Below are 288,358 nucleotides of genomic sequence, written 5' to 3' on the forward strand. Positions count from 1 at the left end.
CTTTTAAAATTAGTTATTTATCATGTCACAGGAACAGCCTCTCCCCACCCCTGCCCAGTTAATGCTTCCCCATGAGGCTAGCCTTGTGTTCTCCCTGGTTTGGCTCAGCTGTGTCTTAGGGTAGCTTATGACTGGCATTCCATTGCATCAGGAGAGACAACACACAAAGCTGCCCAATCTGTTTTGACTGGCCTTCCATCCAGAGTCACTCAAGTTCAAGTTTTGATTCAATGTGCATAGATCTTCTCTTCTCAAAACCAGGGGACTATGAGATCATGAAACCATCTGAGTGTCATGGGTCAGTCATTCTCTCTCAGCCCTCTCTTGGGAAGGGACTATGGGAAACCACTTCCCCCCAAAAAAACCCTGCCATGAAAATTGCAGACTAGATTTCCCCCCTCCCCCAATAAATACACGCACACACCTCTCACAAAGTGTTTTTCCCACCCAGAGAACAGTTTCAGCTCTTGTGACTTTATCAGAAACGGAGAGAAGAAATAAACTATGTCACTTATTCAAACTCTGTATGAGAATTATATTTGGAGGGAAAGTGTTTATTTGGAAATACAATTTGAAAAAAAAAGTATTTTCACTCCTAGGTTTTGCTGTTGGTACCAATGTGCATTTGGTAAGACAATAGAAAGCCAACATATTGCTGTGCAGAGCTCGAAAATGAGCTGCTCTGTTACTATATACAAGAAACCAGCTGGCCCTCTCGGTGCAGGGAGAATGCTTGGAACAGGTATCAGCCCCACCACCACCACAGAAAGAGGACCGGCTGGCACTGGGGGACATGGAATCAAGCCCCCTAGATGCACCTGTCCACATCACCCATGTGGACATAAAGATTACGCTACAGTTCAAGTCCTTGAGCCAGAATTAGCTCCCTGGGGGAGGGGTTCTCGGCTGTTCTAGAAGTCCTGCCGCGGGGTGTGAGTTAGACTGTGCCTCCGCAGATCACAGTTGCGCCTGAACACTTTGCCGCACTGCTCACAGTTGTAGGGCTTGATGTCTGTATGGGTGAGAAGGTGAGTTTTCAGGTTACTTCTTTGATTAAAGGTTCTTCCACATGTGGGGCATTTGTGTGGAGATTCCTGTTCAGATTTGAAGCAAGCAAAGGATTAAACCCTTGACAAACTACTTGGATTATTGAGCTTTTCAAAGTTCACTCAGCATTTCCGCCACCTCCACCCTCCACCCCCCTTGCTCTCATTTTTGGCCTCATTAAATTGCTGTAGGAGAAGAAGGACATGGCAAGGCAAAATAAACTTGCAATCTAAGCCCTCACAGACAGAGAAACTAATGCAATTCTGTGCAAATGTAAATTGACAATGAAGGCAACAATGAAGGCTACAGATTAAAGTACATAGGACTGCACTACACACGCATTTAGTTTGGTTTTATGCAAATTTACTTTAAAGTCTTTCCAATAGGATTCATTAGGGATTAGTCCCAAATAAGTGCACATACATTTTCAGATTTAGAATCTGAGATTCATACCCTTCTGTGTTTACTGTCCATCACAAATACATTTTAAAAAAATCTGCATACACTTCATTGACTAAGATTTCTCCAACCATCATTTATGTGATTTTACTTTTTTTAACCCAATTGGTCAATTTTCTTTGAAATTGATCTCAGAATCACAGCTTTACTTTCACATTAACTGCAGGCACAATTATTTCCAGAAAATGCATCTGGAACCCAGAAGCAGGTCTACTGATTTACTCTCAGTCCCTTGTAAGTGTGCTTAAGATTATAGTCTTAATTGCACAGACATATCTTCCTGCCTGTCAAGGCCAGTCCTTGCTTTGCTTTCCTAATTCCTGGAATCTAAGGGGAAAATTCTCCTGATAATCCACCTGGCTTCCAAGGGAGGCTTGGTTCATCTCTCTAAGTGAGAAGTCTTCCACAAAGCAAGTATTTTTAATTTGGGTTTTTCCATCAGAGTACATCTCATTTAGCCATTGATATGTTGCTTCCAAATGGTCTGGCTACTTAAGGAACTTTTTCAAGTGTTAGAACATGGAAGTCTTGAATGAGTCAATCATAGCCAGGCTATCTTTCTTCAAATGTAAATCCTGCTTAATTCAATGGAACATACTCTAAAGTAAATGTACATAAACACCCAGTCCCTAGGAAATGTTACTTAAGTTTTGTATTTATTTTACTGATATCTCACTTTTCTCCTAGAATTTGCATGCTTTTTTTAGTAGCCAGAGAAACATAGGGCAAATGCAGTGAATTGCAATTATTATACATCAGAATGATGACATGTAGGCAGGGATGTCTTAGTACGAATGCTATTACATACTTGCATCTGATGCAAGTAAGTGAGTCACAGAACTGGCATGCTGATATCACTCTGCACATTTCATCATTTGTCCCCTTGTCCTCACCATCTAAATGCCCATGTTACAAACTTTACATACATTAAATATGTAAATATTTAATATGGATTTGTTATTTTCTACATATCAGCATTTGAGAAAAATAGCATAAAAGATTTCAGATTAAAAAGAAGCACATATCTATCTCTTATTTTACATCTTGAAAATAATTACTGTGTTTATATTCACAATCAATTAAAATCAAAATATAATGTGTAAAATAATTGAGTCTCATCTTACCTGCATATGTAAAGTTTTATGAACGGCTAGGGTCCTGGATTGGCAAAATCCTTTCCCACACTCTTGGCACTTGAAAGGTTTCTCTTTGGAGTGGATATACCTGGAAATCAACCAAAGTGTTTGGAGTCAATATCTCTATACACACAACGAATGCCACAACAGCCCAACTTCTGCATAATCAAATTATTAAAATCAAAATTATATGCTGCCCAGCTGCTCATCTCCAAAGTCCCTTTTAACATGTTCAGACACTTTGAAGTAATTATTCGCAGCTCTTCATTGCCTTCTTAGGAATAAGCCTCTTTAAACAGGAAAAGCATATTTCTGGGTAAATATGCATATATTTGAGTAAACATGCTTGGCAAGGGTGTAATCCCATGTAAATGTTCATGGGTGTAAGCCCAATTTACTACTTTGGCAGGTAATTCCAGGTGAAGTTAATCAAAATTGCCCTTTGATTAACGTCAGCTTGAATGTTTGTGTTGAAGTTTATAAATCTGACAGGAGAATGTAGGGGTTTTGTGGAATAAAGAGACCAACATTCTTTGGCTTCTCAAAACAAGCCACAGAAGAGTCTCTTTGTAGAGATTTGTATATCGTTACAAACCCATAAATATTTTTGTGCTCTTACTGCCAACTCTTTACTGATAGTTCTATTATAGCCAAAAGGCAAAAAAGAAAGAAAGAAAGCAGAGGCAAGAAACATGATCAAGAACATCAGAAGGCCTTTAAGTGAGAAAGAATTATAAACTGAGATTCTAACTTTAGAAATATGTTTCATTGAAGACAATAAGAGTAAAGTCAACCATTCTTCCACAAGGCAATAGGAATTCTGCCTCCTGCTCCAACCAGATCAAGTAGCTTAGCCCCACCATCTTAAAAATCCCTGTGCTTTAAAACCAGCCACATCCCTTCAGATCAAGGGTTGAAGGCAAATCAACAGAATGACTGCACCCTTGGCTCCAACTTTATTTTCTTGTAAATAAATCCTACTGACCTCCTTCAAAGGGATAATAAGAACACCTCTTGTTTAGATTGGGTCTGCAGCGGATAGTTGTGTTCCTACATTATGCTAAATCATGATTTGTTTGAAGTAGGATTTCCTGAACTGGCCATAAGCCATCCTGAAGCAATGGCTTCCTAGCAAACAATCAACATATTATGTATTTGAATTCAGTTTATTAGCTCAAGCCGCTATAAGCCTTGGTTTATCTGAACTATGGTTGTTGGAAGAAAACACTCGACAACCTTCGAGGTATAAGCCAGGCTCTTCATAAACCGATTAAGCCCAGATGAGTAAAACTTCCGTGCGGGCCTCCAGCCCCACCATCTGAGTGAGGAGGCCTAGCAGGTCTCCTCGCCTGGCCTAGCGGAGGCAGAGGCTGACCTGTGGTCGCGAAGGTGGTCTTGCCTCCGGAAGGCCTTGTGGCAGATGTCGCAGGTGTAAGGCCGCTCGTCGGTGTGGGTCCTCTCGTGGATGAGCAGGTTGTAGGACTTGGTGAAGTGTCGGCCGCAGAACTTGCAGATGAACTCCTTCTTGGTCTTGGAGGGCAGCCGGCCCCGCGCAGGCTTCCTGCTCTCGGGGGAGAGCTTGCCCAGCGCCGCCGACAGAGGCCCGCCCAGCTTAGCCAGCTCACCCTGAGCTTGCGCCGCCGCCACCGCGTGCGCCTTAGGCGGGTCCTCCTGAGTGGCGGCCGCCGCCAGGTTGGCAAAGTCAAAGCGGGGCCGCTCCTTGCGAAGAGCCGGCAAGACGTGCGCGATGGCGGCGGCCTGCTTGGGGTGGAACAGGTGCGTGGCGAAAGGCAGGCCCGGGAAGGGGAAGCGCTCCACCAGGCCTTGCGCCGCCGCCATTTCGCTCAGCGCAGAGCAGCGGCTGATCTCAGCCGGACCGCCGCCGCCTCCGCCCGAGGCAGCGGCAGCCGCGGCCGCGTAACAGCCCAGCGTCCAGTGGTTCATGTGCATGGTGTGGACGGCGCTCAGGCCGTAGAGGCCTTGCAGGTGGTCCACGGCGGCCGGGAACGTATTGACGGCTTGCAAGAAGGAATAGTTGGTCAGCTGCAGCGAAGGGTGCAGTGGGATCGGCGCCGGCAGGGCCTTGCTCCCCATCGTGGCGGGCCAGGCCGGGCCTTGCTTTGACTGGTTGAACCCGGTGGTCGGAAAACGCGCAACGGCCTCTTTCTGCGGTGTTCGGATCCTAAACAGGAACATTGAGGGGGGGGAAAAGTAGAAAAGATTGCGGGTTATTCGAGGACAGGCACAAAGCGGCCCTTTCCCCACGTGCGGTTCCTTTCGCCCCTAAACCGCCTGCCAGCCTCGCGTGGCCCCTGTGCTTCCTCCCCCTCACCCAACAAGGCCAGGCGTTAATCCATTTTATGCCCCCGGCTGACGCTGACGGGACGCGCTGCAAAGAAGGGAGACGTGGGGAGGGGGACCGAAAAAGATCTGCGCTCCGTTTTTCCCCCCCAAGGCAGCCGAGTCAGAGGATTGGTGGGCGCGGGTGACCTGGGAAAGCAAAGCGGGGAAGAGAGAAGCAGGCCATGCAAGGCTTGGGAGCAAACCCTGGCTAATTTCCGAACTGGAAACACGGACCTCGGCCTGCGAGGCGCGAAGAGCGCGGGTGGGCAGGGCAGTCCGGACATCCCAAATTAATGGTGGCCAGTTCTTGCCAACCTGCCAGCGCTGGTTGATGACTTCAGCTCCATCGCAGCCAAGGTCGGAGGAAGAGCTTTGAAAAAGGGCCAGGTCCTGCGGAGCAGCGAGGGGAGAATAATGCAAGCGATACCTTGGAGCTTATTGGGGCGTGAGTCAGGCCACTCGAACTGGGAGGGGAGCACCACCAACGCGGTGCAGAGTTACGCACTTGGCGAAGGGAATCGGGCAGAGGCCACTGAACCGAAGACACGCCACGCTTGGCCGAGGCGCTCAAGGTACAGAGCCAAGCAAACACCGGCGTGCCAGGAAGCGCAGGTGCCCTGACACCAAGCCGACCTAACGCCGATTTTTCTTGCCGCCTGTTAGGTTGATGGTTAGCTGCTCCCTGTCCTACTCGGAAGCGGGTAAAATGGGAATAAAACCACGACCTCCGTGGACACCTGAGAGCGAGAAACTTTTTATTAGGAGGAAGAGGAACTCGATTCGGCTACCTCTCCTTTCCCCCTCGGGAAGCGAAGAGCGGTTGCGTTGTCTCGGCAAACTGCGAAGCCTCTTCTTTTAAAGGGCCCATCCCTTGCCGCCTAAACACTCCAAGGAGGCTGTTCTGCAAGGCGGGCAGGGAAGGACTGGATGGGCCCTATTGAGCAAAGGGCTGCCCTCCGAACACGTTGGTTGGCTCCCTCACAGGATTTTGTTGTCGGCCACAGGGTTTATTCTGGAGCATTTCTAGGTAGGTCAATCTAAGCTGTGCGCTGCGGCCTAGGTTGTAAGTTGTAAAGTACACACACAGAGAGAAAGAGAGAGACACGCACACGTGCACTCTTCCCGGGAAAGGGGAATGTGCGGTCTCCTCGCATTTCTTGCAGGCTCGGGTCATTAACCAGCGAGAAAGGAGCCTCCCTAAGTGAATGGCTTCAGCAGCCCGCCTCCAAAGTGCAGCGTTGCACGTCCCATAAAGTGGGAACCGGCTGTGCCGTGGATTCGAATTCAGATTTTCCTGTTTTATAAGCTTCCCGCCACGTGATCTGGGAACAGCAGTTCAGAGAACCCTAAATGCAGAAAATCGATATTTATGTGCTCAGCGCTGAACCCGTGGCAGTCGGTGTAATTCCTTAACCAGAGAAAAACATAGTTTGATCCTAGGAGATCTGTCGTAGAATGCCCCCGTTCTTGAAATAAAATCTCCCTGTAACCTAATCGTAGATGCGTGTGAGTTCGGGGGGGGGGAACTTGCAGGGATCAGGCCGAACTGACTTGCGAATAGAAGCGCGGGAGCCTGGAGCCAAAACCTTTCCCTTCTTCGGGACAGCGGGAATTTCACTTGCAATGGGAGGAGGCGGAACAAGAAAGGAGGGGGAAAAAGACCAGACAGACCTCTCCGTTGGCTTAAAGTTGGAAAGGATTCGGTCGGTTGCTCTGCTTCTGCTCTCTACCATTTACGCATGACTCAACTTCTAGGCCTTGATGGCACTCATGGTCCCGATCCTGGTGCTGAACCCAAGGCTCTGCCTTGGAAAAAGTCGGGCCTAGAAGCTGAGCCTGAAAAGGCACAGGGTCGCTGTCCTGAAGTGCAGCCAGTGCCTTGTTCGGAAACCACGGATATCAAGGCCTACAACACTTCTATCTGGAAAGCGTGGACGGGGGGGGGGGAGGTGGGGAAACATCAAGGCTTGGAATCTGAGTCACCCCACTAAGAAGCGAGAATTCTGGACAGTGTGGAGCTCGTTTCTCCAGGCACAGGCCTCTTCCGCGCTTTCAGAGTAGTCGGCTGAGGTTGGCCGTGGTTGAACGCTGTTGCAAAGGGGGGCAGGGGGGATCCGTGGCTGCTTCTGCTCGCGCCCCCCCCTCCCGCCCGCCTGCAGCGCGGTGCTTATTTTTCTTCCTTCAGCAACAAGTCATTGATCAAGATAAGCGACTCGGAGAAAAGCAACGCCCGGCTCGCGCGCGCTTCGCAGCGTCTTAAAGAAAACGGCCCGGAGTCCTTCCAGCTGGCTTTGGTCTGCTGTGCTTTTACGCTGGCCGAAGCGACACCCCCGCGGATTTCGGGAATGGGTGACCGCGATGTAGCTTGGGCCGACTCGGCCGGTGGTCAACTCCCCCGCGAAAAGGCTGGGTTTCGGACTGCGGGCAAGAAACGGGCGATGCGGGTGGGGTAGAGGGGGCGATTGGTCTTAACCAACCCCAAAGGAGCAGGTGAGGCTCCTCTCTTTCTTCCCCACCTCCTTTCCTCTCTCATATTGTCGCCTTATGGCCATCGGTCTGCAGTAGGAATTCGGCTGTTCCCGGCTCCGCGTTCTTACTACATTTGGAACCTGTTACCGGAGTTGTGGAAAGTGTGGGAAATGTGATATTGCTTAGGAAAAGAAAGAGGCACCAAAATCTAATTGGGAGTTACAAGGCTGTGCTGAGCAGCCCGGCTCACACGAGACCCTTCAGCTGGCTCCCTCTCTCGCACGCAGCGCAGAGTCCAAAATGCCTTCGGATGGTGCCACTTTATATTCCGAACTAGAAATACTGCAGTATTTTAAAGAATCCAAGTCGGACGCTGTGCATATTCATTTAGCCACCCGCTTGCTCCAGTGTCAGCGGCGAGCTTCGCCAGCGGTGGAGGCTTTAATGTGTCCCGCGACAATTTAGCTCCGGGGGTGGAGGGGAGAGAAAGAGAATCGACTTGCTTAAGCGTGACTACATATTTGTATTTTTTTCCTTTATAAAAAAAATAGGTATAATTTCCTGGTGTGAATCGATAATTAATTTAGGCCAATCTTCCCCAAGCGGGTAATTTCCAAATATGCTGGACTACAAATCCCATCGCCCCAACGAGCGAAGAACGACGGGGCTTGTCAGCCAGCGTGGGAAAAGACCTGTACAGAGCCACTCGGCAGCAGCGGCTACGTCGCCTCATTCTTGGGCGGTTGAAGGCTTTGCCCTGACCTTCCTGCGGTCTTTGGGCTTGGCAGAAGCCAAAGGGCAACCGAAACCCTCAGTCTGGGCCCTGGATGGCTTTTCTCCTTCCCTTCGTGCCGTTCTTTGAAGTGCGCCAATTCTTTTTTTCCCCCTCTCTCCCGTATAAACCTCCAAACCTTCCTTTCTTGCGACCTGGGATCCCAGCGTGCAGGGGAGGGAATTGATGGGAGGTGTGTGACGGAGCCCCCCCCCCCCCGCTTAGCTCAGCCCCTTTAACTAAAACTATAAACTGCAGCTTCCCCCTCCTTTCTCTCATCTTCAATTTCCCCTCTGAAATTGGCAGATTGAGGGCCCACCGCCTCTTAGTAACAGTAGCTGGTCTCTCTGACCTGTCCACAACACGAACAGACCCTCCTCGGGTTGGGAGTCAGCCACGCTCGGGTGAGAAATGGGGTGGGGGAGGAGACCGGTACTAACCCTGGTCCACTTGACTTTTGAACTGAAGTTTCCATGCTATTGGGGAGGGTGAGTGTTAAATAATTTCCTGCTTTAAAGAACTCTCTTCAAGAAGGCAGGTCTGCAGATCTGGAGTGACTTTTATAAAACATTATGCAGCATTCCCTCACCCTCAGTTGTTCAGGAAGAGAAGTGAGAGTGCTTTAGAAAGATTGGAACCCTTCACCCCCCCCAAAACAAAACTTTTAAATGATTGTCCTTTATTAAATTAGTTGCGCTGTGAAGCATCACAGCAATTAGGTCTATTTCCATTAGAGCCAAAACAGGTTTCCTCCTCTCCCTTCCCAAGAACATGCCCACCGTGCCTATTTACCGAGTAGAAAGTTGTATTGCTTTCAATGGCGCTTGCTTCCAAATTAATGTTTTCCAAACGGGAAATAATTCTAATACTATCTGACATTTTCCATCCAAATGGCCTAAATAGCTTGGTTTATCTTAAAAATGTCGCCCACGTAGACATCATAACAAATAGACAAACACATTCATCAAAACATTAACTGAATTCATTCAACTAGAATTTACTTATGGCGCAGGTGGATGCCTTCCTGTTGAATCCTATACATGCTTATCGGCAGGTAAAATTCCTTTAAATTCGTCTGAGTAAGCTAGGCTAGGATTATGCTCAGCAAATTTGCATAGGATTGTGCTATTAGTAAAAGAACTCTATTAAAAATCAGTGGAAATTGGTTTCAAGGTAAACTCATTTAGGACTTGCAGGCAGGAAAAACTACAATTAATTTTAATAAATACTAAAGGTGAGTTTTTAAAATATGGATTATATTTTCCTATTAACATCAGGGTGTAATAAAAAGAATTCCAAATGTGAGAGAATAAATTTGCTTAAAATGCAAGCACATTTAAACAAATACTATGCAGGCCTAAATTCAAAGGGAACTTAACATATTAGTACTTATTTACCAGTAGAAATGTCTAGATTTTTTCACTATAATGGGCCAATTCAATGCATGTTTACTCAGAAGTAGGTCGCATTGATCTTAATAGCACTTACTAAGTGAGCTTATTAAGTTTATTATCATTATTAAGCTTATTAAGTATTGCTTATTAAGTTTAATAGTGCTTAGTAAGTAAACTTGGTAAGATCCCTTGATACTTAACTAATAAAGCTTTTAGCGAAACTAGTGAGGTTGTTTAGGATCACAGTTTACAAACGTTCCTAAATCCACATTTTTAGAGGTGTGTCTATTTGACACAAGGGGGCACCGACTTCATCTCTCTTAGTTATTTCAGTAATACATCTTTTGCTTAAAATAGATTAAAAATGGTTTTGAGGTTATTTCAGTTAAACGATTTTCCGATTGTTTCAGAAAATAGCATCATGTAACAATGATTTTTGTTTCAAGATACAGCAACTATCTACATGTTGTACACTGATTAATGCAAGGATAAGGTTAATACTTCTATGAAATCAAGCTGGAGATAGCAGTAAAACGCTTCTCAACCAGCACACAGTACTTCTTTTCTTCTTCTTGGAAAGCCATAAAGTACCGATTAAACTATGAATGGGGATTGTACACGGCAGCCATTGAAACCAGAACAACGTAAAATAAATAGGTCCGGGTGCCAAGTTGACAATCGGAAACCGCCTGCAGAGAAACGGTACCTTTTACTTGGAGACGCCGCTGCCAGTCAGGCGCGAATCGAACAGGGGTGTAATTTAGAAGCCCTGTCACTTTCCTTCCCGGCCGGAATCCCAAATTTAATTAAAATCGGCGTCTAGAGCACGAGTTCTCTCCCCCCGAAATGCCACCTTGCTGCGAAGGGGCTTTTCTTTCTCAGCTCTTCTTCCCAAGATCAGGGCTGGCGGATAACTTTCGTAGCCGCCTCGACTTTGGTGCGAGAGTGAAACCACCAACTGTGCTCTAGAAAGGAGGGGGAAAGGCTAGCAGGGGTGGGCTGGGGGCTAAGAATAGAGTTTGATGGTCCCCAGCTATCAGATATACAAACATTGGTGGATGGAGATGGCGGGAGGGCCGAAGAAACCACCCAATGGTTAAGCCCTTCTCTCCCCCCCCCCCGACATTTATTTTATAGGGTTAAGTTGATTTGGGCTCCACAGGGGCGTCCCGCGCGGGTCCTTCCGCTCGGGCAGGTATAACCGAAGGCAAGAAAGCTCGTTTTCAGAATGGCCTGCTGTGCGTGGGGACTAACGGGACTCTCCGCGCGCCCTGCCGGAGCACAAGAACAACGCCGGTTCTTGGCGCACCCGGGCCCGCCTTCAGTGACTTAGGCGAGCGGTCAAACCGAAAGTAAACGCGCGATCACCTCGGAGTCCCACTCGAAGCTGACGAAGCGCCTCGTCCCCCGGGATCCCGCTTCCCGAAAGCGAAGCTACCCCCCACCCTCACCCTCGTCAATCGGAACTGACTCTCGGGCAGGCGGCTAGCAGCGTCCCGGGTGCCCTCCGCCAGCTCCGTAATCGGGACGCGTCTCTTTTCCCTTCCCACTGCGGAGGGCATTTGGGCGACTTGGCTGCCCTGGGCGCCACGCTTGCCTGGATGCTGCCACCCTCCCTGGCCGGCCGGAGCCCTTCTGGAAGCCGGGCCGGTGCGTCTCCAGAGGATCTGGCGGAGCGGGCGCGCGAACGGGAGCCGCTTACCTGCCTCCCCCCGGAGCCTCCTTCCGCCTGGCCTCTGGGGAGCCCCGCGTTAGCCCACCGGTCTCATTTAGATCCACGCGGAGAGGGCGGGAAACTCCAGGAGCTCTTTCATATTGCGGTCTCTCGGGAGGGCTTCCAAAAGCCGGCGAAGGGGGCTTCGGGGGCCCGCCTCCTCCTCTTCCTCCTCCTCCCGCCTTCAGAGTTTCCCTAGCGGCTGGTCGGTGGTAGGCGAAAGACCCCGCATAGGTTTTTTTATCCTCCCGACCAAAGCACTTCTCTTCCAGCGCCTGGCTTTCGACTCCAGCGAAGTTTGATACAAGTCTGAAACTCCCCCTCTCGGGTCCATCACATTTCAGCAGTTCCAGCGGCGAGGAGTTCTGTCCCCGCCCGCGGTCCCACCCCGAGCCGCTGCGAGTCGAATGTTCACAGCTTGAACGTTCTGACCACGCCCAGCGCCGAACCTTCAGCGGGCTGTAAAATGGTGAGACCGCCCCTCAAAATCCCGCCTCCACTTTCTTTTCTACCACTCTGTTTACTTGTGTTTGGATAGCAACTTGGCTTTTAAAGGGACAGAGGTCTTCCCCCCCCCCCCCCGCTTCTTACACATTACCTAAGGTGACTTTTTCTTTGAGAAAACAGGGCCAGGTCATAAATCAAACCTTTCTTTCTTAGACTTCTGCGTCCCTATCTCTATCAGCCGCAGAAACTTCGGTAGTTATGTGAAAGCAACCCCACCTCCCAAATTAATGTATCCAGAAAATCAGCGATAGACATTAAACATTCTAATTGTGTTTGATGTTACTAAGCGGACCGTGTTTTCTAAGCCTTTACATTCTATTTGCCCCACATGTATAAAACAAAGCACTATTAAATCAATTGTTTTCCGAAGTTCTAATCCTTAATTTTTATCCCGTTTAACTAATATTCTTTATTGGACTGCAAAGTTTGGGAAATTTCGTGTTTAAATAAGAATTTATGGTGTCATTTATTATTATGGTTGGTCATACAGACAGATAGATACCTTGACTGATTTGGCATGTTTATCCATCTAACGAGTCCTTCCTAAGGAGCTGGAATTATTATTATGGTTAGTCGCTCAGTCAACCTGCTGTTCAATCTGGATTTGATTTTTTTTTAATTCACCTGGCGATTATTATTATTGTGACGCTCACCATCCTCATATCCAGAGTAGATTTTCCTGCGGAATTTTGACGATATGTTTTCTTCTAGCTGAAACAGGTGGATCCAGAGATAGAATCAATAAACCGAAGCAATTTATCTGCATCGCAGAAAGGGAGTGATGAAAAAAAGAATTTAAAACTTCTCCGAACTCACACCGTAAAATTCTGAAGTGCCTCTGCCGCTCTACTTCAGAAATTTCTTTTAGATTTATTTTATCTCTCCTCAGCTGTAAGAACTATGCAGAAATTCACAGACCTGAGATCTGTTTGCTAATACTTTTTCTCCATTCCGACCCAAGACAGTATTTTGTTCTTGCTTTTTTTGCTCATCCCAAGTGACCAATCACAAGTTCTTTAACCTGAGCCCCGGGATAAATAGAAACAGACTATTTGTCCTGAAATTGTGGTCGTGCGTCGCATTTTAGAGGAATATTACTTAAGTGCAGTATTCATTCATGGAACGGGGTAGCAAGAAAAGTTGATTATGCTCCCCAGGCGGAATTTTACAGGGCCGACCGGCTCCCTGAAACCTAACACGACCCACCGAGTGAAATGACGTTGAAAAGCAGGTTCCCCACCCTGCCGGGTCTCGGAACAAGACCTGCTCAGTGAGATTTTGAGAGGGAAGGAGAGACACCAGGAGCGAATGGGCCAGATGCGAAAACCTTTGGTTTCAAATAGCGAGCGAGGAACAAATACAAGCAATCAAGAGTCCAAAAATTGGAAACACTGGAAATTTTAAGTTACTGGATGGGGCAATGAAAAAACAACAACCCGCTTTTTATTACAAAAGACAGACACGCATGCAGACACAAAAAACAGTGGGTATTTCATAATCTTGTCCCTATCGCCGGGGAAGCATTATTTATACTTTTTCCTTTATGGAAAAGAAAATCGGGACCATCTGAAAAGGAGAAAACCATGCCCTCCAAACGAAAGGAAGTCCTTGCGGAAGCAGGGCTGAGAAAAGACAATTCCAAGAACCTGGAAGTGCTGCTTCAGAGGTCAACCAAGCCATCGGAACAGGCGAATGTGGTTTCCTTCCTCCCCTCCCCCCCCAAACACCTCTAGGACTCAGCCTAGAATGGAAGGTGAGCCTCCCCCTCGGATTCTAGGAACAGGTTTCCAAGGGAGACTCCAAGTCGCTTATCGGGCACACTGGCAGACTCTGATTTTACCACGCGATCCTAAATTGTGTTGGGGTGAGAACAGGTACACTACTCTTGTAGGATATTTATTTGTAAGCAAACACCTCGAAGGCAGCAGGGATTTGTTTCAAATTAAGCACGATTAAACACCGGCTCCATTTTACGTTGACATATCCTGCCTTTTCTCCCTGACGATCTCTCTTCAAATGATCGCCCCAACAGGAACCCTGTGAGGTAGACTCGAGAGTGATTGGTACGTTGTCATTCCTGAATTTTCTTGGATGGATTTAATCCTAGTTTCCCCCTCACCTAATCCACTGCGGAGCCCTGAAAGAAAACCCCTCACCTGGCATAATCTGCACCCACCGCGGTTGCCATCTTTGGTTCTCTGCCTTAGTTTGAGAAGATGATATTCATGTTCGGAACACATTCAGACAAGTCTTCCCTCTTGCCCCTTTAATTAGTTGACATTTTCTGGGAGAGTGGCAGATACTGATTGAGCATCTCCAAAAATAACTCCTCCTGCCTCCTGTAATATTGACTCACTTCACCATTTCAAAGAAGAACAATAAATTCTAGGGGTATCAATATTCCAGTAAGAAAGAAAAAAACAGACATCCAATGGCAGTGAGTGCTTCCTGAACGATTACCCTGAGTGTGTTCAGATTTAATACTCAAAAAATTTTAAAGGACCAAAATTTAAAAATAACCTATGCAGATTTAGCATAAAGTATTGGCAAGGAAATGACAGTAAGAGGTAAATAGATATCTAAATAAAATCACCGAGTGATTTTTCTGCTATTCTTAACTTACTATTCCTACTTCTACTGTTACTATTATTTTTTATTCATTAAACATGAAACTCAGTCAACTGAATATTTAAAAATGTATCACAAATATTGACATTATTATTAATAATAATAAAGTTGGCTGAATAATCAGACAGATATTTAGATAGGATTAGGCATTTTTATCCACCACTGGTGTCCCTGGAGTCCCTTGCAAAGATAAGCAGATGTTGTTGTTTGAATGTGTTAAAGATATAGTCGCAGGATGTAAGCTGTTCCCAGTAAAGCTGCCTTTTGTTATTGGCTGATGGCGATTTTATCAATGCCAATGATATTCAAGTGATACTCCAGAAGTTTTGGGATTACACTCAAGGTGCAGATTACTATTGGTACTATCTTTGCTTTCTTTATTATCGTTCTTCGCACAGTTGTTAAGACCAGTTTGGCATTTTTCCACCTCTTTTTGGAGGTGGGGGGAGAAGGTCCTTCTCGAAGACCTACGATTGGCAGATGTTGTTTGTGGGTGTTAAAGGTATGGCCCCGCAGGACATAAACTGGTCCAAGCAAAGCTTTATTATGCACTTTATTATTTAATCTTCATTTAGATTCAGTCTGGGACTGGTAAAAACCTAAAGACCTAAGAACTGTTAAGGTAACGTCTAAATAAATAGCCAGTTCCGAGTAGAGTGGTTTTTGCAGTCAGAATATTCAGGTCTAATAAATTCAGGATTTCCATGTACCTAGGCAGCCCTTTGGGTGTTGCTCCATGGGCTCCTATTACTATTGGTACAACCATGGATTTCTTCTGCCACAATGATTCAGCGACCAAAGACCCAGTTAGCAGGAGTACAGCAGATAAAAGACATCTTCTCTTTTGGGATCGATGAGACTTCCTCCAAGGTCCTTCCCGGGAGGAGCTAAAGGGAAGACTTGGAGTCCTGATCCTTAAAAGAAAGTTAGGGAAGGCCAAACACTACAGGTGTTACTTTCCAGCCAAGTTGAACTGTTAGAGAGGCTTCAGTCAGATGGAAATCAGCTGTCTCTTGTCCATTTGGTTCCCTTCTCCTGAAGAAGCGGATCTGATCCTAACTTGCCCCCGTTTACATCCCCGTCAGGTTGGTGCGAGCAGCTGCCCTTCATTGGGAGGTCAGCGTGGCGGAGGCTTCCTGCCAAGGTAACTTCATCTCCCTGAATGCTGCCCTGTCCCTCCTGATAGCTAAGTTTGTATCCAGACCTTTTCTCCCTAAAAAAACCTTTGGACCAGGAAGGGGAGTGGGGTGAAGGCAATAAAAGACCTGCATTTGCGGAGCGAGCTTTCTTCGTATGGCATTTGGGGGTCCTTTTTAATCAAGCGAAGGGAGGAGACGGTGAATTTATCCCCACCTGCCCTTTTTTTTTCAGTGGAATGAAAGCGGCCCTTTCCATCTGCGGGCCCAGAGGGAACTTCGAAGCCGCCGTGCGCTGGTGGGAGCTTTGAGCCTCCTCCTGCTGTTGCTGCTGCCGCCGCCTCCTCCTCTCTCCCTCGACCTTGCCGGGGGTCTGGAAAGGAAGGAGGAGCGTGGAAAAGATCTCCGGGATTTCTGAAGCGCCCCTCTTCCTTTGCACCAGCATTTTTTCACCCTTCCTCGTCCAGGAAAAGCTCAGGAGGAATTCAGCTGCGAGCTTTCCTCCATTACGGGTCGTTCTACAAACACTGCGTGTATCATCAAGGCGATCAACAATCGGGAGATTAGGGGTGGGGGCTGCTATCCAAGGAAAAGAAGAACGGCTTTCCACATCTGCTTATCCCTCCTTTTTTTTCATTAGAGCTCCTCGATCTGAGTAAAACTGTACTCTGTACGTGATCGGAAGCACCCTCGCCGCGAATTTTCTCCCGTGGGTGCTCCCGAACAAACACATCCTGCCTTTAGTGCGGTGGTCTCCAGCCTTGGGGACTTTAAGACCTATGGACTTCAACCCTCAGAATTCCTCAGCCCCAAAGCTGGCTGAGGAATTCTGGGAGTTGAAGTCCACAGGTCTTAAAGTTCCCAAGGTTGGAGACCCCTGCTTTAGTGCCTTAGAAGCCGCCGCCTCTCTCAGCCAGGGGAGTTATTATTGCCCGACTCATCCAGAGGGCGCCGGGTTGGGGAAAGCCAAAGCCAGCAACCTTTTCTTCTCTGGAAGCCGAGGGGCTTGCTAGCTGGCAGTTCCCAGAGCAACTGCCCCAGGACAGGTGCAGGTTTCCCGCGCTGCTCTTTCCCTCCGGGAACTCTGTGCGCTGGGCAACCGTTGCGGGCGATGGAGCTGTCTTCCCCGGCGTTCATTCGCTGAGCAGGCTTCTTCACCCTTCACGAGGTCCAGGTGAGACGGGACGGGCCATCCCGAAGTACGCACGATCCGGATGGGCCAACAAAGGCGCTCATTGGGAAGAACCGGGTTAGAAAGCGGATCCGAGGGAACTTGCGGCACGCATCTAGTAGCAGGAAACGAAGGCCTCCGGCGCCCCCTGGAGGCATCCCGCAGAATTGCGGGGGGGGGAGCTGGGAAGGAAGGAAGAAGGAAGGAAAGAAATGCTCAAACTTTGCGGGACTGACCTGAGTTTCTGGCTATTCGGGGGTCCGAATATTGGGGGAAACTCAGACCAGTCCCCCAAAGTTGCGGCCTCGTGAAGAAGAGTGTATGTAAGCATGTGCAGAATGCTTTCTTCGTTCCGTAACAACAGCTGTTACTCAGACACCAGGTATCCATAGAAGAATATTACGGTAATGAATTAATTAAACGTTCCATTCTAAAAGAGCAGATTCATACTTGTCCAGAAAATTCCTTTAGTCAAATGCAATTCTGCATCTCTAAGAAAACCATTCCATTGATTTTTACTACAGATTATTGCTAGAGAAGCGGTCATAGGATTTTTTTTCCCATCCCCAAATCCAAATCGTGATGAAAGCACTTTTGAAGCTGTGTCTATTTAGACTCCGTACAGTGGTGTCATGTGCAACATAATCGTAATCATAAAACACAGCACTGGCCAGAGGAACAACAACATGCAATAAAACTTCTGGCTCCCTTTTTAAAAAAAACCGAAAACGAATGCGTTGTCCGCATAATCCTAGTATCGTAGGAAGCAGGGCTATGTAAAGCGAGTGGGTGCAGTACGTGAGACGTCCATGGATGAGAAGGAGCTCGGAAGATATTTCTCTGGCAGGAGAAACTGCCCAGTGGGGAAACAGGTGGACTGTAGCTCCATGCAGCCCACACGGAGCGTTTATTTACGGGCCAAAACTCCGCGGATTCCCAGATGTAGTTTCTGCTTGGGAGGTTAGGTTTCAAGTCTACGCACGTGGAGCCGAGGAAGCCTCCCTCCAGTTCAGGCAGAGCAGTTTGTGTTGCTCTTCCGGCTCCCTAGCCGGCCTCCAGATTGATTGCCAGCTTCAGCTACAAAGCAACCCCGGAGCTCAGCCGAAGAAGCGAGCATGATTGACGGGCTGCATTCTAGAAGGGCCGTAGAACCTGCTGCCCCCGGAGGATGAGGGGCTTCCCTGCCCGCCAGGCGGAGGCGAGGCTTCAGCAAGGGCGCCTGGGGAGCATCTGAAAGGTGGACCTGGTTCGGGCCAGATAAAGTTCCGCGCAACGAGGCTTGGACGAAGCCGAAAGAGCCCCGAGAGGAACGGCCACCTGCCGACTTTCAGGGAACTTGATTTGGCTTGGCTTGGCTTGGCTTGAGGGTTTCTTACGTTGCCTGGTAAATTCTGGGGAAATGGTTTAGGCAGAGTCGGCTGCTGCTGCTCCTCAGGAAGTTCTTTTGTCTCTCTAGCCAGGGATTCGAAGGTTTGATAGCCTCTGACACATGGCAGGTGAATGGCTTGCCCAGCTCATGTAATGCGTGTCAGACGTGAACTGCGCGGGGGCAGAAACCGCTGGAGCTGAAGCTGGAAGCGTAGCAGTCCAACTTCCAGAGAGGAGGATGCCTTGTCGTTTGGCTGGCCTTGAAAGATCACACCGAAGGTTTGAGGGGCGCCAGGCTGGGGAAACTGTCTCCACCCCCCCACCCCCAGGACATGCAATGTACAGTACATTGGATCCCGTGCCAGCCTTTTTAAAACAAGTGGTTTTTTTCCTTATAATAAACTTTTCCATTAATAACAGAATCGTATGCAACTTTCTCCAAAGGAAGTCGCCTTGAGTTAAAGGGTGGTAGTAGAACAGGAGTCTCCAACCTTGGCATCTTTAAGACTTGTGGACTTCAACTCCCAGAATTCCTCAGCCAGCAAAGCAAAGCCAGCAAAGCTGGCTGAGGAACTCTGGAAGTTGAAGTCCACAAGTCTTAAAGTTGCCAAGGTTGGAGACCCCTGTAGTAGAGGATTGTATGAAAGGTGGGGGGAGCAATTAGAGTTCTCTGTCTCCTGGGTCAAGAAAGGCAGCTTGGGCGACCTGCGCTGCCCCCCCAGCCTTCGACAGTTATAGGAGGGTGCAAGAAGCTTCAGGACCAAGGGAAAAGAGGACTGGCAGCCATGGGGCCCTCGGAGAGCCATTGTTTTCCAGTGCTCAGCAGAGACAGCTATTCCCATCTCCCTCCTTCTCTGCTCCTTTCCTCCCACAGCTCAGATGGGTCCCCACTCCTCACTTCAACCAGGTTTATTGAAGGGGTGGGCCAAGGAGTGGGTAGAGAGGGAGCCTGTGAAGGGCCCCTAGGAGCCCTCTTCCCCCTACATTTGATATCCCTTTGAGTAGAACAAACTACTCAATTTAACTGAATTTAATACGGTCTGACTAGAGGCCCAAACTTGTAAAAGCAAACCCAGGTTGCTCCTAGAAACGAACGAGGGCTAAAACTAGCCAAGGAATGGAAAACTAAATGGTGCATTTATAGGAGAGGAGAAATCTGAGCCAGGTTGTTACTGCTTTGGGCTTCTGGCCACAAATACCTGACAGGAGTCCAGGCAGAGTAAAGGGATCGTTTCCTGAAGTAAAAGATCACCTAAAGATCAGGACTTAGGTCAACTGAAGGTGGCAGATCTTTTGTTCCTGTTGGTTTTGTAATTCACTCCTGAAACAAACGCATTTGAATTTTACAACTTCTTTTAGTACTTTCCAACCATGACTGTAGCGACCTAGCAATAAAAAAAGGCAGACTTTATACAGAAACAACTGGACTGAACCAGGCAGGTAACTCGCAGCGCTGAGGGAATGAATCTTCCAACACTCTGAAGTCCTGCTAATTGCCATCACTTCTATGTTTCTCAACACACTGGAATGAACCATCCATTGAGCCAAATAATGGTTTGTTTCGGCTTAGCATTGCTAATAAACCACAATTGCCAAATGAAACCAACCCCATATCTGAAGCCAGCTATTGATTTAGCTCTCCCTTCTGCTATCATTGGCTTTTCCTCAGGTTTAGATTCAAATTCTTCCCAAAGAGTTGATGTCTGCCAGAAACTCAAAGAGAGACTCAACGAAAGACTGTGGATTGTTCCTTTCCCTCACCTAAGAATATTTTCCCCAGCTGCTCCTGCCTCCCCCCCCAAGTAAATCCTGAAGGTGACACAAGGAGCTGCTTGTGTCAACCCTGCTTTTCTCACGTGGCCCCATATTTTGGGGTCTGAGGATTTAGTGACTATGAACCAGCCAGGGGCTGAGTTTGCACACTTTCCAGGCACAGGTGAGGTTGGCTGCTTTGTGGCTCAGCATGTTGGGCCACCTGGCAGACACATACCTGAATACCTGAAGGTTGCACAGGTGAGGCAAAGCGGACCCCCTAGATTTTCATTGCCCCCTCTTGTCTATCTTTGAATCCCCTTCTCCCCACCGGAGTTACTTCGAGTAGCAACTTTATGTGGTTACTTACTGGAACCTAAGATGAGTTGGTTGAAGTCAACTCGTTGGTTCCGTTAAGCCGAATTGCGTAGATTTCAGAGGAGTCGCGGTCACGTCCTTCGACCCAAATCCAAGTGTTTGGCCTTTTCAGCACGAAGCGGATTAGTCTGCAAGAGAGTTTTGTTACCGTTAATTGGATTTATTGAGTTTTCAAAACAACGTTTTTATAATCTCTGGATTTCGTCCCAGAAGCATGAAAAACTTTTTAAGTTTATTTATTCCTATTGGGAAAGGAAGAAATGGAAGGAGTTGGTTTATTTTATTGTGAACCGTACATTTGAGGCACATCTCTCTTCACTCTGACTCTTATTTTCACTTGCAAAAGATACAAAGGGATTCCTGGATTTGATTAACACCCCACCGTGTTCCTAAATACTACACTAACAATGCGGATAGTTGTGTACAGTTCGGCATTCTTCACGTGCCATTCGGACCAAGATCGCCCATCTGCCACTCCCAAGTTTGTTTCTTGTCTTTCTCGTTTAAACAAAATTCAGTTGGCTTTATTTCCAACGCTACCGCAACCTCAAGCAAGTCCAGCTGGGCGTGACCTTCCCGTGCTTTGGTTCTAAGGCTGCATCTGAGTCCTGGCCCGGGGAAGAAACGGAGGGGTGATGGGCTGTTTTGGAGAAATTGGCTTTCAGAATTCAGTTGCTTCCTAATTTCTAAGAAGTCAGTGAGATTCCTTTTCACTAGCAACGTTTTAGGGCATCGGTCACGCCCCTGATTTAATGGTGCGTGCGCGTCGAGGCACTGGGGAAAATGAAGAGTGAAAGATTCCTTTGGCTGTCAAAATTCAGCACTGATGGACTTTCTCGGATCCGAACTTCAGGAAGGGACAGACTGCAATATCAGGGAACCCTAAACCAGAGGATCAGGGCATCTCTTCACAAAGGGATCCGTCCGGGGGACCCCATAGGATTAGTCGTGGCATTACATCGCCCTTCTGCTTCAGGTTCTCCTAAGAGGGAAACGATTGAAGAGCTCGAGTACAGCGAGAGCGATGCGGGGATTTTAGGATCCTGCAGGAGAACTTGATTCCTGGCTCTGGGCAGCGTTGAGGAAGTGGGTTGCCCCTCCTCCAAGGAGTTGCGGCTTATAGCTGGGTAATTTCTTGGTGGTCTCCTATCCAAGAAGAAATCTAATTGGGTTTTGGGAGCCCTGGCAAGAAAGGCCGGATGCCCAATAGCCATCTACAAACTATTGTCAGAAGATTAATTGAAGTTGAGCATATTTACAGCTGTGCTGGTTTGTAGCATAGGACGAAGATAAAAAGATGAAGTTTATTTATTTTTAATACTCGTAGACCCAGTCCAAAATCTAAGTCATTACCATCATCTTCATAAATCTCTTATGGACATATATATAGATATTGATTCAGACAGAAAAATTAGTGATGAAATTTTAATTTTTTTAAAAAAATTGTTAGATTTGTAAAACAAATTATCTTTCCAGTCTACCCAATAATAGCGTTTAGCAGATTTGCGAGCCTGGTTTTAATAATTTTATTTACTATATATTATTATACACATATGTTATTATATGGTATTTATTATGCTGATAAACAATTATTAGAAACCATTCAGCAAAGCCGATGGTAGTTTATAGCCTAAATTTCCAGAAGTGCCCCCCCCCCGCTTAAGAACCTGTCTTCCCAAGTGAAAAAAAAACTCCATGATTTTCAAAACCGGGAACTCTTTATTTGATCAGCCTCCAGGAATAAATCGGGAGCGCGTTGGTGTCCCGAAAACACGGGCAACGAAATCCTAAAACCTCTAACGCTGTTCCGATGAATCCGGCACTTTGAGTTAAGCGTGAACACTTCCCATTAACGAGCCACCTTTTTTAACCTTGTCCTTCAATCGAAATGGGACAATGTCAGGTACTTGGTAACCAAACTCTCTCTCTCTCTCTCTCTCTCTCTCTCTCTTTTAAAGCATCCTAGTAGCCGCGCAGACCGGGGCTTTGGCTCTCGAGCTACGTTTTGCTCGATCGCTGTTTATACTTGCAAAGAATTCTACCAATCTGCCTTATTCACCGACGGATTCCTAAAGGGAGCAGAGAATAAGGAGAAAGGGGGGAAGGTTTCGGTTCGGAATAGTAATGGATGTGTTCCGGGACAAGAAGAGATCAGCCGGAATTACTTTTAATATTGTCGTGGTGGTGGGGGTGAGACTCTATTCCCCACCCCCCCGCCCATAAACCAGAATTTCTTTGCAAATCCGGAGCGATCCAGCGCAGCCTCTCACTGCCCAGAGCAACCATGGATGGTGACTGTCTATGGAGATATTCAGTCATCCAGGTCATGGTTCTCCCAAAGGTGCTTTTTTCAAGAGGCAACTGGACTTTCTGGTTTTACTTTTGAGGACGTTTAGCTTCTCATCTATGAAGCTTCTTCAGCTCTTGATGGATGGGGATGCACAGGATGTGTAGAAAGGGTCTGACAACCAATTAGGCAAGAAGTCTGGAGGTCGGAAAATTGATGCTGGTGGGCGTCTCTGTCCTTTAGAACAGGGGTCTCCAACCTTGGCAACTTTAAGACTGGTGGACTTCAATTCCCAGAGTTCCTCAGCTAGTTTGATGTTCAACAGGGCGGTGCCCCTCGCTGTAAGAAGACCAGAGGGTGGGCAAGACTTGGCTGTCCTAATCCCATCTTTGTAGATTCTTCAAAACTCAACTCTTCAAGTCTATGTTCTAATACAGGGGTGAGCAACTATGGCACCTTTACAGACCTGTGGACTTTATTTCCCAGAATTCCTGACCCAGAAATTCTGGGAATTGAAGTCCACAGGTCTGTAAAGTTGCCACAGTTGCCCACCCCTGTTCTAATGCAATATTTTACGAACATGGCAATGAACGCCATCATTCTGCTAAACAAATAATTCCTTCAACACTGTCAAACTGTTTACTAAATCTGCACTACTATTAATCTTCTCATCGTTCCCACCACCCATCTACTCCCACTTATGACTGTATGGTTGTAACTTTGTTGCTTGTATCCTTAGGATTTATATTGATATTGTTTCCTGATTGCTTATTTGTACCCTATGACTATCATTAAGTGTTGTATCATTAAGTGTTAAATTTATACCCTATGACTATCATTAAGTGTTGTAAGTGTTGTACCTTGATGAAGGTATCTTTTCTTTTATGTACACTGAGAGCATAAGCACCAAGACAAATTCTTTGTGTGTCCAATCACACTTGGCCAATAAATTTTTTTATTCTGTTCTATATGATGTGTGAACGTCAACCCCCAGAATTCCCCAGCCACCAATTCTGAAAAGTGAAGTCTACGCATCTTCAAATCCCCAAGTTTGAAAAACATTGTTCTAATGCACGTCCTTCCCGCATCTTTGGTTACACCTTTCTTGTGTTTTTCTGGCTGTACGAAAAGTGTGGGAAGTAATAGCGCTGCCAAGAAAATACTTGCAATTTTAATTGAAACAAGATAAAAGAACCATAATTTTGGGCGAGCCTGCATTTATGTTTTCCCTTAAATTTAGCCTGTACAGCAGTGTTTTTCAACTTTGACTACTTGGAGATGTGTGAATTTCAACTCTCAGATTTCCCCAGACAACATCAGTTGTGGCTTACATGTATGCTGGCTTTTTTCCCCACCTTCAGGCTGTGCAAAGAAAGCTAATGGTTGTTGGGTTCTTGATGTTCTCTGAGCTCCCTCCTCTTCCAGGGAAGGTAACATGAGCAGCATGTCAATATGGAGGAAGAGAAGCTCAGAAAGCATCAAGAACCCAACAACTCAACTCTGAACTACATGTGTTCTCCACTAAGACAGGGTTGTTTTTCTTGGAGAAATCATAGGGGAGAGGAGGGGCTGTACTAGACAAGACAAGCTGGTTTCTTTTTCCAAATATATACTGTAATACTTGTAGGTTTTCAATTATATTTCTGAATTTCCTTGTTTATTTATACCAGGAGTGTCAAACTCAATTTCATTGAGGGCCACATCGGGGTCATGTTTCACCTTGGGGGAGCCAGGTAGCCAGCTTGACATCACTTGTGTTGGGGGTGCCTGTGGTGGCCTAAGTGCTCTGCCGGTGAAAACGGGCTCTCAAGCTCCATTTTCGGCTGCGGCGGCCTCCTACAACCCTCTGCCAGCGAAAACAGAGGTCAGGAGGGCTGCATTAGGAGGGCCGCATCAGGAGGGCTACCTGGCAGAGGGTTGCAGGAGGCCGTCACAGCTGAAAATGTGCAGCTGAAAGCTCGGAACCCATTTTTGCTGGCAGAGGCACTGCGGGATGATCCTTTGCTGTTTCCAGGGCAGCCCAGCAGGACAGATCGAATGTAGTCATGTGACCCCAGGAGAGAGAGGGTAATGTTGGAACTTCAAAACTGGGCCGTAAGTAGCTTTTGGAGGGTTCATTGTAACTTTGGTCATTAAGAGACCAGTTGTAAGTTAGCGACTACCTGTAGGGCCTTCAGTTCTATGGAAAATGCATATTCTGGCAGCGGTACTAAAATCAGGCAATTAATAAACTTGCAATGATAGTTTGTTGTCGCAATAGCTGTTAAAATCCAGTAATAGTTCTGAAAAAGTGACTACTAATATAAACTTGTTTAAGGCACTGATACTTTCTGAAGTCAGTCTAAGATTTTTGTTTTCAAAAAGTATGTTAATTCAGAATACAGCGAGCAGGATTTCTATATATGTAAATGTATTTTGGAACAGTGGCCTTTTCATTCAATTTGCCACTGGTAGAGATTTGAATACAGATATCTGAATCACTTACCAACATGGCTTGAAGTGACCCAGCATACACAATCATCATTATTTTAATGAATTAAAATGCCATTTACTCCCCAGGGGGAGGGTGGGACGGAAAACCAGCAGGCTGCTTTTTTTTTTCATTATTCCAGCAATTTTTGGAAGAGTCTTTGGTGAAACATAACACCACTTCTGCAGATGATAGGATTAATTTGCTTGTCTGCAGTGGATGCTCATATTACATCAAAGACTTTACTAGAGCATAGCCATGGTTTGAACAAATGACTACATGCTCTCTTTTTCTTCCCCTTTAATTTTCTTTAAACCACCTTGTCTGGTGAAAAGTTCAAGAAAATCAAATGCTTGCACATTAATCTGAAACCCTAAGCTGGAAAATGTTATTGCTTTAATGGGGATTTTGGATTTTTTCGCCTCACAGCCTAAATAATTATGCCTTTTGTGTTTAAAGGATGAAGAAGACTGGTATATACTGGTAACTCACCTGTTTCCAAACAGCTCTCTTGGAATTTTAAAGCACAGAGCAATGCTCAAAGAATAAATACCCTGAAGAAAAATCCTACTTACGTCGCTACTGCTGTCTAGTATGTATTCATCTGCTCTTAGCAACCTTTGAAAATTGGCTTGTTTGAAGTTAAGCATTCATTTTCCATATTGCTAGAACGTTTCATGTCTCATTCAATATATGTGGGTCATTTCTGGATAATGCATATTTATTTATGTATTTGGTAAATTATCTCCCGTCTCATATATGTGGATGGTGAAAAAAGTTAAAAAAAGAACAGTATAATAAGTAACAAAAACCACAACAAAATGCATTTAAAAACATTAAAAGCACTAAGAATAGAATAGAATAGAATATTTTAATTTATAGACCGCCCTTCTCCCGAAGGACTCAGGGCGGTGTACAGCCAGGATAAAATACAGGAAAAAACAACACATACAAAGCTAAAAACAACCCTTAAAAAAACCTATTCATATTGGCTACTTTAGATAAAATATTTCCCTATAAAATTTACAAAAAATTTAAAACCCATAAAATCAATTTGATAATTTTAACATTTAAGCGAGACGAAATAAGTAGGTTTTAAGTTACTAAAGTTTACTAAAGTTTACTAAAACCCTTAAAGCTGTAAAGTGCAGTTTGTGGATATTGTATAAGAATAGGGGTGGTCCTAAACATGTGACCAAAATTGAGTCCCACATTTCTGTTGCTAAGTGAGACGGTTAAGTGAGTTTTACCCCGTTTTATGACTTTTCTTGCTGCAGTTGTTAAGTGAATCACTCCAGTTGTTAAGCGAATAACATGGTTGTGAAGTGAACCTGGCTTCCCCACTGACTTTGCTTGTCAGAAGGTCGCAAAGGGGGATCCCGTGACCCTGGGACACTGCGACCGTCATAAATATGAATCAGTTGCCAAGCATCTGAATTTTGATCACATGACCATGCAGGAGTCCCGAGCGTGAAAAATGCCATAAGTCATTTTTTCTAGTGCTGTTGTAACTTTGAACAATTACTAAACAAACTGTTGTAAATTGAGGGTGATCTATATCAGGGGTCTCCAACCTTGGCAACTTGAAGACTTGTGGACTCCAACTCCCAGAATTCCTCAGCCAGCTTAGCTGGCTGAGGAATTCTGGGAGTTGGAGTCCACAAGTCTTCAAGTTGCCAAGGTTGGAGACCCCTGATCTATATAACTACTTAAGAGCCAAGGTGGAGCAATGGTTAGAATGCAGTACTGCAGACTACTTCTGCTGACTGCCGACTGGTTGCAATTTGGCAGTTCGAATCTCACCAGGCTCAAAGGTGACTCAGCCTTCCATTCTTCCGAGGTGGGTAAAACGAGGATCCAGATTGTTGGGGGCAATTTGCTGACTCTGTAAACCGCTTAGAGAGGGTTGTAAAGCACTGTGAAGCGGTATATAAGTCTATTGCTACTTTACAGACACCATAGCCACATTACTAGGTTCCCCAGACCAGATGACATGTTTTGGGCCCTTCCGGAAGGCCAGCAAGGGCAATCTGACCTCCAGGGAAATAATGTCCCAGAGAGCAGTACCAGATCAGAAAGTCCTGTCATTGCTTCTCTCTCCTCTCAATTTCTTTGTGCCCCTCGATTTCATCTGGTGTGGCTGCTCAGTGTCCAGGAGCAAGATCAACATTCCACCTACTGGAGGAGAGTACAGCCCTACAGGTTTGTTTTGAGAAGAAGACCTAGCCAAGGACATTGGCTAATTCATGATATCTGTTCAGGGAGGTAAAGTTCTCTAATAATTATCTTCCTAATCTTCATCACCTTTAGCCCAGAGTATGTCACATTTCCATGTCTTATTGTTGCAACTGCAAATTAGCGACACTAACCTTATATTCAAAGTAATAAGAAGAACCATAAACAACAATGTCTGCTTATCCCAGCTCCTTGGGAAGTATTCAATAGGTGGACAAAAATGTCAAATCCAGTCTAAACATCTGATTGGCTGTGCAATGAATCATAATAACAATAATAAATACCATCAAGGCAATTAACAACTGAGCAATTCCAGTCATTAGGTACACAGCTGGAATAGTGGACTGGCCTTAAGCAGAACTAAAAGCCCTGGGATAGGAAGACCAGAAAAGTAATGAGAATGAATCACTCCTTCAACTAGGCAGCGATGTTGACAGAATATTTACCAAGGCAAATAGGTGGGTGTGGAATGTTGCAAGCGCACCAGACAGCTGAAGAAGAAAAAGGGGCATTGGAAAAATATCTGACGGACATTGAAGCGAAGCTAGTATACCATGAAGCAGTGGTGAAATGTAAAATTTGTTACTACCGGTTCTGTGGGCGTGGCTTGGTGTGTGTGGGGGGGTCATGTGGCTGGGTGGGCATGCCCAACTTCTTTTTTTTTTTACTTTAAAAGCATTTTTCTACAACCTCTTCAGCTGAAGAAGTTGTAAAAAAATGCTTTTAAAAGCCTCTGACAATCCCAGCTGAGTTGCCTGATTGTCAGAGGCTTTTGTTTTCTTTTAAAAGGATTTTTTTGCCTTTAAAATTAAAAAAAAGCCTCTCATGATCAGGCAACTCTTTGGTGGAAGAGGTTGTAGAAAAAATGCTTTTAAAGGCTCTGACGATTCCAACTTAAGTAAAGGTGCTTTGGGTGCAATCTCAAAACATCTGGACACCACTCAAACACCATCAATATTGACAAAATCACTACCAGTCAATTTCAAAAGGCAGCTTTACTTGGAACAGCTTACATTCTGCAAAGGTATCTTTAACATTATTAAAAAACAACTTCTACCTATCCCAGGTCCTTGAGAAGGACTGAATAGGTGGATAAAAATGCTTAATTTAGTCTTAACATCTGGCTGACGATGTCTGCAGAGAGAATATGACCAAAATTCAGATGAAATGCATCTAGATCAGGGGTGTCAAACTCAAGGCCTGCAGGTCGGATCTGGCCCGCGAGATGCTTAAATCCGCCACATGGGGCCAGCCTGCAAAATCAAAGGACGAGCCCGCTGTGCCTCTGGTGGCTAAAATGGGCCCTGTGCAGCTCCCTCGTCCCTCATTTTTGCCCTCCATGGCCTCCTGCAGCACTCTGCCAGCTGAAAATGGTCTCAAAAACGGGCCCAAAAATGGGGCTGAAAATGGCTCAAAAACAGGGCCAAAAATGGGCCAAAAACAGGGCTGAAAACGGGCCATGTGGGGCCCATTTTCAGCCAGCAGAGTGCTGCAGGAGACCATGGAGGGCAAAAATGAGCCGTGGGGAGCTGCACATGGACCGTATCCTGTTTTGTCTGGCAGGGTGCTGCAGGAGCCAGTCATTCAATCTCTCCCCCGCCCCTCCACCTCAACCCACGGGGGAGAACCACAATGCTGAACTGGCCCTTGAGGAAATCCAGTTTGACACCCCTGATGATACCACAGGTGCTGGACTATCTAAAAATGAGGTCACCTCCACTTCTGTCTAATTATTGGCTAGCATCTCTTCTAAGTCCTTCAAGGTGGACAGGTCAGGAAATAGACACTATAAAGACTTTATAGCTGTAGGGAATATGAATATAATCATGGAAGCCTGACAGAACTTCCCCTCTTATATGAAAGAATATCAAGGTGAGGTTATCTTGAGTTACTTTCTCATCCCCTTTTCTTTCCCAGGGCTAAGTGGATGTTTACCAAATTGCTCTTGCATTGTTTCTTCAATGTTAGCTCTGAACTCCTCTACATTTTGTGTTGTGTTTGCCTTCTCTGTTAGAATTCTTTACTTCTCCATATAAAATGATGATGTATTTGATTGGATATCAGCCCAATTACTTCTCACAGCACACTTCTTTTTCTCTTTTCCCGCAATCGCCTGCCCCATAAAGAAAGCACAACGTACCATTCTCACAATCTCTTCCCTAAAGAATTTTTGTTTTACAAAATGAACTCAATATTGAGAAGCACAGAAAGAAATATTTTTTAATGTACAAAGATCTGTTGTGAATTTCAATAGATTTTCTTGCACCCAGTGTGCAGATAGTCCTTGATTTACAACAGTTAGTTTAATGACCATTTGAAGTTACAACGGCACTGAAAAAATTGACTTAGGACCATTTTTCACACCTATGACCATTGCAGCATCCAGATGCTTGACAACAGGTTCATATTTATGATGGTTGAGTGTCCCAGAGATCATATGATCATCTTTTGAGACCTTCAGACAACCAAAGTCAATGGGAAAGCCAGATTCACTTAACAATCGTGTTACTAATTTAACAACTGCAGTAATTCGCTTAATGAATGTGGCAAGAAAAGTTGTAAAATGGGGCAAAACTCACTTAACAAATTTCTCATTTAGCAACATCAGTTCTGGGCTCAATTTTGGTCGTAAGTCGAGGACTACCTGTAATCAGTTCTGCTTTTCAGATGAAACTTGCAACTTTTTAGCCTGACATAGAGTACCTTGAACTTGTAGAAATAAAACGAAGTGTGTGTGTGTGTGGGGGGGGGGGCAACAGGATCAGAAAACATACTTATATTTACATTATAGTGAAGAATGCCAACCTGAAAGGCACCAGGTCATTGTGGTAGCTCTCTCCTCTTTGTTACAGAAACCCAGTTAGTGCATGTCTCCTGCCAGTAGGTGATGCTTTTAGAGGGCAGGACAAGGACAACAACAGGGAGAAAGGCAGGCTCTGCTGGCTATTGGTCCATTGAAATCAAGGAAGTGGAGACAAATTAAAAATGACTAATCTAAATCCCATTTATTAGTTAAATCCCAGCTCTAACACAATAACAACACCAGACGTATTTCCGGAAGGCAAAACCACAAAATTCTGTCTTATTTATTTTAGTCATGTCATGTACTCAGACTGACTAGAAAAAGGAGTTACGCTTGGAATGGTCAGCAATAAAAGGAAACAAGGATACAACAAAATTGGTGGCTAGACCAGTAGTGGCTTGCAAATCCTGTCGTTACCGGTTTGCTTGTGGGTGTTCGTGCACTTGCACATGTGTGCAACACTTTTGCGCATGCACAGAAGCTTCTGCGCATGCACAGAAACATCTGGGTGGGTGGGCGGAGCTTCCCACTGCTGCCACTACAGGTTTGCCCACTCTGGGTAGCAACCCACCATTGGGTTCAACAACATCAAAGCCAACACCAGCCAGAGCATAAAACAACTGAAAGATGCCCCGTAAGATCGGAAAATGTGGCGCGATTTGACTCGTAAAATGGATGAAAACTGGACCTCATTAAATGGATAGCAACATCAAGCACAAGAATATTTTATCTAGCCTCTACACTACATATAGTTCCAGCTTTCCCCCTATCATGGAATAAAGTAGTTAGGGTTTAATATCGGACTTAAGCATGGGATTGTAGAAACATTTTTGTAAAGAGAATAAACAAAGCTATGTTTGCTTACTTTAGTTGCTTATTTTATTGTGCTTATAAGCCATTCCAATCATAAACAATTCTGTGCTAGATATAGGGATCCAAGCAAATGTTATCCATTTGCTGTTGCTGCTAAGAATAAAGATGCCTATCTCCTTGACATGTGAAAATCTGATGAAAATTGATCATTCTGCCCCTGCCCCTCCCGCCCCCCCCCACACACATACACATACAGATTTATGAAAGTGCTTGATTTCATGACAGGACAAAAATGGCTGGGAATCTGCTACAAGGTGTCTGAATGAAAAAGCAGATGACTTTGCATTCTGCGTTACAGAAGCGACACCTCAGGGACAGGTTGACTGGGAGCACTTTGGCCAAGGCTCCATTCCCAAGCCGCTTAAGGCAAAATCACAAAATGTTGCCATACTTATTTCAAGCCTTGTCAGGCATGCTCAAACTCACTAAAAAGGCTGTTATGCTCTGAATGGCTGGCGGTAAAGGAAATGAGGCTGCCAAAAAACCTCGTGGCTGGATACCATTTGAAGCCGACACTAGCCAGAGCATAAGTAACTGAAAAAAGCCATACAAGATCAAACAATGTGGAGAGATTTTAATGTTAGAAAGGGTTGTGCACATGTTAAGAAACTCAGCAGCAGTCAAGGTCAAAATCTAGGACAAAGACATTGATGTGTCCGTAGGGATTACCAAACAACCCTAGTCTTTCAACACGTGGAAAGCCAGGCCAGACATGCTTCGCCACATTATCAAACTACACCAATGCAACAGGAAGGCTTTAGTTGTACATGTCATGGGTAAGAATATTAGTGGAAGGCAGAATGCTTCTCCATAGCATATTGGAAAGTTCTTTATGTATCCACCACAATCTATTTAGATGTTCCCCATTTTTCTTCATAGTGGGACTTGTTTGTATTTGCCCCTCTCATTTCATAGGGTTTCCCATCTCTTCCAGACCAGAGGTCTCCAACCTTGGTGACTGTAAAGCTGCCTGGGGAATTCTGGGACTTGAAGTCTGCCAGGCTTAAAGTTGCCAAAGTTGGAGACCCCTGTTTTAGACACACTTTTCCTTCAGGATTTCAAACCTGACTGTTCTCCATTTTTCCTTACTTTGACATGATGAATTCAAGGATAACATGGACACTTTTTCTGAAGATTCCATTTACCCTTATTCAGTCAATTTCTTCTTGTTGTAAGAAGTGGCCGTAAGACTACAGATCCCACGGTTCCTTCTTCCACCTTCTCTGAAATCAAATCAGCGAGGAGAACATTAGATCTCCAACTCTTTGCCGAATTAGATTTGCAACATATGTCAAGGCAGTTAATTATTCCATTCTTAGGAAACTTCCATGTTGCTCAATTATTCTGATTGATGCAAGTGAAGAATTTTGATAATTCTAATTAGAATAGAATGTGCCATTTGGCAGATTAAATAAGAGTAATACATTTCTGTGTCATCAGCTGCTTTTAAAGGGAAATATCTGCACACTCAAAACACTGGATGGCCTATAGTTTTGTTCTGTGGCCTTCTTAAGAATGTCCAGAGATTGTGCACAATCCTACTAACTTATATGTTTAATACTTGTTGCTGTAAGAACTGTCCTTTGCAGTTCCTTTCTACCATTGAACGCTCCAGATTGCTTGTTATAGTACCTGCAAACAGTCTGAAAACATTTACTTGCACATACAGGAAATTCTTCCTTTTGGAAGAGTAAATATTTTGTTGCTGTCTATACAAATTTCAGGGAGAGCGAGTGAGAATGAGAAGAGAGAAATATGGGATAAAACAGGGGTAAGGTGTGTGTGGGAGAAACAATGTCTCCGAAACTAAGAAATAGATGAAAAGATTAGCTCTGCGGTTTTTGCTTAAAAGTTGCAAATCTGCAAGGATCATGAAAAGATTATATTGTTGAAACATATTGTACATCAAGGTTTTCTTCAATACACAGGATCAAATCAAAAGGACTTGTGATTATGACATTGGTTTTGAATAACACTCTAGGGCAGTGTTTTTTTCAACCGTGGCAACTTTAAGCTGGCTGTGAAATTCTGGGAGTTGAAATCTACACGTATTAAATTTGCCAAGGTTGAGAAGCATAGACCGATGTTAAAATGCGGTTGGCTATTTTGAGTTCAGGAGGTGAATGAATCTAGATATCCGGATGAATTCAAGGAAGCATGGTTCAGTAAACCAAGGGTTACTGTGTTGTGCAAACACGCCACTTACTCAGAAGTAATAATTACTACGCTGCAAAGGAGTCAATTGCTCATAACGATAACTAAACGCCCTAAGCCTGCGCAGAGTAATAAAAACTACACCACCCAAGATGCATCCTTCTGCAAAAGCCACTCATTGGCGCGGCGCATGATGGGGCAAAGAAGACCGCGTTCTCCTTCGCGTTCCCCTGCCCGTGACGTCACACCAGCTCCCTTGCCGGCCGCTATAGCTTTGCACCAACGCAGTTTCGCTCGGCCCGAAGCAACTTTCTTTTCCGTCTTCTCCGGAGTTCTGGCTGGCACTTGGAAAGACCAATGCGCGTTTTGGATCCGCGCGTTTTCCGCCAATTGGAAGGCCGGGGGGGCGGTATTTCTGGAGTAGCCCACCGAGCGCTCAGCTGAGTATTGGAGTCCGGCAACGGCCCTCTGGGAGAGGAGGCGTGCTTGGTTTTTTTTTTTTTTTTAAAGGGCCAGTAGCGGAAGAAAGTTGCGGGCAGAGTTTCCTGAGGAGGGGGGGGGTGCTTCTTCGGGCTCCCTGATTGGTCCTTGTCCGGCCCCTTCAGGGTTGGCAAGCAGAGCACCGCGCCTTGGTTGGGGCCGACCGTCTGGGGAGCCTCTGGCCGCAGAATGGAGCAGGCAGCGCCTAAAAGGTAACGGTCAGGGCCTCCCTCGTTTCAGGGAGACTGAGGCGGCAGCAGCAGCAGCAGCAGCGAGGTTTATGTTTGGGCGGAAGGGAGAAGGCCGGTGTAGTGTAGGCCGCGTGCCCCGCAGTTCGCCGCTTCTCGAAGCCTGGACTCCCCGTCACCGGGAGGGCCTCCCGGCTTGAGGTGTCCCTCGCCTTGGGTTCATCCCTCTGCGCTTGCCGGGCCTGAGGGGCCTGTTTTTGGATGGCACCGAAGAGAGGCGTTGTCGCAGCCTTTCTCAGCGGGATGCCTCCGACGGGCTGGCTAGAGGAAATGGGAGTTGTAGTCCCGTAGGTTGGAGGGCATTCCGGGTTGGCTAGAGGAGATGGGAGTTATAGTCCTGTAGGTTGGAGGGCGTTCCAGGCTGGCTAGAGGAGATGGGAGTTGTAGTCCTGTAGGTTGGAGGGCATTCCGGGCTGCCTAGAGGAGATGGGAGTTGTAGTCCTGTGGGTTGGAGGGCATTCCAGGCTGGCTAGAGGAGATGGGAGTTGTAGTCCTGTGGGTTGGAGGGCATTCCGGGCTGGCTAGAGGAGATGGGAGTTGTAGTCCTGTGGGTTGGAGGGCATTCCGGGCTGGCTAGAGGAAATGGGAGTTGTAGTAACAGATTGGAGGGAATTCTGGGCTGCCTAGAGGAGGTGGGAGTTGTCCTCCAATAGATTGGAGGGCATCCCTCCTGGGATGGAGCTACTTTACCTGTAAAGAAGCCCTCAATGCACAACACCTGGAGAGAAATGGGCTTTTCTTGTTCCCACGTGTGTTTTTAAATACACAGGTAGCATAATTCCTGCCTGCAAACAATCACCTGGACTTCTGAGATTCACCTGCCTGCTTTCCTAGGGAATACTGTAACCTACTCACTTAGCATTCCTTAAGCATTCACTCCTTGGTATGGCAGTATGATTATATTGATTATGTGCCATCAAGTCATTTTGACTCCTAGTAACCACATAGGTAGATTTTCTCCACATTAATCTATCCATAATCCTTATGTCTCTCAAGTCTCCCAATGGAGTGTTCCCATTGCCATTGTAACTGAATCCATCCACTTTTGCTTCTGGTTGTCCTTTTTACCTTCTATCTGTCCCAGCAATACATATTTCCAGAGAGCTGGCTTTGTATAATGTGTCCCAAATAAGATAATTTGAGTCTGACCCTTTGTATGGCAGAATTATATGGCAGCTTCAACATACTGTTAATATGTCTTGGTGTGCACTGTGTGGTGCTTAAGCCCACGCAGAAATAAAGACCTCCCATCTAGCCCTAGCCCTGATTCAGGTAGTAATGGGCAAGAAATTAATCTCTCATGAAAATATGTATTCACACCACCCACTTAAGACCTCCCTGGTGGTGTCTTCCTGGGGTGGAGAATATGTCCCCAATGGTTCTCTGGTAAATGACCACCACAGAGGCATTTCACTTCGTCTTCATGAAAGTGTATGAAAATGGAAACTTGGGAAATCTTTTCATGTTGGTATTATCACAATGAGTTTTAAAAATATGTGCTTGAAATGGACAATGACAGAAGACTGTGGCTTATTTTTAAACTATGTTTTTGATCATATTAAATTATTACAATACATTTACATGGGCTGTGGATGAGAAGTTGCTCAGTCGTAAAATACTGAATTTTTGAATAATGGAAACATATTTTTAGAAGCAGTATTCTATATGTGCATAGACATTACATTTCCAAAATATTTTCAGAAAAAAAACAAAATTATTTTAAATCATCTTTATTGTAATAGCAATATAATATTGTCACCTCCTGGAAAGGAGTAAATCATGAAAAGATAATCAAGCAACGAATCACCGAACACCTAGAAGCAAACAAAGTAATAACCAAAAGCCAACATGGGTTTGTCAAAAACAGATCATGCCAGACTAATCTTATCGCATTCTTTGACAAAATGACAAAATTAGTAGACCAGAGGAATGCTGTCGATATAATTTACTTGGACTTCAGTAAAGCATTTGATAAAGTAGACCATAACCTACTACTACTAGATAAAGTAGAAAAATGTGGGTTAGACAACACCACCACCAGATGGATTCGTAACTGGCTGACCAACCGCACTCAACGTGTAGTCCTCAACGGAACTACATCCACATGGAGGGAAGTATGCAGTGGAGTACCCAAGGCTCTGTTTTAGGCCCAGTACTCTTCAACATCTTCATCAATGACTTTGACGAGGGGATAGATGGGGAACTCATCAAATTTGCAGATGACACCAAGCTGGCAGGAATAGCCAACACTCCAGAAGATAGGCTCAAGTTACAGAAAGATCTTGACAGACTTGAACATTGGGCGCTATCTAACAAAATGAAATTCAACAGTGAAAAAAGTAAGGTTCTACATTTAGGCCAAAAAACCAAAATGCACCAGTACCGTATATGTGGTACCTTGCTCAATAGTAGTACCTGTGAGAGGGATCTTGGAGTCCTAGTGGATAACCATTTAGATATGAGCCAGCAGTGTGCAGCAGCTGTTAAAAAAGCCAACACAGTTCTGGGCTGCATAAACAGAGGGATAGAATCAAGATCACGTGAAGTGTTAGTGCCACTTTATAATGCCTTGGTAAGGCCACACTTGGAATATTGCATCCAGTTTTGGTCGCCACGATGTAAAAAAGATGTTGAGACTCTAGAAAGAGTGCAGAGAAGAGCAACAAAGATGATTAGGGGACTGGAGGATAAAACATATGAAGAACGGTTGCAGGAACTGGGTATGTCTAGTTTAACAAAAAGAAGGACTAGGGGAGACATGATAGCTGTGTTCCAATATCTCAGGGGCTGCCACAAAGAAGAGGGAGTCGGACTGTTCACCTGAGGGTAGAACAAGAAGCAATGGGTGGAAACTGATCAAAGAAAGAAGCAACTTAGAACTAAGGAGAAATTTCCTGACAGTTAGAACAATTAATAAGTGGAACGACTTGCCTTCAGAAGTTGTGAATGCTCCAACACTGGAAATTTTTAAGAAAATGTTGGATAACCATCTGATTGAGATGGTGTAGGGTTTTCTGCCTGGGCAGGGGGTTGGACTAGAAGGCCTCCAAAGTCCCTTCCAACTCTGATGTTATGTTATGTTATGATTGGAGGCACATGTACAGTAGGGGAATTCAAAACTAGTCTAGGTAGAACATGGGTGTAAGTCATTAAAGATTAAGTTTTTTTAATCATAAATAACAAATAATGCCTGGAAACATATAAACAGTCTTCTTGAAAGAGTAAGTTATTTATTTCTATTATAGTGGGACGTAGGCTTTTTGATAGAATGACTGGTGGCACTTAAGAAAATAATTTATATATTGAGTTTCCATATTGTTATGCAACTACCCTAAAAAGGAAGTTGATATTAGTGGGTGTGCTTAATGTTTTTCTTACCCTGTGTTGCTTAAGTTAATGAGTATATTAAATCCTTAAACAGGCCATGATTAAGCACGTACAGCACGTTTTTCTGTCATTTTAGATCTAGATTAAATTCCAATTTCCTCACCTCCAGAAACTTTCATCCTGTTTATTTTTTCATTTTTAAATTATATGCGCCTTGACTATACTAGTTATTGGAACTTTTCTTTGGAATCTTTTTGATGCAGCCTGCCTTTTACAGTACTACCGATTTCACTTAAAACTGCTTGAGAACATTATGGTGCAAAATTCACTACTCTAGATAGCCATCATGTTGTTCCTTCTCTTCTTTCTTTACCTGGATGTTTTTCTTTTCCTGGTAGAAATGAAAGTCTTCTACCGTCAGTTGAGCCTTGTAGTTGAGCACCAGCTTAGTTGGCCAGAAATTCCATGCAGGTGGATGAATGAGTGGTTGGAGGAGGGACTCCAATACCAAAGAGTTGCTAGAAAGAAATTAAGACTATTTCATTTGTGTTCAACACAATGCTATAATGCAGCTCTCTATTTTTTCCTGTTGTGTTAGCCTTCACTAATAGAATCTCTGTGGGTTCTTTCTTAAGTTTATCTTTTCCTTTCAACTGTACTAATGTGCTTCCGAGTGGAAGTTGTAGGATTCCCAGTGTTAGTTTTATATGTGTGACCATATCAAGTATTTGTTTTTTTTTAAATTTTGTCACAACATTATATACAAGCACATATATTGAAAGGCGACAATAGGACAGGAACGGTAGGCACTTTTGTGCACTTACGCATGTCCCTTATAGTTCTCTTAGGAATGGGGTGAGGTCAATGGTACACAGTTTTTGTTTAAAGTTTTTGGGAGTTTGAGAAGAGACCACAGAGTCAGGTAGTGTATTGCAAGCATTAACAACTCTGTTACAAAAGTCATATTTTCTGCAATCAAGATTGAAGCGGTTAACATTAAGTTTGAATCTATTGTTTGCTCTTGTATTATTTCGATTGAAGCTGAAGTAGTCTTTAACAGGAAGGACATTGCAATAGAAGATTCTATGTGTTAAACACAGGTCTTGTCGGAGTCGGCGGAGTTGTAAGTTTTCTAATCCCAGGATTTCAAGTCTGGTGGAATAAGGTATTTTGTTGTTTACAGAGGAGCAGAGAACTCTTCTTGTAAAATATTTCTGGACTTGTTCAATTGTATTAATGTCAGAGATGTGGTATGGGTTCCAGACAGGTGAGCTATATTCAAGAATGGGTCTGGCAAATGTTTTGAATGCTCTGGTTAGTGTAGAGTTTTTGGAAAAGAAGCTATGCAGAATTAGGTTTACAACTCTTAGAGCCTTTTTTGCTATGTAGTTGCAGTGGGCTTTGGCACTTAGATCATTTGATATGAAAACTCCAAGGTCTTGAACAGGGTGGGGGTCATCTGTAAGGTAATGTCCATTAAGCTTGTACTTAGTGTTTGGGTTCTTTTTTCCAATATGTAAGTCTGAGCATTTGCTGGTTGAGATTTGGAGTTGCCAAGTTTTAGACCAATCGGATACAAAGTCAAGGTCTTTTTGAAGGGTAGTAGTATTGTTGGTGGTGTTAAATAGTTTGATATCATCAGCAAAGAGAACACAATAACTTGAGATATGGTCACAGAGATCATTTATGTATAGTATGAAGAGCTTTGGTCCAAGAACACTGCCTTGAGGAACGCCACTTTTGACAGGGACAGGAATTGATAGAGCATTGCCAATTTTGACCACTTGTTGTCTGTTAGACAGGAAAGCAGTTATCCAATTGTGAAGAGGTCCTGAAATGCCGTAGGATTTTAGTTTTAGGAGAAGTTTATCGTGTACTACTGAGTCAAAAGCTTTGCAGAAGTCAATGTAGATTGTATCTATTGCTTTGCCTTGTTCAAAATTAGTAGTCCATATGTTTTTTGCAGTGGAGAAGTTGTAAGTTACATGATAATTTTTTTCTGAAACCAAATAGTTTATTAGAGAGTAGGTTGTTTGTTTCTAGGTGGAGGGTAATGGATTGGTTGATGATAGATTCCATTACTTTGCAGGTGATGCAGCATAGAGAGATTGGTCTGTAATTTTCAACTAGGCTGGGATCTCCTTTTCTGAAGATAGGGATGACTGTGGCTAGAGACCAAAGTTTGGGAAGGGAACCAGTCATGAAAGCTTTATCAAACATTATGCTTAGGGGTTTTAGTGGAAAGTTTTAGTGGAAAGTTTTTTTAAGAAGTATGCACATAGTCCATCAGGCCCAATAGATAGGGATGGTTTCAGTTTGCGAATAGCTTTTTCAACATTATCTTCTGTGAAGTCTGTATGAGTAAAGTCGTAATCATTGTTAGTACGATTGGGGAATGCTGGATATGTGCCATCACTGTTAGCAAAGACTGAGCCAAAGAATGTGTTGTTGTTGCTATTTAATTTGAGAAAAGATGAGAGAACGAGCAAAATATAAAAAATTTTGACCCTAAAAATTATATGCTGTTTTAGTACAGTAGGCTATATTCAAGCTTTGTATATTCAGACATTGAAATCATACCCTTGTGCACATGTACACTGCACTAAAAATAGGAATAACATTGTTAAACCTAAACCAAAGTAGCACATAAAGTATACTATTAACATGAATCCTCATAACCATATATGGTATCTAACTTATGAGCATATGAATATTCTCAAGAAAAAAAGGGAAGTTCACATGCAGAGGTATTTGTACTTCCTTTCTCTAAAGCTGTTTTATCGGAGTAAATGTGAGCATTAACTTGGTTACAAATTGATGAAAAGGTTTTCGGTATAAAGTCTTATAAAATATAAGCACTGATTAAGAACTAGCAGTCTTTGAGAGGTTGAAGACATAATGAAGCAGTGATAAACTTTTGGGCTGAATGGCTGTGGTCTAGTTTTCTTTTGTCCTGATATTCTGCCAGCAACTGTGTGACATTTTCAGGGGCAGAGAGAGCTGCTTTGTGATGTACCTGGAACAGTTTACATAAGCTGATCTGGACTGACTGAGCTCTTGATTAGGACTTGTCAACTGATATCTGATTGATCCATGTCACAGGCATCCAAAGAAGTTGGTTCCTGATTGATTCCTCATCTTTAATATATAGTGATTATTCCAGAGAAGTATTAACAAGTCAGATTTCCGCCTTATATGTCATAGTAGTACAAATCCAGACCATGTTGGTAAATCTAAATACATCTGTCCAATTCATATACATCTTTAAAATCTCAATTAGTGTTATTTTAAACTATGGCGCTTGAAATTTAAAACTGGAAGAAGTTTTAAATTTACATTTCTAGCTTCAAAAGCCTGAATAATATTGTTCAATAACTTTTCTATGCTCAGAAAAAAATTACTTGAAAATTCCCTGAAAATTCCCACATGTATATATCCTCCCCACCTCCTCTTCCTCCTCCTCTTCCTCCTCCTCCTCCATCATTATCCCATTATGTAATGTGTCTTGGGTATCTGCACAGGTTGGTAGAAAAGTTTCTTTAATTTGCAATATAGATAATTTCAGACATTGCAATAAAGGACAGCTATGTATGCCTATTCAATAATGAATTCCATTAAGTCATGTAGGATGTATTCTCAGTATGATTTTTGCAAAGATGTTATTGTTTTTGCTTATGGAGCAAGAAAATCAAAACATAATTCCTGCTTTATAGATTGTACCTGGGTGACCAAGTCAGTTGCTTTCATTCAGTCCTAAGAAGAAGGCTAGAAATAGTAAACTATTTCTGAAAATACTATCAAGAAAACTTCAAAGAGTTGTCTGTGCACACATGCACGTATGTACACAAAACAAAACAAATTGAACATATGATAATTTGAGCTTCCTTTTCCCCTATCTGGTCAATTACTATAGCATCTGCACTAGAGAAAATTTCAGCAGACCTAGAATTTATTTGTTGGACTTCTTGCAATCTAAATACAAACTTAAATTGGAGAGATACTAGAATAGCTTATTTTAAGTGGTGATTCAAAGACACAGTTTTTCTTCTAGTTGATGGATTTTATAACCTTATAACCTAAGAAAACAAACACAAATACTACTTCGTATAATTCTATAACTGTGATATAATGTATCACATTGGTCATAGTTTATCCCTTTTATGTTTTGTCCCATGGTAAATATTCTTATCAGTCTAGGGCTATACTGCCTTGGGATTAGTTTTGTCTTGTTTATGTAAGATCAAACAACTTTTCAAAGCTGTGAGAGAGATATACAATTTCTAAGGAATGACAAATAAATACAAATGTTAAATGTTATGAATGATGATGTATTATAGTAGACTAATTTCTGTGTTAGAATTTGTAGCATATATGTGGAAAGTTTAAATTTAAATTAAATTAAATTTTAGTTTAGTTTACTTTATATTATGCTCCAATCCACGTGAGATTCTGAGCAGCTTGCATTATGTTAGATGTTGATAAATAATATCAATGAGAAAGCAAAAAAGCCAGAGCAATAATGTGTTATGGAGCAAGCAACAACTTTCCAACCTATAATAGACATGTTCCCCATATATATTCCTGAGGCTGTCTGGAATAGCCAGGTTTGATGGCTTTCCCAAAAAATGAGTAAGGTGGCAATCAGTTGGCCCCCTGTTGATTTGCTTTCTCTTTGTACAGATTCTCTCCTTCCCAAGCTATGATTTTCTTGTTTCTATTATTTCCCCTTTGTGTGCTTAGTTGTCCATTAAAACTGCTTTCAAGTGAGAAATTGATTACTTCTGAATGGGATGCACTTGTGTTTAAAATTGTAATTTTGATATTAACCTATTAAAACCTTAATTTATGTTTTTAGAATAATTAATTATAGATAAATAAAATACTAGAAGTTACCTTGGTCTTTTTTTGGAGAAGGTATGTGGTACAGATTGAAACTCTGCAGCTTTCTATTCATTCTTAAGAAACTAAAAGTGTAGATTTAGTAATTAAAGATAAAAGTAAATTGCAAATTACTAATTGTAGATTATTTCAAATGTTTTTATATTTTTATTAGCAAGCTTAAAAAGCTCAGTGAAGACAGCTTGACTAAACAGCCTGAAGAAGTATTTGATGTCTTGGAGAAGCTTGGTGAAGGGTATGTACAATTTTGTATATGTAGAGATGTATGGATGGCTATGGAAATTTAATATATGTATCATGCAAACATAGTGGAAGGTTGATCGTGAGTTGAAAAATCTTCCATATTTGAACTGGAAAAATCTTCCATATTTGAACTGGAAAAATCTTCCATATTTGAACTGGTGCCTACATTCAGCTAACCTAATGAGATTGTGTACAGGTAGACCTTGCTTAACTATGATAATTGGAACCGGAAACTTTCATCATTAAGCAATGAGGCTGTAAGTCAAAACATCATGTGATTGCGAGTATTTGTTGGCAGTTCTAATATAGTCCCAATTGCCATCGTTATGGAAGGATCTTACATGACTGCAACTTGAACTTCGTGCCAGCTCCTTTCTTGACCATGCTTGTCAGAAGTCAACAGAGAAGGTTATAAATTGTAGTCACTTGGGTGCTTCAATGGTTGTACATACAAAGATTGGTCTTAAGTACCATTTGTTCAGTTATAAGATTGAATGGCCACTGAATGAGTGGTTGTTAAATGAGGACCAGCTTTATTATAAAGTAAAGTTTACAAATTGCTCAATGTAACAAGCTCAGTGGAGCATTCCTAATATATAAAAATAATGGCAAAGTGAGATTTTGATTAAAGGAGAAGGTAAGAGAATGTTGTGTAGTTTCAAACCAGATATACCTCAGAGGCTCCAATTATGTCTGCCAGTTAAGCTGAATATATCACATATATATCCTAAGTTAACTAATATTTTCCACAGATCCAGTTACAATTGTGGGAAACCTACCATGCTGCTGTATTTCCTTGTTCATTGGATAAGAGCTCCAGAAGCATATAGCTTTGAGGACTGCTTCCTCTCTCCCCATTTCAATATTTGTCTGCCTTACACCTACCATAGAAGAGAAAGATGGATTAAGACAGAGAGAGTAGGATCTGTACCACCAGTTAAATCTGTTACAACACCAATCCCAATTGAGCCGTTGCAGGGGACTTCTAAGCTTTCTTTGCAATGACCAGGAAGGCATTTACAATGATTGCCAGAATATAAGTAATTGTGTGCTCACTGTGGTCAGTCTTTCCATGTGGTTAGCTGTGCCACATGAGCATTGGTTCTTTCAGAGAGAGAGTTCCTGGCATTACCAGTTTAAGATAGTTTGTCCATTAGCCTTATTTTTCTTTGCAATACATACTTTCCCCTAGGCTTATATTTATTGATATGTAGGGGATCCTCAGACCACACTTTGAGAACTGTCTTAGATAATTCTGAGTAACACTTTTAAATTTAAAAAATGAAGAAAATGATTATGAAAAATCATTAACATTAAAGTGAATTCTAGTATTATGTAATTGGAAATTTGTTTACATTATATTTTCTCCTTCCCTGTGAAGCCTCCTCCCCTTTAAAACCTGCTTTGGAGACTGGAGGAAGTTGGAGCATATGTGACAGTAAATGAAGCTGTAGAATGAGAGGATATCATGCCATTCTTACCAGCTGAAATTAGTTGGTTTTTTTTTTCCTAGATAAATTCTAGTTAAATTCCCAAATGGACTTCTTTTTCCAGTTAAAGTGACATTAAGGTTTTTAAAAGACTTTTTTGCAGCCTTTTGGGAATGTTTTACTAATGAATAAAATAGAAAAGATATAGAAGCTGCTGCAAAATGCATGATATTCTGTATCTGTATATTCTTTCTGACATGATATATTGAAATAATGATTTAATTTATCCTTGTTTAATGGATGTCACCTTCAGTAAACCAAATGCCATGTGGATATCCCCTTGAAATAATGAATAATTTCTGTTGTAGTCCGGATGAGCAATTGCATCTACATTAACTTTACCACATTCAGGATGATTTAACATATGCAAATAATGTACATTGGACAAGTGAGTGATAAATATAAAAAAATATTTTGAGGTTTGTTCATATAGTGAGAATCACATTACAGACCAAATATATAGGGAAGAGAAAGGGAAAGGCCAAACATCATGGTTAGAAGAAATTGATGAGGTTCTCCAAAAGAGAGGAGGTGAGAAGTTTAACAAATAAAAGGAATGAAATAATATATTGTCAGCCTCCACTCCAATCTTCGTATACTTTTGAATGATTTATATCAGTAGATAGAATGTGAAATGTTTATTTCTGTATTATAAAACAATTAAGGAACTGAGATGTATCATACCACCGTACAGGGTAAGGGAAAAGGAGCCTCTTAAGAGTGTCGGCTGACATAACAGTGTGGGAGGGGTGATTAACGGCTGAGTGGTAACAGCGCCGGCTTTTCCAACAGAAACTGCATTCCTAAGATGACTGACAACTAGAGACCTGTGGAAGAAGATTACCACGAGGGGCCGAGAAGGAGCTGGCATTGGACCAGACCAGCCTGACCTCCTGAAGGAGGAGGGACAATTGGGGGGATATGATATGTTAGCCATATTTTGTCTCAGATTCAACTTTACTAAGCTGCCATCAAGACTATAACGAGTAAAAGTACTTTTCTTTATTCCAAATGAAGTCAAGGTGAATTCTTTCCTAGTTATAATCGGAGGTAGCCTGACATATATGCACATAATGAGAGGAGAGATGATTTGCAAGGGTAGAAAGACATAAGACAGGTATAGGAAATTGTGTTGATTCAAACTAGATTTAGCTGTATATCTTCTTCTTTTTATGTCTTCATTTTTTTAAGTTAAAAATTATTTATTCCTTTTCTATGTTTAACGTATTACCCTAAAGCAGGGGTGTCAAACTCAATTTTATTGAGGACAGCATCAGGATTGTGTTTGACCTTGAGCTTGACACCTCTGCCCTAAAGGAATAGGGTGATGGACAGATATTTACAAAAAAATGCATATATTGGTGCAAAGTGTGTACAAAAAGCCTAAAAGAAAGCTAAAAGAAAGCTAATAGGCTAATAAGAAAAAATGTGCGCACTCTTCTCATTCTCTTGATTTGCATATTAGTTGTTTGATTGCTTATATGCCATCAAGTCAGTGTCAATTTTTTGCAACCATAGCCAGGTAGTCCTCAACTTACAACCATTTGTTTAGTGATTGTTTTAAGTTACAACGGTGTTGAAAAAAGTGACTTATGATTGTTTTTCATACTTATGAATACTACAGCACCCGTATGGTCATGTGATCAAAATTTGGTTGCTTAGCAATTGGCATGTATTTATGACGGTTGCCTTGTCCCAGGGCTGTATGATCACCATTTGTAACCTTCTCAGCTGGCTTCTGACAAGTAAAGTCAATTGGGAGGGGGGGAGGAAAGATGCAAGAGCAGAAAGACAACTAAATCATTCATTTAACTACTGCAGAGATTCGCTTAACAACAACAAGAAGAGTTGTAAAATGGGGCAAAGCTCACTTAATAATTGCCTTGCTTAGCGACAGAAATTCTGGGTTCAATTGTCATCAGTCAAAGACTAAAAAGATAGACCTTTTGCAGGATGAATTGTGTACATGCATGCTAACAGTGGGTTTGTTCTCCAAATGTCCACTGCATTTCTGCCTAAAATGTCAGTGTTGTGTCTTGCCCGCCCTCAGAGCAGCCGGGGCCTTCTTATCTGCTCCCGAACACGAGGAATGTATGCCTCCCGGCCCCAGTCCTGGCTCCATGCCCAGACAAACTGCAGAAGAAGGAGCACCTCCCTGCCCCAGCCCTGACTCCATGCCCAGGCAAACGGAGCAGCTAGACCCCTCCCCCTCCTCCACAGCATGTGAGCCTGAGGAAAGTTTACTTCCAACAGCTGATTGGAGTGACCCTCGCATCAGAAGATTGGATAGGCGGAGGCAACAGAAGGAAGGGAGGGGCAGGCCTTAATGAGTGCTGAGTCATGGAGCCACACCCCATGGCCTATATAAAGGATCTACTTTCTGGCAGTCTCTGAGTCAGGCAAAAGTCGAACTTATCTTGCTGAAGTCACTTACTGGTCTCCTGCCTGCTCTGAGGACTTTGCTAGGACTTTGGGCAGAGCTGCAGAGGCAAGCCTGATTCGGATTTCCCTGACCCGGCCGTCAGCGGAGGAGTGGGACACGACAGTCAGTGTCCATGCTTAAGAAGGAGTACTATCATTTTTTTCAGAAAGCAGTAATTTTAATATGGTTGCTGGGAATGTATTGGGAAACCCAAGCTCATCCTCTTAGCAATTCTGAAAAGGTAATATCTAAGCTTTATAGATTGCTGGTTTCTTCCTGCCTTTAGACTGCTCACTGGTTATTTAGAGGAAAGTAACCTTTGTTTTCCATTGTTTTGCTGAACAGGAACTGACAGTAAAAATAAACAGGCAGCTAATGCAAAATGAAAGTAATTAAGAAATAAAGTATATGTACAATTATGTAACAACATACAATGGATAAGTAATGAAAAGCCACATTGAACTGTGATGCAAACTCATTTATTCTTCCTCTTGTACTACATAACTCTGGAGTTAATATGTAAAAGCAATAAACATTTTTATTGCAGAAACTATTGGAATCAATGGCTTGAGTGGGCATGGTGATTTTATTAATAACAGTATAAATTAATATTTCCCTTTCAGGTCTTATGGCAGTGTTTTTAAAGCTATTCATAAGGAATCAGGACAAGTCGTAGCAATTAAGCAAGTCCCTGTTGAATCAGATCTACAGGAAATAATTAAAGAAATTTCCATAATGCAACAATGTGACAGGTATGGATCAATTTATAATGTAAATGCTTCCATTTTTTTTTAAAAAAAATTATTAGATAATAATGTGTTAAAAATGCAAGCAGAGCCTGAAGGCCACTTGATTTTTTTAAATAAGATAAGATAAAAATTTAGATGCTTTATTTGCTTTTTCATTTTCCTGCTTGCTGGTTATAGATGAATGGATAAAATGAACTGATGAAGTAACAGTGTGAAAACACAACTGTTGCAATATTTCTTAGAAATTTTCTATGAAAAGTTTTAAATGTTAATTTTAAATGTTCTGGCAAATGCTGTCCTTATGATAAAGAATTATAGAATTCAAAGAGGCAATTTAGGTCTTTGAGACCAATTCTCTGTTTAGTGCAAGAATACAGAATTAAAATATTTGTGCCAGATAGCTGCTTGAAGACAGCCAGTTAAGGGAGACCATTAGCTTCCTAGATAATTGGTTCTATTTATATCCATCTTAAAAAGTGCAACTTTTTACCGATCATTCTTAAAATCAGGTTTAAAAAAAAGTAAAGATCCCTGTGGATTTTACTCTGCTAGTTGTAGCTGATTATAAGGGGTGGTGTTAATCTCTGTTTTAAGGCCATTGAGCCAGCGCTCTCCAAATACATTTCCGTGGTCATGTGGCCAGGATCAAATCACAGAGTGCTGTTACTTTCCTACCACAGTGGTACCCATATATTTACCTTCCTATTAAAGTGGTACATTTGTATATTTTCGAACTGCTAGGTTGGCAGGAGCTGGGGCACTTGGCTGTCAAACCTGGACTATTGGCTTTCCAGCCGACAAGCCCAGTGTCTTAATTGCATTGACTCCTTAAAATCGGGAGAAAGATAAATTTTGAAATGAAATAACTAGTAGAAGAAATGTGTGTGCATAAAGAAAAAGCTGTTGTCTAATGAAATATACTATTATGTAAGGTGAGATAGGAATGCCTATGAACTAACTTACTCGGAAGATAGGTATACGTGTGCTTGGGAATAATTTGGAAGAATTTTTAGGGCTTCATGTGAGCACAGTATTTGTCTCTTCTATTTAAATTGTTTTTCAAATCACCATCTGAACCTGAAAACAAAGTGGCTGTTTTAAGAGTCAGATTAATTTTAATGATTTCTTAAAGCATCTGCAGCTTTTTATGGGTCATATATAGCTTGAAAAATAATTGCCTGATTTAATGGGTAAAAGATATTGTGCTCACAGTTTTTATAAAACCATTTTTAAATGGGCACAACTGTACCATTTAGTATGCTCCATATACAATGGGTCTCAATTTAATATTATTTATGTTCAATGTGTTTATATCAGATTGAAAACCTTGAGAATTTTACAGTATTTTTTGGTAAATATTGTTTGGTAAATAAATGCTTATATTTTTATTTATTAACTGAGACAAACTCTGAGAATAATAAATCAAGAAAGAAAAGAGAAAAATGTCAAGATATTAACATGCAGAAGTTTCTTACACCATAGCAGAGTTATTTGTGTAAGAGTAACATTGGAGCTTTATAAATGGCTCTTCAGATAGATTGCAAAGGTAGACAATATAGTACAAAGGATTAAGTGGGGTTTCTTTACATGCCAAAGTTGGCAGTGATTTATAGGTGATGAACAAAGATAAGGGTGTGCCCTTAGTAAAATATTGGTGAATCGCTCCCTTGTAAAATATTTGCAGGGAGAAAAAACTCTTTCTCTTTTGAGGTTTGTTTTATATCAGTAAAGATCTTTATGGACAAATTACAAATGCTCAAAAACACACAGTAGTAAAAGTAAGACTAACATAACGTGACTTACAAAATTGGAAGAAAACTATTTGACTCTAAATTTTCAAGTATCATATACTTCGGCAATTCTTTAATCACTCTTTTTATTGCAGGTTGTTAATTTTGAGGGTAAGGTTGTCAGAATTTGTTAGGGTGATGGTCCCAAAGAATGGTATCTTAGGAATAACACAGTTGTAAGGTAGAAGGTTTAAAGTCTATTATATATCTCTGATAAGAATGTTATGGTACTTTCATTTAAAGTTAGGTATTTTATTTAGAGTTCGATCAGATGAGTGTAGATGTTCATTTAACAGTGTTGAGAAGTCATGATGGTATTAGTATGAGATAGGTGTACATAACTTGGTAGTAAAAAAAAAAAGGTTCCCTCTAACTTGAAAGCTCCTAGGTTTAGGAGATTGGAAGTTTTAAATTTTGCCATTAGCCAGTATTTGTTGTCTGATTGCTTTAAATACTGGAGGGATGGACTCACTTTTTTTGAGTTGGATTACAGTCTACCTAGACAGAAACTGTTAACACTGACCGGCTGGAATTCTGCATAGCTTCAGGCATGGTTTGTCCCCCTCCACCAACTCTACTTGGAGATTGAAATAATGGTTTTAGGGCCTTCTGCATACAAAGCAGGTGTTCTCACTCAAGATAACTTGGTCGTCAAATAAATATCTTAGGGAACATTTTGAACAGTCAGTTAATTGTGAATTGTGGACAAACATGCTTCTGAAACTCCTTTGCTGATTGAAAATTGGGAACGGCAAAGGGTGTTGTGCATAAGGTTTCCTTGTTACCGGTATCAGTGTGATGGTGAGGCAGTTGATCAGCAGCTGTGCAGAAGCATTCAGTCTGTAGACTCAGTATATTGCCTGGATTGCAGACTTCATGCAAAATTCTGGATTACTTTCTGACTTTCCTAATAAAGATTTTTTGGAAAAACTCAAAAGCTTGTAGAATCATGTGAGTCATCTGATTGTTCCTAATGAGGAAATTGGCTGTCTCTTTGCTAAATAAATACGCAGATTTTTGGATGGTGGTAGATATGTTTTATCTTCCAGAAAAAAACCCACCTAGTTTTCAAATTGCACATACTTGGAGGTGTGTATGGATACTTTTCAGTTGAGAATATTTCCCTTACTCGTGTCTTATACAAATATTTAAAAAGACGTGTTCTATATACAAATTGGTGAGTGATATGTGTTAAGGGCTTTATCATTCTTAGGTGCTTAGTTCTTAGTTTGTTTTATTCTTTAAAGATTAATACATTTTATAACATTTAAAAACGGGGCAGCTGCTCAGGGAAAAACATTGAACTGCTTCCTAGTATTTTTAAAGATTAACTTCAATATGTTGACAGCCATATTTTTATGTTTAGTCCTTATGTTGTCAAGTACTATGGCAGCTATTTTAAGAACACAGACCTCTGGATTGTTATGGAGTACTGTGGAGCTGGTTCTGTCTCTGACATAATTAGATTACGAAATAAAACGGTAAGTTTTATTTTATAAAATATTATATCTGAATTTTTTTGCTCTAGGAACATGTTTGTATAGGCCCCTTGAAGTACTATCATATAGTTTCTTTAAATTCTTCAAGAAATGTTGATGTCCTGTAAAAAACATTAGTAGAGAAGGGGATGATGTTAATTTTTGCTAGTACTTTGTCAGATTTTGATAAGACTATTTCAAAAAGGGATTTAGATTTTCTCATGCTATTTTAAATTCATTGGCTCACAAATAAGATTAGACTCAGATTTTGAATGTACAAATTGGATAATTTAGTTTCTACCATTCTTTCAATTTATCTCTTAATAAGATGGAGGCAATATATTTCATTTTGAAAATTATAAAATAAAACTATTTTGAAATCTCCATCCATCTGAGGTTTTAGGTTTAGTACTTTTCTATTTATAACTAGCCTTTCTTTTTGAATACACATTTTAAATATATTTCCATGATAAAAGTTTTCCTAATTAAGGAGATGAATAGTGTCTGAAAAAGGTATAATAGGTTAGAGACTATAATCAAGTTTAGGGATATAGTTTTCCTTCAAATGGATAAATTTAATGGGTGACATGCCTTAAGTCTTTTACTTTAATATAACACATTATATAATTTGGAAATAGGCTATAGAATGAAAATCCCTAAATGTTGCATATGTTTAATCTTTAAATAATATTTATTCTTTAATTCATTCTGCAATTTGATGAAATATCTCTGGTGCAATGTATATTTATTAAATTTAATAAATATATATTTATTTAATATATATATATTAAATAAACTCTGGATATTTAATGCTCTTCTATGACCTAAGGAAAATCTTTATTTGATTTACATAATAACAAAACAATATTGTCTATATTATATTGCTATTATTAGTAGCTGAGTTTTTCTTAACTATAAAAAAAATCCTTCAGTGGCATTATATACAGTAGAGGAGAGGGTGGTCAGATCTGTTTTGCTCCACTTGATGAATTACTGGTTGTGAATCTAAATAATTGATTTTAAATAAAAATATTGTGTATTTAAGCTATAAACTTAACTCCTACTTTACATTTTTCCAATATCTTAAACAATAGTAAACATTCCAATATATTGAAGATGTTATGTTCATCTAAATAAAGTTTATTTAGATAAATCTTTTTGATGTATATCAATATACCTATCAATAATTAAATTCCATTTGTTGGCTGATAGTGATATAAATATTTTACTATCTTAAGTTCTCTAATGAAGGTTTATACTTTTAAATGTGCATATGATCCTATGTTTTGAGATGATTTCTGTTCTAGATTTGAGCCTAGAGTCCCAAATTAAACCCTTTTATGGGATACAATAATAAAAGAGATAGAAATATGGAAGTATTTATTTATTTTTAATGAAAATAATGGTCAAATTATTTAGACCAATAGCTACGGTTGCCACCTTTTAAACATTTTGATTTCAAGTTCCATTGGTAATCCTTGTCAATTGATTTCTGTGTTTCATAATAATTTGGACTGAAGTTTCTTTAAATAATTATTTATACCTGTTCTTTAGGTTGAGTAATATCAGTATAAAAGCAGTAGCTTTGCAGCCTTTGGCAATTGTATTCAGAATTTATTTCCCATCTTCATTTTTTAAAAGGGAAAATTCCTTTCTTTATTCAAAACATTGGCTCATAATGTAAAACTTACTTAGCTGTAGTAATTTTATGTTGCCGTTCCAATTGCATTGTTTCTTCCTTTAACTCTATTTGTCTTTTTTGGATAAAGAGAAAAGTCTTTTTAATTGGTCTTTTTAATTGAAGCTGTAGAAGTGAATTCTCACTTCTACGCTATGGCAATCCTTACTGATGGCTCCCTCCTTTGCTAATAAAGTTATACTGTTTCCCACAAAATAAGACATCCCCTGATAATAAATCCAATTGGGCTTTTGAGCGCATGGCAATAAGACCAAGCACTTATTTCAGGGTTCAAAAAAATATAAGACAGGGTCTTATTTTTGGGGAAACACGGTTTGTAGTCTTAGTTTGTACTGTTTGTTTTATTTTTATTTACATTTACTTTCACTTGCATGGTTCTGAGACAATTTTTGTGCATCATAGATGCTTAGAAAACAGAAACAAGACTATAATCCTTGAATATATCTATTTCATATTCATTAACATTAACATTAAAAACTCTTCGATTGTCCCTTAAGAAACACTTTGTTAAAAATATCTCTGCTTTTAAAAAATACTCTATTCTTTATGCTGACTGGTATCTCTATATACATTGCTCTATTGAAGTCACCTCAGTATTATTTTTGTTATCTTACTATTATTTTTACCTTCCTGAATTTACTTTTGAAGTACTTTATTTATTGCCAGAGCAAATTGTTCTTCAAATTTGGTATGTATCTTGAAGGAACAAAACATGAAACACTTAAACCACTTAAAACATGAATCTTGAAATCAGAGATGGCTGGTTTAGAAACAATTTCTGTGGAAAATGATCTATCTCTATTGTAATGACATCCAAGGATTTTGATGGTATTGGCAAATTATATTTATGCAATATTATTTCATTTCATTTGATATAATTTTAATTGAGTTCACCACAAAAATAAAAAAACCACATATATACCACAGACTTACAAATATAGAGGGATAGTAAATGAAATGATAGCCCAAATGAAATTTAAAGCAGAAATCGAATAAACATTTAGAAAGAATAAACATGTGGTATGAAATTATTTCAGAAAATTTTGAGCGACCTTAATCTTAAGAAAAATAATTGGATAGCTGTGTATCTGTGAAATGGGGCTCTAATTGTAAAGGGTCTTGCAATAAAATCTATCATATTGAAATTTATGTTTCCTGTCTGGTGTAGCTCCGTGATGGTGACCCTATGGCACGCGTGCGGGAAGTGGCACACGAGCCATCGCTCATTGCTCTACGGGGTTCTGGCATGCCAGCCAATTAGTCTTCACGCATGCAGGAGTGCCAGAAACTGGAAGAGCACATGCATGAGCCAGGAAGATGATCTTCTCGTTTCTGGCATGTGTGCGCGCACTGGTCAGCTAGTCTTTGCGCATGCATGCACTCCAGAAACCAGAAGACCAGGTGGCACGCATGCGTATTGGATGACTGCTCTTCTGGTTTCTGGTGTGTGCGTATGCCCCCGTTTCGGTTCTCAGCCCGAAAAGGTTTGCCAACACTGGTGTAGCTCTATATTCCAAAGTTATAGTATCTGAACCACCCTAAACTTATTAAATTTCATTAGAATATACAGAAAATTGAGTGCAATTCAAAATCCAGACATAAATTCTTACAATCTCTTAGGCATTTCTTCTTAGGGATTTGTTTGGGTTTTAATCTGCACTGAATCCTTCCTGAATTTGTTGATGATTCACAATTTTAAGTAGACTCAAAAAAGCCAGATGGCATGAATGGGTCCTTGATAAAGCCTTGCTTACTACAATTTAAAAATATTTTGTACAGTATTTGCATGCCACATGAGTAATTTTGTGTTGTAGTTTGATTCACTGTGTTTGTATAAATGTGCAATCACTTGGAATGTGAGTATACCAAAGAGAAATGTTGGTACTTTTTTTTACAGCTTACAGAAGATGAAATTGCAACCATTCTTAAATCTACCCTTAAAGGACTTGAATATTTGCACTTCATGAGAAAAATACATAGAGATATAAAGGCTGGGAACATTCTCTTGAATACTGAAGGGCATGCCAAGTTAGCTGATTTTGGAGTGGCTGGACAGTTAACTGTAAGTGTAAAAAAAAAAAAGTATATTTTATATGTTAGTACACTCAACGAATAAATATTGTATTTGCTATTTTTCAGTAATAAGATATCAGATGCTTTTGAAAGATAACATGTCTTTAAATAGCGAGGTCGTGTAGGACTGTTTTTCCAATTAAAATCAGTTTGACATCAGTTTTATGGGATTATTTACAGTTCATATGTGGTGTATACTGGGAGAGGCAGCTTTGTCTAGCGAGCTCTTTAATTGCAGCGTTAAACAGGATAATTCTAAAGAAGGTTAAGGTTTATTGTCTCTTAAGTCTTTTTCTATAGTATAGAAGGATTTGAAGATTCTTGGTTAGGTGTCTGGAAGCCGTACGGGTCTGGATGGGGAGAAACAGGCTCAAGCTCAATCCCTCCAAGACGGAGTGGCTGTGGATGCTGGCACCCCGGTACAGTCAGCTGTAGCTGTGGCTGACTGTTGGGGGCGAATCACTGGCCCCAGTGGAAAGGGTGCGCAACTTGGGTGTTCTCCTGGATGGGCGGTTGTCTTTCGAAGATCATTTGACGACCATCTCCAGGAGAGCTTTTCACCAGGTTCGCCTGGTTCGCCAGTTGTGCCCCTTCCTTGACCGGGATGCCTTATGCACAGTCACTCATGCTCTGGTTACCTCTCGCTTGGATTACTGCAATGCTCTCTACATGGGGCTCCCCTTGAAGAGCACCCAGAGGCTCCAGTTGGTTCAGAATGCAGCTGCGCAGGTGATAGAGGGAGCCGCACGTGGCTCCCATGTAACACCACTCCTGTGCAGACTGCACTGGTTACCTGTGGTATTTCGGGTGCACTTCAAGGTTTTGGTGACTACCTTTAAAGCACTCCATGGGTTAGGGCCAGGGTACTTACAGGACTGCCTGCTGTTACCGAATGCCTCCCACCGACCTGTACGCTCGCACAGAGAGGGACTTCTTAGGGTGCTGTCCGCCAAGCAATGTCAGCTGGCGGCCCCCAGGGGGAGGGCCTTCTCTGTGGGGGCGCCCACCCTTTGGAACGAACTTCCCCCTGGACTTCGTCAACTGCCGGACCTTCGGACCTTCCGCCGCGAGCTGAAGACCTACTTGTTCATTCGCGCAGGACTGGCATAGGATTTTAATAGTTTTAATATTTTAATATTTGTTATAATTATATAATTTTATGGGGTTCTATTATTTTACTGTTCTAATTCGGCCATTTGTTTAATAAGTTTTTTAATTCATTATTTTATGTGTATCTTGTTGTCGTTTTTATTCTTGGCTGTAAACCGCCCCGAGTCCTTCGGGAGAAGGGCTGTATAAAAATTCAATAAATAAATAATAAATAAAAGGTACAGTTGCTGCATTAATTGTTTAGGGGCATTTTCAAAGTTTGTCCGAACAGTGATTTCCTGCATAGATTTTGAATAAAGATGCAACTTACTATATATATTTTATAATGCTTTGAAAAATAATGTTAGAGGAGCCGTGATGGCTCAGTGGTTAGAATGTAGTACTGCAAGCTAATTCTACCCACAGCCAAAAGTTTGATCCTGACCAACTCGAGGTTGACTCAGCCTTCCATCCTTCAGAGATCAGTAAAAAAAGGATCCGGATTGTTGGGGGCAATATGTTGGCATTGCAAACTGCTCAGAGAATGTGTAAAGTATTATGGAATGGTATGTAAATCTAAGTGCTCTTGCTCTCGCTCATAACGTAAACAGTTTAGTGCAGGACTCTATTGAATAAATTGATTTCAACATTTGAGTGATAAACTACCCTGTTTCCCCCAAAATCAGATATCCCCTGATAATAAGCCCAATTGGGCTTTTGAGCACATGGCATGGCAATAAGGCCAAGTGCTTATTTCAGGGTTCAAAAAATATAAGACAGGGGCTTATTTTCAGGGAAACACGGGTAGTGAAGAAAAACCTTTGACTGATGGTTGTTGCTGATAAGAGTAAGTTCAGTAGTTTGGGGATGCTTCATAATTACAGAGTGGCTGATACGATTGTCTTTTCATATATTTGAGCATGTTGAGCTATCATCAGTTCAAAAATGCTGCATATTTTGTATTAAATTAAAAAATTGTTTTACAGGATACAATGGCAAAACGCAATACTGTCATAGGTACTCCATTTTGGATGGCTCCAGAAGTAATACAAGAAATTGGTTATAACTGTGTGGCAGACATCTGGTCCCTTGGTATTACTTCAATAGAAATGGCTGAAGGAAAGCCACCATATGCTGATATTCATCCAATGAGGGTAAGAAACAGAAATTGTGAGTTTTTGTATAATAGCTTTGTAAGCTGTTTTCATAGAAGCAGTACTTGGCTAAGCTGCGTTTTGTGCAATTGTTACAGTAACAGAGGGTGTTAAAGTATTTTATGCTATGCTTACGCTTGATATTTAAATAAAAGAACGTTTTCAAACAGAGTTTAGGAAAAATAATTGCTTTAAATTGTGTAATACATTTTAAGACTGCAACTATTTTTCAAAATGCCATTTATTGTTTTGATTCCTTTTTGACATTTGCTTATGTGTTAGCTTATTTTGGCATTTAGGAGTTGTCACTCTGGAACAAGAACAGCTAACATTCATAAGGGACAATATTTTTACACATTCAGCAGTTTTTAAATATAGCTGATAAATAATTGTTTTTTTAAAAGGTTAGGGATGGAGGTGCCATTTTATGTGATAGTGGCAAGTTTTTTTTTCTTGAGCTGATAGGCAATATTATTTGATTCATAATTAGAAAGGAGACTAATTGTCAGTTGTCTCAGATATTGAACTGCAGCTACTTTCTCAAGCCAGAACACATCCTTTAGATGTCATTATGTTTTACTCAAGGATGTTGAAACAGTGGATAACAGCATGAGAAAGAGAAGAACTTTATATATTTTTAAAATTCTAAACGCAAGACTTCTGATTTTTCTGTCGGGCCATTATTTCCTCCAAAATCATTTGTGTAAGTCTTATCACATTTTTAAAGGTACTTCCTGAGGGAACATGGTTTCTTTCTGGTATAGGGCGAAAAACCCTTCAGAATTAAACACCTACTGTTTAGCATTGGAAAACAGCTTTAAATCTATGCTTGGGCTGTTAAATATATTATTTTTAACATTTAGTTTCGGTTCTTGTGTCCTACTTAGTAAGCAAAATGCTTGATTGCAATAATAGGAAAAGACTATTGTATGAATCAAGCAGCTGTGGTTTGTAAATCATAGTTTATTGCTTAGTGCAACGTCTAAACTCAACTAGTGGACCAATATGAACCAATAATTCCATAATAAGACATATTAGAAACAGAGACATGCACAATAATGTTGGATATTGTCTGTAATGGTTAAACAACACTTCCATTTAATAACAACATTTTATATAGTATAACAATTGTAATTGTAGTTGCTTCTGTATTTTTTTACAGTTTGTAAGCTGCACAGAGTTGCCTTGTTTGTGAGAGGGGTGTCTTATGAATTAAATAAATAAAATATTTTCTTGAGAATATCTGGAATAACTTTAACATAATTGTTTATAATTTTAACATAGTTGCTTATAAAAGGCACTAAATGAAAATAATTATATTAAAAGTATTTCTTCTAGTATGAAATATCTACTTTTCACTAAAGAGTCAGTTTTTCAAACTGAGAGATTGTGAAGCTTTTTAATCCTTGTAATTAAATGTATTAAAGGACAAAACCATTTTTTTAAAAAAAACAACCCAATTCTGTTTTACACAAAACACATGTTCTTGTTAATAATTTGTGTTCTGGTCTTTAAGGGCTTGTATGCAGTTAATATTCTTTTGTATATTTGATATCCCATAGTTCTTCTTAATTTTTATTAGTGAGTTGTTACAGTGGTTAAGAAGAAATACACAGATTTCAGTTGTGATAGTTTTCCCAGTGTTATATGATCCAACTTCATAAGATTCCTGGACATATGTAGATGCTTTTCTATTTTGTTTTAGTTAAGACATTCAATTGATACAGGCAAGCATGAAAGCTTGGGCAAACTTTCATTGCTTTTTCTGGATCTTGCTTAGATTCTGTGGTATTTATGTAAAACACTGTTTTGTTACTTGGGAATGCATGCTGAAGTTATTCTGTATGCTATTTTGCTGTAGGCTGGTTGGCGCTGCCACAAAGGTAATGCTTTGTCAGTAGGCCATTTCCTTGTCAATTGCATTTACAGTCTAATAGAGATATTACATGACTTTTTAAACAAGTGTTTTGGCAGTGGCGGAAATAGCAGATTCCATGCAAACAAGCATAGCTTCCTCTTTCTAACCACACACTAGCTACTCAAGGAGTTGTGCTAAAATTTGTGCAAAGGTAAAGAAAGAATTTTGGATTGAAAGGCATTATTAAAAGAACTGTAGGGTTACAGTTTTGGGAATATATATCAGTTCTTTATATAAAATGAACACATTCTCATGGCTGAAAAGGAGGTGACAATCAGAGTGCTGTAAACTGGTTGTAAAGCATCTTCATATTTCTGCAAATGTTTAATTTGTAATAGATTTTAAAAATTAATTTATATTTATATTCTACTTTTCCTTCTATAGCTCAAAGTAGGTATACATGGTAAGCTATCCCTTTTATTTTTCTCTTTGTGGTGAGAATTATATAAATGTTATTAGTATGTAAAGCCTTGATTGATCCGAAGTCACCTTGTGAACTACTCTGGCTGAGGGTAGCTCACAAACTTGAATTTTTTTCATGCTACTCCAAAACCTTAACCACTGTACTCTGCTGGTTTGTTGGAGATTATGGTGCCATGTTCTAAATGAAAACAAACTTCAAGACTCAGGCAGATATAATGACAGCTGCTTAAATATGGAATATGTTTAACATATTTAAACTAAGACTGGACTGGGTATTTGTGTCTTGAACAACATTTGATGAATAATGAAGGCTGAAATTCTTTCCACTTCCCCTCTCTTTTTCCCAAGCATTTTTCTTCTCAAACAATGTTGCTTGCCTTTGCTTTTATATTGGGAGAAAAGTGTTTGAAGGGAAAAGTGAATGGGGGTCTAAATTCGGACAGGAAATCATCTATTTGACCATTTTTCTGACTGTAAGACATCTTCTAATATTAATCTTAATGCCTGCATACATTTAACATTTCAGTGGTCATGTTAATAGACAAATTTGATAGTAAAAGCACATTCTACTTCAAAATGCTCTTAAGCATATGTGTGTGTGTGTTTGTATTTATGTGTGCATATATACACAAAAACATTCCATGCATACAGTTCCCGCGTGGATAATTCTGGAAAACCCCAAATGGCAAAGTATACTTTGATGAATGAATTTCATATATGCATTGTGTCTTGATGTAAAACATGATTTCTTAGTATAAAACCAAGAAAACAATTCTTGGTTTTATACCAAGAATTAAGGAATATAGAACCTGTATCAACCTTGCAAGTATTTAGCATAGTAAAAAATAGCGGGGAGGCCTCTGAATCCCAGTTGGAACCTAACTCTGGGATAACTTTAATGTTCCTTCCTTTATCCTTTAAATTACACCCACATAAGCTTTCCAGAACGGCTTCAACCCTGGTGGTGCTCCAAGAAAAGATTGCCAGCCTTTTGTATAAGCAAGCTAGCAGTGCAAATTTGCCCCCTCCCCTAATTTATGCTTTTTTGTCTTGAGAGAGGCTTGTAATGCAATATCTTGAAAATATATCCAGCATTTGCCTTTTATTGTATTCTGTGCTGATGTTGTTGGTAATGGACATGTGGACATCATATGTTCCACAGAATACTGTAGGAAGCCAATTTGAAATGTTTCCATTTGCCTAAAGTCCAATCATGATATTTATTTTTCCATGGCACTTACCCAGATTATCCATACCTCCTGCTTAGCTTGTGTCACTGCCACCATGGGCTAATCTGCTTGTGATCACTAGTTTCTTTCCAGTGTATCTTACAAGCAGCTGCCTTTCTCCAGAGTTCTTGATGTTCTTTATATTGCCTTATAACTTTATCCTAGATCGGGGCTTTCCATTCCACTGCTATCCTAATAAAAAGTGCAGGAAAAACAATGTTATCTTTGAACACTTTTGGCTATAGTTTTCTATTCCCCCCTCATTTTTATGACTGGAGTAATATTCGGCAGCTGGATATTCTTCCAAATTCCCAAGATAATGCTGAGCAATATGTAACATGATTTGGTAATTAAAACATAAGAAAGTATATTCTTACCTTTGTTCTACAGAGACCATTGCACCTGAAATTTTAGTTTCCTATAAAGCTGCCACTGCAGATTGTTTACTCACATTATAACTCCTCCATTGATCCATCCCGATTCCTCTAGGGAGGTTAATTGCTTTGAAGAGGCTACTGCAGAGCATGCTTGGAGTTAATGTTTATTGAAAAAGAGACATATACTCCACTTTTCAATCAGTTCAAAACATAGAGGAGCATGAGTAACAGTATAAATTGAAATTTGTATTGATCACCTTGTGAGGTCTAAATCACAAAATTCAATAAATATGGCAAGGTTTAATTTTGAGGTACATTTATTATTTTAAAAATATGTTAGGCTTATTCTGATTAGAACTGAGCAATAATCTTAGAATTTTTTTAAAAAAGTGCAGTAGAACTTTAAAATGATTTATTAGTAAGTGGGACCACCATTTAACTTCATGCTTTGCTGCACTATGCATTCCTTTAGTGCTTGCATCCAAAATGAAAATATTATAACATGTCTTTTTGCACAGATCTGTACAAACTGCATTTAACATTCGTAATGTACTTTCACCTAGAGTCCTTTCCTAGATTTAGACAGGAAGAATAAAAAAAAAGAAGCAGCATCCTTCACAGATGTCTTTGGAGCATGGGAACCTGACTCCAGTCAAATACACTGGAGAAACATTGAGTTTGGCAAATACCATACTTTGTTCTAATGAAAGAATAAAGACACTCCTGTCTTTTCGTATGATGTTATAGAGAAGCTTTGAGTGGTGAGAAAGGAATTTTTCAACTTCTTTGCTTAAGTTGTTGGTGTTTGAAACTGATTTTGCCCAGAGCGCAATTGCTTTCCAGATTGGCTGGGGCTTTGTCTTTCTTCCTCTTCCCTGTTCTAAATGTGGAAATGCATGCCAGTCTGAAAAGAAATATAATTGACTAGGCAGGAATTTTTCATTGAGTTTACAAACCTGAGCCTTGGCCCAGATTTCTGCAATTCTGGAAAACAGCCTTATTGTGCTGTTTTCACAGCCTTAAAATGTATATTGTTAACTAAATCTAGACAAAAATATTTGAAATCTTTTATGTAGTTGTGTATATAACTAGGAAAACATAATTGGGTATGTGTAATAGAGTAGCAGAAGGAAAGAATATATGAAATCTGGACTACAACTCAAGTCTAATTGAAACCTAAATAGAAAACATTTATTTCAAACTTCTAAATGAGGATTTAATTAAAACAAAATTAGCTCATCTTTTTAGTTTTATCCTTGAATAGGAAATTTGAAACATACTTGACTTGATGGTTGGCTTTCTCTGACTTTGATTAATCACTTTCAAAGTAAGCAGAGGATCAGAACAATAATTTCATAATTACACGCCAGCAAGTTAACTTGAAACCCTAACTAAAATAACTGTAAAGGAAGTATAATGATGGTAAATTTCATGTAATGCTGTATATTTTTGTTACATATTACAAATACTTAAAAGTGCTAATCTGAAAAAAGAACAGTTCCATGGTTCTATTCATTTATTTTCAGGATGTTTAATAGAAAAATGTTTAAGCTGGGGCTATTTAATTTCAAAGACACCCTAGGAATAGTTAAGAGCTTATTCATTCTCTGATGTCAATAGAAGTCTCCTTTTGTATTATTGTATACTTTGGATTGAAACCTGACATTTTAAAGCTTTGTTGAAGATATATTTGATGCAACAATCTTTGTGGTTAAATTGCTCAATAAATCTTGCTTAATGTGAATTATTATTGTGTGGTAATAAGCCAGCTTGTTTTTTCTAAAAGAAAAGTTAGAATTAAAAGTATGAAGTACATCAAATGGTTTAAGGTTGTTCTGCAGCATGCATATTTAGGATGTGACAGACTAAAATCTCTAGATGGGACAAACTGCAAATTTGCAGTATGAACTGCAAAAGTTCAAAATTGAGTTGACCACAGGGAGGTAGTAAATAATTTGTACCTTGACTTCAGTAAAGTATCCAACAAAATTTCTCTTGATATCCTAATAGAAATGGTGAGAAAAAGTGAGCTGGTAACTGTGCTACCATTATATGGTTGAATAACAGTACTCAACACAAATCAGTAGCTGCATGTTAAGCTGGATATAAATGTTGAGTCAGAGCTTCAGGTCTTCTAGGATGTGTCCTGTTGTCTTATTTATGAATGAAGTGGATGAGATTAGAAAATATGAATATCAAATCTGCAGACAAGATCAGTTGTTTAGAATTGTTCCAGAAGATCATTCCAGATGAACTTAATAGGAAATACGTTTTGGTTAGCTACAGGGAAAATTAATGGTAACAGCATTTCAACAGGAGTGGACCAAATCTCTTTCACAGGTGGTATGGTATTTTAACAGAAATTAGAAGGCCATCTATTGGGATGTGGTAATCATGGATTGAACAAGATTGTCTTAAAGGTCCTGATGAACTCCTGTATTCCATAACTTTATCATTCTGAAGCTCCTGCTAATTATATATTTTTATTTATCAAATTTATTTTCTGCTCATCTTGCAATTCACACGGCTACATATCTAATTCTAAATAATTTATCTATATTGATGTATCACAGTATGTTTCATCTGGTCATTTCTAAGGCATGGTTTGGGCTACTGGAAACTCATACTTTGAGGTTCTAAACCAAAGTGTGTGGTGTTTTATTTGTTCCTTGGAACTGAAATGCATTTTATTTGCCTTTTCTTTTGTGTTATAGATTCAGTTCAGAAAAAATCATATTAACTCCATTGGTTGAAACATAGTATTGTGTAATGGCATTTTTAAAATTATAGTAAAGCTTAGGTTGGTTGATAACAAAAAGCTAAGCAGAAAGCTAAGCTGAAAGTTCTTGGAGGACATACTATCCAGGAGATTCCAGGATCTGGAATTAGATTGGAAATAAAAAAAAAATCTTAGTGCTAATCCTCCCCTATATTATTGCCAAGAAAATTTCTTGGATGTCTTCATGTTTATCATAAGCTTGACTTTAGTTTTTCATTTACAAGGTAAGTTCTATATATTTGGGAGGTAATCCTTGTTTCTTTCTGTTCTCAATTCTGGACTGTGCTATTTTTTCTTTTGGTTACCAGTGAAAGCTTAGAGACAAAGGGAATAGTATTTTAGGTTGTTTGGATGCTTTGGGGCCAGTTACCCCCTCGCGGCCCTAGGAAGAATTAAGTGGTAAACTACTTCTGAAAATGTTGCCGAGAAAATTGCACAAAGTCTATATAGTTGCCAGGAGTTGCCTGATTTGATGGCATAATATTTTATTTATTTATTTATTTATAATTACATTTCTATACCGCACCATCTCCTGAAGGACTCAGGGCGGTGTACAGCCAATATTAAAATACACATACCACTATAATATAAATATAATAAATAAACACTATTTAAAAACAGTGTTTTTAAAAGCAAATATTTAATGGCCGAATCACTAAAACAGTCAAAGACCGATTAAAAACCATTAAAATTTTGCTAAAATACGTTCTTAGGCTAGTCCCACTCGGTGAAATAATGAAGTCTTCAGTTCACGTTTAAAGGCCCGGAGGTCGGGGAGTTGGCGTAACCCCGGAGGAAGCTCGTTCCACAGGGCTGGTGCCGCCACAGGGAAGGCCCTCCCCCTGGGAGCCGCCAACCTACATTGTTTGGTCGACGGCACCCTGAGGAGGCCCGCTCTGTGGGAGCGCACAGGTTGTTGGGAGGCAATCGGTGGCAGAAGGCAGTCTCGCAAATACCCCGGTCCTAAGCCATGGAGCGCTTTAAAGGTGGTAACCAGCACCTTGAATTGCACCCGGAAGGCTACCGGCAGCCAGTGCAGGCTGCGCAGGATAGGTGTTATATGGGAGCAACGCGGTGCCCCCTCTATCACCTGCGCGGCTGCATTCTGGACTAGCTGGAGCCTCCTGGTGCTCTTCAAGGGGAGCCTCATGTAGATAGCATTGCAATAGTCCAGGCGGGAAGTGACGAAGGCATGAGTGACCGTGCGTAAGGAGTCCCGATCAAGGAAGAGGCGCAACTGGCGAATCAGGTGAACCTGATAAAATGCTCCCCTGGCGACGGCCGTCAAGTGTTCTTCTAAGGACAGCCGATCGTCCAGGAGAACGCCTAAGTTGCGCACCCTTTCCCTGGAGGTTAGAATTTCCCCCCCCACAGTCAGCAATGGCGTAAGCTGACTGTACTGGGACGCCGGGACCCACAGCCACTCAGTCTTGGAAGGGTTGAGCTGGAGCCTGTTCCTCCCCATCCAGACCCGCACGGCCTCAAGACACCGGCCCATCACCTCGACGGCTTCGTTGGGGTGGTTCGGGATGGAAATGTACAGCTGCGTATCATCAGCGTACAGATGATAATCCACCCCGAAACCACAGATAACCTCGCCCAGCGGCTTCATATAGATGTTGAACAGGAGAGGCGAGAGAACCGACCCCTGTGGCACCCCACAAGTGAGGCGCCTCGGGGTCGATATCTGCCCCCCTGCCAACACCGTCTGTGAACAGTCAGAGAGATAGGAGGAGAACCACCGATAAACAGTGCCTCCCACCCCCAATCCCTCCAACTGCCACAGCAGGATACCATGGTCGATGGCATCAAAAGCCGCCGAGAGATCTAACAGGACCAGGACAGAGGAACATCCCCTGTCCCGAGCCCTCCAGAGGTCATCCACCAACGCGACCAAAGCCGTCTCGGTGCTGTACCCGGGTCTGAAACCGGACTGGAACGGGTCCAGATAAACAGTTTCCTCCAGGTGCTGAGGAAGCTGATATGCCACCACACTCTCAACAATCTTCGCCAAAAAGCGAAGGTTGGAGACTAGACGGTAGTTCGCTAATACAGCTGGGTCCAGGGAGGGCTTCTTGAGGAGGGGCCTCACCACCACCTCTTTCAAGGCGGCGGGGAAAATGCCCCCCAACAAAGAAGCATTGGTAACTCCCAGGAGCCAGCCTCGTGTAACCTCCCGTGTGGCCAGTACCATCCAGGAGGGACATGGGTCCAATAAACATGTGGTGGGATTCAGCCTACCCAACAGCCTGTCCATGTCATCGGGAGTCACAGGATCAAACTCAGCCCAGATAAAACTCTCAAGGCTTAGATATGTATACATCTAAAGAATATGCAAAAAATTTAATTTAATTATTGTTATTCTTTAATTAACTCCAGATTTGCCAGATATTTTCTTAAATTCAGTTCAATATTAGATTATCTATTATGGCATGTGACAATTACTTCTGTGATTATTGTCTATATAAACAAATATTAGCAGTCATTTACAGATTTACATTAAATATGAACATACACCAGTGGTTTTTTTAATATTTCTAACAGGAAACTGATTTGATAAAATCACAAGTAGAAATTTGATCAGCAAATATCCATATTTGTAACATATTATGCTTTAAAATGCAGGGGGAGGGGGTTGGGGGGAGATTATTTTCAAACTTTTAATGAAAAAGTGGGATAAAACCTTACAGTCTGGACAATATTAAGCTTCTATCTTGCTCTTTTTTTTACAAGTCCAATGCAGTGATTGACTGCTGAAACAAAAACATTATTTAGACTAGAAGATAGTTTAAAATGTAAGGTTAAATTTAAATCTGGTAAAACCTTTATGCAATGCTTTTACTTTAGCTTAGTCAAAGAAGCATAATACCAATATATACTGTATTTTGGTGAATATGATGTATATTTATAACAGTCTTATTTATAAAGAATAGGTGCCAATCAATTTAAATTTGTTGCAGGTAGAATTTGATGGTCTATGGATAACTTATAATTCCTTTCTTGTTATAAAATAGTCAATTTTTGTAGTAGTATCAGTTAAAGAGTTTATGGAAACTTAGTTTAAGATTGTTTAAAAAAGCACAAAACCTTTAACTTGAATTTGATGGCACCTGGTTTCATTTTTGTTCCCACAGCAACACCAATGGTACCAAAAGTTACCAATAGACCACCCTGATTTAAGAATTAAATCACTCTGGCCTTCTCTTTTTAGCCCTTTAGTTTGCTGACTAAATATTTAAACAGAGGTAAAACACATCTGTTATAGTTTGTGACATAGCTGTAGAGCAAAACTTCATGGTGCATAATTTGCAATTTTAAAACAAAAATTCTGGATTACTTTTAAATTTGTCTTTATGTTCAGGGCTCTGAATGAAAACAGAGTTAAACTATGATTTATGTTTTACAAAGCAATAATTAAGAATGTGTATTTTAAATAAAGAGTAGCTTCCTTCTTGAGAAATAGACCTAAAAAAGTATATATTTTTAGCTTGCATGGTCCATTTTTAACATTGCTTAAATCCAAGGTTGTTTCCAGATGTGAGTTAGTTTTCATTATTGAGATTCCCATGGGAAAGTAAGAGAGCCAATATAAATGTTACCTCCAGATTTTTACCCTTGTGTCTTTTTGACAGTGTCTGTAAGTTTACATTGACTATGAACATTTGTTAAAATGCATAAAGATACTGTATGTATGGACTTGTAAACATCATACTCCTTCTTTTCTTTTTTTGTTTTCTTTTTTGTTTCTCTTTTCTTATGGTAAATTAAAAAGGCAGGGCAAGGGAGGATTGTAGAACTTGGTAAGTTTTGCTGCCATTCCTAAAACCAGAAAGGTTTGAAGAATACTTTTTTGCAAATTATATGCAAATGTATTGGAAAATGCAAGTGTCTTGAAAGTCACATGGATTCTTTCCTTCCACACAAATGGAATAATTATTTTGGATCCTGGTGGCCAAAGGGAAATTGGATAGGGAATTAATTTTTTTTAAAAAAATAATAGCTATTCTTCTGCACTTAAAAAATAATCAGAATTGTCCCTTCAAAATAGCAGTCGTGGGTCAACTGATCTCTTGTGTAGCATGTATTATTTTTCCTTCTCCCTGTTCTCCTTTGGGAGGAATAGTTCTCTGCTAACATAATTTGCTATTTTCCTGAATCAGCCAAGTTTGCTACTCCCTTGCTCAGCCTGGAACGGATCTGTTCTAATTCCATCATGTGTAAAACACTTGCTTCTTTTGGCTGTGGACCATTTTTCTTCTCCAGTTTATCCCGCTTATCTAGCACTTTCAGACAAACATTTTGAGATACTACATGCCAATATTTTCAGTATTGAATTTAAATTCCCAATCTAGTTATTTCTGTTTATCAAAGGGTGCTTATCTTGTCCTTTACTTCAGGCCATAACCTTTCAGCCAGCTCTGACTTGAGCTGTGTCCTTTTATGAAATGCTAAGGTAAAGACGGTCTCTGTTACATGGCCATTCAGAAATCATGGATATCATTTTTTCTGTTTAGACATTTACGTAAGGCTATATTGAAATGAGACTTGTTTATGCGCATGTTGAGAAAACTTGCTAATTATCTGCCCTCTTAACTGAAAATGTTGCATTCTAGCATTGGGAACAGCCAAGCTGGCTTTGACAGATTGAAGGTAATCATTTAGAATGTTTCAAGGCCTCTTATTTACTCAGTATCACAATCCTTTCTTGATCCATTATTGGCTCCCTGGACACAATCCACAAAGTTTTGAAATTCAGGAAATAGCTGTAGTTAGAAAAGATAATTTCATGATTGCCTTTGACTGATTTAGAATCATCCATATATTCTCAGAAAGTGAGTTTATATTACAAAATAGCTAATAAGAATAGAGTAATTTATTGTGATAGAAAACGTACGTTGTAAGACAAATATGTACAAAACATCTCTAGGATTACACAATGTTTTAGATTCATTATAAATGCTTTAGAACAGGGGTATATCAAACTTGATTTCATTGAGGGCTGCATCAGGATTGTGTTTGACCTTGGGGGCCCGGGATGGGTATGGCCAGCTCGACATCACTCATGTTGGGGGCACCAGTATTGGCCCGAGCGCTCTGCCAGTGAAAATGGGCTCCCGAGATCCGTTTTCAGCTGCAACGTCCTCCTGCAACCCTCTGCCCTCAGCAAAAACAGAGCTCCATTTTCACTGGCAGAGGCACTGCGGCCCAGTCTTTTGCTGTTTCCAGGGTGGCCCTGCGGGCCAGATCTAAGCTCCCCGTGGGCTGGATCCGCCCTGCGGGCCTTGAGTTTGACACCTCTGCTTTAGAATATGTGGGAATGAGAAGGCAAGAGATGTTTATATTATTTAGAATGAACTATAGGCACTGTACTATTTAGAATGAAAAGAAAGATAAGCATTTATCTGGATATGGAATTTCTTGGGCAGGAAACATGAAATCTTTTCATGATATGAACGTACCATATATTACAGTAAACTTTAAAAATATGTGAGCTTCGTTTTTGTATTCATTCTGGCTATTTTATGTTATTTTTCTGCTGCAAAGATGTAGAAGAAAAAAAATATTAAAATTCTTAATCATGCAACTTCTGCAGATTTGTTTACTTCCTTCTTCTTTAATACAAATAGAATGTATAACGTAAGAGTTGAATGCGCAACCTGTGAATGAGGCTACATATTATGACAATAGCTCCATAACTTATTATCTCTGCTAAAGTAGAGTCCTGGCTTTGTTCCCAACTGGCACAAACTGAGAGGAGTTTTAGACATGTACAAGTTTTGTAGCCCTCATCCAACTCCCTGAGAATATAATGTTGGCAATATTAGAATACAATACATTTTCTCCCATTGATTTGTGAAACCTTGACAATTGAAATTTGTGATCCCCCCCTTTCAAAAGCCATTGAATCAGTAATATTCTTCCAAATGCCTGCATGTCTATAGACTCCCAGTTGTAAAAGAACAGGATTGTCAATAAAGTCTGAAAAATATTCTTCTGATGAAAGGCCTTCATTTTAATCATCTTTTGCCGGAATAGGAGAAATGCCATGCTCAGCATATTTCCTATAATAGAACTCTTGAAGCCTGTCTATTTTAACTTCATTTGAAAACTTACCTGAATTTCTGACAGGAAACTTCAGAAATGTTAGTAAGGAACCGAAGTTCCATACATTTAAAATAAGTCCTAAACTAGGATGCATACTCTTCATCTTCATGAATCTTAAGAATCTCCTTTCTAAAACCACAAAGGATACTGCAAATTAGAACATGTTTTTGTAGAACTTTTTAAATATGTGATAAAAACTTAACATAAATATGGGAATGTGTATCCCAAACTACACTTAACACTGTATGTTTTCTATGATATGCTTAATGCTCATGTCTGGCCCAGTATTTTGTTTGGATGCCAAATACTGTCAAATGCTGTGGGCTCATGCCAATATGAGTAGGAATCTAGCACTGAAGTTTTAAACCACCAAAAATTGCAGATATAATTACTGATTTCACATTGGTATGCATGACAGTGGCTTCTCTCCAAGAGCAGTACTGGACCAGGTCATGCTGACTACCTCAGGAGCAGTCTGCAGGAAATTGGGAGTATGTGTGCTTATAGTAGGGCCAGAAGGTTAGTTTTGGGAATATCCTTTTGCAAAAACATTGAATATATTTATCATATATTTAAGCAAATAATCTAGTCATTTGTAATGCATCATGGTTAGTCTTCCTTTTTTTTTTAAAGAATCTTTATATAAGAATCTGTAATATTTACTGATACATGTGCAGCTCTGTTTCAAATTTGCAAAAACAGAATTGGTATTCCTGGAGAAATACTGAACAAAAAAAGTTTTAAAATGGTGAACACGATAAAACAAGAAATGGTGAACAAGATAGAACAAAGTTTAATAAGGATAAACTTTCAAAACTAAGAACAAAGGCAGTTTGTAAAAGAAATTGTCAGTGTGGGAACAGTTGCATTGGGCAAACTGGACATAAGATACTGAGTGTTGAAATAAAGAACATGAAAAGAACATTAGGCTGAAAAACATAGAACGCATAAGAACCCAATCACAAAATGACAACAGCATCCTGGCAAGCTATAAATGATACAGAAGGAACATTGGTCTTATCTGATATGATCCTTCTCATTGAGTGGAGGCAGCATCCAGGAATGGGTTGTCCTTGTCTGCTAGCCAATAGAACTGAGACTGTTAAAGCTGCGAGGACACACCTACACCAACAGTCCCCAGCTGTCCCCAGTCCCCAGCTGTCCACAGTTCCCAACAGTCCCCAGGAATAGAGACAGCCTTGATGTGTTTTGGTCAGAAAGGCTCCCCCCCCGAAAGGACCGAGGGCCAGCCTATCACCAGGGTGGGGCTGGATGCTGCCTCTACTCAACGAGAAGGATCGTATCAGGTAAGACCAACGTTCCTTCTCCCTTGTAGTGGAGGCAGCATCCAGGAATGGGACATATCAAAGTGGTTCTGTCCTTACAGGTCAGCTGCAGCCTGGGCCAAGGTCACCTCATCAGCATGCACCCGTTGGAGGACCCGCCTCCCAAATGCTATCTCAGCCGAGGCATAGGTGTCCAGTTTATAATGCCTGATGAATGGGGAAGGGGAGGACCAGATCGCTGCACGGCAAACCTTTTCCAGAGTGGCCTGTTTTGCCCACGCTGCACTTGTGGAGTGTGTCGTAATACTTTTAGGCAGTAGAATGGCCTGCATTTCATATGATTTGGTGATACACACCCTAATCCAGCAGCCCAGGGTTGATGGAGTGACCTTGTCCCCCAAGGAGGCCAGATGGAATGAGACAGAGAGCGGCTCTGTCCTTCTGAAGGAGGAAGTTCGTTTGATATAATCCAGAGTGCTCTCCTCACATCTAATGTGTGCCATTTTCGTTCCAGTGCATGCATCGGTTTGGGACAAAAAATTGGCAGAACCAGCTCCTGGGTCCAGTGAAATCACAAATTTACTTTCGGTTTGAAAGAAGAGTCCAAATGTAAAACCACCCTGTTGGTGTGGAAAACACAAAGGTCCGGTCAGACGGAAAGTGGTGCCAACTCCGATATCCGCCTGGCCAATGTTATGGCCACCAGGAATGCCACCTTGCAGGACAGGAAGCGCAAAGAGGTCTCTCTCAGTGGCTCAAAGGGGTCCCCGGTCAGTGCCTGCAGGACCGTGGTGAAGTCCCAAGTTAGAAAACAGTGAACTAAGGTTTGTGGCTCCCCAGATGAACCTGTGAATAGATGGGTGGCATGCCAGGGAGTTCAGTCCCCTGCAGGAAAGGGCTGATGACAGAGCAGCTACCTGGTGATGGATTGTGTTGGGCGACAGCCCCTTTTCCAGCCCCGCCTGAAGAAAGTCGGCCTCTGATACCAACGTTGGGTCCAAGCCTAACCGGGACCATCAGGAACAAAATGCTCGCCAGGTTGCATCATAAATTCTGTTAGTAGAAGCCCTCCGGGAGGCATGGATGGTATCAATTACTTTGGAGGAATAGTTGTCCTGGCTAAGAGACCTCCGCTCAAACGCCAGCTGGTCAAGTGGAGCCACGGAGGGTCCAGGTGGACCAAGGCCCCCTGGCTGAGGGAGAGACTGTCCGGCGGTATCCTCCAAGGCCTGGCCACCGAAAGGGCTACTTAGTCGGCAAACCAAGGCTGCCTTTGCCAGTGTGGAGCCAGCAGGATCACCTCTGTCCGTTCTGCAAGAATCTTCCTTACCACTCGGGATGAGGGAAGGAGGGGAAAAGAGTAGTTCTGCTGGCCAAGGGCTGCAAAGCGTGTCGACTCCCTCTACTCCCAAAACCGCAAACCTCATGAAAAACCTGGTCAGGTGAATGTTGTCCAGGGTGGCGAAGAGGTCCATGGCTGGCTGTCTGAAGCGCTCTGTCAGCTCCTGAAACAAAGCCGGATGCAGGCGCTACTCTGCGTGGTCGATTGTGGCCCTACTGAGCCAATCTGCCTGAACATTGGAGGTCCCTGCAATGTGCTCCGCCCTCAATGATATATTGAGCCGCTCTGCCCATAGACAGAGATGTTCCGCCTCATCCATAAGGACCCTGGATTGGGTGCCCCCTGTCTGTTAATATGTGCCTTAGCGGCTATATTGTCGGTCAGAATTAAGATATGTCTTCCCAACACCAGGCTCTGGAACTCTCTCAGGGCCAAATGGACAGCCCTGAGCTCCACCAATTAATGTTGTGTGCTAGGTCGTCCTGAGACCTCCCCTGGGCTAGCCTATCCTGGAGGTGTGCCCCCAGCCATAAAGGCTGGCATCAGTCATCACTGTCAGGTGGTTGGGCTCCTTAAAAATACATCCTTTGGTCATTGCTGGGGAAGCCCACCACCTCAGGAAATGGAGAACTGCAGGAGATAATCTAATCTTGTATAGAGAAGTGCTAGTGCCTGCCCTCTGATAAGGGAAAAGGAACCACTGGACAGCTCTGGCGTGTAAGCGCACCCATGGCACAATTGAAATGCAGGACACCATCTTGCCCAGGAGCTGCGAAAGCGCCATAGAAGGAGCACTATATGAGCCCCCCTGATCTGATCCACTAGTTCAGCTATACTCACCTGACGTTTCTGGGAAAGGTGTACCCTGCTTGCAGTGGTATCTATCTCTGCTCCTAAATGCAGCAACCGGTTAGTCAGGGCCAAATGGCTCTTTTTTACGTTGATAGAAAACCCGTGTCCCTGAAGCACCTGAATGGTGACACTGAGATCCGCACACGCCTGGTCTTCAGAGGCAGACTGGATCAGGATGTCATGCAGATAGCACTAGACACTCATGGGAAGAGCCCTAAGGTGAACTGCTAAAGCAGCCAACAATTTTGTAAATGCCCTAGGCACTGATGATAGACCAAAAGGCAAGGCCTGATAATGCCGGCCTGTGTAATAGAAATGGAGATAACTGTCTATGGTCCGAAAAGATGGGGACATGCAAATAAATCTCAGTAAGATTAATAGAAGTGAGGAAGTTGCCCTCCCTGATGCTGTCCAAAATGGACTGAAGTGAATGCATCTTGAACCGCTTGTAAATGACACAGTGGTTCAGTCTTTTAAGATCTAGAATTGCCCTATAACCCACCCACCCCCGAAGCTTTTGGAATTACAAAGAGGATGGAATAAAACCCCATCCCCTGCTCAGCATCTGAAACCGGTTGTATAGCCTGGATATCCATTAGGTCCCACTTGATCTTGTTCCCTGAAACAGGGCAGCAGATGAAAAACCTTGGAGGTGTGGAGAGGAACTCTAAAGAGAGGCCCGAATGGACTGTCTCCAGGACCCATGTAGTAAGGCCCTCCCATTTCCTGGCAAAACAGGCCAGACGTCTCCCAATGGGAGGGTCCATGAGGCAATTATTTTTGGCATCTGGAAGGACGGCACTCTCCCCCCCGAAAGAGCCGTCTGGGGGAAACTGCTTGTATCTCCCCCCACTATCCTGTTGCTGGTCCTGTCTCTGTTGAAAGGGATGGTGTGACTGAGCCAGGCCAAACCCGCCATCAGACCCCCAGAAGGTCTGACGATGGAAATATGGAGGTTGGCAGGAATCTGTCTGCCGAGAGAAAGATGGAAGGATCTTATGCTTCTCCCACAATTCCACAAATAGCAGCTCCAGCGACTCTCCAAACAGGCGTTCCCTAGAGAACGGTGCCGAGGCCAGCCTCCATTTTTGTTTGGCATTTGCCTGGCACTGGCAGAGCCATAGAAAACGCCTGGAAGTGACAGTTGAGGCGATGGTCTTCGAAGCGAACTGCGCTGCTCCCAGCATGACGTCCGCGGTGAACTCCAATGTGGCAGATAGCTTATTCAGGTCTTGATGGGTCCGCTCGTCTGTCACAGGTATCCTGTCTTGTAATTGTCTGAGCCACATTAGTAAGGCTTGATTAAAAAGGGACACTGCTGTGGAAGCCTTCACTGCCCAAGCAGCCGACTGGTAAGACTTGTTGAGGGATTACTCAGCCTGTCTGCCCTCTGGCCGGAGAGCATCCTCAGGGGCATCAGTCATGAGTGATGGAGCAGCCACTGACACCTCTGGTCTATCCACCACTGGAACCTGAAGTGTTTGACACAAGCCTGGGGCCATGTTGTAAAATCTCTTGTCCAGGGAGCTGGAGTTTGCCCCTGCCCCTACTCCTGGCGTAGCCCACTGGCGGTGCACAATATCCACAAATAATTGTGGTGAAGGGGCTTCCTCAGCCTCTGCTGTAGGTTCAGAGAACAGGGAGCCCTTAGGTTGCAATGCTTCTGTGGTGAGTCTAATGATGGCAAATAGCCCGCCGAGTGTGCCCTGCTAGTTGCCTTATACAACAGGGATTTAAACAATGCTGACCGGAAAAGACAAGCGAAGGTCAGTTGGGGTTGGGGGTTAACCCCCTCATCCTCAGATAGTTCTAGCTCTCTAGCCATGTCCTCCTGCGATTCAGAATGATTGGAAGACACAGGGGAATAAAGTTACTGTGGAGGCAAAATGTCCCCTGGGGCCTGGGCCAGTAGAGGTGCTTCCAGCAGCAAGGAACAGCTGATTTGACCGAAGCTGCTCTGTGGCTGCGCTTTAAGCCAATTGCCATGCCCCTCTCTATGGCCGCAGCTATGAAGGCTTCCATGCCGGTTGGAACCTGGTCACCCGAGCAAAGGCCCGCTGAGAGTGGGGTAAAGGTCGCTGCTGCAGTTGAGCCTCTGCGTATTGACTCCCCCTGTTGCTGGACAAACTGATGCCTGTTAAAGGCAGCTCAGCAGTGCCATCTGGCAAAAGGGACTGGGGTGGTTGGCTGACAGAAGCCTGAGTCAAAGCCAGTTTCCCCTCAGAGTTATGGTGGGAAGAAGGCGCTCTGGCCACCTCCTTATCAATAGCTTTCTGGTACCTTGCCGTGTCCTGTTCAGCTGCTTTTGAGAGCTCAGTGAGCTTCCTGGATCGTTGGAAAAGCTTAGCCTCAGCCCTCCGACTCGCAGCCCTCAATCCTGAGGCTTCTGCTGTGCTAACTCTCACCCTGACAGGCTCTGATGCATCCAGAGTCAAATTGGCTTCACCCGGGAAGTCGGGTGCCATGCCTGCCATTTCTAGGCTGCCGCCAAACAGATGATTAGAAAAAAAGGCTTCACTGCTAAAAACTGCAGCCTGTAGCCTTTTCTGAGCATGCTCGCAAGCAAATTGAGGCTCGGGAATTGTCCCACGGTCAACGGTGTGGTAGCTGGTGTCCCCTGCATATGCCCACAATTGGGCAGGGAGTCCACAATGTTGGGCTGGATCGTCGTCGTCGACTGTCTCTTGACAGTCCAGGCCTACCTGATAGTCGCAAGCTGCAATGCGTTGGAGCCTCGATGAAGATCCAAAGGCTCTGGGGTCAGTGCTGTGAGCCAAGCTCGATCAGGCTGCCCAGTCAGAATCACCCTCCAGTGACCTGACGCGCCGCTGAATAGCACTCAGCAGGCTCAAGCTAAAAGCTCTTCACGCTGGAATAGTTGGTGGCACTGCTGTTCTAGTTGGTAATATAGCTGCCACAGTATGATGGAATATTTTGTAATGGAGAAAAACATCCAGAAATAAGTCAAAAAACACATCTGTCTTCAACTAGGACTGAGACAAAAAGGGACGCTGCAGTGGTCATAACTGTGAAAAATAATAAAGTTACTTTTTTCAGTGCTGTTGCAACTTTAAACAGTCACTAATTGAAGTGTAAGTTGAAGACTTAACATGTATTATTTTGCCAACCTGGAGCCAGTCTATTGTGTCTGGACTGTGGCTTTTTGTCCTGCATGTAGGTCACTCATGGGGACCATGAGATCATCTGGAATTCCATTTTACATTCAACAGCTTGATATAGCTGAAATAATCAACAACCTTTTCATAATTAGTAAAGCACACACTCAGGGTTCAATTAGGATTTTTTGTACTCTTGGTTATCCTTGTGCATCAGCAATACCGTGACACTGTTGTAGTCTTTTTATAACCCAGCTTGAGCATCTGACATTTCTCTTTCCAAGTAAGTCATTAAATTATGCTAAACTATTTTGCCCACTCGGTTAAGTCTCCTTTGATTGGTTTTGGTATGTAGACCAAAGTCTTCCAATTTATTGGCCATTGTGTCATTGTTCAGATATGCTGTCATAAAAACACGACAGCAAAAAACCTTAGAGCCTTACTGATCCTTCTTCTATCACTATCGTATTTCTGTAGATATTCCATCAATTCCTGAAATCATCTAATGATTAACGTTCTGATCTAACTTTATCTTACTAGATAATACTAGAGAAGTACTAGAGAATCTTGTAAATAAGAAATATATTCTAAGATAAGGATGTTGACATCTCTGTTATACTAGTTTACAATTTTCAATATATTCTTTCCATTTTTGTTTAATTTCCCTTGAATCAGTTGTTTCTGTTCATTGGCCATTCTTTAGCAAACCAATTTGAAATTAAAACCCTCTTCTTAGATAATTTTGGAAGATTTTTTGTTTTTTTCACATCAGTTTACATCTTCAGTGTCTTTATGGATATTGCTGGAATGCTGCTCCTCATTTCTCCTAATAGCTCTCGGAAATTCTTTGCTAAGTTCCTTCCTGAGATCTTTGTCTTTCTTGGCTTCAACTTCTCCTCTGTTTTTGGCAATTTGACATCTACATTCATCTTTAGCTTGTTTGATTTCATTCCATATTTCCCCTTGTTCCCTATCAGTGAGATTCAGGACTCGAAAACGATTCCTGATGTTCTTGGTAAGTATATGCTTCAATTATATCATGGAAAATAATTAGCTTTACTCCTCCTCCTTAGCTTGACTTAACAAATTTGTAAGTTAGCAGTGTGGCAGGTTAAGGTGCCTTACCAAGGAATGTGGTTGAGTCTAAGCCAAGGTAATTTTTTTAGGAAGACAGATGAGTCAGCACAACACCACAAGCCTATAGGTAAAAAAGGAGAAATATTAGGAGGTGGCTATAGAATAGCACATATAGATCCAGGACAGGAAATATAAAAAGAGGCAGGAAAAGCAGAGGAGGGGTGGGTGTTATGTTGCAGATGCTGCAGGAGATGGTGCTGGAGAGGACATCACCTGGTAAACATGAAGTGGTGCCTGCAAGTCCAGAGATTCTGGCCTGGAGACGAGAAGAAAGACCAGGAAGAAAATCCTGGAGTAGCTTGTGAACATATGGAGAGCAGGCTGTGTTGTGTTCAAGGAAGTTCAGATACTGGGCGGTGGAATTGTGTGAGTTAAAGGCTTTATTTGGCAGTAAGACATCAAGAAGAACTTGCAGGCATTCCATTATCAGCCATTAAAATGAAGAGAGAAAAAGAAGCTGGAAGACAGCACAAGCAAAAATGAGGGAAATAGGGTTGGGTGGATGAGCATTAAGGAGATGTACAGACTTAAGTTTTGTAAATTATATTTTCAGTTGTATATATTAAATCACACTAAACTCCCTCATTTGTTTCAGTGCTTCCAAGTATGTGCCTGTATCAGCTCCTGTTCTGACCCACACTCTGACAAGCAGTTCCTGATTTATTCCATGGTCAGCCCCTGGCCCTGTCTAATAAGGGAGCTCTTCCACCTCCTTGTATCAGTAATATACTAAGCTAGTTTAATTTATTTGTATCTGTCTGGTAATACTTGTGTATATAATCTTTATCTGGGTTATTTAAATGCAGTAGCAGCAATGGAGACACCATTAGACTGGCAGAAATTTATACATTGTTTGCTGCTATCTACGATGTTAATATGTAGTCAGTTCATTTCATCTTGCACTATGTTGAGCTTTCCTGTGTTCATGCTTCTTATATTCTAGTGTAATTCTCTTTTTGCAACTTCAGGTTCTTCCCCCTGCTGTGGCAACCTCAGTAACTAGCTGTCTCAAAGGTTTTAATCTAACCGTGTCATAGACACCATTACCATTCCAAAAAAGTTTCGGCTCTTTTATAGTAGCCTGTTGAATACCATCTGACTTAGGACTTATTGATCCATGTGATTTTTCCTAGGAAACTACAGGAGTGATTTACTATTGTCTTCTCCTGTACAGTATGAAATGATGCCTTTGTTGTTGCTACTAAAATGTTCTGCCCCTAGCATCTTCCTGTATCACTTCCCTCTGGTAAGGTTTTGTGCTTGCTGTAGCTGGCCATATGGGGTGACCATCATGTTTGAATGACCCTGTGTGTGAGTATATATTCTTAGCCTATGCTCTGATGATCTTTGATCATCCCACCCAGGAAATCCCTTCCCCTTGCTACAGTGAGACAGCATAGCAGGACTTGATGGTAGGTTATTTATATGAAACTAGTAAAATTAAGTGTAACTAATTTATTGCAGATGCCATGTACATTGAAATTGTTTGGGGCTGTTTTATACCTTTGCCTACAAAGCACCTAATACTATTGCAGCATTTTCAATAATACACTGTCATTTTAGTTTTTGTATTTGTTATTTACTTTTAAAGTGTCTTAATGCATATTAACCCTCTGTTAATGTTGATATATCAGTCTGATGTTTATGCAAATTGGCTTCTCATTGAATTTTTTGACTGATTTTCAGCTTTATCTTACTGATTAGATTTGTGAGACTACTAAAATAGAAATGTATATTGTGTTTCTAATATTTAATGTTACGTAATAAGCTGTTTTGCAAACATTTTTTTATTTCAAAGGTTTTTGTCAGTTGGATATTTGTTGCAGACAAACAGAAGCAATCCAATCTCAATGTTTTCTCAATGTTTTTACTCGCTGCTCCAAGTTAATAGTCTGCTTTACGTTAATAGTTGAAACTGTGATTATAAATTTATTGAAAATTTCCTAATACGATAAATAGATGTTCATAATATGTTGTTTGAATCTAACTATGGCTGAAATTGTGGATAAGAACATTAATTACAGCATGCAACCATAGTCTGTTTTGTGTTTATAGACCTTTGCCAGGGCATTCTTATTACAAATCTATTTTGGGAATTAGCAAATAATTAACACCATCCAGTATCCAAAAAATGGAATTATGTGATAGGAAGGGTCACTCCTGCAGTAGTGTTTATATTCTTTCATCTGTCCTTACAGGAACATGGGCATTTTTCATATAAACAGAAATTCTGGATGAGCCATTAACCTCATTATTCTGACCCCAAATGGTAACTGTATACTTCAATTCTAGGCAAAACGATAAAAATGTTGACTTGGTCATTACAAGGTAGCTGAGATGAACTTATCATTTGGAACATACAAAGCTTATGCAGTACATAGGTGTAGCAATGTAGGATTTGTTGTCCCTCCCTTTTTAAAATGAATATTACATAGTTTTTATTGGTTTTCAGAATACATTTAAGCATTTAAATGCTTCAGGGAAAGTCCATAGTTTAGCATCTGGAATGACCAAATAAAGATGATAAGAAATAAAAATAATTTGGCGCACAGTGTTACATGTTGACTCCCTTTGCCTTTGAATTTCAATCAGGGATGGTTTGGATTATGACACCAAGTGCTTTGCCTTAAGGCTTGTGACTCTGTGAAGTAACACTTTTCAGATGCATCAACTATGCATTGCCTAATTTGTTATGAAAGTGAAAAAACATTCAATAATTGTAGCTAAATTGTGCTGCTAACATATGTTTCTGATGAAATTATTGGTAATATGATAGAATTGAAATAACTATGTGCTTGCTTAGTTTTAAATAACATTTCCAATGACAGTCTATCAATGATGGCTTTTCCTTCCTTTTTTGAAGATTATTTATGAGGCATTATTAATTCCAAATGGCAGAGATCCAATTCTGTAAGATATACTGAAATTTAGCCAGCAGAGTTGTAAAATTAGTGCTCCTTGAATTTAGCATTAAGGTTTTAGCTGTGTTTTTACTTTACAATTCAATATAATTTTCAGAACTAGTCCAGCTAATTCAGAGGTCCCCAAACTCTTCATTTTGTTGACCCATTTCTGAAGATTCTTCATCAACCTCCACATATTTATTATATGAAAATAATTTAATAAACACTACTTTTATACTACAGGCAGTTCTCAACTTATGACCATAATTAAGCCCAAAATTTCTGTTCGTAAGTGCGACATTTGTTAACTGAATTTTCCCCCATTTTACGATATTTCTTGCCACAATTGTTAAGTGAATCACTGCAGTTAATAAGTTAGTAAGCTGGTTGTTAAGTGAATCTGGCTTCCCCATTGACTTTGCTTGTCAGAAGGTTGCAAAAGGTGATCACAGGACCCAGGGACACTAGAACAGTCGTAAGTATGAACCAATTGCCAAGCATCTGAATTTTGATCATATGATCACAGGGTTGCTGGAATGGTTATAACTGTGAAAAACAGTCATAAGTCACTTCTTTCAGTGCCGTTGTGACTTTGAACTGTCACTGAATGAACTGTTGTAATTTGAGGACTATCTGTACTACTACTGCTAGTACTACTACTACTACTACTACTACTATTACACTATTATAGCTGATATTGTGGACCTTGTGTTTAATCTGATTGACCCTTGTGGAAATCAGTGTTGGTCACTTGGGAACCCCGAGTTAATCCTAGTTAGAACTCTTCTGTCCAAGATAAAGATCTGTGATGGGTGGATATATAGTGCGTGTGTGCCTTTGGATGTATGTACCTTTGAATCTTGACTCCTAATAACTATGTGGACGAGCCTGTACAGCTTTCTTGGCAACACTTTTAAAAATGATTTGCAATTTTTTTTTTTTTTTTTTTTTTGCATTTATATCCCGCCCTTCTCCGAAGACTCAGGGCGGCTTACACTATGTCAAGCAATAGTCTTCATCCATTTGTATACTATATACAAAGTCAACTTATTGCCCCCCAACAATCTGGGTCCTCATTTTACCTACCTTATAAAGGATGGAAGGCTGAGTCAACCTTGGGCCTGGTGGGACTTGAACCTGCAATATTGCAAGCAGTTGCTGTTAATAATAGGCTGCATTAGCCTGTTGCACCACCAGAGGCCCTTTATTTATTTATTTATTGCTTTCATCCTATAGCTGATTAAGTATGACATCTAGCTAGCTTCATGTTTTAGGCAGAATGAAAATTTATGTTCTACCCACTATAACCTGGTGCCATTAACCACTATTCTAAATTAGCTCTCTATACACATAAAATATTTGTTACCAATATGTTATGTTTGATAATGAAAAAAGATACTCAAATCTCCAAGTTATTATGTTTTTATGTATAGGCCATAACACTAGATGTACCTAAAAATTCAAAATAATATCTTTTCCACATCTTTACCATTTTAGGTGAGATGCTCAATTCTGAGGCTATCATTTTCAAAGAAACCATGATTTACAAGATCTAGGCATTCAGTCTGATTAAAAATAAATATGCCTTTTATAAATTGTAATCTAATTGATCAAAGTCCAGTATTTAAAATTGTTTAGTGATGTACAATATGAAGAAAATAAATGAAGGGTCCAATCTGGCTCCAGCATGAGCTCAAAAGCTCAGAAAACTAAACCTCTGGTTCTGGTGACCAACTTAGATTGGATCCTGCAACATTACCCTGGGATGCATATTTGCCGTCATTTGTTAAAATAAATGAAGGACAGTTTCAGCTGTGAGTGGCAACTTACACAGATTTTTTGTGCCAAAAGAATTTAATGATATCTTTTTATCTCACCTGTGGGAATAGAAAGCTTAAGTCTATGAAAGCCCAGCAGAGTTTATTTCACATTTGAAGGCAAGTAACAGCTAGCCTCCAAGTCTGTTTTCAGAGACTAATGCGCTCCCATGTGTCAGACATGAAACCACATATGAAGATTCAATTAAGCTGATTTATTAGTAAGAGCCTATGCACAGGAATCTTCTCAATGACAATAATCAGGTCAGCACCTTATTATTGGGAATTAGACTTAGTTTGTTTGTGACTATGTAGGGATTCTAAGCTAATCCCTCTTTTCACTCTGCCCCCCCCCCAATTTTTGCCATTCCTTCTCCTTCATTCTGTCAGTCCTAGTTTAAGAGTACTTTTGACCAAATTTGATAGGCTCACTATTAGAAACAGTAGATTGGTACACTATGTTCATAGAAATTGTAATTAGTGCAGAAAGTAGTTAGGTTGGCATTGGCTGCCAGTATATATCTATCTATTGAATTAAGGTTTTAATAATAACTAAAGCTATGGTTATTGGAATATCATTACTTAAGGCAGCACTGCATTGCTACCTGTTTGTGCATTAAAGTTTGCCAAGAAGTGTATTCAATATCCCATTGTTGGGGATTTTACTTCATGTAAAAATGCTACTTCCAGGATATTTCTGGTTGTATGCAATGTCATACAGAATGCTAGAATAGAGAGACATTTGAGAAGCCATCCAGCACCTCTCAAGATAAATTTGTAGCTATGTTATACCACCCTTTCCATTTGTACTGGAAAGATAAATAAAAACCGTATCATTGACAAAATTTCATTCAAGGTTTTTGTCTTTCAACTTTGAAATCTATTGATGACCAACCAGTGCATAATTATTTAATTCATCTTGACTTAAAAGGATAAATACTGTTGAAGAAGCAGGGCAAGTTTAGACCATTGCTGGTTTGGATAGTAAATCAGTAATGAACTTCGTGTTTCCCTTTTATGAAATAGCTTCATTTCATTGGACAAGAAAAAGGGAAGCCAGCTGATATTTAAATAGAAGTACATGTTGCATTATTCTATATCCGGAGAACCAACAATGCATTTTAAGCTAAGGTGTAGAAAAGAAAAATAGGAATCTGACCTTTTATGTAGTTTTAGTTTAAATGCCAATTTAAGCTTAGGGGAGATAGAAATAATGCAAAATGTTAGTCGCTTCTAACTTCTGTTTTGGGGTTAATCAAGACAGTAATACCTTATAGCCACTGTATGACCTATCCAATGACAATCAGAATACTTGCTTTTTAAAACCAATTGTTCCATGTTTAGGTTAGTAAATGTCATCTGGACTCCGTAAAAAGTAAATGACCTGCATTGAATTAGTGTAATTGAAATACAAACAAAATACCACATAGTTGAGGACTCATACAGGAAAAGAGAAAGTTGGGAAAATTTCTCTGTATGATAAATAAAATATGAGAATATAAAGCAGGTTTAGTCATCTGTTTGGGTTATGATCTCTTTAAACTTATTGTATTGAGTTTGTAACATTTGTTCCTCACTACTAGAATATAATCCTCCATCATCAAGGGATAAGGGTAGTGTGAAATTTTAACTTCTTTTGGACTAAAAACTCCTTAATAGTTTGCTCATATCTTAACTGTTTTTTGGTAATAGTGCATCTGTATTTTGCCAAGAGCTTAAAGTTTTTCTTGTGAAAGCCTTTTTGATTCTTAGCTTCACTTTTATACACAGGATGGACTTATAAATATTTAAAAGCTTTTCAAAAGTCCACAAAATTATGTCTTGATTTATTTTAAACTTCTTTACTGTCTATAAAATGCTACCTGTTTATTTTCCAGCTCAAAAACTTATTTTTTATGAAAACTTAAATATCTTGCAAAAGAAATTGATAAACTTCATTGGATAGGTATTTTGCTCCACTAAATCAGTATGGAGTTTCTAAAATTATCCAAATTTTACCGAGGATACGTTTTTCTTTAAAGGCCCTTGTTATCCTCAGTATAAAGTGAAAGTTGTGATTTGAGAACAGCTGATGTTTCTAAGGTTAAGTTTGCACCTTATGCAAGAAACCTAATCTCACTAATAGTGATAGGAAAGCAATTTGATCATTGAATTAGCAATTTAAGAGGTAGGAAGATCAAAGAGGTACAGATAAGATAAGGAAAAGTATGAAAGTGTACAGTAGTGGAATTTGGGGAAGGTTCAAGAGGGTGTTAACTGCTCTGTTATAAGCCAATTAAAAGTCCTTGTAAATAATTATTTAAACTGGTACCTGGAAAAACAACATGTGTAATAAAAGTATCCATTTTCCATAAATATTATGGACCCAATCCTGATCTTCCTCTCTGCAGCATAGTGTTAAATTTTACTTCAGTATAAATGATATATATCTATTATTGACTTTTTAATTCTGTATTTTTTAACCTTGGCTTCATTTAAAAAAATACGCCAGGTTTAATAACAGGAAGCAGTAATCGTGTGGCTGGTATATAGTCTGTAGAAAATGAAGTATGCTAATTTATTTATTTTATTTATTTATTTTATTTGTCATAACAGTATATATAAGCATAAGCATGAAAATAACTATATAATATATAAGCATATATATGAGCATAAGTATGTGATAACTATATTAATTGGATATAATGAAAGGAAACAATAGGACAGGAACAGTAGGCACGTTTATGCTCTTATGCACGCCCCTTATAAACCTCTTAGGAATGGGGTGAGGTCAATAGTAGAGAGTTTTTGGTTAAAGCTTTGGGGATTTTGAGAAGAGACCACAGAGTCAGGTAGTGTGTTCCAAGCACTAATAACTCTGTTACAGAAGTCATATTTTCTGCTGAAAATGTTTTTTGTTGAAAACAGAGGAATTTCAAATGTTATGGTGAACTTGTCATATTTTCTGTTGAAAACAGTGGAATTTCAAATGTTATAGTGAACTTGTAGAAACTAATGCCCTAATGCAAAAGAATGCAAATGCAAGTAGATAAATTGGTACTACTTCAGTGAGAAGGTAACAGCGTTGTGTACTTTGATATAATCATGCCGGCCACATGACCACAGAAGCATCTTCGACAATTCTGGCCTCCTCAGCTAGGAAATGGAGATGAACATTGCTTCCTAGTGTCAGACACAACCGGACAGGGAAAATCTTTACCTTACTTTTAATATCTATGCAGATTCTCCCAGTTATAGTTGTCCCAAAGATACTTTTTCAAAAGGCAACTGGACTTCGTTTCATTCTTCAGAAGCTTCTTGGATGAGAAGCGAACCATATTCAAGGAAAAACAAAGTCCAATTGCCGTTTGAAAAAGCACATTTGGAACTTATCTTTAATACCACTTTAATGGGACATTTATGCAGTAGTCTGCAACCTTACTGGTTTGGCATTTTATTAATTACACTTTTAATTCCTAAGGTCTCCAAAATCACCAACATATCTCAAACATTTGTGTTGAGTATGCCACACAAAAGTCTCAATTTGTATGGAACTCTGCCACCTAGAGAGATTTTAGTGGCATCTACATAGTGTTCATTAATCGAATCTCCCAGAATCTTGAATTTGAGCTCTAGAGTATACTATTTATAAGTGGTCCAACTTTCTGTATTGTTTGTAGCACATCTATCTTCAATAATCAGCTCCCTTTTTCTTTATATATTTATTGGTTTAATTATTTTAGTCCCCAGAATACAGGAAGAATTTCCCCCTAGTCTGATTAAATCTTATTTTAAAATAGGAATCCTCAGATTATATTCTGTAGACTTGTATCATGCTAAAACAGTGATGGCTTTTAAATAGTTTATCAACCTTTGGAGTTTACATCAGAATGGATTTTATAGCAAGTAAGCAAACAAAGGAGGGTAATGGAACAAGCTAATTCCAGCTACATAGCTCTCTTTTACTGAGACATTCTAATGATGGACAACTTATCTTCCATTACAAATCTATTTTTTCCATGGATTCTCAGATTTATAATTTTGAAAATGTAAAATGTCCCTTAAAAAGAAAAAAAACAAATCCAGAGATTCTGATTTGCAGTATGTTTGTGATACTTTGTGTTTCTTTTCCTGAAAAGCACACCTTGTCAGACAGATCTACTTTATTTAAGAATAGAGCATGTTTGAGGTAAATGTTCTAGACCTGAAATTATTTTGCAGTGGAGAAAACTGAGATGTGGATGTATAATTACTGCTGGCATATCAGATTGCATCTCTATTATACTGTCATCTATTTATGCATTCAGAGTAAATGTTGCTTACCTTTCCTATGCATTTTGATTCCAGGTTGCATACAGAGACCTTCGTTTATGTGCATATCTATCCCATTAAATTTCTTTTAAGGATCTGAATGTAAAAACTGTTCAGAAATCCCTTTTCACTCATTTGTACCCTTTGTATTGCTATCACAATGTGAGTAAAATTGCAAAATAATCTTGTAGCTAGGTAGAATGCCTATCTCAGTAACTCATCTTTACTCTTAATCATATGGCAATTGTTCCCTTATCTTTTCCTCCCTCTTTGTGAGGTATTACTGCACCAATTTAAGTGCACCACACTTTGCATGAAATAATATCCAAAGGTCATCATTTTAAGGGAGTATACTGTTCATAGATACAGATTTATAGATAATTAAACTACTGGCACAAGACCGAAAAGCAAAACATTCTAGTTAAATTCCATGCCATATTAAAAGCAATTTAAACAGAAAACTTTAGATGCTTTTTATGACTGTTTATGGGAACAAATACTTTCTTAATTCAAACTAAGTTTCCTTAATTGATATTTTAAATGAAAATACTATAATTTATCTTTCCCCTCTGTACTATATCTTTTTGTAAGAAAATACTATTGCATGACTGAAGTAAAGCAATAACAATGTGACAAGTTGCAGTGCAGTTTGTTGGATATACTTTTGTATGGCCATAAAATCAGATACAGGTAGTCCTCAACTTACAACAGTTCACCTAGTAACTGTTTGAAGTTACAACAGCACTGAGAAAAGTGATTTATGACCATTTTCACATGATTGTTGCAGCACTCCCATGGTTACATGAACAAAATTCAGACGCTTGGCAACTGACTCATATTTATGACAGTTGCAGTGTCCCAGGGTCATGTGATCATCTTTGGCCACCTTTTGACAAACAAAGTCAATGGGGAATAAGATTTTCTTAATAGCCATGCTACTTACTTAAGAATTGCAGTGATTCCCTTAACAACTGTAGCAAGAAAGATTGTAAAATGGGGCAAAAGTCACTTAACAATTGTCTCACTTAGCAACATAAATTTTGGGCTCAATTGTTGTATGTTAAGAACCAGCTGTATTGTGTCATAAAATGGCTTAAGATGGTTAATGCAACATTTTCAGTTATAAATATTTGTTTTAGACAAAACATTTTAAACCAATGTCTGCTAAAGAGGACTTGGATTACAGAGATAGTCAATTACCCTTTGAAGGAAGTCATAATACCTCATGATTTTATGGGAGCAGAAGTGAAATACTTAGAAAAGTAATGTTAAACCTCTTGACTTTAGACAAATATAATAAAATGACACATTTCCTTTGTTCCAAGTAATTTGTGGAAAACAGATTCAAGTTCAAAAATAGTCTAAAAATTGTCTTGGTTTCTGTAGGGAGTTGCTTGTGTTGGGCATTTGATTGATATTTCTTTCTTTATTGGTTACATTTAATACTACCAATAATGAAATTGCCTGACCAGCGGGCCAGATTAGAGACACAGTGGATTCTTATGCTATCTAAGTGGTCAATATTAGAAGTTTATGTTGAATTTCTTTTCACATATAGGTAGTCCTTGGGTTACAATGGCAATTGGGACCATAATTTCCTCCACTAAGCAATGTGATTGGAAAGGATGATGGCACATGACTGCATTGCTTAGTGATTGCAATTCTAAGTCCTGATTTCTGTCCTAAACCTGAACCACGTGGGTCATTAAGGGAGGACCTCATGTATGCAGAAGAGATAGGAATTCCAGATTAGCAGGCTGGTGGGTGAGAACTGCAGATAAGAGATGTGGGTAGTTCCTGTTAGCAGGGGCTATGGAGTGCAGTGGGTGTGCGGGTGCCACTCACAGGTGGGAGCTAAAGGAAGGCACTATGGAGTGTGGATGGGTAGGTGAGTATGCCTTCAATTTTCTTTTTTGCTGTCTTTAGAAATTTATGTACTGACAAAGTCCAAGTATCCTTTTTATCCTGAAAAGAAATAATTAAATTAATTTGAATAATCAAACCAGCAAGAAAGAGAAAAATGAATAGATTCTTAGGTAATAAATTGCTTAAATAGATAAATAGATTCTTAAGCAGTAGCAGAGATAGTATTTAGGAGCATTATAACTGACTATGCTATGTGATAATTGAAAAGTAATTGCTTGGAATGGACAATATAATAGATAAACCTTTCTGAAATATCTTTTGGGAGGTCAGCATCAAAGCCAAAATATCTTATTTGTTCACTCAAGCCCAACTTAGACAAACAAATGGGTTCATAACCCATAGTATTTAATGTATAGTTCAATCTCTTTTGTTCAGGATAATGAAAAACTAAATACTGGACTCTAGATACAAGAACACTGAGGGTTCTTACAGTTACTTTTATCCAGAATTTAAGGTAAAGAAATTTAGGAACTCAACGCACTGGTCGCTTTCATATCAAGCTCCTCCTATGCATTTTATGTTGGATGGTCTTTGAATTGTTCAGAGGTTGCAACTAGTACAGTGTTGCAGGCAAGAATTGTTGAATTGTTGTTGATGAAGTTGTGTCCGACCCATCGCGACCCCATGGACAACGTTCCTCCAAGCCTTCTTGTTATACCACTGTAAAATATACGAGGAGTTCGATTCCTATAGTAAAATTTTGGTAATAAGCTTTGGTCTAATGTTTGAAGTCTTTAACTAAGGCTGCCATATCTAGACTACAAAAATCTGGGTAACCTCTAAATGGCAGTAAAAATCTTCACTGCAGTAACTCTACAGATTTGTGCAGTTCAAATATGATAGTCCTATCTAAACAACCTTTCAGTTTAAAACTGGCTTCCACTGAACCTGTAATTTTCTCCTGTGGTAAAGACATTTTGTTATTCCTTATGTTTTCTGCTGGAGTTGTCTTTTATCTGACTATGCACGTCTTTATGTACAGTACTGCATCATGAAGATGTAGTTCAGAAAAGCAACTGAAAATATATTTTGAGAAATCCCACAATATTATTTGACTGTATTGTTGAATTATTACAGGTTTTGTTTAGTAATATGGTTGAATATGCTGCTTTTCTATGCAGATTACTGATTCAACCCAAAGTTGATGTGCCATATTCTTTATCAAACTTCCAGGTGCTGAAAGTATTAAATTTGGATGAATAAAACTGGATTGGAAACATTAGGAGTGGTGGTAGTTGTGATTAATTCTGTGGTGATTAATTACTAAGCAGGAATGGGATGAGGATGGGAAGACTCATACTATAGAATAGAATAGAATAGAATTTTATTGGCCAAGTGTGATTGGACACACAAGGAATTTGTTTTGGTGCATATGCTCTCAGTGTACATAAAAGAAAAAAAAACTTTCATCAAAGGTACAACATTTACAACACAAATGATGGTCATAGGTTGCAATTTAACCCTTAATGATAGCAACAAAAAGTTACAGTCATACAGTCATAAGTGGAAAAAGATTGGTGATGGAAACGAGAAGATTAATAGTAGTGTAGATTTAGTAAATAATTTGACATTGTTGAGGGCATTATTTGTTTAGCAGAGTGATGGCCTTCGGGAAAAAACTGTTCTTGTGTCTAGTTGTTCTGGTGTTCAATGCTCTATAGTGTCGTTTTGATGGTAGGAGTTGAAACAGTTTATGTCCAGGATGTGAGGGATCTGTAAATATTTTCACAGCCCTCTTCTTGATTCGTGCAGTATACAGGTCCTCAATGGAAGGGAGGCTGGTAGCAATTATTTTTTCTGCAGTTCTAATTATCCTCTGAAGTCTGTGTTTGTCTTGTTGGGTTGCAGAACCAAACCAGACAGTTATAGAGGTGCAAATGACAGACTCAGTAATTCCTCTATTGTCTTCTTGTTGCATTAACTGACGATTTGCCAGGTAGCAGTATGAAATCAGTGAACAAAATGACTTTTTGATTACATCTATAGTGTTATTGGTGTATAGCAAGGGGTATGCCATTATAACAGCTCACACCATTATTACTAGATTAGTAGTTGGGTTGAATCTGGTTCTTTAAGAAGTCCTGTTGAAGAGTAGACTATATATATGCGTTAAGTGTTTGTTATTTTGTCCTAAAAAGTAATAGTATCATCCTGAGCACAGCATAGGGAAGAAGTTCAAACGTTACCATTCTAGACTGCATATAATGTAATAAGGTCTGAAGCTATTGAAAGGCAAATTCAGATTAAATACTAGAAGAAAGTTTCTAACAGTAACATTAGAATTAGAGATTTATCAGGGATGCTTTCACTTGGATTCCTGCACTGGGCAGATGGTAAATTCAGTAGTTTAAATTATATTTTCCAACAATATTATTCTCAAATAGCCCTCAGACTATCTTGAAAGGCTGCAGTCTTTTTAAATATATATGTATTTCATAGCTTATGTGACAAAATTTATGCTGAGTCAGTGTGTCATAGATCAGTGTTAATTATTATATAAACCAAGCTTACTTTGTGATGACAATGCTATAAAAACTAGTAGTTAAAACAGCTTTTTCTTATGGACTTCTAAAAGCTATGTAATAGCTTTACAAGTTTGCTTTGTTAAGTTGAAGATAATGTAATTTACTGAATTTAAATTCAAAAACTGATAATTGTCAAGCTAAGAAACAAAATCATATAGACTTCTTTATTGGCCAAGTGTGATTAAGCACATAAGAAATTTGTTTCAATGTACATACAATAGTGATAAGAAACAAAGTTATAGTCAGAAGAAGATAAAAAGATAGGTAATAGGGAAGATGAGAATAATGGTGGTAATACTGTCTTTTTAGATAGTTTGATAGTGTTATGGGAATTAGTTGTTTAGCAGAGTGATGGCATGCCCCTCCCCTGAGAAACTGTCCTTGTGTCTAGTTGTTCTGACGTGCAGTGCCCTATAGCATTTTGAGGGTAGAAGTTGAAACTGTTTATGTCCAGGATGCGAAGGGTCTGTAGATATTTTCACAGCCCTCTTTATATATCTTCAGCATTCTTTAATTTAGACGATAAAGAATTAATTTGGAGATATAACCTCTAAAGAAAATAAATGTATCATTTTTGCTTAAATCAGGATATCGTCCTGTATGATTATAAAAAAATAGTTATATTTATTTATTTATTTATTTATTTATTTAATCGCATTTTTATACCGCCCTATCTCCCAAGGGACTCAGCATTATAGCAGAGATTAATCCTTTTATATGTGATGAAGGACTTAGTTGCCAGCTTTCTCTGAAAGTAAATAATTTCTATGACATATTCAAGAAAATTAAATATTTGAATTGACTTCGGGAAATGATACAACACAATGTAATTTCAATGTATAAAAAGTTAATGAATGGTTTTTTTTCTTTTTTCTTTTTTTTGCAAAAATGTAGTTCCCACCATTTCCATAATTCTAGTGAGATCTAGCGTTGTACTACTTGCACTGAATACATTAATGGAAGCTTAGTCCTGAAGCACTTCTTATTTCTGTTATAGAAATAGTGACTTGTTTATTTTTTTAATACATATAACCCCCCCCCCCTTTTCCAGGCAATATTTATGATTCCCACAAATCCCCCTCCAACATTCCGGAAGCCAGAGCTTTGGTCTGATGAATTTACCGACTTTGTGAAGAAATGTTTAGTGAAGAATCCTGAGCAGAGAGCTACCGCAACTCACCTTCTGCAGGTCAGTGCTGTATGCAGCTATTTTTTTTTCCAAGAAGCTATCAGCCGGGAAAGTTTGCATGTGTGCTCAATCAGATGAAAATCTCCCTGTTTCCCCCCCACTGAATTACTTTTTCGCTACTTAATAGCCAACAAAAAATTCTTCAGTGTTTCCACAGTGAGTAATAGGGGCTCACTGTAATTTCTTGAACTACTTGGTAAACAAGAAAAGGAAGATCTCTCAGCAAGTGATCGATTCTTTCAGAAAAGTAGATCTGAGGAATCCTTTTGATTTGCTGAGAGTTCTCCACTTTTATGATATTTAAACATGTTTATTTTGAACACATTACATTTAGACTAGTGCTATCTCTGTTTCCTGGACCAAACAGTAGTTTTTTGAACAATTTTCATTAGCTAGAACATTTGGATATAAATTATCCAATCCTTTTCATTCTCATTATTTCTTCTCTTCATCCTTCTTTTTTGCCTGTGTCACCCTTTCTTTAATTTATACTTTTTACATTGCATAATAAACTCAGATATTTGTTCTTGGTGCTAATTTTTATGTCTATATTTTATGTAATTATAATCCTTTTATATGTGATGAAGGACTTAGTTGCCAGCTTTCTCTGAAAGTAAATAATTTCTATGACATATTCAAGAAAATTAAATATTTGAATTGACTTCGGGAAATGATACAACACAATGTAATTTCAATGTATAAAAAGTTAATGAATGGTTTTTTTCTTTTTTCTTTTTTTTGCAAAAATGTAGTTCCCACCATTTCCATAATTCTAGTGAGATCTAGCGTTGTACTACTTGCACTGAATACATTAATGGAAGCTTAGTCCTGAAGCACTTCTTATTTCTGTTATAGAAATAGTGACTTGTTTATTTTTTTAATACATATAACCCCCCCCCCTTTTCCAGGCAATATTTATGATTCCCACAAATCCCCCTCCAACATTCCGGAAGCCAGAGCTTTGGTCTGATGAATTTACCGACTTTGTGAAGAAATGTTTAGTGAAGAATCCTGAGCAGAGAGCTACCGCAACTCACCTTCTGCAGGTCAGTGCTGTATGCAGCTATTTTTTTTTCCAAGAAGCTATCAGCCCGGGAAAGTTTGCATGTGTGCTCAATCAGATGAAAATCTCCCTGTTTCCCCCCCACTGAATTACTTTTTCGCTACTTAATAGCCAACAAAAAATTCTTCAGTGTTTCCACAGTGAGTAATAGGGGCTCACTGTAATTTCTTGAACTACTTGGTAAACAAGAAAAGGAAGATCTCTCAGCAAGTGATCGATTCTTTCAGAAAAGTAGATCTGAGGAATCCTTTTGATTTGCTGAGAGTTCTCCACTTTTATGATATTTAAACATGTTTATTTTGAACACATTACATTTAGACTAGTGCTATCTCTGTTTCCTGGACCAAACAGTAGTTTTTTGAACAATTTTCATTAGCTAGAACATTTGGATATAAATTATCCAATCCTTTTCATTCTCATTATTTCTTCTCTTCATCCTTCTTTTTTGCCTGTGTCACCCTTTCTTTTTAATTTATACTTTTTTACATTGCATAATAAACTCAGATATTTGTTCTTGGTGCTAATTTTTTATGTCTATATTTTATGTAATTATAATCCTTTTAATTATAATCCTTAAGAATTTGCTCTGTAGTCATTTTCTTTTGGGAAAGTCCAGAGAAGTTATTTCAAAAGCCCCCTCCCTTTTTGGTTATTTTTTTGGCCCAGTATAGCACTGGTAGCAATTATAATGTTACAGAAGAATGTAATTGTTATATAGAAATGTTATCAATATAACAATTCTTTGTTATAATGGATGTGTGCATTGAGTGGAAAATCAACAACAACAAAAAAGATTTAGAAAAAGGAAAAACGGTCTCTGGACAGTACAGGAACAAAAAAGGCATAATTTCTACTGTTGTTAAATTTGAGCAAGTTCATTTTTTCTAACTGATGTCATGGCCCATAATACACAGCAACATTTGATTGGGTAATCACAAAATACTGGCTATATAATATGAGAGAAAAAGGCCATATTTTATATCCACAACTGAAACTGTATCTCTAGAACTCATGCACAGTCTTGTGGGAAGGTATCAGTGCTGTGTGCAGGAAATGAGTAATGATTTTTTAGGGTAGGCATCCTGTGAAACTCCAGATGTTTCTGAGCTTCACTTCTCAACATCCTTCACCACTAACTGCTCCTAGGGATATGCTCTAATAAGGGTCAAATTCACAGTACTGATAGAGAGGATGGAGAGTTTTTTAAAAAACCAACAAACACAGGAGTATAAATTGTCTTCAAATAAATCTGTTTTTGTTGTATTTCAACTGCCCATTCTGATGATTTTAATTTTGCTTCGTATATATTTCATCATTGCCAATAACTCAGTGATTTGTGTTCTGTTAGAATACAGGTTTCTCATGCTATAGTGGCTGCTCTGCTTATGACTGCTAATTTGCATTGTCAGCTTGTTAAAATGAATTAAAATGATATAACTGAACAAATTATAAAGTTTATTTTTCTATGTCAGGCTATCTTCTATTTGTTTATTTACCACTTAATTCACATTTCCTTTGGACAATTATATCCTTAACTGTAAAGCAGTTGTGTTTTGTTGTAACATTCTTCTCATGGTTGCTGTTTACCTAAACAAACAAAAAGGAAAATCCTATTTAGTTGTAATGCAGTTAAACAGATCATATGCTCTCTTATTCCAGATTTTAATTGCTGTCCAAAGGGAAATGTTCTCTCCTGCTGGTCTGTGAAGTTGATTGGCATGTTGTTCTAACATGTTACTTTATTTATACTGCGAATACAGATTGTCTGTAGGCTCCATGTTGTATAACTCTATGGATTTATTTTCTAGCATCCTTTTATTAAAAATGCCAAGCAAGTCTCAATTCTGAGAGACCTGATTACTGAAGCTATGGAAATTAAGACCAAAAAGCATGAAGAACAGCAGAGGGAACTGGAAGAAGAGGATGAAAACTCGGTGTGTGAAAATTTAATTAAGTTTTCAAATTACTTTTGGCCTATTAAATTGTCAACATATTTAAGTAATATAGTTCTGATTGAGAGAGTTGCTGTCACTTAATTTTTTTCTGAGTTTCCTTCCTCCTTGACAATCCCCCATTCAAAAAGCAGTTTGTGAGGAAAAAAAATCTTGTTTTTTTTTAATTGATTTGTGTGTGTTTGGGTTGTAGTATTTAAACAGCACCCGAACAACAATTTTCATTAGCTAGAACATTTGGATATAAATTATCCAAATTTTACCGAGGATACATTTTTCTTTAAAGGCCCTTGTTATCCTCAGTATAAAGTGAAAGTTGTGATTTGAGAACAGCTGATGTTTCTAAGGTTAAGTTTGCACCTTATGCAAGAAACCTAATCTCACTAATAGTGATAGGAAAGCAATTTGATCATTGAATTAGCAATTTAAGAGGTAGGAAGATCAAGGAGGTACAGATAAGATAAGGAAAAGTATGAAAGTGTACAGTAGTGGAATTTGGGGAAGGTTCAAGAGGGTGTTAACTGCTCTATTGTAAGCCAATTAAAAGTCCTTGTAAATAATTATTTAAACTGGTACCTGGAAAAACAACATGTGTAATAAAAGTATCCATTTTCCATAAATATTATGGACCCAATCCTGATCTTCCTCTCTGCAGCATAGTGTTAAATTTTACTTCAGTATAAATGATATATATATATCTATTTAATTCTGTATTTATTTTTAATACATATAACCCCCCTTTTCCAGGCAATATTTATGATTCCCACAAATCCCCCTCCAACATTCCGGAAGCCAGAGCTTTGGTCTGATGAATTTACCGACTTTGTGAAGAAATGTTTAGTGAAGAATCCTGAGCAGAGAGCTACCGCAACTCACCTTCTGCAGGTCAGTGCTGTATGCAGCTATTTTTTTTTCCAAGAAGCTATCAGCCCGGGAAAGTTTGCATGTGTGCTCAATCAGATGAAAATCTCCCTGTTTCCCCCCCACTGAATTACTTTTTCGCTACTTAATAGCCAACAAAAAATTCTTCAGTGTTTCCACAGTGAGTAATAGGGGCTCACTGTAATTTCTTGAACTACTTGGTAAACAAGAAAAGGAAGATCTCTCAGCAAGTGATCGATTCTTTCAGAAAAGTAGATCTGAGGAATCCTTTTGATTTGCTGAGAGTTCTCCACTTTTATGATATTTAAACATGTTTATTTTGAACACATTACATTTAGACTAGTGCTATCTCTGTTTCCTGGACCAAACAGTAGTTTTTTGAACAATTTTCATTAGCTAGAACATTTGGATATAAATTATCCAATCCTTTTCATTCTCATTATTTCTTCTCTTCATCCTTCTTTTTTGCCTGTGTCACCCTTTCTTTTTAATTTATACTTTTTTACATTGCATAATAAACTCAGATATTTGTTCTTGGTGCTAATTTTTTATGTCTATATTTTATGTAATTATAATCCTTTTAATTATAATCCTTAAGAATTTGCTCTGTAGTCATTTTCTTTTGGGAAAGTCCAGAGAAGTTATTTCAAAAGCCCCCTCCCTTTTTGGTTATTTTTTTGGCCCAGTATAGCACTGGTAGCAATTATAATGTTACTGATAGGCCTTGCTTACCAACTAAATTACCAAATTTAGCAATTGTTCAAAGTTAAGTCAGTTAAAAAGTTGTGACTAATTCTCACATTTATGACTGTTGCAGTGTCTCACAATAATGCAATTTCCCCATCTTGATGCTTCAGAAATGATGCACATTTATAACTGGTGTGCAGCCTTGTGATTGTTATTTGCATCCTTCCCTACTAGCTTCTGACAAGCAGAATTAACGGAGTACACAAAGCACTATCACAAGTTGTAGTCACATGATGTCTTAACTGCAGTGATTCATTTAATGACTGAATGGGAACTGATGTCATATGCACATTGAAGTCATATCATGTACATGTGCAGCAATAACATTACTGGTCCCAATTGTTGCTAATGAAGATTACCTGTAATGAAGATTGAAAGATGGTAGTCCTAACTATTCTACTAATTTTTCTGTACCAGTGTTTGAACCATAAGTGAACAAACTATTACCAAAAAGAAAGAAATGGTTTATATGTTTAGATCAGTCCTGGTATGAATTCAACAGCGAGAATTCATTTTTGCTTGGATTGAGATTTAGATTCTTACCGGGGGGCAAACAGGTTTCTGCTGCCTTCATCAAATTGAAAGCAGTATTACACTGTCATCACCACCAAACTCCCTTTTTGTGTGTGATGTCACAATGCAAATACAAAAAAAGAGAAGTGTTTATCTTGCAGTACTGCTTTCATCAGACATTTCATATGATCTCACTGTGTATGCTGCTGCCTGGATACACTTCTTTCTTATGTCTAGACAGTGATTGAAGTCTTCTGGTTAAAAAAAAGAAATACAGTATTGTATGTAAACATTTATTTAAAAAAAACGTAAATCAATTGTCACCCCTCCCCCAAATAGATGTTAAAAGATGTAAAGAAGATACTAAACAATTGAGAAATTCTCTAGATCAAAGGTATGCCAGTTCCATTTGGTTTCAATTATGTACTTCTTGTTCTTTGAAAGTCAAGTTGGGGACTGCACAGTAAAAGGGTTCATTTTAAAACATTAAAATGGGAATGAAAATTATTAAATGCAAATAGTAATTAAAAGTTTCTGTTAAAATTACATTTTAGTCCATGCACCCACGCAAAGATAATATTAATCTTCAGTCCTTCATACTGCAATTAACCTGAAGTTTTAACATGGATTCAATAAATTACAGAAGGGAAGTATGTCTAGTCTCGTAATACATCCAGTGGTGGGATTCAGCCAGTTCGCACCACTTCGGGAGAACCGGTTGTTAACTTTCTGAGCAGTTTGGTGAACTGGTTGTTGGAAGAATTCATTAGGGCAGAGAACTGATTGTTAAATTATTTGAATCCCACCACTGAAAACATCCCTCATATCAGTGGTGGGATTCAAATAATTTAATAACTGGTTCTCTGTCCTAATGACCAGTTGGGTAGGTGTGGCTCGGTGGTCATGTGACTGAGGGTGTGGCCAACTCAACTTCACTCACGTCGATGGATGCTTTGCCTTAGCTGTTACAATGTAATAAAGGGTTAACCAGAGAGGCAGTTTCTTTAAGCAGAGCAATAAAGATTAAGCTAGAAACAATACCAGAATGTTTCCTTCCTGCCTTCTTTACAGGATTAGCCCTGTAAAGTGGAAAAAACCAAAATAAGATTTCTTCCGACAACCGGTTCTCCGAACTGCTTAGGAAGTTAACAACTGGTTCTCCCGAATAGGTGCGAACTGGCTGAATCCCACCACTGCCTCATTATATATTTAGAGAGAGACCAGATGGCAGGGTAAGCAGAATTGGGAAGATATAAGAAGCTGCAGCTGACCAACAAGAGACATTTAGCTCCTGGGCTGCAAGTTCTATGTGTATGTTGTAGCCCAAGAGACAAGACCCAGTTTTCCACCATTAGAAGTCTTAAAGAGAACTTTCAAAAAGATGAAGGAAAAAAATTAATGTGGTAAGATAAATGGATAGATAAATGGATTTAAAACACCAGATATTTTATCTAGTACCCTCAGATACAGGCATTTGTAGAAGTCATTTATGTTTGGGATCCTGGCCACCATATTTTATTTATTTTTTCCTCAGAGGAAAGCTTTTTAGTATCCAAATGTATTGGAGCTACAACATTAGCTACAGAATGTGCAAAGCATAGTGTCTGCAGATCATTTGGGGCTGTCCCTTGAAGTTATCAAGCTAAATTTTGTGCAAGTAACCTTCTGGGCACCCCAAGTCATGTGTGTGGGTACTTAAAACTTGCCTCTGCTATCTTAGTGGACAGGCATATACGTGCTAAGAAGTTCTCAGGAGGCTTTGATTCAGTTCCCTTTCAAGCGTCTGGTTCTGCCTCTTGGCTTCAGTGAGTGGATCTGGAGAAGAAAATGAAGCCTAGTTTGCACAAACATCATACAGAATGTCATATTAAGGATAAACACTCAAATTTATTATAGGAACATTATAGGATGGAAATGATTTCTTAACAGATCGTCAGTGTTCAATTTATATATGAATTCAAATTGATTTCACCTTTGGGGGCAGTGGTTGACATTCAAAAAGAAATTAATTTTTAATGAAACTTCAGAATTAGAATTTTAAGATTACATGCAACTAATATTATATTATAAATAAACTGGAAATCTTTTTCAAGAATGTGTCCATTCATTAAAAAGATAACTATTTTGTCAGTGCAAATATTTTATACAGATGCAATTCTGATCCAGAGTTTTTGAATATGTTAATTAAATAACTATAAATATAAATGAGGTAAATGAGGCGTTTCAGCTAATAATATGCTTGTACACACATATAGACAGATATCACATCTCTGTGTGTAAAATGTACTTTAACTGCTTTATAAGTACGACATGCGTAGAATTGCAGTTCTAGTTGTCTGTTATAAAAAAAGCATCATTCATTATGTGTTACTTGTTTTATCTTTTATTTTAAAATACAGTAATTTTATGACTCCCTCTAAGGCACTTGGATTATTTATTGGATTGTATCCAGTTGAAACTTTACACAGAAAAATCTTCTGCTCTTATGAAGGAAAGCTTGCTTATTATGACATGCCCCAAACAGCACAATACACTGTTCAAACATAGTCCCTAGTGCTTGAAAGCAACTCTTTGGAAACAGTTAGTTGCGTTTATGTAGACGGAATTCTTTGAAATAAATACCTACTCTTACATAGGTATGTTTACTGTCACCACAAAGTTATCACTGGATATAATCCAATTTATGAAAGTAAAAGCAGTATTTATATCTCATTAGGATAGGGAAAAAGAAGCAGCAGCAGGGCTTAAGATGGAAACAGTGTTGAAGAAGGGGGGAAAAAATCCGTAAAAGACCAATATCATTCTATACTTAAACAGAATTTGTCTTATCCTCATAAATGATAATTTAAAATATTCCATGGGTATCATCTGACATAATTTCCTAAAATGTTTCCTCCCTGCCTTCAAGAACTGAAAAATGTTCCTCATGATGGGATGCATGGCATTCATTAGTGATATTTGATTCTTTTCTCTTAGTTATTGAAACATGTAGGTGCATTTTGTAAACTTGCTGATGTCAGAATAGGTTTTGGAAGCATACTTGGTTGATCTCATTTGGCCCCCAAAGCAAACTGAAGTCAGGAATTTTCTTTTTATTTGAATCATCTAAAATTAGACACTTAATTGAAAAGTTTTATAAAAACAGCTCTTCTGCATTGTGATTTTTGTGTGTGTGTGTGTGGACAGTAGAATGTGGCCTTGTAAAAGCACTTAAGGCATAGAACAGCATGTTAGTTCTTAAATAGCTTGGATTTTGTGCACATCTTCTACATCTGACTTCAGAAAGAGAGTAGGATTTCCTAATAATGTTTTCAAATGCTTCTATTCCATATGGGTTTTATGATTCATGATCTGGATTATCATCAGTTCTCTGTTTTACATTCCTGGCACATTACTGCCACTGATTGGAAATGCTTTTGTATTCTTTGCTGGAATTAACTCTGTTCCACGGTCCTCAAGCATCTGCTGAGCAGATACTTTCCTACAAAGCATCAGCAGGTTTTCTTCTTGCCCCTTTTATCATGATTTTAACAAACACTTTGTAATACAAATGAGAGTAGTTGGCCTTGCCAGTTGAGATGGATTTTTTTGGGGGGGGGGAATAGTTTTAGATTTACTGAATACTTGTCCACCATAATCTTATGGCTATTCCATGGGGGTGGGGTAGAAAGAAAAGAAAAGGTACTGATGGAATAAGTAATCTTCATGGAGAAAGTTTCAGATTCAGTCCTTAATAGTGTTTGGTTCAAAGAGTCTTAAGCAGAAGAGCTAGAAAATATAGTTGCCTGAAGTCCTGGAACGCTAATAAATAGAATCACACTAGTGACCCCATAATATGATTTAAAACAGATTTGTATATCAGATTTCTGTGTTTATAATTTTTATTTTATGATACCTTTTCAAAATATATTTGATTTTTCTGCTATGGTTTTGTATGTTTTGCTGTTACTAAAGGATGTGTCCCAAAAAAATTTGGATTAACTTGCTACAGTGAGGAGTAAAATGAGCACAAACTGGATTGGACTCAGTCTTAGTAATATTGACCCATTAAAATAAATGAGACAATCGTTTCATATTAGCAAATATTAATTGATTCTGGTAAATCTTTAGGCATGACTAAAAATGATTCAATCGAAAAATAAAATTCTTTTTGGTGGGAAAAATGGTTTTTGTTATCCTTATGATATGCTGCCAAACCTTTAAAACTTCGGGCAGCTTGCAAAACAAAACAAAATACAATAAAATATCTGCCTAGTCAAAAATATATGCATGTTTTAGTTTTAGTTTAGTTTTATTAGATTTTTATACCGCCCTTCTCCCGAAGGACTCAGGGCGGTGTACAGCCGAAATAAAATACAGAGTATATACAATTAAAAGAAATTAAAAGAAACTATTAATAAATGGCCGATAATTTAAAAATTAAAAAATTTACAAATGTTTAAAATCTCTAAAACCCCAATTTAAAATCACTATTTATGCCAGTCCTGCTTGAATAAATAAGTATGTTTTTAGCTCACGACGGAAGGTCCGAAGATCAGGAACTTGACGTAAGCCAGGGGGGAGTTCGTTCCAGAGCGTCGGTGCTCCCACAGAGAAGGCCCTACCCCTGGGAGCCGCCAGCCGACATTGTTTGGCGGACGGCACCCTGAGAAGGCCCTCTCTGTGAGAGCGTACGGGTCGATGGGAGGCATACGGTAACAGCAGGCGGTCTCGTAAGTACCCGGGTCCTAAGCCATGGAGCGCTTTAAAGGTGGTAACCAGGATCTTGAAGCGCACCTGAAAGACCACAGGAAGCCAGTGCAAACTACGGAGCAGAGGTGTTACGTGGGAGCCTCGAGCGGCTCCCATTACCACTCGCGCAGCTGCATTCTGGACTAACTGCAGCCTCCGGGTGCACCTCAAGGGCAGCCCCATGTAGAGAGCATTGCAATAATCCAGCCGAGACGTAACCAGAGCGTGAGTGACCGTGCATAAGGCATCCCGGTCAAGGAAGGGACGCAACTGGCGAACCAAGCGAACTTGGTAAAAAGCCCTCCTGGTGACGGCTGCCAGATGTTCCTCAAAGGACAGCCGGCCATCCAGGAGGACGCCCAAGTTGCGAACCACCTCCTTTGGGGCCACTAACTCGCCCCCAACAGTCAGCTGCGGATGCAGCTGACTGTACCGGGGTGCCGGAATCCACAGCCACTCCGTCTTGGAGGGATTGAGCTTGAGTCTGTTTCTCCCCATCCAGACCCGTACGGCTTCCAGGCACCGGGACAGCACTTCGACCGCTTCGTTGGGGTGGTCCGGGGTGGAAAAGTACAGCTGAGTGTCATCAGCGTACAGATGATAACTCACCCCGAACCCACTGATGACCTCGCCCAGCGGCTTCATGTAGATGTTGAACAGGGTAGGCGAGAGAATCGACCCCTGGGGTACCCCACAAGTGAGGCCCCTCGAGGACGACCTCTGCCCCCCTGTCAACACCGACTGCGGCCGGTCAGAGAGATAGGAGGAGAACCACCGATAAACGGTGCCTCCCACTCCCAATCCCTCCAACCGGCGCAGCAGGATACCATGGTCGATGGTATCAAAAGCCGCTGAAAGATCTAATAGGACCAAGGCAGAGGAACAGCCCCTGTCCCTGGCCCTCCAGAGGTCATCCACCAACGCGACCAAAGCCGTCTCCGTGCTATAACCGGGCCGGAAGCCGGACTGGAACGGGTCTAGATAGACAGCTTCCTCCAGGTGCCGGGGAAGCTGCCATGCAACCACACTCTCTACAACCTTCGCTAAAAAGCGAAGGTTGGAGACTGGACGATAATTTCCCAAAATAGCTGGGTCCAGGGAAGGCTTCTTCAGGAGAGGTCTCACCACCGCCTCCTTCAAGGCGGCGGGGAAAACCCCTTCAACTAAAGAAGCATTTATAATCCCCTTGAACCAGCCTCGTGTCACTTCCTGAGCAGCCAGTACTAACCAGGAAGGACACGGGTCCAGTAAACACGTGGTCGCATGCAACCTCCCCAGCAACCTGTCCACGTCCTCGGGAGCCACAGAATCAAACTCATCCCAAATAACCTCAACAAGACGAGTCTCTGTCACCTCAGCTGAATCATCGCAATCATGGTCCAAACCATCACGAAGCTGAACGATTTTATCGTATAGATAACCGTTAAACTCCTCGGCTCGACCCTGCAAGGGGTCATCCCGCCCCTCTTGTTGAAGGAGGGAACGGGTCACCCGAAACAGGGCGGCCGGGCGGTTATCTGCCGACGCAATGAGGGTGGAAACGTAGGAGCGTTTCGCCTCCCTCATTGCCACTAGGTAAGTCCTGGTAAAGGACCTCACTAGTGTCCGATCAGCCTCGGACCTGCTGGACCTCCAAACACTCTCTAGGCGTCTTCTCCGGCGTTTCATCTCTCTCAGCTCCCCGGAGAACCAGGGAGCCAATTGAGATCTGCGCCGGGTCAGAGGCCGCAAAGGCACGACACGGTCCAAAGCCCCAGCCGCGCCCCGATCCCAAGCCGCAACTAGTTCTTCAGTCGTGCCGTGGGTAAGATCCTCAGGAAACGGCCCAAGCTCCGTCAGAAACCTCTCCGGGTCCATCAGGCGCCTGGGACGGAACCAACGCATCGGCTCCGTCTCCCTGCGGTGGTGAGCAGCGGTTCGAAAGTCTAGGCGAAGGAGAAAATGATCCGACCATGACAATGGTTCTTTCACTATATCTCCTAATTCCAGATCATTAACCCACTGACCAGAGATAAAAATCAAGTCTAGCGTGCCTCCCCCGATGTGTGTAGGGCCATCAGTTACTTGAATCAGGTCCAAGGCCGTCATGGAGGCCTGGAACTCCTGAACCACTGTTGATGACAAGCCGGCCGATGGCAAGTTGAAATCTCCCAAGACCAAAAGTCTGGGGATCTCAACCGCCACGCCAGCAAGCACCTCCAGTAGCTCAGGTAGGGCTGTAGTCACGCAGCAAGGAGCCAGGTACGTGATCAACAACCCCATCTGATTACGATGGCCCCACTTCACAAGGAGGGATTCACAGCCAGCTATCTGAGGAACAGTGGACTCCCTTGGCTCCAGACTCTCTCTAATCACAACCGCCACCCCGCCACCCCTACCCTGGGCCCTCGGCTGATGGAATGCACAGAAACCCGGCGGGCACAGTTCTACCAGGGGTACACCCCCTTCTGTGCCCAACCAGGTCTCTGTAATGCCCATAAGGTCCGCGGACTCCCCCTGAATCAGATCGCAAATCAGGTAATTAAACCTTCATGAGAAATAAAGGGAACTCCCTCAAACAATTAACATTTATTTTATAACTTCCATAACATTAGGGCTAAGTCCAAACAAAAATTCCAAAAAATTCCATTTATAAGAATAAAAATTAAACAGAATTCAATGGTTGCAAGGTAAGGAATGGAGAAAGGGAAGAAAAATTTGAATTAGAGTAATAATTCAAGTCTTAGACATACGTTATATTCATTGAGATTTATTACTTCTTTTATTTTTATTACTATTTAATGAAAAATAAAAAGTATCATATTACCTCTTCAGTTTCTAAGACTGCCCCACTCATCAACTGTGCATAGTTTACAAGATTAAAAACTTCAACATAATAAAGAACAGCCCCCCCTTCCCAATTTACAAGGAATAGAATCTTCAACCATTTATTCCAGCATATTACAATGAAAGGTGTGTGGTGGGGGGTGGGGGAGAGAAGGGGGAGGCTTGCCAAGAGTCTTCATCTGAACAATACATTCCTCCTCAAAGCATTTGGGGATCTGTGGCCTGTAGAAAGGCTTTGTGTGGCTGTTTTGAGAAAAGGACACAGCTTGGGGAAATTCCTTGAACATCTGGTGCTGGCCCTTCTGGGGAATGTCACTACTGGTTTTAGGTATGTTTTGCTTGCACTAATATGTTTTATAAATTACTCTTTCAAATGCTTCTCAGCAAGTTTTTGAAGGTAATTTCTTTTTTCTTTTTTTGTTTGCAGGATGAAGATGAGCTCGATTCTCACACCATGGTAAAGACTACATCTGATACTGCTGGTACAATGAGGGCTACAAGTACAATGAGTGATAGTGCTCAGACCATGATTGAACATAACAGCACCATGCTAGAATCTGATTTGGGGACCATGGTAATAAATAGTGATGATGATGATGAAGAAGATGAAGATGGAACCATGAAAAGTATGTTTCATTTTTCTTTATAAAAGAAACATTCTAAATGCTTTTTATTTCAGCCCTGTAAGCAGTGAATACTCACTTTAATTCAATTAAATGTTAGAATTAAAACCAATACATTTTGGCTAATGTAGCTACTAGCTACATGTATGTGGTTTGTGCAAATCGAAATTAATCTACATATTACATTTTTAAAGTTTTCCCTGGCAACTGCTTTCAAATGGTTTGTTCACTTGAGCTACCAAGACAAAAAATATGAACCATAAAAAACATTCCGATATGTGGATTTCTTCTGGAAGGCAGGTCAAGATCCCCGAATTTCCATCTTTGGAGTTGTAATTCTTTTGCATGCTTTATGCTATATTATGGAAATCTGTTTTTAAATATTAGTGTTTTACTCAAGCTGGTAATGCAACAATTTAGTGTAAAATAAACGGAAGAATGACAACATATGCTACAATTATATAATGTTTTAAATTAAGATCATTTTAAATGAATATAATGTGGTACATCATTCAAATATGATCCCATTTTGGATAAATTTAACAACATATATAATTTTAAAACCAAAAGTTATAGTTGAATAATGATAAGTATGTTTAAACACATTCTTGAATAATACCTTTTAGTTGTTTGAATTGATTTAATTGTCTGCAGGATTCTATTTTTTGTTAAACATGCTGCTTGTCTTCAGTCTACCTTAATACACAGTATCTTCAATTATTCATTGAAAATTTCTGAATGAATTTGCTTGCCCTTAGGTTAAAAGAAAATTAGAAGACTTTAAGTTCTGAATGAAGCGATAATTTCTTGTGACACATTTCATTCTTTTGACTAATGTGTGGAGCATCAATCTGCTAGAATTCAGGTGGAAATGGGTGGCCTGATTTTCAAAAGTATAAATTGCAGCAGAATTATCCCATCTGATGGTTATCTTGCCATATGTCTGATTATGCAGATGTGATAAAATTGCTTCTATATAAACTGTTAGAATAAACTCATTAAGTTTTATATATGATATTAAAATTAGGTAAGGTTTAAAACTTTCCAAAACATGCATTGTATGAAGTACATAATGGTAGATGGCAACTAGACCTACAGCTGTATTAATTTTTGACAGTATGTCAGGGATTTTAACTTCATCAAAAAGATAATACATGTAGTCCTCGACTTAACAACAAATGGTTACTAAGCCCCTGCACAGTACCCTAACTTGTGCCATTCCCCACCTCAACCCACAAAGCATCTCTTGCATACTCCATGCACAATTTTCAATTTGTGCTGTCCCTATGTGCCTACTTTGACCATTGTGGCACCTCTGGTGCACCTCCACACATCCCACCCCTCCTGTGTGCTTTTCCCAACCCATGCATTACCTCTTGGGCATCCCCACTCACTCTTCCCGACCCATGCCATGCCTCCCTGCACTGCCCCTGACCTGCATGGCACCTCAACTGGCCTGGCAAGCACTGCTCACATACCTATGATCTCCATGCGTTCTTCTTGTCCCCCTCCTACTCAACCTATGCAACACCTCTTGTGTACCCCCATGTACACCTGCACCTCTCCACACAGTCTTGCTCCCTCCTACCCTCTCATCCCAGCAGCAGCCACTTTGGACCTCTTGCTGGCTTCCCCACCAGTGTTCTCCCGTAAACCGCCTACAAGCAAAATAAATCAGGAAGTTTGAAATCACTCCTATTCCCATTGCTTTTTGCCCACCCATGATTGTTCCTAGTATTACTGTAATTCTACCTTAATACATTTATTAAGAGAAGTCGGCTTGTTTGTTTATTGCTTTATTGTAATTTTTTAGTTTGAATGCTGCAGGGATTCTTAATAGGTTTCTTGCTATTATTGTAACAGGATTAAAAATGTTTGATCTATTTCTTCCAAAATGTAAGTTGCTGAAAGTGACTTTTGAGTTGGGAATTAATTCTGATAATATATTTTTCTCCAAAATTCAGGCAAAGTAGTAATGAGCCAATTCTGAAAATGATTGTCACTTGACACTTCAAAAGTCAGACATCATTGTTTAATTTGAAACTTAAAAATTTTATGAACATTTAATTAAATGATTTCATGCACTTCTATTGTATAGTATTGTAATTTTTAAAAAAAAAAGGAATTTCAAGAATTGGCATTACTTCTTCTTCCTTTAGCAAATTTGTATTTAATCATCAGTGATAGGCTTGAAAAATTGAGAAATAATATGCACCTGCTATTTCTACAAGAACATAAAATTATTTTTCCTTATGAGACAAAATGTATTTAGAATCACAGTTTTGCCTTCAGTACTTTGATATATAATTGGATGAGTTGGATGATCTTTACCTAGGTCTTAAATAGCCATATTTGGCTGTTTAAGGTGTTGTTTTCCTTTGGACAATTACATAATTATTAATTTTTAAACAATTATTTATATGAAACAACTTTTTATGAAAAATTAATTTAGCATTATTCGTAAGTAAATTCGTTCTTCAGTTGAGTTCAGATTTGGAGATTTTATGAATTCATTGGTCTAGTTTTCTTCACCAAAATTGAAAGTATTTTTTCTCTTTTTTCAATATTTTGCAATGTAATCTCTTTTTCTTCCTTGCTTCTCTCTTGCCCTTGAAGGTCTTCCATCTCAGCAACTAGGATAAGTAACTAGTTTAATTTACTGTCAAATCAAGCAAGTGGTGTCACTTGCTAAATATAAAGGAATTACATTTCAGTCTAACTTCAGTGCCTAGATTGGTTATCAATTGCTTATAGATAACTTATTTGTATACTGCTTTAATTATGATACGATTTTGTATGGTTCTGTTGTACTTTTAGTTGGTTGTACTGTCACTATAACATGTTATCTTAATTTCTAGTAAAAAAAAGCATTAATACTTTTTAAATTAGTTAACTTTCAGACAGCACAATCACTTTGATTGGTTTCTTTGGTTTCTCTTCATATTTGGACTATTTTCTTGTTCTGAAAACAGGAAATGCTACATCACCACAGGCTCAGCGACCTTCATTTATGGACTATTTTGATAAACAGGATTCCAAAAATAAGGCCCATGAAAACTGCAACCAGAATATACATGAATCTTATCACATAGCGAAGAATGTTTTCCCTGATAACTGGAAAGTTCCCCAGGATGGTGACTTTGATTTTGTAAGTTCTTATGGACAGTTTGCTTTCTTAATTTTGATGGATTTTATGTGGATATTGCTGATCTAATATTTCTACATGATACAAGTATATACTTCCATATACTTCTTTCTGGTTGGGAATTATGTGAACATAGTATATATCTTCAGTGCATATTATGCACTGTGTTAAACATACAGTAATAGCATACATTCATAGGAATATTGCTTTATGTAATAGGAGACTAAAATCTTCAAATAGAAGTAGCCTGCTCTTTCTCTTTGGTTTCCTGTCTCTAAACTGATAATCTCATACATTTGAGACTAAGTGTAATTCTTTATTCTCATATTCTCTAAAATACAGTTCCTCTCTTTGTATGTTTAGAATCATTTCTTCCTACACTGGAGAAAATCCTGTTTCAGTCCAAATGTTTTAAAACTTGGAATCAGGGAACAATTTTTGAATTACTAGGAAACATTAGAAAGTCCTTGAAAATATTACATGTGCAGAAAACAGAACAAAGAGATATTTGGAGATCCCTTTCCCTCAGAACCTTCATTGTAATTATCTTACTTTATCCCCTAATTAATGTAGGACTTCTCGAGAAGTAGGGAAGTTGCACTGCAGAGTAAGTTGTTATTTTTTTTAAAAAAAAGTTTCCACTCCTAAAAGCCTTTCCTGAGTTAAAGATCTTTATAATGTTGAAAGACACAATTGTATACAGTCTATTGTTTAACATACTCTAAACTGGAAAATACAGGTGACAAATAATTAAAATTTACAGTACAATTTTTCAACCCCACAATATGGTAGTATTTTTTCTCCTTATGGGCTAGCTGTTCCTTTCTTTCCCTCACGAAGAAACTAATGTATCTAACCTCTCATTAGGAAGTTAGGATATTTGTGAATAGTCGTTATTGTCATTATCGTCAATGACTTTAGGTCCTATAGATTGTCAGAAAGAAATTAATAGACATATTTTAATAAGTATTTTCTGTGTATTCTCAATCTTATATAAAAGTTCAGGCCACTCATAAGATTTCCACTTTACTGCAGAAAGGATAGTTGTTAATAAAACTGTTACTTTATGTATAACAATATTCATGTTTATAAAATACTTGATAGGGTTTTTTTATTAGTGAACATATTTTGAAAAATATCAGTAACTTTTTTGCTTTTTTCCCTTCATAAGTACATGAATTTAGATTAATTTCCCAAATTAAAATACCTTAGATGGTCTGTATGTTATTAACAATTGTGAATGACTTAACATTTGCTGAGGAATAGAGAACAGTGGAGCAAATATTTTATAGTTGTTTGAAAATATCTTTCTAAAAAGTTGCTGGCATACTTTTTATGTAGTTCATAAAAAATACAAGAACTCTGTCCTTTCTCTTTTGTCAATTTTGTCCCCTAATGAGATCTGATTAATGTGTTTTTATCAGTAAATATAATCAAAAACATTTAATGGATATTTGAACATGGAATAGCAATTTAAATTCTAAACTGGAAAAGTAGACTAATATTCAGGATCGTTCTAAAGTGATTAATTTGTATTAGTCTCATAATAAAGAGAGGGAGAAGATTGATTTTGTTTGCCAGAAGTCACTTCAGGTTCAGTAAAATGCAAGCAAAACAAAACAAAATCCATTAAAATTATGTCAGATATAATCAACCCTTACATAAATTAAGCAACTGTAAACTACACTGAAAATCTTGCATGAACTTAATATTGTCAGAATATACATAAACTTAAATATTTAAGTCTCCTTCCTGCAGAGTATTGTGTTTCCCATCAGCCACCCCTTCTGATCACAATGATAGCAAATTTGAACAGTTTTCTTTTTATTAAAAGCTATTTATTTTAACACTCGGCAAGTACAGCATTTTTTCCTGTTGAAATTTTCTAGTAATGCAATCTTCTATGTGATATTGAACTATGTCAAAAATAAGTAATTGAATCTCAAGGACCTGATCGTTCAGGATAAGCCTTATTGTAGTTTTGTATCTTCTAACCATGCCATGAATGAATCTTTCTAGTAAAAGTCATTTTGTATATATAATTATGTAGAACTTAAAAGAATCTTGACAGAATAGAAGGAGCCTAAAGAGAATTTTCAGTAAAGTATAACTTGCTCTGAAATAGTAATATTTATTCTTTTCCTTTAGCACCATAAATTTGTAAGGCTTTATGTGTTTAAATTTATGCAGTTTATCATGACTGCAATCAACAGCAGACTCTGTGGCTTGCAGATCTTTCCAGTTACCTAGTTCCTAATATATACTATAAGTTTTAGCTCTTCTAACATGGAAAAGGTAGAATATGAGACTCTGAAATGCATTAGTGACTTTCAGAATCTTTATAAATATTTCTCAATAGGGAATTAAACTATAATTTGTGAGTATATTGTCTATCTTTTAATTGTACAGAGACTAGAAAGAAAAAAAGTGGGGCCAAACTCTCTTAGCAACTGTCTCACTTAGCAACAGAAATTTTGAGCTCAGTTGTGATCATAAATCAAGGATTACCTATTTAATGTTTTTTCTTATATAGTTCTAAAGCTGAAGCAACCATGTTCTGTAAAATCAGTTTAGTATATGTTGTTTTCTTTAATAATAATAATAATAATAATAATAATAATAATAATAATAATAATAATAATAATAATAATAATTTAATTTTTATACCGCCCTTCTCCCGAAGGACTCAGGGCGGTGAACAGGCAAATAAAATAATACAGTATATTACAATAAAACACATTTTAAAAAACTTATTCAAAATAGCCTAAATTTAAAATACCATACAAAATATAAAAAATAAACCCCAATAAAATCCATATTTAAAAACCCTATTTAAGCCAGTCCTGCTCGAAAGAATAGATATGTCTTCAGCTCGCGGCGAAAGGTCCAGAGGTCAGGAAGTTGTCGAAGTCCTGGGGGAAGCTCGTTCCAGAGGGTAGGTGCGCCCACAGAGAAGGCTCTCCCCCTGGGGGTCGCCAGCCTACACTGTTTGGCTGACGGCACCCTGAGAAGACCCTCTCTATGGGAGCGTACCGGCCGGTGGGAGGCATGTGGTAACAGAATTTCTTTGAATTTCTTTGAATGTGGGCTTTTGTGTATTTTTTAGACTCTTGTATGTATCCTATGGTATATATTTGTATTTCTGTTATTGTTTTGACAATAGATCTTAGTTAGTTTAAAACAGGCATTAGCTAGAAAATGATGTAGTAATGCAAATGATTCATATTTGCATTATTGTTTTAACAATGGATCTAAGACATACAACTGGCATTAGCTAGAAGTGATCTAATAGCTAGCAAACTAACTATTTAAAGCCTCATCAGCACTAATCTAATTAATTATCCACGCAATCTTATTTTTCTACTTAGGATAAGCAAAATGTTAGAAAAGGCAAATGTATTTTACATTAATGCTTGTGGGGAGAAAATGTGTTTTTGCTGAAGTCCATATAGATATGATCCCAGATTGTTTCATATTAAATAACGAGCATGTAAATCACATATTACCATTATACTGTTTAAATAGATATATTTTAGGGAATCATTTTTTTCTATTATTGGTAGAAAGTCATCTGTTAAAAGATAAAATTTTGGAGTGACTTCCAAGTGCAGGAAACATATTAAAATTCAATTACTGTAAAACGATGACATTGTAAATAGGAAGTGCTTAATCTGCATTAACAAGATAAATCTAACTAGTGATCACATAATAGAGGAAGAGATTAGGAATGTATGAAATAACTACTGTTTTCCCGATCTAAATAGTTAAAAGAATTGATGAAAGATTCTCCTCTTTTCACAGCTTTATAAGAAGGCTCAATACTTGTATGTTGATGTTATTGTAAGCGATAGTTAGCATTACATCTAAAATAGCTATAGCAGAAGCAGCTCAGAAGTTGTAATTGGGATTTAAAGTATCAGAGCCAATAAAGGAGGCTGCCTTTTTCTCAACAGTTGCCCTCCGTATCTAGAGGGTAATAGGAGTGATGAGGAAAAAGAAGAGGAATGGTGAGGAAGAGCTGCCCAAGCTTGCTGGTTCATGAGTTTATACAATCAAATAAAGAGTCTGCTACTCTTGTGCTAGATTTTTCCAGGATTATTTTAAGATGTCAGCCTATGACTTTAAAAAAAACATATTGTCCTCATTATAATTAGCCCATAAAACAAGCTAGAATAAATTTTGTTACTATTTGGCAGCTTTGAGGGTCAGTAAGGTTATAGAAGTTGGTTGCCAGCATTCCTACTTATTATAGGATTACTATTCCTGAATTATAGGAATATTATTCTTGAATAATTTGAAAACAGTAATGAAGTGGAAGAAAATGATGAGAATAACAAAATAAAAGCAGCTCAGTTATATTTATCACTGTTGCCTTAGTAACAAATTGTTCATATTAATATCTCATGTACTTCTCTGTAATTTCTTGAGTTTTCAGAAAGCTTTGAAATACCTTCAGCTTGATTAAAAACATGAAGATGTTTTCCAAAGATGAGAGGAACTAAACTTTGAGATTCAAAACTCCACTTGTCTAATATGATTCTACTAGTGAAGGAGGAAACTTTCCATCCTGTATAAACCTGTGATATTCCATCCAACTCTGAACTTTGCAATATCCCTTGAGGTTGTTGTCTGAACGGCTATTAAGAGGATTGTATTCATTTTGTATAATTTTCAGATTTAATACTGTTCTATATCTTTAAAAAAATATCCAGAATATGGATGCTTGTGAAACACTTAAACGGTATTTCATTAAGTGAACATTACATTCCAGTACTATATATACATACAACATATATTGTACATTGCTAAATTCTGGATAAAACCAATAGTCAAATAGTTATAAGAATATAATCCTGACATTGTTAAAGTTAAATTTCCCTCACAAGATTTATTGGAATAATTATGGCATAATCTGCTGCTATTATTTCAGATTATTAGTTTCATATGTGAGTTGGTTATATTTCTGATTATCATATTGATTGGGATAACCATTTTAGTTCAATAATAATTTCAGGCCCTGCTACAAAATACGTTTGCAGGTGGGAATGGCAGCAAAAATGTTTTCAGTGTTTTGTATTTATAAATTAGAAGCTATGTATAGACATTCTATCTTTTATTACTTTTCTCCCTTCTTTCCAGATTTTCTTTAAAAAGTGTTGTTAGAAAATAGTGAGCATTAGTGTACCTTTAGTGTACATCAAGGGCCTCTGTGGCTCAGACTGGTAAGACAGTCTGTTATTAACACAGCTGCCTGCAATTACTGCAGGTTCTAGTCCCACCAGGCCCAAGGTTGACTCAGCCTTCCATCCTTTATAAGGTAGGTAAAATGAGGAAACAGATTGTTGGGGGCAATAAGTTGACTTTGTATATAAATATACAAATAGGATGAAGACTATTGCTAACATAGTGTAAGCCGCCCTGAGTCTTCGGAGAAGGGCGGATATAAATGCAAATAAAAAAAAATTCTTCTCCAAACTACTGCAGGAAGAAGGTGGTCGGCAAATAAAATTTAGATGTTGCATCATCAACATAGGAAGCAATAAGTAAAGCATCCAAGTCTATCACTATAATTATATCCTGAAATTACATTAATTATTTTACGGAGAGATAGTATCAAGGTCATGTGAAGTGTTAGTACTACTTTATATTGCTTGGTAAGACCATACTTGGAATAGTGCATCCAGTTTTGGTCACCACGAAACAAAAAAGACGTTGAGATTCTACAAAGGGTGCAGAGAAGAGCAACAAAGATGATTAGGGGGCTGTGGTTAAAACATGAGGAATGTTTTAACCACAAGAATTGGGTATGTCTAATCTAAGAAGAGAAGGACTACAAGTTACATGAGAGCAGTCGTCCAATATTTGAAGGGCTATTACAAAGAAGACAGGGGTCAACTTATTCTCCAAAGTACCTGAGGGCAGGACAAGTAGTAAGGTATGGAAACTTATCAAGAAGAAATCCAATTTATAACTAAGAAGTTTCCTGACAGTTAGAACAATTAATCAGTGGAACAGCTTGCATCCAGTAACTGTCAGTGCCCCATCAGTGGGGGATTTTAAAAAGAGATTGGACTTCCCTTTATCTGGAATGGCATATTGTCTCCTGCTTCAGCAGGGGTTGGAGTAGAAGACCTCCCAGGTCACTTCCAACTCTGTTATTCTGTATTCTGTAAGTTAGAATTGTATAGCTATCCATCTGAATCCACTTCTCTCTGGGCGGCAAACAATATTGTAATTATCAAAACCAGAAAAACATGAACAGCTGATTTAGGGCTTGACAGTCCCAAGGATAAGCTCTGATTCCGTATTCTTCAGATAGAGTTAGAGAGGGATGACAACTTGTTGCCTCATGAATTGTAGCTGAGAATCTGCTAGCTTTTCCTCTTTAGTTTCAGAGCCAGAGGAACCATTCCAATGAAAGAATCCTCCCTTTTCACATATGAATGTCTGCAGATAGCTTTTCAGTTGCATTATAAATATATATTGGAAATAAAAGAGTACAAACAAAATGTGAAAAATGAATGTGGGAGAGTTAATGGAGGATATCAGATATGTAGGCAGTTGCCCTCTCTTCACAGTTGTTTTTTCCACTCGTTTAATCAGCTGCTATGGCAACAGTCTGCTGGTGATCTTAAACAAGTTGGTTAGTGTAAAACTAGTGAGGGAAATTGCGGATAGTTCTAGGAATTGGACTTGTTTTCTGTGATTAGAGAATTGTTGCCATAGGAACCGCAGCAGAGAACAGAATTACAGTTTTAAGTTTTCATTGGCTTCACGGAATTAAGCAAATTGGCCCTTTAATGGGTATGTGTTCCAGATTTTTTCCCCTTGTCTGTCTGAAGCTGGATTGAATGCTCTCCCTTCCATGTACATTTTTTTTCAGGGTTAATCATTCCTCTGCAAAAGTTGAGGGCAGCAAGAAATACCAGTGAATTTTGAATAGCGGATGAAATTAAAGGGCTTTTGGGTGAGGTGTTACCTTTGAAAATGAGGTAATGGAGAGACTTTTTGAAAAAGCAACAGATTGGCTACCCTAAGCAGTTCAACAGCATTTATTCTGAACTTTATCCAGAATTCAGAGGTCATCCTGTCAAGCTGCTCATCACAATCAAAACATCACTTCTACTTTTTTCATGTTAAAAATAAAAACAAGGAAGGTACAGTGACACGTCCATTTTAGCTTTGAAGACCATTTTTCAGTTTTTCCCCTCCCTCTTTCTCTCAAAAGATGAATCCAGTTTTCATAGGATACTTCCCGTCCCCCTTAGATCAAAAATATAAAAAGCAATGGATCTATGACTTATGTTTGTTTTTTGGGGGATAGAGAATTATTGATTTACAGGTCTAATCAAGCCTACTAGGCTTCTTCATGTTATTATGGGCAGTCCCTTCTTGTGCACAACCACAGCACAGAAATGTGCTACCACCATTTTTTCAGTCAAGTTGAGGACCACCTGGGCTTTTTTTTGTTTTTCCCATTCTTATTTATGTATATAAATTTACATATGTTATAATAATGTTTAACACACACACACACACACACACCCCAAAAAAGAAAGAAAGTGTATGTGGAAAAGACTTCATGGGGAAAAATGGAAAGCAGGGAAGGAGAAGGGACTAAGCAGGTCAAAGGTAAAATTTGAGGTGGCCTGACATACAGTAATAGGAAAAACTATTCTGCCTCACGGACACTTCATCTGCAAACTGAGATTAGATTTTTAATCAGTCCAGGTTGTTTTATTTTCTTGTCTTGTTGAATATTGTCTAGGCATAATACATATTTTCAATGTATTTTAAGGTAGCTCTGGTTTCCTGCAGGAGTCTTGAGTGTGACAATAATCAGCTATAGCAGCTGCCTTAAACGGGATGTCTTAATCCACAGTACTTATAATTCTCAATTAGCCTGGTTAATGGCAGTTAACAAGTTAATGGCAGTTAACCAGACTAATATATCTGGAAAGGATCCAGTTAGGAAAGGTTGAACTATAGTTATCCCTGTTCTGGCTAAGCTCAACAAAAAGCTAAGCAATATCACAGGCCAAGAATTTAAATAACATTAGTTGAAAAGTTATGAAGATTTAAAGATTTTTCCTTGTGCTTCTTTTGGTGGCTTTTTTATTGTTTTACAATTGTCAGAACCTTTCTGAATATATTAACGATCTAAAATGAAAAGCTTTTTTTTTTCCTAGAGTGAAATCCTTTTTTTAGTGTCTTCAAATTGATGCAGAAAGCCATTTGTAGGCACTAGGCTAGAAACAGAGATCATGAGTTCTAGTATTCCCTTAGACACAAAGCCAGCTGGTGACCTTGGGCTAGTCAGCCTTAGGAAGGAGGCAGTGGCAAAGTACTTTTAAAATCTTTCCAAGAAAACTGCAGGGACTTGTCTTGAAGACACCAAAACAAAATAAACACTCAACAACCCCAAATTGTCATAATGTTTTCTTAAGTTCTCCCTTTTAGTTCATCTACCTTTTCAGAATTGCTGTTGTGATACAACACACATCTTACAACACAGTGTTCATCTTTTTAATTATTTATTTACTTGTAATGAAGTTATTAAAGGAAAAATACTTAATTAGATAATTTTTCTTTTGGATTGCTATAATTGGAGGGGGATATTTTTATAGAAACATATGTTACATTTCAGACACAGATGGTAACCTAAGATCCTCTATATAAAACATCAAAAGAGGTTTTTACTTCAAATGCTCTGATTTTCACACATAAGCTTGTTTGAAGTTGTTGATCATCCATGCCTACTCAGGCAGAATGTGCTGTCTTACAAAATAGCTATTTGCATTCTTGTTCTAATTGAAAAACAAACTTAATTTCTGAGTTGCCAAGTATGAGAAATACGTACATTAGGTAGTGTATTTTATTAGGTTAATAAACAGCTTCTCTCTATCCCTTTTTACTAATGCTTTGCACCAAGTTCAGTTGAAGTTTTTCTTAAACCCAATGATTGAAATATATGGTTTAGGTGCCTTTTCAGAATGCTTGCTTTCATTGCTAGTGTTTTAACTTTTGAAACAAAATTGTACTGGTTTATTCTCAATCTGTCAGTACTTAAAAAGGTCGTTTTCCTGGGAATACCAGCTTCTAAGTCAACCCAGGAAATTCATGTGGTATTGCTACCTGGAGACAGTGCTTTTGTTTGCGCTAAGGTTAAAAAACAATTTTGAATTAAAGTTTTGGCATTTAAATATTGAGCAAAATACCTCAACCAAGCAAATAAACTGAGCAAAAAAATGAGTAAAACCAAACAAAAACTATTTGGTGTATTGGTTAAGGTGCTAGGCTAGGAACTGGGAATACTTTTAAGTTCTAATCTTGCTTTAGGCATAAAAGCCACTGGGTAAATTGGTCCAGTCACACACACTCACTGCAACCCACCTCATGGGTTGTTGTGGGTAAAGTAGGACAAAGGAGTATTATGTATGTTTGTGGCTGAGTTACTAATAAAGTAATAAAAGTGGGTTACAGTTCTTAAAAAAACCACACCAATAAAATGAAAACGTGATATTCTCATCTATTTCTGCCACTAATAAATCCATTAAGAAGTATTTCATAAAATAAGCACATTACATAATCTCAAACAGAAGGGGTATTAAAACGGCAAAATACTGCGAGCCTTTTGCATAATTGGCAGTGAATTAGTGAAATAATCTCTTCCTACACAATTGAAAAATTTTACCAGAACTTAAAAAGTGCAATATATTTAATAAGATTCTTAATTTTTAAATATGACTGATTCTACCGTCTTCTTTCTTAATGTTTATGTCAAATACATTTACGAGTACAGCTGCATCCCAAATTTATACTTATTCTTCCTTGTAAATATAAAGCTATTTTAACATGATACATTAGCTTTCTAATCAGGAACCAGACGGTTTACTTTTAAACCAGTGTGTAGAGTCTGTATTTATGTTCATAATGAAACATTGCCTTAAAATACTTAACCAAAGTTCGATTAAAACAAATTTTGGGGGTAGTTTGCTAGTATATGAAAAATCCACATACTTTGTATATTATTATACTTAAGTGCCTGCAGGAATTCACCACCACTACCACCATCATAATATTCTACTCTTCGACAATTAATTAACTGCTATTAGTGTTGAATAATCACTTGCCAAAAATATCCTGTTCAAATCTGCCAAGCTGACTACAGTTAGAAAAGGAAGCTAATCATATGGCATTTGCCACATTCATTAAAGTATCAATGGGATTCTCCTCTTTTGTCATATTTTTGAATATATTATGTAAGTAGATTTTTAAAAATCCTTTAAACATTTAAAGACCCTTTAGCACATTGAGAAAGTATAGTTGCATCAAAAATTGTCCTAATATTTTTTTATATAAGGAGACATGGATAGAAAGTTTGTGCATTTGTATATGCTTGCATCGTGCAGTTCGATCCTGCTAATATTCCAGTATGTCTCCATTCCCCCCTCCCCATCACACTCAGAGTTTGGTTGTGTTAAATGCTAGGTAAATATGTAAGTTAAAATAATATGGGTATCTGATACCATTTAACACCTTTATCCTTATTATCCAGACATATTTCATATGTATTTTTGAAGCAGATTTGGGGGGGGGGAATTACTTTATTAGCATTCATTTAATTTATGACATACCGTTATATAGTATTGCAGTCATTCTAATCGAGTGCTTTCAGTGCTGGACCTGAACCTAGGAAGTTCAAGTTCTGTTCTACTAGGAAAATGGCTGAGTGTTTTTTGTAATTGTTTCCTCTCCGCCCAATTAACCTCATAGGCTACATTTTGGGGAAAGTTAGCATGCTCTTTATGTTGCCTTGAGCCCATGAAAAAGCATCAAGCTAAAAAATTAAACATATATTAGTTTTTAATTTTATATTTGCATATGCCAAGCAGATATACTCCATATGTGAAATCCCAAATTTTAAAATAAAATTCAAACTAGAAAGAATATGGTTTATAGTATACTGCAGTAGATAATGCTTTTGCAGATCATCTAACATAGATTAGAGCATATGGAAAAAGAAAAGCCAGATGTTTAAGCTGGCTTTAGAATAGGCCAAGGAACATGAGACATTTCTGATTTCTGCTGGATAACTGAGAAAACAAGAAATAGCAAAAAGATGTCAGTTGGCACTTCATTGATTACAGAAAGACCTTTGATTGTGTGGATTACACGAAGCTTGGAATGTGCTTAAAAAAAATGGGAATCCTAGAACATCTTGTTGTCCTCATGCTAAACCTATACATTGACCTGAAAGCCACAGAACCAATTGAACATGGTGAAACAGTGCCTTCAGGTTGGCAAAGAAGTGGAAAAATGCTGCATGCTGCTTGTTTCACTATTTATTCAATTGATCAGTTGATATGCTAAATATATATATTGATATAAGCTGCATTGGAAGATGAGTATGGTTCTAAAGTTGCAAGAAGAAACATCAAAACCTGGGTTATGTGATGACATTATGCTGATAGCTGAAAATACAAAAGAACTTTTGTTATAGTGGTAAAGATAAAGGAGCACAATGAAAAAATGGACTAGAATTAAAATTGAATATAAAGAAGACCAGACTAATGACAACCAGTACAACAACTACTTTATTTATATCCCATCTTTATTATTTTTACAAGTAACTTAAGGCAGCAGATGTATCCAACACATCTTTCTCTTTTTCCCCACAACAATCCTTTGAAGTGGGTTGGGCTGAGAAAGAATGACCAGCCCAAGGTCATTCAGCTGGCTTTCATGGCTAAGGTGAGATTATAATTAATGGTCTTCCATTTTCTCCATAAAGGTGGGACCAGCAGCCAGGAATGGGTTAACTCAGGGACCTGGACTTGTCGGATGATGAAGACCTGGTCCCAGATCAGTCCTCATTTGTGGGGCTTTTCCGCTCTCAACTGTTTTGGTCCTTGCTTCACAAGGCCAAAATGACTACCCAGTTGGGTACAGCCAGTCTGCCTCCTGATCCTCAGACAATGGGGAGGACGAACCCTTCAGTTCACTTATTTATTTATTTATTTATTTATTTATTTACTTATTTGCAGAACTGGCTATTGAGGCGGCGGAAGTGCCTGCCCCTAACTTATTTATGGATGTGGTGCTACGGCAGTGGTCTGCACCAGTCTCAGAGCCCAATCCCAATAATCTCGACAGATACAATATGGGATCGGATTTAACCAAGGTACTCCAAGTGCCCACGGTAGACTCCCCAGTAGTGGCCCTAGCCTCTACCTCTGTCCTAACGGGACCTCCGGAGGAGACCCTCCTCCCGGAAGACAAGAGGTCTGAGCAGTTATTGATGAAGGCTCACCAATCCACAGCTTGGGCCATTAAGGCCTTCACAGCTGCTTCATTCTTTAACTGGGCATCCTTGCGGTGGCTTACGCAATTGCAGGTACACTTGCCTGTCATGGACACTAGGTCACAACAGGACCTGAATAAGATTGTGATGGTCTTGGAATTCTCAGTGGACGCCACTTTGAATGCCTCCCGATTTGCAGCCAAATCCATTGACTCCACTCCTCTGGCTCTGCCATTGGCAGGCAGATGCCAAAAACAAATGGAGGCTGGCATCCGCTCCTTATGCCGGGGACAATCTTTTTGGTGCGTCCCTGGGCCCCCTTCTGATGGAGTCCAGGGATAAACACAAGATCCTGCCAAATATGTCATGCTGGGCGGGTTCCAGGCCACCCCCTTATTTTTGTACCTTTCAGGGTTTGGGCACCAATTTTCTGAGACCCTGATCACACAGATTGTTTCACCCCAGACAGGTACGCCCACAGGATAAACAGGGTGGTCAGGGATAGAGGGGTCCCCCCCAAATGGCCCTTTCAGGGCAGAAGGGGTTGTCCCTTCCAGCACTTCCACTGACTGCAGGTCCAATTCTCCCATTGGCAGCCCATCTGGCTCTTTATGCCAGCCAGTGAGAGGCCACCATCACGGACGTTTGGGTCAGGGAGACAGTCGGGTCGGGCCTGTCCCTGAAATTCCTCTCCAACCCCCTGAATCTCTTCATACATTGTCCCCTGTCGCAGGATCGGACAAAATGGCTCCTTATGGAATTGGCCATCAAACATCTGGTTGATATTCAGGCCATAGAGCCGGTTCCTCAGGAGCAACATGGACAGGGCTTTTATTCCCGCCTGTTCATGATACAGAAGTCCTCGGGTTGGAGGGCAATTCTAGATCTCGAGTCCTTGAACTGTCATATCATATACTAATGGTTCAAGATGCAGTCTCTCCAGACCATCTTGGAGTGCATCAGGGAGGGTGTCTTCCTCACGTCAGTAGACCTGACGGAGGCGTACCTCCATATCCCTGTCCTTCCAGCCCACAGAAAACTTCTCCGCTTCTGTCACGAGGGATTCCATTATCAGTATCATGCCTTGCCATTTGGTCTCTCTTCCACCCCCAGGGTCTTTACCAAACTGATGGTCACTTCAGCAGGCCACCTCCAAGCTGTGCCGATAAGGATACAGTTCTAGTTGGACGATCTCCTTGTCCAGTCCAGCTCGGAGTCTCTGGCATGGAGGGACCTGAATACCTCCCTTCAAGTGTTGCAAGACCATAGCTTTTCCATCACCTGGGCCAAAAGTCATCTGACTCTGACTACCTGCATTTGCCATTTAGAGGCAATCAATGATACGGTCAAGAACAGGGTTTATCTTTCCCAGGAGCGTCTTTCCAGCGTGACGGACCTGGTGAGGAAGGTCAGGACAGGGAGAACTGTTCCCCTGTTACTGCTCTCTCAGCTCCTGGGAAAGATAATGTCTTGCATCGGCATCATACCCTGGGCCAGACTCCACTGCAGGGCCCTGCAATGGTTTCTCCTCCCATATCGGAGGGCACGCCAGAGCGCTTCCTCGCTCAGGGTATGACTCCCATCAGGGGTTCGCCTCTCCCTGGGGTGGTAGCCCTCCCCCTCGGTTACTAGGGGTCAGGAGTTCAGGGAACCACACTGTTTCATCTTCATGACGGATGCCAGTCTTCATGGCTGTGGAGCTCACCTAAATTCACAGATGGTCCAGGGTCAATGGACTCAGGAGGACCTGGCTCAAAACATCAGTTGATTGGAGCTTCGGGCAGTCCACCTTGCCCTCCGAGTCTTTCAGGACCAGGTCACGGATTGAGACATTCTACTGCTGACAGACAATGTTGCCATCAAGGCACATATCAACTGCCTCAGAGGGACTCACTCCCGGCCCCTTATGCAGGAGGCCAAACTGTTGGTCCTCTGGGCGGAGACTCAACTGCGCTGTATATGGGCCGCACACATCTCAGGGGTGGCAAACGTGTAGGCGGACTGGCTCAGCCAAGCCACAGTCAACTACGGGTAGTGATGCACCCAGACTTGTTTCGGGAACTATCGGACTGCTTCAGCCTTCTGACAGTTGACTCGTTTGCCACCTGGGACAACTATCAGACCCCGAGGTTTATGCCAGGTTCCTGTCTCTGGGGGCAGAGGGAGTGGATGCCCTGCAAAGCCGATGGCCTCTAGGGCTGCTTTACGCCTTTCTACCTCTCCCTCTAATTCCCAAAGTCATCAGGAAGTTGCTAGAGGAGAGGGCAGAACAACTGCTGCTGGCGCTGCACTGGCCTCGACAGCCCTGGTTTGCGGATCTGGTGGCTCTCTTGGTAGCTCGGCCCTGGAAGATTCCCTCAGACAGGATTTCCCTCAGACAGGGGATGTTGGTCCACCCAGGCCCTCAGTGGTTTCAACTGTCTGGCACTTGAGCGGAGCCTGCTGAGGAAGGACAAGCTGTCCTCCAGGGTCATCGCGACTGTTCAAGCTTCACTATGGGCTTCTACCAACCACATCTACAACGTGACGTGTCAATTATTTTGCGTTTGGAGCATCAAGAAGGGCTTGGTTCCTATGGATGTGATCACAGCTCATGTATTGTACTTTCTCCAACATGGCCTCGATGACAGTCTGGCGCCAAACACACTTCAGAGACAGGTAGCTGCCCTTTCCATCATCCTGATCTGTGTGTCCAGTGATCCCCTCTCACTTACCTGTGATTCAACAGTTTCTGAGGGGGGGCATTAATCTCTGCCCCCCTGTGGTTCACTGTTATCCACTTGGGATCTCCCTAGGGTCTTGGATTCCCTTGCATGGGGTCCCGTTGAGCCCTTACGGGAGGCCAGCCTTACTTTTCTATCATATAGATGGCCTTTCTGGTGACAGTAACCTCTGCCAGGTGAACCTCGGAGTTAGCGGCTCTCTTGGTCTGCAGGGACCTGTGTGTCTTATATGCCGACAGGATCGTTCTCTGCCTTGACCCTACCTTCATTCCCAAGATCAACTCCACGTTCCATAGGTCTCAGGAATTGATATTGCCCAATTTCTAGCCTGAGCCAGTCCATCACCTGGAACATACGTGGCATACCTTGGATGTATGGAGGGCTCTCTGTATCTATATTAAACGGACCTCCCCCTTTTCGAAGGATGGAATCTCTTTTCATTTCCTTTCAACTGGCCATCTTCGGGCCAGTGGTGGATCAGGGCTTGCATTGCTAAGCATTTGAGGCCCAGGCCTTCCCCACATCCAGACATATCGCCAGGATGTACGGCCACTTCCGCCATGTGGGCTGTACAGGGTTCCCTTCAGGAATTCTGTAGGGCCGCCACCTGGTCTTCCCCCTCACCATTTATCCGCCATTATAAGATTGGTGTTTATGCCTTGGTGGAGGCAGCTTTTGGGTGGAGGGTACTCCAACGGGTCCAGTCAGGACAGTGGAATCCGGACCGGTCGGCTCCCTCCCAATTTGACAAATGGCTTTGGTATGTACCTTTCCTGGCTGCCAGTCTCACATTTATGGAGAAGGGGCATTGGTCCTACCTGAACACCCTTTCTTGTCACAGTAGGACTGGCAGCCAGCTTCGTCTTACAGGCCAACTGGTCCTGGACTCTGGGAGGGGCATAACCTTGTCTTTACAGCTCAGTACGTCAGTCTGCAGAATCGTCCTCGTCAAAAAGCTGGGAAGCAACAGGAAAGGAGGAGCTTAACAGTTTGCAGACTCATAACTATCAGATATTGGATGGAATTAACCCATTCTTGGCTGCCAGTCCCACCATGACGAGAAAGCTTGGTGGTTTCACTAGTAGACAAAATTGGCTCTCAGACAAGTTTTAGAACTGACAATGAAGATATCAAAAAGATAAAATAGCTTCTCTGAATACTAAAGAAACAAGTAGTCAGGAATTATGCTGTGTTTTAGTAGAGCAGTAATGAAGACCTTGGGAAAAAAATATTTCGATGCTATAAAAGTTAGAATAGTGCAATCAGTGGTATTCCTCGTGACACTGTAAAGAAGTAAAAAATTGTCTTCAAAGAAGCAGACTAGAAAGAGTATTGACGCTTTTTAACTTTGGTGTTGGAGAAGTCTTCCGAAAATACTATAGACAGCCAAAAAACCCTAAGCAAATGGATAATCGAACAAACCAACCCAGTATTCTCACTCTGGGCTGAAATGATGAGGCCCAAATTATCTTACTTCAGACACATTGTGCAAAGATCTATCCCTCTGGAGAAAGCTTTAATGCTGGAAAAGGTGGAAGGAAAGAGAAAAAAAATGTCTACTAGCAGCAATATGGATGGGTTAATTTTCTGATGTACATTTTAGGGCATTTTGCAAAGGCCTGAACCTTGATTTTATTGTACTGCCTTTCTAGAACTTTTGCATTATAGTATTTGGCCTATAGTCTTTTTGGGCCAGTATGGGTCTGGGAGAGCAGAACTACATATTAGCTGTAACTAGATAATTGTTATATTCTCTGCCAATTTGGAAAATATGATAAAAGATTATTAATCTTGGCAACTATAGGATTGATATAATTATGATACCAAACTGTATCCCTGCTGAACTGTTAATAGGGATCTCCTTAGTATAATAGCCTTCGAAATTGCATTTGACCTTTATAGTAGTCATATAATTTATAGATACGCAGAAGAATCCTTTGGTCTATGGCTGAATTTTTCTGATAGTGCTGAGGCAATGACAGGCAGTAGTTAGTTACCTTTCTGACAAATAGGAACTATTAGGGCAAGGCCTTAATCTTTGGGAATGATTGCTGTTCAATCAAAGTACGTAAACAGGAAGAATAGAATAGAATAGAATAGAGTAGAATAGAGTAGAATAGAATAGAATAGAATAGAATTTTTTATTGGCCAAGTGTGATTGGACACACAAGGAATTTGTCTTGTTCTCAGTGTACATAAAAGATATGTTCATCAAGAATCATAAGGTACAACACTTAATGATATTTATAGGGTACAAATAAGCAATCAGGAAACAATATCAATATTAATCCTAAGGATACAAGCAACAAAGTTACAGTCATACCAGTCATAAGTGGAAGGAGATGGGTGACGGGAACGATGAGAAGATTAATAGTAGTGCAGATTTAGTAATAAGATTTGACACAGATTTGACTGTGTTGAGGGAATTATTTTTTTAGCAGAGTGATGGCGTTTGGAAAAAACTGTTCTTGTGTCTAGTTGTTCTGGTGTGCGGTGCTCTATAGCATCGTTTTGAGGGTAGGAGTTGAAACAGTTTATGTCCAGGATGTGAGGGGTCTGTAAATATTTTCACATCCCTCTTTTTGACTCATGTAGTCAAATACTGGAATCCCCTTGAATAATAGTTCTGAACTTTTATGTTAATCCACTGCAATTTGTATGAAGTGTTTTTATACTTCCTGATGTGAGTTATTTAAGTTCAGCTCACTATAAGTCCAATTAATAATAAAATTAGTCCAATTAATAATAAAAGATATTCAGAAGTTACTCGGTTTTTTCTTGACTGTCCAAAGCACTAACGATAGGCTATAAGGAGGAAAAATATCTGTTAGTTGACCTGCAACTGCGCAAGTTGTGTGACCAATGTTACCTCCACAATGTTTTTATATTTTTTCAGGAAATTGAGACCCTGTGCCTTGTGATGATAGGATACATACCTAGGACTTCAAGCCACATAGCATAATAAAGAATTATTTATAATGAATAGTGCTCTTTATTAATCTTCCTGTAAGCTAGCAGCTGTTAAAGGCCATGTATTTAAGGTACCCTGAACACTAATAATTCAGTTTTATCTGAGCATTTTTCCAAACTAGCAAGAATATCCATTTAATGTTATTAAATATTAGGATAGAATGTCATTAAAGTGGTGGTGCTGATAGCAGTTTGCCACTGTTGAAAGAACAATTGGTTCAGACAGATTCTATGAAAGAAATTGAGGGCAAGGCAGTTTGGCCAAACTGCATCAGATGTAGAAGATTGTTGTCCTTTCATAATAAATTACTGAGATAGTAACCAACAGGTTAGCATAGCACTGTGTGTCTCTGTGTTGTTGTTGTTTTTCATAAAAATAACTCTGAAATCAGAGAGTACTACCAATCTGACTGGTTGGGTTATAAGCCTATAAAAACCTGGTTATTGTCTATTGACTATGCCTACATTCTGCTGAACCATGGCTAATTAAACCTTGGCTATATTATAAATACAATTATATGCCAGCAGCTGAGCAGAAATAATTTACAATGACTTTCCATGGTATTTTTGAGCTGTTTTTAAAAGTGGAAGCAAGGATGAAATGAAATAGCTTTTATATAAATACTGTACTTGTCTGTGTGAAGGTAAGCTGCTTCTTTTGCCATAACACTATTTGGAATAATTATCCTAAAGTTCCTTAGCTCTTTGTGTTTTTCACTGTCTACATTTCACATCTAACACTTTCAGTAGGGTTCTGTTTTATTGCTTTGGAATGAAATTATACATTTTTATTGTATGTGTGCTGAGTGAATAAAATTACATTTCCAAAATAATTTGGTTACCATCTTTAGATTTTAATAACTTTTAAGAAAAATAGGTTTCCTAGAAGAATAATACCACTATGATCATGAGGAAGTTATTTGCTTTTAATGTTATTCGGGGAGCCATCAACACTCTACTCATTTTCTGTTGTAATTAATGTGAGTGTGATTATGAATTTGTGCTTATCAATTACATAGAAGTCTATTAAAATCTAAATAATTATAAAAAACTATTGAAGATTCAATGTTTCAAAAAGACTACAACTATTCCTTAAATATACTAAAACTGCTTTAAAAGATGTCTGAGCACATAATGAAAATTGTTCTTGTATATCTTGGCAGTTTGTTAAAACCTGCTAACTTTTAAAGCTAGCTGTTGTTTTGATAGATTACACTCAAGGTCACCTTCTTGTTTAAATGAGGTTTTGTTTGGTGTAATTAAACCGTGCCAGGTGTATTGGAAACAGAAGGTTTGGATAATTCAGAGTAAATGAGAACAAAATACAAGGCCATTATTTGTCTCTAGTGAGCTTCCAAGTGAATGTTGTATATAGAACTATTTATAATACATTTTACATGGTCAAGGATTGCTTGAAGTTGCTGCTTGCGGCATTTAAATTAAATCACTCACAGATTTTTACATACCAATTACAACTATATTCTTATATCTGTCACTAAACTTTAAGTGAATAACATTTAGTGTCTAGTCATGAAACTAAGTGAATATAAGTTATAATTACAGTGGTTTTGATTAAGAAGTGCTATTATACTGCATTTCAACATACTTTTAATAAATGTCTGCTTTCAATAGTGATATCCCATGTACTAGGCAATTTTGAAATATTATTTCATTAATCTTAATATGAGTGAATTAGTTTAAATAGTACTTTAATAAAGGACCAAGGTACAAGTCCAATTTGACCACCAGAAATTAAAGTTAAATCTATCTTTTTTCAGGGGAATGCTCTAGGCAGTATATATAAAGTATGCTAATAACTTTCATTTCCTCCCTTAAAGTTTAAATTCAGAAAAATGTATGCTAACTGAATATTTAATATTTTAAAATATTCAGATTAAAAACATTGCAATTAGAAGGATGAATTTGCATAAAAATAACATTTATCAATTATTTCTTCGGTTTTTAAATTATTATTACATACTAGAAAAAACTTCATGTATTGATAAGTTACATTAACATTCTAACTTAGATATCACCCAATTTGAGACCGTAGCATGTTTTGTGAAACAATCCTTCCCATGTAGCATGCATCTATATGAACAGTAATTAATTTGTAAACACAGTTTACAAATCAATTTAGTCTGCACAGTCTTAACTAGGTACTGTCATAGTTAAAGTGTTGGACTTGGATTGGGAAGACTGAGATTCAAGCCCACCTTCATGCCAGTTACACTCTCATAGGCCACCTTACCTCAAAGTGTTGCTGTGGGGATGAAAAGAATAAATATCTCTTACGTTTTTTTTTTAAGCTTTTGAAGTTATGGCAGGAGACAAATGATTGCCAGTAAATACCTGGGATGTGAAGGTTGAAGTACAGATGTTCAACACTGTCAGAATCTCTTTTTAAACTATTGCAAATAGAATAGAGTTTGCCTCCCTCGTATCACTCTCATTCCAAACCTTGTATAGCAAATTGTTGTTTCTGCCACCACAACAATTTGGGATAAAAGTTCACTTCAAGGAGTATAATTAGAAAGATATTGACAAGAAAAGGTTCACAAGAAAGTAACAAAGGAGATACAGGGACTTTGAGAATAAGCTTTTATGAAAACTAGCTGAAGGAGCTTGGGAAGTTCAGTCTGAAGAAGAGAAGATATATTTGCCTTCCCTGAGATTTCTCTTCTTCAGACTGAACATCCCAGATTCCTTCAGCTAATTCTCATAAAAGTTTATTGAATTAAAGTGTACCTTAGAGAAGATGGATAAGAATTATTTTTCATTGCTAGAGAAACTAGGTTCAGAAATAATGCTACTTTGTATATTTTATTTAAAGATTTAAAAGACCTATGTTAAGACCTATACAACTTCAGTTTCACTTATGAAGGTTGTGGGTTTTAAAAAGAGGCTGGACAGCTTTTCTCAGGATGACTTAATTCACTTCCCTGTATACTGCAGAGGCTTAAATTAGTTGTTTTTTGTGGACACTTCCTACTCCATAATTAGATGATTATCTGTAAGGGGGAATGAAAACTTGAAAGGGACCTGACTGACCTTGAGTGTCTTGTAATGAGGGGTTCAATTAAAAAAAAAACTTAATGATTTTTGATGAAAAACGATACTAAAAGCTTTGTAAAATGACCATAACACCAAGAGTAATATGCTCCAGGTCCCCTGTAAAAATAAAAGCCTTAAGAACAAATGCATACAAAGCCAGAATTGAGAAGACAATAACAGACAGCAAAGAAGCTGAAGAAACAACAGACCTCTTAATTATCTGCTGCAGGAAAATTGCACAGATGGAATATAAACAATGGTATGACAGAGTAGCAACAGTGGTGCTTTGTAATCTCAATGCCATTGCTTGCAAGCAAGAACTGGTGGGACCACAAAATAGACAAAATAATAGAAAACGAAGAAACTGAAGTGCTCTAGGTCTTCTAAAGTAGATGACTTTAGAAATCTTCAAGTAGACAAGCATCTGCCACATAACACTCAGACTTAGCAATTGTTAAAAAAAAATGAAAAAGTCTAGATAGTGGATATTTCAATATCTGGATAGTTGAATAGAAGAGAAAGAACTTGAGAAAATCACAAAATGTACTTGTATGTACTTCAAACTATACATTTTAATGTTTTTAATGCTTTTTTACTGTTTTATTGCTTTTATTGTTTTAAACTGTTTTGTAAATTTTAATTGTAATATATGTTTTGACTTGTGAGTCATTTGCTGAGGTTGACAGATATAAAAATTGTTTGATTGATTGAATGAATGAATGAATGGCATTGACAAAATCACCATCAGTCAATTGCAAAAGGCAGCTTTACTGGAATCAGTTTACTTTCTACAGCAATATCTTTAACACTATCAAACAATATCTGCCTATTTCAGGTCCTTGGAAAGGACTAGCTAGGTGGATAAAAATGCCAAATTCAAAACATCTGCACAAATTATCATGTGCCAGTAATGAAAAAATCAGTGGAAACACAGAGTTGAAAAGGTAGTAAAAATGAGCAGGTTAAAATATTGTGAGATTTCCGGCTACAAACTGATAAAATCTTGGCTCATGATGTACCAGATTTTAACTGTGGTTAAAAAGAAGAAAGTGTGGAAATTGGTGTTGGCAATACCAGAAAATACAGAAGACAAAGAATTGGAGAGGATCATAAAGTCTTGAAAAGATAAATTGAAGGACTATGGCATAAACTAACCATGGTGGTCCCAGTGGTTATCAGCACAGTGGATGCTGTATCAAAAAATTTTGGACAGCACTCAGAAATCTGCACATTGACAAAATTTCTCTCTGTCAATTACAAATCTGCCTGGATTCGCTGATACATTACAACATCCTAGGTTCTTTGGAACAAGTTGATGTGTATGAAGGCCAACATTAGCTAAAGAACTGCCAGTTGTGATTTCACAGTTTTGTGTATGTAATAGTAATGCATTATTTAAATCCAAAGAGGGCCTAGCTCATTCATTTAAAAATAATGCAATAACATTTTCCATTGGGGCTTTCCATTCATGCAAGCATACTTGCATGAAGAATGGAAGACTGATAGGGATACTTTCATCTCTCGGGAAATCTTAGGTATTCTACTCAAAATAAATATCCTACCTTTCCTTTGAAAGTGATTGAAAGAGCCGTGATGGTGCATTGATTAGAATGCACTGTTGAAAACTACTTCTGCTGACTGCTGGCTACCGGTAGTTCGAGTCTCACTGGCTCAAGCCTTCTATCCTTCCAAGGTCGGTAAAATGAGGACCCAGATTGTTGGGGGCAACATACTGACTCTGTAATCTGCTTGTGTAAAGCACTGTGAAGCAGTGCTATTGCTATTGGGAAGTTCTTTGGATTTCATATATGGTGGTCACCTCCTTGCTATTCATTAAAGTAGTCTGTCTTGCAGGCTTCTGTTCAAGCCTGAAAAAGATAAGCTGCCTTAAAGAGCCAGATCATTGAAGTTAATACAACTCTACCTTTCCTCTTTTGAGACTTTACAAAAAGTATTTGTTTTAATGTGATGTACTTTGTTGCAAACACAAAGTCCTTTGAGTTTCTTTTTATCAATCACTTGGTATTAACAATTAGAAATGAAAATAATTATTAAATGGTAAGAGGATGTATATCTAGTAGCATTTTATTCAGATGCCATTAACATATATATTAATACAAAAAGAGCTGATGTAGTTCCCATCTTCAAAAAAGAAAAAAAAAACAGATCCCGGAAACTACAGACCTATCAGCCTAACCTCAATACCAGGGAAGATTCTGGAAAAGATAATCAAGCAACGAATCACCGAACACCGAATCACTAGAAGGAAACAAAATAATAACCAAAAGCCAACATGGGTTTGTCAAAAACAGATCATGCCAGACTAATCTTATTGCATTCTTTGACAAAGTGACAAAATTAGTGGACCAGAGGAATGTTGTCGATATAATTTACTTGGACTTCAGTAAAGCATTTGAGAAAGTAGACCATAACCTACTACTAGATAAAGTAGAAAAATATGGGTTAGACAGCACCACCACCAGATGGATTCGTAATTGGCTGACCAACAGCAGTCAACGTGTAGTCCTCAATGGAACTACATCCACGTGGAGGGAAGTATGCAGTGGAGTACCCCACGGCTCTGTTTTAGGCCCAGTACTCTTCAACATCTTCATCAATGACTTGGACGAGGGGATAGATGTGGAACTCATCAAATTTGCAGATGACACCAAGCTGGCAGGAATAGCCAACACTCCAGAAGATAGGCTCAAGATACAGAAAGATCTTGACAGACTTGAATATTGGGCACTATCTAACAAAATGAAATTCAAAAGTGAAAAAAGTAAGGTTCTACATTTAGGCAAAAAAAAAACACAAAATGCACAGGTACTGGATATGTGGTACCTTGCTCAATAGTAGTAACTGAGAGAGGGATCTTGGAGTCCTAGTAGACAACCATTTAGGTATGAGCCAGCAGTGTGCAGCAGCTGCCAAAAAAACCAACACAGTTCTGGGCTGCATAAACAGAGGGATAGAATCAAGATCACGTGAAGTGTTAATACCACTTTATAATGCCTTGGTAAGGCCACACTTGGAATACTGTATTCCGTTTTGGTCGCCACGATGTAAAAAGGATGTTGAGACTAGAAAGAGTGCAGAGAAGAGCAACGAAGATGATTAGGGGACTGGAGGCTAAAACATGAAGAACAGTTGCAGGAACTCGGTATGCCTAGTTTAATGAAAAGAAGGACTAGGGGAGACATGATAGCAGTGTTCCAATATCTCAGGGGTTGCCACAAAGAAGAGGGAGTCAAACTATTCTCCAAAGCACCTGACGGTAGAACAAGAAGCAATGGATGGAAACTAATCAAGGAGAGAAGCAACCTAGAACTAAGGAGAAATTTCCTGACTATTAGAACAATTAATCAGTGGAACAACTTGCCTGCAGAAGTTGTAAATGCTCCAACACTGGAAATTTTAAGAAAATGTTGGATAGCCATTTGTCTGAAATGGTGTAGGGTTTCCTGCCTGGGCAGGGGGTTGGACTAGAAGACCTCCAAGGTCCCTTCCAACTCTGATATTATTATAATTATAATAATACCGGTAGAAATTATTTTAAATGTATTATTTATTGAGCTGAGGCTTTTAATGCCTATTAAGGCATTGTTTTAATGCATTTTTATAATATGACTTAAATATAGGAATGAGAGTTGGACATAAGCCGTTATCAAAGACCACAAGAGACATTTCATTTTGCATAGAGTGATAATATGTTTTGTTTCACTCCTTTTTTATTTGGAAAACATTTATACTGCTTGAAAAGTTTCTTGTTTGTGATCATGGGAGTTTGGGAGTTTTATTATGTGACTGCAAATATTTTTAAAAATGTAGAAATAGGAAGATGCAGCACAAAGCATAACATCTCCAGAACTTTGGTGGTATTAATAACTGAGGGTAGTATTGCTTTGCTACAAACATTATGCTACCAATGTTTGAGCTGTGGAATTTTTTTTCTAATTAAAGCAAGAACTGTTGTTTCTGCGTGTGCTATTAATGCTGCTTTTTTCCTTGCTTTTCTTTTTCAAAGCTCTAGCATTATTTTTATAATTCTGAAAAAGGATGCACATTTGCATAACTTGATGAAATAATAAAATGGGCTTGAAGAAATTGGGGAAAATATATCACTTTTTCTGGAGCAACTCATTCTGAAGTGACTTTCTGATGTTATCATTCAGATCAAATAAACAAACACTCAATCTCAAAGGCAAATTTCATAGTTCTGTGTATTACGATTAATGCTTTGCTAATGTGGCATTATTAATATTCTTATTATTAAGAATCTTATTAAGTTTCGAGAGCTTATCTGCTGCTTTTAAAATAACAGTAATGCTGCACATCCAAATACATGCCTACATATGCATTTTGTGCATTTTTGCCTGTGAATTAGGTTGTGTTTACTAACTTCTGATTACTTGTTTATAGCTCAGCATGTAGCTTAGATTTAGAGAGAGAAATCCCTGTCAACTTTTTGCCAAGCTTTTGAGGAAATATTTGATATGATTAATGCTCTTATGATTATACTGCATGAAATCAATTTTGTTCATTTTGTATTGTGCAAGCGTGACTGCTTGTTATGGCCTATTTTGGAGAGACTATGCTCATTTTTTAAATCCAAGATGATATATTCAGTATTGCCATGGATTTTCCTGGCAACATTCATCACATTGATGTTTGCAATTTATAAACAAAAATTAGCATGTTTTGCTAAGAGAATTTCATGCTGTTCAAAGGTCAGAGGATAATTTTGAATAGAGTTAATTTTCATCTAACTTTTTAACCTGAAAGAAGCCTGAAAGTGACAGATGGATTAATAGTTTACAATTAGTTAATTATGACTTCTGTGTCCTGATGTTATGCCTCCTCTTGAAAAGTATTTATCAGAGGATGAGAAAGAAAGGCACATATGTCACTGGCCATGATTGTATTAGTAACAGAGAAACTTGGGAAACATAGGTCCAAATTTGGAGAACCATGAGAAAGAAGGATTTTCACTTAACTAAGAAGGAAAGATAGAAGGCTCTCTAAGTGCGTATCTGTAGATTTGGAGCTAAAGATGTATGACATATCTAAAAATTAAGTTCTCTTTAGAAGTGAGAGCTTATTTCACTGTTAGAATCCTACTCAGGACAAGTTTTATACTATAATAGTTGACAAAATGAAGCCTAGGAACTTGGCTTTCTAAGCCCTCAGTGCTGGAAATAAGGTTTCACAATTGAGTTCTACATTTGCATTTTGCGCTTGTATTTGTACACTACATAGACAGTATCCATAGCATGCACGTGCACGCACACACACCCACACCCACACATACCCATTGATGTAGGCTGGGATTTTCCTGAGGAAAAATAGGTAATTTGAACTAAACTAAATTAAGCCACACGGAGTTGCTTTATCAGTGAGATAGGCAGCATATAAATTTAACAACTAATATAAAATTTCATGGCTGAAAAGGACTTGAACCAGAATCTGTCCAGTCTTTGATCACTTAACCACTATAGTACTTCTTTGTGGAAAGCTTCATCTTCAGATTCTGTTTGATTTATGACTCTTTATGTGGCTATATGGTTTTTGATTTGCTTATTCAAAAATCAACATTTCAGTCAGTGATTCACTTAGTATTTCCCTTTTAGTGATACCCATTGCTGACAATTTACATTACGTGTTTTACTTCACCAGAGGTTCAGACCTTGTTTCTTTTATTTAAATTATATTATCACAGATCACTAAATATATAGGAGATAACTTCTTTAATTTATTATATTTCTCCTACAATTATGGCTTCCAGGTTGTTGTTTTTATTCTTAGTTGGCTTTTCAGTGATTGCTCAAATAAGTTAGCCTTTTTTAATATGATGTGATTCAGCACAATTTCATTGCGTGTGGAAGAAGGCACTGATAAAACACTTCTGTATTTTACCACATGGCTAAATAAAGTTGTTGATGACATAGTGCTGGGTGATGGGCTCATTGTGGCATTCAACATGCTATTGAGTGAACCAAGGATCTTTTGAAGTATTACTGTTGCTTATGATATGGCTAGATTAAATCCTTCAGAAGGTCTAGTTGCTGTTAAATCTGAAACTGAAGAAATTGAATTACAGTGGAAACATGTCTGTCTTTTATAAATAGTGTTACAATGGGCACAAATTAAACTATTTCCCCTAGTTGTTTTGCCATTTTTTCTATCGAACACAATTATCTTTGTTTTCCATGTTCTGGTTTTCAGACCTATGCTCTTGGTTGTGTCAGAAGGCTTTACTAATGTAATATTTAGGAGTCAAGCTTCAGCTCCATATTCATATAAATAATCCTTAGGTTTAAGTTTATTCATTTTAATATATGCTTTCAGTAAATTAAGTTACTTTCTTACATTTATCCATTTTTCAGTAACCAATTAAAAACTAAAAGCTGATCCTATTTTTGCCTGGCATAAAGCCACATTGCGTTTCTCAATTTTTTTTCTTGTCTATTATATTCTCTGAATGAAATTCTGCCATTTATGTTCCCAGGCATATTAACAAAGAAATCCCTCTGTGGTTTTTTTGCCTTCACTCTTTCTACTTTCCCCTTTGTATAGGGAAACAATAATGGCATTCTTCCAATTATCATACACAGATGCAATCATCACATACCGTTGCACAGACATTTCATGTTAACTTCATCATTTTTAAAATATTTCTCTGTTACACCATCCTGCAACTTTACCATTTTTCCACATTCTTATAGCATTATAAACTTGTTTTCCATCTTTTTTCCTGTATACTGTAGTAACAATTATAGCATCCATTTTAATTCTGCTTTTCAAAATGCCCATACAAATCTTTGAAATTCTCCTACCACAGTCTGTGACTTCAGGGTACTAACAATATGGTTTAACTAAGACAACTTTTATGTTAGGTTATATTATTTTATGTTACGTTACGTTATATTGTTACGTTATTTATTTTTCATACCTCTGAACTGCCCATCCACCTCAGAGGGATCTGGACAATGTACAGTAAATTGTTAAAATATAAAAGTTATATAAAAGTTAAAAATTAAAAGGAGAATGCTATTAAAATTAGATAAAAGGTGAAGGGAGAGCTTTCAGAGGACTAACCAGCCCCATGACTACATGCTTCTCTGAGCTTCAGAGCCATGTTTTAATTCCTTTTTGGAAAGCCAGTAGAGTGGAGCCTACCTCAACTCCAGGGGGAAAAGGTTTCATAGGGTGGGGGCAACAGCAGGGAATGCTCTCTTTCTAAACCCTCCCAATCGGAGTTCTTGAATCAACATGGTCTGCAATTACTCACTGCCTTACCGGGTGGGATGGGATGATGTAGTGGGACAAATATGTTTCTGTAAGTAGCCTGGCCCATGCCATGTAGGGCTTTATAAGTCACAACCAACATCTTTTGAATTGGACTCGTAAGCAAATTGGCACCCAATGTAGTTCACAGAAGAGAGCCATTGCATGTACTTTTCTTTGAATATCTAAAATTTCCCCTGCGGCCACATTTTGAACCAACTAAAGTTGCTGGATACTTTTCAAGTGTAGCGTTTTGTAGAACAGCGGTCTCCAACCTTGGCGACTTTAAGACGTGTGGACTTCAACTCCCAGAATTCCTCAGCCAGCTTTGTTCAGCAATGCTGAGTTTATGATAATAGATGCAGTATATGTCAGAACTCTGGACACCCATTTTTTTTCTTTACTAAATTCTGAATGTCAATAAAATTAAATTCTGAATGAATTCTGCAGTATACACACACACACCTAAATATGATTCAAAATTGTATGCACATATTTCAACTAATCATAGCAAGAAGTTAATTTTGTCCTTGATGTACTACTGTCCAACTACATTTATTTTTATTTCTGGAGAGATTAATGCATTAAAGGTGTTTAGCTGGTGGGTAAGGATGTAATATTATCCTGCCTGCATGAGTCATGTGCTTTTAAAAAAAAACAATCTGGCTGCAGGTTATTTTTCTAAAGGTCATTGTAAAGGTGAATAGCAGAGATTAAGTGATATCATTCTTATGTTTACCTTTATTATACTGTGCAGAAGTAGGGCAACCTGGAAAAATTACTTCATTTGGATTTCCTCATAACTTCCTAAGTCACTTGTTGATTCATTCAGCTGGAGGGAATTGCACAGGACTATTCTGAACTTGACAATTGCTGTACTGTGTCGAGTGCCTTTATCACCCTGAAACAAAGGCAATATTATTAAAGAGAGAAGTATGCTGTTGAATTTATAAACGAAGGTAAACAAATGTACAAAAAAGCTTAATTCTTGTCTTGGTTTTCAGCTGTAAAAACCATACTACAATTCCTGATCCTTCAGCAATGTGGTTGATTAGATCCTGATTTATGCTAGTGAAAGCAAACTTAGGGATCAAATGAAATTGTTTCCTGTCGAATATTATAATATTGTACCATTTATCCAGAGTTGGGATGGGGACCTTTGTTGCCATAGTTTTGTCAAATGCCAACCTGCTTGTGATTATTTAGTCCTCCTTGAAACTCATTAGCTGTGTTCTGTTAATTTTTGAAGCAGAGATATTCTCTAAATATGCCATTAAAAATGTCACCTGTAACTTTATGAGAAAGATGGCTTGAATGTTTACCAGGACAAAATTATTTTAGGCTGATGCAAACTGGAAATCAACAGTGAAAGGAGAACTATAATAAAAATGTTACCGTGATTGAGTCAGATCCATTACATTTAATCAATAATTGACATATACTTTGCTTGGAATTAATTTCTTGTGGCAGATTTTCATCGTTCAGTATGTAATATACAACTTTCTATTTGTTGCAAACTATCTATACTGGTTTGCAGGAAAATGACAGCAACGCAGCACACACATATATATATAATAGCCCATTAGCAAAGGAAATTTAAGAGGGTCTATTCAAGCATTTGAAAACCGTACCACTGGCTCAGAAAGTAGGAATAAATATGGCACCTGTGAATGGAAGTGAAATGGGAGGGAGGAGGGAAAGACAGATGGTATAACATGAAACATTAATCCTATGCCAAATTCACATTGAGAGAGAAAAATTCAGCTAGGCAATCTCTACTCTCAAAGCAGGGCTATGAGCTGCCTCCAAGCCCAGCCTTAATTCATCTCCTCTTAAGCCAGAACTGCAAGCATGATTCTGCTGTTGTGTCTTCTATTAAGGCTGAACATGTCAGTGGAGTGAGCTTATCAGAATCACAATTGGCTAATGAACCTACAAGTTTTGAGTTGTCTGCAGTTTCTGATTTGAAGTATCTCATCAAGTTTGAGTGCCAACAAATGTACTTGTGACTGCCCTTGACAAACAATATCAGAGGACGGAGTTTTGAATAAGATTTGGGCCTCTCTTATCTTAAGTTCCATCCCCTGACATTACTCAATTCCTAAACTGGTGCAAACTTAATCCACCTGCAGGGCTAGATCCTGTTCTCCATCTCTGCTATGTCTGATGGTTGGCAGCAGATTTCTGTAACATGCCATCTGATCTTTTTAACAGGAGATATCCAGAATTGTAACAAAAAGTTTTTCTCTATGCCATTCCTATGCTATTAACAGAATAACGGAATAACAGAGTTGGAAGGGACCTTGGATGTACCATTAAGCAACAGGACATGATTAGTCTATAGGAAATTATGACACCTGCTTTTTAAATTAATAAAAAACAGTAATAGGTTCTTCATTTTAAAAGGTTCTAGAGCTGTACGTGATGGATTAATATTTTTACTTTGAATAGTTATACTACTTTTTTTTCAGATTTTCCTCTCTATAGCCTTTAGGTATCAAAATAGAAATAATTGGTACCTGCAACTTTTTGTCTCTAATATGACAGCTGTTTTAATTTGTATATGTGTATGGATTTCAGACATAAATACAATTCCCACATGTGGTGAGATTGAGAATGGTTTTTATCACATACTTCACAGTTCTTTTCCAAAGAGGAATTAGAAGAGGAATCAGTATTGAGCTTGTTAACATGTAATATTATAGGAGCATCTGGGATTTAAATAAACATGGAACCACAATTTTAATGTCTATAAATAATAAGTGGAAGATTTATAAGTCTGATAGTCACACATGTACTTTCCTTGAGACAGTTCCTATAATCAATGTAAATAAATATCTATTATGAACACAGATGAAGAAAATATATAAAGTGAATACAACATATACCAAAGCGAATACTTCAGTAACATACATAGTTATCATAGTTATTATAAACCTGAATGGAAAAATTGGTTGTGAGGGTCAGCTCTCTTGTGAAACTAAAAGAAACACAATGTGCTCAGATAGACTGAAGTAGGGCAAGGGTGGTTGTTGCTGTTGTTATCTACAATGGCATTCAGAAGATGCTAATACATTCTGCCCCAAATCCCATTCTCATAGCATTCATTGCTTGTATTTTTTATCTATTTTCTTTGAAATCCAGTGATTTTGTAATATTCTCTGACACTCAACTATATTTCTTGATTTTGCATATCTGTTTTAAAATTTTCTACTCTGTGACATGCTTTTGCCCAAACTAGTTTTGAGAATATAAAGAACTTCTTCATTCATCTTTTGGGTAGACACTTGGAATTGTGTTTCATTGTGTTCTATTATTTCATAGACAACTGACTTTATTTTTGTCACAACCAGAAATACCATGTTACATCAATTTATAGCCCTTCTATGTTTAGACTGGTAGAAGATGCTCAGTTGTTGAATAAATTATATTTTATAATCTGTGGAATTAAACTATAATGAGCATGAGAATCCAGGAGAAAAGGGTGTACACTTGAGTTTGGCTTCGGTTATTGTTATCTTTTCAGTGTTAGCGTCTGGTCGGTGGGAGGCAAAGGGTAACAGCAGGCGGTCTCGTAAGTACCCGGGTCCATGTACCATTAAGCAACAGGACATGATTAGTCTGTAGGAAATTATGACACCTGCTTTTTAAATTAATAAAAAACAGTAATAGGTTCTTCATTTTAAAAGGTTCTAGAGCTGTACGTGATGGATTAATATTTTTACTTTGAATAGTTATACTACTTTTTTTTCAGATTTTCCTCTCTATAGCCTTTAGGTATCAAAATAGAAATAATTGGTACCTGCAACTTTTTGTCTCTAATATGACAGCTGTTTTAATTTGTATATGTGTATGGATTTCAGACATAAATACAATTCCCACATGTGGTGAGATTGAGAGTGGTTTTTATCACATACTTCACAGTTCTTTTCCAAAGAGGAATTAGAAGAGGAATCAGTATTGAGCTTGTTAACATGTAATATTATAGGAGCATCTGGGATTTAAATAAACATGGAACCACAATTTTAATGTCTATAAATAATAAGTGGAAGATTTATAAGTCTGATAGTCACACATGTACTTTCCTTGAGACAGTTCCTATAATCAATGTAAATAAATATCTATTATGAACACAGATGAAGAAAATATATAAAGTGAATATAACATATACCAAAGCGAATACTTCAGTAACATACATAGTTATCATAGTTATTATAAACCTGAATGGAAAAATTGGTTGTGAGGGTCAGCTCTCTTGTGAAACTAAAAGAAACACAATGTGCTCAGATAGACTGAAGTAGGGCAAGGGTTGTTGTTGCTGTTGTTATCTACAATTGCATTCAGAAGATGCTAATACATTCTGCCCCAAATCCCATTCTCATAGCATTCATTGCTTGTATTTTTTATCTGTTTTCTTTGAAATCCAGTGATTTTGTAATATTCTCTGACACTCAACTATATTTCTTTTTTTTTTATTCTTTTTTTTTTTTTACTCAAAAAGTTTTACAAAAATTTTTTTCCCCTTTCCCCCCCTCCTCTCCCCTCCCTTCACAACCCCCCCCCCGACTTCCCGGAATGGGCACAAGGTATAGTTAAAAATAAAACAAACATATGCTAAAAAATTTTCATCCCAACTTAATTATACCCCTACAATCATCAATTCCTAACTTCCCCCAAAAACAATCAAGAATAATACATCATAATCATTCAAAAACAGTCTGATAACTCTTAGTCTGATATCTACGTTGAATATAGTCAATCCATTTTTTCCATTCCTTTAAGTATCTTTCTTGCGTATTGTCTTTCAAAAAGGCTGATATCTTCGCCATCTCAGCCAAATTGGCAACTTTCAATATCCATTCTTCTATTGTAGGTACTTCTTTTTCTTCCAGTATTGTCCTATTAGTAATCTTGCTGCTGTTATTAAGTTTAAAATCAATTTAGTCTCAATTACTGTACAATCCGTAATAATTCCCAACAAGAAAAATTATGGCAGGAACTTTATCTTCTTTTCAAAACATTTTGTAAAATCCACCAAATTTTTATCCAAAAGGCCTTTATGTCCTTACAAGTCCACCAAATGTGAAAATATGTAGCATCATCACAATTACATCTCCAACATTTTGCTTGCATATCTGGATACATACACGATAATTTTTTAGGATCTAGATGCCATCTATAAAACATTTTATAAAAATTTTCCCTCAGATTCTGTGCCTGCGTGAATTTAACATTTATAACCCAAATTTTTTCCCAAGTTTCCAATAATATTGGCTCCTGAAAATTTTGTGCCCACTTTATCATACAGTCCTTTACCAAGTCCCTTTCAGAATCTATTTCAAGTAACACATTATACAATCTCTTTATATGCTCCTGAGACTGATTTCTAATTTGCTTTACCAAATTTCCCTCGTTCTGCTCTATACCAATTTTCTGATCTTCCTTCCATCTAGCACGTAGTTGCTCATATTGAAACCAAGTATAATTTTTCCCTTCCTCTCTTAATACTTGCAGAGATTTTAACTGCAAATTACCTCTTTCAGTATACAAAAGATCTTTATATGTAATCATTTCCTGATTCTGTTCTATATTTATATTTTCTATTGTATGTCTAGGACTTGCCCATATAGGAACCTTATAATTTAGTTTATAAGAGTATTTTTTCCAAACACATGAAGGGCATTTCTTAGCACATGATTTTTAAAGGCCTTATCCACTTTTTTGTCATAAATTAAATATGCATGCCATCCATATAGCAAATCATAACCTTCTATATTCAAAATTCTGTCCTCTGTTAAATTAAACCAATCACTTATTGCAGAGAGAGCAGCTGCTTCATAATATAATTTAAAATTAGGCATTTTAAACCTCCCTTTCCGAGAATCTTGAATTATTTTCATTTTAACCTAGCTTTTTACCTTCCCATATAAATTTGTTAATTCCTTCTGCCATTCCTCAAGATTCTTATCTTTCTTAATTATTGGTATCATCTGAAGAGGAATAAAAATCTAGGTAAAACATTCATTTTAATAGCAGCAATTCTCCCCAGCAAAGATAATTGCAATTTTTCCAAACAATCAACTCCTTCTGAACTTTTGCCATAAAACCTCATAGTTATTCTTATACAATTTCACATTTGACGATGTAATATAAACCCTAAGTACTTAACCTTCTTTACAATTTCAAATCCTGTTACTTCCTCTAGTTTTTCTTTCTGTTGTCTGGCCATATTTTTATTATCACTTTTTGTCTTTTCTGATTTACCTTAAACCCTGAAACATTCCCATATTGATCAATTATTTCCAACAAAGATTTACTAGTATTTATAGGGTTTGTTAAAGTAATCACCAAATCATCTGCAAAAGCTCTTAACTTATATTCATATTGTCTAACTCTAATTCCTCTATCTCCTTTACTTCTCGTATTTTATCCAATAATGGTTCTAGAGTTAAAATAAACAATAATGGTGATAAAGGACATCCCTGTCTTGTTCCTTTCGCAATCTTAAAAGGTTCTGTTAAGCTACCATTGACTATAATCTGTGCTGTTTGCTCTCCATAAATTGCCCTAATTATTCTTAAAAAACCATCTCCAAATTGCATCTTTTCTATTAATTTAAATAAAAAATCCCAATGCAATCGATCAAAAGCTTTCTCTGCATCGAGAAAAATAAATGCTGCTGGAATAAAATTTTTCTTTTCTAAGTACTCCAGTAAATTAACAATCTGCCTAACATTATTCCTCATCTGTCTCCCTTTTATAAATCCAGATTGATCATTATGAATTCTTCGCTGCAGAATCAACATTAATCTATTAGCTATTATTTTAACAAAAATCTTATAATCATTATTTAAAAGTGAGATTGGCCTATAGTTCCCAGGTTTAGAACAATCCTGTTCCTCTTTTTTTTTTTTTTTTTTTTGTTTACATTTATACCCCGCCCTTCTCCGAAGACTCAGGGCGGCTTACAGTGTATAAGGCAATAGTCTCATTCTATTTGTATATATTTTTACAAAGTCAACTTATTGCCCCCCCAACAATCTGGGTCCTCATTTTACCTACCTTATAAAGGATGGAAGGCTGAGTCAACCTTGGGCCGGGCTCGAACCTGCAGTAATTGCAGGCTACTGTGTTCTTAATAACAGGCTTTACCAGCGTGAGCTAAACCGGCTCAATAGTAGTACCTGATAGCTTCATTGGGGTGGCCGGTGTGGAAAAGTACAGCTGGGTGTCATCAGCGTACAGCTGGTACCTCACACGAAGCCACTGATGATCTCACCCAGCGGCTTCATATAGATGTTGAACAGAAGGGCGAGAGAATCGACCCCTGCGGCACCCACAAGTGAGGCGCGCAGGTGACCTCTGCCCCCGTCAACACCGTCTGCGACCGGTCGGAGAGATAGGAGGAGAACCACCGATAAACGGTGCGTCCCACTCCCAATCCCTCCAACCGGTGCAGCAGGATACCATGGTCGATGGTATCAAAAGCTGCTGAGAGGTCTAATAGGACCAGGGCAGAGGAATAACCCCTATCCTGGCCCTCCAGAGATCATCCACCAACGCGACCAAAGCCGTCTCAGTGCTGTAACGGGCGGAAGCGGACTGGAGCAGGTCCAGATAGACAGTTTCCTCCAGGTGCAGGGGAACTGATATGCCACCATACTCTCTACAACCTTCGCCGCGGGCAAGGTTGGAGACCGGACGATAATTACCTAAAACAGCGGGTCAGGAAGGCTTCTTGAGGAGGGCCTCACCACCGCCTCTTTCAAGGCGGCCGGAAAGACTCCCTCCAACAAGGAAGCACTCGTAATCCCCTGGAGCCAGCCTCGTGTCACCTCCTGAGTGGCCAGCACCAGCCAGGAGGGGCACGGGTCCAGTAAACACGTGGTGGCATTCAATCTACCCAGCAACCTGTCCATGTCCTCGGGAGTCACAGGGTCAAACTCATCCCAAACAACATCACCAAGACCGCCCTCAGATGCCCCGTCCGAATCGCTACAATTTTGGTCCAGACCGTCCCTAAGCTGAACGATTTTATCGTATAGATAACAGTTAAACTCCTCAGCACGTCCCTGCAACGGGTCATCCCGCTCCCCCTGGCGAAGGAGGGAGCGGGTCACCCGAAACAGGGCAGCTGGGCGGTTATCTGCCGACGCAATGAGGGAGGAGGCGTAGCAACGCCTCGCTTCCCTCAGTGCCACTAGGTAGGTCCTAGTATAGGATCTAACTAGTGTCCGATCAGCCTCTGAACGGCTGGACCTCCAGGAACTCTCTAGGCGTCTTCTCGGCGTTTCATCCCCTCAGCTCCTCGGAGAACCAAGGGCGGTTGGGATCTGCGCCGGGTCAGAGGCCGCAAAGGCACGACACGGTCTAAAGCCCCAGCCGCAGCCCGTTCCCAGGCTGCAGCTAGTTCCTCTGCCGTGCCGTGAGCCAGACCCTCAGGAAGTGGCCCAAGCTCCGTCCGGAACCTCTCTGGGTCCATCAGGCGCCTGGGACGGTACCAACGTAATGGTTCCGTCTCCCTGCGGTGTTGGGTAGCGGTCAGAAAGTCCAGGCGAAGGAGAGAGTGATCTGACCATGACAAAGGTTCAATGACTATTTCCTTTAAGTCCAGTTGAAACCCTAAAGACTTCAGCATTGTTCTTGTAATCTGCTGATGAGTTTTCCCTCCCCTCCCCTTCCCCATGCATGAAGGGAAAATCCTTTCTCCTACCTGTGATGCATGGACATTTACAGAGTGGATTCTTTCTGCATGTCCCATGGAGAGGGAATGCCCTACTGGCAGGGGTGAAATCCAGCAGGTTCTGACAGGTTCTGGAAAACTGGTAGCAAAATTTTGAGGAGTTCAAAGAACCAGTACCGGAAATTTTAAGCAGTTCAGAGAACCGGCAAATACTACCTCTGGTGGCCCCAGAGTGGGGTGGCAATGGAGATGTTGCAGTATCCTCCTGCCACATCCACCAAGCCACACCATGCCCACCAAGCCACACCCACAGAACTGGTAGTAAAAAAATTTGGATTTCACCACTGCCTACTGGCTTTTATTAACTAGCCAGACAACTAGCAGATCAGTGCTGGGTACTAGACCAGAGTTGGCACAATCTCTCCTGAATAAAGGAAAGATCACTGAGATTACCCATGTGACTCCGGACAGCAGCTCCTTGTGAGTAAACTGTGGAAACTCATTTTTTACATTGGCTTATGACTTACAAAGCAGCCTTTATAGGCACTGTGCTTGACAAACTTTTATCTTAATCATTTTTTGGATTATTTTCTTTATTCTTTGCGTGTAATGGAGAGATTAAGACTCTTTGGACTGGCAAACTTCTACTGTATTGATCAAATGAGTTTCCCTCCCTTTAGAAGATAGTGGCATAAATCTGATTTTCAAGAATTTAAAAATATATGGTTTTTTGGACTATGTGGCAAAAGGGGCCGGAAAGATTTGGAATTATAGCTTTGATTTTTTAAAATAATATTTAAATAATTTCCCATTATTTAAATGGTAAAACAGATATTGTTATGGAGATTTGAATGCTGGACACTGGAGCCAGAGGATAAAGAAAATGGAGCAGAAATTCTTATTGCAAACTTTTGAAAACTTTTAGCTAAGTTTTGGACAGAATGGCAGAGCTTGTTCTTATAAAGTTGTAAAACAAGAACGAGTTGCAGTGGATGTTTATGAAATTAATTTGAAGAGGGACTTAAATGGTAATACAAATGGATCTGATGGATGACTTCTTCCTCACAAGAGATGAACAGACATTAAAACAGGAAATTGGTTTGGATAATATTTTTCTCTGGCTGCACAAATTAGTTCTTCTAAGATTTGAAAGAACTTTTTTAGATGTGACAAACAGGATAAATTTTAGTTATGGACATAAGAGAAATCGGCTAAAGTTCTGAAGTATTTTCACTTTGTAATATGAATGAATAGTAAATTACCTAAGATCTGTTTTTAAGAGGTCAAAGAATTAGAAACTAGAAAATATTTATAACATTGTCTTATTTGATCACGTTTAAAAGAAGAAAATAAATTATATCTGGTTTCTCTCACTGGATGTAGCATTTTGATTTTGTTTTCCTTAAGAGAATGAGCTTTGGGGAGAAGAGAAATTATGTTTTATTTGGAGATGGTAATAAGCTACTAAAATTCTTACCTGCTGGGATGAAGCAGGAAGCTATTTCTTTTTTCTTTCTCTTTCCCTTTTTTCTTTTCCTTTTTCATACATACAGACATATAAATCACACTGTGTATTTTTTGTAGTTTGTATTGACTTTTATCATATATAATTCTTAATAAAATTATTTGGAAAATAAAAGAAGTGCTTTACTGGCCAGAAAAGCACCCTTTCCGAAGGCATCATTAATCTGACTGGTCATTAAAAGAGGAGTACTTGTATGTATTAAGGGACATTACTTTTAGAAGGGGTTTAATAATTTATTTTATTTATATCCCACCTTTATTATTTTTGGTGAATATATCCAACATATCTTACTCTTCCTGTTTTCTCCACAACAGCAATCCTGTGAGATGGATTGGGCTGAGAGAGAGTGGCTGGTCAGCTGGTTTTTATGGCTAAGGCAATTCAATTTAAAATTTTGCTTTCTAGCTAGTCCCTTTACCACTAGACCAAACTGGCTATAATGTAATATCTATAATGAGCCGCAGTGGTTAGAGTGCAATACTGTAGGCTACTTCTGCTGACTGCCGGCTTCCTGCAATTTGGCAGTTCAGATCTCACCAGGCTCAAGATTGACTCAGGCTTCCATCCTTCTGAGGTGGGTAAAATGAGGACCCAAATTGTTGGGGGCCATATGCTGACTCTGTTAACCGCTTAGAGCAGGGGTGTCAAACTCATATTGTCACAGCATCACCACGTGACGTTTCACGACTTTCCCCCCTTCCCTAAACCAGGTGTGGGTGTGGCCAGCACATGATGCATCTGGGCCATGAGTTTGACACCCCTGGCTTAGAAAGAGCTGTAAAGCACTGTAAAGTGGTATATAAGTCTAAGTGCTATTGGATATTTATATACAAACTTCATTTATTGTATTTTGGGAAGCAGTGTAAACTGATACACTCATACTACTTTTTTAGCCTCAGTACTGCAGATTTAAAATGAAAATTAAAGTTCAATTTACATATTTAGTTGAATATTTTATTTTTATTATTTTATTTTATTCACTAGACTGTAATATATGAAGAATCTGGACTGCAGAAGCAAATGTACCATATCAAAATACACTGGGCATGATGCCTTTGTAATAATACCACCATAAAAAATGGTGTTGATTTAGCTTGTAAGTCAATGTACTCAATTTTGGTCACCTACATTTTTTAAAAATGTTGCTGCTTGATGTATTAATCCATATTAAATTTTTATCATAAAATTACACTCCTTATCTTCATCATTTTCCATTTGCTGGGATTGTCTAGGATTTACTTTGTTATAACCTTAATGACTGTTGTGTTTATTAGCAGTTAAATCCATTTCACATTCTTCCCTTGTTTTGATGACATTTAGTGAGATTGATGTCTACATTAAAGGAGTTTCAGCAAAAAATACACAAAAGGTATTGTCTGCAGATTTCCAGTATTAGATCTGTTATCTGACACTTTAGCCTGCAGTATATAGCATTCTCAACATAGGTATGTAACCATGTATTACATACCGATGAAACAAACAGGTGTACCTTAAAAGAGAGAGCTAAGAAGGTCCTCTTCCATTTTTTCCACATTTAAGAATATTTAAAACTATAGAGGTAGAATCTCAGTTTGAATATGTACTTCAAATCAGGACAGGATGTTGGAGAGACCAACATGCAAGGTCAAAAGTTAAAGCAAGGTGTCTTAACCTCTTCCATGTAGACCCCGGAATACATTTGAGAGCCAGCTTTGAAATTCATGATTCAGTTTTAAATTAATAATCTATTTTCTATTTAACTGGCTCTTGTCTACACAAATTAGCATTTGCTTCCTTTGAGGCAGGGTTTCCCCCACTCCCCTCATTTTTAAGAAATTGGTTGAGAGTGAAATTTCTGTGGGATCTTCAGTTTAGCTGCATTGTTAATTCATCTGCACATTGAACTATTCTGAACTGGGGTTTCAAATAATCAGTCAATTACCTCCTCTTTGTCTCTTTCACATACTTTCCAAAATTCAATCAGAACAATACATAAAAATAGATTGAGCACTTGAGAAAGTGAGCCCTTTATATTGTGATGCAGAATTTTCTTAGCAAAATCACCATTAGTAGAGAGGGCAGATGCTGAGAGAGCAAATGGAATGAGGAAGGCTCTTGAAATCAGAAGATACCACCTGTTCATTCAAGGTAAAATTCTCCCTGTGCTGCATAGTGCAGTCAAATAAGCTCATTTCAGTGATCACCCCTCTTCCTAAAAATACTTGTGCAGAAGGGAATTTAAATTTATCAAAAGGACTACAGTACAGTAGCCCATGCAAAATTTTGGAATCGGCTCAACACCAAAGTTTCCTTAAAAAAAAATAATGTCTTGATCAGAAAAGGGGCCAATAAATTTTGGCCAAATAGATGCTAAGTCTAAAAGAAACAACAATAACAAAAAAAAAAACCCTACAATTTGAGGAGCACATGGGAAGGAATAAGAATACAACATTTCTTCAAACATATTCGAAAATGAAGTAACCCAAAGTAGCCTTATCCATTCTTATTTCCCTCTTTTCATCTTTACCTGTGCCATCCAACTATGCATATTTACAAAATCATTGACATTCATCCTTCATCTAGCAAAGTGACATAGTCCATGAAAATTTGTATGTAAAAAGAATTATGTAGGTGAGATGGATGTGTATAAATTTGATAAATAAGTAAATAATAACATTGACTGATCCTTAAAGCTATATTTGTTTAACACTAATACTCTGTTTCTCTGATATGAATTGACTATTGTGTAAAAGCTTATAAAAATATCTGTTGCTAAATGAGACCAAGTAATGCTATCAATGAGTAGCTTTTGGCTGCAGGTTGTGGACCTCAGATAAATAAACTGGCTAGCTTTTACCATACTTCTTATTTCAGGCACAGCTTTCAACAAAATGAGCTCCTTGATGGACTAAACCTCATAAAATAAAACCATATTCTTGCAGGCAGTAAAGGAATGAATTAGAAAATGTGGAATAGAAGAAACAGTGTCTGTTACTTGAATCTATTAACAGCTCAAAACAATCTGAGGCATGCACTAGTTAAATTTTAGAAAGTGCTACAGGCAAGCCACCATTGCAATTGCCATAGAAAATTATTGTTAGTCGTTATGTTGATAGTTCATATTGTAGGAATTACTAGCAGATGGAAAAACAGATGATTCAGAAATACAGTATTAGCAATCCATATTTTTTAAATCAAAAAACTCTAATAAGGATTACAGCATCTGCTAGATTTATTTAAATAGTTGCTAGGAAGGACTTGTTTTCGAAGTAAACAACTTCTTTCCAATTGATAACACATTTGTGAGTAAATATCGGTTTTGTTTACAATTTTAAATAATTTCACTCATTATGGAATTATAAGGTTGGAAGGGTCATTGGCATTCTTCTGGTCCAATTCCCTGTCCAGGACAGAAATCCTCAATACCATCCCAGACAAATAACTCTCCGGTCTTTGCTTGAATACTTCCAGCGATAGAGCATCCATCACTCCAGGAGACTTGAGGTTTGTTCTTATTTTGAGTTTGAATCTCTCTCTAAAGGATTCATCTTTCTCTTCTTTAAGCTAAAGGTATTTCCTTTAATCATTCTTGATAGAATTTAGTCTTCAGACCCCTTACAATCTTTGTATATTTTCCAGTTTCTCATTAGTCTTCCTGTACTTTGGCAGCTAGAAGTGGATACAGTATCCCAGATGTTGTCTGAGTGGTCTTGACATTCTACTCATTGGATACAGCCCAAAATTGCATTTGCTGTTTTGGCAGCTGCAGCACACTGCATGGTGGATTTACGAGGCTACCCAGATTTTCTCCCTTATCAATAAATCTAGTTTTTCCTATCTAAGTGCAAAACTAATTTCTTACCATGATGGAGATCTGATGGATTCAATTTATATAATTAATAGTATATAATGTGATCTAATATGGTACCTATTACTAATTTTGCTGAAATGGCCTCTGGGTATCTCTGAACAGAAATTTCCCAGTGTTGTGTAAATCAGGGGTCTCTAACCTTGGCCACTTTAAGCCTGGAGGACTTTAACTTTGCTGGCTGGGGAATTCTGGGAGTTGAAGTCCTCCAGGCTTAAAGTGGCCAAGGTTGGAGACCCCTGGTTTAAGTAATTATTTACTAGACTACATACTTAGGAACCAAGTTATATTTATAATTCCAAGTGATAATTAACAGTTCCATTATAAGTTTATAGAAGTGAAGCCCAAAACATTTAAGGAACTTAAAACTTCCAAGTTCATCTATTAATTTGCTAGGTTCAGTTCAATAGATTTCCAGCTGAAAAAGACTGCTATAGACTCATTGATAAGATCAAAAAGACAAAAAAGGGATTTAAAAAAAGACAAGCAAAGAAGCAGGTGCTTTTTAAAAATGGCTTTTAAGTCATTTTTATAATACCCTGCTCTGGTGGACACCAGATGGGGACAGAAAGAACAATCTGGTATTCTATCAAGTCTGATGGTGTAGCCTTCACTGCAGTCTGTTGTAGTGGCTGTTGCCAGGTGGCTGTTGCCAGTTAGGGAAGGAAGACCTGATGCAGCTAATCTTTCAGAAGAACCAAAAGAGCTCAAATATTTCATAATCCCCACCCCCAAGCAGAGGTGTTTATGGAGTGCAAGGAGTGTCAGAACTGTTGACAGGTTGGCTCCTTGTGTGCTGCATGTAAAAAGGTGGGAGGTTATTTTGATCACATGGTCATAGCTGCCATCTTGATGCCCATACCTTCTCCCGTGGCCTCTGCTGCCTCCAAGTGTATTTGTGTTAAGATATTACACAATAATTTAAAGATCACACTACAAACAAAGACAATTGCTTTTTCTCTCACTACTGGCTCTATAATGAGTTTTGAAACATGCTTTTTAAGCTATTCTGGAAATGAGACCTTGCTGTCTATTTTAGACCTGCCCTAAAGAGTAAATAAGAGGTTCAAATTCTATTCTGAAAAAGAAATTTCAAGCCTTCTACTTCAGAATGTTTTTTTCCAGTAACACGTGTTATTTATTTTAAAATTAAAAAGCTTACGCTCATTAAAACTTGTTGGGAAGAAAGATATCATAATATTTGGCAGGTATCTTTGTGAAGTTTCTTGGGAATTCTTGGGACATCCAAGAAGAGTTTTGATAAATTGCTCCTGCTTGGAACGTAACATTTTGAAACAATATTTCCAACAGTCTGTTCTTGGCTTTAGAGTGCTGTGTTTGCTTTCAAAATCCAGTGCTGCTGTTCACAAAACAGTTTCTCTGTTTGTACCACCATATGACTCTCTTAAATCCAAATATTGGTTCTGGGTTCCTATTTGGCACTTGAATGTTACAACTGGTGTTTCAAAAGGTTTCTGAAAATATTCCATGATTGTTCCAAGCTGCAAAGTGCTTAATACCAACAGTTCTGCATCTTTTAAAGCAGTAGTTGCTTCTAAAATGTACTATTTATACTTTGCCTGTGCCTGTGTGTTTGTATGCAAGTGCCTTGAAGTCAGAGTAACTACTAGCAACTGCCTGGACTAGTCCCTGAAATTTTCTTGGAAATATTTTTGGAATAGGTTTGCCATTGCCTCCTTCCTAGACGTGAGACACAGAGTGACTGGTTTAGGTATGAAACAGCTGATTTCATACCTAAGGCATAATTAGAACTCATGGTCTCTTGGTTGCCACTACACTAAACCAGCTCTCACAATTTGTACTGGTTACCTTATAAATGATTGGGTTCTAAAGACAAGTCTGATTTAAATATTTTAGTTAGTAGAACAACTTAACTATGATATATTTGATGTTTCTGCAGTTTTCAAAAAAGGATGATAAAAATATAGATGCAAAGCGCACATAACACAAGTAAATGTATCTACCCACTGCATAGACTATCTAGTTTAGGGGTGTCAAACTCGTGGGCTAGATGCCTCACGTGCTGGCCCTGCCCCTACCCAGTTTAGCGAAGGGGGGGAAAGTCCCAATATGTCATGTGATGCCGCCATGACACTGCAAGTTTGACACCTTGATCTAGTTCAGGGGTGTCCAAAGCTGGCTGAGGAACTCTGGGAGTTGAAGTCCACAAGTCTTAAAGGGACCAAGTTTGGACACCCCTGATCTAGTTGGTCAGATAATCGTGCTTAATTCTGTTGCTGTGATACAAAGAATTTGACCTGCACCTGTAGAATGTCTGCATACTGTTTCAGTGTGCTGGGTGTAGTAACATCTAGGAAAGTCTGTTGAGAGTAAGACTTGTAAGACCTCTTTATATTTGAGCTGAATATTTGTACATCTGAGCATTCTATTTGCAGAATGCAAGAAGCAACAGAATGCAAGAAGCAACTTAGAACTAAGGAGAAATTTCCTGACAGAACAATTAATAAGGGGAACGACTTGCCTGCAGAAGTTGTGAATGCTCCAACACTGGAAATTTTTAAGAAAATGTTGGATAACCATCTGACTGAGATGGTGTAGGGTTTCCTGCCTGGGCAGGGGGTTGGACTAGAAGGCCTCCAAGGTCCCTTCCAACTCCATTGTTATATTATAAGTGGCCCTTGTTATTCTCAACGGTTCCATTTTCAGCATAGCAGTAATACAACTCTTGTAGCTAAGGGAATGGCTTGTTCTGCTTGATTCAGATTTTTTTTTAAAAAAATTATGTTATTTAAAGACCTTGCCCATATTCTTACAGATGGCACATTAGAATATACCATGACCTCTTTTTCACACACAATATAGGTTGCTTGTCATAGGAGATTCTCAATAGTACAGTCATTGTGTTTCCACCAATATTTTATAAAAACAAGTGGGATGTTTTTGCGTTACATATTTTTTTACTATATAATTTAAGGTATAATATTCGGTTTTGTAGACAAAATGATGTTTTTGGACTACAGAATAGCTTTAGCAGGAAATTGTTTTTATCTGATGAAGCAATGGTGTATTCATGCCAGAGTTTTCTTCAACAGGAAATAAACGTTTCTGTTTAAGTCTAAGTAATCATGATGGAAATAATCAAACTGATAGTTTTAAACTGCCCTCTCTGAGCTGAACTGAATAAATTACGTATTTTTATTCTCGGCTTTTACTTAATTGTGTTGCTAAATCATTTCCTCTTTAGTCCTGTTATTCATAGATTCAATGAATTCTTGTTAATTTTTGATGTAAAAGCTTTTTGTAGGTAAGAGTTACTATAGTGGTGTTGGAAGAAATGTCCATCTGGGTTCAGTTCCAAGTGGGGAGAAAGACACTGGAAACATGGAGGCTGCTTGGAAGGATGATTTAATGGTGGACAGGACCACGTGGGTTTTAGGTCCTGGGCAGCTGACCACATGGAGTGGAGAGTGACTGTTATTTATATCTTCTCTTGGGCTTTGACCTTGAGCTTCCTGATCCTGTGGCAAGGGCATGTATCCTGTTGGTTGCAGATTCCCATGTGGAATCATGTTTGTCTTAATCGAGATTGGTTGAATCGTGCTGGGTGATGTAATGAAGGGGCTTGGTTGTGCCATGTAGTGAGCTAGATAATCCTATTATGTCCTGGAGCAGGGGTCCCCAACCTTTTGGACCTCAGGGACCACCAAGTTCATAATTTGAAATCCCGGGGACCACTAATACGAATCCAGCGTGCCGCTTGCTGAAGTGCCTGGACTCCCAGTGACGGGATGGGGTCCTTCAGGCACTGTCCCTCCTCTCTCTTTCTCTCTTTCTCCCCCCTCCCCCCTCCCCTCTCTCTTCCACTCTTTCTCATTCTCTCATTCTCTCCCCACTCTCTCTTTCTCTCTCTCCCACTCATTCCCTCATCTCTCTTTCTCTTTCTTTCTCTCTTTTTGTCTCTCTCTTTCTCCCCCTCTCTCTTCCCCCACTCTTTCTCATCTCTCTCTCCCTCTCCCTCTTCTCTCTCTCCTCCCTGTCTTTCTCTCTCCCCTTTCTTTCTCTCTCTCTCCCTCTCTCTCCCCTCTTCCCCTCTCTCTCTCCTCTCTCTCTTCTCTCTCTTTCTGTCTCTTCCCCCACTCTCTTTTTCTCTCCCCCTCTTTCTCTCTCATTCTCTTTCTCTTTCTCTCTCTTTCTCTCTCTCTCCCCCCACTCTCTTTCTCTCCCCCCCACTCTTTCTCTCTCTCTCTGATTCTGATTCTCCACGCGTCCCTTTCAGAGCCAGGCGGCTTCGAGCAAGAGCCGTGAAGAGAGCGGCCCCCTGGGTGACATCCCTGGGGAGGCAGACAAGCCGGGCAGCGGAATGCCATTTTAGTTTTCCCTCCGGCTGAGTAAGCAGCCCAGAGACTCTGGGAGGAGGAGGAGGAGGAGGTGGTGGGCAGAAGTGGGAGGGGGGCGAGTGCTCCGGAGAAACAAGGCGCGCCGGGAAGGACTGCTGCCTGCTGCGCCGACCTCATGAAATTGAGACGGGGGGTTGATACTTAATGCAAGACATCTCCCTTCAGCCCCACCCCCTGCACTTCTTCCAAGAAGGTAGTGCTCTCATTCGCTTCATTCTTTCTATGACTCTTTCTCTCTCTCCTCCCTGTCTTTCTCCATCTCTCTCTCTCTCTCTCTCTCTCTCTCTCTCTCTCTCTCTCTCTCTCTCTCTCTCTCTCATTCTCTTTCTCTCTGTCATCTCATGGGCCATCCAGTGTCTTGGGGCTGAGGGGAAGTCAAGCGTCTCCCTGAGAGACCAATGTGCAGGAGCACCAATAAGGGCCGGAAGAAACAGCCGCAAGATCCAGCTCCCACTCTGGAATACAGAGCAAATCTCCATTTCCCCCGTCTCCTTCCCTTGCCAGAGGAGGAGTGACTGGGAAGGGAGGGCGAGGGGCGGGGACAGCCACTGGTGGGTTTAGCCGATAGGAAACTAAAGCAGGGGGAAGAAACAGCCTGGGATTCCCGCCACCCGTTGCTTCTGCCTGCCTGCACCGCCATTCCCCCCCCTTGCACCATTACCTCATTCCAGCCGGCGAGGGCTCTGCTGCAAAGTTACAAATTGCCCAAACCTCCCTCAACAGCGGAGATTTACAGCCCCACTGTGAGCTGCCTGGCCAGTCCCATCTTCCAGAGCTCTAGTCACGGGATTGACCATTGCTTATCCGGGAGCAGCTCCTCCACCCAGGTGCGCCGCGGGCCACCAACATTTTCTCACGGACCACCAGTGGTCCGCAGACCACTGATTGGTGACTGCTGTCCTGGAGAGTCATGTCTTAATCCCATCATCCTGGAGTTGAGGTTGTTTGTTTTGTAGAAAGGCTGGCCCAGTCTTAATGTGCACCAAATATCTGCTGGGGGCAGGGAGCTGCTCTTTGTCTTTAAAAGCCTGTTTCTCCTTTTCTCATCCAGGGAAATATAATATTCTGCCTTCTTAATATTTCCCAAAATATTTCATTCTTATAACTTTCTTCAGTGGTGAGTTGCATTTTCTGCCTAGTACATTATTCTATGCACACATACGTATGCAAGCATATTTTACACAGCATTTCTAATACTAGAGTTAGCATATCTGAGCTGCAGAAATCTGGACAACCACTAGATAGTAGCAGATAGTTTTCTGTATCTCTTTGTTTCCACCTGGTGAATGAATGGATATTTGCAGCCTAGGGAAGGCACTATACTGAAAACAAGGGAAATTTTGATGACTTTTTTAAAAAAGAATATTTTATAACTATGCATATTTTCTATTTTTAGTTATTCATTTTTCTATTTCAGTCCACTTCTTAGGCACAGAAAAAATCGTGACAATTTTTAGTAATAAAAATTAAAGTTTATACTAAAATCCAATTGAGAAATGCAGCTAAACATATTTAGGTAAACATACTCTTTTCAGTCCTGAGCTACAAATATTCTTTTTTATTGATAAACATACTTAGGAATATCTCTCATTTCAAATAATCTGCTGTTGTCACATTCTTTAAGTAAGTTTTTCCTGCACTGAATTCTCATTTGGAATTTCATTGTTAAATTAATATTCTTATTAATACCTGCTAATAGTTATCCCAAAATATTTTCTTTTTTTAAAAAAAATAATTTTTATTACGCTTTTCATCCTTAAAAATAAAATGAAGAAAAAACACACACACACAAAAAAACCAAAAACACATTAAAAACACATAACAAACATAGCGTTGCATATTTTACAGCTTGTCGTATCGGCAATGATATATATTCTCTGTTCTTTTTTACTCATTCCTCTACATACTTATATTTACATTGGTTTCTATTTACCAATCCAATAATTTACATTTCCTAATTTTAAACTTAGGTTAACAATCGAATTTATAATTTTGATTTCTTTTTCCAACCAATCATAATTTATTCCACACTTTGTAATATTCCGATTCTTCCCTTTCCTTAATTTCTAACGTCATCCTGTCCATTTCTGCACACTGTAAAATTTTTCGAATTATTATTTCCTCTCCTGGAACATTATTTTGTTTCCATACATATGCTACAGCGATCCTTGCTGCCGTTAATATATGGCATCCCAAAATACTTTCAAACAATAGTTTTTAATCTTATAACTAATTCTGTTTTAAATCAGTTTGATGGCAACCTTAAATTTTTAATCTTTAATTTGATCCTTTTCTCAACTGTCAACATTTTTCCTAATATTTAGATCAATGCTGTTGGAAATACTGAGTATCAGTTAACCTTGAGGCCAAATAATAGATGTTAGTGTTGATTGTTTAAACTTATTTTAAAAAATGTGGGAATTTAATTGGCATGCGTGCATACACAGACACCAGCTTTGACAGGACTGTGATTGCTCCAGGATGGTGTAATAAATATCAACGTCACTGTTGTGTTTTCCATTCTGAAACTGGATTATTCCTGCAAGTGCAGGTGAGGAGCCCCAGCCTGAAGAGCATCATATTGGTTGATAAGGCTCCAGTATTATCAGTTTATTGCAGGTGTCTTATTATTAAAAGTTTTATTATTATCATTGCAGAAGCCCCTTATTCATTATTTTTGTAAAATTCCTAAGGATGTTAAGGAGTACTTTGAAAATTGCTAATTCTGGTAGAGAAAGCTTTCTTCTTTTACTTAATTTGGACCGTTTTTCAGGTGAATTTTATTTTCCTAAATTAATTCGCCTTGAAATAAGCGTGGGTGTAATCCAGCAAAAGTATCTACATAAAAAAAAAAGCTTTGGGGACTTGTTAGCATAGCCAGTTCTGTACAGTCATGAGTTTGCAAGATACTACAAGTAGGCATATGAGAAAACAAATTAAGAAGAAGGCGGATGATAATAACAGTTTTTCACTATATCACATCACAGTTTTTGTCTTTTTTATACATGAAGAGAAGTGGAGCTTTGAATAAGCTTTGTTCAAAGCTTTCCTCCTATTCCTCAGAAAACTACAAACCCTAGTAGGGTTTCCTGCCTGGGCAGGGGGTTGGACTAGAAGACCTCCAAGGTCCCTTCCAACTCTGTTGTTGTTGTTGTTGTTGTTATTCTCCCTACCAACCTCAATTATTAGCTTCCTGGAATAAAGCAGGATAACAGTAAAATAGCAGTAGCAATTGTTTAACCTCATACTGAATTTGCCATTACTTCTAGCTATTGTGAGGAAGATACAGTCTAAGCAGTCAATGTATAATAGTGCTCCAATTGTCATTTTGTCAGTAGTGGTCATTTTGAGAGCTAATATATTGTCATACATATATACATAATAATTTTTAAAAAATAAGTGATTCAGAACAGCATACCTTCTCATAATTTGTGTCTCATCTGTTTCAACTCGTACCCTCAAATTGACGCTATAAAGCACTGCACAGCAGAACAACTAGACACAAGAACAGTTTTTTCCCGAACGCCATCACTCCGCTAAACAAATAATTCCCTCAACACTTATCAAATTATTTACTAAATCTGCACTACTGTTAATCTTCTCATTGTTCCCAACAGACATCTCCTTCCACTTATGACTGTAACTTTCTTGCTTGTATCCTTATGATTTATATTTATTTATTTATTATTTATTTATTAATTAAACTTTTATACCGCCCTTCTCCCGAAGGACTCAGGGCGGTGTACAGCCAAGATAAAAAGCAATAAGTATACAAAGTTAAAAATCAATTTAAAATACCTATTCAATAGTGGCCGAATTAAAACCGTCAAATTGACCAACCTAAAATACCCCATATAAAATTACAGAAGATTTAAAAATTTAAAATTTAAAATTTAGAAATTTAAAAAATCTAAAAAATCAGTCCAGTCCCGCTTGAATGAATAAATGAGTTTTTAATTCCCAACGAAAGGTCCGAAGGTCAGATATTTGGCGCAAACCGGGGGGAAGGTCATTCCAGAGAGTAGGTGCTCCAACAGAGAAGGCCCTTCCCCTGGGGGCCGCCAGCCGGCATTGCTTGGCGGACGGCACCCTGAGAAGACCCTCTCTGTGAGAGCGTATGGGTCGATGGGAGGCATAAGGTAACAGCAGGCGGTCCCGTAAGTACCCGGGCCCTAAGCCATGGAACATCAATATTGATATTGATTGTTTCCTGATTGCTTATTTGTACCCTATGACTATCATTAAATGTTGTAAGTGTTGTAGCTTGATGAAGGTATATTTTTCTTTTATGTACACTGAAGGCATATGCACCAAGATGAATTCCTTGTGTGTCCAATCACACTTGGCCAATAAAAAACCTATTCTATTCTATTCATAATGTTGAAAATTGTCTGTCCTGCAGCTAAATACAAACTTAATTAAATGTAATCTGCTGGTTGATAATAAATGTTTCCTGCGCAGTCCATTGGATGAGATTAATTCAATGTTTGATACCTCATTTTATATAAGAGACTATGAGAGAAGCAGATTGTTATGATTCATGTGCATTCATATGAGTGAAAATATTTTTATTAATGAAATATTTTTTTATTCTTACCCAAACAGTTAAAAAACTTAAGTTTGGAAGAGCTGCAGATGAGATTAAAAGCTTTAGATCCAATGATGGAGCGTGAAATTGAAGAGCTTCGTCAAAGATATACTGCTAAAAGACAACCAATTCTGGATGCTATGGATGCAAAAAAAAGAAGGCAACAAAACTTCTGATTTTCGTAAGAAGATAGACACTGGGAGAGTTTTCATAACTACAGGTTTTGAAAGGCGAATATTTTGAGCTTTGCAACAACTCAAGCAGAAGGACAAAAGGAAAGCACGCTAAATGTCCTTGAGCCCAAGTGAAAAATCTGCTCTGTTTTTCATGTTTTGATACAATAGATGTTTCACATTCCTGATCTCTTTCAGCAGTGTTTCAGTAATGCTGTATGTGTTATGCAGTAATGACTTGGGGTCCTAGTAAGACTTCAAACTATTTCAAATTTTCCAATTAATGCAGAGCTTTAAGTGGCAATGTATGCGCCTATCATTTAAAGGCATATTTATTCCACATGCTTTGGTGATTTATTTATTTTTATGCTTGATGCTTCTTAACTATAAATGGTGCTTGCAGTTAGTGGAAGCCAGGGCAGAGTAAGTTAAGTGTATGTTAATGGTCACACTCTAAATGGAATGTATTGCTGTATTAAGGGCTGACTCAGGTAGAGTATTAGCTCCAGCTGGCTTGTAAGCACACACATGGGTCTCATGGGGTTTTGATCCAGGAGCTTGATGTTGAGTGTAGAGAAATACTTACATAAGGATGAGCATGCAGCCTACTCTCTTGGGCATCTCTCTTTGAAAATAACAGGGTTCTGCAGTCTTAAGCAACTCCTTTTTCCAGGGGAACTACACTGGAGAAATTCCAAGTGGGTTTTGTCTTAAGCCTGTCCCTTTCACATACAATAGGCAGGATCTTACAATGTAAGAAACAAGTGCCTATATACTGTGTTTTCTGTCTCTCCTTCCCACCTCCCTCCCTCCCTCCCTCCTTTTCTTTTTAATACAGAAAAATGCAGATCACTAAGTTTATAGTGCATATTTCTATCTATCACTCTTTTTCATTTTGCATAATTTTCAGTTATCTCCTTTGGCTCCATAATAAAGGCTATTCTATAATCTGTTTATCTATTTACTCCACTTATCCTTTCCCCTTATTTTATTGAAATTTAGAAATGTTTTCCTATTACAAACACACTCTGAGAAACACTAATTGAAAAGCCAAAGAAAATTACTCTGATTCCATTCGTTCATGTTTTCTCTTTATTTTCTTATTTTTTTTCCTGATAGTTTTCCCCTTCAGCAGCTCTTCTTTCTAATCATTTCCATGGTAATAGGTTTGTTCCTGTAGGTATCCCAGTACTGTTGGATAGATATTTTCATCTGTTATCTTAGGTGCTTTCTTGGAAATATGCCCTTTAAATTCAATTTCCTCAATATGCTATCGCATCCCCCCGTTTTTCATTTATTCTTCTGTCTAATATGTGAAATGTATTATATTGTCTGTATAAATAGCTACTTTTGTATGCTTATGGAATCTATTTTGTAAGTCATATTACCATTATGCTAACAGGGCCACAGATTTAATTTGTCCTTACCTTCCCTCTTGCCACTAATTTACATGTTAAGATTCTGGATTTTAGTGAATTGTCCATTTTATTGTGCGTTTCAGTCATTGTGAGCCACTAAAATTGTGCACTGAAAACTGGAAGACCACAGTGTATTCTGAAAAGCCTTAAAATATTTGAAATAAATTACCATTCCTTTGTGTTTCAGCTAAGAACAATTTTACCATGTGTATGAATACATGTGCATAAATTGAAACCCAAAACATAAATTGAAAATCACTTTAGCTTAAATGAGCTGCTATAAACCATAATTTTTTAATGAATGAAATAGAAAAAGTTATGGTGTAAACCTCACTGGGGCTAATGTCTCCTACTGTTTTTCATATCATCAGATTGATTGCAATTTACTGTGAATTAATATTCTTAGGTAAGGCATCAAAATCATTTTGCTAAATGGCAAATAGATGTATAGATAATTATAAGTGATTCTAATGTAACTTATAAAACCTTATTCCTAATAATAATATATGATGTTACAAAAATAATGCATAATTGGTATTATGAGTGCCCTCTATTCAAAGCAATTAAAATGCAAACAGAGTTGTGTGTAATAATAGCTACCAAAACTGTGTTAGAGTCTGTAGAGTGCAAATGGGATAGAACTCAACAGTTAAGAATGATTCCTATCTATAATTCTTGGCCAGTATATGACTGCATAGGTTCTTGGATCTAAAAGTGCAGGAACCAGTCATGATCCACCCTGCAGGGGGCGGGGGGCGGATAAAAATACTGAAACGGTTGCTGCTTGACTTAGTGGAAAAACCAACACTCACTGCTAGTGATGAGGAGTTCAGAATCCCATTGTTTCATAGAGAGCTAAGAGTGAATATGTTCAGTCTAATGAGGTTAGTCATTTAGATTAGTCCCAAGTAAGATTTGTCCAACTAGAAACTTTCTTTAATATCCTCAGTTATGCAGAGCATTCTGAAATCTTGTACATTAAAAAAAATGAATGTCTAAATCATCTTTTTTCCTATCTGTGAAAAATACCAAAAAAGATTAATCAGGTCATCAGCCTTGGCTTTTCCTGGTGTGCCTTATGCAATTTAACCAATTAAAAATTACTTGATTTTTTCTTTTGGTATTGCTTTGATTATTATTATTATTAACACAGTGAAACCCAGAAAGACAATATTAAAGCCAACTGCCAGGTTAAGACATACACATTGCACTTGGAAAGATCTCTGCTCAGATACTAACATAGATTTGACATGCACATTTTGGAATAAGATATGCACAATCTTCACTCTTTCCTCATACTGTCCTTCTTGACTTGCCAGAGTTACCCAGGAAGTTTTCAGTAACGATAACCATAGTTTTGCATTGCATCCAGATAACAAACTAAGGTTCAGAACAAGCCAGAAATTTAAAAATGGTTCTAACTGTCATTTCAGAGTCTGTCTTGCTCTGAACCTAGCTGTAATTTCCAAGTACACACATAATTGAAACCCATCATTATGTGAAGACTTTCTGAGTTAATTGCAATATATCAAGACAGGAAGAGACAAAGCTAGGATTGAAAGCATGGGCACAAATATTTTTTTATTTCCAATTTATTTTTTGTGATGCTTGCTTTAGCTTCTGCTGCTTATAATTGAATGGTGTTTTAAATGATGATTGTTGATAGTTTTATTGTGTTTCAAATTTGATTTATATAGACAATTTGTGCTTTTATTGTAAATTAAGCTGAGAGATGTTAGCTAGAGGATGAATGATCATTCTTAGGATAAAGTGAAATAAACTTTATATATATTTGCTTAGAAGCGGCAAATGTTACATCACACTTTCCCTGTCATTCTAGAAAAATGGAACTCTAGTGAACACTATAGATTAAAGTTTTAGTCTAAAGCAAATGAGATTGTGGAAAGTAGCAGACAAATTATAATATTTGGAATTCTCTGAATTTCTCTACAGTTATTGTATTAATATAGTCAGTTTGAGCACATGATTTGATTTTATTACAGTTAACCGATCAAGGCAACAAGTTGTATAATAATGAAATTTAGGGATAGGAGTTATATGCAATTGACCTTTTTATTATTTCATATTTATTAAAGTTTACTGAAACATACCTTACTTGTGCCCACAACCACTTTTATTTCTACTAAAAATATACATTTTTGTAAAATACTTCTTTTTAATTAAAACTTGCAATAATTCTAGTATAGACTTTGAAATTTTAACTCAGTTTGGTTTATAGTTTGTTTCCTGTCTCATATATAAAAGTTTTACTGTTCTAAAGTACAATTTCCCAAAACCCTGAAAGATAAATGTTTGTTACCATTTTGAATAAAAACCTATTTTCCATCAATGCCTGATGTGTCATTTCAACTAGTATTTTTAAACTGAAGAGTACAGGTAGTCCTCAATTTACGACCACAATTGAGCCCAAAATTTATGTTGTTAAGTGAGAATTTGTTATGTGAGTTTTGCCATATTTTACGACATTTCATGCTACAGTTCAATTTATTTATTTATTTATTTATTTATTTCGATTTTTATACCGCCCTTCTCCCGAAGGACTCAGGGCGGTGTACAGCCAAGTAAAAATACTATATAAACATTAAAAGAAATTAAAAAACATATTATAATGTGGCCGAAATATTAAAACAATTTAAAATCTTAAAATATAACTAACCCCAATAAAATTTCAATCCAGTCCCGCTTGAATAAATAGGTGTGTTTTCAGCTCACAGCGAAAAGTCCGAAGATCAGGCACTTGACATAAACCAGGGGGAAGTTCATTCCAAAGCATAGGAGCTCCAACAGAGAAGGCCCTTCCCCTGGGGGCCGCCAGCCGACATTGCTTGGCGGACGGCACCCTGAGAAGGCCCTCTCTGTGTGAGCGTACGGGTCGGTGGGAGGCAAAAGGTAACAGCAGGCGGTCCCGTAAGTACCCGGGTCCTAAGCCATGGAGCGCTTTAAAGGTGGTAACCAGAATCTTGAAGCGCACCCGAAAGACCACAGGAAGCCAGTGCAAACTGTGCAGGATTGGTGTTACATGGGAGCAACAAGTTGCTCCCACTATTACCCGCGCAGCTGCATTCTGGACTAACTGCAGCCTCCGGGTGCACTTCAAGGGCAGCCCCATGTAGAGAGCATTGCAATAGTCCAAGCGGGAAGTGACAAGGGCATGAGTGACCGTGCATAAGGCATCCCGGTCAAGAAAGGGGCACAACTGGCGCACCAAGCATACTTGGTGGAAGGCCCTCTTGGAGACGGCTGCCAAATGATCGTCAAACGACAGTCGCCCATCCAAGAGGACACCCAAGTTGCGCACCCTCTCTGTTGGGGCCAATAACTCTCCCCCCACAGCCAGCTGCGGCTACAGCTGACTGTACCGGGGTGCCGGCATCCACAGCCACTCCGTCTTGGAGGGATTGAGCTTGAGTCTGTTTCTCCCCATCCAGACCCGTACGGCTTCCAGACACCGGGACAGCACTTCGACAGCTTTGTTGGGGTGGTCCGGGGTGGAAAAGTACAGCTGAGTATCATCAGCGTACAGATGATAACTCACCCCGAAACCACTGATGACCTCACCCAGCGGCTTCATGTAGATGTTGAACAGGAGGGGCGAGAGAATCGACCCCTGAGGCACCCCGCAATGAATCATTGCAGTTGATAAGTTAGTAAGTAACCCGGTTATTAAGTGAATCTGGCTTCCCCATTGACTTTGCTTGTCAGAAGGTTGCAAAAAGTGATCAAATGACTCCGGGACGCTACAACAGGCATAAGTATGAACTAGTTGCCAAGCAGCTGAATTTTGATCACATAATTAAGGGGATGCTGCAAAGGTCGTAACTGTGAAAAACAGTCATAAATCACTTTTTTCAGTGCTGTTGTAACTTTGAACAGTCACTAAATGAGCTGCTGTAAGTTGAGAACTACCTGTAGTAAACACACTTACTTGAGAACGTTCAATTAAACTTGGAGGGATTTACTTTTGAATAAACATGCCTGGAATTGTCATTTAGGTACAGCCTTAGACATTGTCAGCCTCCACTCCAAACTTCGTATCTCTTTGTACTCCTTATATTCAGTCGTTAGATAGAAGGGGATTGTATTTCAGTTGTTAGATAGAATGGGATTGTATTTCTAATGTAAATAGCTATTGGATTCAAGTTAAGAAGAGAGGGGCCTTTAAGAGTGTCGGTCTGACATAATTAAGGTGGGAGGAGAGATTAATGTTTTGAATTCACAGGAATGTTTGGGCGCGAACGCTAACAGACATTGCATTCCTGATTTGATTGACAACCAGAGACCTGCGGAAGAAGATTACCACGGGACCCCGGGAAGGAGCTGGCATTGGACCAGACCTGATGACCTTTTGGGGCAGAGGAGGGAGGAATAGGGTGATACAGATTGTCAGCCATATTCTGTCTCAGATTCAACTTAACCCTGCTGCAATCCAGATGTAATTAGTAAAAGTACTTTTCTTTATTTGCAAATGAAGTCAAGGTGTATTCTTTCCTAGTTATAATCAGAGGCAGCCTGACAGACATGGTTATTTGGAAGAAAATTCCATTGAAATTAAACTATTCAATTGTAGATGTGCATGTCTTAAAACTAACGTAAAAGCTTGCCAGTTTTGCTTAGAATATGGTTTGTTTTAATGGTAAGTCTATGCATTTTAAGTTTTCTCTAGAAGACACCAATGGAAATCATGTTTAGTCTGCTGTTTGAAAATCAGAGAGTGGTATCCCAGAAGGTGTCTTAAATAAAGAGATTGGTACAAAATACATGGATTACTTTAAGAAAGTCAGTAGTAAACCAACTTGCAGCTAGAAATGTTTCTTACATGCAGTGGAATTGACAACAATGCAGTAACTCCCTTCTAATAGAGAAATATTTTATTGGGGGAAGTTTCATTCTACTGTCATCTCTCAGCAGTTAACACCTTATTCAAAGCCAGTGAAAAAGATGAAGAGGGCAGATGGATAGGTCCGAGAACCTTGGCTATAAACAGCTATTGGTACCCCCATCACACCCACCCACCGCCCCGAGTACTGTAGTCACTTTCACCATTTGCTTAATAAGAGAGCTTGGGAGAAAGTTTCATGGCAATAATCTTCCTCCCATTCCCTCCTATTTCACATAAATGCTTCGGTAGATTGGCCATATTGTTCTCTTTGGAATAGAGAACAATGCTGGGACAATGCTTCTCATGTTTCCCCCCTTAAAATAACAAAATCCCCTAAAGATTGAAACTACTGACATTTGCCAAGCTATCATGATTTTATTTTATTTTTTATTTTTTTTATTTTTATTTGCATTTATATCCCGCCCTTCTCCGAAGACTCAGGGCGGCTTACACTATGTTAAGCAATAGTCTTCATCCATTTGTATATTATATAATGATGATGTTTTAACCCCATCCACATCGATGTTGATAACTTGATTATTTAATAAATAGGTGAAACAGCAATGGCAATAGCCCTTAGGCTTATATACCGCGTCATAGTGCTTTATAGCACTCTCTAAGCCAGGAGTGTCCAAACTTGGCAACTTTAAGACTTGTGGACTTCAACTCCCAGAATTCCTCAGCCAGCAAAGTTGAAGTCCACAAGTCTTAAAGTTGCCAAGTTTGGACACCCCTGCTCTAAGCAGTTTACAGAGTCAGCATATTTTCCCCAACAATCTGGAAAACATGTCCAGAATAAGGCTGACTTGATTAGCAACTGAAAAAAGAGTCATAGAAGGCAAACACAATGCTATGCTATGGATCATCTGATAAAATTGTTCTACCTGTTTAAGACTCTTTCCAAAAGAATTTATCAACCAAGGCTAAAGGTAAATGTCCTGGAATCAAACTGGATTCCTTCCAGGTGACTAAATGAACATAGTAGCTGTTGTAGTAGCATAGTTTTCTTTTCTTTTTTTACTTCCCAATCTTACGAGGAAAAGTTCAGCTAAACATGTAAGGAAGTAATTCAAAGTAGAATTTAATAGACAGCCTTTACCCACTAATATTTAATCCCATTGATTTATATCAAAACCCAGTTAAGTTCTGCAATCTGTAGTTCATCTTTAAATATTATGTAGCCTTCCTCATCTCGAGGTCTGATATACAGAATCGGTGGGTTTCAAATTTTTTTACTACCGGTTCTGTGGGCATCGCTTGGTGGGCGTGGCAGGGGAAGGATTCTGTAAAATCTCCATTCCGACCCTACTCCAGGGCAGGGATACTGCAAAATCCCCATTTCCTCCTGTTCAGCTGGGACTCGGGAGGCAGAGAATAGATGGTAGTGGGGCCAGTCAGAATTTTTACTACCGGTTCTCTGAACTACTCAAAATTTCCACTATCGGTTCTTCAGAACTGATCAGAACCTGCTGAAACTCACCTTTGTACAGAATGTATCAAATGTATGGAGAATTCTAATGTCGGGCCAAAGTCATATTGGTTGCTTTAAGTGAGTCACACTTAAAGCAACCAAATCATTTTGAAGCTACAGCAAAGAAAGTATTAAGTGTGCAAACAAGTACAGCGTACACCAGGCTTCCAACAAAATGTTAGCAGCTTGCTGAGCTGAGCTGAGCAAAAGCAAAATCACTGCTTACATACTTTGCCCTACTACCTTTCAAAGATGACACAAAGATGACACAAAGGAAAAAGCAAACACAATGTAAATGTCAGCATGATGTTTGAATGTTTATGAGATTCCTATCTGGATGACATTGTTATTTCCGCATTGTTTGTCAGTTTGCTTCCAGATCCAATCCAAGGTGTTGGTTATTACCTTTAAAGCCCTTCATGGCATAGGACCAATTACGTCAACCTGTCCCACCTCATCAGGCAGGGAGAGCATGTTGCAGATTGGTTAAACAGTTCCAACTGGTGGGATCTAGAAAGAGAGCCTTCTCTGTCATTGCCCCTAACTTTTGGAATATCTTACTCCCAGAGATGAGATGCCCCCCCCCCCAATTTCTGGAGTGATATACCCAGTGGTGGGTGTGGCTTGGTGGGCGTGGTATGGCTTGGTGGGCGTGGCAGGGGAAGGATACTGTACAATCTCCATTCCCTTCCCAATCCAGGGGAAGGATACTGCAAAATCCCCATTTCCTCCCAATCAGCTCGGACTTGGGAGGCAAAGAATAGATGGGGGCGGGGCCAGTCAAAATTTTTACTACCGGTTCTCCGAACTATTCAAAATGTCCACTACCAGTTCTCCAGAACTGGTCACAACCTGCTGAAACCCACCTCTGGATATACCGCCCTGGGTGGGGTGGGGGGTATTGAAGACATTTCCTCTGCTTCTTTAACTTTTTCTAACCTTAATTTTTAACATTACTCTTAATTCTATCTTAATTCTTTCTGCTTTTTACATCATTGTAGGTTTCTATTTGTAAACAACCCAGAGTCACTCAGGTGAGATAGGTGGTGTAGAAATTTGATAAATTATTTATGCCTTTCCACTAGGTCAGCATGCTAGCAAAACTGTCTCTGAGATCTAGTCAATGCATATAAACAGTTCAGGTTACTGATCTTCTGATTCCCCCTTAAATCGCCTAGCTCAGTTCAGCCTTTTTTTTTTGTCACAACAGTATATATAAGCATAAGCATGAAACAACTATACAACATATCAGCGTATATATAATGAAAAGAAACAATAAGACAGGAATGGTAGGCACTTTTGTGCTCTTATGCACGCCCCTTATAGTCCTCTTAGGAATGGGGTGAGGTCAATGGTAGGCAGTTTTTGGTTAAAGCTTTTGGGAGTTTGAGAAGAGACTACAGAATCAGGTAGTGTGTTCCAAGCGTTAAGAACTCTGTTACAAAAGTCATCTTTTCTGCAATCAAGATTGAAGTGGTTAACATTAAGTTTGAATCTATTGTTTGCTCTTGTATTATTGCGATTGAAGCTGAAGTAGTCTCTAACAGGAAGGACATTGCAATAGATGATTCTGTGTGTTAAACACAGGTCTTTTCAGAGTCGGCGGAGTTCTAAGTTTTCTAATCCCAGGATTTCAAGTCTGATGGGATAAGGTATTTTGTTGTTTAGAGAGGAGCGGAGAACTCTTCTTGTAAAATATTTCTGGACTCGTTCAACTGTATTAATGTCAGAGATGTGGTATGGGTCCCAGACAGGTGAGCTGTATTCAAGAATAGGTCTAGCAAATGTTTTATATGCTCTGGTTAGTAGTGTAGAGTGTTTGGAAAAGAAGGTACGCAAAATTAGGTTTACAACTCTTAGAGCCTTTCTTGCTATGTAGTTGCAGTGGACTTTGGCACTTAGATCATTTGATATGAAAACTCCAAGGTCTTGAACAGGGTGGGGGTCATCTGTAAGGTAATGTCCATCAAGCTTGTACTTAGTGTTTGGGTTCTTTTTTCCAATATGTAAGACTGAGCATTTGCTGGTTGAGATTTGGAGTTGCCAAGTTTTAGACCAATCGGATACAAAGTCAAGATCTTTTTGAAGGGTAGTAGTATTGTTGGTGGTGTTAAATAGTTTGACATCGTCAGCAAAGAGATCACAATAACTTGAGATATGGTCACAGAGATCATTTATGTATAGTATGAAGAGCGTTGGTCCAAGAACGCTGCCTTGAGGAACGCCACTTTTGACAGGAACGGGATTTGATAGAGCACTGCCAATTTTGACCACTTGTTGTCTGTTAGAAAGGAAAGCAGTTATCCAATTGTGAAGAGGTTCTGAAATGCCATAGGATTTTAGTTTTAGGAGAAGTTTATCGTGTACTACTGAGTCAAAAGCTTTGCAGAAGTCTATGTAGATTGCATCTATTGCTTTGCCTTGTTCAAGATTAGTAGTCCATATGTTTTTGCAGTGGAGAAGTTGTAAGTTACATGATAATTTTTTCTGAAACCAAATTGTTTATTAGAGAGTAAGTTGTTTGTTTCTAGGTGGAGGGTAATGGATTGGTTGATGATAGATTCCATTACTTTGCAGGTGACGCAGCATAGAGAGATTGGTCTGTAATTTTCAACTAGGCTGGGATCTCCTTTTTTGAAGATACGGATGACTGTGGCTAGAGACCAAAGTTTGGGAAGAGAACCAGTCGTGAAAGCTTTATCAAAGATTATGCTTAGGGGTTCTGCTATATTAGTGGAAAGTTTTTTAAGAAGTATGCACATAGTCCATCAGGCCCAATAGATAGGGATGGTTTCAGTTTGCGAAGAGCTTTTTCAACATTATCTTCTGTGAAATCTATATGTGTTAAATCGTACTCATTGTTGGTATGATTGGGGAATGTCGGATATGTGCCATCACTGTTAACAAAGACTGAGCCAAAGAATGTGTTAAAGAGGTTTACTTTAACTGTTTCATCGTTACATTCTTTGCCATTAGATTCTTTTAGTGGTGGGATGGATCTTGATTCTTTAAGTTTATTGTTCACAAAATTATAAAAAGCATGATTGGAATTTGTGTGCAGAAGGTCTTCTTCTTGCTTTGTGTGGTAAATGGTGCATTCAGTTTTAATTTGGTTGCAAATATTTCTGTAGCGGTTTTAGAAGTTTGCTACATAGCCCTTTTTGTTTCTTCTCCAGAGGGATTTTTTTTTTTTTGGATTGAAGCTTTTTTATTGATATGGGTAATTTGTTTTTTTTTTTTATTTTGGTGGTGATTTGTGGTATGTATAGTTTGATGATTCTATTGATTTCAAGTAGGAAGACTCTATAGTGGTCTTCAGCAGTGATACAGGTTGAGAATAGATTTTGCCAGTCAAGAGATGAGAGGTCGTTGTTTATAAGATCATAGTTGGCTTTTTTGAAATTGTAGTTAGAAGTACTATTATTATGATGATTTATGTGAGGGTGTATATTAAGACAAAAGTCTATCATGCAGTGGTTACTGTTGGAAAAGGGTTCTTTTATTTGTAGTCCATAAATTGAGTTTGTGTTATTGCAAAAGATGAGGTCAAGGCAGTTGTTGAGTCTTGTATTGTTAGTTACTAGTTGTTCAAGACCTAGGTCTGTAATGGCGTTGTATAGTGTAGTATGGATTGGTTCAGTTGTACATTCATTTGTTATCCAGGTAATAAAAGGTAGATTTAGGTCACCCAGGAAGATGAGAGGATATGCGCAAGAGGTAGCCCATGTTAGCAGTGTGGTTAACATATGCGTGAGCGATGTCGTAGTCAGGGGCTCTGTAGCATAGTAAGAATCGAAGTGTGGTGTTAATGGACAGGTCACATACAATAGTTTCAGGAAGAGAAATTTTATGTGCAACTTGAATATTTTTTAGGTTTAGTGATAAGTGATAGTAAAAGATAGCCACGATCTGATCAAAAAACTTGATATTCTTTGTTTGAAATAATGGAGTCAGGGAGGGATGAGTTCAGCCATGTTTCACAAACAAATATAATATCAAATGTACCATTGTTTAATAAGAGGATAAATTCAGGTAATTTGTTTACAATACTTCTTGCATTTATTAATTTACATTTGAGACCTGCAGTGTTTGCTGCCATTTTTTGGAACAGGACCGCATCACAGTGACAACGGATGCCAGTCTGACAGGCTGGGGGGCTCATTGTCAGGACCAGGTGACCCAGGGCTCTTGGTCAAGGTGAGAGACACAGAGGAGCATAAATTGGCTAGAGATGAGAACGGCCAGGTTGGCGCTCAGACATTTCAGGCATTGTGTGAGGGATCGACATGTGCTTCTCATGACAGACAACATCACGGTGAAGACCTACATCAACAGGCAGGGAGGCACTTGATCCAGGGGGCTCATGGCGGAGGTGGATCACCTTTGTCGCTGGGCCGAGCGCAATGTGATTTTCATCAGGACGGAACACATCTTACAAGGGCACTTTAAGCAGTTCACAATGTAAAAGGGGCGAGGGAAGATCTCATAGGTTTGGATGCAGCTTATATTTTATATATATATGTATGTATATATGTAGGTCTTTGGTTATTCGGGTTTTCTCCCGCGTAAAATTGGAAGTGTCTTGGCGACGTTTCGACGAAGTCTCATTCGTCATCTTCAGGCTTCAGCTTCGTGCTTCTGGGAGCAAGAAGCACGAAGCTGAAGCCTGAAGATGACGAATGAGACTTCGTCGAAACGTCGCCAAGACACTTCCAATTTTACGCGGGAGAAAACCCGAATAACCAAAGACCTACATACAAACACCCGCGAAAACCTCAGAAAACAAATATATGTATGTATGTATATATAATATATATATATATATATATATATATATATATATATATATAGGTCTTTGGTTGTTCGGGTTTTCTCCCGCGTAAAATTGGAAGTGTCTTGGCGACGTTTCGACGAAGTCTCATTCGTCATCTTCAGGCTTCAGCTTCGTGCTTCTGGGAGCAATGTGTGATCGCAGCTGTTTCTTCCTTTTAACTGCTAGTGGGGGTTTGAACTGATTGGGTGGGAGCTTGGCTGTGCTCTGATTGGATGGGGTTTTTTTGTGCTCTGATTGGCTGGGGGTGTGTCCTGTGTTGGTGGGGGCTTGGTTGTGCTCAGTTTGGTCTGTGTTGCAGGGGGATTTGAGCTGGTGAGCTGCATAGCTGTTGTTTGGCTTTGTGGTCGTGCTACATCTTCATAGTGGGTGTCAGTCTGCTGCATGTATGGATTGGAGGGGTTTGAAATGGCTAATGTTGCAGCTGCGGTCTGGCTTCTGGTCCTTGGTCGTGCTTCCTGATCAATGTGGGTTTGGGTCTGCTTTCTGGGTGGATGTGCGGTGGTGACATCCTGTGTGGACCTCGTGAGTGTGGGTCTGGTGTCATTCCTCGTGTTAGGGACTCGTTTGTCAATAAGGGCGGGTTTCCAAATGGCTGGTAGGCGGGAGGTGTCATCTCGTTTGTTCATGCTGTGTGGGCGTTTTTCTATCTCAATGGCTTCTCTGATTATTCTGTTGTTAAAGTGTTCAGTTTTGGCGATAGTTCTGGTCTTTTTAAAGTCAATATCATGTCCTGTGACTTTAAAGTGTCAACAGCACTTTGGGACAAATCCAAACAACTTGCCGTCTGGAGAGCCGAAACACAGACCACCCTCAAGACAAACACGCACACCAACAAACTCCGAAGACTACAAGAACGCAGAAACAAACCCTTCCACCCTCACAGCAACACATGAAACAAACAGTGCATAACATCTCAGATAGGATCCTCACCAAAGCTGAAACCGATGTCCTTTCCAAAAGATTCAACTTTGCAGTCACTCCCAAATAAATCCCCACCGAAACCATTATATGCGGAGTTGAAACCAGCCTGACCAAAATCAACCCCGATGACGCTAACAAAATCAGACTCGAGATCTCCAACATCCTCTGCACCAGCAAGCCACCCAAAAGCAACTTACCCAAAGAAGAACAGACAGCACTACTTAACCTGAAAAAAGATACCAGCATAATAATCCTACCAGCAGATAAGGGCAACGCCACGGTGGTTATGAACACATCTGACTACCAAACCAAATTAACCAACCTACTCCAAGACCCTGCATACAAGCCCCTAAACACAGACCCCACCACCTACCTAAAAAAAACCACTAGATCCAAAATAAAAGCCTCCCCCATCAGCGAAGAAATCCAACAAAGAATCATTCCCAGAGAGAAATCATCCAGATGCCCTAAGCTCTATGGTCTCCCGAAGATACACAAAGAAGGAACCCCACTTAGACCCATAGTCAGCTCCATAGGCTCACCTCTACAAAACCTAGCCAAATTTCTCGCCAAACAACTACAGCCCTATGCAGAATCCATCACCTCACACGTAAAAAACTCATTCCAGTTCATAGAGATCATAAAGAAACAAAACTTACAGCCCAGCGACCTACTTGTGAGCTTTGATGTCATATCCCTCTTCACCCAAGTGCCAATCAAAGAAGCCTTGACAGCTATCCAAAACAAATATAACCCCCCCAAGCACATCCTAGATCTGACCAACCACTGCCTATCCAACACATACTTCATCTATAATGGACAAAAATACAAACAAGTAGAAGGAGCACCCATGGGGTCACCCTCTCACCTGTCATTGCCAATCTCTACATGGAACACTTTGAAACCCAAGCTCTAGAAAAATCTGATCACAAACCCAAACTCTGGCTCAGATATGTAGCGACACCTTCATAATCTGGCCACACGGAAAGAAAAACTTGACAACTTCCTCACACACCTCAATAGCCTACACCCCAAAATACAGTTCACCATGGAAACAGAAGTTAATAACCAACTTCCCTTCCTGGATGTCTTAGTCTACAGAAAACCCAATGGCTCCCTAGGACACACCATCTACCAGAAGAAAACACACACAAACCGCTATCTGCACGCACTCTCACACCACCACCCAGCACAGATCAACTCCATAGCCAAGACACTCATCTCCAGAACAAAATGCTTAGCTGATGAACAACACCTAAAACCCGAACTAGACACTCTCACTAACGTACTAACATCCAATGGATTCCAAACAAATAAGATTACCAAGCTAATCCAAAAAGAACCCCCCACTAAAATCCAAGACAGAGAACAAGAAAACGGCACAGCCCTCCTCCCATATATAAAAGGCACCACAGACAGAATCAGCAAGATCCTCCACAAACACAACATCAAGACAGCATTCTGCACAAACAGAAAATAATCCACCATCCTAAGAAACCCCAAAGACAAAATTGAGTTAGAAAATCAAGGAGTATATGAAATCCCATGCACCGCCTGCCCCACCACATACATTGGACAAACCAACAGAAGAATAAGTGCACGCATTGAAGAACACAAGAACTCATTCAAAAAAGAGGAACCAACTTCTTCCCTGGTCCAACATTTTAAAGTCACAGGACATGATATTGACTTTAAAAGACCAGAACTATCGCCAAAACTGAACACTTTAACAACAGAATAATCAGAGAAGCCATTGAGATAGAAAACGCCCACACAGCATGAACAAAGCGAGATGACACCTCCGCCTACCAGCCATTTGGAAACCCGCCTTATTGACAAACGAGTCCCTAACACGAGGAATGACACCAGACCCACACTCACGAGGTCCACACAGGATGTCACCACCACATCCACCCAGAAAGCAGACCCAAACCCACACTGATCAGGAAGCACGACCAAGGACCAGAAGCCAGACCGCAGCTGCAACATTAGCCATTTCAAACCCTCCAATCCATACATGCAGCAGACTGACACCCACTATGAAGATGTAGCACGACCACAAAGCCAAACAACAGCTATGCAGCTCACCAGCTCAAATCCCCTGCAACACAGACCAAACTGAGCACAACCAAGCCCCCACCAACACAGGACACACCCCAGCCAATCAGAGCACAAAAACCCCATCCAATCAGAGCACAGCCAAGCTCCCACCCAATCAGTTCAAACCCCACTAGCAGTTAAAAGGAAGAAACAGCTGCGATCACACATTGCTCCCAGAAGCACGAAGCTGAAGCCTGAAGATGACGAATGAGACTTCGAACCGCCGCCAAGACACTTCCAATTTTACACGGGAGAAAACCCGAACAACCAAAGACCTATATACAAACACCCGTGAAAACCTCAGAAAACAAATATATATATATATATATATATATATATATATATATATATATATATATGTATGTATGTATGTATGTATGTATGTATGTATGTATGTATATATATGTATATATATATATATATATATATATATATATATGTATATGTATATGTATATGTATATGTATATGTATATGTATATGTATATGTATATATATGTATGTATATATATATATATGTATGTGTATATATATATATGCTTCTATTGCTGCATTCATAAATGAAGAGGATATTAATGTTGACTCAAAGTTTGTAACAGAACAAATCACAGAATTATGTTAGGCAAATGGATATTTGCAATATAAAGCATTAAGTATCACTTTGAAAAACTAAAGCTCTCAAACTCAGCTATTATTTATAAGATCCTGCTTGGAAGCCTATAGCCTATATGTGAATTATATACATATAGCACTATTTTTAAATAAAAACTAGGGATGATATTGATGTTTTTAAGCTCTGATCAGACTCATTATTTTTTTTTTTGCTTTCAGCATAATATGCACAATAATCCAATGTAGGCATGAAAGAATGTAGGCATTATGTAGGCATGAAAGGCATCTATATAGATTTGTATGGTTTAACACAGAGTCTCCAACCTTGGCAACTTTAAGACTTGTGGACTTGAACTCCCAGAGTTTTGCTGGCTTTGCTGGCTGAGGAACTCTGGGAGTTCAAGTCCACAAGTCTTAAAGTTGCCAAGGTTGAAGACCCCTGCTTTAGAAGGCCAGATTCTGAAGATGAAACTGAAATACTTTGGCCACCTAATGAGAAGGAAGGACTCACTGGAGAAGAGCCTAATGCTGGGAAAGATCGAGGGTAAAAGAAGAAGAGGACGACAGAGAACGAGGTGGCTGGATGGAGTCATTGAAGCAGTAGGCATGAGCTTAAATGGACTCCAGAGGATGGTAGAGGACAGGAAGGCCTGGAGGAACGTTGTCCATGGGGTCTTGATGGGTCAGACATGACTTCGCAACTAACAACAACAACAACAATAGCCAAATCAGATAACTAATTCTACACTCTTTAATTAGAAGTAGGATCGCATATTTATTTCCAAATCCCTGTAATGTGCAAACTATATAAGATTTCAAGCAAGAACACAAACATCTCTCAAGATTTAGCAGCCTTAGAAAACTTCAACCATTTTTAAAAACAATACTTTGGTTTTTTTTTATTTAATGTTGGGACTCCTGTCATACCAACTCAGTAGTCAAGAATGCTGAAAGAGCGGTGGTACTAAAATGCCTTTTTTTGGCTTATATAATAATTTGCCATAGTTTTGGATGACAATCCACATGCAACAAAAGGTTGAAAATTGGTGCTCTGAGTAGCAAGATGCATAAACAAAAACACAAAATGAATGTAATGTGTCTGGAAAGTATTATTGGTAGCCTGATGCATTTTGGAAGACCCAATTGACAAGAGGGTTAGATTTGATTTTTTTTTAAATGAGCTATTTGATTATCCAGATTTTATATTGCAAAACAAATCATGGAATTTGTTCAAAATAATGATATTCTAAACAATAGATATAATTCTTAAAGGGTAGCACTGTTACATTGTATCAGAGGTGGTATTCAGCAGGTTCTGACCAGTTCTGGAGAACTGGTAGCGGAGATTTTGAGTAGTTCGGAGAACCAGTAAATACCACCTCTGACTAGCCCTGCCCCCATCTATTCTCTGTCTCCCGAGTCCCAGCTGATTGGGAGGAAATGGGGATTTTGCAGTAACCTTCCTTTGGAGTCGGGTGGGAATAGAGATTTTACAGTATCCTTCCCCTGCCATGCCCATCAAGCCATGCCCACAGAACCAGTAGTAAAAAGTTTTGAATCCTACCACTGCATTGTATCAAACATTTTTGTTAAAACATACTTATTTTTCTAAATGAGAAATAAATTTGCTTTGTATTACACACAAGATCAAATCAAGATCAAATCAACAGCTTAAAAGTTATACATAAAAAACACATGCAAAAAAATTACTGCAACCCATATTTTTCTGTACCCTTATTACTGGTCCCATCTGCCTGAAAATAATATTCCTAGGCTAAGCAAGGAAAACAACCTGTTCATGTTTAAAAAGTAATGTGTTCTTCAAAACAAAACTCTTCTGAAATAAATATTTTGGGTCTTGATTGCTGGATATATACTTTTTCCGCTTACAATGGCCAAATCAGCTCATTAATTCTACACTCTTTAACTAATTAGGAGTAGGTTCACGTGTTTATTGCCAAATGCTTGTAATGTTTTAATTTTGAAAGGATTATTTCTGAGATGGAAAAAGAAAAGTTAGTTGGGGCGGAACCAATGAATTCTAGGATGCTATTTATTTAATCTCTCCTGTTACTGTTTAAGTATAAGTGAAACTTCCCATCACACTGTTTGTGTGTCATCCAAATCATGGTTGTCCCAGAGATGCTTTTTCAAGAGGCAACTTGACTTCCTGGTTTTTCTTTGAAGATGTTTTGCTTCTCATCCAAGAAGCTTCTTCAGCTCTGACTGGATGGTGGGGAATGGAAGGATTTATAGTCCTTGCAGACAGCTGGTCTGCAAACTCTGAAAATATTTACAGACCCCTCGCATCCTGGACATAAACTGTTTCAACTCCTACCCTCAAAATGACACTGAGAGCATATGCACCAAGACAAATTCCTTGTGTTTTCAATCACCCTTTGCTAATAAAAATTCTATTCTATTCTATTCTATTCTATTCTGTTCTGTTCTGTTCTGTTCTGTTCTGTTCTGTTCTGTTCTGTTCTGTTCCATTCCATTCTATTCTATTCTATTCTTTTAGAGAATCAATGAGGCCACTTGGTGGTTTATTTGTGTTGTCAGGGTCACAGGGTGTGGAGCCTTCGTGGAAGTGCTGAAAGGACTGTGTTGTAGACTAGGGATAGATGATGTCGTGCCCCTCCCCCTCTGTTGAGAGAGGGCTTTTCAATTTTGACATAGATGGCCTCTTTCCCATCGGAAAACGGAGCTCAGGAGGGCCACGCATAGCCCTCACAAGCTCTGTTTTTGCTGGCAGAGGTACTGCAGGCCAGTCCTTTACTGTTTCCAGGGCAGCCCCATAGACCAGATCTAAGCACCCCGTGGGCTAGATCCAGCCCCCAGGCCTTGAGTTTGACACCCATGGCCTACACCATCTCTCTGGAAACCATCTTTTCCCCTCCCTTGCTCTGCACCCCTCTTCCTTTGCTCCTTCTTCCATGCTGTTCATGCCTTTTTCACCAATTAACAGAGCAGCACATATTGGACATTGCAGAGAAGATAGTTTGGTGAATGTCATTGGCAGGAACAGTCAAGGAATATGAAAAGAGAGGAACAAGCAGAGAATTTCACTACTGAGAAACAGCTTTGTCCAGAGAGATAACAGCCCTTGGACAAAAACTAAGATTTCCTCAGAAAAAAGAACCAAATGTGAAATACACGTAGTCCTGGACTTACAAGCATTCATTTACTGAACCTTCGAAATTACTACGGCACTGAAAAAAAAATGCCATGTGCCCTTTTCACACTTGCAACATCTCCATGGTCACTTGATCAAAATTTGGATGCTTGGCAACTGGCGTTATTTATGACGGTTGCAGGGTCCTGGGATCATGTGATCACCTTTTGTGACCTTCTGACAAACAGTCAATGGAGAAGCCAGATTCCCCTAACAACTATGTGACTAATTTAACAACTGCAACGGTTTACTTAACAACTGTGGCAAAAAAAAGTCATAAAATGGGGCAAAACTCACAACTGGAAATTTTGGGCTCAGTTATGATCATAACTTCAAGGACTACCTGTAGTTAATTTTTAATAATTCCAACCTTAATGAAATTTCATAGTTACTTTCAACCACTTCTCTATCTTGCTGAATTCATTTTCTAGAGTATTATTTACGCACTCCAAACATGTTTGCTAGCTCACCCACCCTTCTAAAAACATACTTGTACTGTAAGTACAATAATGACAAGGGGTAATTTGTCAAATGCTTTGACTTGTGAAGGAAAAGGTGCCAGATAATTCTTCAAGATTTCTCAATGAAAATGAACAGAATCCTGCAAGACAATTCTAAAACTCCTCATAGGATCCAATCTGGAGATTACAAACCCTTCAAGGTTAGTAAATATTCCTTGTATTTTTGGCAAGTTCAACCATGAGTCCTGTTTCTTTAACTTTCTTTTTTATAATTGCCTGATGGAAAAGAAAAGAATCAAATAGGAATTGAGTTGTTCTGCCTTTTCTTGGTTAAACCTTACTCTTTTGACTGAACAACTAAACAATAAATAATATATGGTTTCTTTTCCTTTCATCTTGAGCTTATCTGAAAAATCTCTTTATGTCATTCTTAGTCTTCACTAATTATAGCTCATATTGAACTTTAGCTTTTCTGACATCATTTCTACAAATCAGGCCTGCATCTATGCTGCTACGTGACATCTCAGCTATCTGGAAGAAATTGCTTTGAGTCAGAAAAGATTGCTCACCCCTCATTAAACACCATTTTAAAAAGAAAATAAGTACATGTTATTACGTTAAGCAAAGAAAATATAAAGCAATGTGTAATGCCATAATGTAAAACAATCCCCCTTCTCCAAATATTGTTTTAAAATATATATTCTCAGCAACTGCAGTTTGCATTTTCCTGATGATAAAATAATATACCAGACTATTATTTATGTAAATCCTAAACTAAGTACTTGATGAAAACATTCTGTGTTAAGTAACAGACACAGTGAAATGGGCAAACTACCACATTAAGTTCACACCAGAAAGCAATGATTATTCATCACTTAAATGACATTTGTAAAGTTCAGCATTATCTTGATTGTAGATGCCTTTTGTCTGTCTAGAGAGATTTTATCTTTTTTTTTTTTGCCATTCAATCATGTCTGATTCTTGGAGACTAGTGGACAAATCCCTGCAGTTTTGTTGATAAAGATTTTTTCCCCCAGAAGTGGTTTACTATTTCTTCCTTCCTTGGGTTGAGAGAAAGTGGTTGGCCAAAGGTCACCCAGATGACTTGTGCCTAAGGTGTTAGTAGAATTTATAATCTCCCAATTTCTAAAAGTAGTGGTGGTGCAGTAGTTAAAATGCAGTATTGCAAGCAGATTCTGCCGACTGCTAGCAGTTCGATTCTCACCGGCTCATGGTTGACCCACCCTTCTATCCTTCCAAGATTGGTAAAATGAGGATCCAGATTGTTGGGGGCCATATGCTGACTCTATAAACAGCTCAGAGACTATTTATAAAACACTATGAAAATCGGTATATAAATCTAAGTGCTATTGCTATTCTAGCTGGATGCCTTAACCACTACATCAATCTGGCTTTCAGAGAGAAACAAATCAGACTGAAATTGAATCATACCAGATCTTCTTCCAGATCCCAGATGTATAGCAATATTCTTTCTGGGCTGGTGGCATTTAGCAGCAGAAGAAATAAGGCACAATTTATGCCAAGTTATTTTCTGATGGATTGTTACAGCCAGTCACATTTTTTGGAGGAAAGGTTTACATTGGAAAAGTGTTGTTTTGTTTATTTTAATCTTTTAAGTTAAATATGCCATAACAGATTTTATTTCTAGGAAGATTATTGGGTTGACAGATACATTAATGCCTGCTTTTTTCTTGATTCCATTGCTTGCATTGCTTCTGTTCAGTTTATTCTTCAAGACTTGTTAAAATAGAGTCATCAATATAAGAAACACACTAAAAGGAAATGGAAGAAATGTCTTTGATATTTAAGATCTTACAACAAGAAAAGTGTTTTTAAAAAAATTAGGATCCCAAGGATTACTAAATTCATGAACTTCTCCCAAAATATTAGACTCTCCACTCCCAGCACTTTCATTAGCAAGGTATTTGAATCACGCAGTATGCTTCCAGTTCATTTTTCCCCTTTTTCTATTCATTTAATCTATCTCAGCTTTTATGCATGTAAGAAAATGATGCAAGTAAAGATGTGGATAACTGTTTGTTACTTTTTTGGGTTACATTTTACCCATGCAATTTTTAATCTAACCTGAATTTCTATAAAACTTTCTCTTTTCTCTGTTGTATTTTAGCAAGGCATGCTGAATTGGTTATTTCTACAATATTAGAAATAACTGGGCTGAAGATATCCTTCTCATGTTAGCTCTATTGGGCCAGGGAACCGAGACAACAATATCTTAATAGTTCTTCCCTCATTGCATTTGCAAAGAATCGTTATGGATGGATCGTTATGTGGTGCTTCTCTGCACAATTTTCTCATACAATCCTTGCTCAGAATCTACCGTGCCAGCCAAAAAAAAGTGAAAAGTGAGTATTTGGCTATAGCTAAAAGCTTTCATTTGTCCCTGAGCATGGGAAATTTCTACCATGTTGGTAGAAAAGCCTCCAAAACAGCAGAAACAGTTTAAGTGTGACCACTGTGGTTGTATACATTTTATACAAATTGCTGATTGAACATAACCATAGGCTGTTTTCATAGTGGTCCTTTATATTAGTCAAGGATATTGAAGACTGATTGCTCTACTTTCAGGAAAATGCAATGGCATCCAGGTTTGTTTATCTTCCATAATGCAATAATCCTTAAGTTACTGGTAGCTACCCAACAGCAGTATGCGGGGTATAGTAAACCTAAACCTTGTTCAGTTGCTAACCATAGTGATCAGTTCTGTTTATATACTCAAAGCTGTCAGGTGTTCCTTTGTCAAATGTGGAGGGGAAGGAGAACCCGCCCCCCACCACCCCCCGGGAATGCTAGAAGGCAGGATAGTTATAGGAATGTTTGTACGATAGGTAGGAAGGATATTATGCCAGTTTAAAATTACCACATTTGAAACTAAGTTATTCAGGGCTGTGTAAATGTAGGCTGGTTGATATCTATTCCCAATCATCAAAATTTAACCCAAACTTTTCTCCAGTGAAACATTTGTGCTGGTAAGCATATTAAAGCAAGTTAATAATGCAATATACTTATTAGCACAGAGCTTCCCCAAAAGTTGCTACTAATGTCTGATGCAAAATATTGACGGAAGGAAAATAATTAAATACAGGTAGTCTTTGACTTATGACCACAATAGAATCCATTTCCATTGCTAAGCAAGACAATTGTTGAGTGAGTTTTGCTCCAATTTACAACCTTTCCCCACAGATGTTAAGCAATATCAATGCAGTTGTTAAGTGAATCATATGAGCGTTACGCGAATCTTGGCTTCCTCCATTGACTTTGCTCTTTGGAAGCCAGCTGAGAAGGTTACAAATGGTGATCACATGACACAAGGGAATTGATTTATCATTAAAAGACGTGGTTTGTTCAGCACAATAAACACACTTGCTTTGTGTAGTTTCTTGTGTATATTGTCTCCTATTTCACTGAGATTCCTTCTCTGTTAGGGTTGTAGGTATCTGAAGATACTTCTAAAAATCTGGGGGTGTTATTATAACTTTAGGGCACAGCAAGAAAATGGAACTACTTCCCTGATTTCATCCTAGATAAATTCCAATTTAGTCCAAGAAAGAGAGAAATGACAATACCATACGAGGCAATTTTTTCCCAAAGAACTGAAATGGTGAGAACAACCACATTTAACATTAAGAGATATTTGGAAAGCTTTTAAAAATATTGCATTTGGAAGTAAATAACAGAATAAAGGATCCGGAGTTTAGAAACCATTTCATGAGGAACAATTACATAGCTGAGGCCCCAGGAGAGAAGGCTCATCATGAAGGAGCCAAAAGGTCAATCTATATTGATTCAGCACCTCTGGGAATTACTGAAGCTTTGCCAAAACCCCCCCCCCCACTTACCAAAAAGAAAAGGGGACTCTGGTGTCCTCTATTTATTGGCAAAGGAAAGGAAAGAAAAGGAGAGGCTGTTTTTCATTAATATTCTGCTTAATAAAATAGGAATGAAATATAATCTCTCCTCCTCCACAAATCTCTTTTGTCCCAGAGGGCAGAATTAGCTCTAACGAGCATAACCTATGGAAGATTCAATTTTCTCTAACAACCTTTCATAAAGAGTTTGACAATGAAGCTAATGACCACAGGTAGCTCTCAACGCACCATCATTTGCTTAATGACCGTTCAAAGTTACAACAGCACTGGAAAAAATGACTTACAACCGGTCCTCACACTTGCAACTCTTTCAGAGTCCCTGAATTTAGGTGATCAAAATTCGGGCACTTGGCAACTGAAATGTATTTACAATGGTTGCGGCATCCCCGGGTTATGTGATGACCATTTGTAACCTTCCCAGGAAGCTTGTAACAAACAAAGTCAATGGAGGAAGACTGATTTGCTTAACAACTATATAATTCAATGAACACTCGTGATAAAAAGGCATAAAATTGGGTACAACTCACTTAATGACCATTTAGTGACAGATGGCCATTTAGTGACAGAACATTTCAGTTGTATAGAGGACTACCTGTATAAGGTCTTCAAGCAGAGCTATTTGGTTGAACATTTGTGATAAATTGCAAAAGGAAATCTACCATCCTTGAGATTTTGTGAACTTCAGCATCCAGGATTCCTCACCAATAACCATGCTGGCTAAAGAGGCTGGAAGTTACAGTTTTGCACTATCTGAAGTACAGTTTTTGCCTCCTCTTGTAGCTCTTAGTTCTTTGCATCAAGCAAGAAGTCAACAGAAGTTATTTTAAAATTTCCTTTTTGTGGGACTTTTTAAGGACAAGGGTTATCAAATTAAAAGATGGAGGAAAGAGACCATTGAGCAAGGAATAACATTTAAGAAGGATATAGTTGAAGGATCTAACCTCCCGTATATTACTTGGAGGACCCTGAGTAGGTTGAAAGTTGGAGTGCCTAAATGTAAAACCAATATGTTCAAGTGGAGGCTCTTAGTGGATAACAACACACTATGTGAATGTGGAGAGATATAGAGCCCAGCTCTTCTGTTGGTATGTCACCTACTACCAAAAACATGTACCAATAATGACTTATTTTTGGCCAACAACAAAGCCAAGTAGGTGGCTTCATTCTGGCAGTTTAAAGTTTGATCTAAACACGGAAAAAGAAGAATAAGGGTTGGTCCCTAAGACCCTTCCCAAGTCTTTCTCTTGAAAAATTTCACTGGCTCTATATTGCAAAAAGTCTTTAAAGTAGCTTCATAGTGATGGAGACATAGAGAGGATAATTATCTGTTCCTTTATTGGGATGGCAGCATTTGGGAAAGAAAAGTCTCTTTCCTCTCAGATGACTTTCTTGAAAAGTTTCCTTCACTACATGACAATCTTGGCTTTAAAACAGGTTCAAGGGGAGGAGAGTCTAAGCTTCAATTAATAAATTGGGGAGAAGGAAGAAAGCTACATGTTATGTCCATGCAATCATAGGTATTAGACTTGGCTTGAGGATATCTTTACCTTTTCTGCTGTGATTAAGTCCACTGAAGTCCATGCTGATGGTCCTTGGCTATTCCTTCCATGTAGGACAAAACTGGAAGTCAATACCCTCTGTCTTATCATACATGGCATTTGTCTGTATATATCTATCCCCATATGTATTTCCAGGAGGATATAAAGCCAAGTACATGAACAGAACCATCCCGTGCTTCCTCAAATGCAAAGGACAAGAATCAAGATGGGCTCTCCAAAAGTGGACATCTAAAGAAAGTGAAGAAGGCTTAGAAGAAGGGAGCTCAGTCAAGGCCTTTGCACAAAATGGTTGGCTACTAAGCCATTTCTGGATTTGAGAGAAGCCATTCAAAAGATCTGAATTCCAAATTTCCCAGAAGCCATGCTATAGTATAGAACTGAATTCTTACATTTATTGGTCAATTAATCAACGAATACATCTTTTTAATTCTTCTGACATATGCAATTAGCAAGCAATATAATAAACGTTGACTCTAACGAAACCTGAGTTAGTATTAATTGCTTCATTGCAAATGGTAAAACAATTCATTGGCTCTTAGTGGATATATGACATATTAATCTTTCATTGCTACTTAATATTCAAGGCTTCAGTTCTGTAACAAATGGTATTATTTTTAACACAGCAGACTGCCCATTTGAAAAAAAGCACTTTTAAAACATTTCTGCGTGAAAGAGCCACAATGCACTCCGTATTGCCTTTGATGTCAGGGATGTGTTTTTTACATAGTGTATAGAGAGAAAACATCTGGTCCATGTAGTAATGAACAGATTGGTGATTGTACAATTAGGTACAAACAATTTGAAAAGCCTCAGCAAATTATATAATATGAATAAGCATATAATGAATAATGAATTGCATGAATCTTGGCAATATTTTATGGAGATAGTATCTCAAGAGATTTGTGAAACTGGTCCAACCTGCAATTTGGACTCTGGATGTAGGAATAAAAAATAGTGGGTGCTTGAGGTGATGCTTGCTTTGCTCACTTCATAATGTGAGAAGTTGGTCTTGTTTTTCTTGGGAGGGGTTATCCTACTTTTTCTGCTGAAGGGGGCTTGCATTTTTGCACTAATGTTCTATCTTGGTAATTCTATCTTTTTTTTTCCTGCATCTTTCGTTTTGTTAAACTACAGATTAGCTTTCCCTTCTGAACAGTAAGGCAGGATACAAATTCAACAGGGATAGTAGCTATGTTTCAGATGGCCCTAGAATTCAATCTATGAGCTATACGTGCTACTTCACAGATACGTTGCCTCTATGATGACCCACAAATGCCTTGGAAATCTTAGGCATAAGCTGTTTTTTAATTTCTTCTAGAGTTTAACATTTTCCTCCCTCCTCCCCCTTCTTAATATTCCTGTGAACTGTTGCATGGTCTCAATGAAGAAATGTTTTTCAGATGGGGGTCCAGAGTTCTGCCCATTATGTTAAAAGTAAGAACCATTTTCAGTACCGAAAAAATAATTCCAATAGTTATTTTAATGTAATAATGGCAGGGGCCTTCCATATAACAACCAAATTAATAGTTCTTATTATGAAAGCTGGAATATTTTTTGTAGATATTCTATCAGAACAAGCAGTATGGTTGGACTTTAATTCCCAGAATTCCAAGTAGTTGCCTTCCTGTATTGGATTCCGGTTCCTGTTGTCCAGCCTCAGCAAGTTGATGGAGAGGAATAATCCAACTTGCAGAGGTTTAAAATGAAGATGTGATGTGTCCATAAAAATGAAGTCATTCAGGACTCCTCTGTGTCAAAGTCCTGACTCCTCCTGAAGAGAAAACAAAATCCTTTGTGTGCCCCACTGTACGTGTAAGGCCAGACACCAGGTGGGATAGGCCCATAGTCATTGGGATGTAAAGTTGCAAGTACTCCACAGTGGTCATTGAAATTTCCAGACAGAAAGTTTAGAACAATCCAATGCTTTACTTGAGATTACCTTAGATAGTTTGGGCAGAGGAATGGACAATATACTAAAAGTTGACTCGACGTTATTCTGGATACCAACATGCATCAAAAATGTATCTCCTATTTTCCATCTACACACAACAAGTATATACCTACTCAGATGATGTCTCTGGGTGTGGTATGATAAAATAACAAATAGTTCTATCTTTATCTTGAAGAAAATGTACCTAGGAATATTAGTGTTTAATTGACTGCAACCTTAATGAAACACTACCTGGTTGGAAATTAGTTTCCCTCAGTGCTTCCAGCCAATCATTACGATAGATCTAGACAGTATTCTATAAATTAATATGACAATTTTAATTATGTTTTTTTATCATTTCATAATTTTCAGTTTGGGTATGATTGACCCTACAGTGCTGAATTTGGCATATTTCTTTTCAGTAGACAGCTGCATGAGTATCTTAGGTAGAAAACTACACTGCTCACTTAGCTCAGACATTTTAAGTTAATTTTTATTCTGGAAATTTTAGCATAATAGACTATCCCAACTTTATAGGTGGTATCAGTTAATGCTATCTAGGCATTTTCTTGGGTAGGTTTGGAAAATACTCAGGAAAACTTAATTTTGAAAAAGATCCTTTTGAGAGGATGGCCTAAGAATGCATATTTCACTAGTAGCAGCAGCAGCAGGAGCAGCAGCAGCAGCAGAAATATCTTTCAAGTTCTGTCATTATAGGCCTCAATCTCCATTCTTTGGCATGATAGAGTTTAATCATTGAATCCCAGAGAAAGAAAAAATCTATATGTTAATAGTGCATGGTCTTGAATAATATACTCAGCATGCTTTACATCTACTTGAAAGTCCTTAGCATTCGGTCACACTCTGTCAATGTTATTCACACTATAAGGTCAACAACAAACAGAGCCAGAATGGATTTCTATATATATAAGAACACTCTTAATCATAACTCAGTGGCAGGATTTAGTATTGGTTAGGTTTGAAAAACCAGAATTCATCCTGTCTCTTAACCACCCATGGTGATCACTTCCCATAACTTTTTACATGTAAACTGGCACATTTTTGTTACTTATAGAATATCTTACAAATGATACGCAGTGTCAAGTTCTTAAGAACAATGAAGCTCAATTAAAATTGCACAAATATGTTACAACAGCATTACTTCAGGGGCAGTTTTAACTCCCAAATGAGTTCCTGGTAATGTATGGAAAAGTGATTTCTGAAATGCAATATTAATTAATCTTTGAGATGGTTTCTAAAATTAAAGAGATATTAGGAATTTTTTGCATTGTACCTCAAAGATCATGAAATCAGATTAATCATATTTCTATTAGGGGGGGGTGACTTTTGTTTTAGTGGTCAGAGGAACTTTCAAAACAAATTATAGCACAGTACCATCAACATTAATGTTATAGAGACTACAGTGCTCAACACAAAGATCAGGAGGCTATTTTTAGGAGCTAGATGAAAATGTACTAGGAGCCAACCTGCAACCAGACTTCATTCTGTATGGAACTCAAAGGTTCCACGATAGCGTGACCATTTCCCCATATCACTTTACGACACGTTTAATGTGTGTTCCAATTGCAAGGCAAATAAACTTGAGCTAACTTCAAAACACACATTGTTCCTAAAATTGATGCATGATGAATCATTCACAATGCTCAAGTAAATGTGAATTATTATCAAAATTAATAGCTTATATGAATCTTCTTATTTCAATGTGCATCAGCATTAGAAGCTCAATGAGAGAAACAACTAATATAAACACAGTTCTTGGTTTTTCATCATGCAATCAGGCCTTTGAACAATAGATTAGTGTAAGGAATCATTTAGACTTAATTCACTGGGTGTGCTTCCGCTCATATTTGTGAGACTGGCCATAAGGGATTTAACTTTGTAGGCATAGTAGTCCCTTAAATTGACAGAAGGAACTACTTTCATTCCATCCCCAAAATCACAGCTCCTCATGGCACTTTCCAGCTGTTTTTGGCGCTTATAAAAATGAGAGAACTTATTGAATATAAGTGTAATAGGAAGGACTACAACTAAGATGCCAGCTAAGATGCATGCAGAAGCTGTTAGCCTGCCTGCTATGGTCAATGGGACAACATCGCCATAACCAACTGTAGTCATACTAACTGTAGCCCACCACCAGCAGGCAGGGATAGTTTCCAGGGCTCGGTTTTCTTCTTTTTCAATTGTGTAAGCCACTACTGAGAATATAGAGATTCCAACTGAGAGGTAGAGGAGAAGAAGCCCTACTTCTCTGTAGCTATATTTGAGGGTAGCTCCAAGAGATCTAAGGCCTGTTGAATGTCGAGCAAGTTTTAAAATACGGAATATTCTCATCAGTCTCAGGACTTGGGCTACTCTACCCAAATTGGCTAATGTAGGACTACTTTCCACCACCAGGTTTACTATTAAAGTGATATAGAATGGAAGGATGGACATGAGGTCAATCAGATTGAGTGCATGCTTAAAAAACTGAAGGAAATCTGGGGCAACTGCAAACCTGGCCACCAGCTCAAAAGTAAACCATGCAATACCAAAATGTTCCACAATTTCAAATCTAGGATCTTCCTCTGAATTCCCATAGCTGTTAATAATCTGGAAGTCTGAAAGGCTGTTGAGGCACATGGTTACTATTGATCCAAGAACAACCATAATAGAAAGAACACTGAATATTCGGCTCAAGACAGAATAGCCAGGATTGTCTAAAGCTAACCATAGCTGTCGCCTCACTTTCCCAAATGGTTGCTGGTCAAACTTAGCAGCATCATTGTAGAAGGCCAAGATCTCATCAAATGAAGAAGAGGTACTTTCTTGGTCACTGTGATCTTCCCATTTTTCTTGATCTGGTTCCATTTTTCTCCCATGATAGCTATAACTGCAGCAAGAATCAATAAAGAATTCATTGATTCCCCAGTATTCAATTTCTTGGCTGAAGGAAAAGACACAGAGCTCACCCATCACATGTAACTTCCCAGTATCATAAAAATGGAGCACATAAGGGAAAAGTTCAGGATTTCTATCAAAGTAGAACTCATTCTTAGTGTCATCATAGTCATCACAAAGCTCTAAAATTGACTCCTTTGAATTGCAGCTCAGCAGCTTACCCAGTCTTGTTTCAGGGAATCTCAATAGTGTGTTGTATCTCATCTTTTTTTTAAAGCCTCCAACATTGAGACTGATCTCATTGTCTTCAAAATAAGTATCAGACAAACCCCTTAGATTCAACCCGGTCATTGTGAGTATTTCCAAGATCTAAATGGAGAGAGTATACCTATGGAATAATAAAAACAAGGCAAGCCATGTTAGCCAATAGAACAGAAGGCGAATTCTCCATTACTCCCTTTTATGATATACTTAGATCAAATACAGTCATATATACCACCACCCACCTTTTCAGTTTCCCACACCATCAGCTTCTTTCTATGAGATGCAGCTTTTTTACTTAACTGGAGATAAGGTGGTAATTAATGCTCAACCACAAATCAATCAATATGCTATATTTGATTGCCCCCTCTCCTTTTCCTCTACTCCCTTTGGCAATACAGTAACTGATACAATAACACATGCAGCTTTTGGTTGTCATCTCCCCTACTCACTCATTCTGGTGCTACTGAAAATAGGGCATGGCTTTCAAGGCAGATCTGAGGCATCAGGTGCAACCTTTCCCTAAACTCTGTAGTGCTGGTGAGTGGAGCAAAGGTGAATCCCTGTGCACTTTTCCTTTCACCTTTTTTGGACTATTAAGTATGTCTGCACCATCACCAAAACCAGGAAAGCCAGTGATTTCTGACGATGGAATTGGTAGAGTAGCCACACCGGCAAGCAATCCACCCCCTTTCCCACCGCCCTCAATAGCTCCAGACCCATTTTTCACTCTGAAACTTCCCCTATCCTCCCGCTAGCATTGCTGGGCGGGGTCCTTCTTCTAAGGGTTAGTTGCCTTGGCTCCCAGACTCAACACATAACCTTTGCACGATGGACCGCGTTGCCTAGAAAAGATAAGTCGGCAAAGACTTACATCCTGGACTAGCCGCCCGAGAATAGAACCACCACCCAAGGCGAAACCGTCGCGCCGTGGTGCTGAATGGACAGCTCCGTTCCAGCCGCGCCTCCCGACTCAGCTCCAGGCAGCGGCAGCGGCTGCTGCAGCAGTCATGGCGACCACCGACAGCCCCCCGCGTTTTCCAGCCAAGCCCTGCCCGAGGATTGGACGCGCCTCTTCTCCCCCCCCCGCTCCCCAGGTGGGCGCCGCCTTTCCCCCCCCCCCTTTTTTTGCCGGCGGTTTAGATGCTGCAGCGGAGCGAGGCACCTGAGAGACGCTGGAGGCGAAGAAGGAAAAGTGCCCACGATCGGATCGGAGGGGGCTGAAGGCTGTCTAGGGAATTCCCCACCATCGTGTACGGTCTGTTTCTTGCCACCACGCTGGTTTCAGTGCAGCCTGAAGTGATGGTATATCACGATCCTCCTTCTTTTCCAGCAGAGTTAGATACCTTCTGCCTATTTATTTCGATTGGTTTGCCTACATCTTTTCTTTAAAGATTGAAATTCATAACCCATTCTTCTTCTTCCCCCCCCCTCCCCGACCAAAAGGAGGTGGCTTCAGACAGTCTTATCCAAATTCTCCACATACGTTTTCAAGATGTGAATGATGAACGAATTATGGGGATTGTTCAACGCAACTAATGGGTAACAGCTTGGAGAAGACACGTTAAAGACATACGTACATGTCCATGCTCTGTTATCAGGCTGAACATAGATAGAAAGTGGGTCAAATATGACCCATTGTCTTCAGAAGTTAATAGAAGAAATAAAATTTTATCCAAGTATTCCCCCCAATATGTAGCTAGCTAGGCAACCTGTAATTAACACAGTCACCTACAATGGTGTACTCAACTAACCCATGTTAGCCTAGTTTTCATGACACACTAAACCGTGAACTAATCACATGGATTGATTCTGCATGACACACCAAACTAAAATGTGATTGCACTGTGTTGTATGAATCCAACCAGTTCTGAGGCAAAGGTGCATATGAAGGCTTATCCTGGGGCATATTTTTTATCTTTTCATGGACCATTTATTTGCGTTTTCTTCATAGAATAGAATAGAATAGAATAGAATAGAATAGAATAGAATAGAATAGAATAGAATAGAATAGAATAGAATAGAATAGAATTTTATTGGCCAAGTGTGATTGGACACACAAGGAATTTGTCTTGGTGCATATGCTCTCAGTGTACATAAAAGAAAAGATACGTTCATCAAGGTACAACATTTACAACACAATTGATGATCAATATATCAATATAAATCATAAGGATTGCCAGCAACAAGTTATAGTCATACAGTCATAAGTGGAAAGAGATTGGTGATGGGAACTATGAAACGATTAATAGTAGTGCAGATTCAGTAAATAGTCTGACAGTGTTGATGGAATTATTTGTTTAGCAGAGTGATGGCCTTCGGGGAAAAACTGTTCTTGTGTCTAGTTGTTCTGGTGTGCAGTGCTCTATAGCGTCGTTTTGAGGGTAGGAGTTGAAACAGTTTATGTCCAGGATGCGAGGGATCTGCAAATATTTTCACGGCTCTCTTCTTGATTCGTGCAGTATACAGGTCCTCAATGGAAGGCAAGTTGGTAGCAATTATTTTTTCTGCAGTTCTAATTATCCTCTGAAGTCTGTGTTTTTCTTGTTGGGTTGCAGAACCGAACCAGACAGTTATAGAGGTGCAAATGACAGACTCAATAATTCCTCTGTAGAACTGGATCAGCAGCTCCTTGGGCAGTTTGAGCTTACTGAGTTGGCGCAGAAAGAAAAACATCCCCAAAGGAAATCTTCCTTTTCCCCTTTCCACCTAGGTCTTCTGTAGGATTCAGACTCTCCTTTGATCCCCAGAAGGAGACCTGTGTTAGTTTTCTGCCTTCAGCACCTTTGTCCTTGAAATCCTACTGATGGTGCTCCTCCAAGTCAGGCATACTTTTGCTTCAGCTATTTACAAATCCTAAAGCTTGATTCCTTGCTATGTATTTCTATTTTAGCACAAGGAATTCCAGAAAATCTCTACTGACCTCAGCGGGATATTTTTTCCAAAGCCTTGAAAAATTATGGTCAGTCGATACTGTAAAACTGCAGCTATTTCAGAGCAGAGTTGTTATTGTTGCTGCTGTTGGTGTCTCGTTCTCTTTAAAGATGGCACACACACACACACAAAATTAGCACACCACACATAATTAGCCTCCTTTTGATTATCCCTGATGCATCTATTAAGGGGGTCCTCTATACACAGCACATACAAGATTCTCTTTTGCTGCCTGAAAGAGAGAAATAGATGTCACTTGCATTAGAAATTGAATCTCACTTGGTGTCAGCAAGAAATTAGTCACTTCTACCATTCTTGGGGCACCAGGAGTCTTGGATAGACTGTATAACATTCTGATGTTTTCAGACTCTTTTCCCCAGTTAAAACAGGTCAGAGAAATGTATAAGATAGATAATTTTGGCATGGGAAATAAACAGGGAACAGTAGGCTCAACATCTTCTGATCTCCAGGGTCTTCTTAAGCTAGGAATACATAACCAGAGTTGGATGTGAAAACTCTAGGTGTGCCCCCCTGCAAAGTCCATCTAAAACAGGGGTCCCCAACCTTTCAGACCTCAGGGACCACTAAATTCATAATTTTAAATCCCACAGACCACTAATATGATCTGCCTAATGACTGGCTGGGTAGGCGTGGATAGGTGGTCATGTGACTGGGTGGGCATAGCCAACTCGATGTCACTCACATCAAGGGGCTCCTTGCCGGCCTCTACTCACTCCTCTCCTGCCAGCCATTCCTCGCCTCCCTGCCCAGGCTCTTTAGGGCCCCAACAGAAAGCCATTGTTGAGCTAAGCAGCCACCACGAGAAACAGTTGGCAAAACAGCTCAGTTCAAATTGGATCTGACTGAGAAGGAAGCTCAGCAGAAGCACCTCACTGAAGACTATGAGCATAGGCTTTCCAAGCAGAGGGAAGACCTGCAGGAGTGCAAGGCCAGGTACTAGCGCCTGGAGGCTCAGTCGGCTGAGATGGTCAGCTAGTTTCTGACCATGATGCAGTCCCACTGGAATGAGGCCCTCTGGCTCCTTGCCACCAGTGGTGCTTCCCTCCAGCCTTTGCCCTGCACCAGGAGGCTGAAGCAGACCCCGAGTTGGAATTTCTGCCCCCCTCTGACCCACACAAGAAGACTCCAAAGGGGGAGGCTCTCTGCAGGAGACACAAATGTTCATTGCACTTATTTGTTCTACAGCCCATAATTTGAGGACTCCTGATTTAATGCAATATAATAAAACATGCAAATAATTTTTCTGCAGACCACCAAAATTTTCTCATGGACCACCAGTGGTCCACAGACCACCAATTGGTGACCACCGATCTAAAGGTTGCTGCCATGTTGAAGATTGTAATGTGGTTTGGGGGATATTTATGAAGCACATGGGGAATACTTTAGCCTTTATACTGGCTCCACCATCATGGTCCTGTCAGTTGAGAAAGAAGACCCCAAAAACCTGGAGGAGGTGTCCTAAATACTGATACAGTCATTCTAGACTACAACAAATCTGCCAAGCCAGGGATGGTCCCATAGTTCTTATCCTTGAATCAGCGGGTTTTGATCTGAACTAGATGTCTTCTCCACTTTTAGGAGCACATGTATCCAGGTAGAGATACATGAGAATCTAGTTTTACTTTCAGCTGTGAAGCTCTAACTCTCCAAAAAAAAATAAAAAATAAAAAAAATTCCTGGCATTTGAATTTGACTTGTCTCTGGATTTCCTCATTCATTTTCCCCTTTCAACCCTTTAGTGAGCTTTCCCATGTTCTGAGAGTAGAGATAACCCAGATAATGAACTGTTACCTGTGAAGTTAATGTATCTATCTACTTTTGGAATATTATTTTAGCGTGTCACTCGAATCCACTTTCCCTCCCCAACTCTTCACCCTTGTTCTAAAGTGGATATATTTTCATTTGGCAGAACAACTTTGGGATTAGCAAAAGATTGTTCATTTCTCCCCTTCCTCTGAAGTTCTGCAATTGCCTCTTCTCCAAAAAAAAAAAAGGGGGGGTGTGTATTCTTATTTATGACAGCCACCATGTATGAATGTAAGAATGAAAATTACAGATGGGGATATGAAGCAGGGAAACAGAGGTGCTCTACAAATCAACTACTTGGCCAATAATCCCATTTTCACGGTGGATACATTTGTACACACCACTCATATTACTGATACATCTAATAGTGATACAAGTATGTCACGCTCCAAATATTTTTTACATGACATGCCTTAGGCTCCACATAGACTGCCCAAATCACACTCTAGATGTACAATAGAAAAAAACACTAGTTTTTCAACAGTGCCGTCATATTGGTAGAATGGAGTCCACAAGGGACATTTGCCTATTTTAGTGCAATTTTGGTATCTTGGTTCCTTTTCGCAAGATTTCATGTTTAAGTTCATCTAACTTGGGTCATGAGTCCTCATGCTGTGATTTTACAAGTTTCCAGTATCTCTGAGTGTATTTTATTTCATATTTCATTTTTTTGAATATGTTTTATTGTACTTTGACATTTTGTTTCACGCTTTAGGGATTTTTTTTAAAAAGGTGAGCTCTTGGCTCCCAGAACAAGCAAAATTGTCGGCTGGGAGAACGTGTGAATCCATCCTGCCATCTCCAGCCAGCCGGGTATCAACCTGATGATCAGCATAAAATAGGTGCATTTTCTTCTCTTTGCAAATTATCGAGACACACCGTGACCTTTCTGTATATATCTCCTCTTGCGTGATTCATCTCTCTTTGCGTTTTCCAGAAGCTGGAATCACATTGATGCAGCTAAGGGCAAAGCTAACACACTGAAGTTCACAGTTGTAATACTTTTACTGGAAATTAATCTGCCTTGTGTCCTCTTTGCAAAGACAGGTACCACCATGATTTACTGTGGTAATCTCTCAATTAAAAAGTATTGCTAAACTCTAAACTGGCACACTTACCTGAGGTCCACTAAAGTAGGAGAAGTTTAAGAACATATACCATTCTCTAAAGCTTGGTGTCTTTCCAGAGCCCTTCCAAAATGAACTATCCAGTTGTCCCAAAGGTGCTTTTCAAAAGGCAGCTGGACTTTCTCTGTTTTTTCGTGATGATGTTTCACTTTTCATCCAAGTAGCATCCTCAGTTCTAACTGAATGCTAGGGAATGGAAGGATATATATTCCTTGCAATCGGAGTGAAATCTACTTACCTTCCTTACCGGTTCAGAAGTGCACATCACATGCGTGCACACACGCAGAGGGTACAAAATACATTACTTCCTGTTTAAAACCAGGAAGTAACAACATCCGGGTGGGTGGGCGGAGCCTCCAACCGCGATTGCTACCGGTTCTCCAAACTACCAGCCAAGATCGCTACTGGATCGTGCAATCCGGTCTGAATTGGGGGCATTTCACCCCTGCCTTGCAATCATCTGGTTGTTAGCACTTTGAAGGTTACCACCTAAAGACAGAATCTTGCCAGAATAAGCATCTACCATATATTCTGTGAAATATTAGAGAGGGGCTCTCTTCACTCTTTCTCTCACACAAAATATGTGGACTGTGTTGTCTCTTAATCCTCTGAAATGCACTCTCTCCTTCTTGGGAATTCAGACTACTATATTTCATTATATCGTCACACATTAAAAAATGTGATACTTCAATCACATGGTTGTGGCCCCCCTAGGTTTTTTTTTTAATCTCCTCATTGTGGACATCCTAGTCCTGTTAAACTTTGCCCCCTTTTTTACGTTTGAAGATACTTTTTGCAAGTGTCTCACTATGCTACCGTAGCATCAAGACATTTCTAAAACATGTTATATTTAATTATTCCAAGTATGTATTATTTACTTTACAATATTTATAACATACTTTAATCCTAGCAGATTCTGAGCAGGCTACAACAAGGTCAGGCAAAACAACCAAACACAACACAAATAATTAAAATGAAGCATCTCAAACCTAAACATTACAAAATGTTATATGCACCCATGAAATTAAATTAATATTTTAAGCACTGAACGCCTGCTGGAAAAAGAACAGAACGGCTTCAGCTTGTTTACAAAATGCCATCAGAATTGCGGGTGATACACACCTCTGGGGAAATGTATTCCATATAATGGAAAGGAGTCTGTGTCCAATGTACAGGGGAAACCTAGTTTGTGAATGATGTTACCTAGTTTGGGTAATGAAACCCAAGCAAGCCCAGAGATCAAGGACCTCTCATTTCAACTCTGACCCACAAATGGTTCCTGGTTAGAACCTGTAACAATCCCTGTTTTGAGGTCCAGATTGGACACAGAAAGTAAATTCTGGCATACCATTATCTGATGTATTCCTGCGCTGTGCTGAAAAGTGCTTTAAAGCAGTGGTCACCGAATGGTGGTCCGTGGACCACTGGTGGTCCACAAGAAAATTTTGGTGGTTCACAGAAAAATTATTTTGGGTGAAGGCTGGAGGGAAGCACCGCTGGTTGCAAAGAGCTAGAGGGTCTTGTTCCAGCAGGGACTGCATCATGGCCTGGAACTGGCTGCCCATCCCAGCCCGCTGAGTATCCAGGCGCCAGTACCTGGCCTTGCACTCTCACAGGTCTTCCATCTGCTTGGAAAGCCTATGCTCGTAGTCCTCAGTGAGGTGCTTCTGCTGAGCCTCCTTCTCGGCCAGATCCAATTTCAACTGAGCCAGCTGTTTTGCCATCTCTTTTCTCATAGTGGCTGCTTAGCTCCAGCAACTGCTTCCTGTTGGGTCCCTAAGGAATCCAGGTGGGCAGGTGAGGAATGGCTGGGATGGGAGGCGCAAGTAGAGGCTGGCGAGGCGCCGCTTGATGTGAGTGACCTCAAGTTGGCCACGCCCACCCAGTCACATGACCACCTAGCCAGCCCGTCATTAGGCAAATCATATTAGTGGTCCGCAGACTTTAAAATTATGAATTTAGTAGTCCCTGAGGTCCAAAAGGTTGGGGACCCCTGCTTTAAAGAGTCCATAAATTGTATTTTATATTATCCATAGCTTCTGGATCACTTCCAAGAGCAGCCCCGTATAGACAATTTTACATGGTCCAACTATGTGGTAATCAAAATGCAAATTATCTTCAGGACCTATTTGTCTATGTAAGTTTGGAAATAACACATAAGTTAGGAAAGTTGGAGGCTCCCCTGAATCATGGTTTCTACCCTTTTAAGCAGACATTGAGAGGAAGAGATCTTCCAAGTCAAAAAAACATGCTTTTGGGAGGAGCGAAAGGCAGTCCAGAGTATGCATCTGAGCTAATGTTACTAGGTTGCTAAGATGTGTATTGACAATTAGCAACTCCATCCTGGTAGGATTTTGCTCCAGTTAGATCATCACAGCCTCCAAGCACTAGGTCAGGATTTATTCAGCATATTTGGTATAGCCCAGGGTAACATAAAATGAGGATAGCACACACTTTTTAGACTTTTTTAAATTAGCAAAATTCTGGCTTTTTCAGAGGGCCTTCAGAGATTAAACGTGGAAACACTAGCACCTCTATTAATATGACTATATATTATAACTTAATACTGTTTATTATTTTGTCTGTTAACTACATAGAATCCCTCTGGATTGAAGCAGGGCTAGATCTCATAAATAAATACTAACAGCATATTGATGCTACTTCATTCTGAACCACTGAATTTCATCTCCCAATTGTTTCATGTAGATATCAAATAACAGTGGTGGTAGCATATAGCCCTGAAGTACCCTTCACTGGCGGTCCCAAGGACTGAAGCATCGGCCTCCCTATCACCACCAACAAAAACCTCTTGTCAAATTAAGGGTGGAACACCAGAAAACACTGCCTCAAACTTCCAACCTCTGCAGATAGTTCAGAAAGATAACAGGGTCAATAGTATCAAATTCTATTGTGGAGTCTAAAAGGACCAAGAGTGGTGTTCTAAATTCTGATGAAGGTTATTGACCAAACAACTAATGCCATTTCTGAGCCCTTCCAGTAGAAGGCAATTTAAATGCTCTCCCCCCCACCTTTTAAAATGAAAAATTATCACTTGTGAAATAGGTTATTAGAGGAAAGTCCCTAATCCAAAAGCATGCTAAATATTTCATGATTAAGTGGAGATTTGAGACTTTCCAACTAATTGTTGTCCCTCTAATATAGAGGGAGCGACTTGTTGCTCCCATATAACACCTCTCCTGCGCAGGCTGCACTGGCTTCCGGTGGTCTTTCGGGTGCAATTCAAGGTGTTAGTTACCACCTTTAAAGCGCTCCATGGCATAGGACCGGGTTACTTACGGGACCGCCTGCTGCTACCAGCGACCTCCCATCGACTAGTACGCTCCCATAGGGAGGTTCTCCTCAGGGTGCTGTCGGCCAGCCAATGTCGGCTGGCGGCGCCCAGGGGGAGGGCCTTCTCTGTGGGGGCACCAACCCTCTGGAACAAGCTACCACCAGGTATCCGCCAACTCCCTGATCTTCAGACCTTTCGACGTGAGCTGAAAACATTTCTGTTTCATCGTGCAGGACTGGCCTAATGGGGTTTTAATAATGGGTTTTATTGGTTTTAAGTTCTTCAACCAACTCTAAATTTTCCTTTTAAATTGGTTTTAAAAATTGTACTAATTGTTTTTACTTTGGCTGTAAACCGCCCTGAGTCCTTTGGGAGAAGGGCGGTATAGAAATTGAAACAATAAATAAATAAATAAATAATAATATATGAATTTCATTGGGAACTCCCAAGAAACCTAGAGTGTCTTAAGCAAAGCATAATCCAAGTGTCCTGGTATGCTAATCTAATCCCCTGCAGTTGCCTTCTGAATAAATTAAAACATCTAGGAACGCCTCTCTCTTACTTGTTCTCCTTCCAGAGAATGGGAATGAATCATGCTGAATACATTTTCTGAAGCACAACCTCATCCAGTTGCTTGATAAGCATTTGCTTTTTATTTCTGAGTCTCATCCTGTCCACCCAATGTCAGAATTAGGCAGTTCCTTATATGGGCCCATTTAGAAATTTCAGTATTTGAATATTTGCATCTGACAATTCCTGGTATGTCAATACGCATTCACTGAAACAAGGCTGGATTAAAGACAATTGATACCCTAAACACAAGTGATTTCCTAAACACAATCTAACCAGTGGTTGGTTTCAGTTTTTTTTACTACTGGTTCTGTGGGTGTGGCTTGATGGGCATGGCATGGTTTGGTGGGTGTGGCTTGGTGGGCGTGGCAGGGGAAAGATACTGTAAAATCTCCATTCCCTCCCCAATCCAAGGGAAGGTTACTGCAAAATCCCCATTACCTCCAGATCAGCTGGGACTTGGGAGGCAGAGAAAAGATGGGGGCGGGGCCGGTCAGAATTTTTACTACCAGTTCTCTGAACTACTCAAAATTTCCACTACCGGTTCTCCAGAACTGGTCAGAAGCTGCTGAAACCCACCTCTGAATCTAACAATGGTGGCCCCTTCTTTGCTTAGCTAATAAGACATTAAGACTCAGTAACTGTTTATTTGCCTGGGTTAGTCTATTATTTATTTAATCTACTCTTTTTCTTCTTTCTCCATCCTCTCTTCTATGTCCTATATTTTCTGCTCATTTTTTTGTAAAAACTTTTCAAACATCTTTTGTATCTTTTCTTTTAATTCTCCCGTGTCATTTCTCACTTCTCCTATTTCTGCTTTAATATACATACAAATAGTATCTATGTTATCTTGTTTTTTTACCTTTGTTTCATGGCAAGTGGAATGCCAGGACAATTACACTGTATTCAATATATTTATATGCATACAATGAATAAATATATATATATGTATATGAATATGTATATGTATATTAAAAAAGACTCAGTAATTGTTGAAAACTAAAATCCCACCTCTTTAGTACTTATGTTGACAAAGAACTGCTGATTTGCCTACAATCTGGAGGTTGTAGGAATCTCAACCAAAGTCTTTGAGAAATGTATGGAAGGCATCTTGTCTATAGGCTCATTTCAGGCTTGTGGACTATAAACTATAGAATCGGGCTAACTTTGCCTTTTTATGCACTGTCAAAAACCCAGTATCGTAATAGTAGGTTAACCTTGGGAAGCTGCAGGCTGGGTAACCCATATGTAAAAAATTTCTTAGTCCACAGAAGGAGGGTATGGGAAATATTTTAGAAGAAAGCCTCCTTAGTTTTCCAAAAAATAAAACGACAAGAGAAATACTTTCAGGCTTGGCATATTCTGTCGATCTATGTAAATATAGAGCTACTACTCTTGGTGTTCTCAGGCTTGAAAAAACCAGGTCCACATCAGAGGTGGGTTTCAGCAGGTTCTGACCAGTTCTGGAGAACTTGCAGTGGAAATTTTGAGTAGTTCAGAGAATGGTAAACACCACCTCTGGCTGGCCCCACCCCCATCTATTCTCTGCCTCCCAGCTAATGAGGAGGAAATGGGGATTTTGCAGTAACCTTCCCCTGGAGTGGGGTGGGAATGGCCCCTGCCACGCCCACCACCAAGCCATGCCCACAGAACTGGTAGTAAAAAAATTAGAAACCCACCACTGGTCCACATGTGAAGGTTCAATTTAACTGATTTATTGCTAAAAGCCTATGAACAGGAATCTTCTTAACTAATGGTCAGCACCTGGTTCGAGCTAGATAAGGTTCAATGACAGTCAAGAGCAGCTGGCTTTAGTTCTTTGTTGCTACCTAATGACTCTAAACCAATCCCTCTTTTTACCCCTCCCCCTGGGTCTGCCAATCCTTCTCCTAGAAGTGGTGCTTCTTATCTGGATTACCTTGCAGAGCTAATAAATACAATAAGTGGAGCATAAGGCACAGTAACGTTTCAGCAAAGAAGACTGATGGCTATAACCCAGAAGTTTATGATCAGTGAAAGCTTTTATAACAAATCTAATTTACTGTTGTTTTTTGGGAAATACAATCTTCCTAACCTGATGCACTTCGTATGTACTATCATATCATATTTCAGCTTCTATGATCCAAAGGCCATGCTGGGGATCATGGAGATGCTGGGGATCATGGAGGTCAGAATCCAATATATCAGGAATATCCAAGTTATTAACAGTGCTTAATAGTCCCTGTAAAAAAAAACACCTGCAGTCAAGATGGATGAGAAAGTGTTGAGATGTGCAACTTGTTCTCTCTAGCTGTGACAAAAATACCTATGCTAATTTACACCCTTCACTCCAGGCAAAATAACTGAGCTGATTCCTCATTTCTCTTCATATTTGTAAAATGAGCATCAGTCTCCAAAAAGAGTGTTAAGTAACATAAAGACTCTTTTCTTTTCCTTTCTCTTTTCCTTTCTTTTCCTTTTCTTTACCTAGAAATGTCTTAATTGCATGTTCTGAATGTGACAGGTTTATTTTCAAGTTTCAGTCTATTTCAGTCCAAAGTGAGATAATTTGAATTAATGATGGAAAAAGCAGGAAGTGTGATAGAGGAGATTATTATAGCCTAATTAATCCGCAAAGGTTGGAGTCAGCTCAAAAAGGCATTTGACCCCAAAGGGCAGGGCAGCTTCCTGCTATGTGGTTGCTGGCTCAGGCTTCAAGGGAGCAAGCCACCTTTTAAACGTTTATTGCCTTGGAGTCAGCTAGATTAAACCTGGCTGATTTATGGAGCAGGTAGTTAGATACTCTGTATTGAGTGGACACATATTAAAAAAGGGTGTGTATATGTTGAGTGAGTATGTATATTGTTCATACCAGGGATAGCCAGCCCAAAGCCCAGGGCTGCATCTCTTGGGTGTGACCTCCAACACTTCTCCCCAAATGGCCTTAACTCTATATTTTTGAATAATAGAAGGAAGGAATTGTCAAACATATTAGAAGAATATTCAATTACTTCACAATTAATCAAATATACATGAAAATAAATTAAATCAAATTTCTGTTTTGTTCTTGTTCTATTTTGTCCAGGTTGCATTTACTGATGAACTTGAACATAGATACTGGGTATACCACTCAACGACCTACTACTGACCTGAAAAAGTTGCACATCCTTGGCAAGATTGATTGACTTTGGATTTTTGACTATGTTTAACAGGAAGTGTGTTTATGTTTTAATATTGGGCATGTTTTAAAACAGGGAATTACTTTGATTAGGAGTTAGAAAAGAAGAGACGCCTTCCAGCTAGTAGGGACGTGGTGGCTCAGGGGCTAGGATGTTGAGCTTGTCCATCGAAAGGTTGGCAGCTCAGCAGTTCGAATCCCTAGTGTTGCCGTGTAACGGGGTCAGCTCCTGTTACTTGTCTCAGCTTCTGCCAACCTAGCAGTTTCGAAAGCACATAAAAATGCAAGTAGAAAAAATAGGGACCACCTTTGGTGGGAAGGTAACAGCATTCCGTGCGCCTTTGGCGTTGAGTCATGCCGGCCACATGACCATGGAGACGTCTTTGGACAGTGCCGGCTCTTCAGCTTTGAAACGGAGATGAGCACCGCCCCCTAGAGTCGGCAACGACTAGCACATATGTGCAAGGGGAACCTTTACCTTTACCTTCCAGCTAGAAAGCTTTGGGCTCCTGAATAACTGGTCTGATTATCCTGGATCCTGTATTTGCAGCATGCAATGATAGGTCAAGTGACTATGGAATAAGATGATTTAATCAGCAATGTCATGCAAAGTGGATGACTGTGTGCATTTGGGGGTGTTTATGGGCATGCATTTTTTTTAAAAAAGGCAAGAAATCTGAGCACCTGCTATGAAGCTGCAAAATCACCATTCTTCCATTTTGTTTTAAAGCGGATGGGCAGCTGCAATTGTGATATTCAATCTACAACAAAGGTCCCCAACCTTTCGGACCTCAGGGATCACTAATTTCATAATTTTAAATCCTGTGGACCACTAATATGATCTGCCTAATGACTGGCTGGCTAGGTGGTCATGTGACTGGGTGGGCGTGGCCAACTTGAGGTCACTCACATCGAGCGGTGCCTCACCAGCCTCTACTTACCCCTCCTGTCCCAGCCACTCCTCACCTGCCCACCTGGACTCCTTAGGGACCCAACAGGAAACAGTTGTTGGAGCTAAGCAGCCACCACGAGAAAAAAGATGGCAAAACAGCTGGCTTAGTTGAAATTGGATCTGGCCGAGAAGGAGGCTCAGCAGAAGCACCTCACTGAGGACTACGAGCATAGGCTTTCCAAGCAGATGGAAGACCTGTGAGAGTGCAAGGCCAGGTACTGGCGCCTGGATGCTCAGCGGGCTGGGATGGGCAGCCAGTTCCAGGCCATGATGCAGTCCCTGCTTGAACAAGACCCTCTAGCTCTTTGCAACCAGCGATGCTTCCCTCCAGCCTTCACCCAAAATAATTTTTCTGTGAACCACCAAAATTTTCTTGTGGACCACCAGTGGTCCATGGACAACCAGTTGGTGACCACTGATCTACAATATTTTTATTAATTTTATTTGAGTCTCCAAAGACCTATGCAAGGATCCTTTTTGTAGACTTTAGTTCAGCATTCAATACCATCATTCCAGACATTCTTCTAACTAAGCTAAACCAGCTACAGGTACCGGAACAGACTTGTAAGTGGATCACAAGCTTCCTAACAAACAGGAAGCAGCAGGTGAAGCTAAGCAAGATCACATCAAATACCTGTACAATTAGCACAGGGGCCCCCCAAGGCTGTGTGCTCTCCCCACTTCTCTTCTCTCTGAATACCAATGACTGCATCTCCAATGATCCATCTGTTAAGCTACTGAAGTTCGCAGATGACACAACAGTGATTGGTCTCATTTGAGACAATGACGAATCCGCATATAGACGAGAGGTCGAACGACTAGCCTTTTGGAGCAACCAAAACAATCTGGAACTGAACACACTCAAAACCGTAGAAATGGTGGTAGACTTTAGGAGAAACCCTTCCATACTTCCACCTCTCACAATACTAGACAACACAGTATCAACAGTAGAAACCTTCAAATTTCTAGGTTCTATCATATCGCAAGATCTAAAATGGACAGCTAACATCAAAAACATCATTAAAAAAGGACAACAAAGAATGTTCTTTCTGCGCCAACTCAGTAAGCTCAAACTGCCCAAGGAGCTGCTGATTCAGTTCTACAGAGGAATTATTGAGTCTGTCATTTGCACCTCTATAACTGTCTGGTTCGATTCTGCAACCCAACAAGAAAAACACAGACTTCAGAGGATAATTAGAATTGCAGAAAAAATAATTGCTACCAACCTGCCTTCCATTGAGGACCTGTATACTGCACAAATCAAGAAGAGGGCCGTGAAAATATTTACAGACCCCTCGCATCCTGGACATAAACTGTTTCAACTCCTACCCTCAAAACGACGTTATAGAGCACTGCACACCAGAACAACTAGACACAAGAACATTTTTTCCCCGAAGGCCATCACTCTGCTAAACAAATAATTCCATCAACACTGTCAAACTATTTATTGAATCTGCACTACTATTAATCGTCTCATAGTTCCCATCACCAATCTCTTTCCACTTATGACTGTATGACTATAACTTGTTGCTGGCAATCCTTATGATTTATATTGATATATTGACCATCAATTGTGTTGTAAATGTTGTACCTTGATGAACGTATCTTTTCTTTTATGTACACTGAGAGCATATGCACCAAGACAAATTCCTTGTGTGTCCAATCACATTTGGCCAATAAAATTCAATTCAATTCAATTCAATTCAATTCAATTCAATTCAATTCTATTCTATTCTATTCTATTCTATTCTATTCTATTCTATTCTATTCTATTCTATTCTATTTATTTATTTTATTTATTTTATTTGTCATAACACCATACATAAGTATAAATATGAAGCAACAGTAGGACAGGAACAGTAGGCACGTTTGTGCTCTTATGCACACCCCTTATAGTCCTCTTAGGAATGGGGTGAGGTCAATAGTAGACAGTTTTTGGTTGAAGCTTTGGGGACTTTGAGAAGAGACCACAGAGTCAGGTAGTGTATTCCAAGCATTAACAACTCTGATCTACAATATGACTGTATACATTCATGATTTGGTAGTAACAAGAGCTCAGACTTGGCGTGTATTACTGATTGAGTGAGGGTGGCGATATTGTCTCTGAAATCTGCTCTGATGACTTTTGGGTTCTGCATCAGCCTTGAGGAGAGGGCCTGAGTGTGGAGGTGGCATTGTTCTATCAGGATATCTTATCTGTGATCAGGCTTTTTCTTCCAATAAAGGAAAATATCTGTAACTCAGAGTTGAAATGGGACTAGCACTGATGATGTTACCTAGTTTGGGTAATGGAACAGCTGCAAGAAAATAACCAAATTAGAAAATGGTACAATACAGCCACTGTAAAAGCTTTCCCCCATTGATGGACCACACGCATAGTGCCAGGGCCATGTTTTCAGGGCCTTCTTAAAGTTTGAGAGGGTTGGAGTTCAGGGGATAATGTTCCAGAAGACAAGTACCACAGCAATGGTTGTAAGAGCAAGGACTGGTCATAAGTGACTTTTTTCAATGCTATTGTAACTTTGCATGATTACTAAAAGAATGGTTGTAAGTCGAGAACTACCTGTATCCAAAATTCTGTATGGTTTGTATGCTTTAACCAGTGATGTAATCCAACTCATATGGAAACCACGAGGTTGGCCAAGGCAGCACGGTAAGCTTTGCAATAAATGTCTCCTTAAGCTTCAGTGCCATTCTGTTGATTCCAACTCATCCTTAAGGTAACAGAATTGTTTCTGTTGCTGCATCTTCCTTACGCTCTCTTTGGGAAACAGGGAAAGTGTCAGGCTAATGCAAGCATGCTGTTGCTATAGAAATGCAAACTTAGCAGGAAGACAATAAGGACAACTCCAGACACAGATTTTATACTGCAGCCTTCCACAAAGCCATTGTGCCTTCAACCTTCATGTGTTTCCCTTAATACCCACAGCATCCCACTGAGGCATGGTACAAGCATCCAATTACCATATTATCGAAAGCCATAAATTTGAAACATGTTCATTCTTCAAACCACACGGCTGTCTTCATTTCCTCAGCTTGTTTGATCTCAGAATATATTCATCCTGCTCGACTTTACCACGTCTCGCAACAGGAGGTCTACCGATAATTAATTTTTTTTGAAAAACACACCCTCTTTGGACCCTTTGGCAGAGCTTCTGCCTGAATATATATTTAAAACTTCAAACGATATTTTGTTTGAATATGTCCAAGGCATCTATAATGATTCATTTTTAAAAAATATATTCCATTGTTAATTAGATCTTTCCTTTAAACCTCTGGATTATGCTGTGTTTTGAGGCCAAGGAACTACTAAGATACTGACTGGATTCATAAAATTCATTAAGACCTTCTCCACACTATTGTGGCAAAATGATAGCCACCCAATCTGGGGTCTTCACAAATTAATACCATTGCAACATCTTGTCTCTATTGCCCCTGTTCCATGTCACTCACCACCAGGGTTGTTCTAAATAGCAAGTAGGCTATATGTTATAAGGCAAGATGATTGGTTTGCTTCTCTGATTTGGCTTCTGTCACCTTCCAGTCTGCCACCAGCTATGGAGAGAAAAATCTACCATCAAGCACTGGCTGAATCTGACTTCAGGAGGTTGCCTAAATAAGTCTACCCCTTTTCCCCTTCTCCCATATCTCATTAAGGCATCTCCCAAGTTAAAATAATATTTTGAAAAAGAGAAAAAAGTATGTGAAGACACCAAGACAGAAGTAATTCCACAAAGGAGTATGTCAGAGTGTATAACTGATTAGGTTTCATAGAAGAGGACAATTAAAACTGACGAGCTGCAGGACAATAAATGGGTCGTTTAATTTTTTTCATTTGGGATGAAGGCAGAGGTGCTATTCAGCAGGTTCTGACAGGTTCTGGAGAACCGGTAGCGGAAATTTTGAGCAGTTTGGAGAACCAGCAAATGCCACCTCTGGCTGGCCCCCAAGTGGGGTGAGAAAGGAGATTTTGCAATATTATTCCCCCAGGAATGGGGAGGGAATGGGTATTTTGCAGTATCCTTCCCCCAGGAGTGAGGTGGAAATGGGGATTTTGCAGTATCATTCCCCTGCCACACCCATCAAGCCATGCCCACTAGGACACATCACATCACACCACACCCACCAAGCCACGCCCACAGAACCAATAGTAAAAAAATTTGAATTCCACCACTGGGTGAAGGAAGTGAATAAATGGACAAAGAAATATAATATAATATAACAACAGAGTTGGAAGGGACCTTGGAGGCCTTCTAGTCCAACCCCCTGCCCAGGCAGGAAACTCTACACCATCTCAGTCAGATGGTTATCCAACATTTTCTTTAAAATTTATTTATTTATTTATTTATTTATTTATTTATTTATTTATTTATTTATTTATTTTTCAAATTTTTATACCGCCCTTCTCCGAAGACTCAGGGCGGTGTACAGCAAATAAAACACCAATAATCCAAAATTTTTTAAAATACAATATCCAGTTTAAAAATCTAATTCGATCGCTGTATGTTAAAAATATTAAGTAAGAAAATTACAAAATAGAATAAAACCCCTGTTAAAAGCCCACTAAAAACCCATAGTATTAAAATCAATCAGGCCACTCCCGCTTGGTGAAAAAAGAAAGTCTTGAGCTCGCGCTTAAAGGTCCGAAGATCAGGGAGAAGACGGAGTCCCACCGGCAGATCGTTCCACAAGGCCGGAGCCCCCATAGAGAACGCTCTTCCCCTGCGGGCCGCCAGCCGACATTGGTCGGCTGATGGCATCCTAAGGAGGCCCTCCCTGTGAGAGCGGACTGGACGCACCGGACGATGGGAGGTAACTGGCGGCAGCAGGCGGTCCCGTAAGTATCCCGGTCCCATGCCATGGAGTGCTTTAAAGGTGATAACCAGCACCTTGAAGCGCACCTGGAAGACCACCGGGCAAATTTCCAGTGTTGGAGCATTCACAACTTCTGCAGGCAAGTCGTTCCACTTATTAATTGTTCTAACTGTCAGGAAATTTCTCCTTAGTTCTAAGTTGCTTCTTTCCTTGATCAGTTTCCACCCATTGCTTCTTGTTCTATTCTCAGGTGCTTTGGAGAACAGCCTGACTCCCTCTTCTTTGTGGCAACCCCTGAGATATTGGAACACTGCTATGAATGAAATAGCAGAGGTCTGTTCTCCTCTTTGTTGGATGCTAGAAAAGAAAGCTGTCACAAACAGGGGCCAAACAGCATCTCTCAATACTTCCAAAACACATTTCTGACCACATCCATTACTGTTTATTTTATTACACCTCCAGAGTAATGGGTGGCAAAGCATAATGAAATTTGCACGTATAAAACATATCTAGATGTCAGAATTAGAAAGAGAGAAAATACTATGTTTATCCCAATATAGCATGCACATGAAGCATTTAGCTCCTGGGCTAAGGACAAAATAAGGGAAGAGCCAATAGGATGAGAGCGAAGGGGGGGAATTGCTGCTGTCACCCGATGATAAAGATGATGATGATGACAACTTAGATTTGTTTATGACTGCCCACTCCAAATGGCTGGGCAGTTTAACACATTATTATACAAAAACATGTATAATACATGTTTGGGGGATCATAAACAGACTACTCCAGGTTAAGAAACAGAGCGAGGTCACAAGGGCTTTCGAGAATCCCAGAAGAATGGCTGCCATATGTATCTCTGATGGGATGCTATTCCAGAGAGCAGAAGCAGTGATAGAGAAGATACACTTTCTTGGTTCCATGAGATGATGGCATTGAATTAAGGGTATTTGGAGTCACCCACCCTGTCCAATCATATTGGGCAGGCAAAAAAAAAACCTGGGGCTAGATAGTCCCAAAGATAACCAAGTCCTTAAGTAAAATGGGGTAAAAATCTGAATCATCATGGGATTTACCGTAATTCTGGGTTTTGTGGCATAGAATTTGGATTAGTTGTTGTTTGAACTGGGTCACTGGGGTATCCAGATCATGATTCCTAGGTTAATATGGTCTGTGGACAAAACCATTTTGGCTTATTCAGCAACAAACCATATATTGACACGTACGTTTTCTTCTTAAGGGCTTAAAGAGGCTGAGTGGCAGATGAATGCCTAACCCCTTTTTTCCCCTTTGAAATTCTTCTTTGTAATCCCAATGCTAGAAATGTGTGCATTTGTGCTTGGTTTTCAATGGAAAAGCTGAGGAAGGTTCCAACCGGAGAAAGATGTTGCAGATGTATGGCTAAAAAATTATTTTTTAAATAATACTGTGAATGTACATAGTCATAAAAGATACAAAGAAGAATCTTTCTGTTGTGGTCCACCAGCAGCCTGCAGAGCTGGCAACGGAATTGGACAGTGAGGAGGCTGGGGAGGACAATGGGTCAGTCCTGGAGTCAGGAGAAGGCCCTGACAAGGGTTCTGCGTCGGAAGCAGAGATGAGGCCAGGACCATCTGGGAGTGATGCGCAGATTCTGGAGCCTCCAGAGGCGGGCAGCAGAGAGGCAGAGGAACAGGAGGAGCCTGTTCCTAGTGCACACATGCGAAGAGCTGCCAGAAGGCAAGAGCAGCTAAAGCAAAAAGGACGACTCAGGAGTAAGGCCAGGAGATGATTGGCCCTTTCCATAAGGCTTTAAAAGAGCAGCAACGGCTCTTGGGTTCTTTGTAGGAAAGCAATGTTGCTACAATTGTTTCTTGTCAGCGTCTCCTGTTTCTGAATTTTGTGGGGTTCTTGCCAAGAAAAGCCTTTGGCAGGGTGCCAAAGAAGACAAAGATTTGTGATAAGGCTGAAGGACTTTGTTTTGGACTTCATTTGGACTAAGCTGAGAATGAAGTAATTCTCAGCTGTTCTAATAAAATACGTTTGTTTAGGACTGATTGTGTCTGGTAATAACTACTTGGGCCTGGGTCATAACACCTTCTTTGCAAGAATGCAAGCAGATAATTATGGAGCAGGGAGAGAGGAAAGAATGAAAGCATCTCTCTGTAGCATGTTCAGTTGGCTCACTCTGTCGTACTCTTTCCAGATGCAAGAATAGGATGACAAAGACGAAAGGCCACGTCATACGGTATAGCCGCTCAGTATAAGGGGAGGGGATGCCAAATCCAGTTCTTTTGCATTTCTAGGAAAGAGTCAGCCATCCCTGACACATAGATTGTACCCCTTCAAATGGCAGGAATAGAAACAATGGCCTTTCGTTTGCTCTTCCATTTTCTGGGCTTCATTTGGTGTTTTTTTTTTCCTGTTTTGCTTTGTTTTTGCTCCACCTCAAGGCGTTCCTTGCTTTCTGTGTTTCTAGAGAAATAAAAATTAAAAGTGACAGCCTCATCTGTTCCATGAGTTTCCCGGAGTGGTATCAGATCGGCGGCTGCATCGGACCAGGCAGCATTCAAAGGAAAGCATCTCTTTTTCTATGCAGGTGGTCCTGAAGCAAATCAAAATGCTGGTGGTTCCCAGCTCATGATCTTGAAAGAGCTTTATAAATACCAATTAGCTTGGCTGCAACGCACTCCTTGCATGTGTTTAGGGGGGAAACGACTGTTAATGTGTAATGTAAATAATGCCTATAAGAAATTTAGTAAAAGGACCTCTGGCTGTTTGCAGAGCATTATCTGAGGCTCTTGTGAGTTAGCCAGGTGCACCGATGGTTTCTGATTTCAGGAGGACCGTTCCCAAGGCCTCTATTGCCTTATTGGAGGTGTACTAGTTAGGGGAACAACAGTCAAAATGGCAGCCATGACAGTGCAGGTAAAGCTCAACCTAAGATAAGATTATTTAGCAAAGCATTCTACCTGTAAATGAGTAATTTCAATCATAATAACACAAGGGCTATTAATAGATTTAAACTCAATATAATTTGCTCTAATCTTAATTGTAGGAAATATGACTTCTGCAATAGAGTAGTAAATGTCTGGAACACTCTACCTCATCCTGTTGTTAGTCTCTCTAATTCCCATACCTTTTACCTTAAACTGTCTACCATGGACATTTCATGTTTCTTAAGAGGTCCCTAAGGGGGCATAGATAAGTGCACCAGTGTGCCTACCATCCCTGTCCTACTGTTCCCAATTATATGTAATCATTCTATGTATTTATGGCTATGTTTTGCCTATTTATATCCTTTTTTTGTGCCAATTTTTTTTCATGTGTCCATGTCTATGTTTATACTGTTATTTGTTTCCTTGTACTTGTTGACAAATGAATGAATGAATGAATGAATGAATGAATGAATGAATAAACCAACCAACCAACCAACCTGGTGGCACCTTTGCATCCCTGGTTATCCTGTTATCTATTCTTTCTTTGCAGCTTAATCACATTGTTTTTAAAAAATGGAAAAGGATATTGAATGTGTTGCCCATCACTACATTTATTCTGCTAAATCTTTTCCTTCTCCCTCTTTTTATGGATTCCGTAGCAATTAGTTGCAATACCAGGAGTAAACATTTATATTTATTTATTTATTTATTTATTTATTTTGTCACACAGTACATAAAAGCATAAGTATGAAATAACTATACAATATATAAGCATATATATAAGTATGAGTGTGTAATAACTATATTGGATATAACAAAAGGAAACAATAGGACAGAAATGGTAGGCACTCTTGTGCTCTTATGCACACCCCTTACAGACCTCTTAGGAATGGGGTGAGGTCAATAGTAGATAGTTTTTGGTTAAAGTTTTGGGGATTTTGGGAAGAGACTACAGAGTCAGGGAGTGAATTCCAGGCATTAACAACTCTATTACTGAAGTCATATTTTCTGCATTCAAGATTGGAGTGGTTCACATTAAGTTTAAATCTATTGTGTGCTCGTGTAATGTTGCAATTGAAGCTGAAGTAGTCTTCAACAGGAAGGATATTGTAACAGATTATTCTATGAGTTAAACTCAAGTCATATCGAAGGCAGCGGAGTTCTAAATTTTCTAAACCCAGTATTTCTAGTCTGGTGGTATAAGGTATTTTATTGTATTCAGAGGAGTGGAACAGTGGTGGGTTTCAATTTTTTTTTACTACCGGTTCTGTGGGTGTGGCTTGGTGGCCGTGGCATGGCTTGGTGAGTGTGGCTTGGTGGGCGTGGCATGGCTTGGTGGGCGTGGCATGGTGGGCATGGTGGGGAAGGATACTGTAAAATCTCCATTCCCTCCCCAATCCAGGGGAAGGATACTGTAAAATCTCCATTCCCTCCCCACTCCAGGGGAAGGTTATTGCAAAATCCCCATTTCCTACTGATCAGCTGGGACTCAGGAGGCAGAGAATAAATGGGGACAGGGACAGTCAGAATTTTTACCACTGGTTCTCCGAACTACTCAAAATTTCCGCTATTTTAAGTTCTCCAGAACTGGTCAGAACCTGCTGAAACCCACTTCTGGAGTGGAGAACTCTTCTTGTAAAATATTTTTGGACTCGCTCAATTGTATTAATGTCCGAAATGAGGTATGGGTTCCAGACAGGCGAGCTGTATTCAAGAATTGATCTAGCAAATGTTTTATATGCTTTGGTTAGTAGTATAATGTTTCTGGAGAAGAAGCTATGCAAGATTTTTTTTTAAATTTGCATTTATATCCCGCCCTTCTCCGAAGACTCAGGGCGGCTTACACTATGTCAAGCAATAGTGTCCATTTGTATAATATATCCATTTGTATATTATATACAAAGTCAACTTATTGCCCCCAACAATCTGGGTCCTCATTTTACCTACCTTATAAAGGATGGAAGGCTGAGTCAACCTTGGGCCTGGTGGGGCTTGAACCTGCAGTAATTGCAAGCAGCTGCTGTTAATAACAGACTGTCTTACCAGTCTGAGCCACAGAGATTAAGTTTACAACTCTTAAAGCCTTTTTTTGCAATGTAGTTGCAGTGGGCTTTGGCACTTAGATCATTTGATATGAAAACTCCAGGGTCTTTAACGGGGTGGGGGTCATCTACAAGGTAATGTCCATTGAGTTTGTATTTAGTGTTCTGATTCTTTTTTCCAGTGTGTAAGACAGAGCATTTGCTGATCAAGATTTGGAGTTGTCAAATTTTTGACCATTCCGACACAAAGTCAAGGTCTTTTTGGAGGGTAGCCGTATTGTTGGTAGTGTTAAATAGTTTAACATCATCAGCGAAGAGAACACAATTACTTATAATATGGTCACAGAGATTACACACACACACACACACACACATTTCAATTATAATATATATATATATTGCTTCTAGAAGCACGAAGCTGTAAACACCAGCCTGAAGATGACGAATGAGACTTCGTCGAAACGTCACCAAGACACTTCCAATTTTACGCAGAAGAAAACCCGAATAACCAAAGACCTACATATATATATATATATATATATATATATATATATATATATATATATATATATATATATATATATATATAATAATTATATGTGTGTGTGAATATAATTCACACATATAACACAGAGATCACACACACACACACACATACACACACAATTCAGTGGCTCAGTGCTCAAAAGACTTGATGTATCGTGTTTAAATAGGAGCTGGAATTTGCCCTTAAACACAGAATAAGTACTTGACTAAGTAACCAACTACAAGTCAGTGACTCAGTGCTCAAAAGACTTATAGCATTGTGTTTACATTTCTCCTTTCTTTAAAAACATCTGCAAGCAGAGGGATTGATCTGATATTTGAACATGAAATGAACATGGTTGAGCCAGCACATAAAATGTTGTTGCGGTAGCTTAAAATATGATGGAGTCATCACCAAATGAGTGAAGTACCTAATTAGTATTTTGAAAGATGACCTGATGGTCAGACAATTGTTTCAGTCCAAATCTGGACCATCAGCAACAGCCAAATTATTCTGTGCCATCAACAGAGACTAAGTGATAAATGGCAATGGCAGAACATCTGTTTATTATATTTATCAAGCATCAGAGGGGATAAAAAAGTTGCAGAAGCCTACATACTAATCCTAGATTATGTTACAGTATTTCAGTGTCAAATGAATCCCACAAAATTATATCAATGATTACTGCAATGTTCTCTACATGGGGCTCCCCTTGAAGAGCACCCGGAGGCTCCAACTGGTACAGAATGCGGCTGCGCGGGGGATAGAGGGAGCATCTCGTAGCTCCAATATAACACCTTTCCTGCGCAGGCTGCACTGGTTGCCGGTGGTCTTCCGGGTGCAGTTCAAGGTGTTGGTTATCACCTTTAAAACACTCCATGGTTGGGACCGGGATATTTACGGGACCGCCTACTGCCACCAACAGCCTCCCATTGACCTGTGCGCTCTCACAGGGAAGGCCTCCTTAGGGTGCTGTCAGCCAAACAATGCCGACTGGCGGCTCCCAGGGGAAGAGCATTCTCGGTGGGGACACCTGCCCTGTGGAATGAACTCCTGTGGGGCTACGCATACTCCCTGACCTCCGGACCTTTAAGCGCGAGCTCAAGACTTTCTTATTTCATCGAGCAGGGCTGGCCTAATGGGAATTTTAATGGGGTTTTATAGGGTTTTATAGGGTCTTTTATAATTTTTATCTTATTATTTTTAACTTTTAGCCAAATCGAATTAGATTTTTATTGATATATTGTTTTTAACTGTTGTGTTACTGTTTTATTCTGGCTGTACACCGTCCTGAGTCTTTGGAGAAGGGCGGTATAAAAATATAAATAATAAATAAATAAATAAATAAATAAATAAATAAATAAATAAATAAATAAATAAATAAATAAATGGAAGCAGATCTCTTGCTTGCTTGTGGCTCAGACAGGTAAGACAGTCTGTTATTAACACAGCTGCCTGCAATTACTGCAGGTTCTAGTCCCACCAGGCCCAAGGTTGACTCAGCCTTCCATCCTTTATAAGGTAGGTAAAATGAGGACCCAGATTGTTGGGGGCAATAAGTTGACTTTGTATATAAATATACAAATAGGATGAAGACTATTGCTAACATAGTGTAAGCCGCTCTGAGTCTTCGGAGAAGGGCGGGATATAAATGCAAAAAACAACAACAACCCACATTTCAACTCAGAAATGTGCCCTCCATTCTTCCATCAGACAATAGTTGGGTAGACAAGACGTATGTATTTTCCAAATAGATCATGTTGTTTACTGCCTGGGTGTTGCACATTTCAAATCCCAAAGAGGGGTAAATGTCAGGACTGGAATGTATGTATGAAAAACCATTGGGAGAAACTTTCGCCGTCTCAGTTTTAGACCCTTGGAAGAGTTGAACATAAAGGGATTATTGCTACTCAAGTACTGACTCATTTTCACACAGTTAGAACACTTATCTTGGTTCTCAGTCCTCCCAAAGCAAGTTTACAGCAATCACAGAAGGAGCATCATTGTTCATATGCAGTCGAATTCCAGTTCCTACTAGTTTTTCCTAACATGGCCAGTTGAGTCAGATGAAGGTCCCTACCGTTCACACAATGGCTTCCCCTGATATATAGGATTAAAGGTAAAGGTTCCCCTCGCATACGTGCTAGTCATTCCTGACTCTAGGAGGCAGTGCTCAACTCCGTTTCAAAGCTGAAGAGCCAGCGCTGTCCGAAGACGTCTCTGTGGTCATGTAGCCAGCATGACTCAACGCAAAGGTGCACGGACCGCTGTTACCTTCTCACCAAAGGTGGTCCCTATTTTTCTACTTGCATTTTTTACGTGCTTTCGAACTGCTAGGTTGGCAGAAGCTGGGACAAATAACGGGAGCTCACCCCGTTACATGGCACTAGGGATTCGAACTGCTGAACTTTCGATCGACAAGCTCAGCGTCTTACCCACTAAGCCACCACATCCCCTGCAATTACAATTTATAGGATTAGGACTAACTAAACACTGCAGTAGAATTCCCCAATCTTATAAGAACAACAATGGCAAAATTTCTCTCTAAACCTAAAAGGATATTTAGAAGGAAGAAGTGGAACATCTTATTTTATCAGAATAACATGAGATTAAATTGTGCAAGTGAAATTTCATCCTCCTGAAAAAAGTATAAAAACAGTCTTTCTGTAAGCACTCGAGTCGAAAGTTGTTTTTCTTTCTCTATTTATAACCACAGGTTTACTTCAATAGGTGAATACAAATAGGATTTTTTATATAGACAAGAATGGGATGAGATGTTTTCCAAGAATTGTTATTGGACCTGTTGCCCACATTTAAAGGATGAGATCATGCATCTTAAATAACTCAGTGGGTTTTATTTATTTTCGGAAATGGGTTTGCTCTATTCTTAACTGGAGACAGGGCTGCAACCTGGTTGCAAATTTATGAGATGCTGAGACTTGAATCCTCAAAGATCTTCCCAAGCAGCAAAATGAGAATTATCATATGGAAACAAAGAATGAAAAGACATAGTTAGAGAAATCATGGAAGGTTACAATTAAGCTACTTACATTTTGTAACCTTCTTAAATATCAAGATCATTTTCTGCCTGGGGATTTGAGTCATATACTTGGCATCTTGCACCAGCTTAAGCAAACTATAAAGGAAACTATTGCATTTTACAGTTGAATCTTTTTAAGATTGGCTAATATTTAATTTTCATGGATAACTGGAACCAGTGTAGGTGATTCATACATTTTACTAAGCCCAATAATGGTTATTTTATCCATTTAGCTAATTCTAACTAAGTATGTTGTGTGAATCCAGCCATAATAGTTAACGGTTTACTAGCTTGCGTGAACCAATTGTGTAAATTGTGCTTTACCAAGACAGTAAAACATGATTAAACAAACCATGATTTGATAGACTCATTTGTTGTATTATGTAACTTTCAAATTAAGTTGCACTAGATTCAAATCTTAATATAAAAATGAATGCTAAAAATGTCCTAAGAATAGCTAAAAAGGAAGTCATAAACTCTGGAAAATGGTAACGTTACAGTGTGGCATGTGACCCTCGAAATTACAAAAGGATTAATTTACGGTAGTTAAGTGAGGATTATTATATGGATGTGTTGGAAACAGGTATGGTTTGCAAGAATAGAAACATTTGCAAAGGTAATGAGCTTTCCACTATTTTCCTAGGCCTGGTCATAAAATTTAACACTGTACCACAGTCAACTCTGATTGATTTATCATCTCCATTGATTGGAGAGTAACATGCATCTCTCATTTCCCCTTGGATTCTTGCATGGAATCATAAGTATAATAATGACGTTGAAGTGATCCTATTTTGGATGCATCCCTGGATTCAGGAAAGGTGGAAACCCCAATCATAGATAGTGGTGAATAGGAAACAAGGGTGAGAAGGAAGACCATTTTATATTATCGTTGATGGATTTTAGCAGCTGCGCTCCAATAATTTTTATCCTAAAAATAAAACAATAAAAATTACTGTAATTCATACTTTAAGCTGGTGAATGGCTTAAAAATATTTATATATTTATATACCAGTATTCTCTTTTAAAAATAGTTTTTTAAAAAAAAATCAAAAGACTTTCTGTACATAAGGTGAGAAAAACAATATTACTAGCTTTTTGTGCCTTTTCTAGGAAGGTTTTCTTACATTTGCAAAGGTTTCCTTTGCAAAATTTATTGTCTTTTTTTTTAAAGTTTGACAAGTTTGAAATGTCATGATTTTTTTTTCCACGCTTAGATTTGGTCAGGAATCTTCATTATCTACATATAATGAGTAACTTCTACACATTTTTGAAACTTCTATTAGAAATGAGACCCCAGAAAGATGCAGGTCTAAACTGCGTCCTTTAAATTGCATATTTTCACTGCTAAAAACAAGACAAAACAAACAATACTGTTGACAAGAATTCTGATCCAAAAGGTCTTGCAGCTTAAAAGCCAGGAATAGAAGGACAGGAAGATGGGAATAAAAAAAAATGTGACAAAGGTTAAAATTTCCTTTTTACCTCCAGAAGTGTGTGAGTACAGCAAAGTACAGATGCTTTTAAAGAGATTAAAGTATATAACAACTGGAGAAACTTCATAAACTCTGAGCATCCCATTCTTAACACAGCAAACAGCAACTTAAAAACATATGTGGTGAGCAATAACAGTCATAAATCTTACGAGATTATGTGTTCCTAATGTAAGATTTCAGACTGATCCATTCAGCTCACAGTGCCAAACTTCAGCAGGGTTCAATCAAGTTTGGCTTAATCTGAATTTATTTACTCTGGGTGAAGATGATGATTCATTGGATATGTCTGTAGTCCAGACTGTTGAACTAATTTATCAGGCATTTTGATGGACTGGTGATTTGTTTTCTCTGAATATTTCTTTGTTTATTTATATCATCATCATTGGATAAGAGCTGAGTTGTGCAGGGCAAGAGCTGTGTGTTCTGCGATGAATTAAACATTCCAAGCAGCCATTCCATCTGTTAGCAACAGTAAACACCTTGCATTCAGGCATTCAGCTGTGGCTGAGCTGGAAACAAATAAACTCATAGAATACGCATTGCTTTCTGAAGATGGAAGACACCATTTTAATCTCCCTCTCTCTCTCTCTCTCTCTCTCTCTCTCTCTCCCCCTCCCCTCCCTCCTTCCCTCCCTCCCTCCCTCCCCACAACACTTGTTTTAATCTTCAAGTTAAAGAAAACTAGAAAAAGAAATCCTCCAGATTTTGGGCTGGTGACTATATTTGGAATTTTGGACTGTTGCGGGGACTCTCACAAAATGATTACAGTGTGGGGGCTCGCTCATTCACAAAAGAGTTGGCCACTTACTTTGCCAGAATATGATTTAAGCATCTGCAGGATTATTTCTATCGCCACCCATCTTGGAAACAACTCTGAATAGCTTACATCCAACAAAACAGTGTAAAAACCAGTAACAATAAAACTAGAAATAGAAGAACAAGAGATGTAGGTCAAAGCTTCAGGCAAACACCAAGTTGCCTTTTAAGAAAGCATCAGGGACCAGAACCATGTTAGGAATTTAAAAATACGCTGAAAAATAGAATCCGTGTTTGTTGTATGCCAGGGTTTCCCATTTCTTAAAGTTAAAATATTTATATTTATGCATTGAATGCTAAAGATATATCTACATCTGTAAAAAAAAAAAAAGTTAGGTGGATCATAATATCTGGCAGATGGCATGAAAAGTATCTGCAGCCAGCCAGGGATCCAAGTCATAAATATTTTGAAGGAAATGAAAAAGTGAAGAATTACAATGCTATAAAACCATCTAACCATGATTATATTTAGCAGCATCTAATTTCACCATAATGCTGAGTTTTATTTTAAGCAAGAGCATGCATTGAGTCCTGCCTATATCCTTGGATGATGGCCCTATATGTCTGGAGCAAAAATGTGGAGAAGAACATGAAAAAATTTTTATTATCTAAACTTAATCCTCCACAAAGGAAGAAAAGAACTCAACTCTTATAACTACCTTTCCATCCTGGCTACATATACAATGTATATCACCCACCCATATTCATTTATTTATTCATTGCCCTCAAAGATATACTTCTCGGTCACTAAAAGGAGCCTATCATTTGCAGTTTATGTCTTCTGAAGGAAATAAAAGTGGAAAGGGACTAAAACTCAGTGCTTTGGAAATATGTCTATTTGCCAAGAAAAAGTGAAAGAGCATCCTGTGAATTAGAGGCCACGAAAATACTTAATATCCCCAAACTTGAATTTTTTTTGCATCAATATGCAAAGACAAATTTTGGAAAACCATACAGAGCATCTCACATTGTCCACAGAACCTTATGGAAGCCATGTTTAAAGGGCATAATGTAAAGTAAACAACAATTTAACTAGTTGACAAGCGGATATCCTGACCACTATTTGCAAATTATATCTGTCTCACAGGTAAAATATGGGAACTGGCAATAGGTGGCTTGCTTTCAATAACTGCAATTCAAAAGTTACTTTCTCTATGGTTGTGACTGGTCATTTCTTCACTCTGAGTGCAATCTGAAAATATATCAGTGCATCAGTGGTGGGTTTCAAATTTTTTTACTACCAGTTCTGTGGGTGTGGCTTGGTGGGCCTGTCATGGCTTGGTGGGCGTGCCAGGGGAAGGATACTGCAAAATCTCCATTCCCACCCCACTCCAGGGGAAGGATACTGCAAAATCCCCATTTCCTCCAGATCAGCTGGGACTTGAGAGGCAGAGAATAGATGGGGGTGGGGCCAGTCAGAATTTTTACTACCGGGTCTCTGAACTGCTCAAAATTTCTGCTACCAGTTCTCCAGAACTGGTCAGAACCTGCTTAAACCTACCTCTGCAATGCATCTGTTATGTATTCTTGTCTGTACCTTTAAATATTTGGGCGGGAAATCAGCACGTTGCTGATTGGACGAAGCCGCCAGTAGAACTGTATAAAAGGAGAGGTTTTTCCCCCAGCCTGTTGCTGGGTTCACCCTATATTAAAGAGCTGTTGTCACTACCCTGGTCTCCAGCCTCGTTACTTCCAGAACTTAACACTGGCGACGAGGATGGGATCTCGAGGCTAAGGAGAACCAGAACCGAGCTGAAGCACGATAGACCCGAACCCAGCAAACACAGGGCAGAAAAGCGGAGATGGCCAGTTACACTCCACCCGCACCGTTTGACCCGGCTAAAGAGAAATGGGGAACGTATATGACCCGTTTCGAAAGCTTTCTAGAAGCCAACGAACTGCAAGGAGTTCCAGATAACCGCAAAAGGGCTTATTTCTTAAGCCACTGTGGTCCGGAGGTCATTGATATCGCGGAAGCCCTGGCAGAGCCAACGCCGTTACAATCGGTGTCGTGGCCAACTCTACAGACTTTACTAAAAACCACTTCGCCTGCGCCGTCCAAATCGTGCGGCGGTTTGAATTCGGAGGCGAAGGCAGATGGGCGAATCCATCGGTGACTACATGGCCGCCCTAAGAAAGCGTCCAAGGACTGCGGATACGCGACCTGGGCGAGGTGCTCCTCGAGCAACTCATCCGAGGTCAGAGACATCCGTTTGCGGCGGCGGCTGCTAGCAAAGAGCAACCTAACGCTGGCCACGCTCTGGGCGAAGCCAGAGCACATGAAATGTCCACCCAAGCGGCGGAGACACTGCAAAGCCTGTCCCACCAAAGGCGGCGAAGTCAACTCCAGTGCACCAGGAGGAGGTTCAGACCGAATCCGGCGGTGAAGATGAGGAAGGGTCTGCCGAACCGAGAAAGCGACAAAGGGGACCGAGACGAATCACGGAAGCTGCGGTGGTCAACACCAGCGCCAACGCTGCAAGTTTAAGGACGCGACATGTCGGTGCGGGAAGAAAGGGCACCTAGCTCAAGTTTGTCGGCGGCCCAACCTTCCCGCCGAAAATTCAAATCGGCCAATCAGAGCGCGGAATCGGCAAGGCGACCCGCGATTGGCTCAAACAAAAAAGGCGCGGATTCAAACCAAACGACTGTGGTCATAGGCCGCGCCTCGACCAGTGGAGAAGAAGATCTTCACCAAACCAAAGATAGAGAATGCGGTGCCGGCTCGAAGTAGACACGGGATCAGCGATCACCATCATGTCCTGGGACACTTTGGCGAAGTCACTGCCGTCAGTCGCGGCGCCACCTGCAAGCACAACGGCTACGAGTCCACGACTACCAAGGGAATCGCATCCCTGTTCGAGGACCACCTCCGTCCGAGTCGAGTACGGACCACACAAGAAGACCCTGCCCATCACGATCGTCGAAGGACCCTGCCCAGTCTGTTGGGACTAGACTGGTTTCGTGCCCTGGGCATGGGAGTGACTGGCATCTACAGAAGTGACTGTAACCTGAAAGACATTCTCTTTAACGAGTTCGAAGATGTCTTCAAGGACTGCCTGGGCAAGTACAAGGGGACCCCTATTTCCTTCAACTTAGACCCCCAGGTAGCTCCCATTAGGCTTAAGGCGAGGAGAGTCCCTTTTGCCCTAAAACCAAAAATTGACAAGGAGCTAGATAAGCTCATAAATCAGGGGATTTTGGTGCCAGTCGATCACGCAAAGTGGGAGACGCCAATCGTCACCCCAATAAAACCAGACGGGTCAATTAGAATTTGCGCTGACTACAAGGCGACGCTTAACAAAGCCTTACAGAAAAGCGCTTACCGGTTCCGTGGTGCAACACTTGCTGCACTCTTTGGGGCGAGGCAAGTTTTGGCAAAGTTAGACTTGGCCCAACCCTCCCAACAACTGCCCGTAGACGCCCGCACAGCCGAAGCCCAAACGATTGTAACGCACAGGGGGGCCTTCAAGTGCACCCGATTGCAATTTGGGGTGAGTGTGGCACCAGGGCTGTTCCAAAACCTAATGGAACGACTTCTGCAAGGGCTCCCAGGGTAGTTCCTACTTGATGATGTCCTGATTTCAGGGAAAACAGAGGAATTGGGGAGCGTTTGAGAAAGGTTCTGGGCATTTTCCGGACAGCCGGATTAAAAGTCAAGGTAAACAAATGCCAGATAGGGGTCGAATCATTAATTCTTGGGCTACCGGATAGACAAGAAAGGAATTCACCCCACTGAGAGCAAGGTCAAGGCAATTAGAAAGGCTCCAGCGCCCAAAAACAAAGCAGAGCTACAGGCATTCCTGGGGCTAGTGAATTTTACGCGGTCTTTTAAAAACAAAGCGACCGTTGCTGAACCGCTGCATAAGCTTTTAGGAAAAAATACTGTTTGGTCTTGGGGAAAGTCGGAAAATAGGGCTTTCGAAGCAGTAAAAAACCTGCTCTCAAGTGACAGCCTGCTCATACAATATCATAACTCATTGCCCCTAGTGCTGGTTTGCGATGCCTCCCTTACGGGTGGGGCTGTACTCAGCCATAGACTTCCAAATGGCACAGAAGCCCCTATAGCTTTTTACTCTAGAACGATGTCCTCCCCAGAGAGGAACTACAGCCAATTAGATAAAGAAGCACTAGCCATTGTGTCAGGGTGAAAAATTCCACGAATATGTTTTTGGGCGGATTTTGAAATCGTGACTGACCACAGACCGCTACTAGGATACTGGCTGGCGATCACCAACGCCTGTGGCACTTTCGCCACGCTTGACCCGATGGACTATTTTCTTAGCCGCTTATTCGCACAAGCTGCAGCATCGACCAGGAAAAGAAGTGGGGCATGCAGACGTTAAGCAGATGCCCACTACCAGGGCCATCAAGACCCTACGCCGGGACGCCCATCCTGCTTATTGACTCTTTGGACTCTGGCCCAGTCACATCTAAGGAAGTGGCTCGGCATCATACCGACATTATGTTAAGGACTGTACTCGGTTGGGTACAAGAGGGTGGCCCGCTGCGCCGGGCGAACGCTAAGGAGTTTGTTAAAAACGGATGAGCTCTCGGCTCAAGGGGTGCCTGTTATGGGGTGATCGTGTGGTAATCCCGATAAATTAAGGGAAAGGTACTGGACCTCCTCCACGAGGGCCACCCAGGGATCGCCAGGATGAAGGGGCTAGCGAGAAGCTATGTGTGGTGGCCACTCATGGACGCAGAGATTGCTGAGAGGGTAGGGAAATGCCAGGCTTGCCAAGAGTCCAGACCCCTACCCCAACGGCCCCAGTCAGGAATGGGAGAAACCCCAAGGGCCCTGGTCAAGAATCCACATTGATTTTGCTGGCCCTTTCCATGGCCAAACTTTCCTAGTGGTTGTCGACGCATTCTCTAAATGGTTGGAGATCATACTCATGAAATCCACTACGGCCGAGGCAGTAATCGCAGCCCTGCGCCACCTATTCGCAACCCACGGGTTGCCTGACACTCTGGTGTCCGACAACGGGCCGCAATTCACGGCAGCCCAGTTCGAAGAATACTTGGCAGAGGAGGGCATCCGACATGCCCTCTCTGCGCCTTTCCACCCTGCGTCGAATGGCCTTGCAGAGCGTTCCGTCCGGAGCGCTAAGGAGGCATTGTCCAGGCTCAAGCCAGGTGACTGGCAAACAAAGATAGACTTCTTTCTGGCCATTCAGCACAGAACCCCAAGCACTGCTACAGGCAGAAGCCCAGCCGAATTATTGATGGGACGGAAACTCCGGTGCCCACTTGACCGTTTGAGTCCCCATTACACACCAGAGGGTTACAAGGGGGAAATAGACAAAACAAGGGAATTGGGCATAGGCGACCGAGTGTGGGCCCGCAACTACGGGGATGGCCCAAGTTGGCTCGCAGGGCAAATAATAAAAGCAACCGGCCCAAAGTCATACTTGGTCGAATTACAAGACAACCGAGTATGGAGGCGCCACATAGATCAGATAAGGAGACGAATAACTGAACAAATTAAGCCACAGGAAACAAATTATGACCCCTCCTTATTTGAACCCACAGCTGACCATGACCCGGGGGAGGCGCAAGACGTAGCTGAGGTCCCGGAGGTCCAGCAACGCCATCAGGTTCCCGAGGGAAACGACAGGGAAAATTACAAAAGTAATCCAGGGCCGGATGGCCAAGAAAAAGAATCTGCAAATAATCCAGGGCCCGATGGCCTAGAAAAAGAGCTGGGAGGAGAAAACAGACCCTCCGAACAGCTCAAAACACCACCCAGGACTGAACCGCGCAGGTCTGAAAGAACTAGGAGACGCCCAGGTTATTTGCGTGACTACGTCGAAAAATAACATGTAAATAAAATGTAAATAGAGGCAAAGTGTTTTCTGGGAGGGGAGGAGTGTTATGTATTCTTGTCTGTACCTTTAAATATTTGGGCGGGAAATCAGCACGTTGCTGATTGGACGAAGCCGCCAGTAGAACTGTATAAAAGGAGAGGTTTTTCCCCCAGCCTGTTGCTGGGTTCACCCTATATTAAAGAGCTGTTGTCACTACCCTGGTCTCCAGCCTCGTTACTTCCAGAACTTAACAGCATCCTTGGAGGCTGACCCTCCTATCTCATGGGGATTATATGAAGTGTGGAATATCAAGAACTTAAGATCCAGGCAATTTTCTGCTCTACAGGACTTGACAAAAATCGGTTGTTTTATTGTTTCACCCATACTTTATTGTTACACACACACACACACTCTTACACAGTGGTGGTAGAACATGTTCATGAGCAAAGATTCTTTAATTCTTATTAGAAATCTTTGCCTCTGAATGTTGTCATTTTGGTAACAATAGTTAACAAATTGAACTCATGCCGTGAGTCCACTTGCTTATTCTCTCTGGGTACTGGTGGCTGCTGTCCATGACCGGTGAGATTTGCAGTTTAATATTCTCCTGTTAGGGTCCAAAGCAACCAGCAATGACCTTTACCTGGAGACTCTGTCCCAATTTCTCCCCAACTCTCAACAGGCATCCAACATTCTGTGGTCTCTATTGTGATGTCAGCGGATGAGTCATGGGCAGAATTTTTGGGGCAGGAGGTGGGAGGTGTTTATTTATTGTTTTATAGTAGTGAATTGAAGGACCCACAGCGGAAAGTTTCTGGAATTTAAAACACTGTTTCTACACTTAAATCCTTTGCACCCAGTGTCAAAATTATGCAAGCAAAACTCAACTGAAAATCAGATGAACTTTATAAAGTAGCCAGAATTTCAAGTGGCACATACTGTAGGATCAGGGAGGAAGGGTTGATGTGACTAAGTGTCAGCCTCCACTCCAAACTTCGTATCTCTTTGTACTCCTTATATTCAGTTGTTAGATAGTATGGGATTGTATTTCTAATGTACATAGCTATTGGATTCAAGTTAAGTAGAGAGGGACCTTTAAGAGTGTCGGTCTGACATAATTAAGGTGGGAGGGGAGATTAATGTTTGAATTCAACAGGAATGTTTGGGCGCGAACTCTAACGGACATTGCATTCCTGATATGATTGACAACCAGAGACCTGCGGAAGAAGATTACCATGGGACCCCGGGAAGGAGCTGGCATTGGACCAGACCTGATGACCTTTTGGGAAAGAGGAGGGAGGAATAGGGTGATACAGATTGTTAGCCATATTTTGTCTCAGATTCAACTTAGCACTGCTGCTATCCAGATGTAACTAGTAAAAGTACTTTTCTTTATTTGAAAATGAAGTCAAGGTGTATTCTTTCCTAGATATAATCAGAGGCAGCCTGACACTAAGCATGCAAATGAGACTAACGTGTGTCTCAATCTCATTTTTAACAAGAAACCCTGAAAAATCTTCCCTCTAATAATTAGCCATTTTACCACTAACTTTTAACAATGTGAAATCAGCCTTCTGGCCTTCAAATGGAGTTATAGATCCTCACCCATCTATTTCTTTATTTCTTTATTTATTGGAGTTTATCAAACAAAAATGAGAATAAGAATAAGAGAATAAAAATACAGTGACAGGGACAATAGGCACATTAGTGCACTTATGCACGCCCCCTCTACTGACCATTTAAATATGAAGTAAGGTCCATGGAAGTCAATTTTTGAGTGAAACATGTGTAAATTTGTAGCTGAGACAACTGGATCAGGTAGAGCATTCCAGACTTTGACAACTCTATTACAGAAATCATATTTTTTACAGTCAAGTTTAGAACAATTTACATTGAATGAAAGCGATTGTTCATGCGTGTATTATTGCGATTAAAACAGAAAAAGTCATTTACAGGTAAAACATTACGATGTTTAATTTTGTATGCAATACCTAGGTCTGACTGCAAGTGACACAGTTCTAAGATATCCAAACCAAGAATTTCGAGCCTAGTAGCATAAGGAATTATATTGTGTACAGAAGAGTACAAGACTTTTCCTATGAAGTATGTCTGAACCCACTTGATTGTACTGATGTCAGATATGTTCTGATATTGTACTGATATCAGATACCTACTCTTGCAATAACCTAATTAACAACTTGGGAGAGCAAGGATGTGGGTAGGCTATTCCCTTCATATCCACCTTTGGCTTCCTGCAAAGAAATGTTGACCATCTAGGTTCTTTGTTGTTTCTTGCACACATCTGCAACTATATAAGCACTCAACAGCAGGACTTTCAGTATACATGAATGACGTCAAACATCATTCTCTTGGCAGTCATCCCTATTAGTTTTTCAAGGCTCACAGAGCAAAAGGGAAGAATCTTTTGCTCTGTGAGGGATCGCTCTGCTGTTGCTTTACTGTCAAATAAACCATCCAAGATCTCATTCATTCCTCATCAATTCCCTGCCATTAATCAATTTATTTGGTTTATTTGCCCAATGTGTTCCCTTTATGATCTTTTATAGAGCTCATCGTAATGGAATGGGGGCTTTCCAAAATGGAATGAAATGGAATGGAATGGAAGTTGCATTCCAAAATCTCTCCTTTCCATTGAGCATTTAAAAACACCTCTGTTTCCAGGATCTCTTGCATTTTGTCATTTTCAAACTAGAGTCTCACCAGCTGTTAGATATTGATTGTCCACACTGTGTGTGTTTCCTTCAATTCTCCTTTCCCCACCCTCTCTCCTCAGGATCTGGCAGCAGTTTGCAACACCTCCAATTTGTTATAATTTACTACGATGAATATAAACCAAGTTAACATGCTGTTTATTCCTCTCTTCCAGATCATTAATATAGATGCTAAATAAAACCAGATCTAACACAGAGACCTCTGGTATCTATATGACTGTACTTGTATTTCAGCCAATTTACATTAAAAAAAATTTTTTTTTAAAAAAGGGAATATTGTTGACCCAGAAGCTCCATTCTGGTCTTCCTGTGTTGTATTTATTTAGCTGCTATTACTCACCAGTTCTCTTAATTCAGTTGGTCCTAGCAGTAGGACCTGCTTCAACACATGTCATCCACGGATGTTATGCCTTCCCCTTCCTACACCACCACTCAGCCTGGGACTTTGTTTGGCTTCTCAAAGCCACCATTTTACATCAAGCAGATGGAAGGCAATTAAAATGCCAGCTCCAAGGCACCTGGTCTCTGTCACAGCCATATTGCCGCTACTTCTTGCTGCTGCCCTTAGGCAAGGCTTGTCAAGCTGTGTTTGCAAAGCCTTAAGAATTAATCAGGAATTATATAGAGCTAGATCCTATATTAAACAATCCAATTTCCAATCCTTCCATTTGTAAAGTGTGCGTTTCTCTTCCATAAAGTTATAATGCTTGTCTACCCATCCTTGAGCAGAAGATGATTACAGGGAGTCCTTGACTTATGACCACAACTGAGCCCAACATTTCTGTTGTTTAGTGGCTTTTGCCCCATTTTATGACCGTTCTTGCCACAGTTGTTAAGTGAATCACTGCAGTTGATAAGTTAGTAACCTGGTTGTTAAGTGAATCTGGCTTCCCCTTTGACTCTGCGTGTCAGAAGGTCGCAAAAGGGGATCGCATGACTTTGGGACGCAGCAAATGGCAACATGCTAGTTTCCAAGAGCCTGAATTTTGATCTCATGATTGTGTGACCACAAGAGATGCTGCAAAGATTGTAACTGTGAAAAACGGTCATAAGTCACTGTTTTCTGGGCCTTTGTAACTTTGAATGGTCATGAAGCGAACTGTTGTATGTCGAGGGTGGGTTGTATAGTGTTGGAATATTTTCTTTATATTGTTTACAACACTATATAAAGGAGCACAAGAATTGGTGAATAGTTTGGAGGTTGTAATGAGCCATGAGAGGCCATTCTGCAGGGCAGAACTTGGTCTGTCATTATGGGTAAGTGAGGCATCACCCTAGATGTGCATAAGGAAGATTAATGGGAGGAAATGCTACATATGCCATCTGGATCTCCTGAATGAAAAGCAACATAAAATAATAGCAAACGAAATATATAAATAAAGGGATATAGGGACTTGAGAGGCCATACAACAGTTATAGCTAAATGAGTACTTAGGTACAGAAAACATGACTTTGATTGGAAGAAATAAAGTAATCTATAGAATAGTGTATTTTAATCGTATTTATAGTGTATTGTGTATTTTTTACCTGGCTGTGAACCGCCCTGAGTCCTTCGGGAGAAGGGCGGTATACAAATTTAAATAATAATAATAATAATAATAATAATAATAATAATAATAATAATAATAATAATAATAATAATAATAATAAATATTGCTGTTCTCATTTAGGAATGTGAAAAGTGCAACTCTACCAGCGAGCTTTTTCCAATTGCAGAGTAGATGCGGCCAAATTCTGTAAAGGTAGTCCTTGATTTACAACCAAAATAGAGCCCAAGATGTCATAAGCGAGGCAGATGTTAAGTGAGTTGCATCTCATTTTATGACATTGTTGCCACAGTTGTTAAGCAAATCACTGCAATTGTTAACTGAATCGTGCAGTCATTTAGCAAATCTGGCTCCCCCCACCATTGCTTTTGCATGTAGAAGCAGGCTGAGAAGATTACAAATGGTGATCACATGACCTTGGGATAGTGCAACTGTTATAAATACATGCCAGCTGCCAAGCACCTGAATTTTGATCATGTGACCACGGGAATGCTGCAAAGCGTGAAAGCTGGTCATAAGTCACTTTTTTCAGTGCCATTGTAACTTCAAACAGTCACTAAACAAATGATTGTAAGTTGAGTATTACTTACTGCATTTTTCGGAGTATAAGACTCTCCGGACTATAAGACGGACCTACCTTTTTTGGTAAGGAAAACAAGACAAAGAAATCTGCCTCTGCCTCCCAGCAATTTTGCCTTGTTGCAGCAAACAGCAAATAGCCTGCTTTATTTACATTTTCGTTTTCAGCATACCTTGATTAGTATAAGAAAAAAAATCTGCTCCCAGCAATTTACCTCCTTGCAGCAAGCAGTAATAGGCAATGGCAATCCCTGAAGTCTGAAACAGCTGAGAGTCGGGGACAATCAACTTGTGCTAATTAGGCTGTGCTGAAGCTGAAAGGGGCTGTTTCTTCTTGTTGCTTGCTGCAAGGAGGTAAATTGCTGGGAGGCAGAGGTGGGGGCCAGTGGGTGGGCATGGCTACATTCGGTATATAAGATGCACCCAAATTTTCACCCCTTTTAGGGGGAAAAAAGGTGTGTCTTATACTCCAAAAAATATGTTATATATCTCTTCTGCCAGTTTGGGAGACTTTGCGGGTGATAAATGTCAAAATGGGGCATTAAGCTCCTCAGAGACTTAAAGAATCTGTTTCACCTTGTTACAAAAACCCAAACGCTCCTCCCTTTCACATCAATTCCATGTCCTTCCCTCCTTTGGTCCTGACCAAAGTTGCCCTCTCTTTGCTTCACTCCATTAACCTGTTACAACATGTAAGAGATTAGATGCCAGTCTGATTTGGGAGAGAAGGACCCATAATTGGAATAAGCAATAGCACTTACAGACTTACATATCACTTCATAGTACTTTACAGCACTCTCTTAAAAATTTCAGCATATTGTCCCCAACAATCTGGGTACCCATTTTACCAGCTTCAGAAGGATGGAAGGCTGAGTCAACCTTGAGCCGGTCAAGATCAAACGCCTTTCTAAGGGCAGATTTAGCCAGCAATACTGCATTCTAATTATCCAAAAAGGCAACACTAAGCAAATCCTCAGAGGTCACACAGGCTGAAAGGTGAAGCGATCAACAATAGAATAAATTAAAATATGTAGGCCAGTGGTGGGTTTCAATTTTTTTTACTACCGGTTCTGTGGGTGTGGCTTGGTGGGAGTGGCAGGGGAAGGATACTGTAAAATCTCCATTCCCACCCCACTCCAGGGGAAGGATACTGTAAAATCTCCATTCCCTCCCCACTCCAGGGGAAGGATACTGTAAAATCTCCATTCCCATGTCACCCCAGGGGAAGGATACTGTAAAATCTCCATTCCTTCCCTACTCCAGGGGAAGGTTACTGCTCCCGATCAGCTGGGAATTGGGAGGCAGAGAATAGATGGGGGTAGGGCCAGTCAGAATTTTTACTACCGGTTCTCTGAACTACTCAAAATTTCTGCTACCAATTCTCCAGAACTGGTCAGAACCTGCTGAAACCCACCTCTGATGTAGACCAAGTTCAGAATCCAGATCTTGATCAGAATCTGCACAAGGTAAAGGAAAGCGAGAGAGAAAAAGGTGTAATGGGAAGGGAAATGGTTTTCAGAAAGAACTCCTGTCTAGGTAATGCCCATCAAAAGACAACCATGGCCAAGTGTGATTTTTCCACTGAGTTCATGCTGTATTTCTGTGGCTTGGTGAGCAGACAAGATGACAGGGACAGACTATACCAATTCTGACTCAGAAACCTTTCTCTCTTTCTATCACCAAATCAAAAGTGTTCATTGTCAGCTGTTCCTGCTTCCAGCAGGGGCAAATTTGGCCCACAGCTGCTTCTAGAACCAGGAAAAGTACGATGATTCTCAGAGGAATAGCTCTTGGGTGGCTTACAGGTCTAAATCCCAGAGCAGAACATACAGTATTATGCTTTATGCTGCTGCGACAGTAAACTTAGCTAGCAACAGGCCTGCTTCTGCCAGATTTTAACTTGGAAAGCAGTGTTGAAAAAAAGAAAAGTAAGAAAAGATTGTTGCTTCCATTCCATTCTCCTTCTGTTTTCGACTGTGTTTATGCTACCTTGTTATTCCAAGATTTCAGCTTGATCTCTGTGGGGAATAGTTTCAGCATATCAGGTTTAAGGCCACTTCTCCTGTAGCCATGTGGTGGAAGACAAACAAGAATATAACTAGGTGACAGTTTTCTTTTCAAGCTGCTGTTTGGCTTGAGGAAAATGTTAGCTGAGGAATGTTAAACCTTCGAGAAAGACAGCCTAGATCAACAGAATTCGTCCAAGTCAAAGAATTCATCAATATAGTGTGGTTTGTATGGATACATTTTTTTTTCATTTTTAATAATGACTTTTATACATTTTATAATGATGGTTCTTTATATATCTGCTGTTTTGTTGATTGCTGTATGTCACTCAGAGTCACTTTTTACGAGATGAATGGCCATATAAATGTATATGCAGTGGTGGGATTTAGCCAGTTTGCACCACTTCAAGAGAACCGGTTGTTAACTTTCTGAGCAGTTTAGCAAACTGGTTGTTGGAAGAAATCATTAGTGCAGAGAACTGGTTGTTAAATTATTTGAATCCCACCACTGTGTAAATGTATATATAGGTAAAGGTAAAGGTTCCCCTCGCACATACGTGCTAGTCATTCCCGACTCTAGGGGGCAGTGCTCATCTCCGTTTCAAAGCCAAAGAGCCAGTGCTGTCCGAAGACGTCTCCGTGGTCATGTGGCTGGCATGACTAAACACCAAAGGTGCACGGAGCGCTGTTACCTTCCCACCAAAGTGGTCCCTTTTTTTCTACTTGCATTTTTTACCTGCTTTCGAACTGCTAGGTTGGCAGAAGCTGGGACAAGTAACGGGAGTTCACTACATCATGCGGCGTAGAGATTCGAATCGCTGAACTGCCAACCTTCTGATCGACAAGCTCAGCGTCTTAGCCACTGAGCCACCGTAGGTATATGTATATATATATACATTCATGTAAATTATATTATACACATTTCAGTAGAGAGAAATTCCCTGAGGAGGGTGCTCCAGCTTGAGTCCGAAAGCTCGGAAGATTAAACCTCTGATTCCTGTGACTGACCCAGATTGGATCTTACAAAATTATATGGTTCTCATTGTCATGGATTATTTAGGGATTCAGAATCTGCTTCTTCTCCCAACATATGTCAGGTTGACATTAAAAATAAGCCACAAAATAACTGTACAAACCAGTGGTGGGTTTCAAATTTTTTTACTACTGATTCTGTGAGTGTGGCTTGGTGGGTGTGGCAGGGGAAGGAACCTATAAAATCTCCATTCCCTCCCCACTCCAGGTGAAGGTTACTGCAAAATCCCCATTTCCTCCCGATCAGCTGGGACCTGGGAGTCAGAGAATAGATGGGGGTGGGGCCAGTCAGAATTTTTACTACCGGTTCTTCGAATTACTCAAAATTTCCGCTACCGGTTCTCCAGAACTGGTCAGAACCTGCTGAAACCCACCTCTGGTACAAACTATATTTATTCCCCCTCACTATTTGTTAGTAGTATACAAATATTTATTTATTGAAGTTGTATACTGCTGGTTTTAACCAATACGGTGAAGTATATCAGTTGTAAAACAATTATAAAATTAGTCTTACAATCAAAAAGGCATCACCCGCCTGAAAATGTGTAGGGGGTTTGTAGAAGGACATAGCAAAAAAGCAGGCACCACTTGTTGAGATGGATATTCCATGAATGTAGTGGTACCGTAAGAAAAAAAATGCACACTCTGAAGGCTTCTTGTATATATGTGAGGCCCAAGCCTCAGAAGACAGCGTGGAAAACTCAAGAAAGCAGAAGGGTGACTAAACATTGAGAACTTCGTTTGCTGTAAAGTTAAGGTCCTCCACCAGGCAATATGGGATCACAAGTAAGCCATGGATGCTTACCTTGGCATCTGCCAGATTTCCTGTCTTACCTGAATTGTTTGGGTCTTTTTAAGAAAAGTGACTTAAAAAATAGGAATCTGGCATGCTGCAAAGTAAGTTGTCAGCTTTTCTGTGTGTGTAGGTTCGACTCGGTATTTGTTCTGCCCTAAGCTACCTGATACAGTAAAAATCAAACAAATCGTATAGATAACCACTAAACTCCTCGGCATGTCCCTGCAAAGGGTCATCCCGCACCTCCTGATGAAGGAGGGAGCGGGTCACCCGAAACAGGGCGGCCGGGCGGTTATCTGCCGACGCAATGAGGGTGGAGGCGTAGGAGCGCCTCACCTCCCTCATTGCCACTAGATAGGTCCTAGAATTGGACCTAACTAGTGTCCGATCAGCTTCGGAATGACTGGACCTCCAGGTGCTCTCTAGGCGTCTTCTCCGGCGTTTCATCTCCCTCAGCCCCTCGGAGAACCAAGGGGCCAGACGAGACCTGCGCCAGGTCAGAGGCCGCAAAGGCACGACCCGGTCCAAGGCTCCAGCCGCGGCCTGTTCCCAGGCCGCAACTAGTTCCTCAGTCGAGCCGTGGGCCAAATCCTCAGGGAATGGCCCAAGCTCCGTCAGGAACCTCTCAGGGTCCATCAGGCGCCTGGGACGGAACCAACGTATAGGTTCCGTCTCCCTGCGATGGTGGGTGGCGGTTCGGAGGTCCAGGCGAAGGAGAAAATGATCTGTCCATGACAACGGTTCTGTTACTAAGTCATCTAATTCCAGATCATTTAACCACTGTCCAGAGATATAAATTAGATCCAGCGTGCCTCCTCCCATGTGTGTAGGGCCATCATTTACTCGAATCAGGTCCAAGGCCGTCATGGAAGCCTGGAACTCCCGAGCTGCAGTCGATGACAAGCCAGCTGATGGCAGGTTGAAATCCCCCATAACCATAAGTCTGGGGGTCTCAACCGCCACACCGGCAAGTACCTCCAACAGCTCGGGCAGGGCTGTGTTCACACAGCAAGGAGCCAGGTATGCGATCAACAAGCCCAACTGATTCCTATGGCCCCACCTCACAGAGGGATTCACAGCCGGCAATCTGAGGAACAGTGGCCTCCCTCGGCTCTAGCTCCTCCTTAATGACAACCGCCACCCCGCCACCCCTACCTTGGGCCCTCGGTTGATGAAATGCTCGGAAACCCAGAGGGCACAGCTCAACAAGGGGAACCCCCCCTCTGGGCCCAACCAGGTCTCCGTAATGCCCATAAGGTCCGCGGACTCCCCCTGAATAAGATCACAAATCAGGGGAGCTTTATTAACCACGGACCGGGCATTACATAACATCAACCGAAGATCCAAGCTCTGAGGATCATGGCCGCCCGAGGAACGGGTAGGGACTGAGGGGCCGGAGCACGTGATCGCTTTCAAACAGCGAGCACGTGCTCCAAACACTCGATACGGTCCCCCCCTCCGCCATATCTGCCTCTCCCACTTACCGTACAGATTGAACAACCCTCTAATCCTGGAACGAACTCCTCCCCCCCTGCCTTCAGACCAGATGCCCTGATGCCGGGAACCAGCACAGGGGCTGGATCCCTCCCCGACGGGTTCTTTCCCCCACCCGTCATAGCCCTCCCCCCCTTTAAAAAACCCTTATTTACAAATCTATTTAAAAATCCCCACAAATTCTTCTTGGCCACATGCCACCTCTCTGGGTCCCAAGACCCTTCATTAAGGTAAGCCCTCGATAACTTGGAGGGCCATTCCTGCGAGGCGGGGGAACCTCGCAGTCGTAATAGTTCGGCAGATGAGTATCTCATGGAGGAATAGTCAATAAAATGGCGAAAGAGTGTCCATCCCTAATCGGCAAAGATGTTCCAGTCATTCCGGTAGTTCACCAAGACCCAATATTGAACGGTCAACCGTATGGGCCATAGTCCGTAGAAATCCAAAGGGTCCAGGACAACCAAAGGGTCCGGGGGTCTGGTCCAAATCCAATGACCTCCCTCTCGGAAGCTGGTATGACAATATTCCCTCGGTTAATCCCTCAGCTGCTAAGATGGAAAATCGGCAGTCGGATAAAAAGGTCTCTCAATTGGGTTCCTGGCATAGCACCATCACGGGACAGAACCCGTGCGGTACGGTGAATTGGAACGACGTTTGCCGGTGCCGTCAATGCCGTCAATACCGCCACCATTAAACCGCAGTTTATGCCACTGGGCCCAATATGGGACCAGCGTGCCGTTGTTGAAAATGTCCAGCCCAGGCCGCCTATCAGTTACTGATGGAGAGAGCGACCTAGAAAACATGCCGCTGAATGGTAATTGCAGCACGGCAGGCCACGGCCAAAAGACAGCTGCGGGAAGGGAAGGGGCGATATTCAAGCGATGTTCAGGCCCATGGGGGGGGGCGATGTCCAGGCCCATGAGGGTACCGCCCGACGGCCCAACATATCGCCGCTGATGTTACCTGCGGCCCAGCTCACAACACATCGAGTGGTCTCCAGACACAGCCGTTGATATTCTCCACGGCCAAAACGGCCAAAAACAGCTGAAACAGGCTGGGGCCTCCAACCTCACACCGCCCCAACATGGCCGCCGCCATCCGCTGCTCAGTCATACACTCCGGCTCCATACTCAGCAGCCTGATTGCTGGAATCAGGAAATAAATAATGTAAATCTGGGTCCATGAGTCTGTCAATGGATGAGGAAAAGAAGCAGAAAATCTACACTGTCACAATACACAAAAGTCTCAATGACTGCTGTTGTGAAAACAATCCAAAATTTAAATAAACAAAACAAAAAAACAAGATGTTGAAAAAGCTGGTAAATATTTGATTTGAAGGCTCTGCCTGCCAGATGAAAGACATGAAGACAGAAAGGCGAACATGTTCTTCTTTTACTGAACTCAATAAGCTTGAGAGCAAAGAAGATAGAAAGCATTTACTGGATGGATTTTGCACAGGTAGTCCTCAATTTACATCAGATAATTTAGTGACTGCTTGAAGTTACAGTGGCACTGAAAAAAGTGACTTATGATGTTTTTCACACTTACGACCGGGGAGGTGAAATGCTCCCAGTTTGGACCGGATCAGCCGATCCGGTAGCAATGGCGGCGGGTGATTCAGAGAACTGGTAGCAAAAATCCCTTCGCCTTTTTTTTAAAGCATTTTTTAACAACCTCTTCAGACAAAGAGATTGTAAAAAAATGATTTTAAAGGGTTAAAACAAGGCTCTGACGATCCCAGCTGAGGTGCCTGATCCTCAGAGGCTTTTTTTTTTAACTTTTAAAAGCATTTTTTAAAAGGTAAAAAAGCTGAAGTCTGCTAGGCAAAAAATGAGAGGTGTAGGCAAAAAAAGGGGTGGGTGGGGGGTTCATTTGAGAGAGAAAGAGAAAGAGAAAGAGAGAAAGAGAGAGAGAGAGAGGGAGGGAGGGAGGAAAAAGGAGAGAAAGGAAGGTCTACAAACCTGGCACTAGACACAGCTTCAGAGGATAATCCAGGGCTGGAAGGGACCTGGAGGTCATCTAGTCCAACCCTGCTCCATCAGGACATTGTTCGTGAGTTTCTGTCTTTTGATCCCCCAGTCACATAGCCACGGCCACCCAGTCACATGACACCCCCACCAAGCCACGCCCACCAAGCCACGCCCACCAAACTGGTAGGGAAGAAATTTAGATTTCACCACTGCTTACGCCCATTGCAACATCCCCATGATCACAGGATCAAAATTCAGATTCTTGGCAACTGAGTCATATTTATGACAGTTGCCGTATCCCGGGATCATATGACCATCTTTTGAGATCTTCTGACAAGCAAAGTCATTGGGAAAGCCAGATTCACTTAACAATCATGTGACTAACTTAACAATTACAGTGATTCACTTAACAACTGTGGCAAGAAAGGTCGTAAAATGGGGCAAAATGCACTTAATTGTCTCACTCAGCAACAAGGATTTTGAGCTCAGTTGTGGTTGTAAGTCGAGGACCACCTGTACTTTAGATAGGCTTTTCTTAAGAATGTTTCAGAACTTGCATTGAGAAAGGGACCATTTCTCAGTAACCTTTTAAGTTTTAAAAACTATGATACCATCAGTTCAGATCTCAAAGGTATCACATTATGAGGACCCAGATTGTTGAGGGCCATATGCTGACTCTGTAAACCACTTAGAGCGGGCTGTAAAGCACTGTGAAGTGGTATATAAGTCTAAGTGCTATTGCCATTGCTATTAGGCAAGTAGCCTAGAGCTGGGAATTGTGCACCCTGGATTTAAAAATATAGGATAAGGTATAATTGTTATTTTTCCTATTCAAGAATATGATGTTAATAAAGTTAGGAAGAATTGAGAGCCAGTTAGGTGTAGTGATTAAGATATCAAGTTAGAATTGGGAGTTCTAGTCCCACCTTAGACACAAAACTAGCTGGGTGACCTTGGGCCAATCATTTTCTCTCATCCCTTGGAGGGAAACTATGGCAAATCACTTCTGAAAAACCTTACCAAGAAAACTGCAGGGACTTGTCCAGGCAAAAAGGAAGAGCTGCCTTTTCAAAAGGGAAGTTGAATAAATAAGAGGGCCCAAGGATTTGCTGTAGAGCAGGAGTGTCAAACTCAAGGCCCCGGGGCCCAAATCTGGCCTGCAGGGTGCTTAGATCTGACTTATGGAGCCATCCTGGGAACAGCAAAGGATTGGCCCGTAGGGCCTCTGCCAGCAAAAATGGAGCTCGGGAGCCCGTTTTTGCTGGCAGAGCACTCAGGCCACCACAGGTGCCCTGACACAAGTGACGTTGAGCTGGCCACACCCACTGTGGCCATGCCCACCTCGGCCCCCTGAGGTAGTGAAATCCAATTTTTTCTTACTACCGGTTCTGTGGGCGTGGCTTGGTGGGCATGGCTTGGTGGGCATGGTATGGGAAGGATACCGCAAAATCTCCATTCCCTCCCCACTCTGGGTCCAGCTAGAGGGGGCATTTGCCGGTTCTCTGAACTCAAAATTTCCGCTACTGGTTCTCAAGGAACCAGTCAGAACCTGCTGGATTTCACCCCTGCCCTGAGGTCAAACACAACTCTCAGTGGCCCTCAGTGAAATTGAGTTTGACACACTGCTGTAGAGAATGAATTTCTTTTCCACCCAGCCCCAAGCTCTCTTTTCCACCCAGCCCCAAGCTCTCTTCCCCCCACCCCCCTTGTAATGAGAACTTTTATTTTATTTTTATTTATTTATTTATTTTGTCACACAGTATATATAAGCATAAGCATGAAATAATTGTACAATATATAAGCATATATATGAGTATAAGTATGTAATGACTCTATTAATTGGATATAGCAAAAGGAAACAATAGGACAGGAACGGTAGGCACGTTTGTGCTCTTATGCACACCCCTTACAGACCTCTTAGGAATGGGTTGCTTTGGATCCAATACGCAGTCAGCCTGTAAGGGTTAAGGAGCTTTTTTTTAATTTGCATTTATATCCCGCCCTTCTCCGAAGACTCAGGGCGGCTTACACTATGTTAAGCAATAGTCTTCATCCATTTGTATATTATATACAAAGTCAACTTAATTGCCCCCAACAATCTGGGTCCTCATTTTACCTACCTTATAAAGGATGGAAGGCTGAGTCAACCTTGGGCCTGGTGGGACTTGAACCTGCAGTAATTGCAAGCAGTGTTAATAACAGACTGTCTTAGCAGTCTGAGCCACCAGAGGCCCCAGATCATTAACAGACCCAATGGGAAATTAGCTACAGCAGACCTACTAACCCCTTCTGCTTATAAATAAGACTAGGTTATCCCAGCCAAATTTATGAAGTGTCCAAGAGTCAGCTCACAAAAGATCAAATTGTTGACACTTTCATCTTTAAAAGTGTAAAATTATCTAACTGTTAAGAGCTGTTGACCAAACTTGGACTGCAATTGCTATTATGAAACGCCTGTTCGGGCCAGTCTTGGTGATTTTATCCTTTTAGAGACTTGGAGCCTCAGCTTCTGCGTTTAAAAATGTCCAGTATTCCTCATAAAAAATCTTTTAGTTGGGATGTAACCACAACGGCAGGTTTGACATCCAAGATGTTTGATTTTTTTCTTCCCCTCACTGGTAAAGATAAGCTTTAGAACAGAGGTCTCCAACCTTGGCAACTTTAAGCCAGGCGGACTTCAACTCCCAGAATCCCCCAGCCAGCTTTGCTGGCTGGGGATTTCTGGGAGTTGAAGTCCGCCTGGCTTAAAGTTGCCAAGGTTGGAGACCTCTGCTTTAGAATAACTTTGCACCTCTGCTTACTGACAATGGAAAATCTAGCATAGAAGAGCATTTGGTTGAGGCAGAAGTTCTGGTTCCTTTCTGCAACAGCTTAAAACGATTGTGTAGATAAAAAAGAGGCTTTTATTAAAGCTTTCTGAGAGAGGGTGGATGAGCAGCAATATCAACAACTTGGCACAGTAACTAAAAATAGGATATGGCAAATGTTAGATAATAAAGATTCTACTTTGTCCTGTAATTCTGGAAAAACTCTGCATGAAACTGGGGTTTTCCATATGGTCTCATTAATGTGTTTTCCTTCAGTCTCTGAGGTTACGCAAAAGTATGTTAGCCTGCACTGCTGTCTTAACAACCAGTGCTGTCATCATAGATTTCAGGTAGATTTCAACCTCAAGGGAAGTGATTGGTAGATACAAAACCTTAGAATAGAATAGAATGACAAGAGTTGGAAGGGACCTTGGAGGTCTTCTAGTCCAACCCCCTGCCCAAGCCGGAGACTGTATATTAGGGGTATCAAACTCTCAGCCCATGGGCCGAATTCGGCCTGCACGGTGTTTAGATCTGGCCCATGGGGCTGCCCTGGAAACAGCAAAGGACCGGCCTGCAGTGCTTCTGCCAGTGAAAATGGGCTCCCAATCTCCATTTTCATTGCAAACTTCTGCCCTCCTGAGCTCTATTTTCGCTGGTAGAGGGTTGCAGGAGGCCGTACCAGCCAACAACGGAGATTGGGAGCCTGTTTTTGCTGGTAGAGCACTCAGGCCACCACAGGCACCCCTGACACTAGTGACATCAAGCTGGCCATACGCCCCCAGCCCCCCTGAGGTCAAACACAACTCTGATGTGGCCCTCAATGAAATCGAATTTGAAACCCCTGTTCTATATCATTTCAGACAAATGGTTGTCCAATCTCTTCTTAAAAACTTCCATTGTTGAGCATTCACAACTTCTGGAGGTAAGTTGTTCCTTTCTCTTGGATATCTCCAGGCCCCTCTAATAATCTGTAAGGTTGAAGATTTAGAAGCTAAAGGGTGTCCCATCCCCCCTATTTTCTCCTCTCCCTGGTAACAGATTGGTGGGGGGGGTCTGCTTCCAAGGGTACAAGAATGGCTGGAGGAATGTTGAAAAACCTGTTTCAGTTTTCATCTCTTTTTAAAAAGTTTTTGCTCCATGTTTCCAGATTGGGGAAGATAAAAATCCAAGAGATGATTTCAGAAGGAATTTTAGGCAGCGCTACCAGATCTTGGCTGCAAAAACCTGGATGGCTATTAGATGGAAAGAAAGTTTTCTATATTTCTTTTTTGCCCTCTGATGAGCATCTGGAGCACTGGTAGTATAGCAGTTTTTAGCTATAGCAATTTTTTTTACTACTGGTTCTGTGGGTGTGGCTTGGTGGACGTGGCATGGCTTGGTGGATGTGGCAGGGGAAGGATACTATAAAATCTCCATTCCCACCCCACTCCAGGGGAAGGTTACTGAAAAATCCCCATTTCCTCCTGATCAGCTGGGACTTGGGAGGCAGAGAATAGATGGGGGTGGGGGCAGTCAAAATTTTTACTACCAGTTCTCCAAACTACTCAAAATTTCCGCTACCGGTTCTCCAGAACTGGCCAGAACCTGCTGAAACCCACCTCTGTAGGGTAGACTTCTGTATGAATTCTTATATTTCCTTGTAACAAAATAATCAAAATGTAAAGATATCATGCATTTTTTGGAACCCAAAGAATGTCCTTACTAAAGTTAACATGACTCTTCAGGCAGCAGCATATTTTTTTTAGGCATACATGGAAACTTGACAAAGTTGGGCTGGGAATTAATGAATAGCAGAGAGCTGCTGGATTATCCTGCCATAATGCTAATGCTTGCCATTGACTACAAGATTCACATGCTTGTGTAATTATATAATATAGCTTTGGATTCAGATTTAATATCGTTTAAAGTAAGCCCACTGAAATGAAAGGACCTTAATTAAACCCAGGATTTTAAAAGTGACTGAATATGGATCCATTATCCTTTTGCATTCCTGAAGATGAGAGTGCTTTGTCACTTCTGCCCATGAATTTAGCGTCCACAAACTTGCAGCTGCATCTCACATTGCATTTATTTATAAAATGTTTTATTCACGGCCATTACGTGAAGTATTTGCATTGTTACAGTTCCAGAAAAATCAAAACCTTTCCAGAACAAACAGAACACTTGGGCATCTTGCTGTGGAAGAGGTGGAGAGAAAGGGGGCTGAAGTCTCCAGATGATGTGACAAAATAGGAAAAAAGAGGCAGATCTTAACTGAGTTTCCAGATATCTCCTTGTCCACTCGCATGCCTTAGCAGAAACCCCTCAAAAATATACTTCAAACAACCACTTCCATAGTTACTAACGAATACATTTCTTGTATACTATAAAATGTTGTAAGAGTCTAAAATCTAGCGGGTGCAATAAACTTTCTCATTGTGAGCAATTAGTTTTAATCTGTCTGTCTGGTTTGGAACAGCAGCCAAACTAGACAGACACAGACTTCAATGGATAGTTAGGACTGCAGAACAAACAGTTGCAACCAGCCTGCCTTTCATTGAGGACCTGTATACTTCTTAAGCTAGAATGCGGGCTGTGAAAATATCTACAAGACTCCTCACATCCTGGACATAAAGTGTTTCAACTTCTTCCCTCAAGATGATGCTACAGGCCATTGCATGCCAAAACAACACAAATACAATCCTCCCCCACCCCATGTTATTACTCGGCTAAATAACTAATTCCCACAACACTGCCTTATGCCCTTGGATATTAAACCTCCTAGTAGGGCTGTATTACCGTTATCCTTCTCATCTTTCCTATTACCATAGCTTCTTATGACTATAACTTTGTGGATTGTATCTTATGATTTATGGTGATTGCTATTTAGTATCCTATGATTATCACTATGCATTGTATCTTATGATTTATGATGAATATATTTTAAGATTATGATCATGATTTATTACGTTGCTTGTATGTACACTGAGAACATATGCACTGGAGACAAATTCCTGTTTATTTTTTCCTGATTTCTCCTCATCCCATGTTATTATTGTGTTTTTTAAATTAGAAATCAAAGAAATCAAATGTTAGAATGCAAAGCAAAGTGCCAGCTACTTGGATCATCTTCATTGATAGGAATTCCTTAGGCCCCCACATGACTTTATAAGCATAAATATAATGAGTGGCTGCAGGCCAATGCTTGTATAGAACTGAAGGCATCTACTTAGAAAGAAAGACTACGTAAAGAGGGGCGCATCTCTTGGAAGGCTAGATAACCTTTCAGAGAAAAAAGTTATCAGTTTGCCTTTTAGAAAATGAGGTGGTGATGAATGATCACTGTATCAATATTGCAGCCATTTTGTGACAGCGCCGATCACAGGCTCTCAAAAGTTTAAATATGCTCTGCAGCCCCCACGTTCTTTGAGCCTGTGGTAAATAAAAGAGCTGCTTAAATGCATTCAGCTCCCAATATCCAAAGCTCAAAGATAAATAGCTAATTCATGGGGTGTTGCTTGACAGCATTTGCTGTTCTGAAATTGTTGTATGCAGTACTGATTTTTGCATAACATGCATAAATAAGAGAAATATATTTTTCTGAAAACCAAAACCAAGAAGTACTTTCTTTTGAAGTTGTATTAACTTGAACTGAAAGAAGTATACTGTCTAAGGATGACATCACATAAGCTACTGCCTTAGTCTCCCTTCTCTTGGGAGATTCGTCTCTTGGAGGTTTTAAACTATTTTTTATTTGTAACAAGTATTTATATCCTGCTGTTCTGAATACAGTTCCTCCCTAAGTAGCCTGTAAGCAATATGAGCAACAGTTCATAAAAATGCAGGGATCCAAGGATCCCTCCTACTGAGGCTATTGTGGATAATGGCCTTGGGGAGGGAAGAGGAAGACTCTGGTTCGAATGAGCATGGCTGGCTCAGGAATTCTGGGAGTTACAGTTTGTAAGGTTCCCATTGTTGCCCATCCTGTGGTAGAAGGTTTTATCCAACTGAACAAATTTCTGAGCTGGTTCACAGTGCCTGCCTTCCAGAATAATATTGATCCTACTTAAAAACCTGGCTTTTTCTCCAGGCAATAGGCTCGGAATTATGTGCTGCTATAGGAATTACATGAATGGGATTGTTTTTGTAATCCCAGTTTGTGCACACTTCCTGCTTGCATTGTTATGGTTTGGTTTGAACTGTAGGCCACCCAAGATTGCTAGAAGAAGGGTGAATTTGACTTATAAATAAGTAAATAAATGGGTTTGGGGTTTTTTTTGCCAGCTTCCTTCTTTCCCTATCATTATGGTGTCAGAGGAGATGGAGAGAGGTCCAATCACCCACTGTGGAGATAATCGAGCAGTTGTTCTGACCTAGACTTCCTGATACAATAAAAGCATACAATGAGTCCCAAAAACCCTCTTTTTATTTCCACGGCTGTGAATTCTGCTCATTTAGAGCCTGTTCATTCCCAAACTGTTGATTCATAGAGAAGTCCCAAATAATTGTAAAGAGTCCGACAGAAATTTGCCACAGTTCTTCGGGATAATGGTGATAAACACCCATCTTTATCTCCCTTGACACGCTGCCAAAGACCTAATTGGCAATTAGCTTTGCAAGGCCAAACGGAGCACAGCAACAACACAGAGCTGCAGTCTTGAAACTGGCCAGCACGAAAAACAGTTGCTTCCTGCAAAGGGCTCACGTGCCTTTGCTCCTCCTTTATGTCTTATGGGAGGGGGCAATCATCTCCAAGCCCTACTCCTGAGTTGTCCCTTTTGTTTTAACTATTCTTGCCTTCTGGCAGCTCTGCACATGCGCGCACTGGGAACAGGCTCCCCCTGTTCCTTTGCCTTACTGATGTCTGACTCTGGAGACTCCGGAGTCCACACATAACTCCCAGATGGCCCTGGCCCCATCTCTGCCTCCAATGCAGAGCCCTCGTCCCAGCCTTCCCCAGACTCCAGGACTGGCCCATGTTCCTCCCCAGCCTCCTCACTGTCCGAATTTGCTGCCAGCTCCACAGGCCGGCAACGGATCACAACAGCAGTCTTCCTATTCTGTCGCCAAAAATAGCTGAGATGCCACATACAGTTGGATTTTTTAAATTAAAATTTAATGTATACCCAATTTTCCAAAAAGTCACAAAGCTTTTTCAAGTTCCTGACTTTTGTGGTGCACAACAGAATCTATTTCATCACTTCTAAGTTCAGAATGTATGAAATCCAGTTGTAGGCAAATATCTCAGAATGCAATAAGGATAATAAAGGGATATTAAGGGATATTAAGCTTTATTGAGAAACCCAGTCTCTTTGACTAGCTAGTGGACAAGTGATATTAATAAAACAAATGTGTAAACATCACAATCTATACCCTGGAGATAGGAAACACTTTCATTCAAAGGTGAAGTTCAGCTAACATGCCAAGATGAAACCAAGTGTGAGAACAACCCCCTATTTCTGTTATAACATAAAAAGTGCCAGACAAAGCCTCTGGTAATTCGACCTCATGTTGAGAGCCTGTATAAATTGGATTCATTTTTTTTGTCTTAAAAAAAGGTCTCTCCTATATTATTTTTAATAAAGAGCCACAAATGGTGTATAGAAGACTGGCTTTTTATTCCAGGGGTCGACAACCTTAAACAATCAAAGAGCCACAAATGTCCTAACCAGAAGCCCCCCGTTCAATTCTGAAGCTGACCGGAAGTCTGGTTCCCCTACCATAGAGTGTCCTCCTAGCGCAGCGTCCTTTTCCCTCTACCTGTCCCAACCGAAAGCCCTATCAATTGTGGAGCCGACAGGCAACAGGGAGCTGCAGCAGAGGGATGAAAGAATAGAATAGAATAGAATAGAATAGAATAGAATTTATTGGCCAAGTGTGATTGGACACACAAGGAATTTGTCTTGGTGCATATGCTCTCAGTGTACATAAAAGAAAAGATACGTTCATCAAGGTACAACATTTACAACACAATTGATGATCAATATATCAATATAAATCATAAGGATTGCCAGCAACAAGTTATAGTCATACAGTCATAAGTGGAAAGAGATTGGTGATGGGAACTATGAAACGATTAATAGTAGTGCAGATTCAGTAAATAGTCTGACAGTGTTGAGGGAATTATTTGTTTAGCAGAGTGATGGCCTTCGGGGAAAAACTGTTCTTGTGTCTAGTTGTTCTGGTGTGCAGTGCTCTATAGTGTCGTTTTGAGGGTAGGAGTTGAAACAGTTTATGTCCAGGATGCGAGGGATCTGCAAATATTTTCACGGCCCTCTTCTTGATTCGTGCAGTATACAGGTCCTCAATGGAAGGCAAGTTGGTAGCAATTATTTTTTCTGCAGTTCTAATTATCCTCTGAAGTCTGTGTTTTTCTTGTTGGGTTGCAGAACCGAACCAGACAGTTATAGAGGTGCAAATGACAGACTCAATAATTCCTCTGTAGAATTGGATCAGCAGCTCCTTGGGCAGTTTGAGCTTACTGAGTTGGCGCAGAAAGAACATTCTTTGTTGTCCTTTTTAATGATGTTTTGATGTTAGCTGTCCATTTGAGATCTTGCGATATGATAGAACCCAGAAATTTGAAGGTTTCTACTGTTGATACTGTGTTGTCAAGTATTGTGAGAGGTGGAAGTATGGAAGGGTTTTTCCTAAAGTCTACCACCATTTCTACGGTTTTGAGTGTGTTCAGTTCCAGATTGTTTTGGTTGCACCACAAGGCTAGTCGTTCGACCTCTCGTCTATATGCGGATTCGTCATTGTCTCGAATGAGACCAATCACTGTTGTGTCATCTGCGAACTTCAGTAGCTTAACAAATGGATCATTGGAGATGCAGTCATTGGTATACAGAGAGAAGAGAAGTGGGGAGAGCACACAGCCTTGGGGGGCCCCTGTGCTAATTGTACAGGTATTTGATGTGATCTTGCTTAGCTTCACCTGCTGCTTCCTGTTTGTTAGGAAGCTTGTGATCCACTTACAAGTCTGTTCCGGTACCTGTAGCTGGTTTAGCTTAGTTAGAAGAATGTCTGGAATGATGGTATTGAATGCTGAACTAAAGTCTACAAAAAGGACCCTTGCATAGGTCTTTGGAGAACCGCAGGTGTGCTGACCCCTGTGTTATTCCAACATAATTCTTAGGAAGGTAGATTCACCTATATAGTAAAGTCTGATTTTATGGACATCAGAGATGGAGTATTTGATGGAGAAAGTCTAAGTGTTCCCAAACATACCAGGTTTCATTTTTTTTTCATGTCCAATAAAAGGAGAAGGTAGGTAGGTAGGTAGGTAGGTAGGTAGGTAGGTAGGTAGGAAGGAAGGAAGGAAGGAAGGAAGGAAAGAAAGAAGGATAAAATCTAAGGTAAAGGCCCAGATAATGTCTGATCAACTATACTCTCTGCAATGAATGCTGAACATGTCCTGAAACCCAAAGTCTTACTTAAGGAGAAAGAACTTTTTGCTAAATTGACTGTATGGACTTTATTTAGAATTCTATATGGGGCTATTGACTTCTTGGTTTTTTTCTGCATCCCCCCCTTTCTTAATAAACTTACACTTAGAGATGGAGATATGGCTTCATGACTTTAATAAGAAAATTTGTCACTAAAAGATTCCCATGGGCAAGGTTATTTGGCCACTCCTTGTGTTTCAACATTTGTGCAAGGTTGCTTCATTTCTGGGGTTTGCACAGGAAGAATATATACAGTGGATGTATCAGTGGATTTCTATTCTGGTGAAAATATGATGTATGATGTATCACTGTGCTAGTTCTGAAAAAAAAAGCAAGCTTAGGTGCAATGATTAATTATCTAATCACATGAATTGCCTTTGGCCAACTCATGGGATTGTCTAACGCCCTTTTAAAATTCTTCTGACCATCATGTTGCTGCAGCTGAAGAACTTCCCAAGAAAAGAGCCTCTGCTTCTTCTGATTATATTGGCAGTCAATCCACTGATGGCTCAAATTTATTTGGTTAAGTCCTGAAAAATCTGGTGTTATCCGCAAATCAAGCTTATTGTCTGCTTGTCCTTTACAGCAAGATAAACCTTCTCTGCTACTAGTTGATAGCACTTGGGAATCCTGGCTACCTGTCAGCATGTGTCAACAGACAAAATTACATCAGGGGGAAAACACCCTTTTTTGCAGACAATGGCAATAGCGCTTAGTCTTATATACCACTCCATAGTGCTTTAAAGCACTTTTTGAACAGTTTACAATGTCAGCATATTGCCCCCAACAATCCTGGGTTCTCATTTTACCAACCTCAGAAGGATGGAAGGCTAAGTCAACCTTGAGCTGGTCAGGATCAAACTTCTGGCTGTGGGTAGAGTTAGCCTGTAACACTGCATTTAAATCACTACACCACCACGGCTCCTAGATTCAATGGAGGAACCTAGTACAGTTGAAATGAACAGTTAGAAGTGGCTCAAAGTTACCCTTTGAGTTTCTACGGTTGATTGAGAGCTTGAACATCAGGCTTCCCAACCCACTATTTGAACCACTACACTACACCATGTAAACAGTGTTTATTAGCAGGAATTGTATCCTGAACTGAGGGCTTCTGGCTTCCAATCCACCTATCCAAGGTTAGATCTTCAGATGCTCCCCTTCCAAGGGCAACTTGCATCCATTGTAATCTCATTAGTCCTGGTTGGTGGTAAATTTGTTACGGCTACGTTCTGTGTATCCTATTCCTATGGATGGAACAGTTAGCATAACATCCTAAAGATTAGATCCCACCCTAACTACATAGCAAGGAACCAGGTGTTTGAGTGTTATCATCATAAAACATATCAAATAACTTTCATATGTGTTATTAAAATTTGTTTAAACATTAGTTAATTATAAAATCATTGCAGAGCCAAGATGGTAATGTAAATTTCTTTTATTATTGAGTTATATTCTTGCATGTCCTGGCTATGATTTGTAGCTGTTTTCCTATTATGAACATCTGTGCAAAAGATTTCCTTGTGATTATTTTAGATGAACGACACCTTGGAATCCAGAAATATACAGTATATCTGACTGCTGGCTGGCTGAATAGTGACATTAACATCAGAAATGCATTTTTTTTCCTGATGTGTTGCTTTTCACAGATGAAAGGATTCCCCCTTCCTCCTCCCCCCACTCACCCATGGGGTAAGGTGGTAAAGGAAAATCAGCTAATCTAATTGTAGAATTGGATTCTACTCTGTAAAGTGGAACTGAAAGCAAAAAAAGAAAAAGAAAAGAAAGTCAGACGTTTTACTGTGTGTAACCCTGTTTTACGTAAAACCTACAGTCCTTTTGTAGATCAACGGACCCCTGGATATGTTGTAAGAGAGGGTTATTGCTTATAGCAAAGTAATATGGAACAGCCACTTTCTGGAAAGCAAGTAGGATAGTTTGCCTACTCATGCATGTTTTAAATTGTTTGCACTCCTTGAGCAACTTCTCTTATACCAATTATAGCGCTCAGGGCAGCAGCCATACCTAATAGTGAGCTTCCAAGCCAAATAAGCCAATAAGTGCATACACATTTATGTTTCTCTCTGGGTAATCATGACCCTTCCATGCCATTGTACCGTTAATGCTATAGCTGTCAGTGATATAATACAGACCCATGCCCCTCCAATCAAACAAAGCTGTGCAGTGAACATGCAATCATATTGGTCTTGAAATAAAATCAACATACTCTCTCTCTCTCTCTCTCACACACACACACACACACACATACAAACTCTAAGAAAAATAACAAGAAAATGATAGCTGACCATAACCTCCGAGCAAATAGAATGGTATGCATTTCAGAATCAAATACATTAGCTTCTACCACCAATGTGGTTTCCATCAATTTTGGAGGCAAGCTTCCCCCCCCCCACTTCCTTTAGCATGCTAACTGGGGAATTCTGGGAGTTGAAGTTCAGGCATTTTAAAGATGCCAAGACTGAGAAACACTGCTCTAAGTATTGATGGATCTTATTTTTAACTCTAGAGAGCAGAGTCACAATCTGGGATAATAGGAACAAAAATTTTAAAAAACACCCTAGGGGTCATATATTCTCAGTGCCCGGCCAATGGAATATGGCAATGTCAAGAAATATCTAAACATGTAAAATGTTACAGCAAAAATATGTAAGGGAATCACTGGCACTTTTCATTTTTTGTAAGCGTACATGCCTTATACTGACAGCAAAATCATAGCATACCTAAATCCTGGGAAGAGCAACAACGTTTCCTTTTTTCAGGTAAGCACCCAAAACTTAAGTCTTTTTACAATTGCAACAAATTTTATGACTATATATGTCCAAGTAGGTGGATGAGTGAAACACAGGCTGCCAGGCATGGTGAATATATGCCAGAAACAGTGCTTATCGATGTTTTTATTTTTCTGGTGAAATAGTATTGTGACATCTTTTTTTTAATTTATTTACATTTATATCCCGCCCTTCTCCGAAGACTCAGGGCGGCTTACAGTGTATAAGGCAATAGTCTCATTCTATTTGTATATTTACAAAGTCAACTTATTGCCCCCCCAACAATCTGGGTCCTCATTTTACCTACCTTATAAAGGATGGAAGGCTGAGTCAACCTTGGGCCGGGCTTGAACCTGGAGTAATTGCAGGCTGCTGTGTTCTAATAACAGGCTTCTTACCAGCCTGAGTACTACGGCCCCTTAATCTTAATTCCACCAAGTGACTATTGATACCAGTGGATCAAGGGAGATGATGCTCTTGAAAGAGAACTCTTATTCAAGAGAAAGATTCTGAGTAAAAAAACTCCTTTTCAGCACCACAGGATTAGGACAGCAATAATCCAAACAACCACTAGATGGCCCAAAGAGACACAGAAGATTCCAACTCTTTGCTGCCACCTAGTGGTTGTTTGGATTTTGCAACAGTCCTTCATCATACTTTATGTCTATGACACAGATATTTAGAAATACAGTACAGGCAGTCCACAACTGAGCCCAAAATTTCTGGTGCTCAACGAGATTTGTTAAGTGAATTTTGCCCCATTTTACAACCTTTCTTGCCACAGTTGTGAAGTCAATCACTGCAGTTGTTAAATTAGTAACCTGGATGTTAAGTGAATCTGGCTTCCCCATTGACTTTGCTTGTCAAAAGGTCACAGAAGGGAAACGCAGGAACTTGGGACACAGTAGCTGTCATAAATATGAACCGGTTGCCAAGCATCTGAATTTTGATCACATGATTATGGGGATGTGGAATAGATTGTTAACTGTTGAACTGTGAGTGGTCATATGTCACTTTTTCAGTGCCCTTGTAACTTTGAACAGTCACTAAACAAATTGTTCTAAATCGAGGAGTACCTGTACTACTACCATCCCAATATTATTTTAGTTTTTTCTCCTGAAACCCAGGGATATATATTCTCACCTTAGATACAACAACTTTCAGAATGGTTATTACCCTGCAAAAGTGCAGGGCCTTGCAATAGATAATAGATACATAAAATTCTAACCTGCTTCTGCCAGATTCTTTTCACACTTGGTATAGAGCAGAGGTGGGTTTCAGCAGGTTCTGACCAGTTCTGGAGAATCGGTAGTGAAAATTTTGAATAATTCAGAAAACCGGTAGTAAAAATTCTGACTGGCCCCGCCCCATCTATTCTCTGCCTCCCAAGTCCCAGCTGATTGGGAGGAAATGGGGATTTTGCAGTAACCTTCCCCTGGATTGGGGAGGGAATGGAGATTTTACAGTATCCTCCCCCTGGAGTGGAGTAGGAATGGGATTTTACAGTATCCTTCCCCTGCGATGCCCACCAAGCCACACCCACTAAGCCACACCACACCCACCAAGTCACACCCACAGAAACGGTAGTAAAAAAATTTGAAACCTACCACTGGTATAGAGGAAACATAACATACCCTTCTGTCTGTGAGGGAATTTGCCTTGCTATAACATAAACCAGTTATTTCATAGAGAATTATGAAATAAACTAATAAATTATAGCCTTCTTGTGTTCCCCAGCCCTTTAAGTACTCATATCCCCCACAGTTGTCTTCTGTCAAGATTAAATATACCCCATTCCCTCTAAGCCTCTCACAGGTCCTCTTTTTTTTTAAAATTTGAATTTATATCTCGCCCTTCTCCAAAGACTCAGGGCGGCTTACATTATGTTAAGCAAGTCTTCACCCGTTTGTATATTATATACAAAGTCAACTTTTATTGCCCCCAACAATCTGGGTTCTCATTTTACCTACCTTATAAAGGATGGAAGGCTGAGTCAACCTTGGGCCTGGTGGGACTTGAACTTGCAGTAATTGCAAGCAGCTGTGTTAATAACAGACTGCTTAGTCTGTTGAGCCACCAGAGGCCCTTCTATTTTTAACCTATTCTAGAGAGTTTGAGCAGTGGTGGACTACAACTGGTTTAACAACTGGTTCTGTGAGCGTGCACTTCACATGTGCATGTGTGCACAGGGTTCAAAATACAGCAATTTGAAGCGCAGCTGCTTACCTTCTATGGCAGCCCCAGGAAGTAGAACAGTGGAGGCACAGAAATCAGCTGAGCCAGAAAGAAGGAAATATAGGACAGGATAAGAAGGGGACAGGTGGGTGGGGCCACCTGATTGTCAGAACTACTGGTTTGTTAGAACCGGTCCAAACCGGCAGCAGCCCACCACTGAGTTTATTTCCTAAAGCATAGTGCCTAAATATGCATGCAGAACTTGAGATAAAGCCTGACTAATGGGACAAAGTGGAACTGATGCACCCTAAAATGATTGCCCTTTTTTGCCCATTTCAGTTATTCTGAATCCTTCTTAAGGTTGGTGTGTGTGTAAGAGAGTATGGCAGAAAGATGGCATTAATTAAAACAAGCCATCCTTAAATTAGCCTTGCTCTATGTCCTATTGGTTTCAGTGGGTCCATTCTGATTATGGCCCAGCATCCATTTGTTCAGAATAAAACCAAAAGCACGCTTTAGATTCAAGAATCCCTACTTTTTAGGCCTTGTTTAATAGACTAAAAAGCTCATACATTTGAAAGACATGTCATTCTTTTTATTGCTTGCGTGCTACAGTGATATTAAAAGTAAACCAGCCTGTTGTTGTATTGAAAGAAAATATATATAAATGAAAAGCAGACAAGTGAACAATAACTCAAAGAATCCACATCATGAAAAACTTAAAAGGACACTGTCAAGTTGATTTAGGTTAAAATTTTTAGGTTTTCTGAAATGGGAACAATGCAAAAGTCTCTATTAAACAGGGTTTTTTTTTCCACTTCTAAAATTTCAAGGGGGAAAAAAACGATTTCCTATATCCATGCATGTTTTCTTTTTCCAAGGATACTTTTCTTATGATTGGATATACAGTACCACAGGATTTAATTTTGCAGTATACAAAATAGTGACTGCTAATAAACCAAGTAAACTTCCCTTTCAGATGGAATAGGTTTCAACTTCTGTTGAACCATCCAGCACTGGAGTTTAACACATCTGGCAGACACTGGTTCGGGAAAGCTGAATTACACCCAATCAGTGCACTACAAATGCAAATTGATGATGCAAATGCAAATTGATGACAACTTATTTCTTTTAATAAAGTATGAATTTGTTTGTTTATTCTATCTTTCAGCAAATCAGTGTGGTGTGGTGATTAAGACACCATACTAGTAACGGAGAAACTCCAAATTTTAGTCCTGCTTGAGCTACAAAGCCAGCTGCATGACCTTGAGCCAGTCATTCTCTCTCAGCCCTAGGAAAGAGGGAACAGTAAGTCACTTCTGAAAATCTTGTCAAAAAAACTTCAAGAACTAGTCCAGGCAATTAGCAGGGGTCAAGATTGGCTCAATGATGCACATATAAACCACAATACACTCCCTTGAATTCTAGTGCAAGAGTGCTAAGGAGGATATAGTATTGTGTTTTTAATGTTTTACACCTTCTAAAATATAATGTAAAGCAATAACATTATGTGACAAAGGAAGTAGGTAACAGTTCAAAGAATAAGATTATGATAATGTTTTAAACCAGAAAATATCTGTTTTTATCAATTGTTTCAAAGGGACAACTTGTGGTGCAAATGAAGAACTAAAGTGCAGGACTTAGGGATGCCATTACCAAGAAGGCCCTGTTCCTGGAAACCACGCATTTCACTTCAGGAAAGAAGTATTCAAATATTCTTTGCAATGAGTCATCATGCTTATAGCTTAGCTCTGATTTTCTAGCTTTCCATGGATATAAGATAAAGTTAGGAGAATGAATATATATATGAATCTGTTGAATCATAATTGATATAGCCTTCCAAATATTCCAGCATTTCTGCTTCAGAGCTTTTAAATAGAAGTCAAAATCTAATCAAGGGAATAGGTATGTATCTTTCTGATCAATGTCATTTCATGTAGATTTGTTCTTGCTCAATATATCCCATTGTTCCTTTAAGCAAGCATGACTAGAACCACCATTATTCATAATATTTTAAGACATTCAGATGGGGTTAGTAAAGTTGTCAAAGAGATGGATGTGGAGCAGATATAACTATTACTGTTGAATAACAAAATCTAGCACAATGGAATAAGCGTAACTAAAATGAGAGTGAAGAGAAAGTGTGAAGAGCTGAGCTTCTCCACCTATTAAGCAGATGTCTCACGGAGGAAGACAGTGGAAGATAATTGCATGCTTTCTAAGCTATACATCCTAGCAGACTTTTAAGACTCAAAATCAAGTTAACCATTAGCCAAACAAAGGTGGAAAAGGTTAAACATCATTCTTCTTCATTCACTGCCTCTCTTTTAAGAGAAACTTTCTGGATGAAGGCATGGCAAATTGGATAAAAAGGACAGGAGGAAAACAGTTGCAGTATGACTCAGTGTTTGCATTGCAAAAAAGATTGCCTAAAGACAGCTTGTGTAAATAGTCACTGAAATGGATTAAAAAAAGGGGGGGAAAAGAATGGCCATGGGGCAGCTGGGGCAGGACCCATTCCTATTTGTCTCTTTAAAATGCCGCCCCCCCCCCACTTCCAAACTCAATAATTTACTTAGTTGAGATCCCTGGGTGGGTGGATAACATTATATACTTTGGTCACTAGGTAGCATACGACTTAGGGTGCACTAAGAAGGAATCTCTTTCTTTTTTGTCAGAAAGAGACAAAAGCACAACCCTTTGAAACACAAATCCAGGTTAATAAAACACAATCCCTAAGTGCAGGCAATCCCCAAACAAATAAACCAGAGTATTGCTTGATTTGATTGCCTGGATAAGAAGAAGGTTGAACTCCCACTGCATGCTGAGCCATAAATTCCTCAATTTGGTTTTAGCACAGTACATTTTGTGCAAACTAAAACTCTACCTGGCTTGTTTAACTGTTTTGTTCATTAAGCCTACTGCATTGGTGGGCAAATAGTTAACTTCTAGCCCAGCTGATATTACAATAGTGGAGAATGGTCCCAAAGCAGACAAAATAAAACAAAAGACAATTTAGTTAATGACAGTCAGTGTTGGGATTCAGCCAATTCGCATTACTTCGGGTGAACCAGTTGTTAACTTTCTGAGCAGTTTGGTGAACTGGTTGTTTGAAGAAATCATTAGGGCAGAGAACTGGTTGTTAAATTATTTGAATCCCACCACTGATGACAGTTAATAGTTTTTGACATTTTAAAAAAATAACAAGAGTTGGAAGGGACCTTGGTGGTCTTCTAGTCCAACCCCTTGCTCAGTCAGGAAACCCTATAACATTTCAGACAAATGGTTGTCCAATCTCTTCTTAAAAACTTCCAATGTTAAAGCATTCACAACTTCTGGAGGCAAGTTGTTTCACTGATTAATTGTTTAACTATTTCTCCTTAGTTCTAGGTTGCTTCTGTCCTTGTTTAGTTTCCATTGATTGCTTCTTGTCCTGCCCTCAGGTGCTTTGGAGAATAGCTTGACTCCCTCTTCTTTGTGGCAACTCCTGAAATATTGGAACACTGCTATCATGTCACCCCTATCATGTCATGGGAGATGCAAGAAATAAAGATCACAAACAAAACTCAAATTCATCATAGAAAGGTGATAATCAGTGAAGAGTTCAATCAGCATGACATTGGCAATGGTGGGAAAATAATAATAACATCTTCCAAGCTGATAGGTTATTCTTAGTGCCATGTGGTTCTGCAATCAAAGAAGCACAAGGGTGTTAATAATCTCACCCCAACTAGCCAAAGCAACTGGCAACTGCATGCATCTTGCATCTTGCCTTTGAACTAGATAAATTATGCAATAGAGTAGATAACTGTATGGGAAAATTTAATGGGGAAAATAATCTCATCTCCCAAACTCATGTTTCTTTCAGACATCCAGTCACTTCCATTTCTTCCTGACCCAGCCTCATCAATGTTAATAAAACCAGTATTCTAGGAATCTCTGTTACCTCTGCCCCAAGGCTTGTCAAAATGACTTGGATAATGGACTTCCAGCAAGCTGTCCAGCTTTAGACAGGGAAACATATGTAAATGTCTTAGTTTGCATAATATGCACCAGCTGAATAATTCTGGGGATTCTGCGGTTTTTCTAAAAGAAGAAATAAATACAGATCTCCCATCAGAATTTCACAAAATTCACTTCTCTCTCTTATATCACTATGACTTTTCCTAAGGCAACTGACAAGGGACCTATATGTCTTTGGAAAGGGGCCAGGGCACTAGAATGACAGAATAATAGATTTGGAAAGAGCCTTAGAGGTCTTCTAGTCCAATCCCCCACCCTGCTCAAGCAGGAGACCCTCTACCATTCTAGACAAATGATTGCCTGATCTCTTCTATGTTCCACATTCTATGGAAGTTAAAAACCTCCAGTGATGAAGCACCCACAAGGATTTGCACTCTTGATATATACATGTTAGAGAAGATGTGAGGCTAGAGCAGGGTTCTCCAACCTTGGCAACTTTAAGACTTGTGGACTTCAACTCCCAGAATTCCTCAGCCAGAACTGGCTGAGAAACTCTGGGAGTTGAAGTCAACAAGTCTTAAAGTTGCCAAGGTTGGAGACCCCTGGGCTAGAGGATTCCCAGTTCATGCACACAGACCTTTTGCAACATTTTTTTATCCTTATGCTGATAGAAAATGTGTCTAACAATAAATAGAAGCTGGACAAGTCACATTTCTGAGATGCTATATGTGCCACTTTTCTGCACTGAAATGAGCGGGTGGGCTAGGTAATTTCCAAAATCCTTTCTAATATTAAATTTCCAGAGCTACATGATTAAGGATTTTTAATTCTACTTTTAGTTATATTACTGTTATGCTTTGTTCTACAATTTTAGTTTTGTGAGAGTAGGGTGATATTGGAACTTTAAGGACAACTTTAAAAATCCAATCAATCCATTAGTTAATATAGAACTGAGATGCTGTATTTATTATAAAGTACTGTAAAAAGGAGTAATTTCAGTAACATAGAACGGAGATGCTCTGGTTTCCAAACTAAGATTTCCAAGCTCTTGCTGGTAGGAATTACTTTATCAAAATGCATACCTATCTCATGCTAAAAAATGTTTATGTTGCAATTCACTGAATCGGGATAGAACAGCTGACTTTAAGGATCTGATCACATTAAAATGTGATCTACATTACAACCTCTATCTTGAATCTAATCCAAAATTCTCAGTCTGAATATTTCTTATAAATCCATCATTCACTTCTCATAAATATAATCCATTTGCTTAAAACTGTTCTTTTTTCCCCTGTGGAGTCCTTGGTATTCGCTGAGTTTGGTTGTTTGCTTAGAATGTCTTTTACTCAATGAAAGAACTGTATTTCTCACTATTGAAGTAGTAAACAATCGGAAAAATCAAAGTTTGTTACAAAACCAAACAAAAATAAAATAAGGTTTTTTTTCAGAACTAGTTTGGTCTAGTGGTTAAACCACCCGGCTGGAAAGTGGGAGATTCAGGTGTTCTATTCCTGCCTTAGCCATGAAAGCAAACTTGGATTATGTTGGATTCGTTCACCATCTTCAGTTATCTGTAAAAAAAATAAAGTTGAGATACAAATCAATCAATCAGTTTAATTTCAAGTGAAAATAAATATGTTAATCAGAAAGGAGGTATTTTACATTTGTTTTTAATTTAGGAGGTACATCATGCAAACCAACATAGATATAGTTGCTTGCTGCCTTACTGGGCCTCAATAGAGCCTATCCCAGACTTGAAAATGCAGCTTTACCCCTGCACACACTGGGCTAAATATACATTCAAAAGGCCTTTCCTGTTGTGGTCCGCCAGCAGCCTGAGGACCTGGCAGCGGAGTCAGACAGTGAGGAGGCTAGGGAGGACAATGGGCCAGTCCTGGAGTCAGGGGAAGGCCCGGACAAGGGCTCTGCATCAGAGGCAGAGATGGGGCCAGGGCCATCTGAGAGCAATGGGCAGACTCTGGAGCCTCCAGAGGCGGGCAGCAGAGAGGCAGAGGAACAGGAGGAGCCTGTTCCTAGTGCACGCATGCGAAGAGCTGCCAGAAGGCAAGAGCAGCTGAAGAAAAAAGGACAACTCGGGAGTAAGGCCAGAAGATGATTGGCCCCTCCCATAAGGCTTAAAAGAGCAGCAACGAGCTGTTGGGTTCTTTGTAGAAAAGCAATGTTGATTTCCGTGCTTCTTGTCAGCATCTCTTGAACTTTGTGGGGTTTTGCCAGGTTGCCAAAGACATCAAAGGTTGGTGATAAGGCCGATGGACTGGTTATTAAGAATTTTGTTTTGGATGAAGCTGAGAATGAATTAATTCTCAGCTGTTTTAATAAAATAAATTTGTTGAGGACTGAATTGTGTTTAGTAATCACTACTTGGGCCTTGGTCACAACATTTTCTTCCCGGAAATGAAAGTGGATTCTGTGCTAACTCTAACCAATATTGTTGAGAACACAAAGAAGTCCTCAGCATACAACATACAACCGTAATGGAATCTGCCTGTTATGATCATAAATCATGTCATAAAATGGATCTATCTCACGATCAACTTACTTTTAGGATTTGTTTTGTGGCAGTTGTTAAGCCAAGTTTTGCTGAAAACTGGAAGTAAAAACTGAGCCAAGGTGTTGCAGTGGTTAGAATGCAGTACTGCAGGCTACTTCAGCTGACTGCTAGCAGCAGTTCAGCAGTTCAGATCTCACCAGGCTCAAGGTTGACTCAGACTTCCATCCTTCTAAGGTTGGTAAAATGCGGACCCAAACCGTTGGGGGCAATATGCTGACTCTGTAAATCACTTATAGAGGGCTGTAAAAGCACTATGAAGCAGTATATAAGTCTTAAGAGCTATTGTTATTGCTATAATGAGATCATTCGTGGTTTTGGGGTGCAATACCATCTGTATGCTGATGATACTCAGCTGTACATTTCCACCCATAACCACCCCAATGAAGCCGTTGAAGTGATGTCCCGGTGTCTGGAGGCTGTGCGGGTTTGGATGGGAAGAACAGGCTTCGACTCAACCCTTCCAAGACTGAGTGGCTATGGATGCCGGCATCCCGGTACAGCCAGCTGATGCCATCGCTGACTGTTGGGGGTGAGTTATTGGCCCCTATGGAGAGGGTTCGCAACTTAGGCGTCCTCCTGGATGGACGGTTGTCTTTTAAAGAGCATATGATGACCGTCACCAGGGGAGCTTTTTATCAGGTACGCCTGATATGACAGTTGCGCCCCTTCCTTAACCGGGATTCCCTATGCATGGTCACTCATGCCCTCATCACTTCCCGCCTGGACTACTGTAATGCTCTCTACATGGGGCTCCCCTTGAAGAGCACCCGGAGGCTCCAGTTGGTCCAGAACGTGGCTGCGTGGGTAATAGAGGAGCAACTGAAGGCTCCCATATAACACCTCTCCTGCGCAAGCTGCACTGGCTTCCTGTGGTCTTCCGGGTGCAATTCAAGGTGTTGGTTACCACCTTTAAAGCGCTCCATGGCATAGGACCGGGTTATTTACGGGACCGCCTGCTGCCACCAATAGCCTCCCATCGACCTGTGCACTCCCATAGGGAGGGCCTCCTCAGGGTGCCGTCAGTCAAACAATGTCGACTGGTGACCCCCAGGGGGAGGGCCTTCTCTGTGGGGGCACCTGCCCTCTGGAATGAGCTGCCTCCAGGGATACGACAACTCCCTGACCTCCGGACCTTCCGTCGCGAGTTGAAGACGTTTTTGTTTAGCCGCGCAGGGCTGGCTTAAGTAATAGTAATTTTAATAGGGGTTTATTATAGTTTTATTATTTTTTTAAAGTCTTATTTCAGCCAAATTGAATCAGTTTTTTAACAGGTTTTTAAATTTTTGGGTTATATGTATAATTGTGTTTTTATCCAGCTGAGTCCTTCGGGAGAAGGGTGGTATAGAAATTAAATTATTATTATTATAATAATAAAACAAGGCCATGTGACCATGGGACACTATGAGCAGCCGTAAATGTATCCATGTTCCACCCAAAGTTCAGTTATTTGACCCCAGATAACATCCAACTGTCATAACTTTGATTCTGAGTCAGAATCCCTTGTAATTTTGAATGGTCCCTTGTAATTTTGAATGGTCCCTAAACAACAAGTTATAAGTCGAGGACTTCCTGTATATCATAACTCAGGGGTCTCCAACCTTGGTCCCTTAAGACTTGTGGATTTCAACTCCCAGAGTCTCTCAGCCAGCAAAGCTCTGGGAGGAACTCTGGGAGTTGAAGTCCACAAGTCTTAAAGGGACCAAGGTTGGAGACCCCTGTCATAGCTACAATTGCTGATTATCTTACTTTGTGATTTCATCTCGGAAATACTCAGGACAGAACTTCACAACTTCTCTCGTGTTCTGTTGTCTAAGACAATCAGGAACAATCCAACACAGTTTAGCACAGCTGTCTGGGAATGGTTTTCAAAGCCAAGGATTAAGCCACTGATGACACAGCCTGGAGGCAAAATCAAGACTTTCTTGAACTGTCTTCTGCTGCGGAAAGAATGGCTTTCCATGGCTCCCTCCTTGAGCAAAGTATATTTATAGCCAATGGAGCACTTTCCTGATCTATGCTGGGCTTCATTTGGCATCCATTTTGACTCTACTGGGGGAGGGGGAAGATAATATAAAAACTAGAAAAGGAAAAGGGAAGAAAGAAAGAAAGAAAGAAAAGAAAAACTCCAATCAGCATTACCGAATGGGAGCCTTCTCCTTCATCTTTGTAATTCCGACATATGGTGTATGTTAAAGAATAGAGCCGTGTTGGTAAACACACCCATGGCAGCCTTTCGAGGGAACTGGTGCCAATCACCAGCAGAACAATAGAGCTCTGAGGCTGAAATTGGCCATGAAGTGTGATATGCCATGCAAAGGCACATGCCTTTGTTTTTCCAAGTGTGTTCATGTTTCCATATGCAGTTTACTAAAACACAGAGCGTCTCTGCAGAGCTGGAAGCGGCTGTCATCTGGCACGAGTCTTGTACCAAACAGAGCATCAGGCTGGGAAAAGAGGAAGCCTGAGAAAGATAGTGATGTTTCTCGACTTCCTCGCCTGGTATTCTGTCTAGGACAGTAATAACTAATAGTCTGTCCCTCCATCAGAGGGTTTTCAAGGTTTCCTCTGGAGAGGAGAATCCCTCCATGTCTATGGAGCCACCTGCTGTTTTGATTGTGAGAGGCTGCAGGACCATGCAAAGCAGTAGGCCAGTTTGGTCTAGTGGTTAACTAACTTGCTCCCTAGGGGATGGACTAATTTACAATGAGTTTTAGTCTCTCCATTCTCTCCTTAGTCCTGAAAGCCCCCTGTGTGACTTCGGACTAATCACCAGGAGATGGTGAGTTCTAGTCCCACATTAAGATTGAAAGCTGGCTGAGTAACTTTGGGCCAATCACCAGGAGATGGTGAGTTCTAGTCTCACATTAGGAATGAAAGCTGGCTGGGTGACTTGGGCCAATTACCAGGTGGTGAGTTCTAGTCCCACATTAGGAATGAAAACTGGCTGGGTGACTTTGGGTTAATCACTAAGAGATTTTGACTTCTAATCCTACATTAAGAATGAAAGCTGTCTGGGTGACTTTGGGCCAATCACTAGGAGATGGTGAGTTCTAGTCCCACATTAGGAATGAAAGCTGGCTGGATGACTTGGGCCAATCACCAGGAGATGGTGAGTTCTAGTCCCTCCTTTGACATGAAAATCAACTGTGTAGTAGTAGTGGTAAACTGAAAGGGGGGGTGGACTCAAACTATTCCCCACATGTTTTGTGTTGTTGCAAAGAGGACCAGTTCAAATGGAAATTTCCAAGGTGGCATCTCTGAAAGCCCAGCTTAAAGCATGGATCAGCAACTTTTTGGGTTTACAGCAAAAGTTCATAATTTGTGTGCAGGACTCACCCTCTCCAAAATAAATGGATTTGGTAGAAAGAACAAAAAACTGATTACACATAATATGATTAAAATGTCATTTAATTATTGAATGAATACACATGATTCCTGCTTCTTTATTTTCATGTAGTCTTCTGTCACATTAAAAATGGCCATTGCAGTTTTAGGAGGGGTTCTGGCAACCATAACCCTTGTGGCCCAACCTGCACATCTTATATTTAAGTCATGATTTGAACAAAAGCTGGATGCAGCAGCAATGTTAGATGTGTCATTAATATTGCAAGTGAAGGATGTCAGCATCGTGTTGGAAAACCACCCCTCCCTTCATATAACATTTAATAATTCCAAGGAAATATTCTAAATTAGTCCATCCCCTACTGGGCAAGTTGGCTTGATGCAAGGAAAATATTGGTTTTAATTGAAAGAGAAAACTGAAAATGAATCCCCGTTCATTTTTTAAAATCTTTACAGAAAGGCAGGGAAACAGCTTCCTCTGGGAAGCTATCACTCAGTCTGTTTTATCTGCTGCATGTATAAACAAGAATTCAGCCAAAAGGTCTGAAACGATAAATTTGAGCAAGAGATGAAGATGCCACTTGTTTCAGGACGAGTGACTCAGTACTTGAAAATTAGTGAGAGCAGGTTAGCAGGTCACTATCTCTTTGAGTGAGGTCCCCTGCTAATGAAGTCAAGCTGCAGCAGACAAAATACATGGTCAAATACTTTCAGCCCAGAGGCTGGTTTCACACATCATGCTCTCATAATGGGGCTTGTCAGTGTGACATATTAACCTACTCATTACAGCTTAATGTTATATGTGAGCTAGACTGATGTGGCTTGTTCAACACATTACAGTTTCAAAATTTCATTGAAACTATAAAGCCAACAACTTTATAGGAACTTGTGTGATGGTGGTTGCATTTATCTGGATTTCTGTGACTGACTGATGCATTCTGGGTTAAGGATAAATTTGCTTATATGTCAGGGAGTTAAACACTCTGATCAGTTTGCCAGTAGAATTATGGAGGAACCTGTCTTTACTGGAATTCAGTAGCATGTATTTTATTTTATTTATTTAGTTAGTTTGTCAAACAGGTACGAGATAACAGGTATAAGTTATCTTGAGATACATAAGATGAATGAAGGAAATGAATACAAATAAATGGGGACATTAGGACAAGGACGGTAGGCATGCTGGTATGTTTATGAACGCCCCCTTACGGACCTCTTAGGAATGGGGTGAGGTCTGCGGTAGACAGTTTAAGGTTGAAGCTGTGAGGGTTTGAGGATATAACAATGGAGTTAGGTAGACCATTCCAGGTGTTGGCCACTCTGTTGCTGAAGTCGTATTTTCTACAATCAAGTTTAGAGCGGTTTACCTTGAGTTTGTATCTATTGTTTGCCCATGTATTATTGTGGTTGAAGCTGAACAAGTTGTTGACAGGTAGGAGGTTGTAACAGGCAATTTTGTGTACTATACTTAGCTCAGACCATAGGTGGTGTAATTCCAGGTTGTCCAAGCCCAAAATTTCAAGCCTGGTGGCATATTTTACACAGTATAAAAATAAAATAAGTTAGTAGCTTGCTATTTGTCTATGGATAGGTGCACATTGTGGATACCTTCATGCTGATGTGTTAATGTGTTAATACCACTTTATAAAGTGGTATTTATAATGCCTTGGTAAGACCACACTTAGAATAGTACATCCAGGTTTGGTCACCCCAATATGAAAAAGATGATGAGATTCTAGAAATAGTACAAAGAAGAGCAACAACGATGATTAGAGGACTGGAGGCTAAAACATATGAAGAATGGTTGCACAAATTGGGTATATCTACTTTAATAAAAAGAAGGATTGGGGTGAAATGATAGCAGTGCTACAATATCTAATGGCCTGCCTCAAAGAAGAGGCAGTCAAACTATTTTCCAAAGCACCTAAAGACAGAACAAGAAGCAATGGATGGAAACTAACCAAACAGAAAAGCAACCTAGAACTAAGGAGAAATTTTCTGACAGTGAGAACAATTCATCAGCGGAAAAATTGTGGGTGTTTCAACACTGGAGAAGAAGAGATTAGACAACAATTTGTCTGAAATGATATAGGATTTCCAGCTTGAGGAGGGGGTTGGATTAGAAGGTCCCTTCCATCCCTTTCAACTCTGTTATTCTGTTGTTATTCTGTTGTTCATGACAGTTGCAGAGGTCATGTGGTTACATTAATTCACACAATATTTAAAGAAGTTCTTTAGATTCCAGCTGAACTGAATTTAGAATTAAGGTGCCTTAGCTCATCTATCTGAGTATTATCCACACTGACTGCCAGTTGATCCACAAGGTTACAGAGGAAAATATTGATCAGCTTTGTCAAGTCAGTCTTGGTTGGGATTTGGATGAGAGACAACTAGGAATGTCTGGGAGAGTTGGAAATTCCAAAAAAAGAGCCTAGAAGAAGGCAGCAGCAACCACTTGCATGTGGTTGCCAAAAATCCTGTGTGGATGAATTCCTCTAGTTATTAAGTGTAATTTAAAGGTATTTTTCTTTCTAACCATATGGGAAGATCATGATGGAATCCTCCAATGTGACTTCTTTTGAAAGCAGCTCCATTATGCAAGTATCTATTTTGGGTCAGAGCTAATCTATATGGAAATGAGAGCTCAATTCTTTCTCATCCCCTTGCCATGATCCAGGGGTGATTCTACTTAATTTTACTATCGATTCGGAACGGGATCACCCTTGCACCAAGCTTCTACGCATGCGCAGATCGCCTATGATTACATCCGGGTCAGTGGGCGGAGCAGCACACTGGTTTTACTGCCAGTTCTATAGAACCGGTCTGAACCGGGGGCAATCCACCACTGCCATGATCACAATTCCACTCATCTCCCACCATTCTAGCGGCTACAAAGAGGAAGACACCTAAGCATAATACATGCAAGTTTCTCCCCTATCTTTCAGCAGGGGAGGAAAGAATTAAATCTTTCCTTCCTCATGATTTCAATCCAATTGGTAGAAAAGAGACCACTTTTTAGAAAAAATGCACTCTAAAGTTAAACTATTTGGGGTACTTGGTGGTGTAAAATCAGAGGTGGTATTCAGCAGGTTCTGACCAGTTCTGGAGAACCGGTAGTGGAAATTTTGAGTAGTTCAGAGAACCAGTAAATACCACCTCGGACTGGCCCTGCCCCCATCTATTCTCTGCTTCCTGAGTCCTGGCTGATCAGGAGGAAATGGGGATTTTGCAGTAACCTTCCCCTGGAGTGGGGTGGGAATGGAGATTTTACAGTATCCTTTCCCTGCCACGCCCACCCAGCCACGCCCACCCAGCCATGCCACACCCACCAAGCCACACTCACAGAACCGGTAGTAAAAAATTTTGAATCCCACCACTGGGTAAAATCAGTTGTATAATACAGAGCAGCTAATGTAATGTAACAGCTAATATCTGATTACTCAAAACTGCCATGATTCAATGAAACTGACTATCAGAAGAATGATGTAAGGCAATGTTTTTCAACCTTGGTCATTTTAAGATGGGTGGACTTCAAACTCTGGCTGGAGAATTCTGGGAGTTGAAGCCAACCCATGTTAAAATGACCAAGGCTGAGAAACACTAACGTGCAGTGGCATAGGTCTCCAACCTTGGCAATGTTAAAACTTGTGGACTTCAACTCTCAGAGTTCCTCAGCCAGCTTTGCTGGCTCTGGGAGTTGAAGTCCACAAGTCTTAACGTTGCCAAGGTTGGAGACCCCTGGCATAGGCTATAACTTCCTAAGATCTTTTCTATCCAATCAGAATGCATGTAACAGATGCTGATAAGGAAAAAAATATCTTATCAGGGATGCTGACATTGCATTAAGCAAAGGGTTGGACTAAATTAAATGACTTCGAATCCACATTCTTTATTTCTCTGACTTTAAGTTGCTATCTGGCTGGATATATAAATTTAAAGAAAAGAAAATTTCTTCTTCCACAGTGTGTATTTTTCAGTGGTATGATCACAGGTACACTTAAACAATGAATTGGTTGGGAATTGAACAGGGAAGAGAGTGATCTAGACTAAATAGTAAAGGATGCCCATACAAGTCAATGCCTAGACCTCAAATTGATATTGAAGGCTTCTAAAAGCAGCTGGAAATAAACTGCCAAAGAGAGATTCTTTCTTTTATTTTGATTGCAAGATGTGCCTTGAGGTTGGATCTCTTTCTCAGTGGGGCCGTTACATTGTTTGCATCTTCTGGCTAAGCGAATAAAATTGAAGGCCATTGGAAAAGTTTCTTGTCGTACAATGTTGTAGCAATTGCCCTAATTGTGTGTGATTCAAGACTGATGTAAATCAGCAATGCCACCTCTCTCTTTCTCTTTTAATCTGTTTCCTTGGCAATTGTTCAGTCAACTGCTGAGTTTCAAACACGGTTCATTGTACCACACTTATGTGTTTAGGGGTTGCCCCGGAAAAGACAGGACAACAAAGACAAATGTATCGGACACATGTTCCTTATCAGAAAAAAAGGGAAAAATAATGCAATAGTGGTGTCCTGATGCTGAAGAGGTTATGGATCTCAGTTCATAGAAGGTGCTGTTGAGGAGACCTTTTGGTCTCATCGATCCAGACCTGATTATAATACAGGTTGCCCTTCCTCCAAAGAAACATTCAGGATTCAGTTCTAAACAGTAATGTTTGGGAAAGGCACAATCTAAAACAGACAAATCTGTATGTGTTTAGGTTTTGCTTTCTTTCCACTTTTAAATATTAAAAATTGACTCCAGCTGTGGGGTAAAGTAACGCCCAGCCTATAAAGACTTTGACAAATAAATCACAGTGCAATTTGCTGTGCATTTTTGTGAGGTCTAAACACTGATTCTTGAAGAGAATTTTCCATTATTGCATCTTGGGAAGTGGTCTTTGCCACTACCAGCTCGTTTTATTTTTATTTATTTTTTAACTTCTAAAATATATGTCCCTGAATTCCAGTAAGGACAGGTTCTGCCATAACTCTCCCAGCAAACTGATCACAACATTCAACTAATCATTTAATTGATAAAGAAGTCTTTCTCAATCCAGCACACCAGTTGGAAATTCTGGGGGCTGTTACCTCAACCCATCTGGAGGAGGGGGTGACTTAAAATCTGTTCTAAAAAAATTAAAGACAATCATGTCATTCCATTTTAACAAATGCAACAAATAGTGTAAACAGACAATGTTTTTCAAACTTGGCAACTTTAAGATGTGTGGATTTCAACTCCCAGAATTCCCCAATCAGCCATATTTCTGGGAATTAAAGTCCATATTTCTTAAAGTTGCCAAGTTTGAAAAACACAGTTCTAGCAGAAACTGGAAGGGAAGCACAATTGTACATAAGCCTCTATAGGTCAAAGCATATTTATCTCAGAAAAATGGTTTTTACTACCAAGTCCATTTCTGGACAAGGCCATATCTACCACCCTTCTAAATTATGATTAGGCCTTGGGGTTATTCAATGAAGCTACACTGAAGGCAAGATGGTAAATCTTTTTCTGTTTGTTCTTTGAAGAGATTTTAAGCCACTTTTTGTTTTCCACCTGTAAAGATCATTAGAAACCAAGAAGAAAGGGAGATTTTATATTATTCCTACTAAAGAAAGTTACTACAAGATATTTAATTTTGTTAAAAGTGCTTAGAAAAATGATTAGGGTTAACACATAGTCTTTGAATTTTAAAGAAATCTATAGTAGATAGAGAAACAATTCTTTGATTCTGTCCCTTGTTTCAGCGAGAATAGGTAAGTTTAGCATTTCCTCCATTTATTTACCTACAAATACCTCTATATCCCACTTTCTCCTTTATTTTACTGGTATACTTGGCAGTCTAACTCATATTATCCTCTGTGTTCTGTGAAAAGAGTTTGGCTGAGAGATTGTAATTGGACTAAAATCATATAGTGTGAGCTTGTGTACTCCGTCCCCTGCTGGTATCTTAACCAATGCATTACACAAGGTGCCCTAAGGGGGGAGGGCAACTATAGACTAATTTAGAATTGCCCACAACTGCCCATAGCCATTGCCACATACTTATGCTGTGAAGAGGTTGATGGCGAAAGATAGATTGTAAATGGCCCAAGATGGGCTGACACTCACAATTCCCAAATTTCAACTATGTGTTGTGCAGAGCTGTGCATCTTGCATGCTGATTGGATGATCTGACTTTCTGTTCTATGCTTTGCTGTTTGAGTACTCCCTAGCCATAACAGAAATATAAATGGAACACCTATGCAACCATTCCTGAATCACAGATGCAGACATTCCCAGACATGCATTGCTGGAGAAGTCTGCTCAAACCTTGAGTCTCCCTGCAATAATCTGAATATTGCTACTCAAAGAGATAATAGATGGGGCCTTGATATGGTTGTGTCTATTATTAGTCTAGGAACGAGAGCAAAGTCCTTGCTAGCCCTCTGCTTTCTTCTTCTCTTTCCATGAGTTTAATCCCTAGTTTATTCCTAGGTAAGGATTTTCACATTATTATGAAAGTATCATAATCACACCTAATGAGAAGGAAGGACTCACTGGATGCTGGGAACGATTGAGGACAAAAGAAGAAGGGGATGGCAGAGAATGAGGTGGCTGGATGGAGTCACTGAAGCAGTAGGCATGAGATGGTAGAGGACAGGAAGGCCTGGAGGAACGCTGTCCATGGGGTCACGATAGGTTGGACATGACTTTGCAACCAACAACTACAACAATGAAAGCATTTATCCCTAAATTAATGTTAACAACAGTAGAAACTACTATAAGAAATATTCTCTGAACATATTCTAGAAATAAAATCATTGATAGGAAAAACTGTTGAGCTGTGCTGATAACACAGACGCTTTAATTGAGGTGGATGAGTTATTATGCGAAGAGCAAGATATTATGTAGTTCCCAGCCTACTTAATGCAATAGTGATACCCTGATGGTAATGGATGTCAGATCATAGAATGTGCAGCTGAAGAGACTTTTGGTCTCATCGGTCCAGACCTGATTATAATACAAGTTGCCCCTTCCTCCAGAGAAACATTCAAGATTCAGTTCTAAACAGTAATGTTTGGGAAAGGCACAATCTAAAACAGACAATCTGTTGAATCTGTATGTTCATTCACTGAACAATTCATTTATTGCCAGAGGTGGGGGGCGGAGTAGCGTTTGCATTGTCCATCAATCCTGGATTGAATAGCCAAGTCATTGTTCTGTATCTTTATCACACTGAGATTTTTCCAAAAATCCACTCAGGTTCTATGCTTCCTAAAAATTGGAAGTTGTCCAATTGTCAGGTTACCATACCTCAGTCTGTTATGACCAAAAAATGCTTAATATATTTTTTTAAAATAATATTTTTCAGTGAACCTTCAGTCAACAGTTTTTATATACTGGCTACACCAGGGAAAGAAGAATTCTTTGGCAATGCTTGAACAAGTTTTTTTGATAACTTGTTAAAATGATTTTCAAGCTGCTCATGGATCTCCGCTATATGAATGTCTTTTATGCCTCCACAAGCGATTTCTAGAGGAGAACTAAGTTAATTATAATGGAATGAAGCTGTGATTTAAATATGACTCCTTAATGAATGTCTAATGAGAAAACATCTTTCTCTGCCTGTTTTGAAATTGTGACCATTAGAGTAGATTCACCAACACTGACAGGGCAAGCCATTTGTATATAAATAGAGAGCAAATCCCACTCTCCTCTACCATAGCACCAATGATGTTATTCACGGGTGTTAAACTTGTGGTGTCACGTTGCCATCACATGTCATTTTATGACATTGGCCCCAATTTGTGAAGCTGGGGTGGGCATGGCCTGTGTGTGATGCATCTGGCCCATTGACATCCTTGAATTGGATTGGGTAATGAAGTATCTGCAGGAAAACAACCAAGCTCTGAGAGCACCCAGAACCCCAAAGATTCTTCTTCTTCAATAGTTCTAACACTCATTGATAGTCTTGGTCATACACTCCACATTATTGTTTGCAGCAGAGTTTGAGAAGAAGAAATCTTGAGAGCGTATATTTATTCTGGGCAGACCAGAAGTTTTAAAAATGTCTATTAGAGGCAAGTTCTGTTTCAATGCCTCCACCTTTCTGGTTGTTCTATCAATCTTCACTTGCTGAAGATGAAGGACTGCAAAAGAGTTGAAAGAGAATAATATCTTCAGCTAAAATATTTGTTATAACCACTGGCAGCATTTGAAAGTCTTACAGTTTTGAAGATACTTGATCAAATACTCCAGGTTTGAGCCAGCAGTGTGCAGCTGCTGCTAAAAAAGCCAACACGGTTCTGGGCTGCATAAACAGAGGGATAGAATCAAGATCAGTGAAGTGTTAGTGCCACTTTATAATGCCTTGGTAAGGCCACACTTGGAATACTGCATCCAGTTTTGGTCGCCATGATGTAAAAAAGATGTTGAGACTCTAGAAAGAGTGCAGAGAAGAGCAACAAAGATGATTAGGGGACTGGAGGATAAAACATATGAAGAACGGTTGCAGGAACTGGGTATGTCTAGTTTAATAAAAAGAAGGACTAGGGGAGACATGACAGCTGTGTTCCAATATCTCAGGGGTTGCCACAAAGAAGAGGGAGTCGGGCTGTTCTCCAAAGCACCTGAGGGTAGAACAAGAAGCAATGGGTGGAAACTGATCAAGGAAAGAAGCAACTTAGAACTGAGGAGAAATTTCCTGACAGTTAGAACAATTAATAAGTGGAACGACTTGCCTGCAGAAGTTGTGAATGCTCCAACACTGGAAATTTTTAAGAAAATGTTGGATAACCATCTGACTGAGATGGTGTAGGGTTTCCTGCCTGGGCAGGGGATTGGACTAGAAGGCCTCCAAGGTCCCTTCCAACTCTGTTGTTATGTTATGTTATGTTAGGATACAATTCAATTTTATTAATGATTTATAAACTTTACTAAAATAAATACTGTTTATTCACAAGAACTTTGAAATAAAAAAAATAGAGGCTCTCAGTTTGTAAAATCAATGGCCTCATCTTTCAAGTACTATTGATATATCTCCTAAGATTCTTCATTTGAATATAATTTTAAAAAATAAGTTAACAGGACCTCTCAATGGATAGAGAAAAAGCATACTAGGCCGAAGGCTTCCACGCTGCCACATCATTTGTCTGCCTGATAATGGTGGAATCAACTGAAGGGACTTTAGTAAACATTTGTTGTTTTTGTGTTAGTTGGATATTCCTATTATTGTGTACAATGTTTGTGGAAGAATATTTAAATTTTGAATATATTATTACTAAAGTACACTCCAAAATTTGAAATTAATCTACCTATGAAGAGATCAAGATTTACAGTTCATGGGATTGTTGCTAAAAATATTATGTTTTCATAAAAAAAAAGACTTGTATGTGAGATTTCAAAGCTTGGCTTGATGAAACATGTCAGCTTGCAGCCTTTGAATTAACTTTTTATTGGCATTAAAAAACTGAACAGTACCATTTCATATGGTTAAGGTTCAATTTGCTGTTTAAAAACTGGCTTGTAGCAATTTTCACTTAGCTGTAATTATTGAACTTTTAAGTTTTGTTTGTTTGCTTCTTTTATTTGTCCTTACATCCTTGTTTTATTTGAAAAGCATTTGTTTTTCTTCTCTTTCGTAGTTGTATAAAAATGATAATAATAAAAAGGCCTGCAAAAGAGTTGCAATGAAGCATATTCAAGTGAGGTTAGCTACAGACTTCACCGCAATCAGGGATATTATTCATTCATGTATTCAGTGAACATTTTCCTTTCATTTCATAGAGTAATTAAGGGGGTTAACAAAAGAAATACCAAAGCAAACTAAACAGTTGAAAAGAAAGGACAAGTGGAAGACACCTTATACCAGATTAAAGCTGTATATTAAGGTTACCATTCACAATGGAGATTTTAGTACTGAAAGTGTAAGAATGCCAAGAAATAGACTAGGTGACTTCTGGCATTTTTCCAACTTCACGATTCCATGCTTTTAAGGAAGAGAGTTGGGACATGCAAATAACTATCTTGAAAGCACATGCTCTCCCTGAAGATTCAACAAAAGGGTTGCTACTTGAGTAAATGAGATTGTGCTGATTTGAACAAATGTTGCCACTGCTAATGAACACAGGACAAAATCCTTTCCTTCAGAAACCCACAGGGAAACCAAAGAGTAGCACAAAGCCTCTTCAGCCTGCCGAGAATATTGTGGTGAGAACTGGGTTGAATTCTAAAACAGGAAAACAGAAGACTTAAACAAAACCTAAAGAAGATAATGCCAATCAGCCCTAAGAAAACATTAAAACAGCAACAAATGTGTTGGCACCGTGGACGTTAGAACATATTTGTGCATGAGCCAAAAGAAGCTTGATACCTATGCAGATGTTTTCCAATGCTTCATCATGGCCAGATGTTGTCTCTCAAGGGAAATGCCTCCAGCAGAATTCATTGGCTTCCTTCCCCAAAAGACAATGTCCAATGAGTCTGGCCTACTGTAGCGCTATATGCATTGCAGAGTCAATGTTTATCTGGGTTGCTGTACTGTAGTATTACCATGCATGCTTCATTCACATGTGTATCATATTTGTATTCCTGTACAGGTTCATCAGCTGAAAAATCTTGTGCTGTAACATGCATATAACATAGTTGTGCACTGTGTATCAACAAAGAAGAACTACTTTGGAATTAGGGAACACTAGATGATATGATATACCCAAATTCAAACTTATCAGATTTTGATCTGTTTTTAATATGCATAATCAGAAATGTAAATTACAAACAGAAAAATATTTATATAATATTGAACTATAATATTGTCTTCCAGATTTCCCTACAGAGAGTAATGGAAAAGGGTGGATTTTTTTTGACAAACTAGCATTAAAAAATAAGTGTGAGGAAGTTCTGGAAATGGCAAAGCAAGGGTTGCTGTAAATGAGAAAATCTTGAATGCTGGTGAACATACAGTAAGGGCTAAATGGATATGAATTAGGGAGATGAGAAGAACTAATGTGTATGCACTGATCATTAACCTTTGAAGACCAAGGGCAATATAAGGCACATCTGTTCTAGCTTAATCACAGACAAGTAGTGTGAATGCAGAATATAAAGACATCTCAAGTCATCTAAAAGATCTTGAAAGCATAGAGCATAAAATCATAGGATTGGAAGGGACCTTGCAGGTCTTCTACTCCATACTCTGTCTCAAATAGGAGACTTTATACTATACTCATTTTCTTCTTGAAAACCCCCAGCGATGGAGCACCCATAGCTCCAAGAGGCAAGCAATTCCACTGATTAATTGTTTTTCTAGTCAAGAAATTTCTTCTTAATTCTAGGTTGGATCATTCATTCATTCATTCATTCATTCATTCATTCATTCTTTATTTATTTATTTATTTATTTATTTTATTTGTCAATCATATATAAGATAACAGGTAAAATTTGTTTTCTGAGGTTTTTGCGGGTGTTTGTATGTAGGTCTTTGGTTATTCGGGTTTTCTCCCGTGTAAAATTGGAAGTGTCTTGGCGACGTTTCGACGAAGTCTCATTTGTCATCTTCAGGCTTCAGCTTCATGCTTTTAGGAGCAATGTGTGATCGCAGCTGTTTCTTCCTTTTAACTGCTAGTGGGGGGTTGAACTGATTGGGTGGCTGTGTTCTGATTGGCTGGGGGTTTTTTTGTGCTCTGATTGGCTGGGGGTGTGTCCTGTTTGGGTGGGGGCTTGGTTGTGCTCAGATTAGTCTGAGTTGCAGGGGGATTTGAGCTGGTGAGGTGCATTGCTGTTGTTTGGCTTCGTGTTCGTGGTCATGCTACATCTTCATGGTGGGTTTCAGTCTGCTTCATGTATGGATTGGAGGAGTTTGAAATGGCTAATGTTGCAGCTGCGGTCTGGCTTCTGATCCTTGGTTGTGCTTCATCATCGGTGTGGGTTTGAGTCTGCTTTCTGGGTGGATATGTGGTGGTGACATCCTGTGTGGCCCTCGTGAGTGTGGGTCTGGTGTCATTCCTCGTGTTAGGGACACGTTTGTCAATAAGGGCGGGTTTCCAAATGGCTGGTAGGCGGGAGGTATCATCTCGTTTATTCATGCTGTGTGGGCGTTTTTCTATCTCTGAACACTTTAACAACAGAATAATCAGAGAAGCCATCGAAACGTCGAAACGTCGCCAAGACACTTCTAATTTTACGCAGGAGAAAACCCGAATAACCAAAGACCTAACAGGTAAAAGTATAAACATAATTTGGATACATGAAAAGAGTAAATAAAAAGGAATATTAGGACAGAGACAGTAGGCATGCAGGTGCACTTTTGCACGCCCCTTACACGCCCCTTCTTGTCCCATCCTTGAGTGCTTTGGAGAATAAGGTGACCTCCTCTTTTCTGTGACAGTCCCTCAAGTACTGGAATTAATCTGACTTGGTCATTATTATACCCTGAATAGAATAGAATCATATTCCTCTGATGTTCACAGGGAGATCAAAAGGAGGCTTATTTACTCTTAGAATTGTAGGATTTGATACAAAACTAAATGGGACTGCTCAAAATCTGTCTGATCACTCCAACCACTGACCTGAAAAATAGCAACTGACATGTACAATGTGCTTGAGTATTAAAAATGCAAGAAGGGAGATCATACCAGCTATGGAGCTAGATTTGGATTCACTATCACTGTATTCTATCTAAAAACCTTCATTCTGTGTATTCAACATAAACTGATCTCACAAAGCAAGTTCCAAAAAGATATATTCAAAGAAAGAAAGCTAGGAGGGAAAAATAATGAGAAGCAGTTTTGTGAACCAAGTGAATGTTGGCTTAATCTTACAACTGACCACAACACTCACAAACATGGAAATTGAGGCAAAAACAAAATGACCCGAAGTCCTTCAGACCAGTGGTGGGTTTCAATTATTTTTACTACTGGTTCTCTGGGTGTGGCTTGGTGGGCGTGGCAGGGGAAGGATACTGTAAAATCTCCATTCCCACCCCAATCCAGGGGAAGGTTACCGCAAAATCCCTATTTCCTCCCAATCTGCTGGGACTCCAGAGGCAGAGAATAGATGGGGGTGGGGCCAGTCAGAATTTTTACAACCGGTTCTCCAGAACTGGTCAGAACCTGCTGAAACCCACCTCTGTTTTAGACTCACAGGTTTCAAAATAAAGAGTAGAAAAAACTCAATTAATTTCATGCTGGATTCCAAACGAAGCAGAACAGATGGATTACAGAGTAATGATGGTGTAATGCAAAAAAATCTCTGAGAACTTCCTGGCTACAAACTACAAATTCATTCTGATTATCTAAAACCCAACTGTTCTGTCCCCCCACCGCAGTCTGGGAGGCACGAGAAATGATTCAATTAGCTGGCAATTGAGTCCACAGCAGCTATCAGCTCTGGCAGTAACCCAGCGAGTGTCTGCCAAGGTTTTTCTGTTATCTTTCTTGATGCCGGTGTGACAACCAGGAAGTCAGGAATAAACAGCACTTCAGCTCAAGTTCTCTCTAGGCAATTGGATTTGTTCATCACGAAGCAGTATAGCAGCCCCTCCTGCTTTTATACCTGTGGGGTATTGCTCCGTGACTCAGCACTTTCTAGGCCTGCCTCTCTTGTCTACGAAACATGGGATCTAACCAGGACTGATTGTCCTCAGCTGGGTCTGGAAGCGTTTCCTGGGCAGGGGGGGGGGGAGATACAGGAGACGGAGGCCTCGTTACCTCTTCCACCTGGCCTGCCTCTGGCTCCTGGAGCTGAGTCAGGGAAGCCGGCCCTGCAGAAGGGAGCCCTGACGGCCCTTCCCCCTCACTCTCTGAGTCACTCTCTGGCAGGGGGCCAGGCCCGGGGTGGGGCTGGAGCCACAACACCCACTAAATCCAAATCGAGAAGGGACAAATAGGTACAAATAGTTATGATAGAAACAAACATTATAAAGAACAAATATTACAAGTAATAAAAATAGATATCATGACCTGAACTACCTTGTCAGTTGTACAAATAGGGCAGGGTTTATTTTTTCCCCACCAGGACATTGAATTTCCAAGTTCCCTTGTGAGCCCCTGCATTAAATACGTATTTGTGCATATTGTGCAGTGAGTCTTGGATCCCTTTACGCATGGCAGGAGAGAAAGTTGAACACCTTTCATATGCGCTGTCTCCGACATATTTTTGGCATCACCTGGCAGGACAAAGTCCAAATAGTGCAGTCTTGGAACATGCTGGAATTTCTAGCAAGTATACACTACTGAAACAGCGATGTCTATGCTGGCTTGGGCATGTTGTGAGAATGGCTGATGGTTGGATTCCGAAAGAACTCCTGTATGGAGAATTAGTGCAGGGAAAGCGTCTCAGAGGGAGACCACGACTGCAATATAAGGATATCTGCAAGAGGGACCTAAGGGCCCTGGGAATGGACATTAACAACTGGGAAACCTTGACCTCCAATCATTCAGCTTGGAGGCTAAAGATGCAGCATGGCCTTCTCCAATTCAAAGAGACATTTGTTTGGCAGGCTGAGGCTAAGAGGCAGTCACGGAACCAGCGAAATCTGGGGGCTGGGCAGGGGACAGAATGTATCTGCCCTCAGTGTGGAAGGGATTGCCACTCTCGAATTGGCCTTTTTAATCACACTAGATCAGGGGTCTCCAACCTTGGCAACTTTAAGACTTGTGGACTTCAACTCCCAGAATCCCTCAGCCACAGTTGAAGTCCACAAGTCTTAAAGTTGCCAAGGTTGGAGACCCCTGTACTAGATGCTGTTTTAGGATCTCTTTTCAGAGCACAATACCATAGTCTTTTGAGACTGAAGGATGCCAGTGTGCATATTACTACATTCAATCTACTCAAGAAGACAGATAATCCTCCTTTGGGTTAATCATTGGTGGACACCGATTCTCAAAGCTCTGATTCTCAAAGCTCTGATTCTCTGTGATATTTGAGGCTGTGGTTCTAGCTGCTTTTTTCTGAGGACAAAATGGCTTCCCAAGTCAAGGTGTCAGGGAAATGTCAGCCGAAAATGTAAGGGGAAAATTACACACCAAGAATGCATTGGCACAGCTCATTGGTAACAGTAGCCTTGGCTGTTTGGTTTCCTCTATGAAATGTTGCTTGAATCAGTGAGGCAAATGTTCAAGAAAACAACCCAATGCTGGATATGCTTTGGCAGAAGCTGGGCCAGTTATTAAAACAAGGAGGCATGGATCTCCAGGTGACAGTTTGCTCAGCTCTGGGATCTGAGAGGTAGCTGGGCATTTATTCAAGGATAAAATGCGTTCCCTCACATAAAAATGAAACCAGAAGTTTGCCTTTTAGGTCTGATGGATAAAGACCTTGAAAGAAAATGTGGAACCTTGTTACTATATATGTGGATAGCAGCGAGAATCTTATATGCACAAAGATGGAAAGACACATTAATTCCCACCACTGAAAAACAAATGGTCAAGGTGATCTAGCTGGTAAAAATGGCAAAATGGATTGTTTTAATTCAAGAGAAGAGCCTATCTAGTTTTGTTTCTGGACTTTGTACTCAAAACTGAAAAAAAATGAAAGTTTGATTCTAGGTTTGGTTTTTAGAATGACTTTGTTATTATAGAAATGGCTTTAAATGTTTAGAAATGTAAAGTAAAAGGTTGAGGCTGTATTGTTTTTTGTGTTCTTCTGCACTGAAAAAAATCAATAGTCACTACTTTCTCTTCCTTTCCTTTGTGTTACACCTCTTTTCTTTTCTCTTTAACTTTCCTGCTTTCTGTTTTCTATTTCTATTTTATTTTACAATGAACTCTAATAAAATATTTTTAAAAAGGATAAAAGGCATGCTCTGAGTGGCAGGGAGAGGACACTGAGCTATTTAAAATTCAGTCCCTCTTTAGTAGCAAAAAAATAATCTGCTCCACACCATCTGGCTTCTGTGAAAAAAAATCATATTGCATATAGAACAGTGCATAGAAGGGCTGTCAATTTACAGTTTAAATAGGGCTCTTATGCATGGTCAAAATTGGGTAACGAGAGATTTCTTATATGTGTTCTGAATTATGTCTAACATATACCAAGGGAGGCCAATCATATTACTTTGCTCTAGCCAGCTTTTTTGGGGGGGAAATGAGAAAACTATTCACACTTTTAAACACATTTTTTGTTTGCAAAAAATGAGCCTTAAAACTGAAAATGTGTGTAAAGGAAAACTTACAATGAATAGAATATTTATTTGGGTGACACTGTGGTTGTTTATTACTTCAACACTGTCAATATGTAGGCTTCCTTAAAAAGACAAACAGAAATTTTATCCTACCCTGTAAGGTAAGACAAGAAACAATGGGTGGAAAGTCATTAAAGAGAGATCCAACCTGGAACTAAGGAGAAATTTCCTGAATATTAATCAGTGGAACAGCTTGCTTTCCAAAGTTGTGGGTGCTCCATCACTGGAGATTTTCAGGAAAGGATTGACCAACTGTTTGTTCGGGATGGTATAATGTCTTGGGATGTGGGTTGTACTAGAAGACCTCCAAGATCCCTTCCAACTCTATGATTTAGTTCTGTTCTGTTCTGTTCTGTTCCATTACGTTCCGTTCCATTTCAGTCCATCCCATCCCATCCCATCCCATCCCATCCCATCCCATCCCATCCCATCCCATCCCATCCTATCCTATCCTAAATCCTACATAGAAGAAAGTTTGATAGGGGATAGAAATAGATAAAAAAATTATGGATATTGGCTTTAAAGTAAATAATATTAATTCATTTTTAAAACCATTAATATGCAGGTACTCAATTAACATTAGCAAATGATTGCAAAGTATCTTTATTTGCACACACTAGCAAAATAATGCTTAGGATCATCCAATGTAGATTACAGTTCTCTGTGAAAGAAAGATGCCAGGTATTCAAGGTGGATTTAGAAAAGGCCAATAAGCAAGAGGACTGATTGCTGATGCATGCTGGGTAATTGAGAAAGCAAAGAATATCAACAAGTCAATATGTACTTCATTAACCATAGCAAGGCCCTTGATTGTGCTCATCATGCCAGGTTATGGAATGTCTTAGAAAAACTGGGATTCCGGAGCATCTCAGTGGCCTCATAAGAAACATAGAGGACATAAAAACAGAATCCAAATGGAAACATGCCCCATTCCAGATGGGCAAAGAAATCAAATAAGCCCGTACATTCTCTCCATATTTGTTCAACCATTATGTAGAATATACATCTATTGACAGAGGCTGGATTGGAAGAAGATGAGTTTGTTTTTAAAACTGATGACATATAAGGGAATCAATAGTTAAATTAATTATTATTTTAATTAAAAAATGATAAGATACTTTTGTTTTCAAGAGGGTGGGCTCGGGACGGTGGGGGGAGGTTGAACTGATATTTTCCATGAATAACTCTAAACAACTTGAAACACATAGCAAGCGCCTTTATTCTGTTTGTACTTGGACCAGCACTTCAGGTTTTTAATGACACCCTTCTGTTCCCGCTGCTGCTTCTGACTTAGAATCGCTCTCTCTCTGTTCAATAAAGAGTTTAGTTTTCCTCTGTGGTTAGCGTCACACACAATCTCATCAAGCAGAATCTCATCAAAAGCCACTTCAAAGACTGTCGCCCTCCCTTTTTCTTACAACTGTAACATCATCTCTTAGGCTTTGGCAACGCTAGAATGCCATGGAAAATATCTATAGATGCTGGGAGGGAACAATGCATTACAGAAGGAGAGGCATACAGTAACATTCAAGCCAATTTTCTGTAACTGCAAGGAATTTCAAGGCCCAGGAGTGGTGGACAGGACTCCAGGAGAGCAACCCGAAGCCAGGGGCATTTCTGCTCTCAGTAGTAAAATTACAGCACAGGGAGCCCTGGGCTTTACAATGTCAAGATTACCATATTTGGCATAGGAGCAACTGTTATGAAGTGGCAGCTATTTCTTAGTTTATATTTAAACACGCACATGTAGACAGAGAGTAAGTTGCAAAAAATAAATGGATTCCATTTTAGTTCAGCTAACTCTCATGTAGCCTTCAGTATGGAATTTAGCGTTCTGCTGAAATTAATGGAGCAAGTAGCCTCCTTCTGTATATAACTCTTGAGTTCCCCAAGATCAGTAGTGGGATTCAACTGGTGTAACAACCGGTTCGCTGAGCAGGCGCTCCATGTGTGCGCAGTACATTTGAAAACAGCTCTAACACTGACCTCCTACTGCAGCCCCGGTGAGTAAAACAGCTGAGGCTCAGCAATACGCTCTGCTTCAAACAAAGGAAATATAGGTCGGTATAGTGCAGGTGCGGGCAGACGGGCCCAGCTGATCATCAGAACGAACCAGTTCGCTCTCAGCTGATCATAGGAGCTAACAGTTTGCCCAAACCAGTCTGAACCGGCTGAATCCCACCCCTGCCCAAGATCCCTTCTGATGAAGTATGTTTACGATTCTATAAAAGAGGGGTCTCCAACCTTGGTCCCTTAAAGACTTGTGGACTTCAACTCCCAGAGTCCCTCAGCCAGCAAAGCTGGCTGAGGAACTCTGGGAGTTGAAGTCCACAAGTCTTAAAGGGACCAAGGTTGGAGACCCCTGCTATAAAACTTACAAAATCTTTTTTTCCCCTTTAACAGGCAAGGGGGATTGGCATCCTTCAGAAGATGTTTAATTGTTTTAATTGTTGATAGATCCTATCAACACAAGGGGCACAGGCCCTTATTCTTTGCAGTAGCATCCACCCACCGTAGTCCTTGACTCCCCAATATGTTTCGCTTGTCCGTTGTCATCTAAAAGTTGTAGCCTCCCGATTTAACAGAAGCATTTTTCTAAGCAGTTCAGAGGAGTAATTACTGCCAGCATTACAGCTACATGAATCGATCCTTCTGCCTATAGAGATTTAACCAAGAGGTTTTCAGAGACCACCGTTGTGGTTGCTATTGCGCACTTGTGTCACATCTCACTGAACTCATCTACAATATTTTGCAGAAAAAACCCAAATAGCTTTCATTTTGTTTCAAATCTTCCTCCCCACAAAAACATTTTAAAAAATACGATAATTCGGACATAGCCCTGCCTGTTTTACATCACTACACAACTCAAGATGGCTGTAGACTCTCCCCAAATGTGAAATGAGGCCTCTGGCCACCGAAAAATGGTCTGCTTTAAGTAATGTGTATATCCAGTTTGGTATCCATTTCCAGTACCGGTGTTGGGGTAGAAGAAAGCTGCATAATAAAACAATAACTTCCTTCTTCTCACTTCTCATGTAAAGACCCTTCCCCCACTCTTGTTTAGATTACAGGTAGACCTCAATTTACAACACATTTGAGCCCCAAATTTCCATTGTTAAGCAAGACAATAGTTAAATGAATTTTTATAACCTTTCTTGTCACACTTAACATAACATAACATAACATCAGAGTTGGAAGGGACCTTGGAGGCCTTCTAGTCCAACCCCCTGCCCAGGCAGGAAACCCTACACCATCTCAGTCAGATGGTTATCCAACATTTTCTTAAAAATTTCCAGTGTTGGAGCATTCACAACTTCTGAAGGCAAGTCGTTCCACTTATTAATTGTTCTAACTGTCAGGAAATTTCTCCTTAGTTCTAAGTTGCTTCTTTCTTTGATCAGTTTCCACCCATTGCTTCTTGTTCTACCCTCAGGTGCTTTGGAGAACAGCCCGACTCCCTCTTCTTTGTGGCAGCCCCTGAGATATTGGAACACAGCTATCATGTCTCCCCTAGTCCTTCTTTTTGTTAAACTAGACATGCCCAGTTCCTGCAACCGTTCTTCATACGTTTTATCCTCCAGTCCCCTAATCATCTTTGTTGCTCTTCTCTGCACTCTTTCTAGAGTCTCAGCATCTTTTTTACATCGTGGCGACCAAAACTGGATGCAATATTCCAAGTGTGTGGCCTTACCAAGGCATTATAAAGTGGCACTAACACTTCACGTGATCTTGATTCTATCCCTCTGTTTATGCAGCCCAGAACTGTGTTGGCTTTTTTAGCAGCTGCTGCACACTGCTGGCTCATATCTAAATGGTTATCCACTAGGACTCCAAGATCCCTCTCACAGGTACTACTATTGAGCAAGGTACCACATATACGGTACTGGTGCATTTTACTTGTTAAATGAATCACTGCAGTTGTTAAATGAGTAACACTGTTGTTAAGTGAATCTGGCTTCCCTATAGACTTTGTTTGTCAGATGGTCACGAAAGATGATCATATGACCCTGGGAAACTGCAACCGTCATAAATACATACCAGTTGCCAAGCATCAAAATTTTGATCATGTGATCATGAAGTTCGTCATCTGAAAAATGGTCACAATGCTCTTTTTTCAGTGCTGTTATAACTACGAATGGTCATTAAATGAATGGTTGTAAGTTGAGGATTACCTGTGCAGCTCCAACCAGTATAGGAAGGCACCAAGTTGAAAAAAGACTGATAGGTCAATTCTATAATCACTCTTTTGAAGTTTTGACCAAATGTATAAGACATTTTGAGACAGATTCTTGTATGATACATCAGCAGATTTTAAAGATCTGGTTGTTGAATCTCTATCCTCTGTACAGACAGAAATATTCACCATTCTTTGGGGAGGAAAATAACTGTCTTTAATAACTATATACTATACTTTGTAATTGTGATTTTTTAAAAGTATGATAAAGAATTCCTGGATTCACCCAGCTTTGCCTTTTTTATGGAACCAGAAACTTTTGAGCTGGATTTATGGGAATTCTGCATGCACCCCAAACTATTTTCAATCAGCTGGAAAGTGGCATTGCCAAACCCCCACTGTGTCATACATATGTGGTGGGATTATACTCCCTTAGAAACAAGAATTTTGTAAGAGTAAATTACAAAGCAGAAGAAAGGACTTTGAATCTGGGTGGATTCCATTTATTCCATATGTGTGAAAACTGGACATGGAACAAGATTATCCACAACCACCAAGTCAAGTCATCTTCGTTTGTTACACCCATAAGCCTCCCTGATTGAAATCCCCATAAATCTCTTCCATCATTAATCAGCTTCTTTGTCTGGTACAGCTTGATTTCAAGTTGGGGTGTTTTTATTTCTCTTTCCAGCACATTGATCCCTGCAGGAAAAGAAACAGAAGACAATCTTTAAATACTGTATATAAAGTAACTTTTAATACACATGGCAAAAATGTTATTTTCAAAAAGAAAGATCAGTTCCTGATGACAAGGCACTGACCTTTCAACTTTCAAATTGCTAGAATATGTTGGAAACATAATAAATATGATAAGGAATGTCCCATATATTCTAAACATAGAATCGAATTCACAACACGAAAAAAACTGACCTCCCCATGGAAAGCTGGTAAATTTCACATGACATTTCTGGAAAATATATTTTATATACCGATCGTTTTCAAAAATGCTTCAGTAACATTTTTAACCAAAACCTTGTGTGGGATATGAGTGTGTTTGTGCTCTGCATGTGTCCTTTTGAATTAAGCAAAGTGTGTTTCTATTCAGGTAGTGTCTCCCTTTAGAAAACAACCTTTTATTTCAATGTTTCCAAACCTTGGTGACTTCCAGATGTGCACACCAACTTCAAATCTCAGAATGATCAGCAACTGCCATGCTTGATAGTGTGTGCAGGATTGTGTAGAAAGAGTGATGAAGAGGACACCAAATCTTTGGCCTTAGATTAGACCAAAGGTTAGGGATCCTTGGTGCTCTCTGAACTTAGTTCTTTTCTTGCAGACGTTTTATTACCCAAGGTAATGCTAATGAGGGAGATGCAAATATTCTCCTTTCCTGGTTCCAAAAGATTCTTCACCAAAAGATTCTTCTGAAAGCTGAACAGCTATGGATGAAGAGGACCGGTCCTCATTGGCCAAGAAACAGGAAACAGAGGATAGGAAGGAGCTCCATAAGATACTGTTTTTAGAAGCAGGTAATGGATTTTGTTGTTCTGCTTTTTAAAAGACAAGGTTAGAGGCAGTTGTAACAACAGTTTTACAGAACTGTAAAAAAGCAGAAAACAAGGGAAACAATTTAAAAAATAAACTATTTTCTTGTTACCCTCTCTTTCTTTAAAGAAGAAAAATGTTTTTTTTTAAATTAGAGGTTCTAAAATTTTAACCCCAATATATTTTTTCCAGCTACGTCTTTAAATTCTACTTCAGGCTCTGTAGGTATTCCATTTTGATTCCATAATTTTAACCTCTTGTTTGGCTGGAATCCATCAGCAATATTACTCTAAAGCTGAGTGTGAGGGTGGGATAAGATGAGGTGTCTTCCAAACCATCTGTTGCTTTGGACCCCAAATTCTTAAACTGGTCCTGATCTCAGCTAGTTGGGATTAACAACATGTGTATCCGCTGCGATCATTGATGACAATTATACACGTACCATCCTTATATCCCAGCTTGACTATTGCAAGAAGCTGTTTGGAGCAGGGGTCTCCAACCTTGGCAACTTTAAGACTTGTGGACTTCAACTCCCAGAGTTCCTCAGCTGGCTGGCTGTGGAACTCTGGGAGTTGAAGTCCATAAGTCTTAAAGTTGCCAAGGTTGGAGACCCCTGGTTTGGAGGAACTGTAGAACTGGTGTAATGCAATCCTTTCTAAAACCCTTTTGTTAAGTAGGACTTTGTTCTGTTTTCTTTTACTCCTTTCACTATTGGCCTGGCAAACAGTTTGCCATACTCTTGAATGCCACCCTGGTGTCACATATAGCTTCTTTCCCACCCAGTTTCTTGCATTTATGTAAAGCCCAGTCGCAGGTTTGTGTTTCAGAGACAAATACAACATGGCTGGTTTTTGCACTGTGCAAATTGAGATTCATTGTAGAGGACATCTGAGAATCCCCACAACACACAGGAATTCAGTGGCAAACGTATGGGTGGTGACTTAGTAAAGGGGAAAAAAAATCAGTGCAGGAAAGGTCCCTGCGGGAAGTTTGTTGGAAAACCACCAGGGTAGATAATATGGCTTATATTTGCATGCCTGGCATCTGGCTTTCTTCTGCAAAAACGAAGCTATTTTTAGCATCCCAGTATTCTGTGCGCAAGGATTCTGTTTAGAGAGATATGCTCTGTAGATTAGATGTTTGCAGTAGAAGATGTGGACCCTGTTTAGGAGGTTGGAATAGCAATGGCAGACGACACCAAAGAACAATTTGTTTTTAGAATTATAACAACAAAAAGCTAAAACTGTCATTAGAAGTGTGTGAGGATACGACCTGACTGGTGAAGTAAAATATGGGTGTTGTTTTTTTTTTGCTTCATGTCTTAATAATCTGCTGCATAGATAATCTGTATCTGCATTATTTTCTGATCTTTCTTGATTGATCTGCTGGGGGTTTGGTCTGAAAAACCTCTTAAGAGTACAGAATCTGAATTCATTGGATTCAACTTGTTTACAGTTCTACAGAGGAATTATTAAGTCTGTCATCTGCACTTCTATAACTGTCTGGTTTGGTTCTGCAACCCAACAAGACAGGCACAGACTTCAGTGGATAATTAGAACTGCAGAAAAAACAATTACTACCAACCTGCCTTCCGTTGAGGACCTGTATGCTGCATGAATCAAAAAGAGGGCTGTGAAAATATTTACAGATCCCTCACATCCTGGACATAAACTGTTTCAACTCCTACCCTCAAAACGACGCTATAGAGCACTGCACACCAGTATAACTAGGCACAAGAACAGTTTTTTTCCCAACGCCATCACTCTGCTAAACAAATAGTTCCCTCAACACTGTCAAACTATTTACTAAGTCTGCACTACTATTAATTTTGTCATCGTTCCCATCAGCCATCTCCTTCCACTTATGACTGTAACCTTGTTGCTGGTATCCTTACGATTTATAGTGATTGTTTCTGTTATGTATTCATGTTTGTACCTTTAAATATTTGAGCGGGAAATCAGCACGTTGCTGATTGGTCGAAGCCTCCAGCAGAACTGTATAAAAGGAGAGGTTTTTCCCCCAGCCTGTTGCTGGGTTCACCCTATATTAAAGAGCTGTTGTCACTACCCTGGTCTCCAGCCTCGTTACTTCCCGAACATAACATTGGCGACGAAGGTGGGATCTCGAGGCTAAGGAGAACCAGAACCGAGCTGAAGCACGATAGTCCGAACCCAGCAAACTCAGGGCAGAAAAGCGGAGATGGCCAGTTACACTCCGCCCGCACCGTTTGACCCGGCTAAGAGAAATGGGGAACGATATGACCCGTTTGAAAGCTTTCTAGAAGCCAACGAACTGCAGGAGTTCCAGATAACCGAAAGAGGGCTTATTTCTTAAGCCACTGCGGTCGGAGGTCATCGACATCGCGGAAGCCCTGGCAGAGCCAACGCCGTTGCAGTCGGTGTCGTGGCCAACTCTACAGACTTTACTAAGAAACCACGCTGCGCCGTCCAAATACGTGCGGCGGTTTGAATTCGGAGGCGAAGGCAGATGGAGGCGAATCCATCGGTGACTACATGGCGCCCTAAGAAGGCGTCCAAGGACTGCGGATACCGTGACCTGACGAGGTGCTCCTCGAGCAACTCATCCGAGGTCAAAGACATCCGATTGCGGCGGCTGCTGGCAAAGAGCAACCTCACGCTAGCCAACGCTCTGGGCGAAGCCAGAGCACATGAAATGTCATCCCAAGCGGCAGAGACACTGCAGAAGCCGGTCCCACAAAGGCGGCGCGAAGGCAACTCCGGTGCACCAGGAGGAGGTTCAGACCGAATCCGACGGTGAAGTCGAGGAAGGGGTCTGCCGCACAGAGAAACGCGACAAAGGGGACCGAGACGAATGCGGAAGCTGCGGGGGTCAACACCAGCGCCAACGTTGCAAGTTTAAAGACGCGACGTCGGGCGGAAAGAAAGGGCACCTAGCTCAAGTTTGTCGAGCGGCCCAACCTTCCCGCCGAAAATTCAAATCGGCCAATCAGAGCGCGGAATCGGCAAGGCGGCCCGCGATTGGCTCAAACAAAAAAGGCGCGGATTCCAACCAAACAACTGTGATCATAGGCCGCGCCTCGACCAAAGTGGAGAAGAAGATCTTCACCAAGCCAAAAATAGAGGGTGTACGGTGCCGGCTTGAAGTAGACACGGGATCAGCGATTACCATCATGTCCTGGGACACTTTGGCGAAGTCGCTGCCGTCCGTCGCAAAGCGCCACCTGCAAGCACAACGGCTACGAGTACACGACTACCAGGGGAATCGCATCCCTGTTCGAGGGACCACCTCCGTCCGAGTCGAGTACGGTCCACATAAAAAGACCCTGCCCATCACGATCGTCGAAGGAACTCTGCCCAGCCTGTTGGGACTAGACTGGTTTCGTGCCCTGGGCATGGGAGTGACTGGCATCTACCGAAGTGACTGTAACCTGAAAGACATTCTCTTTAACGAGTTCGAAGATGTCTTCAAGGACTGCCTGGGCAAGTACAAGGGGACCCCTATTTCCTTCAACTTAGATCCCCAGGTAGCCCCCATTAGGCTTAAGGCGAGAAGAGTCCCTTTTGCCCTAAAACCAAAAATCGATAAGGAGCTGGATAAGCTCATTAATCAGGGGATTTTGGTGCCAGTCGACCACGCAAAGTGGGAGACGCCAATCGTCACCCCATAAAACCGGACGGGTCAATTAGAATTTGCGCTGACTACAAGGCGACGCTTAACAAAGCCTTACAGAAAAGCGCTTACCGGTTCCGTGGTGCAACACTTATTGCACTCTTTGGGGCAAGGGCAAGTCTTTGCAAAGTTAGACTTGGCCCAAGCCTACCAACAACTGCCAGTGAGCGCCCGCACAGCGAAGCCCAAACGATTGTGACGCACAGGGGGCCTTCAAGTGCACCCGATTGCAATTTGGGGTCAGTGTGGCACCAGGGCTGTTCCAAAACCTGATGGAACGACTACTGCAGGGGCTCCCAGGGTAGTTCCTACTGATGATGTCCTAATTTCAGGGAAAACATGGAGGAATTGGGGAGCGGTTAAGAAAGGTCTTGAG

The 288,358-nt window shown here is 40.0% G+C and overlaps 3 protein-coding genes across 4 annotated transcripts; 1 reads left to right on the forward strand and 2 right to left on the reverse strand.

Annotated features, from left to right (window-relative positions):
• Positions 1 to 533: 533 nt before the first annotated feature.
• Positions 534 to 11,731, reverse strand: OSR2 (odd-skipped related transciption factor 2). Of its 2 annotated transcripts, none has more exons than XM_058177975.1 (4): positions 11,323 to 11,731; positions 4,018 to 4,824; positions 2,631 to 2,730; positions 534 to 1,012 (listed from the first exon to the last, which is right to left on the reverse strand). In XM_058177975.1, exons 2-4 carry the CDS (start codon positions 4,734 to 4,736, stop codon positions 938 to 940), a joined length of 894 nt encoding a protein of 297 aa, XP_058033958.1. In that variant the 5' UTR covers positions 4,737 to 4,824; positions 11,323 to 11,731; the 3' UTR covers positions 534 to 937. The 2 variants fall into 2 exon arrangements, with proteins under 2 accessions (XP_058033958.1, XP_058033957.1); XM_058177974.1 differs by having other exon boundaries at positions 534 to 1,094.
• A 21,612-nt stretch (positions 11,732 to 33,343) lies between these two features.
• STK3 (serine/threonine kinase 3) lies at positions 33,344 to 163,234 on the forward strand. Its single transcript, XM_058175597.1, has 11 exons — positions 33,344 to 33,788; positions 42,205 to 42,285; positions 46,829 to 46,957; positions 50,111 to 50,225; positions 53,819 to 53,983; positions 56,070 to 56,237; positions 91,314 to 91,451; positions 94,323 to 94,448; positions 104,593 to 104,791; positions 107,761 to 107,936; positions 159,311 to 163,234. The coding sequence occupies exons 1-11, from the start codon at positions 33,766 to 33,768 to the stop codon at positions 159,467 to 159,469; spliced, it is 1,479 nt and encodes a 492-aa protein (XP_058031580.1). The 5' UTR covers positions 33,344 to 33,765; the 3' UTR covers positions 159,470 to 163,234.
• A 25,335-nt stretch (positions 163,235 to 188,569) lies between these two features.
• Positions 188,570 to 190,003, reverse strand: KCNS2 (potassium voltage-gated channel modifier subfamily S member 2). Its single transcript, XM_058178377.1, has one exon. It carries the CDS (start codon positions 190,001 to 190,003, stop codon positions 188,570 to 188,572), a length of 1,434 nt encoding a protein of 477 aa, XP_058034360.1.
• Between the last annotated feature and the right edge of the window lie 98,355 nt (positions 190,004 to 288,358).

The sequence above is a fragment of the Ahaetulla prasina genome, chromosome 3 (genome assembly GCF_028640845.1).
Source record: "Ahaetulla prasina isolate Xishuangbanna chromosome 3, ASM2864084v1, whole genome shotgun sequence".
In the NCBI taxonomy this organism is placed as follows: domain Eukaryota; kingdom Metazoa; phylum Chordata; class Lepidosauria; order Squamata; family Colubridae; genus Ahaetulla; species Ahaetulla prasina.

What these genes read in the sequence shown, in the direction of transcription:
- OSR2 (XM_058177974.1), bottom strand. Translation starts at nt 4,736, where the DNA reads ATGGGGAGCAAGGCCCTGCCGGCGCCGATCCCACTGCACCCTTCGCTG. An exon ending in GACCACCTTCGCGACCACAG is followed by an intron (nt 2,731 to 4,017) that starts GTCAGCCTCTGC and finishes GTTGATTTCCAG; the next exon opens with GTATATCCACTCCAAAGAGA. An exon ending in ATAAAACTTTACATATGCAG is followed by an intron (nt 1,095 to 2,630) that starts GTAAGATGAGAC and finishes AAATCTGAACAG; the next exon opens with GAATCTCCACACAAATGCCC.
- STK3 (XM_058175597.1), top strand. Translation starts at nt 33,766, where the DNA reads ATGGAGCAGGCAGCGCCTAAAAG. An exon ending in AAGAAGAGGATGAAAACTCG is followed by an intron (nt 94,449 to 104,592) that starts GTGTGTGAAAAT and finishes TTTTGTTTGCAG; the next exon opens with GATGAAGATGAGCTCGATTC. An exon ending in TGAAGATGGAACCATGAAAA is followed by an intron (nt 104,792 to 107,760) that starts GTATGTTTCATT and finishes TTCTGAAAACAG; the next exon opens with GAAATGCTACATCACCACAG.
- KCNS2 (XM_058178377.1), bottom strand. Translation starts at nt 190,003, where the DNA reads ATGACCGGGTTGAATCTAAGGGGTTTGTCTGATACTTATTTTGAAGAC.